The following is a 243,793-nucleotide window of genomic DNA, read 5'->3' on the forward strand; positions in this document are numbered from 1 at the left end:
CTGAAAAATGAGAGAAGAACACAGCATTTTCTCCTGTGAATAGGTTAATAATTATTTTCTACTTCGTTTCTTGGGTTACCTTACTATAAGCCATTCCTAATGAAATCACAGTTCAAACATTGTGCTTTTGGGAAGCGGACTTCTCCCACCCCCAGCTCTTGTTTCTGCCCCAAGAACCGTAGCAAACAAAAAACCTAGTCTGCAATTCAGGAAAGATGGACTAAGAACCTTATCTGGTACAAAAAGGAAAGTTGCATCATTTTTAAATATCCAAGGCTTATCCATCTTTGAGAAAAGATGTTTGCAGTTTTTAAAGCCCTCCAGTGACCATGACTTTGCCCTTTACTCTCATTGGAAAGGTAGTACCTTCCATGATACAGTGCCTCTAAGCACAGCTATACGAACTAAATCTTGAGAATGCTCAATTCCCCAGACCGCGTTTCTATTGTTGTTGGATGAGTCTCATTTCAATATTGGCTAGAAACGACCTTTCGTAGTTCATCCATTCTGAATTGCCCATAGCTTGCAGTATTAGGATGTCAGCCAAATTGAAGAAAATGTAATCTTAGAACGCAGTGTATTACTAATTTTCTCCCCTCTCTTTAGATAGGTTTTCCAAGTAAAGCCTAACGATAGGAAAAATGAGTGGGGCAGAGGAGACAAGGCGAAGGAGATTTTCTGGAATCCCATGCTCTGAGGTTGCCATTGCACTGTGCGGCCATATGGCACCTGCCAGTCGCATTGCCCCTGATGTCCAGCTCAGTGATGGCAGGACAGTCCCTTCAGGTGGAGAACAAATGACAAGATGGTATGCCTGTCTGCCTGTGTAAGGAAACTCTGTGTGAATACAACACTTCATGAAAAATCATGCTTGTTCTTTTCTTTCATGAACAAAACTCCCTTTCCCACCTAAAACCTGCCACAGAGCAAAGACATGATGGAAAATGTCTCCACACCAGGGAGTTTGAGATCCCTGGAAACCTATTTACTTGGCATGTATCTTTCACAACTATTAGGTTTTGTAGTTTGAAGACTCTTTATAACTTTAATTGTAGTTCAGTGTGGAGCTGGCTTAAATTCAGTAGTTAAAGGTCAAAATACAATTACATAAGGAATTGGCAACCTAGATCAATTTGAAAGTGGCTCACATTTTCATCGTATTCTTTCATGGCCCCAGATTTGAGTATTTCTTAGAGAGAAATATTATATATATACATATATAATACATATATTATATATATATGGAGGAAAATGAAATGAATTTCCAACATTCTGTGGTGATATGACAAATAACAGCATGATTTTTTTTTAAGTTCATAGTAGAAACTTGGACAATATCTTATTTTCCTAGTAACTCCTTATCCCTCCATCCCCAGAACTATACTGCTTAGGTGAGGCCTTTTTAGTTTCTCTATATTTCATTTTTGAAATACTGGGAGCACAGAAATGGTCAAAGGCACATAAGCTAAAAAAAAGACAGACTGAAATGTTTGTATCTGACTACAAGTTTACTGATTAGGGAGTAACAAATATTAAATTCTAGAAATACTTTAGGTCAAAGTCTTGGAGTTTTCATATAAAATGCAACCTTTTAGAATCATTTAACTCTATTCAACATCATTATTATTTGTAACACTTGATGCCTGGCCAGTGACAGGTAGTCTGGAAGAGAAGATATCCTACTTTGTCTAACCTTGAGTGAAGCAACATGCTAATGACATTCCTAAATCACTTCATGCATCCCCAAGACTTTTTCAATTCACAACAACCCTGTGACATAGGTGGGTCCAATATTGTTTTTCAGGAAAACTGAAATTCCAAGGAAAAACTTTGCTTGCCTAAGATTATCCAAGAAGTGGTGTATGGGACTTAAATATACAATACCAGACCACCTTACCTGCCTCCTGAGAAACCTGTGTGCCCATCAAGAAGCAACAGTTAGAACTGGACATGGAACTGCAGACTGGTTCCAAATTGGGAAAGGAGTACGTCAAGGCTGTATATTGTCACCCTGCTTATTTGACTTATGTGAAGAGTACATCATGTGAAATGCTGGGCTGGATGAAACACAAGCTGGAATCAAGATTGTCAGAAGAAATATCAAAACCCAAGGTATGCAGATGATACCACTCTCATGGCAAAAAGCAAAGAGGAACTAAAGAGCCTCTTAATGAAGCTGAGAGAGGAGAGTGAAAAAGCTGGCTTAAAACTCAACATTCAGAAGACTTAGATCATGGCATCTGGTCATGTCACTTCATGGCAAATAGATGGGGAAACAATGCAAACTGATAGACTTTATTTTCTTGGGCTCCAAAATCACCGCAGATGGTGACTGCAGCCTTGAAACTAAAATATGCTTGCTGCTTGGACAAAAAGCTGTGACCAACCTAGACAGCATATTAAAAAGCAGAGACATTACTTTGCCAACAAAGGTCTGTATAGTCAAAGCTATGGTTTTTCCAGTAGTCATGTATGGATGTGAGAGTTGGATCATAAAGAAGGCTGAGCACTGAAGAACTGATGCTTTTGAACTGTGGTGTTGGAGAAGACTCTTGAGAGTCCTTTGGACTGCAAGGAGATCCAACCAGTAAATCCTAAAGGAAATTCACCCTGAATATTCATTGGAAGGACTGATGCTGAAGCTAAATCTCCAATACTTGGGCTATGTGATGGGAAGAGCCAACTCTTTGGAAAAAACTTTGATGCTGGGAAAGATTGAAAGCAGGATGAGAAGGGGATGACAGAGGTTGAGATGGTTGGATGGCACCACCAGCTTGATGGACATGAGTTTGAGCAGCTCTGGGAGATGGTGAAAGATAGGGAAGCCTGTCATGCTGCATTTCATGGGGTCGCAAAGATTCGGACATGACTGACCGACTCAACAACAACAACAACAATGTATTTTTCAGTGTGGGACTTCAGTGGTACTGTGTACAGTTGTCGTCAGCCGCAGGGCAAGACACAAACATTTAGATTAAGCTACAGACAATAAACAGTAGGTAAGTTAATGATGGTTGTTGTTGTTCAGGTTAATGGTAGCTATTTATAAGTCATCCTGAGTAGGTTGTTTCATCTGCTGAAGCTGGAGCTGCTCAACTGGTGCTCCAAATTTCAAGCAGGTCAGTTGCTAAAAAGAATCATGAAAATAGATAATTCATGTACTCTGTGTGTGTGTGTGAGTTCTTGTAGACATGAGCATATATTATGTACACACACATATATTCAATAGGCCCACACATACATTTTTGTACCTTATCAATCATCTACTTTTGTCAAACATTATTCTAAGTGCCAAGAGAACAGTGCTAAGCAGTAATAAAAAAAAAAGTACGTATTAAATTTACAATAAGATACATTTTTGGTTTCTGATTGTCAAAATTTTGCTAGTTATATTTAAAAAAATAGTGATGGACACTCATATGCCATTCTTGATAACATAAAGAGGTACCAACTTTGGGGAGAGAATTTTGGTAATATGTATCTAAGGCGTTAAAAATGTGCTGTAGAATCAGCTGTTCAACTCCTAGGAATGTATCCTATAGACATCAGGAGGTGCTCAACTGTATTGTACATTTGAAAGTTGCTAAGAGAGTGGATCTTAAAAGTTCTCATCACAAGGGAAAAATTTGTAACTATATGTGGTGATGGATGTTAACTAAAATTATTATGGTAATCATTTTATAGTATATACATAGGTCATTATACAATAAAGCTAGTACAGTATGGCAATCATATCTCAATGAAATTTTTTTAAATGAAGCTGTGGAACAGATAAGAAATTGCATATTTGGGCCTGAGGGACACTTGAAGCCCACAGATGTGTTTTCTTTAGATTGCATGCTTTGTTTTGGTTTGATTTTGGGGGCCAGTGGGTTGTATTAAATTTTAATTCCTTTAAGATGGCCAGTTTAGACATTGGCTCCATGACTCCTTATTGTCTTAAACAAGTCTGGTTCAAACATTTATTTACTCACCTGGTCCCTGTAGGCTTTTGAAACTGAAAATTTTGGATTAAATTTTTTCTGAGACCAATGTCAATTATGTTTATTTTCCACTGGAACACACTCCGCTGCTCCCTCCCCCTCAAAGTGAGGTGATCAAGATTTAACTTGTAGGAAGTTTGATTAATGTTTATAAGATAGAAAAACTATAAATGTAATAGTTAATAGAATGTAATAATAAAAAAGATAATGAGAGTTATCATATATTTACTCTGATGTGATTATTCTAGATGGTTTACATACATTAATGCATTTAATACTTGTGGCAATCCTACAGTTCTAACAATAGTGGTAAGAACTCTTATTACTCTTATTTTGTGGGTGAGGAAGCTGCCACAAAGATAAGTGATTTTTCCAAAGGTTTAGGTAGAGGGTAGGATCAAAATTTGATTTCAGAGAGTCTGCCTCCCTTTTTAACCAATATACTTAACTCTAGTATATTCATAAAATGGAATTCTATTCAGCCATTAAGTATACTAGGAAAGTGTTCAGGAGAACAGACTTTAAAGTGTTTGAGGTAGTTCTCTTATCATGTGAAATCCTGAGTATTATCTCATTTTTTTCTCATTTAGATTTTCTAATAATGAATATGTATGTAATGTTTCTAAAATAGACATAAAATGTTATTTAAAGAAGAAGAAGAGCCAAGAGAAGGTTTTGTATTAAAAGAAGAATAATAGCAATTCAAACTGGGCTGCATTCTCTGGTGTCCTCTGTGACATGTCACCTTTGAATGTGCACAAGGCCACTGCAAGAGGATCATCCCTTACAAAGCTTTAAGCCTAGTCTAAAACAGCCCAAATGCCCATCTTCTTTTTCTGATGCAAACCATGCATATATTCACACCATGAGCAATAGCACGTGAATGTCCCAAGTAAAACTTAGAGAACAAACTAAAACACTTAATATACCCCTGTAGAGGGAGATGAAATCAAAACTGTAGTATTCACCAGAAGTCCTCATTCTTTTATGATAGGCACTAAAGCAGTGACCCTATAAGTTGGTGTATCTGAGATTCCAGCTGCAACACACTGAGGACAGTACCTGGAAGCTTTGCTTATTTCTGGAATATTGCTGTGTTCAACTCTGAATACGGTAACTGGTATTAATGTCCTTTGTGGCATCCATGACATATGCACATATGGGAATGGTAGACAACTTCAAGGAGACATGGTAGGAGGTTCAGTCTCATATATATGCTCAATCCCTTCAAGACTAGAACCCTCCATGTATGATTTATCAAAGACCATTGCTAGATAGTAACATCAGAAAGTGATACCATGGATCCCAACAGGTAGTGGCTTCTAAGTCTCCACAGTTTGGAGGCACATTTGCCTTCAAAAACAAAATATCCAGAATGAGCAGTTGTTGTTGTTGTTCACTTTGCTAAGTCGACTTTGACTCTTTGTGATCCCATGAACTGCAGCACATCAGGCTTCCCCGTCCTTCACTATCTCCTGGAGACTGCTCAAACTCATGTCCATTGCGTCAGTGATGTCATCCAACCATCTCATTTGCTGTAGTCCCCTTCTCCTGCTGTCCTCAATCTTTCTAGCCTCAGAGTCTTTTCCAATGAGTCATCTCTTCTCATCAAGCAGCCAAACTATTGGAGCTTCAGCTTCAGTATCAGTCCTTCCAATGAATAATCTGGATTGATTTCCTTTAGGACTGACTCAGAGAAGGCATTGGCACCCCACTCCAGTACTCTTGCCTGGAAAATCCCATGGATGGAGGAGCCTGGTGGGCTGCCGTCCATGGGGTTGCTAAGAGTCAGACATGACTGAGCGACTTCACTTTCACTTTTCACTTTCATGCATTGGAGAAGGAAATGGCAACCCACTCCAGTGTTCTTGCCTGGAGAATCCCAGGGACGGGGGAGCCTGGTGGGCTGCCGTCTATGGGGTTGCACAGAGTTGGACATGACGGAAGTGACTTAGCAGCAGCAGCAGCAGCAGCAGGACTGACTGGTTTGATCTCCTTGCAGTCCAAATGAGCAGAGCACCAGTGAAGTGAAAGAGCAGGTTCCATTGCAAGTGAAATGTGCAGATCTGAAAAAAGATGTCTCTGAATGAAGCACAAATGTAAACCACTGGGATAGTGTGAAGAGCTCACAGTGTTGAGACCATTGCTATACAGTAAGTTATATTCAAAGTCCATGTTGTTACACAAAATTCAGGTGTTGTGAAAAATACGTTTAGAGGAGCTAAGTAAGTTCACTTTTAAAATAATGGGTGTGTACTAATTTGTGTCAAATACCAATGAGGTATCCAAAGATAGGCAAAGGCTAATTCTTAATAGCCTTGTAGGGCCACCCAAGATGAAAGGGTCATAGTGGAGAGTTCTGACAAAATGTGGTCCTCTGGAGGACGGAATGGCAAACCATTCAGTATCCTTGCCTTGAGAACCCCATGAACAGTATGAAAAGGCAAATATATATAACACTGAAAGAGGAACTCCCCAGGTCGGTAGGTGCCTAGTATGCTACTGGAGAAGAGTGGAGAAATAACTCCAGAAAGAATGAAGAGACAGAGCCAAAGCAAAAACAATGCCCAGTTGTGGATGTGACTAGGGATAAAAGTAAAGTCTGATTCTGTAAAGAAAAATGGAGCACAGAAGTCTGGAATGTTAGGTCCAAGAAGTTGGTGATGAACAGGGAGGCCTGGAGTGCTGCAGTCCATGGGGTCACAAAGAGTTGGACTCGACTGAGCGACTGAACTGAACTGAACTGAACTGAAACAGGAGATGGCAAGAGTGAACATCAGCATTTTAGGAATGAGTGAACTAAAATGGATCAGAATGGGTGAATTTAATTCAGATGCCATTATATCTACTACTGTGGGCAAGAATCCCTTAAAAGAGTCCAAAATACAGTACTTGGATGCAGTCTCAAAAACAACAGAATGATCTCTGAACATTGCCAAGGAAAATCTTTTAATATCACAGTAATCCAAGTCTATGCCCCAACCACTAATGCCAAAGAAGATGAAATTGAATGGTTCTATGAAGACCTATAAGACCTTCTAGAATTAACACCAAAAAAAGATATCCTTTCTATCATAGGGGACTATAATGCAAAAGTAGGAAGAGATACCAGCAGTAACAGGCAAGTTCAGCCTTGGATTACAAAATGAAGGAGGGCAAAGCCTAGCAGAGTTTTCCAGGAGAACCCACTGGTCATAGTAAACACTCTCTTCCAACAACACAAGAGACGACTCTACACATGAACATCACCATATGGTCAATACTGAAATCAGACTGCTTATACTCTTTGCTGCCTGAGATGGAGAAGCTCTATACAGCCAGCAAAAAAAAAAAAAAAAAAAGACTGGGAGCTGACTGTGGCTCAGATCATGAACTCCTTATTGCAAATTCAGACTTAAATTGAAGAAAGTATGGAAAAACATAGACCATTCAGGTATGACCTAAATCAAATCCCTAACAATTATACGGTGGAAATGACAAATAGATTGAAGGGATTAGATCTGATAGAGTACCTGAAGAATGATGGACAAAAGTTCATGACACTGTACAGAAGGTAGTGATCAAGAAGGTGGTGATCCCCAAGAAAAAGAAATGCAAAAAGTCAAAAAGGATGTCTGAGGAGGCCTTACAAATACCTGAGAAAAGAAGAAAAGCTAAAGGCAAATGAAAAAAGGAAAGATATACCCATCTGAATGCAGAGTTTCAAAGAGTAGCACAGAGAGGTAAGAAAGCCTTCCTCAGTGATCAATGCAAAGAAATAGAGGAAAACAATAGAATGGGAAAACAAGAGAGCTCTTCAAGAAAATTAGAGATGCCTAGAGAACATTCCATACAAACAAGGAAACAAAAAAGGACAGAAATGGCATGAATCTAACAGAAGCAGAAGATATTAAGAAGAGGTGGCAAGAATACACAGAAGAACTATACAAAAAAGATCTTCATGACCCAGATAACCACAATGGTGTGATCACTCACATAGAGCCAGACATCCTGGAATGCAAAGTCAACTGGGCCTTAGAATGATTCACTACGAATAAAGCTAGTGGAGGTGATGGAATTCCAGTTGAGCTATTTCAAATCCTAAAAGATGATGCTGTTAAAAATGCTGCACTCAATATTCCAGTAAATTTGGAAAACTCAGCAGTGGCCACAGGACTGAAAAAGGTCAGTTTTCATTCCATTCTCAAAGAAAGGCAATGCCAAAGAATGTTTAAACTACCGCACAATTGCACTTATCTCATATATTAGCTAGCAAAATAATGCTCAAAGTTCTCCAAACTAGGCTTCAACAGTACATGAACCAAGAACTTCCAGATGTTCAGGTTGGATTTAGAAAAGGCAGATAAACCAGAGATCAAATTCCAACATCCACTGGATCATAGAAAAAGCAAGAGAGTTCCAGAAAAACATCTACTCCTGCTTTATTGACTACTCTAAAGCCTTTGACTGTGTGGATCACAATAAACTGTGGAAAATTCTTCAAGAGATGGTAATACCAGACCACCTTACCTGCCTCCTGAGAAATCTGTATGCAGGTTAAGAACCAACAGTTATAACTGGACATGGTTCCAAATTTGGGAAGGAGTACATCAAGGCTGTATATTGTCACCCTGCTTATTTAACATATGAAGAGTACATCATGCAAAATGCTAGGCTGGATGAAGAACAAGCTGGAATCAAGATTGCTGGGAGAAATATCAATAATCTCAGATACACTGATGATACTTCCCTTACGGCAGAAAGTGAAGAGAACTAAAGAGCCTTTTGGTGAAAGAGGAGAGTGAAAAAAGTTGGGTTAAAACTCAACATTCGAAAAACTAAGATCATGGCTTCTGGTCCCATCACTTCTTGGCAAATAGGGAAACAATGGAAAGAGTGAGAGATTTTATTTTGGGGGGCTCCAGAATCACTGCAGATGGTGACTGCAGCCATGAAATTTAAAGATGCTTGTTCCTTGCAAGAAAAGCTATTACCAACCTAGACAGCATATTAAAAGCAGAGACATTACTTTATTGAGAGAGGTGTGTCTAATCAGTTTAGTTCAGTTCAGTTGCTGAGTCGTGTCTGACTCTTTGATACCCCATGGACTGCAGCAAGCCAGGTCTCCCGGTCCATCACCAGCTCTGGAGTTTTCTCAAACCCATGTCCATCGAGTCAGTGATGTCATCCAACCATCTCATCCTCTATTGTCTGCTTCTCCTGCTTTCAGTCTTTCCCAGCATTAGGGTCTTTTCCAGTGAGTCAGCTCTTTGCATCAGGTGGCCAAAGCATTGGAGTTTCAGCTTCAACATCAGTCCTTCCAATGAACACCCAGGACCGATCTCTTTTAGAATGGACTGGTTGGATCTCCTTGCTGTCCAAGGGACTCTCAAGAGTCTTCTCCAACACCACAGTTCAAAAGCATCAATTCTTTGGTGCTCAGCTTTCTTTATGGTCCAACTTTCACATCCATACATGACTACTGGAAAAACCATAGCCTTGACTAGATGGACCTTTGTTGGCAAAGTAATGTCTCTGCTTTTTAATATGCTGTCTAGGTTGGTCATAACGTTTCTTCCAAGGAGTAAGCATCTTTGCCCTGCTTTATTTTGTACTCCAAGGCCAAACTTAATATGTAAAATAACTTTTAAAAAATCCTTAGGAAATGTCAAGGTAAATAATTTTTTTCTTTCTGTGCTTCATTTGAAATGATTTATACAAAATCTTCTTCTGTAGTAATCTTCATGACGTTTCAGAGACTGAGATACTTGTTTTGGTTTCAAAATAGTCTCACTATCTTTTCCTTTATAACCATGCTTGGTGTCTTCACAAATATCACAAATATCAAGACTTTTACATAGGCTTTCCCTTAATTTATTAAATAGTAAACAGATATTGATGAATAAAATCTTTACCTAACATTTTGAAGTATTAGTAAGATTTCTAAAACTCTATTTCAAACATACTTTGGACATTAGTCGGTTCATTATGCATGTAGTCATTCAAAATAGCACCTGAAACACACTTATAACTAAATTCAAGTCTGCCAAAATCACAGTATAAACTTGGAATATAAATTTAAGCCAGATAATCGAATTTTTGCACCTTCTTTGCAGCAGTTTTTGCTCTGAATCATTTTTTTCACTTTATTTCTTTAGATGTGGACTTTGCGTGTCTTTGTTTTTAGCCCAAATGCCTCTGATATTTAAGAAGAAATCATCTTCAGTAGGAAAAACTGTTCTGTTTCTCCAAAATTTACATTTTAGACAACTAGTTCCTTTGTATAGCTGTTACCACTGCATTCCAGACTACTGATAAGCTTTCATTAATCAGCCGTCTGTTCTTAGTTAAAATATTTCAGAATTTAAAAATAATAAATCAGTTTTGAGTGTACATTCCTCTTGGTGCTTGAAACTTCCCCAAATACTGACAAGGTAGACTTAATGACAGCTTTTTCTACTATAAACTTATTCATCTTACAGTGCATGTAGTTATGATAGTCATAAATGTGGCAAGACAGACACAATAAGAAGATAATGTTGATTAAATAGAGATAAAAAATCCCAATAAACACTTGTTTGCCATAGGACACTTGAAGGGGATTTTTACTTAATTATTTTACTTGGATCTGCTAGTGGACTGAATTGTAATGGAAGCAGGTACCTTAAAGAGCATGGGAAGGTTGTTAGGGATATAAGGGTTAGCTTATATGTTGCAGATGTGAGGTGCATAATGAAGCATTTCATATTATTGCACATTTTTAATTTGCTTTTTTCATAAAAACCTGAATGCTTTTTCTCTGTCCTCTGTGCATTAGAGTTGAGTAAAAAAATCCACTACTTAAAAAAAAATGTATTTTTAATTGGAGAATATTACCTTACAATATTATGATGGTTCCTGCCATACATCAACATGAATCAGCCATACATCAATATATGTATGTCCCCTCCGTCTTAAACCACCTCCCTCCTCATCCCTACTAGTTTGAGAGTGGAGAAATTGAATGACAAACAGAAATCACTTACTAAGTTTTCTTTTCATGTGTAAAAGGCAACACTTAAAAAAGTGTGACTTTTATTACATCTGCTAAGTTAGAGTAGTATTTTTCTACTCGAGGTCATGGTACCATATGTATGTCACTCCCTTTTTTCACATGCAGTAAAATTCCAGATAAGCTGAGGGAAATGAACTTCCTCCTCTCCATAACCAATGTTCATGGAGGGAAGAGGAAAGAAAAGATTGACTTAATCAGTGAGAAAAAGTTCATTTCCAGGGACACTAACATTGAGAGAGCAAGCTCAGGTACTGCTGATGACTCAGTGTTGACAGGAAAGCCAACAAAGGCTTTTCTAAAGTGAATAATTTGGTAATGTCATGTTAGGTGGCAAAGCACTTAATTACCCTTAATAATTTATAATTCTAGTGGTCAGAATATATGTTGCAGATGTGAGATGCATAAAAACACATCTCATATTATTACACATTTTTAGTTTGCTCTTTTCATAAAAACCTGAATGCTTTTTAAAGTCATCTGTGTATTAGAGTGGAGTAAAAAAAAAATCCACTACTTTTTTTTAAATTGGAGGATAATTACTTTACTATATTGTGATAGTTTCTGCCATACATCAACCTGAATCAGCCATAGGTATACATATGTCCCCTCCCCCTTAAACCGCCTTCCCACCTCCCTTCCCATCCCTGCTTTTATAGCACTGTGTCTTCAGTTCCTGCCTTAGTCTGTTCAGGCTGCTACAACAAAAATACCATAAACTGTGTGGCTTAAAAAGAGCCATTTATTTTCCTTAATCCTGGAGGCTGGAAAGTCCAAGATGCCAGCAGATTCCTTGTTTGATGAGAGTCTGCTTCCTGGTTCACAGATGATCGTCTTCTTGCTGTGTCCTCACAAGGGAGCTCTCTGGGGTCTCTGCTATAAAAGCACTAATCCCATTCATAGGAGCTCCAATTTCAGGACCTAATCACCTACCATAGGTTCGTTCTACCTCCAAATGCCACTCTGGAGATTAATTCTCAACATGTGACTTTTGGGGGGTAGGGGACACACAAACATTTATTCTATATCAGCTTTCTATACATCCACTTTTTTTTCTCTTCACCAGAAAATATTTCAAGAAATAAATTGTGATTGTTATTTTTTGAAGTACTTTCTACAGTTGCCCCCTCCCCTGCAGCTTGTGTTTGGAATTGTATCAGCTGCTGTGAAAAATGTAGTAGAATTAAAACATGTGTTTCCTATTGGGGCTGCCCATAGCCTATAAAGAGTCTGTGTGTAAATTTGAAAAAGATGCCCCTTTCCCTGGCAGTCACAGCCCCGAACCAGGGTCCAAGACTGGAGGGTAGAACACTGGCCAGACTTCAGCCCCTGCTCACGCCTCATCTGGCTGTGTGGGACAACCCAACCAGCAAGACACGGGGCCTTGTTCCTAGCTTCCCCTCTGGAGTCTTCACTGAAGCTGGGGAGAGTGGTAGATAGGCAGCAACTAGAACACCCCGTGGTATGTAACTAAATGTGGGATTATGTGGTTTGGACTGAGAGTGGAGACATGGAGAAAATGAAAACAGTGGAGAGGAAGAGTTTCTGCTCTGTGTAAGCATTTTGATTTCATTTCAAAACATGGAAGTTCATTTGGGTCTTGCTCAGCTTGGTGCAAATTTACCCTGACTAGCATTTGCGGAGAAGCAAAGGCCCCTCTCTAAAATGTATGAGCTCCCGAGGTTCATGTACTTTCCAAGGAAGAAAGAAGGGACGTTCCAAATGACTGATATTGGATTTTCCACCACATTTTGGCAGATGGAGGTTCAAGCTGGTTCTAATTAAATCTGAGAAAATCAAGAAATGTGCCAGGCATTATGATAAGTATTGAACACACATTTGAACTTACAGATGATCCGCAAAACACTCTCTTGAGGATACTGCTTTTCATGGCAGCTGCATTTTACAGATGAGAAAACTGAAGCTTAAAAGAGTTTAGTAACTTGTCACCAGCTGGTAAATGGCAGTGCCCTCATTCAAACTGGGCAGCACCCAAAGGTATCACTACGTGGCCACACTGCCTGGCTCTACCAGGGCTGATTCCACAAGCAGACAGGCTCAGCAGGCAACTTTATGAACTAGTAGTTCTGGCAGAAACTGAAGGACTTTTGTTAAAATATTGGTATTGTGACTAGAGGAAAAATAGGAATAGCACATGACCAATATCCATATTCCTTGAGGTCCACATAGACTAAACTGGGTATGGTGTATATGCTCAGTCGTATGTCCAACTCTGCGAGCCCACGGGCTGCAGCCTGCCAGGCTTCTCTGTCCATGGAATTTCCCACGCAAGAATATTGCAGTGAGTTGCCATTTCCTTCTCCCAAACTGGGTGTAGTTATGACATATCATGTAAGGTAAGCCTATATACATATGACATGTGGAGCATGTCTTCTACATATGCTAATATTGACATACATAAAAACAGCTCAGGTGATTTTCAAAGCCCTTAAAGACTTCCTGGATCCTACTTGTTAATTGTCAATATTTAACTTACTATTTTGACTTTATTTATGCCTTTCCCCACATATATTTTCCATTCACATCTCCATTACTGAGCAAGAAGAAGGCATGGGTGTAGGCGTATGGGCAAGAATTAGGTATTAAGCCTGAAGGCTGGGGAACCTGCACAAGAGCCAGTGGGAGGTGATACTGAGCCAGGCTAAAGGATCTTGCTGGCCTGCATGGAGAGCTTGAGGGGGGCTCTGAGGCGTAAACCCCTGAAGTTCTAATACTGTCCAAGGCAGGAGGAGGGGGCTCTCTGTTGACAGATCCAGGTTCACATTCAAATTGGTTCTAATTAAATCTGAGAGAAGGAAAATGAAGGAAGGTGAAATTACCCCCATCCTAAATGTCATAGAAAAGGAGACAACAGAACTTATCTTCCAAGCTGAGACCTTTTAGAGGGTGAAAGGGGATTACTGTAGGTATGAGATATGTTAGTCCCCAGAAAACTGGAAAATAAGGCTTACATATCCCATATCTCTAGTTATTTTTCTTTGTATAGTATTTTAGAGCTTAGCAAGGTACCCATTTCTGTATTTAGGATATACTAAGCATCAACCACCATAGGCTCAATTGAATGATTTATTTTATTCTTCCTGAGATAGCCTTTTTTTTTAAGAGAAAATATTTCCATTTGAAGTTTATCAAGAATGCTATACTTCACTCATATGTACTTTAGTCTCTTTTATGAATTGGGTTACCCAAGACTTGGATCAGGAAGTCAAAGGTGAGAGGAAGAAATAATCAGGGAAGTCAAGTGGGATGTCCCCAGGTGAATTCCTTAAATGCATACTTGCCAGATTGGTCTTCAAAGCCTTAGATAATACATACTGTCAATCTTCCTTCTTATCTGCTCTCTCCACTCCTCTGCTCAACCACCCCTACCTCACATACCTTCATCTGCCTTCAGTTCAGTTGCTCAGTCATGTCCAACTCTTTGCGACCCCATGGACTGCAGCACGCCAGGCCTCCCTGTCCATTACCAACTCCCGGAGCTTGCTCAAACTCATGTCCATCGAGTCAGCAATGCCATCTTCTCCTCCTGCCTTCAATCTTTCCCAGCTGCTGCTGCTAAGTCGCTGTAGTCATGTCTGACTCTGTGTGACCCCATAGATGGCAGCCCACCAGGCTCCGCCATCTCTGGGATTCTCCAGGCAAGAAAACTGAAGTGGGTTGCCATTTCCTTCTCCAATGCATGGAAGTGAAAAGTGAAAGTGAAGTTGCTCAGTCGTGCCCGACTCTTAGCGACCCCGTGGACGGCAGCCCACCAGGCTCCTCCGTCCATGGCATTTTCCAGGCAAGAGTACTGGAGTGGGTTGCCATTGCCTTCTCCGTCTTTCCCAGCATCAGGGTCTTTTTCAGTGAGTCAGCTCTTCACATCAGGTGACCAAAGCATTGGAGCTTCAACTTCAGCATCAGTCTTTCCAATGAACACCCAGGGCTGATCTCCTTTAGAATGGACTGGTTGGATCTCCTTGCAGTCCAAGGGACTCTCAAGAGTCTTCTCCAACACCACACTTCAAAAGCATCAATTCTTTGGTGCTCAGCTTTCTTTATGGTCCAACTCACACATCCATACATGACTACTGGAAAAACCATATCTTTGACTAGACGGACCTTTGTTGGCAAAGTAATGTCTCTGCTTTTTAATCTGCTGTCTAAGTTGGTCATAGTGCTCCTTCTAAGGAGCAAGCGTCTTTTAATTTCATGGCTACAGTCACCACCTGCAGTGATTTTGGAACACCAAAATAGCTTCTCACTGTTTCCCCATCTATTGGCCATTAAGTGATGGAACTGGATGCTGTGGTCTTAGATTTTTGAATGCTGAGTTTTAAGCCAACTTTTTCACTCTCCTCTTTCACTTTCATCAAGAGGCTCTTTAGTTCTTCTCTTTCTGCCATAAAGGTGGTGTCATCTGTGTATCTGAGGTTATTGATATTTCTCCCAAGAATCTTGATTCCAGTTCGTACTTCATCCAGCCTGGCATTTTGCATGATGTACTCTGCATCTAAGTTAAATAAGCTTTAACTTATTTAAAGTTCATGACATTGTACAGGAGGCAGTAATCAAGACCATCCCCAAGAAGAAGAAATGCAAAAAAGGCAAAATGGTTGTCTGAGGAGCACTCACAAATTCCTGTGAAAAGAGAAGCTAAAGGCAAATGAGAAAAGGAAAGATATACCCATCTGAATGCAGAGTTCCAAAGAATAGCAAGGAGAGATAAGAAAGCCTTCCTCAGTGATCAATGCAGAGAAATAGAGGAAAACAATAGAATGGGAAAGACAAGAGATCTCTTCAAAAAAATTAGAGATACCAAGGGAACATTTCATGCAAAGATGGGCTCAATAAAGGACAGACATTTTATGGACCTAACAGAAGCAGTAGATATTAAGAAGAGGTGGCAAGAATACACAGAAGAACTATACAAAAAGATCTTCATGACCAAGATAATCACAATGGTATGATCACTCACCTAGAGCCAGACATCCTGGAATGTGAAGTCAAGTGGGCCTTAGAAAGCGTCACTATGAACAAAGCTAGCCGAAGTGATGGAATTCCAGCTGAGCTATTTCAAATCCTAAAAGATGATGCTGTGAAAGTGCTGCACTCAATATTCCAGTAAATTTGGGAAACTCAGCAGTGGCCACAGGACTGGAAAAGGTCAGTTTTCATTCCAATCACAAAGAAAGGCAATGCCAAAGAATATTCAAACTAATGCACAATTGCACTCACACCCTAGTTCGCAAAGTAATGCTCAAAATTCTCCAAGCTAGGCTTCAACAGTACATGAACCATGAACTTCCAGATGTTCAAGCTGGATTTAGAAAAGGCAGAGGGATAAGAGATCAAGTTGCCAACACCCACTGAACCATAGAAAAAGCAAGACAGTTCCATAAAAACATCTATTTCTGCTTTATTGGCTACGCCAAAGCCTTTGACTGTGTAGATCACAACAAACTGTGGAAAATTCTTCAAGAAATGGGAATACCAAACCACCTGACCTGCCTCCTGAGAAATCTGTATGCAAGTCAATAAGCAACAGTTAGAACTGGACATGGAACAATGGACTAGTTCCAAACGGGAAAGGAATACATCAAGGCTGTTTATTGTCATCTGCCTACTAGTCTCCAAAATGTCCTACTCACTGGTACCTTGGATCTTTGCTCAGACTCAAACTCAAATGCACTTCACCCTAAAACCTTACCTGCTCCACTATCTCCCTAGCAGAACACTCTATTTTCTTTTAGTTTCACTTCCAATAATCAAATTCTGTTAATAGGGTTATTTTAAATCTCCTCAATACCATATATATCCCTATACTATTTATCATACCTTCTCTCTATAGCATAACCATGTAATTCATCATCCAATCCAGTATATTTCTGAAAGTGAAAGGATGTGCTATAGATAAGTAACAGGTGTTAACTAATATGTGACAAGTTTGAGAAAGTGAGATGTGTCATCAACAAACTGGAATTTTTGAGATGTGTGATTATTTTCTCTTGCTATTATGTGAGCTTCAGAAAGGCAAGTGTATTGGTCAAGATATGTTAGGTTGATGCTTCAGTAACTAAATATTCCAAAATTTCAGTAGCTTAATTAGAAAAAAAGAGAAAGATTATGTATCACACTGTCTGTCCAGCATGTGGACATCTGGACAGTTGCTCAGAATTCCACCTGATAATGGCTCTATCATTGTGGAACTGCACCATCTAGAGCAGCCTTCTTGGTTGTCAAGGAAGGGGAAGAAGACAGGGAAAGTAATGAGCTAGCTCTTCTATGCTTTGACCTCCCTTCCGCTGACAGGTCTTTGGCAGTACTGACCATCTTGTCTTGCCCACCCCCACAGAGGCTGATAAACGCAGCAGAGCAGATCAAATGTTTGGTGGACGCTGTTTTCTCTGTTAAAGGGAAGATTCTTGAGGCCTCTATTTTTGTATATTTATATCCCCAAGCATAGTGATGCATACATGGAAAACAGTCAATAATTATTTGTCATCTTAAATGTGTTGAGTTAAGTAGTTTGCCTTGCCCTGCTTTCCACTGTATACTATTTGCCTACTTTAAGAGGAAACTTGACTTTTTGAAAGCCAGGTTTATGTCTGAATAACCTACTCTCTCTATATCAGAAACAAATGCTTTAAAACCGAAAACAAAACTAAGGAAAGGGTGGGAGCTCATTCTCACCATGAGATACTGTCACTCATAAACATATGGAGGTGCCTCTCATTGCCAAAACATCTGTTTGCTGTTGTGTAGACATGGCCTCTCTGATGTGATCTACATTTAAAAGTATGTTATTACATATAGATCTATGACTGAAGATTACACGTGGAATCTTGTGAAATTTACTGATGGCTTTAACACTGGGAGCTGGAGTGTAAAATCCATTCAAGTAACCCTCAAGCTGAATCTTTGAGATTGCACGCAAAGAACTGGAGAAAGTTGCACAATTTGTTCTTTGCACATGGGCAGAAGTATCTCATGTGCGGGGCAGGGCTTCTGGTGCATCACACTGTGAGAGGGCCTCATCTGTGCCCAGGCTGGATGGGATGGTCATGGAACTGTAAAGAATTGGGGAAGACATAATCTTTGATACTGTTTACAGCCCTTTATCCTTTGGTCTTTATTCTTTTTCTTTTCTTTTTCCTTCTGTGACCTTCCTTCTTCCTGTTTCTCCTCTCTATTTTCTCTCTTTTTTTCTTCCCTAGCTCCTCTTCCTCTAGCTGCACATTTAATATAGTTCCCAGAGTTTGATCCCTGGTTCGGGAAGATCCCCTGGAGTTGGAAATGGCAATCAACACCAGTATTGTTGCCTGCAGAATTCCATGGACAGAAGAACCTGGTGGGATACAGTCCATGTGGTCATAAAGAGTCAGACACGACTGAGCATGCAGCAGCACAGAGGAAGTTTATCAGCTTGCATGGTTCTATGTGTCACCTTTCTGCAATAGACCCAGTCTATACGTGCAAATAATAAATGAAGAATTCCTGTTTCCCAGTGCTCAGTGTCTTGGAAATATCAGCCTAAGTTTCAGAAGGGGAAAGTCTCGCTCTGGTCCTAGCATTATCTTCCAGTGTGACCTTGGGGCAGATTATTTAATGTCTCTGAATATTGATTTCCTTTCATGTAAAATGAAAATAAAACTTGTTCTGCTTACTCTTGCAGACCTGTAGCATGAGTAAAATGTGAAAATGGTGAGGATATTCTGTGTTTAATGTACAGAACTATTAAAAACATCACTCTAAATGTTACCGTGGAAAACAGATCCGAAGCTGTAGTCCCAACTACTCTCCTTACCATCAGTTCTGAAGTTTTAGCTACTTGCTGGACACTGACTGCCATGTGATTGTCTTCCAGGCACTTCAAATTCAACATTTTCAGAAGCAAGTGGTGTTTTCCCTTCCCATGGGGCTTCCCTTCCCCTGTCTTCTGGCTCCTGCATTTCCTCTATTAGTTCATGGCCATTTTTCTCAACTGGGAGCCTTGGGGTCATCTCGATTTCTGTGCTGAACCTTCATACTTGCCTCATCCAGTCAGATTATACATCTTGTTGAGTCTTCCTCTAAAATGTCTCTAGAATCTACCCCACCATTCCAGTTAGGCCGCTGCTTATCTTCTGCCCTGTTCAGATCCTGATCATTTTTCTTCTTCTTCCAATATATGGACTTCCATACCAGTTATGGCTCATTATGGGAGAGGGTCAGTAAATGTTCCTGGGCTCTTCCCTTTGGCAGAGCCTGATACAACTTTGGGATATAACTTAGACCAGGTATTTCAGTCCTTTCTAATGTGACCATCTGCCTCAGCATCTTCACTTAGGATATATTTCAGCCAACCAAAGAAACTCCCTTAAGTAAAATACAGAGGCATCTGCAAGGCCCTTGACCTGGGATTTTGGTGCATAGTGAACCTGTTGAGGGAAGAAATGGGCTGTAGTGAACCAACTGTGAACCAACCAACTACAACCAAGGATGATAATTATGGGATAGCAACAAAGGTGCAAAACTATACCGGTATTCCTTGTTTCCAAATCACTAATATCTGTGAATTACAATGGGGGTTTTGGTTACTTAAGTTTAGACAACAGTTTCTGCATCCTATGTTTTAAGCCATGCATGTTTGTGCCCTGAAATGTGTTTTTCACAAGAGAAACCTTATGTTTACTTTGTGAGACAAGCAACAAATGAAGAGAAAACCAGCCTCAGAACTTTTTAGTGTTTATTCTTTCATCTGTATGTCTTGTGAAAGGCATTGTTTTTTACTTATTATATAAAAACTTGTGAATCAATTGAAAACAACGTCAGGTCTCACACATTCCAACAGAAGATTTATTCTCTCTTCTCCACATGTTTCAAATTAGTCCAATTTGTTCATCAGTGAAAAGTAGAGCAGTAGATTGAGTTCCTGGCAGAGGAAAATCCAGGAATATCAAAGGATTGAAAGAATAATACAATATTAGGATTCAGAGTTAGTAAATTTCTTTTCCTAGGCATTTCACTTGAGATTTTCCATAATGATATATAACAGTATTTCTGAAATGCTATTTTCCCCTTTCAGTTTAAGTGAGAGACTATAAAGGCACTAACCTTTCCAGTTTTATCTTACTGCTAATGTTGTGCTAAAGTATTTATCTGAGTTAAATTTGTCATCTTGAGATTGGTCTGTTTTCTGCCAGATCACAAAATTATAAAAATTAATTGTAGCTCTAAAACTTCTCAGATAATTTATTCATTACTTTCCTGGAAAAAGTCTTATCTCTTTACGAACAAGAAAGAGTTGAGAAAATTTATAAATAGAGAATACATTGTTCTGATACTGTATCAGTTGTTGTTCTAAGCCTTTTACATATGAACTCATTTAATAGTCACACTAACCCTATAAAGTAGATTATACCTACTTACCTATGAGGAAACTGAGGTAGTATAAGGAAATGGAAAAGTATCTCACCTTACTTGAACATGAAACTCCAAAGACTCTCACTGTCATTAATGTAAGCTTATTTATGCTTTTGTTTATTTAGGAGCTAATGTGACATAATTGATTCATTCTACAAATATTCCTAAGCACAGACACTTGCCAGACACTAGGTAGAGCTTGAGATCAAAGATAAAGGCATAGACTCTGTCATAGGAGAGGTTGTAGTCTAGCGAGGAGAGAGACAAGCCAAAAGACGAGAGTATGAGTGAGGCCAGAGTAAAAGAGCGTGTAAATGGAGCCCTCAAGCTTCAGGTGTGGGGGAGGGGGTCAGGACCATGACCTCTGACCTAGAGGTCATATATGAGAAGACATCTGTGTAGGGAGCAGAACACAGTAGGGAGATGGGGAAAGGTGTCTCAGTCATGTGGCTGGCATACAGAATGTGAGAAAGAGCTTCAGCTTTGAAGTTCAACTGAACTTGACTTTTTCTACCCACTTATGTGTCAGGAGGGCTTCCCTGGCTCAGATGGTAAAGAATCTGCCTGTAATTTGGGAGACCCGGGTTTAATACCTGGGTTGGAAAGATCCCCTGGAGAAGCAAATGGAAACCCACTCCAGTATTCTTGCCTGGAGAATCCCATGGACAGAGGAGCCTGGTGGGGCCACAGCCCATGACGTTGCAAAGAGTCAGACATGACTGAGTGACCAACACTCTCACCTTCTATGTATCAGGTGACTTCAGACACTTATTCTGACTCTCAGTTTGCTCATCAAGAAAATAGGATGATAGCTCCATGAAAAAGTCATGAGGATTAAATGCAATAACGTGTGTATTTGTGTCCTATGGCTGTTATCAAAAGTAACCACAAGTTTGGTGGCTTAGAACAACAGAAACTTACCTCGTATAGTTTGGGGGGCCAGCAGTCTGACATCACCACCAACTGGGCTGCATTCTGAGTGTCAGCAGAGCGGCCTTCCCTCTGGAGGGTCTGGAGGGAATCCACTCCTTTGCCTCTTCTGGCTCCTGGGGAGGCCAGTTTTCCTTGGCTTGGGGCTACCTCACTCCAGTTTCTACTCCCAGAGCCACATTTTCTCCTCATCTTTATCATGCCCCTTTACTGTCTATGGAGCCCAAAATTCCAAGGCACATTCTCCATGAATTCTCAGCTGGATTTAGAGAGGATTGAACCCCATTTGCCCACAGTAGTAGCCAGCTTGATGACAACTCTTGGACTGGCTTTTCTTCAATTCCAATTTTAACTTTCTCTGCCTCTCTCTTATGGAGGCACTTAGGATTGCATTTCGGCTTCCCTGGTAGCTCAGCTGGTAAAAAATCCACCTGCAATGCAGGAGACCCCTGTTCAATTCCTGGGTCATGAAGATCACCTGGACAAAGGATAGGCTGCCAACTCCAATGTTCTTGGGCTTCTCTGGTGGCTTAGATAATAAAGAATCCACCTGCAATGAGGGAGACATGGGTTCGATCCCTGGTTTGGGAAGATCCCCTGGAGGAGGGCATGGAAACCGACTCCAGTATTCTTGCCTGGAGAATCCCCATGGACAGAGGAGTCTGGCGGGCTACTGTCCATGGGGTCATAAAGGGTCAGACATGACTGAGCGACTAAGCACAGCATAGCACAGGATTGCATTTAGGGCCAACCTGGATTAATCCAGGATAATCTTCCCATTTCAGAATCCTTAATCTAGTTCCATTGGCAGAGACTCCTTTTCCACAGAAGGTAATACAGGTTCCAGGGATTAGGATGTGATATCTTTAGGGAGCTATTATTCACCTTACTCCCAATACATAAAGGATATTGGCAAATCAGAGCTCCTCCATACATGCAAATTCCTACCCTCTTACAATTATGTGTCTCCTAGACTATGGACAGGCCTTAATCTCAATGGTCAGACTTTGCACCTGCTGGCCTTTTTATTTCTAAGCAAGGTTTTGTTAGCTTAGTCTAGACAAACCTGGTCACTATACAAGTAAAACAAAACAAAGATGAATAACTTTGTGTTAACATGGGAAATAATTTTGTTTATTTTATTAATGCAGGTTAAACCCTTAAGATTATTGTGTTGAGGACCCGATGGTACATTTCAGAGAGGGCTTCCCTTTCATGTTGCCTTTTGCCAGGTATGGCCATGGGTTTTGTATAAAAATTTAGTTATATGGTGACCTTTTTCCCTCTGAGCATTACTCATTCTCCTTCGCCCATCAATGTAGGGAAAGAATAATCACTGCAGAGGTCAAGTAGCACTTAGGAGCAATTTAAGAGTCATAGCCCTTGGCTATGAACTTTGGGATATTGCTCAACTTTATAGACTCATCAGCACTTAACGTTCATTTTGACAAAGAGACAAATATTTTCATAACTCACTAATCCTAAGTCAAGAGGGAAAATCTTAAGGATTTAAGATAGAATATTCATTGCCCTGAAAAAGTAAAAATTTGAATCCACTTACAAAATTACTGTTAATGGACTAACAAGCAATTGGTTATCCGGAATGAATAATGACTCACAGGATATATAATGTCAAGGACGTGAGCCATTCTATGTTCCAGTGGTTGGCAGACTTGATATTCTTTTCCTTTGGCTACTGGGCCTAACTTCCCACATTAGCGCCTTAATAGTCGTCTGTTTACTTGGAACGTTGCCATTCATCTGCTTATGTACTTGTCCCACTTTGATGGTCATCCTGCTCCTTTTGTCCTTTCACTCAGATTATATAGATAGATATATATTGGGTACTCTCATGTACTAGAGATGTTGAGTTTGCTTCTTAGCCTGATTTCCCCTGAAAGTAGAAACAGGCATAGACAGGAGGACAAGTGGTTTATTTGGACAGTTGATCTCAGGGAACAGGAATGGGGCATTGAGAATTTAAAGCAGAAACTGAGGGAAAGACAGTTCAAGAGTTGTGATCAAGTTGGTTACTACTGTGGGCACCTGGGGCTCAGTCTTCTTTAAAATCAGCTGAGATGTAGAATGTGCGGTGGGATTTTTGGCTCAGGAGACAGTAAAGGGGAATATTTATCTGTTGGCTGCTCTTCCCTGTTGGTTGAGGAATGCTTACACTTCAAGATGGCTGAGTGGGTCCCTGCAGCAAGGATCCAGAGTGAGCATGCCTGAAGGGCCATGAGGCAGAAAGTGAGTTAGTCCATTTAGCTGAGACGGACGAGGTCCTGCCAGGTTATACTGGTCATAGCTGATGGCCGCACCAGTTCCTGGTCTAAAAGATAGACGTGAGAAGATGAAGCTGGGCACAATACCCAAAACCTCCATGGAAAGCTGAGAGTGCAGAGTATAAACTATAATTTATGATGGATAGGATGTCATAGGCTGAAGGAATGATATGGCCAAAGGGGTGATAGAGATGGTAAGTATATTTGGGAGTTCACTGTAGAAGCCTTCAGGACTTCAGCATGTTCAGAAAAGTTTAACTGGAAAGGATGGGTTTCGATCCCAGTCTTGAAGTAAGGGTCATGTAGTGAACATCAATTGTGTTTGCCACTCTGCTTCCATCTGCCCTTTTCTGGTAATTCAGTAAAAATTTCTCTCAAAAATGACTTCTCTCCCCTCAACCCAGGTGCTTCAGCTTCCCCTTGCTCAGAGGTGGAGCAAGTGACCTGAGCCTATGCAACCTGGAGCAGGGTGCTTCCTGGCCACTGGGATTGGCTTGTGACTTTGGAAATGAGACTTTTGCTGAAATTACTGGGCAAGAGACTTGCTCTCATTTGCTGAATTGAAAGCAGAAATGATGCAAAGTGTAGACTTGTTAAAGTTATCCTGCTCCTTTAAGGTGTAGGCTGCCAGAGGAGGTGGAGTTGAGAAATGGAAACAGAGAACCCAAGACATAGAGATGATGATGTTTGAACGCTGGCATCAAGCACTATTCAAAGCCAGAAGTTCCTCTGAACTTTTCAAGTCTATGAATTTCTCCTTAATATTTAAGCCAGGTTTTCAGTTGCCTCCAACAACAAAAACAGCAACAGATCTTATAACTTAGGTAGTTTTTAGGCAATTTTGTCTTCTCTATAATTTATTCGATTTTTCTTACTTTACTTATAATGATGCCAGTATTTTCTTCCCTGACTTTTTCCACTGGAGAATGAATAAAGCAAGGAGAATGACTGTAACACAAAGAACCAAACCAGGGTAGGGGTAGTAAAGTGTGACTTGGAAGTTTGATGGTTTGAATTTGGTAGATAGGTCTGTGTGTGTGTCATACTTGTACCGTGTCTTGAAGCTTTATTATATAAGACCACGTTGCTCCATACGCATTGCCCTTACAAATCTGTTGTTGGCTTTATATGAAAACTGTATCAGTATCAGTATGAAAACTGGTTACAGTATGAACCAAAAGTTAAAACCAGACTGTCTCTGAAGGACCTACAATTCCAAATAGGACACAAAGAAAGTGAAGATGAATTTGCAAAAAAGAAAATTTAGCCTGGATGCCAGGAAATCTTCTAGACAACGAGATGGTTATTACTTATTTATCATATTTACTGGACTTGCCTATCACTTAATAACTCATAGGCACAATTGTGTACCAAAAATCGAAAAGGTTGAATGTCCACGTCAGACGTTATAGCTCATAGTCTACAGTACACATCAAAGGTAAATTCAAGATTCAAACAAACTTTTGCATTTCCACGGTGGCATCAGGATGGCTGAGTGGGTCCTGGCAGCATTTCAAATAAAGCCAAGCAGAGCCAAAGTCCTCAAGAAGGAAATTGGCAATGACGATGCTGATTTAGGATGCTAAGTGGAAGGCAGCCTGGTCAGGCTCACCTTTGCTGTAATTTCAGATTTTTAACATGAACTGTAAATGCAGCTACTTTTGTATTCAGACATTATTTTTTCATGAGACTTGTCCAAACACTTTATGGGCCATAACCATTCTACATAATCCTGTCCTTTGGCCTCCGTAGCGGAGTTTGCTTCTAATATAAATGATTGAAAACCACATGAACTGCCACTTGTGCTGATCACATTTATAACCTTTGTCTTGCAGAAAACATATATTGCATGGTCAGGTCGTTATTTTTGCCCAGTCATATTTTAAGCAGGACTATACCATGCAAATATCTACAGTTCAGTTCAGTTCTGTTGCTCAGTCATGTCTGACTCTTTGCAACCCCATGAATCGCAGCACGCCAGGCTTCCCTGTCCATCACCAACTCCCAGAGTTCACACAGACTCATGTTCATTGAGTCAGTGATGCCATCCAGTCATCTCATCCTCTGTCGTCCCCTTCTCCTCCTGCCCCTAATCCATCCCAGCATCAGGGTCTTTTCCAATGAGTCAACTCTTCACATGAAGTGGCCAAAGAACTGGAGTTTCAGCTTTAGCATCATTCCTTCCAAAGAAATACCGGGGCTGATCTCCTTCAGAATGGACTGGTTGGATCTCCTTGCAGTCCAAGGGACTCTCAAGAGTCTTCTCCAACACCACAGTTCAAAAGCATCAATTCTTCGGTGCTCAGCTTTCTTCACAGTCCAACTCTCACAACCATACACAACCACAGGAAAAACCATAGCCTTGACTAGATGGACCCTTGTTGACAAAGTAATGTCTCTGCTTTTCAATATGCTATCTAGGTTGGTCATAACTTTCCTTCCAAGGAGTAAGCGTCTTTTAATTTCATGGCTGCAGTCACCATCTGCACTGATTTTGGAGCTCCCCAAAATAAAGTCTGACACTGTTTCCACTGTTTCCCCATCTATCCACCATAAAGTGATGGGACCAGATGCCATGATCTTCCTTTTCTGAATGTTGAGCTTTAAGCCAACTTTTTCACTCTCCTCTTTCACTTTCATCAAGAGGCTTTTTAGTTCCTCTTCACTTTCTGCCATAAGGGTGGTGTCATCTGCATATCTGAGGTTATTGATATTTCTCCCAGCAATCTTGATTCCAGCTTGTGCTTCTTCCAGTCCAGCATTTCTCATGAGGTACTCTGCATAGAAGTTAAATAAGCAGGGTGACAATATACATACTCCTTTTCCTATTTGGAACCAGTCTGTTGTTCGATGTCCTGTTCTAACTGTTGCTTCCTGACCTGCATACAGATTTCTCAAGAGGCAGGTCAGGTGGTCTAGTATTCCCATCTCTTTCAGAATTTTCCATAGTTTCTTGTGATCCACACAGTCAAAGGCTTTGGCATAGTCAACAAAGCAGAAGTAGATGCTTTTCTGGAACTCTCTTGTTGTTTCCATGATCCAGTGGATGTTGGCAATTTGATCTCTGGTTCCTCTGCCTTTTCTAAAACCAGTTGAACATCTGGAAGTTCACGGTTCACGTATTCAGTTAAATTAGAAGATTGGGACTATTATCTTGGATCTACAGTCTTTGGTGTGAAAGTTTAAACTGTCCAAATTAATCTCTACCCATCTTTTCTTTATGCATCATATCTTTGCACATACTTAAAACTCAATTTCTTAAGTAGCTTAATGGTATGAAAGGTGACTCTTCTTTCAGTAGTCAAAATTGATATTGCGTTCAAAACTTGAATAACAGCATTGTTTTTTGTTGAAGTATATTTAAGCTACAATATTATATAAGTTACAGATGTACAATATGGTGATTCACAATTTTAAAGATCATGCTCCATTTATAGTCTTTATAAAATATTGGCTATATTCCCAGTACTGTACAATATATCCTTGTGGTTTTTTAATACCTAATAGGTTGTGCCTCTTAATCTCATACCCTTATATTGCACCTCCCCCTTCCCTCTCCCCACTGGTAGCCACTAGTTTGTTCTCTGTATCTGTGAGTCTGTGTCTTTTCTGTTATATGCACTATTTTGTTGTATTTTTTAGATTTATTTCACATATAGGTGCTATCACACACTATTTGTCTTCTCTATTTATTTCATCTAGCATAATATAGTCTTAAGTCCATGCATGTTGTTTAAATAGTAACATTTCATTCTTTTTTACAGCTAGGTAGCATTCCATTGTATATACATATGTATATATGTATACACACACACACACACACACACACACATATATATATATATATATACACCACATCTTTTTTATCATCTGTTGATGGACACTCAGGTTACTTCCATATCTTGACAGTTGTAAATAATGATGCTTTGAACACCGAGGTGAATGTGTTTTTTCAAATTAGTGTTTTTGTTTGGGTTTGTTTCAGCATACATTGCCAGGAGTGGAATTGCTGGGTCATATGGTAGTTTTCCCCTTCATGGATCACAGCCTTGTCATGGCAAAGGGGTTTGCATAACTCAGTGAAGCGATGAACCATGCTGTGTAGGGCCATCCAAGATGGATGGGTCATAGTGCAGAGTTCTGACAAAATGTGGTCCACTGGGGGAGGGAATGGCAAACCCCTCTAGTATTCTTGCCTTGAGAACCCCATGAACACTATGAAAAGGCAGAAAGATATGACACCAGAAGTTGAGCTCTCCCAGGTCAGAAGGTGTCTACCATGCTACTGGGGAAGAGTGGAGTGCGATTACTAATGGCTCCATAAGGAATGAAGTGGCTGGGCCAAAGTGGAAATGATGCTTAGTTGTGGATATGGCTGGTGGTAAAAGTAAAGTCTGATGCTGTAAAGAACAATATTGCATAGGAACCTGGAAAGTTAGGTCCATGAATCAAGGTAAATTGGAAGTGATCAAGCAGGAGATGGTAAGAGTAAACATTGACATCTTAGGAATCAGTGAACTAAAATGGGTGGGAATGGGAGAATGTAATTCAAATGACCAATATATCCACTACTATGGGCAAGAATCCCTTAGAAGAAATGGTGCAGTCCTCATAGTCAGTGAAAGAGTCCAAAACACAGTATTTGGGTGCAATCTCAAAAACAACAGAATGATCATGGTTCATTTCCAAGGCAAACCATTCAACATCACAACAATCCAAGTCTATGCCCCAATTACTGATGGCCAAAGAAACTAAACGGACCAGTTCTATGAAGACCTACTGTGTTTATGAGCCATAACTTTTCCAACAAAGGTCCGTCTAGTCAAGGCTATGGTTTTTCCAGTGGTCATGTATGGATGTGAGAGTTGGACTGTGAAGAAAGCTGAGCACCGAAGAATTGATGCTTTTGAACTGTGGTGTTGGAGAAGACTCTTGAGAGTCCCTTGGACTGCAAGGAGATCCAACCAGTCCATTCTGAAGGAGATCAGCCCCGGGATTTCTTTGGAAGGAATGATGCTAAAGCTGAAACTCCAGTACTTTGGCCACCTCATGCGAAGAGTTGACTCATTGGAGAAGACTTTGATGCTGGGAGGGACTGGGGGCAGGAGAAAGGGACGACTGAGGATGAGATGGCTGGATGGCATCACTGACTCGATGGACGTGAGTCTGAGTGAACTCTGGGAGTTGGTGATGGACAGGGAAGCCTGGCGTGCTGCGATTCATGAGGTCGCAAAGAGTCGGACACGACTGAGCAACTGCACTGAACTGATGAAGACCTACAAGACCTTCTAGAAATAACACCAAAAAAGATGTCTTTTCATCATAGAGAACTGGAATGCAAAAGTAAAAAGTCAAGAGATACCCGGAATAGCAGGCAAGATTGGCCTTGGAGTACAAAATGAAACAGGGCAAAGGCTAACAGAGGTTTGTCACGGGAGCACACTGGTCATAGCAAACATCCTCTTTCAACAACACAGAGATGACTTTACACATGGACATCACCAAATGGTCAATACCAAAATCAGATTTATTGTATTATTTGCAGCCAAAGATAGAAAATCTCTATACAGTCAACAAAAACAAGACTGGGAGCTGACTGTGGCTCAGATCACGAGTTCCTTAATTGCAAAATTCAGGCTTAAATTGAAGAAAATAGAGAAGCACTAGGCCGTTCAGGTATGACTTAAATCAGATTCCTTATGATTATGAGGTAGAGGCGATGAATAGATTCAGAGGATTAGATCTGCTAGACATAGTGCCTGAAGAACTGCGGACAGAGATTCATAACACTGTACAGGAAGCAGGAACCAAAACCATCCTCAAGAAAAAGAAATGCAAGAAGGCAAAGTGGTTGTCTGAGGAGGCATTACAAATAGCTGAGAAAAAGAGAGAAGCAAAAACCAAGGGAGAAAGGGAAAGATTTACCAACTGAGTGCAGACTTCCAAATAATAGCAAGGAGAGATAAGAAGGCCTTTTTCAATGAACAATGCAAAGAAGTAAAGGAAAATAATAAAATGGGAAACTAGAGATTCCTTCAAGAAAATTGGAGATTTCAAGGGAACATTTCACACAGGAATGGGCATAAGGATAAAGGACAAAAACAGAAAGGACCTAACAGAGGCAGAAGAGATTGAGGAGAGAACTATACAAAAAAGGGCTTAATTACTGGGATAACCGCGATGGTATGATCACTCACCTAGAGCCAGATATCCTGGAGTGTGAAGTCAAGTGGCCATAGGAAGCATGGCTGTTGTTCAGTCGCCCAGTCATATCTGACTCTTTGCAACTCCATGGACTGCAGCATGACAGGCCTCCCTGTCCCTTCCAGTTCCAGTCTAGTCGCTCAGTCGTGTCCAACTCTTTGCAACCTCATGAATCGCAGCACGCCAGGCCTCCTTGTCCATCACCAACTCCCGGAGTTCACTCAGACTCACGTCCATCGAGTCCGTGATACCATCCAGTCATCTCATCCTCTGTCGTCCCCTTCTCCTCCTGCCCCCAATCCCTCCCAGCATCACGGTCTTTTCCAATGAGTCAACTCTTCACATGAGGTGGCCAAAGTATTGGAGTTTCAGCTTTAGCATCAGTCCTTCCAATGAACACCCAGGACTGATCCCCTTTAGAATGGACTAGCTGGATCTCCTTGCAGTCCAAGGGATTCTCAAGAGTCTTCTCCAACACCACAGTTCAAAAGCATCAATTCTTCGGTGCTCAGCCTTCTTCTCAGTCCAACTCTCATATCCATACATGACGACTGGAAAAACCATAGCCTTGACTAGACAGGCCTTTGTTGGAAAAGTAATGTCTCTGCTTTTCAATGTCCTATCTAGGTTGGTCATAACTTTCCTTCCAAGGAGTAAGTGTCTTTCAATTTCATGGCTGCAGTCACCATCTGCAGTGATTTTTGGGCCCCCCAAAATAAAAATCTGACACTGTTTCCACTGTTTCCCCATCTATCCACCATAAAGTGATGGGACCAGATGCCATGATCTTCGTTTTCTGAATGTTGAGCTTTAAGCCAACTTTTTCACTCTCCTTTTTTACTTTCATCAAGAGGCTTTTTAGTTTCTCTTCAATTTCTGCCATAAGGGTGGTGTCATCTGCATATCTGAGGTGATTGATATTTCTCCCAGCAATCTTGATTCCAGCTTGTGCTTCTTCCAGCCTAGCGTTTCTCATGATGTACTCTGCATAGAAGTTAAATAATCAGGGTGACAATATACAGCCTTGACGTACTCCTTTTCCTATTTGGAACCAGTCTGTTGTTCGATGTCCTGTCCTAACTGTTGCTTCCTGACCTGCATATAGGTTTCTCAAGAGGCAGGTCAGGTGGTCTGGTATTCCCATCTCTTTCAGAATTTTCCACAGTTTCTTGTGATCCACACAGTCAAAGGCTTGGCATAGTCAACAAAGCAGAAGTAGGTGTTTTTCTGGAAGTCTCTTGCTTTTTCGAGGATCCAGTGGATGTTGGCAATTTGATCTCTGGTTCCTCTGCCTTTCCTAAAACCAGTTGAACATCAGGAAGTTCATGGTTCACGTATTGCTGAAGCCTGGCTTGGAGAATTTTGAGCATTACTTTACTAGCATGTGAGATGCGTGCAATTGTGTGGTCCCTGTCCCTTACCATCTCCCAAAGTTTGCCCAATTTCATGAGCATGGTATGGGTGATACCATCCAGACATCTCATCCTCTGATGCCCTCTTCTCCTTCTGCCCTCAGTCTATCTTGGCATCAGGGTCTTTTTCATTAAGCTGGCTGTTCCCATCGGGTCACCAAAATACTGAAGCTTCAGTTTCAGCATCAGACTTTCCAATAAGTATTCAGGGTTAATTTCCTTTAAGATTGACTGGTTTGATCTCCTTGTATCCAAGGACTCTCTGGAGTCTTCTCCACACCGCAGTTCGAAGGCATCAATTCTTTGGCACTCTGCCTTCTTTATGGTCCAGCTCTTACAACCATATATGACCACTGGGAAGACCATAGCCTTGAGTATATGGTAAGAAGCATTACTACAAACAAAGCTAGTGGAGATGATGGAATGCCAGCTGAGCTATTTCAAATCCTAGAAGGTGATGCTATTAAATTTTTGCACTTTACATGTCAGCAAATTTTGAAAACTCAGCAGTGGCCACAGGACTGGAAAAGGTCAGTTTTCATTGCAATCCCAAAGAAGGGCAGTGCCAAAGAATGTTCAAACTATTAGATAATTGCACTCATTTTGCATGCTAGTAAGATTATGCTCAAAATCCTTCAAGCTAGACTTCAGCAGTACGTGAGCAGAGAACTTCCAGATGTATGAACTGGGTTTAGAAAAGGAAGAGGAACCAGATAACAAATTGCTGACATTTGGTGGATCATAGAAAATGCAAGGGAATTCCAGAAAAACATCTGCTTCATTGTGTGTGTTTGTGCTCAGTCGGTCACTCATATCTAACTCTTTGAGACCCCATGGACTGTAGCCCACCAGGCTTCTCTGCCCATGGGATTATCGCAGCAAGAATTTTAGAGTGGGTTGCCATTTCTTCCTCCAGGAGATCTTCCTGACCCAGAAATTGAACCCTCATCTCCTGCATCTCCTCCATTGGCAGGTGGATTCTTTACTAACTGAGCCACCTGGGAAGGGCTTCCTTGATGGCTTGGATGGTAAAGAATCTGCCTGCAATGCAGAAGACCTGGGTTTGATCCCTGGGTTGGGAAGAGTCCCTGGAGAAGGGAATGGCTACCCACTCCAGTATTCTGGCCTGCAGAATTCCATGGACAGAGGCCTGGTGGGCTACAGTCTTTGGGGTTGCAAAGAGTCAGACATGACTAAGCGACTTTCACTTTCTGCTTCATTGACTACACTAAAGCCTTTGACTGTGTAGATCACAACAAACTATAGGAAATCCTTTAATAGATGGGAATACCAGACCACCTTACCTGTCTTCTGAGAAACCTGTATCCAGGTCAAGAAGCAACAGTTAGAACCTTACATGGAACAACTCACTGGTTCTAAATTAGGAAAGGAGTATGACAAGGCTGTATATTGTCACACAGTTTATTTAACTTCTACACAGAGTACATCATGCAAAATGCCAGGCTGGATAGATGAATCACAAGCTGGAATCAAAATTGCTGGGAGCAATATCAACAACCTCAGATATGCATATGGTACCGCACTAAGGGCAGAAAGTGAAGAGAAACTAAAGAGCCTCTTTTAAAAAATTAATTTATTTTAATTGGAGGATAATTTCTTTACAGTATTGTGGTGGTTTTTGCCATATATCAACATGAATCACCCATGGGTGTACATATGTCTCCCCATCCTAAACACCCCCCCCCCAGCTTCATTCCCACCCCATCCCTCTTGATGAAATTGAAAGACGAGAGTGAAAAGCTGGCTTAAATTTCAACATTCAAAAAACTAAGATCATGACATCCAGTCCCATTACTTCATGGCAAATAGAAGGGGGAAAAGTGGAAGCAGTGACACATTTTATTTTCTTGGGCTCCAGAGTCATTGTGGACAGGAACTGCAACCATGCTAGACAGCGTATTAGAAATCCAAGGTAACACTTTGCTGACAATGGTCTGTATAGCAAAGTTATGGTTTTTCCAGTAGTCAGTGTGGTTGTGAGAGTTGGGCAGTAAAGAAGGATGAGTGCTGAAAAACTGATGCTTTCAAATTGTGGTGCTGGAGAAGACTCTTGAGAGTCTCTTGGACAGCAGGGAGATCAAACCAGTCAATCCTAAAGGAAATGAACCCTGAATATTCATTGGAAGGACTGATGCTGAAGGACCAATATTTTGGCCACATGATGTGAAAAGCCAACTCATTGGAAAAGACCCTGATACTGGGAAAGATAGAAAGCAGAGGGAAAAGCGGCAACGGGATGAGATGGTTAGTTAGCATCACCGTTTTAATGGACATGAATCTGAACAAACTTTGGGAGATAGTGAACACAGGGAAGCCTTGTGTGCTGCATTTCATGGAGTTGCAAAAAGATGGATATGAATTAGTGACTGAACAATAGCAACAACAATGATAGTTTTCTTTTACTTTTGGGAAATCTCCATACTGTTTTCCACCATGGCTGAACCAGTTTATATTCCCAAGAGTGCAGGAGGGTTCCCTTTTCTCCACATCTTTGCTAACCTTTTTTATTTGTGATCTTTTTTTGATGATAGCCATTCTGACCAGTGGTTTTAGTTTGCATTGTTTTGTATTCTCATTGTGATTTAAATTTGCATTTTCCTGATGATTAGCTACATTCAGCATCTTTTCATGTGCCTGTTGGCCATCTGCATGTCCTCTTTGGAAAAGTGTCTATTCGGGTCTTCTGTTCATTTTTTAATCAAGATTTTTTTGTTGTTGTTATTGTATGAACTGTTTATATATATTATATATTATTTGGATATATATATATTTATATATATTTGGATATTAACCCCAAGTGGTTACTAAAGCTGAAGCTCCAGCACTTTGGCCACCTCATGCAGAGTTGACTCATTGGAAAAGACTCTGATGCTGGGAGGGATTGGGGGCAGGAGAAGGGGACGACCCAGGATGAGATGGCTGGATGGCATCACGGACTCGATGGACGTGAGTCTGAGTGAACTCCGGGAGATGGTGATGGACAGGGAGGCCTGGTGTGCTGCAATTCATGGGGTCGCAAAGAGTCGGACACAACTGAGCGACTGAACTGAACTGAACCCCAAGTGGTGCTAGTGGTAAAGAACCCGCTTGCCAATGCAGGAAAGGTAAGAGACATGGGTTCAGTCCCTGGGTCAGGAAGATCCCCTGGAGGAAGGTGTGGTAACCCATTCCAGTATCCTTGTCTGGAGAATCCCCTGCACAGAGGAGCCTGATGGGCTACAGTCCATAGGGTCGCAAAGAGTCAGACACGACTGAAGTGACTTAGCATGTGGTCATATCATTAGCAAATATTTTGCTCCCATTTTATAGGTTGTCTTTTTGTTTTGTTTATGATTTTGTTTGCTATGCAAATGCTTTTAAGTTCAATTACGTTTCATTTGTTTGCTCATGCTTTTATTTCATTTGCTTTAGGAGACAGATCCAAAAAAACTGCTAGGATCTATGTCAAAGAGTGTTCTGTACATGTTTTCCTCTAGGAGATTTTGGTTTCTGGTCTTACATTTAGGTTAATCTGCTTTGAATTTATTTTTGTATATGGTGTGAGGGAATGTTCTAATTTTATTCTTTTACATGTAGCTGTCTAATTTTCCCAGCACCACTTATTGAAGAGACTGTATTTTTTTTTCTATTGTATATTCTTGCCTCCTTTGTCATAGATTGTTTGACCCCTTAGAGTTTGGGTTTATTTCTAGGTTCTCTAGTCCATTCCATTGATCTATATGTCTCTTGTAACACACAACATTTTGTTTCTGTTTTGTCTTAAAGTTAGATTTAGAAAGCTATTTTAGAGATAATATTGTCAATATTCAAATCTGATAGAATGTCATCTGATGCATCTCTAATTATTCCAATATGAAGCAAGAAATACCTAAAAATGATTTCCAAATCAGAGTAAAATTTCAGTTTTTAAAAAGGAATGCCATGCAATATTTGAGATAAAAGTAGAAGAAGGTCACAAAATCAAATAGCATACTTCCCTCTTAGAGAGCAAAGAATCATTGCCCTGAACTAATGAGGAGGTAACTTGGTTAAACAAAAATATTTGGGTTTATTTTGGCTTGATTTAGGGCCTCAAAAATACCATGTGCATGTTAACATGGGAATCATCTTGAACATGATTTGGGTATTTAAAATCACTCACTGAATGACTTTAATCCCTTCTGATGGGAGACTTCACTACATCTGAGACCAGTTTGATTTTGTTAAACTTCTAAGTCCCACGTTTGGCCACATTAGCCTGCGAGCATGATTAGAGTTAGAAAAGCGACTCTGTGGAAGATGTCACCTTCCTACTGAACCATATCTGCAGCTCCCCATGTGTCTCTGGATCACATCTGTTTACTGACAGTGGGCCAGCCAATGTCCTCATTCACTCACATGCAACATCAATGAGGGTTGCGTGCATGTTCTGACAGTACATGTTGACCCCAAACACAAGTTGTTCTACTGTTAGCCGTGAAGTTCATACAGAAGTCACCTGGATTCCATCTACTCACCTTTGTACATCATCAAAACAACATCCATCCAAGTTCTTACCCCTGAAGCTTTACCTTCATGACAGTAGGAAAAACAAATATTGCAGTACATTTGATTTTCAGATTTCAAGGAGGCCTGTTTTAAGCTGGCTGAAATAAGAAAGCTTATATTTCTAGCAAATTAAGGTACTTTGGCACAGAGTTAAAATTTACTGGTTAGAATTAAAAGTATTTCTTTCCTCAAAATATAGAAAGGTACATTTACTTTTTTCCCCGCCAATCCTTGACATCCACACATAGATTAAAAAAAAAAAAATTTATAAAGAAGAGTTTTTAGAGTTAAAAAAAGCTAGTGTGAGATATTGCCTCACGTAATCTCAGCATGTTTTATAGAGAAAGGATATAGAAGTGTTTGAATAATAATAGATATAGAATCCTATTCTTATCATCAAATGAGTAGTTTGTTTAGTGTGTTTTTCTTTGTGAAAGCCAAAAATAAGATTAGGCCTTTTCCTTATAAGACTGGCACCAATTTTCTCTCCTTTGCTAACTTCTCCTAATTTTAAAAGTTAGCTTTTCAGGAATAATACCGAAGCATGACTAGATAACTAACTTTTTATACTTTATTTGCAGAGCAGCAATGGATACACAGTGGTTAATAGTGTATTACAGTCAGTGACCCAGTTTGAGCCAGATTTGTTCTTTTTTGCTTATCGGGAAGAGAGGTCTGCAAATCACCACAGACTCATGGGCAGCAAATAGAAGTAGGAGTCAAATGAGAGCTGTGACTAGAGGCACAGACACTGGTCACACACCAATCTTTGTAAACACATTTATTTCTGTGGGACATGGAATAGACAGAAGTATCTTTTTTCAACATAATATTTCCAAGTTAGAAATAATATGCTGCATAAGTAGTAAATATATTGAAGAGTAAATTCAGGAATTGAAGTTTGTTAGATGATTGACCAATTTTACTTTTTTGTTTATATATGTTGGTTTCTCAAAAATGTATGACTTTCTTAAGGGTTGGTACCATGTTGACTCACCATTTAGAGTGCAGATTACTAGTTAGGGGTTTACAGTCCATTCATATATTCAATATATTTTTTATTTAGTACCTATTATGTGCCAGGCAAATATGTTAAGTGGTGGATATAGAGCACTGAATGAAGGGAATGAGGAAGAAGAAATGCCTACCCTAGGTGATTAGGTTGTACTCTGATTTATAAATTTAGAAGAAAAAGTCAGGCATTTCTAGCTCAATGTCTTCTTCCATCTGGGGTTGTCTATTGGCAGAGAGCATGTTCTATGGTCTGTCTTTTGTCATGAGATAATAGGGACTTTCACCTACAGGAGGAGGCCTGAAGTTGCCCACCACTGACTAGGTGAGATTCCCAATTTCAGCAACAAAGTATTAACCTGCCCACTTGGTCTTCTGCTTAAGATTAGTTTTCCCCAAACATTCTCATCATTAATAAAGTTAGCACTGTACCTGCATGACTCATAGGTTTCTCTCCCACTCGATGGTAAATCAGTGGATAAGAGGAGGGTAATAATATTGACACCGTAAAACACCAATATAGGGGCTTCCCCAGTGGCACAGTGGTAAACAATCTGCCTGCCAAAGTAGGGGATGCAGGTTCAATCCCTGGTCCAGGAAGATCCCACATGCCAAGAAACAACTAAGCCCATGTACCACAACTACTGAACCTGTGCTCCAGAGCCCAGGAGCTGTGACTACTGAACCCACATGCCCTGGTGCTCCCCAGCAAGAGCAGCCTCTGCAGTGAGAAGCCAGCATGCCGCAACTAGAGAAAAGACCACACACCAGTGAAGACCCAGCACAGCCAAAAACAGAAAAGAAATAAAATTTTAAAAAACCACCAAGATAAGCTGACCTCATTAACCAGCAGGAAGACCTATAGAAAATTACTTAACCTCTGAGTTTCTTTATCTATTAAGTAAGACTAGGAAGTGATTTCTAAATTCCCTGGTTGCTCAAATATTCTGTGACTCTATGCTTGTTTCTAGCAGAAACTTTTTAGAACTTTGATAGATTGAGACTATTTTTTATTATTGAGAGTTTAGAATGTTTCTAGCTTCAAAACTTCAACACCAAATTGCTTTTGGTTATGCGATGCAAGAGTTTAAGACCATGGTCAAATCTAGGAAAATACCTATCAAGTTTCTTTCACATACGAAGTATTACTACTGGTGCATCCTAACAGACACAGGAATTCTGATGTTTTGTTTTATATGATTTTAAAGTATGGTGCATTTATCATTGTATTAATTGTATTACTAAATATGTTCCTAAAGGAAAGAACTTCCCTTCTGATGAAGCATCAGTGAGAACCAAACCTTTTCCTTCCACACTTCCATGTATAATGATTAGATGAATTTTCCACAGACTAGCTTCTAGGTTCTCTTGTATTGTCCAGATACTTCCAACTGCCATTAGAAATATGTGAAATTGACCTTCTTGTGAGTAGTACACAGTGAGTGACTATGAACTTCATAAATTCATGCCACTAAATCCTAACTAAACATATCCCCCTATTGGGCTCACTTCAGCTAGATCTCAGCAATGCCCAGGACCCCTCCTGCTCCATGTAACACAAGGATCCATGTGACAGAAGGTTTAATGGACTGAATCATGTCTCCCCCAAATTCATATGCTGAAGCCCTAAATCCAACACGACTGCATTTGAAAAGAAGGCCTGTAAGGAAGTAGTTAAGGTTAAATAGGTCCTAATGGTAGGGCGCTAATCCGATAGAACTAATGCCCTTATAAGAAGAGTAGAGAGAACAGTGATTCTTGTGTGCGTGCTGAAGAAAGACTTGCTCAGCAAGTTAGGAAGTGAGGACTCAGGAGAAACCAAACCTATCGACACCTTGAGTGTGTGGATTTCCAGCTTCCAGACTGTGAGAGAATAACTTTCTGTTATTTAAGCATTTAGTTAGTAGTATTTTACTGTAGCAGCCCTAGCAAATTAAGTAATACAGTGGGGAAAATAAGGTGACAAGAGTCAGGGGGTCTTATCTGATTTTGATTAAAATGTCTTAATGCTGCAACTTTTACAAAAATATATGAGTCGAGATTTTGCTTTCACTTGGGATGTAAGAGGATGAAGGAGAACATTGATCTCAACCTAGCAACAGGTGAAATCTATATAATTGAAATACTCACAACTTCTCTGGAGCATATCAGAGAGTGAGATTGGAAGACAATCAGATGGACTGAATTCCGAAGAGTGATCAGGTCCTTTTATAAAATACAGACACAAGAACTATTTCACCTTTGATAGAGCACTGGAGGAAGAGTCAGGCACCATAAAAAAGGATAAGAAAATTCTGAATTCATGTTAGAGTCCAGACTAACATGACAGTATACTTAAGCACAGGGGTTCAGTTCAGTTCAGTTCAGTTGCTCAGTAATGTCTGACTCCTTGTGACCCCATGGACTGCAGCGCACCAGGCTTCCCTGTCCACCACCAACTCCTGAATCTTGCTCAAACTCGTGTCCATCGAGTCAGTGGTGCTATCCAACCATCTCATCCTCTGTCATCCCCTTCTCCTCCTGCCTTCAATCTTTCCCAGCATCAGGGTCATCAGTTCTTCACATCAGGTGGCCAAAGTATTGGAGTTTCAGCTTCAGCATCAGTCCTTCCAATGAACAAGCACAGGGGTTAGCAAACTTCAACTCATGAGCTAAATCCAACTTTCTGCCTTTTAAAATATATTGTATCATTGGGAAAAATTTAAGAAACAGTATATCATGACACATGGAAATTATATGACATTCAAATTGCAGTGTCTCTAAAGTTTTGGGGGATACAGTCATCATCATTGCTTATGTTTTGTCTGTATCCGCTTTTGCACTGCAGTGATGGAACTGAATAGTTGCAATAGGCGTATGGCCTGCAGAGCCTAAAGTATTTACTATCTGGCCCTTTACAAAAAAGTTTTTGTCCCCTGGTTTAGAGCCTTGTGACACCTAGACACAGGGAAGTTGCCCTTACCTGGCAGCTGTCATGCCAGGTCTCTACCATGTTCCCATGAGAAAGGTTGAGGGCAGGAGAGGAGAGCTGAATTCCTTGGCAGTTGCTGTTCAGTCACTCAGTCGTGTCCAACTCTTTGTGACCCCATGGACTGCAGCACACCAGACCTCCCTGTCCATCACCAACACCCAGAGGATACTCAGACTCATGTCCATTGAGTCGGTGATGCCATCCACCCATCTCATCCTCTGTCATCCCCTTCTCCTCCTGCCTTCACTCTTTCCCAGCATCAGGGTCTTTTCTAATAAGTCAGTTCTTTGCATCAGGTGGCCAAAGTGTTGGCGCTTCAGCTTCAGCATCAGTCCTTCCAATGAATATTCAGGACTAACTTCCTCTAGGATACTTACAGTCCAAGGGATTCTCAGGAGTCTTCTCCAACACCTTGGCAGTACTCTGACATAAAGCTACTTCTTCTTCCCCAGAACTTTCTCTCATACAAAGCAAGAGCTGCATGCCACCATAGGAGTGCAAGGAAATCCTTCTACACACATCTTTTCCTTTCCTAGGCCAGGAAAAGATCCAACATCTGAGGGGAAGGATAGGAGTAAAACCCACAGGACGGTATGGAGAGGCAGGAAATTCTTCTATATCCCTAGTCTCCCTGCTGAGGAAGAGACAGAAGTGTGTGTACCTTGGAAGGAACTAAATCAAGAGCAAACCCAAACTCAGTTCAAGTACTGAGTAGACTGACTCAACTCTCTACACTAACAGCTTTCAGAAGAAGCAATGTTTCCTTTTCCAGGTAGAAATGCTATTGACCTCAGTTTCTATTGCTTCCCCGCCCCCACCCACCCCCCAAATAACCAACAGAGTACCAAAAAACAAAAACAAAAACAACTATCAGACATATAAGAAGAAGCAAGGAAAAGAAAACCTGACCTATTGTCAACAGAAAATCTCAATAGAACCAGATGAAGAGATGACTTACGTGTTAGAATTATCAAACAAAGGCTATAAAATAAATATAATTCACATGTCAAAGGTCTGGTGGAAAAGATAGACAAAATGCATGAACATATAGTATATTACAATAGACAGATGGAAACTGTTTTTAAAAGTTAAATGGAAATCCTAGGAATAGTTAGAATATTAGAGTTGAATAATTTCTTTGACAGGTTAAGTAGCAGGCCAGACACAGCTGAAAAAAATCAGGGGGAGATAGTCAATAGAAATTATACAAATTGAAATACAAAGAGGAAAAAAAAACAGGGAGGGTAGAACAGTGCCCACCAACAAATGTAACTGTTTTGTAACTGGAGGCTCAGAAGGAGAAAAGAGAGAGAGAATGGGGTAGAAGAAATATTAAATTAAAAGAGTTAATGGGAAGGACTTACATTATCAATAACATGAATATTAATAATGAAAGAGAAGTCACTGGTATAGGCCCCACAGACATTAAAAGGGCAATAAGGGACTATCTTTTACCTTCTCCATTTCTCCTACTTCGTGTACATAAATCTGACACCTTGATGAAAAGTGTAAATCCACTTAACGGCACAAATTCTCATAGCTCTTTCAACAAAAATATATATCTGAATAGAGCTGTAGCTATTAAATAAAGTTGATTCATATTTTTAAAACTCTTTCATTTTGTGGATTTTTTAAAGTTAAGGTTTCACCACATGAAACTGGAGAGGGGGGCATAATTCAGTCCGCATCAGGTATTGGGACGGGCACTCTGTACAGGTGGCCTCTAAAGATCAGAGGGTTGAGGCGGAGCCAACCATGAAGAATGAGGACAAGAGCCTCATGGGTGGGGAGAACTGTGGACACAGGACACCTTCAAGCATTAGAGTTTGGGGTTATCAAGAGAAAAAAGAAATCCAGCTATTTCCAGTCCAGTCAGAAGTGAGACTTTACAATCAAACCTCTCATCTTCAGATTTCTATTCAAAAGTCGCCACGCCAGCAATTGAAACTGGCAGTGGAACAAGGTCAGAAAGCATACAAAGAGAAGAGACTAATTATGGGCAGATGGGAATAGCAGCTTGATTTCCAACTCCAACCAACACTACTCACTAAAACCGGTTCACTTAAAAGCCACCTCGTGAAGGATGACTTCTTGGGGTGTCTCATTAAGACTTCAGTGACTAGAAGCCTGCTCCATTGATGGTGATTTTAAAGCATTGCCCAATTCTAGTGGGAAGGAAGATGCCTCAGAAAGTTCTAAAGGTCTCATTGGCTAATGTTTACAGAGATTCTTAATCTCAGTCTTTCTAAGTCAACTGAAAAATATTTGACATCACATGTCAGCAAAGACTTCTTATGGGCGCTGGTTGAAGTCTGCGGCTGTAGTTTTCCGCTGTTTACCGAGCAGCACTGCCCAGCAGATTATGGTTGAGACGTGCTCCAGGCAGGAACGGGGAATGTGAAACACAGAAATCCTTCCACATCTATTCAACCACACCCCATTTTTATTATCTCCACACAGGGAGGTGAACAGAGAGAACTACCAAAGACAACAATGAGCATGGTTTATGCTTGATTCACTGTTTGCTCCCTCTGACGGCGTAATTAGCAGCAGCAGCATCCCGGCGCTATGAACAAGCATCCATCTTGCCGAGTTCAGGCCGGGGAAACGTTCCTTTGAAGAGAAGCCTTTAAAGACTTGAAGTCTTAGCTTAATTCACTCAGACTCTTCATGTAACTTTGTGGTGTTACTTTTTAGTTATCCTCTAATGAAGAATTGTATTTTTTTTGAAAAAAATTAGCTGTCTTTACCGTGCATAACATTCTGTTGTTAAAAAGAAATATACAGTATGGCACAAGGAACTATATTCAATATTTATAATAACCTATAATGGAAAATAACCTAAAATATGTGTGTTTATATGTATAAAACTATCACTTTGCTGTACACCTGAAACTAACATAATATTGTAAATCAATTATAATAGAAAAATGAGAAATACACAAATATAATGCCAAGGGCTTCCTAGGTGACTCAGTGGTAAAGAATCTGCCTGCCAGCCAGGAGACCCAGGTTCTACCACTGGGTCTGGAAGATTCCCTGCAAAGGAAATGAGAACCCACTCCAGTGTTCTTGCTAGGGAAATCCATGGACAGAGGAGCCTGGTGGGCTACAGTCCGTGGGGTCACAAACGAGTCAGATAGGACTTCAGTTCAGTTCAGTTGCTCAGTCATGTCCGACTCCTTGTGACCCCATGAATCGCAGCACGCCAGGCCTCCCTGTCCATCAACAACTCCTGGAGTTCACTCAGACGCACGTCCATCGAGTCAGTGATGCCATCCAGCCATCATTCTCTGTTGTCCCCTTTTCCTCCTGCCCCCAATCCCTCCCAGCATCAGAGTCTTTTCCAATGAGTCAACTCTTCGCATGAGGTGGCCAAAGTATTGGAGTTTCAGCTTTAGCATCATTCCTTCCAAAGAAATACCAGGGTTGATCTCCTTTAGAATGGACTGTTTGGATCTCCTTGCAGTCCAAGGGACTCTCAAGAGTCTTCTCCAACACCACAGTTCAAAAGCATCAATTCTTTGGTGCTCAGCTTTCTTCACAGTCCGACTCTCACATCCATACATGACCACTGGAAAAACCATAGCCTTGACTAGACGGACCTTGGTTGGCAAAGTAATGTCTCTGCTTTTCAATATGCTATTTAGGTTGCTCATAACTTTTCTTCCAAGGAGTAAGCATCTTTTAATTTCATGGCTGCAATCACCATCTGTAGTGATTTTGGAGCCCAAAAAAATAAAGTCTGACATTGTTTTCACTGTTTCCCCAACTATTTCTCATGAAGTGATGGGACCAGATGGATAGGACTTAGTGACTAAACAACAACAACAAACAACAATAAAATACACACTTTGCCATCAATGGGTAAGTATATTCTTGTTCGATAGATTCTAGAAGTCATACTCCTTTGATATCCAGAAAACTGGTTGATTTAAGTAATGGCCAAGGAAAATTAAAATTTAGCTTTTTTATATTGCATTTTGTACTTACATAAATGATAAATAGAATAATTGCTTATCTAGTTTTCTGTGGTTTAATTTGATCTTAAATGGGCAGAATTGGAAGAAACTTTTAAAAGTACTTCTGAAAATCTGATTGTAACTATTATAATCGAACAGAGTCTTACATTGTCCATCATGAGATATATTAAAATATCTACTTATACATGAACACAAACCTTTGAAATTTGAGTATGTATGCTATAATGTATACATTTATTTAAATCCAGCTTCTTTTTAATGAGCTATGATTTTTCTTTCTATTAAAATCACTTAAGCAGTTATTTAGTAAGATACATTACCTTAAAACTACTACTGTAGATTGATCAACTTTAAATGACAGTTACTTAGTTGACAAATCTAATTGCTGCAAAGATTGTCAACAAAACCTGTATATTCTTGCTTTTCTTGAAGGGCCAATTTTAGGATCTTTTTCTGTTTTTGGTTTGTACTAATAATCTTTTCTTCTTACAAATAATTCCAAGTTTACTTTATTACAGATGGTATTTGTCTATGGCCAAAAACAGTTTCCAAAATGCACCCTAGCTCAATAAACTAGCTTAAAAAGCATCTTTAATAAAAATAAACAGTCAAGAGAGAGATTAACAAGAATCAAAACTCCTCAAAGCATCATAAATGGCCCTTTTCACCTCACTAGTCCTGTTTTTTTTTAAAATCTAGAATACAAACATATAAGAAACAGAAAATTGCGTGACCATATACGTGATTTAATGGGACACAGTCACTTTAACAGCAGCCACATGTACTGTTTTCAAAGCAGGATATTGTACATCTCTCTAAACTGTGCCAGATAAGAATAGTCACTGAATTTAGTAACATTTAGATGGTTTGGGCTGAAACCCTGGACAGTTGGTTGAATAGACAGGAATATTAACTTTTCTGAACTTTTCTGACCTCTGAATTTAGATTTTTAACTTGGCAGGAAGTTATGTTTTTAATAAAACATCTGAATGCCTACTACTTGCCAGGCACGGAGGTATATATCCATAAACAGAAATATACTTGGTCTCAGCCATCATTAATTAAATAATTATAAACATCTGAAAGATAGTTGTATTCCCTATCATCTTTTATCAATTACATTGCCAATCAATGGCCTTTATAAAGAGATTGTTATTAGAATTTAAGAAAATGAAATGCAAGTTCCATCTCAAAAGTAACGTGTTAAAACCGGCAGTGTTAGGTTGTTCTGAACATGTACTGCCACCCAATGGAAATGTGCCCCAATGGCACTGGTCTGTAGGTCTGGAGACCATACATCCTTCTGGAGAAGTAACGGTGATGGTTTAATTGCTCAGTCGTGTCTGGCTCTTGCGACCCTGTAGACTGTAGCCCACCAGGCTCCTCTGTTCGTGGGATTTCCCAGGCAAGAATACCAGAGTGGGTTACCATTTCCTTCTGCAGAAGTAACACTATTATGCAAACCATTCAGTGTGGTAGATGTTTTGCCCAGAATGAACTGATTGTCCTAGGAGAGTGGCATGGGGCATGGAACTTTAACTAAAAATATTTTCCTCTTTATCCCAGTAAAAAAAAAAAAAATCCTTTTCCAAGATTTGATCTGAGGTTACCATAGTGAAATAGTGAACCTGTCTATAAATGTCTTGAGTGATATCAAGTAACAGTAGCCATTTCATAGAAACACTGCCAACATGCTGCAGGTTACATTTCATCATATGTACAAGTTGTATAGGGAAGGAATTAGGCTGGAAATAAATGATGGAATAGACCACAGTTTTTTATGGTTTGCAGGACTCAAAACCTCAGCCTTAATTTTGTTTTAATTTTTGTAGAATCAGCCTGATTCTTATGTATTAAGGGTAATTTGTTAGGGGTCCTGACAAACTCAGGAGGAATGGATTAGAATGTTCCTCAGTATCCCTTCCACCCTCATGATCACATTATTGATGTAATTGTTTAAGCCTCTAACAAAAAGTATTTAAAGGGAGGGAATTTGTAACTACCTCAAGAATTCTTAAAATCATTATTATGTTAGGTATTTTTAAAAAGATAATAAATAGGCATATTCACATTTTTATTGATAAAGAAATTGAGATAGGTAGTATATTGTCCCTTGGCATGTTTTTAAATAAGAAGATATTTTGGTGTAAAAGACTTGGGTTATGAAGGGAATTTATCATTCTGAAGGAACTAAGGTTATTTCTAGTACAGTAAAAATGTTGCTGTGAAGGCGCTTTATGCCCCAGAATGCCACTTCTCCTTTTCCCCTAGGGAGTTAACAAAAGGAAACTGATTGGGACCCCAGTGCATAGGAACTAGAGCTCCCTTTTTAAATTTAGTTGTTAAGAAGGTGTGAGCATCATAATATCCTGCTGGGCATGCTAAAAATTTTTCCAGGGCAGCAGTTGCCTTACTAAATTTATCATTTGACTACCTTAACACCCCAGTCTCCAAAGGGATTAATTACCTAACAATGTATCATGTGACTATTTATGTTATATTATGAAATGTGACAAGAGAGATTAAGTTGGTTTAATGAAGAATGTTATGGTAAATTTCTAGTATAGATTTTCTGACTAGGTGATTAAAGCCAGGCTTCATGGAGGCTTTGCAGAGTTTTTCTGCTTAATGAAGTGTCAGAAGTGATAAACATCATTTAGTCATTCAACAAACATCGATTGCATACTTATTATGTGCTCTGTTGTGGATACCTTGCTGTACATGTGGATATCAAGATAAGTAACAAGACAGAATCTTTGCCTAGTCAAGGAGGACTACTACTGTGGCTTGACCAGAATGTGCTGACTGATGGTCTAAGACAGAATTAGTTCAAAATGTGAATCCCAACTACTGAATGCAGGAGTGTTGGCACATTTACATTAACTGATCATCATGTTAATTAATACATGTTACTATAATTAGAAGCTACTCTGTTCCATTAAAAAATACCTATTAAATTTTTAACAGAAATTGTACCAAAGATAGTATCTTTTAGTCAGAAGAAAGTTTCTGTAATCGAACCAGATTACTTTGATAAAAAGTACTCTACTAAAAAAGTTACAAATGTTGTATGTATGTAAGATACATTGTGATACTCTACTGATAAGTTAAACACATGAGAATACAATTGCTCTGCTGGGACCTCATGAATAGATTTGTCTTAAAGGAAGTTGCTAGAGGGCTACAGGCCTTGTCAGGAGGCAGTGTCTTCTGTCTCACTTGTAATTCATTGGGACTGGGAATCACTAGAGAACTACATGTAAATTGCAACCCTCCTGTTGACTTGCACGAGTCACAAAAGGATCTGTCTTCCTCCCCATTTGTCTTAATCGTGACCAAATTCTCCAAGTACAGAAGCGACTTCCATCTTAATTCTGACAAGCTCCTCAGGGTACCAGTTAGCAAATTCACTCTTTCACTGATAGCTCTCAAATGACCTTAAAGTTGACAGCTTTCTAAAATTGCCCAACTGAGTCCCAGGGAATAACTTATGAACAGAAAGTTACTGGTTTTGATCTGTGTGTTGGCTTACTGTATACATCAGAAGGTGAGTGGACTAGTAAGTATCTTCACAGGCTATTCATGTTTAAATCTTGATTTTCGTGATTAGAGTTACTTTAATTGCCCAACTTTATTCCATTATATTTAACTTTATCATCCATCATTAATAACATCAACTGTTTGTAGAACCCTCTGTTATCCTTCTAGTTTTCTAACTCCTTTTAAGGGAGATATTTTGTTTTCTTTTGACAGAATTTATATCTGTTCTTCTCCCTTCCAGTGGGCTGAGGGAAACAAACTGTTCTGTGGGGGAGTTATGTTTAATGTGAAAAGATTTCTACGACCTCATCTGGACTTTCTAATTTAGACAGTATACAATAAAACTTGATTATTTTGGAAGATAAAAGCAATGTCTTTGGATTGATTTCATCAGTAATAGATTGGTGCTTTATGAATGGGCAAACCCCTCAACTAGTTAATTAAGGAATATAATAAGCAGTTCAGAAGCCATGTTGTACTTCATATAGGCCTTTGGTGACAAAATGAAAACATTTTGAGTATTTGTGATTTCTCCAGAGCCACCCCCATCCTCCCACTTGCAGACATCACCTTGTCCTTTCTTTGAATTCTGAGGCGTTTTCTGTATCTTTAAGACCATGCAGTGTTTCTTGTTTGTCTGTTCCTTCCCATGGTCATTGCCCAATGACACCAGGTCCAGCCAACTTCTATCCACAAGGATCTGAGTTTGCCCACAGCTATGTCTCCTGATTGTCCCTGATTTCTGTTCTCAGTTCTGTGCTCTGTTCTCAGCTGCTGCTTGTCCCTGGAACTAGTCCCGGTCTTAGAAACTAGCCAGAAGAAGCTGACCTACAAGAGGAATAAAAGAGAGATTTTTCTCGGCCCTCTCCAACTCTGTGAACCTGTGGGGCTGTGGTGGTAGCTGGTCGGTGGCTGTCAGTTTCCAGCAATGCCCTTCCATTCTCATTATGGGCATTAGTCCCTCGAACCTTCTCAACAACCCCAGAAAGTAGATAATCCCTTTATAGACAAGGAAACAGATTTCGGGAGGTTCAATCACAGGTCTTCACTGGCATAGCTAGTAACAATCAGAGCCAGGATTTGAACCTGACACTGGGGATCATGCTGTTAATTATTACAGGTCAGATACCATACCATGTAAACAGTGCCTATGCCATTTGGATTTACCAGCTAAAATAAGTGAAATGTAATACAGATGACCTAATCAGTTATGTTTTATTTGATATATTTGGACTTTAGAACCTCTTGAATTCATATATGAATTTATGGTAGCTAATAGTTTTGAGCAGATATGTGCTGGACCCTAGAGCTTTACATATATTTTCTCACTTAAATCTTACAATTACAATGTAGAAAGGCAGGCACTAATATCTTTTTAATAAACATTTTACTGAAGTAACACATATGGAAAAATGTACAGAATCTTAGATGTATAATTCAATAAACTTTTACAAATTGAAAGAACTGTGCAGGTCAAAAAAATGAACATTACTGCCATCCAAGGAGAACTCCTCATTCTCTCTCCCAGTCACTATCCCCTGACCCCGGTTGTAGGCACTATTGTTCTTTGTACGTAAAATAATTGAAAACAGATGCACAGCATGCTTAAATAACTTGCTCCAAATCAGAGATCTGGGAAGAACTGAGGGTTGAAGTAGGTGTTTCTTCTTCATTGTACTTTATCCCTTCTGATAGAATTTTATGGTTCCATTGTAAGTGCTTGCTATGAGTAGGTATTAGGCAAAGAGTTGTTTACTCATAATGTATTGAGTCCTCAAATTATCCCAAAGGGGTAATACTATAGTCCACCTCTTACCACTGAAGAAATCAAGGATAAGAGAATTTCAGTGATGCCTTGATAGAAAGTAGTAGAACTAGGATGTGAGCCTAAACCCGATTTATTCAGAGTTGATGCTTATGGGAAATAATCTGAAAAATAAATAATGCCCCCCAAATAACATTTCTGAAGTGGAGGTTTCAAAAGAGCTCCTTCCATTTTCTTGCAGGTTTTTGTATCTCAGGTTCCACTTGAGGCCTCCACATCACTTTTGTCCTTGAGCACCATCACATGTACCATATAAAACAACACTTATTGGACCGAATTCTGCCTCTTGGTCATAGTTATACAGTTGTAGCATTAGCGTGTTATTTTTACCTGCTAACTAACGGGTTATATTATCTATTTTTTGTATGCTTGCCTGGGAGATCCCATGGACAGAGGAGCCTGGTAGGCTACAGTCCATGGGGTCACAATTGTTGGACACCACTTAGCGACTAAACCACCACCACCACTGTTATCTGTCTGGGGCTTCCCTGGTGGCTCAGATGGTAAAGAACCTGGCTGCAGTGTGGGAGACCGGGGTTTGCTCACTGGGTCATTAATCCTTTGACTCTGAATTGCACATAGATTGACTACCATATGCAGAACATTAAGATGCCTGTCATTTGCCACCTATTCCATGTTCCCGGAGTCCAAAAACCTTTCTACTGTGAGTGGTTTGCAGTCACTTGAGGCTCTCAAATAGATCCGCCAACGCAGTACTCCTGGCTTTTCTGAAAGTGCTACCAGCTCATTCTGTGTTGCTATTAGAGTTGGCTCACATGGCCCTTGACCTGAGGTGTCCCTCTGTGTTCTTGTTGCAACCCTCTCAGCTACATACCCTGGTTCATATAATATTTGCAAATAGGTAATGTTTTTGAAAGTATCAGACCCTATTTGGGAGTGAATAGTACTGTGATTTTCGTTACTTGCTCTTTTTTTTTCTCCCTTCAGATCAGATTTTGGACAGTTTCTCTGTTTCATATTATAATTCCCAGTTGTATCGGCATTCATATTTCCAAGTTGAATCTCATTTCACGACTTTCTGCCATATTTCCAGCCTCTTTTTTTCCATGCTATGTTACATCGTCTATTATAACAATTTCAAACAACTGCCAACTTGACACATTTATCAAGCTAGCAGAGGATACACTGTAACCCCACCCTCTACCAAACAACTAATAAAGATATTAAATTAACCTGATTTCACTCCAGTACTATAGAGGCCTTACTGGACACCTTCCCTTTGTCTGGGGATGGCCATTTATCACTGTTTTTGGATATCATACTCTGGCTTATTTTCAGCCCATGAGACAGGGCTTCCATACAAATAAACCTACCTCAAGGGAGACTTTTGTCTTGTAATATATTAGCTGTGATATTAAAGATCAGTTCTATTAGGTCTACTGAATTCTTTCCTTTACACTAATTTTGGTAATTCATTCAAAAGAGGGATTAAGTGTGCCTGGCATTAGGCACACTGTATTTTGTTTAGAATTCCATTATTCCAGATGTTCAGAATAAGCAGCTGTGGGCATTTCAGAGGAGAAAATTAAAATATTTCCAGGTACCCCATTATGTGGATAAATGCTGGAAACAGTTGATCATACACACACACACATATATGAGTCTCTATGTGTGTATTCACGGATGTGCCTGCATGAGAGATCACATGGTGGTGGGTGAAGCAGAACCACAAAAGGGAGAAAGCACTGAACAGCTCTCTCGTCTACTCCAGGCTCTGACACTGATTGAACCAGGTTAAGACAACTGACCTTATAAAGTCTCAGTTTCTTCATAAGTAAAATGTCTACATCAAAATTATTTCTACTATCCAATGTGGCATGTGAATGTATTTTTTTCTTTTTCCCTTTTAATATTTGATTTTTAAATCAGAACAAGCAACATTCCTTTAAGATACCTGAGCAAACTTGTATATTATATGACTCTTTTTTGAGCACTATGTTAGGGGATTCAGGCTTTCTTGGTACCTAAGCAGAAAATATTTGATTCTGGAACCAAACTTTAGGGAGGAAGTGGAGGATTTGCCAATACTGTTATTTGCAGAACAGGAGGGAGCTATATCACATACCCTGCACTGGAAAATTTACCCTTAAGTTTGTTCCTGAGTGTTTCTAACAATAAAATGGAAACTTCCTTGCCTCTGTAGAGCTTCTGCTTTAGAGATGCACAGAATTTTAGATCTGGGAAGATGTATGAAGGTCAACTATTCAGTCCCTCATTTTAGAAGACCTAACTGCCCTTAACTTTCTTCTACATGCAAAATAGAGAGAGTCACAAGTTCATAGCAAAAGCATGGTCCTGACTTTAAATTACACTTGCAGCAGAAGCCAGGACCTGCCTGCCACAAATGAGTAAACAAGAGGCACAAAGATCAGACACCATCCATGCTTCTAGGGAGTGGGTAAGGAAGGCAAGGCCAACCAACCTGCTTCCAAAGCCAGAGGAGGAGACTTTGTCCCTGGATTTTCATCAGGTTTTAATTCACAATTTGAATGTAAGACAAGTGGTCATGAGCTTCCACCTTGGTTTACCTCTCAGAGCTTAGAGTGAAAGTACAGGTGAGGCAAACAGTGAGGGGACCTGTTGCACCCCCGCTTCCCCAAAGCATAAGAGAGTTGCAAAGTTGTTTATTCACAAAAGCAGTAAAACCAAAGAAAAGCCTGTACTTTAATCAAATGCATGTCATTTGAAAGCCAAGTTTCCTAGAGTAAATTATGTCCATTTCTATTACCAGTGAAATATCTCTATCCTTTAATTAAGTGATCTGCAACACATGAAGTAATGAGATGCTGCATGTTTCAAAAATTATACAAATACTTTGCAATCACTGGATTCTAAAAACAGTTTCATAAACTATCAAATGTGCAAACTGGAAAAAGAGAAATAATCTCTTATTTTCATAAAAAATGTATAATTGCATAGATGGATGAGTAGAAGAATGCCCACCAAAACACAGAATATTTATCTCAAGGTTGTAAGATTTAGGATAATTTCCCCTTTCTCTATAAACTTTTCATGTATGGCTTAAACAGTCTAAGTAAAAAATTATTTTGTACTCTAAAACACCCAAACTTGCTGTATTTACAAAAGTATAGAGCTAGCTTTTGGTTATCTCCAGAACACTTGAGCTTACTGTTTGTGGCATGTACTTCCATGTGTCATGTCGTCCATTCAGTCTCTTCTTAAACCTCCATTATCTGTTCCTCTTCAACCTCATTCTGATGGAATGCTCTTTTGAATCTTACTAATAATGTGTCCTTTTAAAAGGCCTGATGCTGTTTTTCTTAACTTTTTCAGTTTTCTATAGTCCAGACACCAACTGGCTCTATATTCCTTGAATATCTCTTCCCATAATTTTCAATGATGCTGAAATTTTCTCTTCCTCCTTCATCCTATGTGTGCATTCCTTCTCCATGCTACCACTGAAATGAGCTGGGCTCCCCCTGCATCCCTTCTCCTCATTCACTTCTTTTGTACACCCAACCAGTTCCATGATTCTAACCACTCAGGATTCTACCACATAGAAAGTGAGAGCCTCTGGACGCCAGGCATTGTGCCAGGTGGTAAGGATCCAATCCCCAAGAAGACACGTTGTCTTTAAGGAACTTACAAAGAATGGACAATGTTAGGTTATTCAGCTTGCTAAACTGAAAGTTAGAATCACACTGAGAAATGCAAGGAAGGAAACCTATCCTAGCCTGGAAAGTGAGGTAAGACTTCGTTAAAGAAATGATCAGTCATTTCAGAAATAGAGCACAGTGCAGACAAAGGCACAAAGACATGAGAAGGCACAATAGACAGTGGGAGCTATAAGCAGCCTGTGTTGCTGAGCCTGCAAGACAGGGATGCCCACAGAAGGCGGATAACAGAGTGCCTCGTGTGATATGCTACTGCTATGGACTGCCTTGTGTCTCCCCCAAATTCATATATTGAAGCCTTAACCCATAATGTGACTGTATTTGGGGACAGGGTCTCATGGGAGTCTGAGCCAGCAGGGAAGCTCTTTACGGAAGTAATTAAGGTTAAATGAAATCATAAGGGCAGGTCCCTGATCCAATAGGATTAGTGCCCTTATAACAGGGCCACCAAAGGGGATTGCCCTCAGTCTCTTTCCACCATGCGAGGGCACAGTGAGAAGGCAGCCTTCTGTGAGCCAGGGAGCGTGTACTTGCAGAACTGCTGACACCCTGATCTTAGCCTTCTAGCCTCTAGAGCTGTGGTTAAGCCAACTAGTCTGGTATTTTGTTATGGCAGCCTGAGCTGACTAAGGCAGTGAGGGAGTCTGGACTTCATCCTGCAGAGCAGGGATTCTTCACAGGGAAGTACTGCTGCCAGGGGTATTTTGGAATTTTGAGAGGGAGGTTTTGTGCGTGTGTGTGTGTGTGTGTGACTGTCACAGAGATTGCCAGGTGCTATTGGCATTTACTGGGTGAAGGCCAAGGGTTTAGATGTTTTCCGCTTCGTGGAGCATTCTCATGCAGTGAAGAAATATCTGACACCTACCAGACATTTATGTAGGTGAAAAACATGTTTATCCTTTCTGGGTCCAGAACCAATCTTCACTTTACACAAAAATACCGAGTATTTCAATATAATTTAATATACATTGAACTTTTCCAGGAATGTCACTATCTGTAAATAGAGGAAAAAGTATTTTTAAATGTTTTAACATTGTTCAGAATTTCATGAAATCGAGTTGCTACAATTAAAGTGACTCTTGGTGTTCATGTTTTGAACGTGTATGCCAGTATCAGTTGGTACGGATTATTGTCACATGTGGTGTTTCAACATATAGATGTAAACATCTGTCTACTTTATCATGCCTTTTAATATTTTGTGTCTGGGCATTGACTATTGAAATATAAGTACTTTATGTTTTTCCTTTATAATACAATTAGAAAGAATTCTAGTTTTCTGCATCGTTTTGTAGCAAATATGTACAGGAAGGTTCTACTTCTCTGTAGATTTTATTTTAGGATAATGAAAAGGATATTGTTATAAAAATAGGAGGATTAAGAACTGCTGCTATGGAAGACTGGGACCTTGTGGAGAATTTTAAGGCAATTATTATTATTTTTTTTTTTGGATGTATCTTAATCTCTTCAGAGCCCTTAACTTTTTCCTCTTTTCCCAAGGGTTCAGAGGTGGGTAGGACATAAAAGTCCTTCTTCCTACCTCCCTCTCACTGGAGGGTATTGTTGCATGGAAAATCTGTCCAAGCTCCCTCTTTGAAAGTCACTGAATTAAGGCCTTGGGCTTGACTGTAGAGGCATAAAATGAATCTAAGGAGAGGAAACCACCCATTTCAATACTGTGTTAGCCAGCCTCATCAAAACCCTGCTCCCCACTACTGTCAGTCTCAAGAACTGTGGTAACCTGAAGAACCTCTGTCCCTTTCCCTGCTGCTGCTGCTGCTAAGTTGCTTCAGTCGTGTCCGACTCTGTGCGACCCCATAGACGGCAGCTCACCAGGCTCCCTTGTTCCTGGGATTCTCCAGGCAAGAACACTGGAGTGGGTTGCCATTTCCTTCTCCAATGCATGAAAGTGAAAAGTGAAAGTGAAATCGTTCAGTCATGTCTGACTCTTCGTGACCCCGTGGACTGCAGCCCACCACGCTCCTCTGTCCATGGGATTTTCCAGGCAAGAGTACTAGAGTGGGGTGCCATTGCCTTCTCCGTCCCTTTCCCTGAGGTTGTACTTGTTTCAGGATGAATGAAGTTCTGGGCTCATGGGAGCCAGGAGTGTATGTGGCCATGTTGGTTTTGTGTTTGGCAAGGATAACAAAATGATCAAGGTGTCTTTCAGCCACACTAAGTCACACAGCAATAGCTCTGTGAGTTGGTTACCAATACTACCTGAGGGTTACCAGTACTCCCAGCCATACCCAACCCAGCTTCTTTGCCCAAACCTAGCTCTGTGACTGCTGCTCTAGCCTTCCATGGTAAAGCTCTGAAAACCCCATTCCTACAGGCTGGTGAACTTTGCCTTGATGTCACATATGAGACTGGCAGAAGGATCACAGGCCTCTCTTATCTGGACCAAGCAGAAGAAGATGCCTTGATGCTGGGGATTCTGGCCCACCACTCCCTCCCCTCTCATCAGTGCTGTGGCTGGAGCCACCTGTGTTGCAGACTAGCCCTTAGTTCCTTGAAGGAGGGGTTACAATTCCAGTGGATTCCCAGGAGATGGGGGTTTGCTCCAGGTTATGACAATGGATTCATTGGCCTGGGCTGAGCTTTGATTGCTAGACCAGGCTGATTCAGCATTTCAGATATACTTTGCTCGTGGTTGGGTTAGTGACCCAGGAGACCACATCCATTAAGAGAGGTCTGAGGGAAATCCTGAGATGCTAGGACCATTGATTACGTGCTTCCTACACCATACTTCAGGCTTCACCTACCTGGCTAGAGGTCCATGACTTGACCTTCTTGTAAATGAGCTACCCCTTTTCTTCTTTTCAGACTTCAGCTAGCATGAGCTAGGTTCTCCCACAAAGCTCCATGCCACCTCTGTGCCATTGGTTGTGAAGAACCATGCCGCTTATGAGGAAGCATATTCCCCAGTGCTGGTCTCCTTGCCCTTATTTGCATCACAGATAAAACTGTGATTGACTTAGAGTTCATCTTCAAGGCAAGAAGATAGACAAACTCTTTTAGGATTCACAAGTGCACTGACACAGATTTAATAGAATTTTATTGGGCTCCCAACCACTTTGGAGAGAACCATAGTGTTCTGTGTGAAGACCAAGTTTGTGCAGCTCTGCTTCTGGAAATAGATGATGGCCTAAATATGTCTTTTAACTGGTGTCAATTTCCCTAATTCCTGAGCTCCTGGATTGGCTCTTGGGATGCCCTCCAGAGATGTTTCAACCTCATCTAATTTTGGAAAGGTGATAAATAGAAGGTCTTACAGACACGCCTTGTCTAGTGTGAGTATACCCTAACACTATGTGCGGAGGTTGTGGTGCCCTCCCCCACCCCCCAACAGGTTCCCTTTCAGGAAAGAAGGATCTGTTACCTTAGCTGTTGGATGTGCTATCAAAAATACTCTAGGGCTGTTAGTCTCCTTCAGCTTTGCCTTGGCTGAAGAAATCACCATTGCTCGGTGCCATATTTCATTCCTAGCGTGGTCAGCATTCAGTGTGAAGCAATAAAGGCCTTGCCCTTTCTAACCAATGTAGTATGGCTAAGGGAGGATCCTATCTTCAGAGTAACCTAGCAGATCAGCTGAGGCTTCTGTTAAGACTGTATCGCAGATGAGCTTCTCTGTCTGACTCATCTTGCTCCTTTCCACAGGCCTTGATCCCAAGAGCACTACCTAATAACATCCCGTTTGTCATTCTTAGCCCGAGTCGGACATGAGTCGGTCGCTAAGAGTTGGACATGACTGAGTGACTTCCCTTTCACTTTTCACTTTCATGCATTGGAGAAGGAAATGACAACCCACTCCAGTTCTTCCCTGGAGAATCCCAGGGACAGGGGAGCCTGATGGGCTGCCGTCTATGGGGTCACACAGAGTCAGACATGACTGATGCACTGAGGTGCTGGAGAAAGTCCCTGGGACAGCAAGGAGATCAAACCAGTCAATCCTAAAGGAAATCAAACCTGAATATTCATTGGAAGGACTGAGGCTGAAGCAGAAGTTCCAATACTTTGGCCATCTGATGCAATGTACTGATTCATTGGAAAAGACCCTGATGCTGGGAAAGATTGAAGGCAGGAGGAGAAGGGGGTGACAGAGGATGAGATAGTTGGATGGCATCACCAGTTTAGTGAACATGAGTTTGAGCAAGCTCTGAGAGATAGTGAAGGACAGGGAAGCCTGGCGTGCTGCGGTGCATGGGACTGCAAAGAATCAGACATGACTGAACAACTGAGAAACAACAACAACTTGAAAGGTTGTTGACGAGCCACGAAAGACACCGGGGTTCTTGGCCTCCAGAGGAGAAGAATTCAACCCAGGGCCAGTGACGAGGCTTGATCCCTCAAAGCTTTTGTTTAATAAAATTTTATTAAAGTATAAAAGAGATAGAGAAAACTTCTGATATAGACATCAGAAGGGGGCAGAAAGAATGCCCCCTGACAGTTTTTAGCTGGATATTATATAGCTACTCAGTTCAGTTCAGTCACTCAGTTGTGTCCAACTCTTTGCGACCCCATGGACTGCAGCATGCCAGGCCTCCCTGTCCATCACCAACACCCAGAGGATGCTCAAACTCATGTCCATTGAGTTGGTGATGCCATTCAACCATCTCATTCTCTGTTGTCCCCTTCTCCTACTGCCTTCAATCTTTCCCAGCATCAGGGTCTTTTCAAATGAGTCACTTCTTTGCATCAGGTGGCCAAAGTACTGGAGTTTCAGCTTCAGTATTAGTCCTTCCAATGAACACCCAGGACTGATCTCCTTTAGGATGGACTGGTTGGATCTCCTTGCAGTCCAAGGGACTCTCAAGAGTCTTCTCCAACACCACAGTTCGAAAGCATCAATTCTTCAGCCCTCAGCTTTCTTCACAGTCCAACTCTCATATCCATACATGACCACTGGACTAACCATAGCCTTAACTAAATGGATCTTTGTTGGCAAAGTAATCTCTCTGCTATCTAGGTTGGTCATAACTTTCCTTCCAAGGAGTAAGTGTCTTTTAATTTCATGGCTTCAATCACCATCTGCAGTGATTTTGGAGCCCCCCAAAATAAAGTCTGCCACTGTTTCCACTGTTTCCCCATCTATTTGCCATGAAGTGATGGGACCAGATGTCATGATCTTTGTTTTCTGAATGTTGAGTTTTAAGCCAACTTTTTCACTCTTCTCTTTCACTTTCATCAAGAGGCTCCTTAGTTCTTCTTCACTTTCTGTCATAAGGGTGACGTCATCTGCATATCTGAGGTTATTGATATTTCTCCCGCCAATCTTGATTCCAGCTTGTGTTTCATCCAGCCCAGCGTTTCTCATGATGTCCTCTGCATAGAAGTTAAAGAAGCATAGTGACAATTACAGCCTTGATGTACTCCTTTTCTGATTTGGAACCAGTCTGTTCCAAATCCAATTCTAACTGTTCCTTCCTGACCTGCATATAGATTTCTCAAGAGGCAGGTCAGGTGGTCTGGTATTCCCATCTCTTTCAGAATTTTCCAGAGTTTATTGTGGGACATACAGTGAAAGGATTTGGTATAGTCAATAAAGCAGAAATAAACTAGCTGTCTGCTATTTAGAGAAAAGAAATGTTTCAAAACTCAGACTGGCACCAGGCCCCTCAGCCACAACCTGCATTTTGAGATAACATTGGCACAAGGTGAGTTGTCCTGGGCCATAAAATGATTGACACGAATCTTGGAGAAAGGCATGTTTCAAAGCAAATACAATCTCATGAACATATCTTAAGAGAACATTTGCATGAGTAAAACATACTGGTTTGTCAAGTTGGTTCTGAGTCTTAAGCTAACCGCTTGAAGACAGAGTCTAAGGTAAATACATAGTTCATTAGCATAGCTTAAGACACATTTCCATAAGAAAAATGCATTGGTTAGCTCAAGGTTCTGCACTCAATATGCAAATTTGGAAAACTCAGCAGTGGCCATAGGACTGGAAAAAGTCAGTTTTCATTCCAATCCCAAAGAAAGGCAATGCCAAAGAATGCTCAGACTACTGCACAATTGAACTCATCTCCCACACTAGCAAAGTAATGCTCAAAATTCTCCAAGCCAGGCTTCAACAGTACATGAACTGTGAACTTCCACATATTCAAGCTGGATTTAGAAAAGGCAGAGGAACTGGAGATCAAATTGCTAAATCTGTTGGATCATCAAAAAAGCAAGAGAGTTCCAGAAAAACATCTACTTCTGCTTTCTTGACTATGCCAAAACCTTCGACTGTGTGGATCACAACAAACTGTGTAAAATTCTGAAAGAGATGGGAATACCAGACCACCTGACCTGCCTCCTGAGAAATCTGTATGCAGGTCAAGAAGCAACAGTTAGAACTGGACATGGAACAACATACTGGTTCCAAATTGGGAAAGGAGTACGTCAAGGCTGTATATTTTCACCCTATTGTCACCTGCTTATTTAACTTAAATGCAGAGTACATCATGAGAAACGCTGGGCTGGAAGAAGCACAAGCTGGAATCAAGATTGCCAGAAGAAATATCAATAACCTCAGATATGTAGATGACACCACCCTTATGGCAGAAAGTGAAGAAGAACTAAGGAGCTTCTTGATGAAAGTGAAAGAGAAGAGTGAAAAAGTCGGCTTAAAGCTCAACGTTCAGAAAACAAGGATCACGGCCTCCTGTCCCATTACTTCATGGAAAATAGATGGGAAAACAGTGACAGACTTTATTTTAGGGGTCTCCAAAATCACCACAGATGGTGACTGCAGCCATGAAATTAAAAGACGCTTACTCCTTGGAAGAAAAGTTATGACTAATCTTGACAGCTTATTTAAAAGCAGAGACATTATTTTGCCAACAAAGGTTCATCTAGGCAAAGCTGTGGTTTTTCCAGTAGTCATGTATGGATGTAAGAGTCAGACTATAAAGAAAGCTGAGCACCAAAGAATTGATGCTTTTGAACTATGGTGTTGGAGAAGACTCTTGAGAGTCCCTTGGACTGCAAGGAGATCCAACCAGTCCATCCTAAAGGAGATCAACCCTGAATATTCTTTGGAAGGACAGGTGCTTAGCTGAAACTCTAAATATCTTGGCCACCTGATGCAAAGAAGTGACTCATTTGAAAAGACCCTGATGCTGGGAAAGATTGAAGATGTGATGAGAAGAGGACAACACAGGATGAGATGGTTGGATGGCATCACCAACTCAATGGACATGAGTTTGAGTATACTCTGGGTTTTGCTTATGGACAGGGAAGCCTGGTGTGCTGCAACGTGGGGTCGCAAAAAGTTGGACATGACTGAGTGACTGAACTGAACCCAGCTCAAGGTTTGTGAAAAGCTAAATTCAGGTGGAACCAGGTGTGGTCATAGCAACACAGCAATTTAGAAGAAACCTCATTTTAAGTTTGTATAGAGAAGGGGGGAAAAAAATCTAACACTTGTAGTTTGTTTCCTCCTGCAGATTAAGAGAGACAGAAAAAAATGTCTGACACTTGCAGCCCATTTCCTTTGTTTGGAGACCCCTGGCCTTCCTCCCTGTTACCCTTCCAAACCCATATTGGTTCCTGGGCTTCTTGGATAAGAGCAGTCATAGTAGGAAAAGCTCACTGGAGCCTCTGAAACTACCTTGACTTAAGCCAAGAGAGTAAATAAAAAATAATATATCTGGGGGTTATAACAGAAACCAATGCCACCCTTAAAAATATAAATACTATTATATTTAAAGTAGATAGCCAACAGGGACCTACTGTATATCACAGGGAGCTCTGCTTAATAATCTGTAATAACCTAAATGGGGAAAGAATTTGAAAAAGAAACATACATGTGCATAACTGAATCACTTTGCTGTACACCCAGAACTAACACAACAATGTTAATCAACTGCTCTCCAATATGAAATAAAAATTTTTTAGCAGGGTGCAGGAGTAGTGGTCCCCATCATATCTCTGTTTAATTCAGGGGTCTTGCTCCTGCAATAATCAGACCGATCCTGGAGGACAAGAGAAGAGTACAGTGAAAGCTACCAAATAAGTAGCCCCAGTGAAGCTACTGTGCTGGGTGTATTATCTTTGCTGGAGCAGATCAACACAAATCCAGGAACATGATAATTTGCCATTGATCTTGTGAACACATTATTTTTTCATCCTTATCAGAAAAGAAGTTCAGAATCATTTTGTGTTTATTTGGAAAAAACAACAATATACATCTTCAGTCTTGCCTCAGGGCTACATCAACTCTCCTGGTCTTCATCATGATATAATCTAAAGAGACCTGGGCTTACTAGACATACTGTGTGTGGTGACTCAAGGAGGAAAGAGTGGATAAAACCGAGGAGGGTCTTGGAATGCAGGAATGGAAAAACCAGATCCTTATCATCCTTCCCTCCCCCATGTTGTAACTATTAATGGAACAGTATAACCTGTGTCCCCTCCTACACCATAGGGAAAGGTATTTGCCCTACTTTCCCCTCACCCACGATACGTGTCTCATCCAATCAGCAAATGACCCACACGACCCCGATCCCGCTCCTTGTACCCTGGGTATAAAAGTGGACTAAGGACCCCTGTTCAGTGTCAGTCCTCCCTTGAGCTGGGCTGCTGCTCTAACAGTGTCTCCCATTCTAATAAACTGTGTTTCTCTTTCATTCTGTCTCATGTCTGGAAATTCTTTTCCAACCCATGCCCAGATCACAACATTTTTGGCAGCCCATAAGGAGATTTTGGGGTCTCTTCCCCCACCTCCTTGCTTCTCCTTTTTCATAGGGACCCTCTGCGAAAAGGCAAGTGCTGTGGAAACAACTGAAGAACTCCAGCCAGGGTTACCCTCTAGTGTATTCCAAAGGTCCCACTGCTCACTGCACCCCAGTAGCTGCCACCCAAATGGGTGAGGATCTCCCCTTTTGACTTCTTTCCAACTGAGGACCAGGCCAACCAATATTGTTTGGGCATGGGTCGGGCACTCAAAAACGATTAGGTCTCCTGCCACATGAAGACTCCCATGTGAGGATGAGGGGGACATGGAACAGATCACGCCACAAGGGCATCTGCCCCTAGCAAGACAACTTCCGTGCACCGTGTCAGTGGTTGAAGCAAAACAGAGACCGTTGTCCCTTGGCCACTGCTTCCCCAACAGGATTGTAAGGTGGATTCCTCAGTCTTCTTCCCCGTCACTTTCATTTCTTTCCCTTTTGGTCCAGATTGATTTACAGGAGCCTAGGTGTTGCCTAGGAGAAATATCAGTAACCTCAGATATGCAGATGACACCACCCTTATGGCAGAAAGTGAAGAGGAACTAAAAAGCCTCTTGATGAAAGTGAAAGTGGAGAGTGAAAAAGTTGGCTTAAAGCTCAACATTCAGAAAACGAAGATCATGGCGTCTGGTCCCATCACTTCATGGGAAATAGATGGGGAAACAGTGGAAACAGTATCAGACTTTATTTTTCCGGGCTCCAAAATCACTGCAGATGGTGATTGCAGCCATGAAATTAAAAGACACTTACTCCTTGGAAGGAAAGTTATGACCAACCTAGATAGCATATTAAAAGCAGAGACATTACTTTGCCAACAAAGGTCCGTCTAGTCAAGGCTATGGTTTTTCCAGTGGTCATGTATGGATGTGAGAGTTGGACTGCAAAGAAAGCTGAGGGCCGAAGAATTGATGCTATTGAACTGTGGTGTTGGAGAAGACTCTTGACAGTCCCTTGGACTGCAAGGAGATCCAACCAGTCCATCCTAAAGCAGATCAGTCCTGGGTGTTCATTGGAAGAACTGATGCTAAAGCTGAAACTTCAATACTTTGGCTACCTCATTCAAAGAGTTGACTCACTAGAAAAGATCCTGATGCTGGGAGGGATTGGGGGCAGGAAGAGAAGGGGACAACAGAGGATAAGATGGTTGGATGATATCACCAACTCGATGGACATGAGTTTGAGTGAATTCTGGGAGTTGGTGATGGACAGGGAGGCCTGGTGTGCTGCAATTCATGGGATTGCAAAGAGTTGGACACTACTGAGCGACTGAACTGAACTGAACTGATGTGTTGCTTCTGAGCCATCCCAAGAGTGCCTTCCATGTTTCAGAGAATTTTCAAATGGTGAGTCACCTGGTTGCTCTCAGGAATCTCTGTCTTTCTCTGCCCGAGTCACATGGTGCCTTAGCTGCATGGTTCTCAGATGTCACCTCTCACTGTTAGATGCAACTGTTGGGATGTTCGGCCATTTTTGTGCCATTAGTTGCATGGAGACATCACTGAGACAAAAAGGGATGCCTTTTTGCCAGTCTATGATCAGTACCCCCATTCTACAGCATATAGGCTTAGGATGGATTCTGGTACATCGCGGGAGCCTCTCTCAGAAGCATTCCTTGGCTACATTCTCAGAAACTGGAAAATTTTGACCCTGCACAAGGCCTGGCCCCAAAACAAACGGGGGGACCCAAAAAAGCATGGCCTCTGAATGGCACCCTAGCTTTTGCCCCAAAGCAGGGAAAGGACTCAGAATTTCCTATGTTCAGTCCTTCATGGCCCTCAGTCAGAATTTGGATTTCAGGGACTCACACTGCATGTGTCTTTCTGTTGCCTCCCTATCTCCTGTTCCCCTCTGTTTCTCTCTATCAAATTTCCCAGACAACCCCTACTTGACCTTTCATATCCACATGACCTCTAGGAAAGAATTCTGAGGTTCCCTTTGGTCCAGATCTTTCTCCTCTTTTCAAAAGCCTGAAGGATCAAAAACTCTCCTAGCATTCTAAAGAATTCCCTTCTAACTACTGTTTCTCAGGGTGGAAAAGAACCAGGTTTCCCCTACTCCTGCAAATTCCCTTAACCCTTCAGATTCTTCTGATGGGACAAAGACCTCACTTCCCACCAGAGGGACAATCCAAGATTTTCATCAACTGATCTGCCCCTGATGTCAGAGTCAATTTGAACACTATATGGTCTATATTTTAGCTATAAAACTAGGACTACAGAAAGGAAAGGTGACTTTTTGACACAGAATGGCCATGATATATTTTAGACTCCAGAGAAAATTGGTTAAAACAAATTTGTTTCTTGGAAACTGCAAAACCGGTTCTTTATGCAGTTAGAAACAACTAGCAGTGTTCTTGCCTGGAGAATTCCAGGGAAGGGCGAGCCTGGTGGGCTGCCGTCTATGGGGTCGCACAGAGTCAAACATGACTGAAGTGACTTAGTAGTAGTAGTAGCTTATTAAAAAGCCTGCCTAGGGAAAAGCTTGAAGTTAACCCTTTCCATGTCCTTGAAATATACAGCCCACCTTTGCCTGAGACCTCAGCCTTGGGCAAATTAGAACTTAAAAAGGGAGCGGGGGAGGGAGGCTGAATCAAAGAGACATTTTAAATCTCAAGTGGAAAACTATGCAATCTCTGTCTGTCTGCCTGTCTGGATTTGTGTATGTCTCAGTGTCTGTCTTTGGGGTTTTTTTTTTTTTTTATATATATATAATATCCCTGAAGTTGTAAATGAGTTCTAATTTAATTGGCCTAAAGAACAGTAAGTGCTTACAAGTCAGATAATCCTAAATACAAGAGAAATTAATCTAAATGAATTTCAGATTCATTTAGAACTGGGAAATATTCAATATTAAATATCTAGTATTACTGTTTGTTTGCTAATCTAATATAGACATGTCTAAAAGTCATAAACATTAAGCATAATATTTTCATTGTGCATAGGTTTATTATAAGTTAAGTATTGTTATATTGTTATATCTGTTACAACTTTGTCAGCAAGGAAAGTAACTCTAATGAAGAAACTTTTAAAAAAGAAAAATATAAATGAAACGAGCTTTTAGATAAACTGTGAAGAATAATTATACTTTAGAAGTGTCTGTCTAAAACAGTCTCTCTTGATTTTGGTAACCTGAATTTCTCAGTTTAGTTCAGTTGCTTAGTCGTATCTGACTCTTTGCAGCCCCATGGACTGCAGCACGCCAGGCCTCCCTGTCCATCACCAACACCCAGAGTTTACTTAAATTCATGTCCATTGAGTCGGTGATGCCATCCAACCATTTCATCCTCTGTTGTCCCCTTCTCCTACTGCCTTCAATCTTTCCCAGCATCAGGGTCTTTTCAAATGAGTCAGTTCTTTGCATCAGGTGGCCAAAGTACTGGAGTTTCAGCTTCAGTATCTGTCTCTGCTTTTTAATAAGCTGTTAAGATTGGTCATAACTTTTCTTCCAAGGAGTAAGTGTCTTTTAATTTCATGGCTGCAATCACCATCTGCAGTGATTTTGGAGCCCCCTAAAATAAAATCTGTCACTGTTTCCACTGTTTCTCCATCTATTTGCCATGAAGTGACGGGACCAGATGCCATGATCTTAGTTTATTGAATATTGGGTTTTAAGCCAACTTCATTAAGCCATTAGTTTTAAGGCATTATCTTCATTACTTCCACCATTCTTTGGCCTCAGATCAAATAACAGGGAAGGAACACAGCCCCACCCTTCAATAGAAAATTGGATTAAATATTTACTCTGCATGGCCCCACCCATCAGAACAAGAGCCAGTTTCCCCCTCAGTTATTCTGTCCCATCAGGAAGCTTCCATAAGCCTCTTGTCCTTCTCCATCAGAGGGCAGACAGAATGAAAACCACAACCACAGAAAACTAACCAATCTGATCACATGGACCACAGCCTTATCTAACTCAATGAATTAACTATGAGCCATGCCGTGTAGGGCCACCCAAGATGAACAGGTCATGGTGGAGAGTTCTGACAAAATGTGGTCCACTGGAGAAGGGAATGGCAAACCACTTCAGTATTCTTGCCTTGAGAACCCCATGAACAGTATGAAAAGGCAAAAAGATAGGACACTGAAAGATGAAATCCCCATATTGGTAGGTGCCCAATGTGCTACTGGAGATCAATGGAGAACTAACTCCAGAAAGAATGAAGATACAGAGCCAAAGCAAAAACAACACCCAGTTGTGAATGTGACTGGTTATGGAAGTAAAGTCCGATGCTGTAAAGAGCAATATTGCATAGGAACCTGGAATGTTAAGTCCATGAATCAAGGCAAATTGGAAATGATCAAACAGGAGATGGCAAGAGTAAACATCGACATTTTAGGAATCAGCGAACCTGAATTTCTAGGGTTGTGCTAAACTAAGTGACGGAAGTTTATTGAATAGCTAGGTCATTTCCAACTAAGATAAGATTTGGGGACATTCATTACTGAACACTAGCTTCCTCTTACAGAGAAACTAGAGATATTGGACTGTTAATGAATAATGTTTGATGCCATTCTGAGATGTTCTCTAGAAAATTTTTTTTTAGAAATTGTCACTGGTATTTATGTTCACCAATCTATAGAATGCTAATATAAAGTTCAGTTCTTGGTTGCTTTAGGAAAGTAGGATGTGTGTTTTCAGTAAAGAAGGTGTGAGGAATGAAATTACATTTTCTGAAGGGAAAAGGAAGTAGGTATGACTTACAGGTGGCTGTTTCAGGATGGGAGAACAAAGTAATGGGTACAGAAAGTGATAAGAAGGTTTTATGGAAAGTGGACCCCAAGGGAAGAGTTTGGTGCATAAATATGTAGGGGGAATGTGTAATTTTCTCAGTTCCATCTCACCGCAGCAAAAATTTGAAGCAATGGACAAATCAGTGTTATAGCTCAGTTTTATTGGCAAGTAGAGGAAAATAGGCGTGAGAGTGGGCCAACCCTAAAGACACGAAGAAAGAAGCCCCCGGCTCAATTTTGGCATCTCTTTTTATATGTCTTTTCTCCTCCCCCTGAACCTGCCCCATGTAATTGGGCTAGCCAGAAGGGCTGTTTGTTTTACCTGAGGTCCTTACTCTGGTCTTGGGACCTTCCTTTGTTCTATTTTTTCAGGCTTTTCCCTTCTTTGTCTTTTAGCCATCGCCATTTCGGACTCCTTTTTTCTATTCTAACTTTCTAACATTCCCCCCTCAAGAGATGGAAGGCCCAATTCTTTGGGAATAGGGGCTTCAAGGTCTCTCTGGCTACTTCCTGCAGAACTGGGATAGCAAGGGGCATTGAGCCTCCCCCTCTTGCTAGTCTCAAGCCTCAGAGTCCTTACAGTGGTGTCCATCTAAGGGTGAGTGATATTTTCCGTGGTCGGCTGTAATTTTACATATCCTTGTTAAACTGGCAGTGGGTGTTGTAGCCTGTTGACCTGGGCAGAGACAAAATGGGTTAGACAATTGATAATACATGGAGCAATCGTAAGCAGCATCAATATGGTGATAACAAGGATTAGCAAGGGCATTAGTCAACTCCAAATTCCCCATCACCAGGAGAAGGATCCCCCAAAGGGATTGTAGCCACACTGAGAACTCTCCAGCTCGTTCTTTGAGGTCCTGTAGGATCTAGAATGTTTTTCTTGAGGACTGTGAGACTTTTTTAAACTTAGCTGGAAGTATTTACCCAGAAACAACACATCTCATTCAAGATGGCTCAAGTCCCTCCTTGTTCAGGCATCAGGAGATCTATCTCCTATCTCTTTTGGAGTACAACCCCTGACAAGCTGTGTTGGCTCTTTCGAGCTGTCCTGAGAAATCTTATCTTCAGAAACTTAATTTTGGGGGTGTTCATTAGAATGACACTCATTTGTGGTTCTGAATAGGTATCTGAGATCTCCTAGGGTCTCACAGGTGGATTGAGTGTCCTCTTCTGTTTTCTTCCATGATTTGATTCATAAGTAGTGAATCCAGGAGTCATGTCCTGGAAACTTGACTGCTGTTGGGGTAGAAAGTATTACAGGGTAGGGGCCTTTCCATGTCGGCTGCATTTGAGCCTTTGGGGACCAATCTTTCCAGACTTTAATTAGGACTTTTGTCCCTGGAACATATAGTGGTGGCTTTTTAGAATCTTTTGGGTCCTGGTTGACACCAGACAAGATTATATCCTGCTGGAATTGTCCAATGGCCTTGGTATAAAACTGGAAGGACTGGATCAAGAAAGAGGTCATTGACATAAACAAAAGGTCTTCCATATAGCATCTCGTAAGGACTAAGACCAACCTGTTCCTTAGGGGCAATATGGGTATGGAGGAGAGCTATTGGTAAAGCTTCCTTCCATCCCAGGGAGGCCTCCTGAGTAATCTTTTTTATCACTGATTTTAAGAATTGGTTGGCTCTTTCTATTTTTCCTGAAGACTGAGGCCTCCGGGCACAGTGGAGATAATAAGTAATGCCCAATGCTTTAGAGACCCCCTTGGGTGACCTTAGCAGTAAATGATGTCCCATTGTGACTTTGCAAAGACCTGGGCAGACCAAATCTTGTAATAATTTCATGGAGCATTTTTTTTTTTACCACCTCCTCAGCTTTCTCAGTCCAGGTGGGAAAGCCTTCAATCCATCCTGTGAAATGTATCTATCATGACTAAAACGTATTTATACCCTTGAGAAACTGGCATCTGGGTGAAGTCCAGCTGCCAGTCCTCTCCTGCGTAGGTCCCACGTCATTGGATGGGCTGGGCCAGTTGGGGTCTTCGAGCTCCTTGGGGGTTGTTTAATTGGCAAGTGGCACAAGAGGAGACCACTTACCTTATGGTCGTTTGAAGGCCTGTTCCTCTGAAGGACCTTTTTAGTAATCTTTGGAGGGCCTTCTTCTAAATGAGTGGTGGCATGTAAGGAGTTAACCAACTTCTACTGAAGGTCCCCAGGCAAAAAAAGAAGTCCCTCCTTTTGGAACCACCCCTTATGATCTTCTTGAAAGCCCTCACTCTTAGATTTACGAGTCTCACCTTCAGTATATGAAGGAATTTCTGGCAAATTAGTCTGTGGAACTAAGGTGGCAATGCCTATTAGGTCATGCTTCTGTAATGCTGCTCTCTTAGCTGCCTGATGGGCTACTTGGTTCCCTGGTATCACTTCCGTCCTCCCTTTTTGGTGTCCTTTGCAATGGGAGACTGAAACCTCAGTGGGCAGATGGACTGCCTCCAAGAGTCGAAGAATCTGATCACCATATTTGACTGGGGACCCTCTGGTGGTCAAGTGGCCTCTTTCCTTCCAAATAGCAGCATGTGCATGTAGCACCAGAAAGGCATTCTTGGAGTCAGTGTAAATGGCTACTCTTTTTCCTTTTCACAGCTCTAAAGCTCGAGTCAGGGCTATGAGCTCAACTAATTGGTCTGAAGTGGCAAAGGTTTAGCCTCTATGGTCTCAAAATTGGAGACTACTGCATATCCAGCTCTTCTTTTTCCATCCAAAACAAAGCTGTTTCCATCAGTGTAACAGATTTCCTCAGGATTGGTTAGAGGATCTTCTGACAATCCCTCTTGAGGTTTTGTCCAATGGTCCAAAGTTTCTAGGCAAGAGTGAAAGGGAAGAGAGGCCTCAGGAGTACTCAAGAGGGTAGCAGGGTTAAGAACTTCACAAGGGGATATATTCAAGCCTGGATTTTCCATCAGTACTACTTGATACCTGAGGATTCTTTGATCAGACATCCATAAATGGCCTCTCCCATTCAGGAGTTGTTTCACTTGGTGTCTGGTAAAAATAATTTAGCCCCGAAAGAGTTTTAAAGCATCTTCTATTAAGACTGCAATAGCTGCAATATTTTGAAGGCAAGGAAAGATTTCTTCTCAATAAGGGAATAGGATACTCAGGGGCCACCTGAGTATCTGGTGGGAAAATATTTGCCCATCCCAGCAACAAAGAAGTGTTCAGGTGAATCTTTTGTAATTGTTTTTCCTGTATCCCCCAAAACGGTACAAGTTTGGGAGGAGTAGGCTCTGGAGTAGGAGGTCAGGACAGAGTAGGTAGCCCCTGTGTCTACCAAGAATTTCTCGGACCTACCTGCCACATCCAGTTGCACCCTTGGCTCCAGCCCCATGTTGGTTATCTGTGACAGGCGGGCTGGCGGGAGCAGGCTGCTTCAGTCCTGTTGAACCATCATGAGGGAAGGCTTGGCACTTGACCTTGAGGCTCTTGGGTCCCCAGGGCAGAGTGCCACCCAATGTCCAAATTGATGGCATTTGTAGCAAGCCATTTTAGGAGACTTGTCGAGGTTTGGACACTCTGGCCGATTGTCCTGGCTGCCGACAGATTAGGCATTTGCCTCATGCCTGGTCCTTCAAGGACTCGGGGTTTGCCATAGGGCTTTCCTGGAGGGTGGCCAGAATCTAGGCATGCCTTATCTCTTTCTTTTTATCCCTTTCCTGGGCCTTGGCCTCCCTCTCCTGTTCTCTGTTATAGAAGGTATTGGTGGCTGTCTGGACCATCTCATCTAAAGAGGCAGCAGGGTCCTGCTGCTATAGCTGCCTGTCCCTCATAAGAGTCTATGTCCAGATTGGTAAACTTTTGGGGGGCCTCTTTTAGCCTTTTCAGAAGGGCAGTGGTTCTCATTGGACTCCTGAGTTATTGATGAGACCAGGCACAGTCCCACAGCTAATAGGCTTCCTTCTATTTCCACGGATGGACTTCCTTAGGGGTGACTCTTTCTGAAGCTTATCCTACCCAGTTCTGTTGCAACCTGAGAGCCAGGCTCCCCGGGTCAGGGTGCAGATCCCTAGGCAGGCTGAGACATGACAGCCTCCTGGAGATCGAATCCCCGAGCGGATCAAGGCAGGTTGGCCTCCTGAGAATTGGATCCCTGGGCGGGTTGAGGCATGTCGACCTCCTGGTACCCCTGGATTGGTAGATCCCCAAGAAGGTTGAGGCGTGACAACCTTTCAAGGACCTGATCCCTAGGCAGGTCAAGGCAGGTGGACCTCCTAGGACCCGCAGACTGGAGTTGGGTGTCTCCAACGTCTCCGGCATGACCAGTGCTGGGTAAGATTAAGGGGTTGTAATCTTAACTCATTGCCAGTTTGTCCACCGCGGATGGGAATAGATACCATGAATGAAAGTAATCCAAGTCTGTGCCCTGAGACTGGGAACCTGGTGAAATAGCCATAAGTTTTATCCTCATTGCTCTGAGGAAATGTAAGTCACTGAATTTTTTCCCCTAGTCCTTCACAAGAACAGTTTAGGGTGTTTCAAATGGTAAACATTTCATTGTCATAGACCCACTCTAGGTAATAACAAAAGTAATGACAAAGGAGTGGGTTATCTGGTCCTATTAGGGGCATTAAGAATATTTTAATAATAAGTGGGGTGGAGCAGTGTTGCCTACAAGGGGGCAGGGTCCTGATTGTAGGGGTTAGTAAGTGGCTTAAGAACAAATTGATAAGAGGCAACAGACCAGCTGTTCTCTAAAAGCAGGATGGAGATTTGATCCAGGGGTATGTTTGTAACTTTAAGAGAAGGGTAGTAAGGGTTTGGGCCCAAATGGCCTACAGGGCTAACTCCCAAAGTGGCAAACATTGTCCCTGGAAGCCCAGTTGCCCTTGAAGGGAGGCCACCAACAGACGAACTTCTAGCAAGCATTGTGTACTGTCACCCACCCTAGTGTGTCCCCTGAGAGGCGCTACTGTCACACATGTTGTGGGAAACATGGAACATGAAGGCCTGAATCTCTACAGGGATGGATATTATACAGTATTTCCCTCCCAGGGGCCAGCTGTTTTCTAGTCGTCCTGCCAGAAGATTGTAGAGGCAACATTGTGGGCCTGGATGGGGCTCAGGAGAAGAGCATAACACAGGAGCGAAGGGGGCAGGGCAGAACTTACTAAAAGTATGACATAGCCCAAGGTATAACATAAACTAATTAAAATCAAATGGGTCCAAGATGACAAGTCATATTCAACTAAACCTTGATCCTCAATCTGCAAGCTAAATGACACACCCAGAGGTGCCAGGACAGTTCCAAGTCACTGTCAAAAGACCTAGGAGTGAGTGGTTCCCCAATTGTTGGAACGATCCTCCCACTCATTAGCATATGAAATCACCCAGCTCTTGAAAACTAGCCACACCACATTCCATGGCTGCTGCACTCTCCTCTGTGATGGCCCACACCCTGTGGAGTGTGCTTCTGTCGGAATCCGAACAAATCCACCTCTTACCTATCACTGCGTCTCTCACTGGATTTTTGTAATGAGACATCAGAGCCTGAGCTTCATTAGGTCCTGAAGCCAGTCACCATGGGTTTTGGCTGGGCTCAAGTCCCAGGAGAGAGGAGCTAAAGGACAGGAGGAAAAAACAGTGGGGAAAATGTGCCCTTCATAACCTGCTGGAAGATCTGCTAAACACCTGACCTATGCTCACAGTTTTCATTGGCCTGATCCTTGGCACAAAGAAGATTAAGGACTGAAGAACCCCCATCTGCTTGGGCAACAGCTACTAGGGCACCGCAGATAGTGGAGCCTTCAGGATACCATGGTGCACCCGCTGCTGCTGGCCTGCTCGCAGGTGGTTCAAGGAAACAAGAAACAAGAGCTTGTAAAGGAATTAAGATTTCATTAGCCATATGTCCTTCCAGCCATAGGAGCGAGGACTTTCTACCTTAACTGGAGGTCTTCTGGAGTCTGAGACAGCTGCGTGAGCTTTCTGCCAAGTTTGTTTTTGCTGTCCTGGTTTCCAGCACGGTAGGCTTCTTGTCACTTCCACTCCGCTGGGGTTTCCTCGCATTCAGCTTCCACCTCGGGAGCTTTCACGGAGTTGGGCTTATGCTGTGCTTGGTCTCTGCCTTGTGGGGGCAGAGCCAAGGTTGTTTTGGCCAGGTTAAATCCGAGTCACGGCACCATATATGTCAGGGGATGTGTAATTTCCTTGGTTCTGTCTTGCTGCAGCAAAATTTTGAAGGAAAGGACAAATCGGTGTTATAGCTCAGTTTTATTGGCAAGCAAAGGAAAATACATCCTCAAGGCATGAGGGCGGGCTGACCCAAAAGATGCAAAGAGAAGAGAAGCCACCAGCTTAATTTTGGCTCCTCTTTTTATATGTTTTTTTTTTTTTTCTCCTCCCCTTGAGCCTGCCCTATGTAAACTGGGCTAGCTAGGAGGGTTGTTTTTTTACCCGAGATCCTCACTCCAGTCCTGGGATTTTCCTTTGTTCTATGTTCACAGGCTTTTCTCTTCTTTGTCTTTTAGCCACCGCCATTTTGGACTCCTTTTTCCCATTCTAATTTCCTAACAAATACAAGTTTTCTTGAGATGTTGAACTGCCTTTGATAATGGATTTTAAGTTCCTTTACCTCTGAAGTGATCTGATCTGTGTTTACCTTTGAAATCTCCTTTGTTACTTTGGCTAAGTGAATATATAGTTTCACAGTGATCTATATGATTCTATCTGACTGTTATAAACCCTTTGGATATTTATCGACAAAACTTCCTAAATAACTTGACTTCTAGCTGACTTTGGGGTGCTTCAGAGGGCCCCTGTGTTATCCCAAAGAGCTATTACACTACCTGGGTTCATTGAACATGTTAAATTACAAAATCTTCTCAGGTTATACTGTATGGTGGATGTTACTAATATAGATATCCTAAAATTATGTGGAATTCATATGTTTCTGATATGCCCTGATAAAATGTGGTCATTTATAAGTCTAGTTACCATATCAAAATGTTGCATATCACAGCAATGACCATGCTACTTTGTCAATTGCAATTTAATCAGATTTTAAACGTGCCTTATACGGTTTCACTCTGATGCCTTTGCAAGAATACTGCTGCTTCAAGATTTATGGAAAAGACTTTTCTAAGATTAACCAATAAACAAATTTTGCTTGTTTGTTATCTGGTAAACTGGTAACAGACTGTAATTTAGTCTACTCTCTATATTAAGAGAACAAAGTTTTCTTAGAATGCAGCTTTTGATAACTGATTATGAATTTCTTTGCCTTTAAGTGATTTATATTTGTTTTTAAAATCTTTTGTTACTTTGGTAAAGAAGCATTATTTTAGATTATGGTACACGTAGACAAGCTCATTCTGCTTCTACAAAAATAAGCCCTCACATTTAGACTTTAGCTATCCTGGTGTCCTTTAAACCATGGCAACAGTCTACTCCTAAATCGGGGAGTTAAAAATGGGTGAACAGTAGCTGTAAATCAAAGAGGTAGGGCTATGGGAAATCCAAGATGGCCGCTTGGCTTTTCCTGCTCCTTGAAAAACCTCATTTTTATTTGATGGATTAAAGATTTCCTTGGCTACAGGGTTAATGCCCTCATAATGAAAAAAATCATGTTTCACTGAATATCATTTGTTACTTGTTAAACTAAGCTTTTAGTTTTGTTAATTAAGATCTCGTGTTTATTAAGACTCACTTCTGAGATAGTTCCTTGTTGTTATATTGCTAAGAGGTTTAGTTAAGTTATTAAAAAGGATACTCTAAGTTTGTTTATAAAGCTTATCTCAGTAACCAATCTTTGGATAAAGGTCAGATGCTCCATGATGTACAACCAGGAGATTAACACATGGCTACAATCATTTAACTTAGATGACCTGGGGTATACTGGGCTATGAATGTTCTTGACTTCTAATTCTTACTTACGATCTTACTAATAACTTCTAGCTATATTATTTTCTATATTGCCTGTTTCAGAAGATTGTTTCTTACATTACCAAATGTGTGACTGAGCCTGTGATAAAATGCTGATATGCAGTTCCATATGAGATCAATGATTGTAATAATGTAACGAAGATCATGGCATCCAGTCCCATCACTTCATAGGAAATAGATGGAGAAACAGTGGAAACAGTGTAAGACTTTATTTTTGGGGGGCTCCAAAATCACTGCAGATGGTGATTACAGCCATGAAATTAAAAGATGCTTACTCCTTGGAAGAAAAGTTATGACCAACCTAGATAGCATATTCAAAAGCAGAGACATTACTTTGTCAACAAAGGTCCATCTAGTCAAGGCTATGGTTTTTCCAGTAGTCACGTATGGATGTGAGAGTCGGACTGTGAAGAAGGCTGAGCGCCGAAGAACTGATGCTTTTGAACTGTGGTGTTGGAGAAGACTCTTGAGAGTCCCTTGGACTGCAAGGAGATCCAACCAATCCATTCTGAAGGAGATCAGCCCTGGGATTTCTTTGGAAGGAATGATGCTAAAGCTGAAACTCCAGTACTTTGGCCACCTCATGCGAAGAGTTGACTCATTGGAAAAGACTCTGATGCTGGGAGGGATTGGGGGCAGGAGGAGAAGGGGACGACAGAGGATGAGATGGCTGGATGGCATCACAGACTTGATGGACGTGAGTCTGAGTGAACTCCAGGAGTTGGTGATGGACAGGGAGGCCTGGCGTGCTGTGACTCACGGGGTTGCAAAGAGTCGGACACGACTGAGTGACTGAACTGAACTGAACTGAACTCTAGATATGGGAAGAAGCAACAAGAGGGAATATTTTTCTGGACCAAGAGACTAGTAAGAGAGGTATGGTCCAGAGACTTTGCTACTTGCAAGATCTGGTCTAGTAACAGCACACTGAGTGACCTGTCAATGAAATCTTCATTAGACCTGGGAAGGAGCCTCTTCAGCACCATGGGACACAACTGCCATGAAATGCCCACAAAGCATGGTCTAATATGTGGCTCTGCAGGGACCCTGCTGACTGGAATCTGGCACTTACTTGCCAGCTATCTCTACAAAGATTACATCGTGACCACTGCAAGCTGCTGACCTTCAACACCCTTGAAAGGAGTTCACAGTGGAGATCAGAAATAAGACACTCTGTGCTCTGGGAAAAACCCAGAAGAACTGGCCTTCAGAGAGTCAGATGTTTTCAGCTAAAGATTTTTATGAGCCCAAATTCTTGCATCTTCTCATACTTAGAGAAACACTAACGTCATGAATCAATGTCTATTCCTGGTTCTCCTGGCTAGCTCCTCAGAAGCTTTTCTACTTCTATTAATCTTTGGGCCATGTATCTTTAAATTTTAAGTTTGTTTATTCAAGAATACAACAAATCTCCAAGTGATGGTTTGACAACAATATTCCCTGGCCAACACCCAGACAATGCTGAAACAAGCCACCATATCATTCCATGGACTCTCATCTCCTGCTGTAAATGCACCCTGACAGAGACCAGGCAAAGGGAACCCAGAGCCCCATGATGCCCCTGTACAGCCTGAAGAAGCCAGAGTGATCATCACCCCTTTTCCTTTGAGACGGGGTTCCCAAATGCCTAGGAAGGGAGATATGTAGATAGTTAGACATAAGCAAGGTATCAAAAAGGGCCAAAGAACTGGCCCTAAAATTAAAGAGAGGGAAGAATGTGGTGACCCAAGGACAAAAGAGCAGATTAAAACCAAGGAGGGTCTTGGAATGCAGGAATGGAAAAACCAGACCCTTATCATCCTTCCTTTCCCCTTGTTGTAACTATTAATGGAACAGTATAAACTGTGTCCCCCTCCTACCCTACAGGGAGAAGGTATTTGCCCCACTCGAAATGGCAATCCACTCCAGCACTCTTGCCTGGAAAATCCCATGGATGGAGGAGCTTGATAGGCTACAGTCCATGGGGTCGCAAAAAGTCGGACACAACTGAGTGACTTCATTTCACTTCCCTCACCCAGGATACATGCCTCATCCAATCAGCAAATGACCTGCAAGACCCCGATCCCATTCCTTGTACCCTGGGTATAAAAGTGGACTAAGGACCCCTGTTCAGTGTCGGCTCTCCCTTGAGCTGGCCCGCTGGTCTAACAGTGTCTCCCATTCTAATAAACTTTATTTCCCTCTCATTCTGTCTCATGTCTGGAAATTCTTTTCCAACCCACGCTTGGACCACAACACTGTGGAACATCACTTCAAGGGCATCATACTAGTCAGACCATATGAGTACATAGTGGAAATACATTGATGGCTTTGGTAACATACGTGTACTCCAGTGGGGAGGAGTTAAGTTTTGAAGCTTAAAAAGAATTTAGGGGCCCACCACCCTTTTAGGTGGCTAGTGGTCTGGGGTGTGCTGGAACATCTCTTTCAAAGTGAAAGCCATTATTGATTATTGCACCTCCCAGTCAGTAGCAATTCCATGCCTATTAGTATTGCTCCAACTAACATAGTGGGTAACACAAAGACTGCCAGCTTTGAGAGAGGTCCAGAATAGGAAAAGACTCTGCATCCATTCCAGGTTGCAGGGTAAGGAGACTTACTGCTCTAACCATATAATCTGCAAGACACTGTGTCATTGGACATATGCCTGGTGGGATAAGACACCGTTTCGAGTTTATGACAAGCTTCAGTGGGGGATTCATAATGCAGATCTCTTCAGTTCTGAGGCAAAGCCATGCCATCTGCAGTATAAAATTATATGCCTATTAAAAAATAACAAGCTGTGCTGTAGAGCCCTGATACTAGAGCACATGACCATGAGACATCAAATACTCATGTCGCCAGAACTACTCTCCTGAGTATTATCAAGACTACCAAACCTGAAAGTCAAGTGAGGACAATATTAACCTGTCTTAAGATGGAAGTGTGGTGCCTCTAAGATAAAGCCCAAGTGGGACCAGTACAGGAAACGCCAGCTCTGTGAGCAGGTAGCCCAGACTCCCGTGTCTTCTACCACTGTTGTACTTGTGCCTTCCTTGGTTTGCACTTATGGGAGAATTCCTTAGGACCAGGAAGCAAAGGAGAATAAAGGCCCAAACTTGGTTCATGGATAAATCAGGTTAGGAATGTGGTATAAGCCAAAAATTGAAGGTGGCTGCACTATAGCCTCGCTCAGACATGGCTTTGAAGGTCAAATATGAAGGGAAATTTTCATAGTGGACAGAACTTTACGCAGCAGGCCTGGTCATCCACCTTTTGTAGATGGAGAAGCAACCTGAGGTTAGATTATACACAGTATACATGCGCTTACTGGCAGTGCCAAAAGATTTGGTTCAGTCTGTAGGAAACTGGAGATGAGAGAGTTTCAAGCTAGAGACAAGTGGACCTATGGGAATGGACATAAAGGGGGAATATCTTTGTATTTCATATTACTGTCCCCCAGAGAGCATCTCTCACTAAAGAGACACTAAACTATTAGCTAATCAAAAGGACTTGGCAGCAGACATCAGCTAGTCTCTGTCATTGGCCACTCCAGTATTGTCGTAGTTGACGTGTGAATCAAATAGCCATGTTGGTGAGGATGAAGGCTATTCATGGGCCCAATAACATGAGCTCTCAAGGCTGACCTAACCCCTGCTGGAAACAAAAGCTAATGCTGAATCCCCAGTGGCTTGTTAGATGTATGGATCTGGAACCTAGAAAAGAAGGGTGTGTTCGTGGTACACTTTCAGTACTTATGGGATAGGATTAGTATGTTATGGGGAGAGAAGAAAGGGGAGAGAAGATGGTACAACCTAGGGAGTAACAGCGGTTAAAGGGCAGGCAAAGGGAGATAAATTTTAGATACAGGCTGAGAAGGAGAAGTTAGATAGAAATTGAGAGCCAAGAGAGGAGAGCTTTATAAGGAAAAATATATAGATGGATTAGGTAAAATTGGGGTTAGAAAATATCCACCGGTTTTAGCAACAAAGAGGACACTGAAAATTTTGGCTAGAGCAATTTCAAAGCAAACTAGGGCAGAGGGAAGTTGAGATGTGATTGGGAGCTGAAGAAAGGAATTCAGTAGTGTTTGTTGAATTTTAAATCATGATACTAGTATGGGGGAAAGAACAGAAAAGGTGGTACATAAAGAGGAAAGTAGTAAAGGTTTAAAGAATCTGCTATGGAAAAATAAGGAAGGTAACCAACTTTGTGCACATGTAAAGATCACCAAGTAGTGCCAAAGCCAAGCCAAAGTTGAAGTCCACAAATCTACACTGGCATCAATCAATACAGTTTAGATATATTTTCCACTAGGGGTGACTGGCTTCCGGGGCTGGACGTATGGAATGCACGTAATTAAACTGGCCTAAGGATTGATATGAAGGTAAAGGTTTTCACTGTGATTGTAGTTGGAAAAAAAAAAATGGGACCAAAATGTTTAGGGTTCTGGCAAGTAAGATTATAGTGTGACTCACTGGGGCTGTGAGTCTTCTCTGGTGACTTAGATAGTAAAGAATCTGCTGACAATGTAGGAGACCTGGGTTCAATCCCTGGGTTGGAAATATCTCCTGTAGGAAATGGCAACCCACTCTAGTATTCTTGCCTGGGAAATTTCATGAACAGAAGCCTGGCAGGTTACAGTCAATGGGGTCACAGAGTCAGACATGACTGAGTGACTAACTTACTGCGGTGGGAAGGACAGGAAACCATGAGGAGGGGAGGGTCTCAGGAGAAGAGGGAGGGCCCAGTATTTAAGACCAAGAGTTTTGAAAGACAGCGAGTGAAAGAGATGGAGAGGTGAGAGGTTATGGGTCAATACTGATGTACCAGAATTTATACTTTGGCCATTCACTTCCAGCTGGTAATGTCTACCTAAAGCACCAGTATAGAGTGAAGAGCCTTTTATGGATCACCAGCCCCAGTAAATCAGTGATCAAAGTGCAACAAATTCAAAAACTATTGAAGTGAGGAAGGCAGTAGAAGTTAAATAGTTGTTCAGTATAGATGCTGACTGGCTTCCCAGGTGGCTCAGTGAATAAAGAACCTGACTGCAATGCAGGAGATGTGGGTTCAGTCCCTGGGTTGGGAAGATCCCTTGAAGGAGGGCATGGCAACCCACTCCAGTATTCTTGCCTGAAGAATCCCCATGAACTGGTGGGCTACAGTCCATGGGATAGCAAAGAGTTGGACACAACTGAAGTGACTGAACATGACATAGATGCTGACAATACCCAATAATTCAGCTTTGAGCTTTCCAGCAGCTAAGGTACAATGGAGGATCCATCAGGTTATTTAGCTCTTATCTTATTTTTTAAAGTATCATATTGGTCTGAAGATATGCTGAATTCTAGAAAGAATGTATTGGGTGGATAACTTTCACTATGACTTAGATGAAGCTCATGAAATTTGTTCTGGGGGAAGCTCTTGGACTGCAAGGAGACCCAACCAGTCCATCCTAAAGGAGATCAGTCCTGGGTGTTCATTGGAAGGACTCATGTTGAAGCTGAAACTCCAATACTTTGGCCACCTGATGCGAAGAGCTGACTCATTTGAAAAGACCCTGATGCTGGGAAAGATTGAGGGCAGGAGGAGAAGGGGATGACAGAGGATGAGATGATTGGATGGCATCACTGACTCAATGGACATGGGTTTGGGTGGACCCCGGGAGTTGGTGATGGACAGGGAGGCCTGGCATGCTGTGGTTCATGGGGTCATAAAGAGTCATACATGACTGAGCAACTGAACTGAACTGAACTTGAGTTCTGTAACAGGCTTCTAACTATTCAAAGTGTAAAATGGTCATTTTTCTATAAATCCCCAAAAGACAACAGTACAGGTGTGCAGATGAAATGTCAGTCATGTGCTTCAGATGTCACCAAGAGCCTCTGTACTGTTTGAACCCTCCAAATTCCATGATCTGCAGGAATTCAAAGCCTTCCCAGAAGTGTCTGCTAATGCACAGGTGGTTTCTGTTTCCTAAACCTCCCTTAACTCTTCACTTTTTCACTCACCACCTTTGCTCCACACCGTAATGACTAAACCTCCCTTAACTTTTCAGTTTTTCACTCACCACCTTTGTCCTCCACCAAAAGGATCCCCAAATTAAATTCAGTCCTTTCTGCAGATTTTGCTATTTAGATGACCACAGAGAAATTACTCAAATTAATCGTTCTTACTTAGGACTCAAAATTTATAACTTAAGTCTTATAATGGATGGAAAACCAATAGATAGCACATACAGTCTTTATCCATTCAGCTGCTGATGGACACTACTTCTTGACATAATCACAGAAAATTTTTTTGGATCTGTTTCCTGAAGCAAGGGAAATAAAAGCAAAAATAAACAAATGGGACCTAATTAAACTTAAAAACTTTTCTTGCTGTCATATCTTGGCAATTGCAAATAAAGCTATGAACATTAGGATCCATATGTTTTTTCAAATTAGTGGGTTTTTTTTTTTCAGATGTATACCCAAGAGTGGAATTGCTGGGTCATACAGTAGTTCTATTTTTAGTTTTTTTGAGAAAACTCTATACTGTTTCCACTGTGGCTGCACCAATTTACATTCCCACCAACAGTGTAGGAGGGTTCTCTTTTTTTTCCATATCCTTGCTACATTTATTTTTGTGTTCTTTTTTGATTATAACCATACTGACCAGTGTAAGGTGATATCTCATTGTGGTTTTAATTTATATTTTCCTGATGATAAGCGATGTTGAGCATCTTTTCCTATACCTCTTGACCATCTGCATGTCCTCTTTGGAAAAATGTCTATTCAAATCTTCAGCCCATTTTTAAATCAGGTTGCTTGTTTTTTTGATATTGAGTCATATGAGCTATTTATATCTTTTGGATGTTAACCCCAAACATCACTTGCAAGTCATATTATTGGCAAATATTTTCTCCCATTCAGTGGGTTGTCTTTTCATTTTGTAATGGTTTCCTTTACTGTGCATAATTTTTTAAGTTTAATTAAGTCCTAGTTAGACCTAGTTTAATTAGGTTTAATTTGTTTGTTTTTGCTTTTGTTTCTCTTGCTTTAGGAAACAGATCCAAAAATATTTTTCTATGATTATGTCAAAAAGTGTTCTGCCTATGTTTTCCTCTAGGAGTTTTGTGGTTTGTGGTCTTACAAGTTTAACAGTTTTTTTTTATTCACTTGCTAATGCAAATGGGAACTTCCTTCTCCGTAAGAGTTTTGTGCTAATCGATTGAAAACATACACACACACAACACACATATATATCCTTTTGTCACTAAGAGGACAGTTTACCAACCTGTCTCTTTGATGGTCCTCCTGTCTAGCCTAAGGAAACAGGAGAGGGGAAAACTGAGGAGGCTGTGTGTGGGCATGACAAAAAAATTCCTACAGGGGCACAAGGACTTCACTATAGAAGTCATTAAAGCTGTTATCCTTAGAGGAATTGGCAAGCGGCAGATGAGTTGTCACAACTTGATTCTTTCATTTCTGTAACAGGAATGATCTTGGCACAGTTTACATGCAGCAAACTGTGCTTAGAAAATGGTGGTGTTTTCTCCTATGTATCAGAATAGATAACCATATGAAAGATGGTGTGATGAAGAAAAATGTTATACCTGTTACCCAGTGCATGTTACTTTAAACTCTTTCCCTAAATCATATTCCCCCAAACTAACCAGTAGTACTTTTATTACCTTACATAGATGAGTATTATTTGGCAAATTATGAAACAGTTTGTTTTACTTTTTTAAAAGTTAATAACACAGCATCTGATTCTTTTTAATAAAAATTTTCTTCCCTTGAATGCTTTCATTATTTTTGTCTTTAGATTATAACCAGTTGTTCTTTCCACTGAATAACCCAACTTTCCTAGTTTCTGGTTCCATGTAACTGGAGCCCAGTAGGCTTAATTACATTTGAAGACGACTTAAGTAGATGAACTTTGCCTTAGCTTGAAGATGTAAGCTTAACTGTGCCTTTCTATGCATTAGCTGCCTAATCAATCAATCAGTGGGCTACATGTTGTGCTGCAGAAGAATTCGGCTGTGTGTTCACGTGAAAAATAATGGAACTGGGTCCAAAAGAATACCCAGTGGATTCTCAAATCATTAGTTTTTGGATTAGGTCTTTACTTTGGCAACATGTGTACAAATAAACAAGCATGACTGAAATTAATTTATTGCATTCAAGAGACATCTGTAATTCTGCAGTTGCTCTGTGAGAAAGAATTAAACAATTTCATCTTTGACCACTTCCCTTCATATTCCAGCTAAACAAACCTCTCCTTCAGATCCTCTCTTCAGCTGATAGGAAAACAAAGGGCCTCATAAATAAGCCTTTGTGTTTATAAATATTAATACATATCAAAACACAGGATGACATTAAAGTGTCATGAAAAGCCAGTTTAGAGACAAATTATAGACTAATGCTTCTTGCTTCAAGTGGATCTTGGGCATATGTGCCAAAGTTTTGTAGCACATGCTATGTGAGAAAACAGGAAATTAGCTCGTCTCTTTCCAGTTTTGAAATGCAAGGGCTGGGGTACAAATCACCTTTCAATATCTTATGGATCTTGGGGAGTTATATTCAACAGGACTTCATTTCAATTGAATATGACTAAAGGAAGCCAAAATATACTGTCTGTGAAGCTGTCATAGTGTAATGTGTCTTCTTAGGCATACGCTCGACAGAGCTGCAGGGCTAGCAGACGGATGGGTTGGCCTCTAATGACCCAGGAACAGTAACCAAAGGCCAAGGGGATCAGAAATAAATCAGAATAAATGACAATCCTGCTCCAATTGTTGATCAACATAATGTTCAAGGGTATTTACTGTGGACTCAGAAAGAGGAGTCTTGAGATTTCTGCCAAGGTCAGAACATGTTTTCATCCCAAGTGATTAACTGGGAAAATGTTCATGAGTACCAGTAAGTGTTATTGAAAGAGCCATAGGAAGAAAGGAAAAGGCGAGAAGGAAGAGGATAAATACAGGTGGCAGGATAAAAACAAGGGTGTGGGGCCATTTAATGATAATAATAATAGTAATAATAATAATGGAAGGAGACAACCAGAAAAATTAAAAAGCAACCCATGAAATAGGAGAAAATATTTTCAAACCATATATCTGATAAGGGATTAATATTCAGCATATATAAGGCATTCATACAACTCAATAGCAACCCCCCCAACCAACCAAACAAACAAAACCAACCAAAACATCCACATAACCTTATTTAAAACTGGACCAAGTATCTGAATAGATATGTTTCCAAAGAAAACATTCAAATGGCCAACAGATATATGTAAAGATGCTCAACATCAGTAATCATCAGAAAAATACAAATCAAAACCACAGTGAGACATCACCTCATACTTATTAGGATGGCTAACATCAAAAAAATCAAAAGATAACAAGTATCAGTGAGGATGTGGTGATAAAGGAATCTTTACACACTGTTGGTGGGAAAATAAATTGATACAGCCATTATGGAAAACAGTATGGAGGCTTCTCAAAAAATTAAAAATAGATGTACCATATGATCTAACAATCCTACTTCTGGGTATATATTTAGAGGAAGTTAAGTTAGTATTTCCAAGAGTTATCTGTACTTCTATACTGCATTATTTACAATAACGAAGATATGGAAAGAAGCTAAGTGTCCATCTACAGATGAATAGATAGAGAAAATGTGATAAACATATATATATATGTGTGTGTGAGTATCTCAGAGTAAAAAAACCTCCATTTATTTATATTCTGACCTGGGAACAGTAACCAAAGACCAAGGAGATCAGAAATAAATTAGAATAAATGACAAAACCTGCTCTAATAATTGACCAACAATATATATAATTTATATATATGATTTATAATGATACAATTTATTTATTTATATATGACAGATACGTGCACTTTTTTTCTACACAGGAATCTTTTTGACACTTGGTATTGTTTTGAGAGATTTATGGAAGTAAATTGAATGGAATAAGTTATATTTGCATATGTGCTCAGTTGCTTCAGTCTTGTCTGACTCTTTGTGGTTACATTTATTGAATACCTAATATATACTCCCTTTTACAGCAATGTCATAAGGGGTTTTATCTGGATTTTACTAATAAGGGCCCTGGAGGAGGAAATGGCAACCCACTCCAGTATTCTTACCTGGAAAATTCCATGGACAGAGAAGCCTGATGGGCTGCAGTCCACGGGATTGCAAAGAGTCAGACATGAACTGAGTGAGCACACACATGCACATAGATAGGAAGTTAAACCTCTGGAAAGTTAATATATCAAGAGATTTGCTCAAGTCATACATAGAACAGGAGGAGAGGTGGGCTTGAACTTGGGTCTGGCTTCAAGGCCTAACCACCTTACACTACCCACTCCAGAGAACCAACTCCCTTGAACTCACTGCATTGGTATTTAATTTTTCAAGATTTATCTTTTTAAAAGTAAGATTTATTATATGAAAATGTCACCTTCTTAATGTGCTTTTTATTCCATAGGATATTATTTCCTAAATTCATTTAGGACTTGGAGGACAGCAAAATGATGTAGAAGACAGACATAGAGTTAGAAAACAAAGGGTGTGATATCTGTTTAGTGTTGTTTGGATGATCTTATGGTATGTTTTTATGCTTTTATTTTAGTTTAAATTATATTTAACTTACAGAGCTAAAGATATGAAATTAAATTGACTTACAGAGTTAGAAATAATTTATAACTCATCCTGTTCTAGAACGTATTCAGGTGCCATGAATCATAGTTAGCTAGATGTTTCTATACTCCATCTGTCCAAACTAGATTGTCCAACTCTTGGGGCCAGAGACAGTTCCAGCCATCTCTGTTTCTCCAGCAGCACCCAGTAGTTCAATTTCAAAAAATTATTTATTTACTTATGGTTGTGCTGGGTCTTGGTTGCTGTACCTGGGCTTTCTCTAATTGTGGCAAGCAGGGGCAGCTCTTCAGTGCAGTGCCCATGTTTCTCACTGTGGTGATTTCTCTTGTTGGATTTCACCCTAGAGCACAGGCTTTAGGGTGCACAGGCTTCAGGAGTTGCAGCTCGTGGGCTCCAGAGGACAGGCTCAATAGCGGCACATGGGCTTAGTTGCTCAGACGAAGATTCCAGCATGTGGAATCTTCCTGGACCAGGGATTGAACCATTTTCTCTGCATTGGCAAGTGAATTCTTACCCACTGTTCTATCGGGGAAGCTCCCCAGTAGTTCTTGACGTGGTAAGTCACCAACATTTGTTGAACTCATTCCTGCTGACATGACCTGACAGATGGAGTGTACAAAGAAGGACTTCTGTAGGAAAGAATTCTACTGATTGTTTACCAAGTGAAATAGGATATTTTAGCATCAAGGCTGGGCTTCCCTGATGGCTCAGTGATAAAGAATCCACCTGCAGTGCAGCAGACACAAGCTTAGTCCCTGGATTGGGACAATCCCTTGGAGGAGGAAATTGCAACCCACTCCAGTATTCTTGCCTGAAAAATCCCATGGACTGAGGAGCCTGGCAGGCTACAGTCCAAAGGGTTGCAGAGTCAGACGATTGAGCGACTGTGCACGGGCTCAAGAATTGAGGTTAGATGGATGATTCAAGTTCAGAAATCAATACTCTTTATGGGTTAGCAGATGACCTTTTTGAGTCTTTTAATATCAATAACATGTTGAATTTAAAACATATCTATGTTTAAAACCTATCACTTTGTAAATACTTTCAGGGCCAGCAACTGTCATCATTACACTCTTACATTGTAATAGGCGTTATTATTTCTTCCCCGTTTTGGACTTCCCTGATAGCTCAGTTGGTAAAGAGTCTGCCTGCAATACAGGAAACCCTGTTTGATTCCTGGCTTGGGAAGATCCCCTAGAGAAGGGATAGGCTACCCACTCCAGTATTCTTGGGCTTCCCTTGTGGCTTAACTGGTAAAGAATCCACCCGAGGTGCTGGAGACCTGGGTTCGATCCCTGGGTTGGGAAGGTCCCCTGGAGAAAGGAACAGCTACCCACTCCAGTATTCTGGCCCGGAAAATTCCAAAGACTATACAGTCCATGGGGTCACAAAGGGTCAGACATGACTGAGGAAATTTCACTTTCACTTTTATAAGGGGACAAAAGAGGCAAGTGTCCTGAAAGCACATGGGCTGTTTTTTGCCCTAGGTTTTGCTTTTATCTGTCTACAAGTTTGTGAGTGTTAATGACTGCCTTCTGCCTGTTTTACTTTTTATTTGTAGGCAGATTTATTTGTATTTTCAGAAAATAAAAAGGGCACTTTAAAGTCTTTGGTCTTACCTTATTCTTGTATTTTTTTTTTTTTTGCTTTCAATATGAATGCTATATTAAAGTGGAAATTAAAATACAATGTTACATTATATATATTTAAAGTTATATTATCTGTGACAGTACATGGCACATAATAAATAACTCTGGATTAAGATACCGATCATCATAACTATCCTCTAGTTATGCAGAAGCCCTAGTTCTGCAACTCACTGTTAACTTTGGACAAGTTATATCATGCCCCCAAGTTTCAGTTTTGGCATCTGAAAAATAAAGAGAATAGAGCAAACAATATGTAAGAACCACTGAAGTTTTTAGCATCCTCTGATCAACCGCAGAGAATGGGTTAGTATCATTATCTCTGATTTTCTACTAGGAGAGTCAAATTATATGTATTTTATGAGATAGATGAGTTTAAAATCCATTTTTATCTTTTCTGCTTTTCAGAGAAAAGGCCAAATTTAGGGAAAATTATATTAGGATTTTTTTGTAGTATCATAAATATTCTTTCTTCTTCATCCGTTTAGGGTAGGCCTAAGGCCAGAAGCATGGATTCTTTCTGGCATATCATATCACTAGCGAGGTAAAGGCTTTCAGAAATAGCACTACTTTCACTGATATTCAAGCTACCCTGACTATAAAAAAAAAAATTAAGCCTGCTAAAACTGCCCAATAAGGTTAAGAAACACCTGGCATGAACCTGACTTTAGATGAAATCATAAACTAATCCAAACATAAGTTAACTTGGAATGAAATTAAACCCCGTCATAGTGAACTCCTAATGTCTGTGAAAGTGCTTGCTGTTTTTCAGAAGGGTGTTGGGTGGGGAGGCCACCTAGCTACAAATTACACTGTAAGAGTTTGTGGGTCTGTAAATCATTTCTAAAGGATTGTTGGTGATATTCTTCTGTTATACAGAAAAAATTTCCAGCAAGAGAATTACCAGGGTTGATATCTGATATCAAGCAACATGAAAAGGAAAAATGGAAACTTTTTATAAATGCCAATAAAAAAAATCACTATTTCCCCCTTCTTTTGAAAATGGATCATTTAAATGTGATTTCTTTGATTTTTTTTTTTTTTTTTGTCCCTGGGAAGCATTTTTCTGACTCTGGTCTTATGTGATCAACGATGTAATATGCTCCAAAGATGGAAATGAATTGTAGAAGTCAGACAGGAATTTATTTTAAAAGCTTAGACTACCCAGAGGATCAGAAAATATACCTTGGGTTTCTAGGGATTCTGGAAAAAGAACTTGGATTATGCTGCTAGCAGTAGGTAAGTAACATTCTGCACACACAACTACAATATGCTGACATCTTTACTGAGTTATAGAAAAATCTCCCTTAGTGCCTAGAATAACTGTTTGCCCTAGCACACTTATTGTTGCTGTCTACAATTAGCAATAAAATCATTGCTAATCACTGGTAGATGATTCTAATCAAATGTGCAAAATATGTTTTGAATCCATTTGAGTATCATATTGGACTCAATATGTCCTGAGTTGCTCCCTTCCATGCAAAATGTATGGGCTTCCCAGGTGGCTCAGTGGTAAAGAATCTACCTCCCAATGCAGAATACACAAGTTCAATCCCTGGGTCAGGAAAATCCCCTGGAGAAGGAAATACAACCCACTCCAGTGTTCTTGGCTGGGAAATCCCATGGACAGAAGAGCCTGATAGGCCTTAGTCCAAAGAATCCCAAAGAGTTGGACACAATTGAGTGACTGAGTACGCATGTACAAAAAAATACCTAAGCTTGGAATTAATGTTTGAGTATATGGTTACAGATTAATATTTAGATTTTAAAAGAGAAATATATAAATAATTTAAATAAAAACATCTCATGAGTTGCTGAATGAATGGTTGTTTATATCTTATTTTTAAAAGATATGTTGGAAATCAGTACTATTTTCAAAATTATTTTGTGTAATGTGTTCTACTGCTGCTGCTAAGTTGCTTCTAGTTTATAAGTAAAGTTTGTAATACATATTGGCTGCAGCTAAAATAATACAGCATTTAATCACTTCAGACAAACAGTGCATTGAAATGAAGCATTTTGGAAACTACGGAAAAAAAAGAAAGATGTGTTGTAGTCTTATAATTTGCTCCAGTATTGTGTGCTGCTATCAAAAGAGAACAGCAAATATTTGGAGATGCCCTTGCCTTCTCTGGACAGCTTGACTTTTGGAAATTTTTGTTCTCAAAAGTTATGTACAATTTATTGCATGCTAAGGTAAAGGCCTTTGCAGTCTCTCAGAAACAAAGACTACTTTCTAAACTGGCCATAGAGAAATTTGCAACTACTCAAGTCTGAAGGGTGGTTTGAATTAATGTGCCATTGATTAGTAGGCTCCCATACCCTGAATTCTGCAGGCAGCCCATTCTGACCTTGACTCAAAGAGCAGAAGGGTGATTTGCATTTACATTAGAATTTGCATGCCCTTGGATCAGTTGAGTGTGCAAAACATCACACACGATAGAGTTAATAGAGAAAGATGGATGGATAGGTAGGTAGAGAGACTCCTAAAGGGACAGAGGTCACCATAATTATTTTTGTGATGTTGATTAAATTCACCATAAGGAGAAATAATTATTTTAAAGAACACCTTCTCTAGCCAATCTGTAGTTTCTGGTATTTAGTGGAAATAATAGGTGCCTGGGACTTTCCTGTGCCTTCACTAGTATCAGATGTTAGGAGACTTTTGCACCTCAATGAATTTGGCAGCAGTTTTGCATCAGGAATTTTGCTTGTCTCCACAGAAAACTGCCCAGGTGTGGTTGGTACCTGTAATACTGTCATAAAATTGGACTTGAGTTTCAAGTGTTGGTTTGATCTCAGGCATGGCTTCTCCCGTTTGTACTGATCTTATTGTGGCTACAGGAGAATCATGATTGAAGGTTATGTTGCATGCATCTGCTTTGTGTAAATGCTCTGTTTCACTTGGAAAAAGTTCATCTGTTCAAGAGACCACATTTTTTGATGATTGTAGATGGACAAATGATGCTCTGGAACTTTAAGAGAGAATAAGGAAGTGTTTAGTTTTTCAGGGATAATTGAAAAACATCCCTCTCCTTTACATCAGATGTGGTTATCTTAGAGGCCCACTTTGTTTGCTTTCTTCTTACTTAGAGCCAACATACACATCACTCTGATTTCCTGGAGTTTCTTCACTCCTCCTTCTGCCAAATTACATCCCAGTCTGCTTTCAAAACTATGTGGAAAACACATATCCTTCGGGGAGCTTTCTGCACTAACCTCACCGAGCTCCAGTCATTCTCACAATATTCCTTTTGGGCTTTAATTTTATATTTTAAGACTCAGACATTCATTCACTGAATCATCTAACATGTGCACCAACTATTTACTAGGCCTTGTTTAGATGTTGGAGATACATTTGTGAAAAAAATGTCTTTCCTCTGGGTGTTATATTTCAGTAAAGAGGGTGTGATGGTTAATTTTGTTCCCTTGGTTAGGTCATGGCATCAAGATATTTGGCCAATACCAGTCCAGACATTGCGATGAAGGTATTTTTAAGATGAGATGAGATGAACAGACTTTGAGTAAAGTAGATTATCCTCCATAATTTGGGTGGCCCCATCCAATAGCTGAGGCCTTAAGAGAGAGTAAGGGAGGAAGAAGGCATTTTTGTCTCCAGGCTGCCTTTGAATTTGAGTTGGAACATCAATTATTCACTGGATCTCTAGTTGGCCAACCTACCTTGCAGAATTCAAACTTGCCAGCTCCTACAATTCCATGAACCAATTTCCTAAAGTAAATCTTTTCTATTTCTCTGCATATGGGTGTGTGCAAAGTCACTTCAGCCGTTTCTGACTCTTTGCAACCCTATGGACTGTAGCCCACCAGACTCCTCTGTCCATGGGATTTCTCAGGCAAAAATACTGGAGTGGGTTGCCATGCCCTCCTCTAGGGGATCTTCCTAACCCGGGGATTGAACTCTGGTAAGTTATGTTTCCTGCATTGGCAGACAGGTTCTTTACCGCTAGTGCTACCTGGTAAACTATATATACATATATATATTTATATATGGTTGTGTACTTTAGTTGCTGAGTTGTGGACAACTCTTTTGTGACATCATGGACTGTCACCCTCCAGGCTTCTCTTTCCGTGGGATTTCCCAAGCAAGAATACTGGTGAAGGTTGTCATTGCCTTCTCCATGTGTGTGTGTGTATGTGTGTGTGTGTGTGTGTGTGTACATACATAGTGGTAAGTATTACCACCTGTCATGTAGGGGACTGGGGTTTGATTCCCTGATGGGGAGGCAACATCCCCTTTTGGGCTTTCCTAGTGGCTCAGATGGTAAAGAATCTGCCTGCAGTGCAGGAGACCTGGGTTTGATCCTTGGGTTGGGAAGATCTCCTGGAGAAGGGAATGGCTACCCACTCCAGTATTTTTGCCTAGAGAATGCCATGGACAGAAGAGCTTGGCAGGCTATAGTCTGTGGGGTTGCAAAGAGTCAAACATGACTGAATGACTAACACTTTCACTTCACTTTCATATATATATGTGTATGTGTGTGTATGTAAATATATGCATATATAATTTATATAGTGAACTACCGCACAATTGCAGTCATCTCACATGCTAGTAAAGTAATGCTCAAAATTCTCCAGGCCAGGCTTCAGCAGTACGTGAATCATGAACTTCCAGATGTTCAAGCTGGTTTCGGAAGACAGAGGAACCAGAGATCAAATTGCCAACATCCGCTGGATCATCGAAAAAGCAAGAGAGTTCCAGAAAAACATCTATTTCTGCTTTATTGACTATGCCAAAGCCTTTGACTGTGTGGATCACAATAAAGTGTGGAAAGTTCTGAAAGAGATGGCAATACCAGACCACCTGACCTGCCTCTTGAGAAATCTGTATGCAGGTCAGGAAACAACAGTGAGAACTGGACATGGAACAACAGACTCGTTCCAAATAGGAAGAGGAGTACATCAAGGCTGTATATTGTCACCGTGCTTATTTAACTTATATGCAGAGTACATCATGAGAAATGCTGGGCTAGATGAAGCACAAGCTGGAATCAAGATTCCCAGGAGAAATATCAATAACCTCAGATATGCAGATGACACCACCCTTATGGCAGAAAGTGAAGAGGAACTAAAAAGCCTCTTGATGAAATTGAAAGAGGAGAAAGAAAGAAAAGAGTTGGCTTAAAGCTCAACTTTCAGAAAACGAAGATCATGGCATCCGGTCCCATCACTTCATGGGAAATAGATGGGGAAACAGTGGAAACAGTATCAGACTTTATTTTTCTGGGCTCCAAAATCACTGCAGATGATGACTGCAGCCATGAAATTAAAAGATGCTTACTCCTTGGAAGGAAAGTTATGACCAACCTAGACAGCATATTAAAAAGCAGAGACATTACTTTGTCAACAAAGGTCCGTCTAGTCAAGGCTATGGTTTTTCCAGTAGTCATGTATGGATGTGAGAGTTGGACTATAAAGAAAGCTGAGAACCAAAGAATTGATGCTTTTGAACTACGGTGTTGGAGAAGACTCTTGAGAGTCCCTTGGACAGCAAGGAGGTCCAACCAGTCCATCCTAAAGGAGATCAGTCCTGGGTGTTCATTGGAAGGACAGATATTGAAGCTGAAACTCCAATACTTTGGCCACCTGATGCAAAGAGCTGACTCATTTGAAAAGACCCTGATGCTGGGAAAGATTGAGGGCAGGAGGAGAAGGGGATGACAGAGGATGAGATGGTTGGATGGCATCACCGACTCAATGGACATGGGTTTGGGTGGACTCCGGGAGTTGGTAATGGACAGGGAGGCCTGGCGTGCTGTGGTTCATGGGTCACAAAGAGTCGGACACAACTGAGCGACTGAACTGAAAAACTGAACTGAATTTATATAGTATATTAGAAAATAATCAGTGTGAAAGAAAAAGTGGGGAATGTAGAGCAGGATAAGGCATACTGGGAATGTTGGGGATGGGAATAGGCTGTTTTATTAAATAGAGGACACCTCATTGAGAAGGTGAGATTTGAGAGACTATCAGAAGATAGTGGGAAGGTTAGCCAAGGGACTCCTGGAGAAAGAGCATTTCAGGCAGAGCAACCAACTGGAGTAAAGATCCTAGTGCAGGAGTGTATCTGGTGTGTTCACAGAATAGCCAGGAAGCTGGTGTGACTGGAATGGAGAGCCTAAAGTGTTGAGTACCAGGGGATGTGAGCATGTAACAGGAAACCAGATGAAGTAGAGCTTTACAGGCTCATTGTAGGGTGTTGAACCAAAGTGGGATCTGATTCTACTTTATGATTTTTTAAAAAATTATTTCTGGGAATTTCTCTGGTGGCCCAGTGGTTAAGAATCCACCTTCCAATGCAAGGGATGCAGGTTTGATCCCTGTTTGGTAGTTAAGATCCCACACGCTGTGGGGCAACTAAGCCTGTGTGCCACAACTAGAGAAACCAAGCACAGCAACAAAGAGCCTGCACGCTACAATGAACACCTAGTGCAGCAATTCTTTTAAAAAAGGTATTTCTGTCTGATCTACCAAGAAGAGTTCAAGATCTCTTGAGGCCTAGGCTCTGAACTGGCACGCCATCACTTGGGGCATATTATGTTAGTTGAAGCAAGTCATGGAGTTTTCACAGATTGAAGGATTGGGAGCAACCGATCATACATCTTGATAGGAAAAGCAACGAAGTCACGTTAGAAAGGAGTACGATATAGTGAGGGAAATAATTGCTGCCATTTTGTCAAACAAGCTGCAGTAGAGGCTGTTTTGGATGTCCAGGTGAGAGACAGTCGTTGCTTGGACCAAGGGAGTAGAGTGGAGGTGGTGTGAACTGGTCAGAGCCCATATTTACTTTCAGTGTTGGGGCTGAAACATGATTTCCTGATGAACAGGTATAGGGCGAAGAGGAAAGGAGAAGAGTCAAGGGTCAGTCTGAGGTTTTTGGCCTGAATGACTGGAATGATGGAAGTGCTATACACAGAAATAGGGACGATTGTGTGTGGAGATGTTTTCTTGAAAGCAAGAATTTAATTTTAGTCATTTCAAATTTCTGTTAAACTTCAAAGTTGAAATGTGAAATAAGCAGTTTTATATCAAGACTAATGTTTGACAGCTCACACCACCACAACAAGAACAACAACAACAAAACTCAATCAAAAAATGGGCTGAAGACCTAAATAGACTTTTCTCCAAAGAAGACTTACAGATGGCCAAGAAGCACATGAAAAGATGCTCAGCATCGCTAATTGCTAGAGAAATGCAAATCAGAACTGCAATGAGGTACCACCTCATACCAATCAGAATGGCCATCATCAAAAAACCTACAAACAATAAATGCTGGAGAGGCTGTGGAGAAAAGGGAATCCTCCTACACTGTTGGTAGGAATGTAAACTGGTATAGCCGTTATGCAGAACAATATGGAGCTTCCTTAAAAAAACTAAAAATGAACCTACCATCTGACCCTGCAATCCCACTCATGGGATTAGCTCAGTTCAGTTCAGCCGCTCAGTTGTGTCTGACTCTTTGCGACCCCATGAATCGAAGCACGCCAGGCCTCCCTGCCCATCACCAACTCCTGGAGTTCACTCAGATTCATGTCCATCGAGTCAGTGATGCCATCCAGCCATCTTATCCTCTGTCGTCCCCTTCTCCTCCTGCCCCCAATCCCTCCCAGCATCAGAGTCTTTTCCAATGAGTCAACTCTTCTCATGAGGTGGCCAAAGTACTGGAGTTTCAGCTTCAGCATCATTCCTTCCAAAGAAATCCCAGGGCTAATCTCCTTCAGAATGGACTGGTTGGATCTCGTTGCAGTCCAAGGGACTCTCAAGAGTCTTCTCCAACAGCACAGTTCAAAAGCATCAATTCTTCGGATTAGAGAAGACTCTAATTTGAAAAGACACACGCACCCCAACGTTGAGAGCAGCACTATTTACTGTAGGCAAGACACGGAAGCAACCTGTATGTCTGTTAACTGATGAATGGATAAAGAAGATGTGATGTACACACACAAACACACACATATATATATGTATATTGCTCAGATATATAAAAGAATTGAATAATGCTATTTGCAACAAGAGGGATGTACCTAGAGATTATCATACTAATTGAAGTAAGTCAGACAAAGACAAATATCATAGATCACTTATATTTGGAATCTAAAATATGATAGAAATGAACTTATTTACAAAGCAGAAACAGACTCACAGACATAGAAAACAAATGGTTACCAAAGGAGAAAAAGGGGAAGGGATAAATTACAAGTTTTGGATTAGCATATACAAACTACTATAAATGCAAAATATATAAACAAGAAGGTCCTAATGTATAGCATAGGGAACTATATTCAATATTTATAGAAAATTATAATGAAAAAGCATATATACATATGTATAACTGAGTCACTTTGCTGTACATCAGAAACTAACAGAACATTGTAAATTAACTATACTTCAACTTAAAAAAATTTTTTGAAGACTAACATCTGAGAGAGAAGTTTGGGCTGGAGTCCTCAGCAAATAGCTGATATTTACAAACATGGGACTGAATAGTATTTCTTTAGGAACGACTAAAGATGAAAGAATCAAATATTGAGCCTCAGACCTAATACCCTAATACAAATACTAATACTATAGTGTATCAGAAGTTCAGGAAAAAGAATAAGAACCAATAATGGAGGCAGAGAAGGAATAGCCAGTGATACAGAGAAAAAAGAGATCAAAAGAGTGCAGTGTCTTGGATGCCAAGAAAAGGCAGCGATTTGAGGAGTAGGGAAGGACTGCACCAGATGCTGCTGACGGGTCACCTGAGGTCATTGCCAGCCAGCTCACTTGAGGATCCTAAAACAAACAAAAAAAGGCTTTGGGATTCTCTTGTTAATTTTTCTATCAAGAAATGCTTCCACCTTGGCTGTCTAGGGAGTGACAGTGGTAGTAATGGTAGTCAGGTAGTGGGGCTTGCAGCAGTGGCGACAGCAACAGGACCAGCAGCAGGGAGCGGTCGTGGTGGTGGTGTAATGGCAGTAGCCGCAGTGGTGGTGTTAGGGCTGGGAATGGAATGGCAGTAGCAGCACTGACGGCGGCGGGTTTGCTGGAGTAGTGTCGGGGCAGCGCTGCGGTGGTGGGACAGCGCTGCGGCGGTGGGTTTGCTGGAGTAGTGTCGGGGCAGCGCTGCGGTGGTGGGACAGCGCTGCGGCGGTGGGTTTGCTGGAGTAGTGTCGGGGCAGCGCTGCGGTGGTGGGACAGCGCTGCGGCGGTGGGTTTGCTGGAGTAGTGTCGGGGCAGCGCTGCGGTGGTGGGACAGCGCTGCGGCGGTGGGTTTGCTGGAGTAGTGTCGGGGCAGCGCTGCGGTGGTGGGACAGCGCTGCGGCGGTGGGTTTGCTGGAGTAGTGTCGGGGCAGCGCTGTGGCGGTGGGACAGCGCTGCGGTGGTGGGTTTGCTGGAGTAGTGTCGGGGCAGCGCTGCGGCGGTGGGTTTGCTGGAGTAGTGTCGGGGCAGCGCTGCGGTGGTGGGTTTGCTGGAGTAGTGTCGGGGCAGCGCTGTGGCGGTGGGACAGCGCTGCGGTGGTGGGTTTGCTGGAGTAGTGTCGGGGCAGTGCTGCGGCGGTGGGTTTGCTGGAGTAGTGTCGGGGCAGCGCTGCGGCGGTGGGTTTGCTGGAGTAGTGTCGGGGCAGCGCTGCAGTGGTGGGACAGCGCTGGCGGCGGTGGTGGAGTGGTAGTGCCCTGGCAGTCACAGGACCAGAATGTCAGTGGCAGTGGTGGCGGCAGTCGAGTAGTTGAGCAGCCCTGTCTAGCAGCGCAGCATGCTCCAGGCTCTGTTTCTCAGGCTCCGTGGAGATAATCTCCCTGCGTCGTCACAGTAATCCTTTTGTTTATGGATAAGGAAACTGTGTCGCGGGAAAGTGAACTAACTTCCCCACAGTCACAAGGCCATAATGTTACGGGTGGTGGTGGTGTAGTCGCTAAGTTGTGCCCGACTCTTGTGACCCCGTGGATTGTGGCCCACCAGGCTTCTCTGTCCGTGGGATTTCTCCAGGCAAGAATACTGGAGTGGGGCTGGGGGGGTGCCATTTCCTCCTCCAGGGGATCTTCCTGACCCAGAGATGGAACTCGAGTCTCCTGCATTGCAGGTAGGTTCTTTACAGCTGAGCCAGTGGGGAGGCCATGTTATGGGTCCGGAACTCAAACCCGGCCCTTCTGATTCCGTGGCCTTTCTGTTAACCACTCTGCTATACCAACACTCAGGGAGCAGGAACAAGGGCCGTCATAGTGCTGTGGTTCAACAGATTACACTTCAGGCCTCAGATTACATCATCCTTTATTATGAAAGCTAGGCTCCTGATTCTGTAACCATTTTTCTAGCATATCTTGTTCTTATTTATTTACTGAATTATTTCCATTTCAATCTAAAACCAATTTGAAGCAGCTCATACAACTTATACAGCATAAACAAATAAAGAATAAATGATGTAGTGTGGTAGACATCTTGCTTCCATCAGCCATTCTAATACCTGGCATACTTGTGGTGGGAAAATTATAACATTTATTGCTTCAAAATTTGCTCGCCAACCAGATTCAGAAGGTAATATGCAAATTTTGACAAACTCTTCATAATTGTTCATGTTTTTAAAACATGAATGGTAAATTTCCTTTGACATTTAAGTATAAATAGCATGTTGAATTTTTTGCACTGTACATAATCAAAATATTATCTGAATTATAAACACATTATAATTGTGGCTAGCACAGCAAAAGAATACAGTTTATTCTAACTCAAATTTAACCTTAGAGTCATTTTTGTTTATTTCATTTTTCTCTAAAATAATACAAACAGGCTTCCTATTTTTTCTAATAATATAGAATGCTTCAACACAATACAAAAATATACCTTTGGCCACAAATTATTTTAGTTGTGGTGGCCATTTAAATTCATCGTTGAAGTGATAAATTGGAGAAGGTTGTGAGAAGTTCAAGTGGAGATGCAGGCAGGCAGGTAAGCATCTGTAACTTAGGCCCAGTGGTGCCCACTTACAGCACGAAGTGTGGTTGCAAAGCCAGTCAAAGACAGGAGACACAAACGAACACAAATCCACTCCCATCATCAAGCTACTCCAATTGGGAATGAATATACATGTGTGCGTGTGTGTGTGTGTGTGTACACGCACACTTAGTCGCTTCAGTCCTGTCTGACTCTTTGTGACTCTATGGACTGTAGCCAGCCAGGCTCCTCTGTTCATGGAATTCTCCAGGCAAGAGTACTGGAGTGGGTTGCCATTCCATTCTCCAGGAGATCTTCCTGACCCAGGGATCAAACCCACGTCTCTTGTGTCTCCTGCATTGGCAGGTGGATTCTTTACCACTTCACCACCTGGGAAACCCATGTATGTATATATACGTGTACAAAAAGACCTCAAATTAAACATGTTTAAAATAGGACGTGCTCTGAATTTTTCTATTTGCCTTTAGTCTTTCAGCTCTCTATCCATTCTTCATACCACCACCAGAACAATTATATTAAAGTTTGCGTGTTGTTTTTCTTCTGAAAGTCTTCTGAAAATAATTGCCAATAAGATCCATGGACTCCATGCTTGCTTGGGCAGGTTGACTTGCTAAAACAACAGCCATTTATTCTTTGCCACCCAACTACAAAAGCTGGAAAGCACATGCTTCTTGTCTCAGCCTCTCTTTCACTTGCAAGTGGCCACAGACTCAGGTGTAAACAATGAGATATAAGACCACTGGAGATTCTTGGGAAGATTGATTTTCTGATAAAAAGGACATATGTGGTTGTTGCTGTTCTTTCTTCCTGTCTCCTGTGTTGAATATGATCATAATGACTGTAGATTAGGCATCCATTTTGTCACCACATGGAGACAGATACAAGGATAAAAAGTCCCTAAAGATGGCAGAGTAATAGAAAGACTTTGGTCCTTGAGGCCTCTGTTGAACTGGTGACACAACCCTGAGAATGCCTACTTTTGGATGTATTGTTAAGAAAACAATACATTGTCTTTATGTTTTAATCAGGTTTTCTGTTTCTTGCGTATTCCTAATTCAGCTTTGCATTCAAACACCTACATTATCTGATTTGAAGTTGTCCTTCCATACATATCTGTGTTTTCTTGGCTACCTGATCACTATGTTTCAGAAAAATCTTCATTATTTCCACGTCTAGAACCTGCCCTGGCCTTTCCTGCATCAGTGATTTGGCTCCTGCTATTTCTTCTGTGTGGAATTCCTTTTTAATTTTTTTTGTATTCTTCTGCCAACACCGCCCTCCTTTTGTTGTCTCTAGTCTTGCTGTATAGTCTTGGATGTCCAGCTGACATGTCACATCCTTCATGAAGATTTTTCTGCTCTTACTGGAAGCGATAGCTTCCTTCTTGAATTCCCGTGAAACCTGGCTTCATGCAACCAAGATCACACCAAGTCCCAGAATACAATCATTTAAGTTCTAAATTGTAATCCTTGACTAAAATCTGACTCATGTGTCAATATTTCTTCTTGGGGAGGGATTGAACCTAGGTGTTTATCTATTTGTCTAAATGAGTAGATGAAAGAAGAAAGCAAGTGAATTCTAGCTTTCAGAAGTGTCAAGTAGCTTGGGAGCAGCAGAAACTGAGAAGGGATCGAATAGGGAGGATTCCATAAATAGTGTCAAAGCGTATTCACTCACTGTGAAGAGGTTATGAAAACCTCCATCAATTTCAGGACAGCCTAATGAGATTTGTGTTGATCTCAAGGAATGAAGCAATTCTTGTGTCTCAGGGCACATTTTGACTGTTGGGTAGTACTTTTTTACATTGCTTTTGTTCCATGTAATGAGAATTGGGTACATGATTCTATACATTCTAGTAGGAACTCTGGGCCCATAAAATATTCTAATATAAATTATATTCTTTGAGGTTTTATTCACATGTTTTCTTCTTATTATAACCTAATATGCTTCTTAGAAAAACACATTTCATTGTTTTTGAGTCATTTCCCCATCTTGAGTTTATTAAACTTGAATTAAAAAATTATTCTAAAAACAAAGATCTGTTTTCTACACTGGAACTTGAAAAACTTTTGAAACTAAATAAAGTTAAAATTCAAAACTTTAAGCAAATATAAATCTTAAAAATGGTAAGGTCTTGACCAAATCAAATATAGACATTCATTGCTGCAACATAGGAGTCATTTCTGTCCCTTGGTCTTTTCTAGCTGAGGCCATTTGACTAATGTGATGTTGAATACCTAATATTACGTAATGAATTAAGTTACTCATCCTGTGCCTAGTCCCTTCCCACCCACTTGTGGATGAGGATAAACAAATCCATGAGGGGAAATAAATAAACTTACACATATGTACAGATACACATATCTATGGCCTTAGAAAAAGAGAGAAAGAAGGTGGGGGGAAAGCTTTGGGAGAATATATTTCAAATATTTTCCTCTCTCTCTCCCTCATGTTTTATAAATATGTGTTACAGAGGAAGACATGCTTAGCAAATAAGGAAAGCCCACTATCAATCCCTAAAGACTGCTGTCACAACTAAGTCTTGATGACAGCCAGCATTCTGAAGAAATATATTTAAATCGTAGACTTTTCTTTAAAAGTTAGGAAATCCAGAAAAGTCACAGGTCTTGATTACCGATTCTGGCACAAGCTCGGTAACAGTTTTTAGACATAATGTCCTCTCAGTTGTAAACCCACATATGGGTCTTTTGCTGGCCAAGTTCAGAGCCAATTTCTTCATACAAGCCTGGAACTTTATCTGCTCCTTTCAGATCTTTCAACAGTTTACAAGGAGTCAGCCTTCCTTCTTTCCAGAAAGCAACCACCCATTCTTTCAACTTCATGTCACTAACATTACTCATCACAGTGGAGGAAAAGACACGGGTAATCTTTTTTTTTTTTTTTTAATATTGGAAACAGTCCAAAAGTTCCAAATTTCTTTCAAAATTATTTGAAAGTAATGTCCTCATCTGTGACTGTCAGTCTTTTCCGATGTTATTGGAAGTGTCTTTACTTTGTTCATTCACTCATTCACTTGCTCATTCCACAAATTTTTGTCAAGCACCCACTATGTGCCAGGCACTGGTCTTGACTCCGAGGGTACATCAGTGGACAAAATCCTAATGGAGTTTGCATTCTAGTGGAAAGAGATGATTATAAACAAATAAATGAAAAACAATATGCCAGGTAGTGATAAATGATACAAGAAAGATAAGGAGATTTATGGGGGGAAAGAGAATGCTAGGTGGGAGGGCCGCTTTGCATTGCGTGGCCAATGAAGGCTGCTCTGATCACTAAGCAGGAAGTGAAGGTGTGTACTGTGTAGACATCCGGGAAAAGAGCCCTTTAGACAGAGGATACAGGCAGTGCAAATGTCCTCAGTGTGTTGATGTGTTCAGGGAATGTCTTCAGCCTGTGTGACTGAAGCAAAATGGGCAAAGGTGTGTGGGGTTGGGGGAAATAACATTAGATAAGAGACATTAGATAATAGAGAGCTGAGGCCAGATCAAGGCCTTGTTGTCCATTTTAAGGCTTCTGGCATTTACTCCAAGCAAATGGGAAACAATGGAAGATTTTTTCGAAGAGTGATATGAACAGATTTAAGTCTTAAAAACATCACTTTGGCTTACAATGTTGAGAACAGACGGCAGGGATCAAGTTCCTAAGCAGGGAGACCAGTTACTAGGCTATTACAGTAATTTAATGCTAGATGAGTTCTTGTCTTCAGTTCAGTTTAGTTGCTCAGCCATGTCCGCCTCTTTGCGACCCCATGAACTGCAGCACACCAGGCCTCCCTGTCCATCACCAACTACAGGAACTTACCCAAACTCATGTTCATTGAGGCGGTGATGCCATCCAACCATCTCATCCTCTATCGTCCCCTTCTCCTCCTGCCCTCAATCTTTCCCAGCATCAGGGTCTTTTCAAATGAGTCAGCTCTTCGAATGAGGTGGTCAAAGTATTGGAGTTTCAGCTTCAACATCAGTCCTTCCAATGAATACCCAGGACTGATCTCCTTTAGGATGGACTGGTTGGATCTCCTTGTAGTCCAAGGGACTCTCAACGTGTTGACTCTCAAGAGTCTTTGCCAACACCACAGTCAAATGCATCAATTCTTTGGTGCTCAGCTTTCTTCAGAGTCCAACTCTCACGTCCACAGATGACTATTGGAAAAACCTTAGCCTTGACTAGATGGACCTTTGTTGGCAAAGTAATGTCTCTGCTTTTTAATATGCTATCTAGGTTGGTCATAACTTTCCTTCCAAGGAGTAAGTGTCTTTTAATTTCATGGCTGCAATAACCATCTGCAGTGATTTTGGAGCCCCCAAAAATAAAGTCTGCCACTATTTCCACATCTATCCGCCATGAAGTGATGGGACCAGATGCCATGATCTTCGTTTTCTGAAAGTTGAGCTTTAAGCAAACTGTTTCACTCTCCTCTTTCACTTTCATCAAGAGGCTTTTTAGTTCCTCTTCACTTTCTGCCATAAGGGTGGTGTCATCTGCATATCTGAGGTTATTGATATTTCTCCCAGCAATCTTGACTCCAGCCTGTGCTTCCTCCAGCCCAGTGTTTCTCATGATGTACTCTGCATAGAAGTTAAATAAGCAGGGTGACAATATACAGCCTTGACGTACTTCTTTTCCTATTTGGAACCAGTCTGCTGTTCCATGTCCAGTTCTAACAGTTGCTTCCTGACCTGCATATACAAGAGGCAGGTCAGATGGTCTGGTATTCCCATCTCTTTCAGAATTTTCCACAGTTTATTGTGATCCACACAGTCAAAGGCTTTGGCATAGTCAATAAAGCAGAAATAGATGTTTTTCTGGAATTGTCTTGCTTTTTCAATGAACCGGAGGATGTTGGCAATTTGATCTCTGGTTCCTCTCCCTTTTCTAAAACCAGCTTGAACATCTGGAAGTTCACAGTTCATGTATTCCTGAAGCCTGGCTTGGAGAATTTTGAGCATTACTTTACTAGCGTGTGAGATGAGTGCAATTGTGCGGTAGTTTGAACATTCTTGGATATTTCCTTTCTTTGAAAGTGGAATGAAAACTGACCTTTTCCAGTCCTGTGGCCACTGCTGAATTTTCCAAATTCTTGTCTTCAGTTCAGTTCAGTCGCTCAGTTGTGTCTGACTCTTTGCGATCCCATGAATTGCTGCACACCAGGCCTCCTTATCCATCACCAACTCCCAGAGTTCACTCAGACTCACGTCCATCGAGTCAGTGATGCCATCCAGCCATCTCATCCTCTGTTGTCCCCTTCTCCTCCTGCCCCCAATCCCTCCCAGCATCAGAGTCTTTTCCAATGAGTCAACTCTTCTCATGAGGTGGCCAAAGTACTGGAGTTTCAGCTTCAGCATCATTCCTTCCAAAGAAATCCCAGGGCTGATCTCCTTCAGAGTGGACTGGTTGGATCTCCTTGCAGTCCAAGGGACTCTCAAGAATCTTCTCCAACACCACAGTTCAAAAGCATCAGTTCTTCAGTGCTCAGCCTTCTTCACAGTCCAACTCTCACATCTGTACATGACCACTGGAAAAACCATAGCCTTGACTAGACGGACCTTTGCTGGCAAAGTAATGTCTCTGCTTTTGAATATGTTATCTAGGTTGGTCATAACTTTCCTTCCAAGGATAGAAATTTATAAATCCAGCCTTGTCTAGATTGGATGGTTAACCAAGATGCTCATCTCATGGCCAACTTCTAGGCCTAGCATTTTCTCAGAACAGTGTGTCACCTGCTGTTATCTCATTGCTGTACATGAACCAATGACTGTGTCCCTAATTCTCCTACACCCCACTCAGCTTCTGTGACACTATTCTGGGGGAAGAAGACATTTGGCCTTTTGGCTCTCATGGAGTCTTCCCCTGGATTTCAAGCATTTTTGCAGGAACTTTGCATTTGTATTTTTCTCGTCTTTTTTTTTATGGGTAATAAAAAAAAATTTAATTGAGTATGGTTAATTTACAATGTGGCATTAGTTTCAGGTGTACAGCAAAGTGAATCAGTTATGTGTGTGCTCAGTCACTTAGTCTTGTCCGATTTTTTGTGACTCCATGAGGGGTTTCCCAGGCAAGAATACTGGAGTGGGTTGCCATGTCCTGCTCTAGGGGATCTTCCTGACCCAAGGATCGAACCCACGTCACCTGCATCTCCTGCAATGGCAGGTATATTCTTTACCACTGAGCCATCTGGGAAGCCCAATTGGTAAAATATATACATATATCCATTCTTTTTTTGATTGTTTTCTTATACAAGTCATTGCAGAGTATTGAGGAGAGGTTCCTGTGCCATACGGCAGGTTCTCGTTCTCTGTCTGGTTTATTTATAGTCGTGCATGTATGTCAATCCCAGTCTCTCAATTTATCCCTCTCCCCTTTGTCCCTGGTAACCATAAGTTTGTTTCCCACCTCTGTGACTCTATTTCTGTTTTATAAATAAATTCTTTTATAACATCCAAGATGTCTCTGATACCTCTATGTCTGAGGAATTCTCTGCCATCCCTTGGTCCATTTTTAAAAAATCTTCTTGGTCTTATCTACAGCCCATTCAGTTTTGTGTTATCGAAGCAGGTCCTAGCTTTAGTTGGATCTCATTTCTCCTCACCTGTTCTGAGTGGTGCTAGAGACTAACCTGTAGCCAATTTGCAGTGTGTGACATTATCCTAGGGGCACTAGTGCCTCATTCTTAGCATTAGCAGGATTTATTCCCCTTCCTCTACCCCTCAGACCTCCTACAAAATTCCTGTTTCCAGTCTGAGAGATGCCTCTGCTCTAATTCTAGAGCAATAATGATTGACAGGTCCTGAGCCTTCATTCCATTTTCAATCCCGACCACCTTCTCACATTACCTATGGCAGAAGTTGCTGGCAACCCACCAGCCATGTCAGCTCAGAGATATGTTTCATTTGGCCCCTACAGTGCTGTTTAAATTTTTTTGAATAATTGCCAGTACTTAAAAATTATGAGATTTATATAATAACCTGAATTTTTCATTTCTCTTGCAAAATTGTTAGTCTTGGCCAAACCAGGTACACACGCTCACATGGCGATAGCACACTGCTGTTCAGCAGCAGCCACGTGGTGGGATGAGGCATGCGCACTGCGGTGCTTGCTCCCAGCCCCTTTCACTGCCACATCTCCTGCTTGCTGGTTCCTCTAGATATCTGAGTGCAGACCTTCGTCCCTACCCTCATCCCCCCATATCTCACTGGCCTTTAAAATTAGCCCAGAAGTCCCCATTGCCAATGCAAACATTTTAAGGGTGAGAGTTATCTATATAAGAGCAGCAACAATACCTCCCAACACACAGAAAATAAGAGACGTGACTTTCACAGAGGAAAGAGCAACTGATGTCTTATGGCTTCTCAAAATGAGAGTCTAAATAGATTTTGGTTGGTTATCCAGTTTAATGCAACCAAGGTAACCACTGAACATGCACCTTGACCTTCTGCTTACCCTAACCTTCTGCACCCCAAAGCTGTTCTAGCAAAGTCTTCTGAAATAGGATTTATAGAAAGACCAACAGTGCAGTGCAACTTTGGACAGAAATATTGGTGCCACATTTCTCATGGCTACTTCTGACCTAGTGCCAAAGTTTCTCTTGCCTCCTGGTACGTTTTCAGATGTCTGTATGGTGACAGAAGAATTCTCCAATCTCTCGTTAGAGTTTCTAAGCAGTCTCTGTGGGGTAGAAATTTGTAAAGAGTTTGCTTCTTCCAGTCACCGCCTTCCACTATGCCTCATTCATTCTCCATTTCTTGTCACTTAATACCATCTGGGATCGAGCCCATAAATTTCCAGTCATTTGAGTCATTAAAACTCATTTATTTTAAAGCATCAATCTCAATTTTGATTTAATCCCATCCTTCCTTTGTGATCTTTCATGTGTGGTCCATGTATGAATCTTTCAGAGGGCCTTGTAGGACCTGTCCATTCCACCGTTCCCTGGTCAGGAAAGTCAGCTCTCAGGCCAATTCCTCCACCTCCCATTGGCTGGTGCCCCCACCCAAAACTTCTCATTACTGGACCCCTGTTGCCAGGAGGTCACCACCATGGGCTGAGCAAGATGCCTCAAACCTGGCTACTTTCTGTGGCACCCAATTGACCCACAGTCAACTCACTCATCTTTGCCACCAAACAGTGGAAGAGGAGACTGCCCCTCATCTCCCTTCTGCTGTCTGTCTTCAGGTCCCCCACCCAGATGGTCACAGGGACGGATGAGCCAGTTCAATGCCTAGGCAGATATCTCACCAGGGCATCCATCCAAGTGCAACCCCAGGCTGAGCCATTCTCCTGCAGTCTCACTCTCACTTGTCTTGGTGACCTGAATGCCTTCCTATTCTCCCTGGGGAAGGGGGAGAATCATCTTTCATTTACACCCGACAGTTTCCCCGAGAACAAGGAACCCATCGACTCTCACCCTTTCCTCTCCCCAGGCCTCTGCCCTCCAGACTGGAGGATGGGAGACAGTCACTTGTGGGTGGGTCAGTTCTACAGACTCTTTGTAAGCCCCGAGCGAGTTGTCTGGTCCACTGCTGGCTGCTGTTGTCAGAATACAGGCACTTCGTGATTTCACAAGTGCTGTTCTCTGTTGTTGGTGCCAAGCTTGGGAAAATCTGCTCAGTATCTGTGGCACTGTTGTATTTGCGCTAATTGCATCAGCTTGAGCACATCCAGTTGTGAGGGGCAGAAAGTGAAGTGAAGTCGCTCAGTTGTATCCTACTCTTTGCGACCCGTGGACTGTAGCCCACCAAGATCCTCCGTCCATGGGATTCTCCAGGCAAGAGTACTGGAGTGGGTTGCCATTTCCTTCTCCAGGGGATCTTCCCGACCCAGGGATCGAACCCAGGTCTCCCACATTGCAGGCAGACGCTTTAACCTTTGCACCACCAGGGAAGCCCCAAGGGGGCAGAAAACTTGACCCCAAATAGATCTGCCAGCGAGGAGGTATATTGTGTCACTTAACTTCAAAAAGAGATACACTGTGTCACTTAACTTCAGATTGTACTGATTCCTGGCTCAAATGGTGTTCTTGGATCCCCAACTTCCTCGTGTTTTCTCTGGGTGAGAAGTAAGGTGGGGGAGTCTTGGGGCTCTTATGGAAACTCACTCAAGGATTACCTCATCAGACACCAGCAGAGGAGAGTCCACTTTCCCAGCTGCTCAAACAAAAGTCCCGGAATGTGACTTAGGTCATGTGCCCATTCCTGACCCAGTCAGAGTGTTTGGAGGTGGCTGATGCCACTTTCAGAGCCAGGTGAAGACTGGAAATGACTTTCCTCCATCTCTCACTTCCCATGACATCCTTCAAAGGAGGTCATAGAGTTCCCACATCTACCCTTGCTCAAACAACCTGAGGGTGGATACACTTCAGAACCTGAGGCTGAAGTATGAGTCTGGCAATATAATGAAGTTATTGCCAGGTTTCAGTGGGGCGTGAAGACTAATGGTTCAACGTTTAGGACCTTGGAATAGTACAGAACTGGATCCAAGTCCTGGCTCTGTCAGAGCAGAGGAATGTGACCAGGTACACCTAAATTCTCTGAGACGTAGTTTTCCCAGCTATAAAATGGGAATGTTAATACCCAAGTCATTGGGTTGTTAAGAGGATAAAATAAATTGTGCCTATTTCAATTATTATGACTTCCCTGGTGGCTCAGACAGTAAAACGTCTGTCTACAGTGCAGGAGACCCGGGTTTGATCCCTGGGTTGGGAAGATCCCCTGGAGAAGGAAATGGCAATCCACTCCAGCACTATTGCCTGGAAAATCCCATGGACAGAGGAGCCTGGTGGGCTACAATCCATGGGGTCAAAAAGAGTCGGACATGACTGAGCGACAGGGCTAATGCCTGACACAATTAGGTGTTTAATAAACACTGTTTTTATTGCTAAGAACTTCCTTCTTTGTGCATAGACACCAATACTATGGAAAAACATACTAAAGTAAGAAGGTTCTCCTTGCATTTCCTAGAAGAGACTAACTTGACACTGTTTTCCCAGGGAGTAAGCAGATTTTCCTGCCAATTCTCCTGTTATTCTTTGCATGGAGCAAGTGGAAGACTCAGGGTGAAAGATGGAGGATGGAAGAAATCTAAGTGTATGAAATGTTGTAAGCATCAGGGTGTGTGTGTATGTGAACTAGGAAGCTCATGCTAGGAGTAACCACCAGAGATTCATGAATCATTTTCAAAGAGCAACATCAGGTGCTTTGGAGAATCTGCCAAATTTTGAGTAACTTATGAATTTAGCAACAGCCTCAGGCATTGCTGAGGCCTTCTACCCTTAGATTTGTCTATAAAACAGGGAAAATGGAAACATTTTTGTTTTGTCATCTAAAGCAAAGCAATCTTGCCCAAATTTCATATTTTAAGGAAATTGTAAACATATGAATAGAATCAATTCATTTCTAAAATGCATTTTGTATTTATTTTTTTTAATTAAATAATACTGGAATTAAATGTGAGAGAATATTTTTTATATCAAGTAGGAACTGCAGCTTTTTGAAAAGTAAAAATCTCACGTTTTGAGAGACAGTAACAGTTGAGGTGATTTTCCCAAGTAGAATATGTGGATTATGTTGAAATATACATGTTGTGACTGTGTAAATGTAAAATGTTAACAGCAGCCTATTTTGCATTCCAAAACAGCTCCTATTTATTCTGAAAATAAGGTAGCAACTGGTGCCCTCTTGTGGAAATGATTGTCTTAGCTATTTAGTTGGAAAGGAAAATCTACACAGTATTAAAACATACCAATCATAGATATGTTTTTTGCCAGACACTTTTGATGACTTTGATTACAGGATTTTGTTTAAACATGAAGTCCCGGAGGAGATTTTAATATGTAGCACAGTGATGGTTCTCACAGATTTATTTACATTATGGCTTTTTTTCTTAAACAGATTTTGATCTGTTATCTGATTTGGCTCTAACTTAAAAACTAATCAGGCTTCATTTAGGTACATTTATACATTGTACCTAATACAATGTACATTTAGGTACATAATATTTCACACCTGAACCAAACAGGTGTGTTTAAATACAAATAAAAATACTTTTTACAAACTTTAAACTCTGTGCAGCATCTCCCCTCCCCAAACTTCTCTTGATGGCCCTCCTCCAGGGATAGGTTTTGACCCAGCTCCTGAACCAGCTTCAATCAAGTGGAAAGTCGTCCACCAATTTTAACCACCATGACCACCTCCATCTCTTTAGTAGCTGGCTGTCCCTGCTGTATGTCAGAATATAAAGAACAGTCACACTAGTCCAAGACTGAAAGTGATTCTCAGGCTCCAGAATTCTCTGGCATTCAAGGTATTCAAGGAGTGGGTGGCCAACTGCTTGGTAGGCCTACAGCAGAGTGCATTCAAGGTCAGTTATTTGGACTCAGTGATCTTCATCATCCCTTCCAACTCTGAGATTCTAAAGCTCCTCTATGTAATCCAGTCCTGCTGAATGAACTAATCTTCAGCCCCATGATAGCTGTGCAAATTTGAACCCACTCAGTGCAGGGCTGTATGTCCCTCTGGAATTACTCCATCAAGTACACTCTCAGAACCTTCACAGGGCCATTTAAAGTGCATGTTAATGAGGACGCTGGAGCGTAATAGACATACGACGCCCTTTGACCATTATTTTTGAACAGTTATAAATAATCGTGGAATATACAAATTACCTTTAGCAGCAAATTGTTAAGCATAATTACAAGTGGATGCCAATTCACGTCAGAAATGGTAGAAGGCCTAGGGTCACATATGCAAGGGAGACATGAAGCATCCCGGGGGTGGGGGGGAGTAATGTGTGGGTTTGGGTGGCACAAAGGAGCCAGATTCAAACCCTGATTCTGTTATTTGCTAATAAATGACCCCAGGTAAATGTCTGAGCTTCTTTCATCTGTAAGATGAGAAGGATTGTACTTACCTCAGAGGGTTGCAGTAAGAATTCAATGGTATAAGAAAATATGCACAGAGCATGGTATGTACAAGGCTCTAGAAATGCTAGGTATTCTCACTTAAGGGACAGAAACCACACAAAAGTGGAGTCACGGCCAGAAAGGGTCCCTGATGTTTAAGGCTTCACAAGCATTGAGAAAGAAAAGTGTTTCCTGTATATAATCACACACTGTTCATTGATTATCCCTGATAAGCTTACCTTATGAATCAGGAAACTATCTCCATCTTCCCCTAATATTTTATCTTTGATTGTTGATCAGGGTAGATTTTAATCTCTCAGCATTTACATTCACACAGTAAGCACTCTTAACTGATTCAATTATATATCAATAAGAGCAGAGTGCTGGAATTTGTACAACTCCCTTGGCTTTTCATAAGGATATTTCTGAACTTGACAGCAAAAACTTACAGTAAACAACAGCTTCAGGTACCCATAGTGAAGGATCTGTGGAGAATCTTGATAGATCAGACCTGATTATTCCATAATTCAAACTACTGGATTAGTCAGGCCTACAAACTGGGTGGTCACAGTTTATATATACAAAAAAATAATTTACGAAGTCTTAGTAGATTCAGAAGATACATAATTTAAGACAGAATTCTTTTGGAAAATGATATTCATAATTATTAGCTAAAGTGACGCCATCATGTGGCAAAAGCAAAAATAGCATGCACTTAGAGCTAATTCGGAGAGTAGCAATTTTGGACTGATTTTAATGAATTGCTTTTGATAATTGGATTAATTGATTGTTATTAATTAATTTTAATTATTGTTATTTCAAGGATTTTACAAAATGAAACTTTATTACTGTTTCTTAGTGGGATGACTTCAAATGCATGTAATTCAAATGTGCATAAAATGTGAATAAAAGTGCATAAGATATGTAAAATAATTAAATGGACTCCCAAAGCTAAGTGAAATGTGAGGAAGTCTGGATAATTGTTAACTAAGCATTAGATTGCTTTACTCTTTTTTAGAACTATACTAAATAATTTGATTCCCTGAGTAAAACTAAATATATAGACCTGCTAAGAGAACTGACCAGCATTAAAAATATAAAAGCAAGGTTTTGTGGTCAATATGGCAGGCTGAGTGCACGCAAATGTAAAAAAAAAGTGAGAAAGATACAGTACAGGAGGTTTAGATTAGGCTTCAGAAACCTAGAGCTGGAGAAAAAGCACAATGGTATATGGGAATGAGAACACAGAGCAAAATAAGAGTTTTAAATTGAAATACATGCTTAGAAAGACTTTCCTAATGGTTCAGTGGTAAAGAATCTGCACACAGTGCTGGAGACGTAGGAGATGTGGATTTGATCTGTGGGTCAGGAGCAGGAAATGGCAACCCACTACAGTATTCTTGCCTAAGAAATTCCACAGACAGAGGAGCCTGATGGGCTCCATGGGGTTGCAGAGTCTGACGCTATTCAGTGACGGAGCACTGAGCACACACTTGAAAAGCTGAGCCCTGAACTCCTAGCCACCAGCCTTTGCATGCACAGAATTTGGGGCAGCTAGCCTCTCATGCCCCATGAAACAAACTAGACTGTACCTCTCTGGCTTCCTTGCCAAATACTATGGAAAAAGCTTCTTCTTCTGGTTAAGATAGAGTAACATGGGCTGGATTTATCCTTCTAATTGAAACAGCTGAAAAACAGAGAAAAACATAGAAAACATATGAAATCTTAAGACTCTGAGAAGAACTGAAAGGCAGACAGAGGTAAAAAAAAATAAATACGTTAGGGAAAGAGGAACAAAGGTAAAGTAACATAAGAGAAAATAAAAACAAAATGCTGTAGAGAAATATCTTTAAAACATCTAAAGAAAAAAATCTACCAACCTAGAATTAGGTTAGTGTTCTATATGTTAATGAGATCAACTTGATTAACTGTTGTATCCAAATCTTCTATATGCCTGCTAAATTTTTTCTTCCTATATGTCTGTTTCAACATGTGTCAAAATCCTCAACTATGATTGTGAATTTATCTACCTTTGTTTTAGTTCTGTAAATATTTGCTTTATGTATTTTGAAGCAATGTTATATGATATATACTAATTTAGAATTGCACCTTCGTCTTAAATTGACCCTTTTATTATGACATAATATCCTTCAACTCTTATACTTCTTGCCTTATAATATATTTTGTTCTCAAACTAATGATTGTCAGTGGGGAAGAATGGGGGAAGAGATAGTTAGGGAGCTTGGGATCGACATGTATACTCTGCTATATTTACAATGGATAACCTAAAAGGTACTACTGAATAGTACAGGGAACTCTCTGGCCAAGGTTATATGGCAGCTTGGATGGGAGGGAAGTATGGGGGAGAATGGATACACGTATATGTATGGCTGAGACTGCTGTCCATCTAAAACTATCGCAACATTGTTAATTGGCTCTACTCCAATATAACATAAAAGTTTATATATATATATATATATTTCTATGTGAATATAGTCACACCAGGTGTTTTTCAGTTGGTGTTTGCACACTGTATCTCTTTCCATTTTTGTTCTGCTTGTTCTCTTCTTGAGTACTAGTTCCGTGTGCCAGGGTTTGGAAAATACCCTCAAACAGAAACCTGGAACGACAGTGAGGCTCATTCACCACACTTGCTTTCCTTCCTTTAAGGCCAGTTTCAGACAGCTGTTTAATGTGGCTGAATTCTCTTTCACTCCACTGTTTTTTCCTTACTAGATAAGTGATACTGCAAGCGTCAGCAAATATGGCCTGAGGGACAAAGTGGCCCATCTCCAATCTTTATAACTCATTTTTATTGAAACAAAGCTCCACTCATTCACTTCATATTGTCACCGGCTGCTTTCATGGCGCAACAACAGAGTTGAGCAGCTGTGATGGAGATCGGATGTTGGGATGTCTAAATATTTACTGTCTGGCTCTTTACAGAAAATGTTTGTTGACCTCTGAGGTACAGAGAAGGAAAAATTATGTGTAGCCTGAGGGCATGGGGCAGGGTGACAATTGGGGTTAGAAGAGATTTTTCTCAGCTAGGCCTGCCTGCAGCCTCATTGGCTAAGTCAGGCTTTGTTCTCTCTTCTGGCCCTTTATTAAAGGTCTTCAGCCAGGTTTACTTCCTAATGCAGGGCTGTCCTCTTTACATCCAGGGATAAACTTGAGCTTCGGATCATTCTCAACCTCTAGTTGGATCTGGGCTTCTGGAATCTTTGTTCCTTTTAATGAAAGACAGCCCTGCTTGTGCTCTTGCCCTGTATTCGGGTGTCAGTCAGTTCTACTCCCAGATTGCTGACAAGTGGGTGGAAAGTAATTTGGCTCTCTTCTTGAGCACCTTTAAGATGACAAGGACTTTGCCTGGCCAGTCCACCAAGGACTCTGGACTCAGCCTCTTCTTGCATCTGCAGCTGCCTCAGATTTCTTTCTTATTTCTGTAGCCTGTGGGTTTTCCAGTTCTACAGATTGCTGACTCACCAACTCCCCTTGCTTATGTTTTTCAGGGTTTTGTTTATTTCAGCTCTTCCTCTTAATGATTCCAGAAAGCTATTAGGAGAAGCTTTCCTAGCGCCCACACTGTGTTCCTGCACATAGCTTTGCTTTCCATTGGTTAACAATGTCCCTTGTATGGGACATTTTTCTCTCTCTCTTTTAACCAATTTGTTGTGTATATTTTAGATTTCACAGTAGTGAAATTTTGAGGTCTGGCTTTATTCTGCTATCTGAAACTGGGAGATTCCATATTGGTTTTAGAATATGGTCAGTAAAGTACATATAATAAAAAAGCTCTTTTGTATCTAATTTCTTCCCACTTGTAAGATGAAGGATTTGTAATTAGAATTTTAACCACAAGGGGGGAGTGTTTCTTTCAATTTTCATTTCCTTAAAGGGAAAAAAAAAAACTTTTATGCCGGGTTTTATGTTTGTGACCAATGAATAAAATCACACAAGTAGAGTATGATGTTTTTGTAAATAATGCTATTTGAATACAAAGCTGAATCAACAACTTTTTTGTATATTTACAAGGTGCAAGGCTCCCTGCTAGGCTGTTTATTAGTAAATGCTACAATGTGTCTTTACAAGCCAGTTGTACAGAAAAAAGCTTGGAATTCTGGGTGACTTGTTAAAAAGAGTAATTCTAGATGAGTTTATGTTGAACTAATAATTTAAGGAATAACTATGCCAAAATCACTGCAGATGGTGGCTGCAGCCATGAAATTAAAAGACGCTTACTCCTTGGAAGGAAAGTTATGACCAACCTAGTTAGCATATTGAAAAGCAGAGACATTACTTTGCCAACAAAGGTCCGTCTAGTCAAGGCTATGGTTTTTCCAGTGGTCATGTACGGATGTGAGAGTTGGACTGTGAAGAAAGCCGAGCACCGAAGAATTGATGCTTTTGAACTGCGGTGTTGGAGAAGACTCTTGAGAGTCCCTTGGACTGCAAGGAGATCCAACCAGTCCATTCTGAAGGAGATCAACCCTGGGATTTCTTTAGAAGGAATGATGCTAAAGCTGAAACTCCAATACTTCGGCCACCTCATGCGAAGAGTTGACTCATTGGAAAAGACTCTGATGCTGGGAGGGATTGGGGGCAGGAGGAGAAGGGGAACGACAGAGGATGAGATGGCTGGATGGCATCACGGACTCTATGGACGTGAGTCTGAGTGAACTCCGGGAGTTGGTGATGGATAGGGAGGCCTGGCGTGCTGTGATTCATGGGGTCACAAAGAGTTGGACACAACTGAGCGACTGAACTGAACTGATGACATCATCTATTTTTTACTGAGAAATTTACATACCACCAAAAATATCTTGGGGATTCCCTGGTGGCTCAGATGATAAAGAATCTACCTGCAATGCAGGAGACCCCAGGTTCAATCCCTGGGTTGGGAAGATCTCCTGGAGAAGGGAATGTCAATCCACTCCAGGATTCTTGCCAGGAGAATCCCCATGGACAGAGGAGTCTGGCAGTCTATAGTCCCTTAGGTCGCAAAGAGTCAGACATGACTGAGAGAATAACACTTCCACTTCCAAAAATATCTTAAAGATATCAGTTAAATGACTAATGACTACAGATCTCCCACCATACTTGACTTCCTCAGAGATATTTTCACTTTCTACAAATTATGTTACACTTAATAAAAAGGTATATGTGGACTGAGATTTTAAAATCTATTTCCTCCATTTTTTAACATAGTATATAGGCTTCAACTTGCATAAAGCCACTAACGCTAAATAGCATTTCATGGAGAGTTCCTGACAATGGGTTAAAACGTATGACACGATGTTTGGGACTAGATACTGTTTAATAGCTCAAAATGACAGCAGAAAATATTAGGGCAAAATAAGGAATTTATTAGCTTGCATAAATGAAATATCCAAGGATCAGGCTTTGTCAGCTTTCTCTTCAGAACTGTTTGTGCTCCGGCTGCTCAAAATGACTCCAAGCTGACGCAGGGTCAAATCTGAAAATGTGTGTGCGTGTGTGTGTGTCTGTCTGTCTTCCGAATGAAAGTGGAATAAAATCCTAGCTGGCTTCCAGGACCTCCCAGGATCTTTCATGTTCAGATTCCCTTTAATCTCTTCAAAATCATCCCACCAGGCTCTCCCCCTTTTATTTCAGGCACGCTAGCTTCTCTTCTGTTCTTCAAATGTGCAGAGTCCTCTCCTACCCGGAAACCACTTTCCATTGTCCAGAAACTGTTTTCCTGGCACTGCACAGGCTGGCTCCTCTCCTCCTTCAGGTCTCAGCTCAGCTCAGTGTTCATTCCCTTCTGACCCTAAGGAACGGGCACTCTACTCCTCCCCTACAAGCCACTCATCAAACTGTCCTTATTTGTTTTCTTACATATAGCCTATGTTCCTAATGAGAAAGTAAGCTCCATGATGCAAGGCCCTTATTCTTATAGCTCACAGATGTATGCCCAGAGCCTAAATAACAATTAGAGCACAAAATAACAAAGAGCACTCAATAAATTTATTACTGTTAAAGATGAAGCAACACAGAAATTTACAAGAGGAAGCCAAAGTATTTTTTATATTGTCCACAATTCTACTACCCAGATATGGTAACTGTTATCTGGTGAATATTATTCCATCCCTTTTCTTTGAGCATTAAAGATGTATATATCACATATATATATATATATATATATATATATATATATATATCTCAGTTCAGTTTAGTCAATCAGTTGTCCGACTCTTTGCGACCCCATGAATCTCATGCCAGGCCTCCCTGTCCATTACCAACTCCCGGAGTTCACTCAGACTCACATCCATCGAGTCAGTGATGCCATCCAGCCATCTCATCTTCTGTGGTACTATATATCAATTTTCTTTTTAGATTTTATTTTCACTTGTACTTTATTTACAACAAAATAACTGAAGTGAAACTAAAGGAATTAAAAATCATCAGAATATTTACTTATAAGACACGCTGCTGCTACTGCTAAGTCACTTCAGTCGTGTCCGACTCTGTGCAACCCCATAGACAGTCACCCCTAATATATCCTTCTAAACTTAACAAGATTGTGAGAGTTATTAAGTGGCTTGAATCAATGTTTTGTTGACTACATGTTCCAATTTGGGGGCAGTTTCTATTTTTTAACAAAATATTCTGATGTCACTTACATTTAATTCCATAATCCCACAGTTGTTTTTGGTTTATATTTAAATGAGTTAAAATCTCACGTCCAGTTTTTTTTTTTTTTTTTTACCATTAACTTCCTTAACACTGAGTTTTAAAGTTTGATTACTCTCTTGATTGACTGGATTTCTGCCCAAGGAGATTTTTAAAGAAGAGCTGTTGGTATCTGAGCTATTGTGCTTTTTGAGCTCTTGTGAGTTTAGGAGTGTCAATTTGCATTTTATCAACATCAGCTTGACTGTATGTAATGTTTTGGGTCATACTTTGCTCTCAGGCTTTTTTTAGATGTTGCACACCACCATCCTCTGGCATCAGATGTTTCAGACAGTTCTAAGGCCATTGTCATCACTACCTTATTTTTCTACCTGGATGTGAATATAATTCTTTATACTTGACCTTTAGCAACTTTGCCAGAATATACCCTGCTGCTGTTGCTGTTTAGTCGCTCAGTCATGTTTGACTTTTTTGCAGTCCCATGGACTGTAGCCTGCCAGGCTTCTCTGTCCATGGGATTTTCCAGGCAAAAGTACTGGAGTGGGTTGCCATTTCCTTCTCCAGGGAATTTTCCTGGCCCACGGATGGTACCTGGGCTTCCCTTGTAGCTAAGTGGGTAAAGAATCTGCCTGCAATGCAGGAGACCCGGGTTCAATCACTGGGTTGGTAAGATCTTCCGGAGAAGGAAATGGCAACCCACTCCAGTATTCATGCCTGGAGAATCCCATGAACAGAGAAGCCTGGCAGGCTACAGTCCATGGGCTCACAAGAGTTGGACACGACTTAGTGCCTAAACTACCACCAAGGATGGTACCTACGTCTCCTGCGTCTCCTGAGCATTGGCAGACCTATTCTTTATCATTGTGCCACTGGGAACACCCCACCTTAGTGTTAGTCCTTGTCAATTTCTCTGGCCGTGGGCTACTACTTGATAAGTCCAATCTCATTTCCCACTACTTCCGTGCAGGGGCCACACCTACTTTGCCGACATTTTGCCCTTCTCATGATACTCATTATGACCTCATTATGCTGCTTTATATCCCTCTGGCTTGGCAAAGGCTAGTAAAATTTCCTCATCCCTACTCCCACCCTGCCCTTTGCTGCTGATCCTTCCAGCAGATTTAGCTCAAGCATCTCTCTCCTCCAAGAGGACTTCCTAGACCACACTCCTCAGGTGGCCAGCCTCTATCCCCCTCCACTCCCAAGAAATGTAACATGTAACCCTAGTATAATCTATTCGGTGCACTGAGCTTCCATCACTGGTTCATGACCGTTTCACATCCAGGACTGTGAGCTCCAAGGGGAGGGCCGCCTCGTTTATACTCACGTAACTACATAACTACCCAATTTAAAAGAATTCTTGGTGGTAAAAAGTTGGAGATAGTAGAGGAGTTATGTGGGCAAATCACTAAGTAGCTAGTAAACTACCTAGAAAAAGTATAAATGTATACAGGTCAAATGCCTTAAGCCGCTAATAAACAGTAATCACAAATCGGAAGGTGCTGCTGCTAAGTCGCATCAGTCCTGTCTGACTATGTGCAACCCCATAGACGGCAGCCCACTAGGCTTCTCCATCCCTGGGATTCTCCAGGCAAGAACACTGGAGTGGGTTGCCATTTCCTTCTCCAATGCATGAAAGTGAAAAGCGAAAGTGAAGTCACTCAGTCGTGTCCGACTCTTTGCGACCCCATGGACTGTAGCCTACCAGGCTCCTTTGTCCATGGGATTTTCCAGGCAAGAGTACTGGAGTGGGGTGCCATTGCTTCAGCGGAAGGCGGGCTAGGTAAAAACTGTGAAAGAGAAGCCTGCAGGTGAGCGAGCGGAAAAGCAGTTTCCGTAACGGAGGAGGCAGGTGTCCAGGAGAGTCCCCGGGTCAGCTCTCCTGTACCTCGGCCCTTCGTCTGAGGATAAAGGCACGCGTGGTCAGCCTTTTAACCGTTGAATGACAGCCACAGCTCTCGCCCACCAATGCGACCCACCCGCGAGCGAACACCACACTCCAGGGCCCCGCGGCGCAAACAAAGCTAGGAAAGCAGCGGGGCGGAGCCAGCTCTGCGCATGCTCCGTAGGGGCGGAAGGGGCCGGCAGGTTGCGCCGGCAGGTTGCGCCTGCGCGCTGCGCAACTTGGTGCCTCCGCTTCCGCGGCCGGAATACCTGGCGGGATGGTCCCCCGGTGCCAGGTAAGGGTGGGGAGTCCTCCCGAATGTGTCCGCCCTTTCCTCCACAGAAGCGGCCCTGGTCAGTCAGACCCTGGAGACTGCCACCGCGGTGGTGGCCCCTCCCGGTTTCGGAGGCTTTGCTATTGGCCTCCCCAAAGAAAGTCAAGTCGATTTCTGCGAATTCTAGTTATGCGGGTGACGGCCCAGAAGACCAGCTGCTTCCAAAACGCTTCTCAGATTATTCTTTCCTAAGAAGATAAGTTTTCAATTTAAAAAGAAATGCTCTTAAGTAAGAATTCTTAGGTGAAAGTGCTGCATCTGTGCATTGGCCAACGGTTGATTATTTGCAGACCTCTGCTTGTTTCGTGGTTTCCCTAGTGACTCAGCGGTAAAAAAAAAAAAAAAAAAAGAAAGAAAGGAAAAAAAAAATTCCACCTGCAGTGCAGGAGCCTCAGGAGATGGGGGTTCGATCCCTGGGTCGGAAAGATCCCCTGGAGAAGGGCACGGCAACTCACTCCAGTATTCTTGTCTGGAGAAATCCATGGACAGAGGAGCCTGGTGGGCTGCAGCCCATAGGTCACAGAGTCGGATATAATTGAAGTGACTTAGCACTCAAGCACGCTTGTTTCGTAGAGAATGATTTGCTCCGAGTGCCAGGTGGGTTATTTTACTTGGTCGGATCCCTTGGATACCAGGCTGTCTTAGATAGGTTTATCCTGGGGAATACCAGTTTATCCTGTGTTTCAGACCCACCTGCTTTTGTAACTATCAGGGTTTGTATGTTTCGTAACCTAATCCGGGACAGCTGGGTTCAGTGTAATGTAGACTGGAATCGAAGGTCATGGCAACCGTGAAAGACGTGTCTTTCACTTATTTGGTCATTTATTTGTGTAATTCATCGCTTGACTCAGACATTTGTTCACTGCCTAAGTGCTTATAAAAGGTGCTGTAACTTTATGTAAATTAAAGGCCAACTTCATGGTTTCTAAGAAGAAAGTTGTTAGAAGTTTAGTCGTGCCACGTGTACATTTATAAAACTAAAAAGCATCTGAAAGTCTGAATTGTACTTAGAAAGCCTACATTTTTTTCAGAATTGTGGATAATACTGAAATTTTTATGGGCACTTTAACTTATCAAAAGTGTCTTTGATTAAAGTAATGCATTTGAAAAACAAAACCCCGCCTTGAGAGTCAGAAAAGGGCATGACTTGTTACTGTTAAATACGTTTTCTTTCTTTTCAGGTGGAAGTGTTGTATTTTGCAAAAAGCGCTGAAATAGCAGGAATTCGCTCTGAAACCATTTCTGTGCCGCAAGAAATAAAAGCATTGCAGCTGTGGAATGAGATAGAAGCACGCCATCCAGGGTACTTAAAAATTTGTAGAATGTAAATGATAAGCACTTTTTAATATTTAAAAATGCATGAGTAAATGATAGAAGTAAGAAGTTAATGTTGATTTCCATGTTTAATGTCAAAAGTATATTAGCTGTATTTTTTCTGAAAACTTATAGTATTTAAAAATAAACAGTTCCTTAAGAAAGGTTTGATATTTTACTTAAAAAACACAGTGAGCTGAGATACTCCCAAAGAGACATGACTATATTAGCTTTTACAATTTACATAATACTGAAAATTTAGATTTTGCGTTTTTATAGCATTAAATGAAATCGTTACAAATTCTGTTAAAATGTGTGCTTAAAATTTTTATGTCCAACCCCTTCTTTAGAGAACTCAAGATAGAAATTTTTAAGATTGAAAGAAAAATGAAAGATAAGAAACGTTAGCTGCTGCCGAATTTGCATTTTTGCGATATTTATTTTTTTTCTGGTTCTTGAAAATTGTCTAATTTTACTGCTCTTGTTCCTACCTCAGATGAGTCTTCTTTGGAACCAAGTATAAAACTGGCTTACCTGAATGTGTTCCAGGAATATTAAGTGTCACTTAATCCTTGTAGATGTTTAACTCTGAAGCTTTAGTGCTGTGTAGCAGACAGTCCACAATATATGCTCCGAAAGAAAACTATTCCTTCATGATTTCATATCTTTTTAAGTTCTTCAAGTGCCCTGATAATCACTGGAAGTGGTTGGGCCTCTGTCCTACTTTACCTTTAACCCTGTATCAATACCTGGCTGAGAGGCACTTCCTATTTTGGAACCTTACAGGGTATACTTAGCATACTTGTTTCCTTAGATGGAAGGCTCCTGGGGAGGGCATGCACTGATAAATGTTTCTTTTTTTTTTTTTTTTTTAACTTGGTCTGAATGTTGTCTCCAGTTTAGTGTGGTTTTTTTTGTTTGTTTGTTTCTTTATTGCCTACGACACCCAACATCCAGTAAAGAGTTGTTAGCAATTTACTCCATTCAGTGGATACATACTTTCTCTGCAAAATATGAGTAAGTTTAATTAGTCATTTTGTAGAGGATGCTTCATAACATAGTATTTATGTAATTTTAATTGCAGCTGAGGAGATTTAGGATCTAACAGCATTGATAGGTCTAATTATACTTTTTGCCCTTCAGATTGGCTGATGTCAGAAATCAGGTGATATTTGCTGTTCGTCAAGAATATGTCGAGCTTGGAGATCAGCTCCTCCTGCTTCAGTCAGGAGACGAAATTGCCGTTATCCCTCCCATTAGTGGAGGGTAGTACTTTTGCGGCACCTGGGTATGTGAGCGAGTTTTTTTCTTAACCAGTGTTGTGGCGCAGGATCATACAGATAATAACCTGTATATTGTTTACTTTATACTCTTTGTAAGACTGCCTGCACCAGCTCTTTATTGGTGCAGGTGGACTTACAAATGCCTGTCATCTTTGAATGTCATTTTGATATGTTCACTCTTGATTTAACATGGTTCAGTTGAGCTTTTATTTTGTGTTGGACACAGTGCCAGACACTGGTGTTTTAATATTCCTATTTTGCAGAAGGGAAAACCGAAATTCAAAAAAGATAAAAAAACTTGTCATGATCACATAGCTAATAAGTGGGAGAGCCAACATTTGAAGTCAGATTATTGGACTTTCTGGGTACTTTTCCACAAATAATGCTTATTAATACTGGATAATAGCTTTCCTCAGTACAGAGAAACATAGAAAAATTGCATACCTGGAAAGTAAGAATATTTCTCTTCCTAAGGAAAAAAAAAAGCTTGCCACTTTCCAGGTAGAAAAAGACAGTTTTATTGTTATAATTGTATTGCAAATGTCTCTAGGATCCATGTCATCTTTCCACTACATAAAAATGTCGTCCATGTCTGAGTATGATAATGTGTAAGAACCTTGCTTAGTATAATGTGGAGAGGCAAACAGAATGAGGCTTAATTGTCAACTGAGAAATAAATAATGTAGAAATTAATAGTCATCCCTAATTGTAAGTTAGGAATGAAAGAAAACTTTCTTAATTTGATAGTGGTTTTATTTCAAAGTCAAGAGTAAGTATCATCCTAGACGGCAAAACTTTGGTTGCATTAAAGAAAAGAACAAGCCATGGATGCCTGTTTCTTTTGCTCATTTTTTCTCTCCACTCTCCTGGAGGACAGTCCCCCAAAAAGTGAGGAATAAATATTGCAAAGCAAATCACCTGGCAAGATCTTCTATTTAGAAAAAATACAATTCTTTGTTAGATTTGGAATTCATTTAGAAAACAATTGCTTGCCATTTAAGAGTGTGTGTGTGTGTGTGTGTGTGTGTGTGTGTGAGATCATTAGAGCTGTCCTTTGAGAAGACTAGGAAGATCAGAAAACAATTGTCTGCCATTGAAGGTGTGTGTGTGTGTTTGGAATTCATTCAGGTGTGTGTGTGTGTGTGATGATTAGAGCTGTCCTTTGAGAAGACTAGGAAGATCAGAAAACAATTGTCTGCCATTGAAGCTGTGTGTGTGTGTTTGGAATTCATTCAGAAAACAATTGGCTGCCATTGAAGTGTGTGTGTGTGTGTGTGATGATTAGAGCTGTCCTTTGAGAAGACTGGGAAGATCAGAATACAATTGTCTGCCATTGAAGGTGTGTGTATGTGTGTTTGGAATTCATTCAGAAAACAGTTGCCTGCCATTGAAGTATGTGTGTGTGATGATTAGAGTTGTCCTTTGAGAAGACTAGGAAGATCAGAAAACAGTTGCCTGCCACTGAAGAGTGTGTGTGTGTGTGTGTGTGTGTGTGTGTGTGTGTGTGTGTGAGTGAGTGAGAGAGAGTGATGATTAGAGCTGTCCTTTGAGAAGACTAGGAAGATCAGAAACCAATTGTTTGCCATTGAAGGTGTGTGTGTGGAATTCATTCAGGGTGTGTGTGTGTGTGTGTGTGTGTGTGTGTGTGTGATGATTAGAGCTGTCCTTTGAGAAGATTGGGAAGATCAGAAAAAAATCGTCTGCCATTGAAGGGGTGTGTGTGTGTGTGTGTGTGTGATGATTAGAGCTGTCCTTTGAGAAGACTAGGAAGATACTCAGCAGCAGTGTGTATTATTTGAGTGTGTTTGGCAAGATTTCTAACATGCAGTTTTAGAATCTGTTCTTATAGAATCAAGTTATGGGACTCAGTGTGGTCTGAAGTTCATAGATGTTTGGGTTACCTATATCAGATTGCAAGAAAAAGTGGAAAAAACTCAGGTGGCACATGCAGGAGGTTGAAACATCCTGAAATCTGGTACCATCAGAATAATCCAGTAGTTTGTTTTTTTTCTCTTCAGTAGTGTGATCATCAGTATCCTCATAAATAACCATTCCCCAGCCCCCATGCTTTGTCTCAGAACCCTGTTTCTATAAGTTATCGCTGTTTGTAATTCCTATTTATTGCTTTGTTCCTGCTCCAACATAAGTGCCCTGAGTGCGGGAGCTAGGTCTTTTGTCCCCTGGCCTATATCCAATCTAGGACACTTAGTGAGTATGTAATAGATCCTTGATGGATGAAATGAAATATATGCAAAGGACCTGTAGCATCTGATGAATAGGCCTTCAGTTCATTCCCTTGTTTCCTCAGTTATTTAACTGGGTTGTGCCTGATTGTGAAATGAACCCAGTTCCTGTGGAGTCTCCATCATTTCTGCTTGCTCTCCTGTTTGGACAAAGAAAAAGCCAGTACTGAGTGTACTGCTTGGTAACATAGTGGTTTAGAGGTGATGTGCCTGTGGATGAAGGAGGTAAGAGCAGCAGTTCTAGAATGGGGACTATTTCGGCCTATGAGATAGATTACCTTTTAAGTGATGTTAACGGTAAACTTCTTATAACATGCTTGATTCATTAGGGGTATTTGTAAATGACTGAGTTCTGCTAAAATTTTACATTTATTTTTATCATCATATTTCAAATCATGCCTCCTAACATATCTATGAGTCACAAAGAGTTGGACATGACTGAGTGACTGAACTGAACATATCTAATGTAGAAAAAAATATAAATTGAAATACAGCCGATAAATTGGGTGTTTTGACTCTAGTATCTATATTAAGGTTTGCTGTGCATACTAAGTTGCTTCAGTCGTGTCTGACTGTGACCCTATGGACAGCAGCCCACCAGGCTTCTCTGTCCATGGGATTCTCTAGGCAAGAATACTGGAGTGGGTTGCCATTTCCTTCTCCATATTAAGGTTTAGTAATATCTTATTTCTAGAAAAGATATGAATGAAGTTGAAGAGAAATCTAACGATATAATAAAATTCACATCTGAGAAACTTTCAGTAGATGAAGTCTCACAGCTGGTGATTTCTCCACTCTGTGGCGCAATATCCCTATTTGTAGGTGAGTTTTAATTTTCATAGCGTCTGTTGACTGTACAAGGCGGTTGAAGTTAGCAAGTGTTTCTCCTATTCAAGTGTTAATAGAGGATTTTAAGATCCTGAGCAGTAGACCGAGATTACCCATGGTGGTGACTAGAAATTTTTAGTTCTTATTTTGCTTTAATAATCTTTAAATTAATCTATGTTTAAAGACCAAAAAAAGTAGAATAAAAGTCATTATTAATAGAGAATTTTGTGTTTTCCAGATATTGAGGGGAAAAAATGGTGATGATAATAACTTAATGATAATCCTGGGAGCATGATGTTTTCCATTTTAAGTGTCAAATCTTAGTTCTTAGAAAGGGAGTATATACTGGTTTGTATTTTGAATGTTTTCAGTAAACCTGGCTAATCAGTGTCATTTTATTTCCTCATCTTTGTGATAATTATCTTTTGATTTTCTAGTCAAGTCTTCATGTTTAGAAAATTTCAAAGTAATTTTTATACAAACTGGTATGCTATTAAAAAATAATCCTCCCCCCTTCTTTTTATTAGTGTGGCTATTTCAACTATAAGGAGAAGCCTTATTTTGTAATTTTTTTTTTTCAGGGACTACAAGGAATAATTTCGAAGGGAAAAAAGTCATTAGCTTAGAGTATGAAGCATATCTACCAATGGCAGAAAATGAGATAAGAAAAATTTGTAGTGACATTAGACAGAAGTGGCCAGTCAGACACATAGCAGTGTTTCATCGACTTGGGTATGATTTCCTTTATCAGTGTAAAAGTTTAAGGGTAGTTGTTCTCCACCTTTGTACTAATTCTGATTCTGAGATCTTTCACTGGCATCCTGTGTTACCCTGAGAGGGAGGTTCATGTATCATTCTGGCAGACTGTGCCTTTAAGGGCTGCTTGTTATATTGTAACATTTGGAGAGAAGCAGTAGTAGATGCTGTAACAAAGTCCAAATGTGCAAGACGCTTAGGCCCTGTGCCCAGCAGCCTGTGCTGATGGGTGCTAAAGGCCAGGAGACCCTTAAAAGAACTGTTTTGTAGTTGGGACCTTGTTTATATGACAGTCTGAGACTTTTTGATGTAAAAGCCTCTTGAGGTCATGAACTTAGTTTATCTTTTTGTATCTCTAAGGAGAGTGTAATTCCAGGCTTTGTAAAGAACCCAGCAGGGGGACTAAATCTATCATCTACTATATTTTTAAATAATGTTACCAATTCTGTTATATACTCTTTATTGCTATTCAGTATTTTAAATTCTGTGTTATATTCATCATGATTGCTTTGTATTTCTAGACATTACCTGACTTTGTGCCTTGTTTGAATCAGATACTTGTTGAGTCAGTGAGGTCCCTTTCTTCTTGGTCCCCATCAAATAAATCTAGTGGATACATGGTAACAAGTTGGTCACAGCTTTGGCTTCTGCTAAATGCAACTGAGATGAATTACTGTTTTCTAACTAAATGGGATGTTTAGGCAAAATAGAACTGGATATTTAGTTCTGTGTGCTGTGCCAAGTGGCTTCAGCTGTTTCTGACTCTTTGCGACCCCATGGACTGTAGCCCGCCAGGCTCCTCTGTCCATGGAGATTCTCCAGGCAAGAATACTGGAGTGGGTTGCCATTTCCTGTTCCAGGGGATCTTCCCAACCCAGGAACTGAACCCCCCCTCTCCTGTGTCTCCTACTTTGGCAGGCAGTTTCTTTACCACTGAGCCTTTACCATTCTTTACTGCTGAAGCTCAGATATTTAGTTGTAGGAACTAAATGTTTGCTGGATTTCAGTGGAATTTTTTTTCCCCCACGTGTTGATTCTTTAACATGCAGCTTCAGAGGAGATGATGAATTTTTGTCTTCATTTTGTTAAAGCTTGGTTCCAGTGACAGAAGCAAGCGTTATCATTGCTGTGTCCTCAGCCCACAGGGCTGCATCCCTTGAAGCTGTGAGCTATGCCATTGATGCTTTAAAAGCCAGGGTGCCCATATGGAAAAAGGTAAGTTAGAAAAATACCTACCTTTCTCTCTGGACATGATTTTTTCTTAGGAATTTTTAAAGGACAAAGAAAAAGAGTACGTAGAGTATATACTCATGGGCCTTCCCTGACTTTATAGAATTTTGTTTTCTTTTATCTATGAAATAGGGTGTTTATGTAATCTTCTTTCCAAGCATGGAAAATACACGCCTCAGATAATGCATGACTGGGAGAAGACCTCAGCAAGTGGTAACAGTTAGAATTCCTAGTCTGGAATGTTCCAGTGGCTCATATATGCAGTAGTATCCCTTGGAATTGAATTCCCTTGAGTTAGAGGGTCTTTCCTTCGGAGAGCAGGAATCATGTATGGCTATTTAGGCAATGGCTAAAACAGAGATTTCTCAAGGCAAAAGAACCTTCTCCTAGAATGCCTTCATTTAAGGGGAAAATAAAGGATATTGCCTCTGTGGAGAAAATGCAGAGTGGATTAAAAAAACCTAAGTTTGAAAGTCTAGCTTGTTTTCGGTCCATACATCAAACCCATCAATAAAAGCAAACAATTCCCTTCTTAGAGCATCCTGAAGAGATGGAAAGGCCCAGCTCCCTGATTTCTCCCCTGGTATAGTTACCTCCTTAGACACATGTAATTACACTTGAGAGCGTCAAATTGCCCATGGCTTGTGGCTGAAAGCAAAGCTGAGGAATGTACTGCCCAGTAGAGCAGGGCTCAGAGTGAAGGGCCAGAGGGCGAGTCCTTCCTGGGAGCCTCCTGCTTCAGCCAGTGCTGAGATGAGTTAATTGGACCCTGAGCCAGCGCTTATGAAATTTAGTGACCCATATTTTCTGAATAAACACTGAAACCCATTGTTATAAGGGGATACTTAAGAACTAGAAGATAGCGTGTGTGAAAGGAATCTGTCTTAGTGAAGCTCAGGTATCTGGTTGCTTGGCTGTGAGCAAGGCCCCTGGAGCGAGCAAGGTAGAGGAGAGCAGGCCAGAATAAGTTGTGAGCCTGGCTGAAAGAGCTTTCTTTACCTGGGAGGAAAGAGTAGCGAAGTCGATGAGAGAGCAGGAGATGGGATGTTGAGGACGGGCTGGGCTTTCTGTTTGCGTCTCTGTCTGTAGGTGAGAGGGTGTCCATAAAATGGGAAAACCTGAACTTTGTGGCCAGTCCAATAGAAGCTGATGAGAGAGAGAGAAAAGAGAAAGTGATATATTCTTATTCCCCTTCTGTCCCCAAATTGTCTAAATTCCAGTCTGGTTCTGGTTCCGGTTCTGGCCTGTGCTTTGAGATTGTCTGTGACGTAGGCAAGAGGGCGGGTGGGCAGGGCAGGCACTTAGAGAGCAGCTAGCCCCAGCATGTAGCTCAGACCTGTTTAGGAACCTCTGTGGTGGTCTCTTTAGTTTCAGAGCTAATGGAAACATCCCTTCTGCCTTTGGAAAAGCATGTTTGGAAATGTGGAAGTAGTAGATATGTCGAATAGAACAAGATGTTTAAAGACCTTCCATCTTCCCCACATAACTTTGCCCAGGCTATTGCCCATCGTGGTCCCGAGTGGATTTAGCAGTGTATTCCTCTCGATGTTGGCACCTTGCCTTGTTAAGGCTTCTTGTCTGTTGTTTCTCCTACTGGACTGAATGTTTGAGTGTAGGAAGCATGTTTGTTAATTTTTTTTTGGTTCTCAATGCCTTATGCAAATGTCCGTTGGATTGTTAAAAGAAGAGCACATTTAAATAGCTGTGATATTCATATGCCTGATTTATTCCAGTATATTTGCATTTATTAAAATGCTCTCTTTTGAATTCTCATTATGGTTCTGTTTTTTAGGAAATCTATGAAGAATCATCATCATCTTGGAAAAGAAACAAAGAATGCTTTTGGGCAACCAGTGTTTAAACTGCTTAGGTTTTTAGATCCCCTAAAATTTAAACTTGGTAAATTCTTATCTTTGATCATATGTCCATTCTTCTTCTCTAGAAGATTAATGAAGCTGATCTCTTATGTTACACTGGTGGAACAAAAGAGAGGAGAAAATAAAGCAAAATAAATGAGTGTTTAGGACAAGGGCTTATATGGGAACTAGAGACAGAGGAAAGAAAGGCTTTAGGGAGAAAAATGGAAGAATTTGAATGTGAGGAATGATGCCTGTGGTGGACAAACAGTTCTATGACTGAGTTCCAGTTGTAATTTGACTCACACTGAGGGGTCGCACCTCATCAGTGACTCTCAGGCTGCCCCCTCTGTGCCCCCTCCTGCCCCTGGCACCCTGTCCCAACCCCCCTGCCCCTATGCCCAGCGATATTGTTGTCAGGGATGCATTTTGAGAATGTTGGCAGAATTGAAAGTTATAAAAAGTCCTTATCAAATACTCTTGATATATTTTTAGAATTTATATATTTTAAAAATAAGCTAAGTACGGTTTTAAAAGTTTAAAGCGATATTTTCTTGTTTTTAAAACCTCAGTGATGATGCGTGCATGCTCAGTCGCTTCATTTATGTCCAACTCTTTGAGACCCTATCAGCTGTAGCCCACCAGGCTTCTCTGTCCATGGGATTTCCCAGACAAGTATACTTGAGTGGGTTGCCATTTCCTTCTCCAGGGACTCTTCCCTTCCCAGAGATTGAACCCACATCTCCTACATTGGGAGGCGGGTTCTTTACCGCTAAGCCACTGGGGTAGCCTCATGATACCTAAGATATTTCATAATATGAGGATTTCTTCTATTTCAGAATCTAGTATAATCTTATCATAATGCTTATTATATTTTGTTATTAGTATTGTATCAGTATATAAATGAGCTTAAAATTATCAAGACAAACTAGCAAGGGTGGTTTGCATTTTAATGTTAGTTATAAGATTGTACTCACAACCAATTAAGGAAAATTATATGATTATTTAGTAAAGCATTTTCAGATATCTTTTTAGCTTAAGCAGCATTGTTGTTAGTGAAGTCATTAATAAAGTTATGTTTTCTGCAAAATCTTTTACTAAATAATGGTCCAGTTTTTGTTTGGTCAACCCATATACTACCTTGATAGATCTTAGTATATAATTTCTATATATAGTTCTTTTTTTTTAATAAACTGAAGTGTGATTTGCCATATTTGGTTAGTTTTAGGTGTACAGCATAATGATTTGGGGTTATTTTGCAGATTATATTCCACTATAAGTTACTGCAAGATTTTGGCATAATTTCCTATGCTGCACAGTAAATCTTTGTTGCTTATCTGTTTTATGTGTAGTAGTTTGTATCTGTTAAGTCCACTTTCCTCATTTGTCCTTCCCCCTCATCCTCTCCCTTTTGGTATCCATAAGTTTGTTTTCTGGATGTTTTTGTTTATATTTGGATTCATTTGTACTGTTTTTTTTAGATTCCACACATAAGTGACATCATACAGCATTTATCTTTCTCTGACTTTTTTCACTAAGCACAACACTGCATTCGTGTTGTAGCAAAGGATGGTTTTTGTGTGATAACACTCCAGTGTGCGTGTCTCATCTTCTTAAGTCATCTGTTGAGCTGCTTTCGTGTCTTGGCCCTCGTAAGTAGCACTGCTACGAACACTGGGGTGCATGTACCTTTTCAGATTAAGAGTTTTCATGTTTTCCAGATATATACCCAGAAGTGGCATTACTTGATCATATCATGGTTTTATTTTTAGTTTTTTAAGGAACCTCCAAACTTTTCCATAGTGGTTTCACCAGTTCACATTACCACCACCAATGTGTGAGGAATCCTTTTTCTCCACATTCTCTTCAGTATTTATCTGTAGACTGATGATAACCATTTTGACCAGTGTAAGGTGATACCTCATTGTGGTTTCGATTTGTTTTTCTCTAATGATTAGTGGTGTTGAGCATCTTTTCATGGGCCTTTTTCCTATCTGTATGTCTTCTTTGGGAAAATGTCTGTATGGGTCTTTTGTCCGTTTTTTGATTGGGTGGTTTGTTTTTTTTTTTGGATATTGTATGTGTGCTTAGTCACTCAGTCCTGTCTGACTCCCTGTAACCCCATGGACTGTAGCCCACCAGGCTCCTCTGTCCATGGGATTCTCCAGATAAGAATACTGGAGTGGGTTGCTGGTCCGTTCTCCAGGGAATCTTCCCGACCCAGGGATCAAATGCGGGTCTCTTGCATTACAGGCAGATTCTTTACTGTCTGAGACACCAGGGAAGCCCCAGAAGTACAGTAGTACAGTAAAAGAGCTGGTAAACAGGAGCTGGCATCCAGTGGACAGGTAAGAGTTACTGACTGGAGGAAGGAGAGGAAGTGGAAGACGGCAGAGCTGAAGGATCGTCAGCAACGGGAAGACGGAGGGCAAGCTGCAGTTTCACTCACCCCCCGACGCTGGCGGCACAGGTTCTGGTTCCTTGCTGGCTGCAGATAGAATTATCTACCTTCTTGAAGAAATGACCCAGTGATGCCTGAGTAGTAGCTCTCTTTCTCATCGTAGGTGACATGGTAGCACTGGACTGCATGCTGAGCGGCTGCTGCAGCCTTCGTGTGCCATTCTGTGTTCAGGTCTCGTGCCTGGAAAGCTGACAGTGCCTCCTCCAATAAGGAGGAGCCCTTGCCTCTTCCTGCGCCGTGAATTTCCTCAGTCCTTCAGTTACTGCTGCTTCCTCTTTGTCCTCCCTCTGGGCCTCCAGTTCTATCAGGTCTTCATTACCAAGCTCCTCCTGTTGTACAGCAAGGAGTTCAGTGAAGTCGTCTCCTGCAGATACAGCTCTAGCTTCTCACCGAGGGTCACTGAGTCACTGAAGACCTCACTGTTGCACCCTCAAAAGCCCGCAACTTGAAGGTTCCTTTGGAGGGGACTTAGAGTATATGTTCATATGAGGTCTGTGTGGATTTGGGAATTTTTCTACTGAATTTCTTTAGAGGATCTTTATTGATAGTAATTATAAGAAGAACTGACTCATTGGAAAAGACCCTGATGCTGGGAAAGATTGAAGGCAGGAGGAGAAGGGGATGACAGAGGGTGAGATGGTTGGATGGCATCACCGACTCAAAAGGACACAAGTTTGAGCAAGGTCCAGGAGCTGGTGATGGACTGATGGGACAGGGAAGGCCAGCGTGCTGCGTGCAATCCATGGGGTCGCAAAGAGTCAGACATTACTGAGCAACTGAACTGATACAAAGTACATGAAACATTCTCTAAGCATCTTTTTAAAAAAAAATCATATCTTCATTTTAAGTAGGTTTTGTTTAAATCAGGAACTCAGACTATTAAGCTTTTAAGTCTCCAATGCAGACAGGTTAAGGAGTTAATCTGGGGCATGCTAAAATTGGGATGGATCGTCTCGACAGTTTTCAGTGTGTTGCACTGGACTTGAATAGGGTCGTCATTGATCCCCACTTCTCTTAGGAGTGGCAGAGTTAATTGGTGAAATATCAAGGAGCTGGCATCACTCTGACATAGCCTTTCTATGTCTGTGACTTAACCGGCTAAGTAGAAGAGTAACCTAAAAAAACTGGCCTTTAAATAGACTATAATGTTTAAAGTCACTTGGGGACTGTGGCTTTGTATGACAGCTTTGGAAATTCATTTAAGAAGTAGGAAACTGATTTCTTGTGTTTGAAGTGTTTTAACAGGTAGCAAAAGTGAAAGAGTTTTATATTTGAGTGAAAGTAGCAGCCCATGTTCTAGTGAGCTGCTTTGTGATTTTGTGGCTATGCTTGTTCTTTGCATATCCTGCTGAGTCACTATACTTTCAGTATGTTTTGAGAAGTAGTGATTAAGAAGCTAAGAGTTTGAGTCTTGATCTTAGATCTTGAATGAACCTGTTGGACAATTGGAAAGCAATTCCTGGATGCCTCTGGATGTTTCTTTATTCTGCTGCCTCTGTCATCCAAGCCACCACTCCCATTTCTCCTGGACTGTTGCTATGGCCTGGAGACAGTCCCCCTTCCTTCTCCTACTTGGTCACTTCATCATCCTACTTGAACCTTCTGATAGGTAATCACATCCCAGAACCTCTGTCCTCACCGTGACCGACAACCTGCACGACCTGGCTCCCACCTCCCTGCTCTCTCGTTCTAGGCTCCCTGCTTTGCTGTGGTGACTTGTGGCAGGCTCTCTCTCCCCAGAGGTCCTTGCCTGCCCCTTTGCTAGGAAGCCCTTCCTCCAGGTATTCCCTCAGTTGCTTCCTCGCTTTATTTCCTCATTTGCTCCTTGATGAAATGTTACCTCTGCAGAGAGCCTGTTCCAACTACACTCTCTAAAACTGGATTCCTTGTTCTACTTTGTATCTCACAGTGGCACTTAGTGCACTGTCTCAGGTGCTACATCTGTTAGTATGTCTCCATCACTAGACCATCAGTTTCCTGAGACTAGGGACTTGTCTCTATCATCAGTGTCTAACCGTAACATGCATGCAGGTTTTGTTGGTATTAAGCACTGAAGTGAAGTGAAAGTCGCTCAGTCACATCCAGCTCTTTGTGACCCCATGAACTATATACTCCATGGGAATTCTCCAGGCCAGAACACTGGAGTGGGTAGCCTTTCCCTATCTCCAGGGGATCTTCCCAACCCAGGGATCGAACCCAGTTGTCCTGCATTGCAGGTGGATTCTTTACCAACTGAGCCACAAGGGAAGCCCAAGAACACTGGAGTGGGTAGCCTATCCCTTCTCCAGGGGATATTCCCGACCCAGGAATCGAACTGGGATCTCCCGCATTGCAGGTGGATTCTTTACCAACTGAGCTATCAGGGAAGCCCATTAAGCACTGAAGCCCGTATTAAACACACCTGATGTGATGTGTAGTTGTAGTGCTTAGAGATGTGTAAAAGTACCTGGCATGATGAATGAAGTGGATAGGTGCAGCGAGCTTTTCTTCTCCACTCCCTTCCTCACTCCCGTCCTGTAACATCTCTTCAGAGTTCCTGAGCATCTACTAAAGGCCTCTTTACATTAAGTGATTTGTGTGGTGTAGTTAGGCAGCTCACCCAGCAGAGGGCGGTAGAGCCAGGGCTATAGCAAGAGCAACTTGAGTGAGTTAGCTTTTTGCCCTATTTGCATAGAATCAAAAATTTCAGATTTAATTAGTAGCCTTTTTCTTTTAATTAGGTTGGAGAGGTCCTCAGATGAAAATCAGCCCTTCTTTTTGAATAAGAAAATTTTCAGTCTTTAGTTGGTTATCTTTAAAATACTAAAGGGTTATGCTAGGATGAACCCTCAGGTGATGCAGTGGTGAAGAATCCGCCTGCTAGCGCAGGAGACGCGAGAGACGTGGGACTGATCCTTGGGTCGGGACGATCTCCTGGAGGAGGAAATGGCAACCTACGCCAGTATTTTTGCCTGGGAAATGCCATGGACGGAGGAGCCTGGCGGGCTACAGTCCACTGGGGTCGTAAAGAGTCAGATACAACCAAGCGAATAAACATGATAGAATGAGGATTATTTTTATGCTCTCTGTAGGTTTTCAAAAGTGACGAAGAATAAATAAAAGGGGTTATTTTTTAAAATACTGAAATATAAAGATATGTTCTGATTTGGTACAGAATGCTAGCTTTCATACAGGTAGCAGCATTTCCTAACCCACTGTGACAAAACAAAACCAAATGTTCTTTTTCTCCAAAGTTGTATTTTAATGTATGAAGCATATAAGACACACTTACTGGTGGTGGTTCTGCAGTCTGGTTTTGTCAGGTGCTTCACCAGAATTGAGATGGGTCGAATTGAGGGAGGGGTAGGGGGCAGTGCTCACTTGGTGGGAATCAGAGGTATTTGTGCACAGGTTGTGAAAGGCAGCACCTACCCCTCAGCCTTTGCATCAGTGCACCATCTCTGCAGTGACAGCCAGTCTCTGAGCCCGATATGTGTCTTGTTTAACAGTTTCAGCATATTCATTTCAGCTTATTTAATTCTTAAGAGTATGCACATGCTTTTACTATTAAAGAGTTTTTTAAACTCTGCAGATGACTGCTCGTGTAGGCTGCAGTAGTTTGACTCTTTTTTTCTGTTTCAGGCACGTATTTCTTTCTAGAGATAAGCTGTGCTTTAGAGTGGTGCTTCTCAACCTGTAGCATACTGTAAATCATCTGGTGATATTAAACTTCCAGTTGGAATTCAGTTCTGCGTGGCACCTGAGAGCTCCATTTTGTAACAGGCTCCAGGTGATGCAGATGTTGCCTGCCTGTCCACCACACCGTGAGGAGCAAGGCTTTACACCTCGTCTCTAAACTGTTCAGGTGGTGTGTTGCCTACAGAACATCCTTGTGGCCACTGCTGTTGTAAGTGGTGAGATACATCCTCATTCTTCTTATACTGAGTCTTGACTGACTGTTCTCAAGCACAGTGACTGCACAAGATAAATACAGTGAGATCCATAAGTCATAAAGTTCAAATTCCAAAGTGAACAGCTTTATCTTCAAAATGATTTTAATGATATTCAGTAATGTGCTATGTAAAGAGTGGCTTACAATTGAATACTACTCTTCTGTTTGATTCTCATACTTTAATAGGAGAAAAGCTCTTAACTAATTTAAGGTTGATTATTGCTCCAATTTGATTGTTTCTTAGAAATCAAATGAGCTATGTGACACTTCATGTACAAACATGCATACATTCATTTTTAAATGTTTGGTGGAGAGAAAAAAAGACAAAGACCAGTTCATCAAAACAGCAAATATTCTTAAAGATTTATACATTATGTATGAAGGAAACTGTCCAAGACAATTTGTCTTTAAAAAATATACAATTTAGGATAGTTGTGCAATATATACATTTACATTTTGACTTTATCTCCCAAAATAAACCAGGTATGAAACCATTTTTTAATATTTACATAATGGCTACATTTTCATTCTTTAAGGTTCAAACAGTCAACATTTTGTTTCAAACATTGCCCCCATATATACTTTTTACCCCTAGATGTTCAGTCTTTCTGATTAGAATGAGTGTGCATTAATGAGGGCATACTCCTAAAAGTTGTGTATATGATTATTTTCTATGTGCAAACTATATTAAAGATGGACCAGGGAGCAAAGATTGAGGAATCCTGCTTAATGCTTATGATATCTTAATTTATGAGATTGTCATATATTAAGTTATAACTGTATATCAATAGATACACTATAAAATTACACCTTATAATAACTACTTGTGTAATAACCATTAGTATAATCACTTGTGTGATTATGATAAATTGTTTTCCACTTCTTTTTTCACAGTTAATAATGTTCACTATTTTATGAAAACATATCCAGTTAGGAATCTGTCCAGTTTCTCAGTTTGCTGCTGAAGTGAACGATGCACAAATTCAAATTTCAATGCAGTTTCTTTAGACTGTTTTACTTTATTATTTTGTAAAGCTTGTATGGCAGCCATGCATGAAGCAACTCAGTTCTTACCACATTCGATACACATTGTCTATATACCATTTATGAAATGGAAACTTTAAGATGACATCTTTTAAGCCCTATATTCTATTTACTTTTAAAACAAAAGTATGGCTGAATAGGAATACAGAGCTGTTCTTTTTTAAAAAAAAAAAACAATTTTTAAATATCTTGGATGACTATTCAACCTTTGCTTAAAAGTGCTCAAGGAATACTCCTCAGTGGCGCCTCTGCCTTAGACCTGTGGTCTGGTAACAGAAGTTGTATATTTAGGCCATGTGCTCTCGTGCAGTGGTTCTCAGCTGGAGCGACTGTACCTTCCAGGAAACGTCAGCCAGTGTCTGAGACATTTTTTGATTGCCACAAGGGCGAGAGGGTGCCTCTGATGTGGGTAGGCAGAGCTGTAGACCGAGGCCAGGGATGTGGCTAAACATCCTACAATGCACAGGACAGGCCCCCACCAGAAAGAGTTACCTAGCCCCAAGTGTCAGGAGTGCCAGGGCTGAGAGACCCTACCCCAGCAAGATAAATGGTGCAGAGATGAGCGGCTGGCTTTTTAAGTTTGCAGTAATCCTCCAGCTCCTTCATGGAAATGGTGCCATCAAGGCGACTCATCTAAGGCGAGGCTCACCAGAGCTCACCAGCTTGCTGTGGGCATGTGACCTTTGCCTAGTGTTTATCTGAGGAAGCTTAGAGGCAGAGTAAAGGAGGATGACATGCTGTAATTCTTAGTATATTACTTTGAAGAACTAGTATACATAAATATACAGCAGTTACCCAGTTTATAGTCTTTATGAAGACTTAAATAGTCTTTATCAATGTAATGACCAGTTTCCCCTCCATTCTCTTTTTAAACAATCCTTCTTGGAATGAAACAGTGTTTGAGTCCACACAGCTGTTACAAGAATTGGGCTCTAGCACATGTTAACTAGAGAATACTATGTCATTTTTGCTATAAGCCCCTGACATTTTACTGATAATTGTTTCTCTTCCCTTTGTTTCGTCAGATGCAAAATGAATCCCGGAACTGTGCAGACAGCCCAGTGCTACCATCACAGACACACACGGGCACATGCCTGCTTTCCTGATTTCAGTATCACATTCTGGGAGGATTGTCTATTTGTGTTATAAGAAACCCAGACAATGGGTTTTTTAAAGTTGAAAGTGTCACTACTGAGCTCCACTTCAGTCTCCCCCATTTTATAATGAGGATGCTGAAGTTTCAGAGGCTAAGCGACTTGTCTGAAGCTTTACGTATGTATTTTCTGACAGAAACTAGTCCCCACAGCCTTTGCCTCTGTGCTTTCTCTCTCATGCCCTCCTAGAGGATGAACCTAGAAACTAACAAAGAAGGTACCGCAGGAGGAATGCATGGTGTTCCGCATGGTGGCCCGTTTACGTCATAAGGACCTGGACCCTTGTTAAGATACAGGTCATCAGGCTTCATCCCAATTTGATGACTAAATAAGATTATCAGGAATTGGGGCCTGAGACGATCTGGTGAGCAAACTCCCAGGTTAAAGTCATTCTTTTGGAAATTTAAGTTCTCCAGAAACAAGCACAGCAGGTGCTTACTAGGTGGTTTCTAAGGTCTCCTTGTAATTCCCTGCAAATTCCTGAGATTATTTATATTTTACCTTGTTTACCCTGCCGGAAATATCAACAATTAGAAGTTCACTTGGGCTTAATTTTTTCTTACATGTTTAGCAACAACTGACAACAGCTCCCTGAAGTTAAGGGGATTATACAGTAACTCACGCAAGTGTGGGAAGTAGAACGGATGACTTCCTCCTCACACGGGGGGAAGAGCCCCCGCCCTGGTAGTGGAGGTTTGGACAAGAGTCCCAGGAGCGTGGGAAACTCCGGACTCCTGAAGAGGAAGGTGGGCAGCTGCGGGCTTGCAGAATATGGGGGCACCAGGACATGGGAGAGGGTCATTGTGGAAGCAGAAAGGATTCCAAAGCAATTACTCAAATTTCAAAAATTGGCATGGTGCCAGCCAGGTCAGCCAGTTTTCATCCTAAAGGAGAAAGGAAAGGTCTTCCTGCTTCCCAGCGGGGACTCCCAACAGACAAGATTTTACTATAAATGTTATAGATGCTAAACAAAAGTTAGTGCTGTGGCCTCTAAACCCTTTAGGCCCCTAACCCTCCACCACTTAAGAGGAGATTTCCTCTGCAGGAGGCTCCTACCAGTCATCAAGCATGTTTGGATAAGCATGTTTTGATAAGCATATCATCACAAGAAACAGGGCTCTGGGAAACAGCTGCGGGCTGACAACAGCAAGTTTTACCTCGTTTATAAACAAAATTATCACTGAAAATATCCTCTGTGGCAACTTTGGACAAGCAGCAAAAGTTGACCTGTTTTTTTCCCCAACAATATCAAAATCCAAGTTAATGATGTATCTACACTTACCACTTCCACTTGTTTAAAAACAGTCATTTTAAATAATTGGGTTCCCCTGCCCCCAAAGATCGTATTTTTCTCTAAGATTTCTCCTGTTTGGAAATATGTCATGCTTCAGATACGATGTACATGATAATGTAAACTCTGGACCAGCCAGCATAAAGATCACTTTTTCCTCCATATAAAATAAGTCTTTTACCCTTTGTACCCCTGTCCTCCCAATCCCCTCACACTTTCTTTCCAAACTGACCTGCAGTTCTGTTTTAATTACTACATTATTAAGTTACCCTGGGATTAAAAAAAAATGCATTCATGCGAATAGTAACCTCTGGCTGTACTGCTGCCCCTTGCTACTACGGTGGGAGCTGCTGGGTGATTCAGCTGTTGAGTTCTGTGGTCTCATCAGTTTCATCTGGATTTTTGGCCATTTTTTCATATTTTCTTTTGAAGAATCCAAGCTGTAAGATGATGTAAAAACATTACCACTTGTGGCTAATTTGTACAAGACCCAGACCCAAGGCCCTGCCACCAGAGAGGGGGCTGCTCCGGAGAGGTGGCTGTGCAGAATACTGCCCTAGCATCAGCCCTTCAAGGAGGAGATTGATACCCAGAGTTGAATGAATTGCATAAAGTTAAAATTTTCAGGGTCTGCTTATTTGCAGCTGAACAAAACATTCAGGGTCAGCACGAAAGGAAGGTTGGGGGAAAGGGATCAAGACCACTGGAGATAAAATCCTTACTGATCGTTTTTGAAAACATGAGTGAGAATTTGCAAGCAAATTTGCATTTCCTTTTGTCTTACAATAGAAAACGTAGGGTTGCTCTGTGATAAGGAAATTGGAAGACAGAGGTCTTTAGGACCCTCATATTTTAAAATACGAAACAGTTCTTACCTTCCATAAAATTGCAACTAGAGCTAATAGCAAAAGGATTCCAGCGATTACACTTCCTACTATCACTCCAATTGGTACTTCAACTTTCTCATGGGGTTTCATTATCGTAAGGGGAATCTGTAAGTGTACATACAAAACAGTTGTGTTAATTTCAGCACTGGGAAAAAAGTGAGATGGCCTAGTCAAATCCTCTAATCTTAAAAGTGATGGTCCAGAAAGGGGATGTGATTTCCTCACGATCGCAGTCCTCAGTTAAACATTGTGAAGTAGAATTGCTAGAGGAAATGCGCCTGCAAATATAGGCAAGGCACGCAAGTCTCCCCCTTTTCTTCCTTTAATTGCATCAGTACTTAGCAGGTATGTCATCTCTGACGATCTCAGATGCTTTAATCATTTATGAAATGGGAACTTCAGTTTCTGACATCCACTCAAGTGAAAGCATTTGGAACCCAGTCTTGGGGAGGGGAGTCAACAAATTAACCACCCAAATCCCTTGTGATTAAACAACAATTTTGTATTGGGTTCCTAAAATGTTGATTTCACTTACTCTCACTCAAGATTACTTGATAATGAGTTGTTAACAAGTAGAAGTAATATCTCAAGACTCAAGCTGACATTTTCAATGATAAATTGCCCTTGAGGCTACGCATGATTCTTAATGTCCACTTTGTGGCAGTCTTTGTGACTTTGGGCTTCCCTGGTGGCTCAGCGGTAAAGAATCCACCTGCCAATCCCTGGGTTGGGAAGATCTGGAGAAGAAAATGGCAACCCACTTCAGTATTCTTGCCTGGAGAATCCCATGAACAGAGAAGCCTGGTGGGCTCCAGTCCATGAAGCTGCGAAAAGTCAGACATGACTTAGCTACTAAACCACAGCATCAGCATGGCTGCTGTAAGTTCTAACAGTAATGTTCTGTTTTTTTTTGTTTTGTTTTGTTTTGTTTTTTTCAATTGGAGTAAGAATCACAACCATTTCCTCCACAAAGAATATTCTTAAAAGAGTTACATTTTGGAACCAAATGAGAGGAAAAAACCTAACTTACTTGAATTTAACACTGAATTACAATGAGAGATGAGCTGCTTTTCACCAAAGAATTTATGAGTTGGGCTAAATTTTAGTCTGGTTTTTTGGTGACTATAGTTCTAATTTGGATTTTGAAGAGCTAAAATAAAGCTTTGTAAATTTAGGAATAAAATAAACTCATATAGTTCACCGTGTAGTGGCTGTCATATCCCTGCTGCTGCTGCTAAGTCGCTTCAGTCGTGTCCGACTTGGTGCGACCCCATAGACGGCAGCCCAGCAGGCTCCCCCGTCCCTGGGATTCTCCAGGCAAGAACACTGGAGTGGGTTGCCATTTCCTTCGCCAATGCATAAAAGTGAAAGTGAAGTCGCACAGTCGTGTTGGACTCTTAGCGACCCCATGGACTGCAGCCTATCAGGCTCCTCTGTCCACGGGATTTTCCAGGCAAGGGTACTACTTCTGTCTATTTTAGATAACATCCTAATCCAGGCTCCACGGATCTTTAGGGAACCATGAGTACCAGATTTTTGTATCAGATTTTTAAGCAGGCTTAGAATTCAAATCTAAGAATCATTGGTCTACCTATAGGAATAGGTCAGTTTATTCTTTGGATTCCAAAAACTATTTAAAAATTATTTAAAATAGTATTTGAATTAAAAAAATATTTTTATAGACACAAGTAGTAGCTGGCCTCTATTATCAGTATTGAGCAGAGAAGACCATGAAAAGAAATATCTCCCAAAAGGTCCATTGATGTTAATTTAAACTTTTCATTAACACATTTATTCAGTGCAGCTTTCTTAGAGATTTCAGCAGACATCCAGGTATTGTCTGAATACAGCATTCTTCTGAAATGAACTTTTAACATATGTATAGTATTTCCTTCCCCAACCCCGCAGGCTAAATTCATAGCACTCTGATTTTGAATCCCACATTTTCTTTGGCTCCATTTCTGTCTTTCCACACTCCAGCCTCTGAAGATAGGGTGTGGGCCTTCCCTGACAGTCCTAAACCAGAAGCAGAAAAGCATGCTTCATTTTTGTTGGGACAGTAGTGGAACGGCAGTGCTGTGAGCTGTACTCGCAGGCACTGAGAGGCCCGGGGTTCACAAGTCCATAGGCTGCAGCAGTGGACTGAGGCCAGCTGCAAAGCTGGCCTTGGGGGCAGAGTCTTGAACTGGCTTCCAGTTCCTAACAAAAGCATTGGGAGGAAAATGCCCAGGTCTCTGCCAGCAGATTCACTGAGCATGGAAATCCCGCTATATCTAAACAGCATATTCTAAGCAGAGTTCCAGTGCAAAGGAAGGTTGTCCCATGCCAGCTCTTGGAACAGTGAGCCTCTGTCTTCTGTGAGCATATGTTTCTTTGCCAAATCTTTTTTTTTTTTTAAATCAAGAGAAGCATTTACAGTTTTCTAGACGGAAGAGCTAATGAATGGATGTGTCATACAGTGTCAGTTGTAAGGGGTACTACTTAAAAAAAAGCCCTCTAATAAATGCCTTATTTATTAAGCATACTTCAGCACTTAAAAGTACTCTGAAATACTATGTATGATTCAAATGAGCATGACTTAGACTTCATGGCCTAGGATGTAGATTACTTAGTGTAAGCATGAGCAGCAAGGAGAGCCGAGGTGCTGGTTGAGGCTGGAGCGGCGAGAAGGGGGCCACAGCCAGATGGAACCCCTTGCATCCTGCCTTCTGTGGGATCATCATGTCTGATCCAACTTTGCCAATGTGGGGACATGGGGTAGGACAAGTACATAGCTGGGCTTTTTTGAGTAGCAAACACCCTTGTCAAAAGCTCAACATGCCCCCTGCACATACCACTGGCAGAGGGGTGGGCAAACCGCCTGAGCCACTCCTCCAGCCCAACCCCTGGATACAGCCCTCTACCCTCACCCCATATAAGAAAAAACAGCTCCCCTCTCAGTGGGCGAGTAAGCAGGGGAATCTGTTAACTCATTCTTGCTCCCCACCTGCTAAAGCAGGGGCCCCAATAAATCCTTGCCTGAAAAGAGAAAAAAAACTCAACATGATAAACATTAGACTTTTAGAGTTTCACTAAGATAGTTGTATATACAGGTAGGTGAGAAGAATGACTGTTCTATAAACTGTCAGAAATGGAAAGCCTGTGAGACTCCACAACCCACAGGGAGGGATATGAGCACTCACCGTGACGGTGTTTTCTTCGATCACGTATATCTGAGGGTTGTACGTGTTAATTTCTGCAGCTGCTGTCAACTGCACTGTCTGGAAAGTCGACTGGAACATAAAAATAAAGAGTATATTTTTATCCTAGCAGAAGTTAATGCATAAAACAACATGTCCATTATTTATTTCCTTGTGGAAAGTGACTGGAGCAAATGCCAACTCTGAAGACTCAAACATCTTTGTGTGCTTAAATCACTGATATGACAGGACCCCACACGGGAACTTAAGCCGTGTGGGTGGCTGGGCCCTGCAGTGGCAAATTAAACTGAGTCTTGGCGGGTGGGGTCTAGATATCAGCTTGTTAAAATGTCTCTCCAGACGACTCTTGACTTGAAAATGGGTGAAAAACAAAGGTTTAGAACTGAAGTTTTTAATTGGGAAAGATCATAGTTTAGGCTTCTAAAAACTTAAGTTTCTGAAGTGAGAGAAAATTGAAAATTTTATGCTTGCCTAAGTCACAAAATGAAATAGAAAATCAGATTAAAAAAGAGTTTTTCCTCTGGGTACACATGTATAAAATAATACTGTTTGAAGACCACAGATGTCAGTGGCAGACACCTTAAACCTTATGTCAGCACTATATAACAGTGATAACTTCAGATTTCTTAAGTATCTGTACAGAAATATTGGATTTGGGGCAGGCATTTGGAAGGACATACATTTTATGGTGATGTTATTAGTAACCTCCACAAATGAAATAGTTTTGCATGTGCTCCTGAATGCACTTACAGAAAAAGCTATACACTACCACTGTGTTATTTTCTCTGTAATCAAATATTGGGACTGATCTTATTCTGAGATGAAATATAATGCCTGGATTTGAGAACTGCCTTCCCATGCTCTGGCTACTAGGATTGAGTTTTTCTGGTTACCAGGGCACATGATTCAACATACTCCATGAGGTAATTTGCTAAACTATATCTGGGAGCCAGAAGAAGAGAATGCATATCCAAAAAGTGAGCAATTTATTTCTTTTCCACTGGCTCAGTCTCTGATTAGTCTTCTTAATTTTCTCAAGATGGAAGACTGCAGCAGAAGTTAACCCTGATCACTGGTCCCTCAAACATGCATTATTTGGGGAACATTAAGAGTACTGACAATGGTTTAAATTAAAAAAGGAGTAACAGTTTAGTGAATGCTCACTTCATAGTCCCTGTAGAGCACCGGTGAAAGCATTTCCTTACAGCATCGATACATCTGCCCTCCCAAGTCTGGCCATTTGCACAGGCACACAGTCCCCTGCACAGCTGACAAGTAGAGGTGGGCGTACCATGCATACCCAGGAGAGGGAAGTCACACTTGCTTGCATTCAGCCTTTTCCTTACAAAGAGCAGCCAACATGCCATTGATTTGGAGGTCTGAGCAATCACTTTGTGATGAAATTACATTGGAATGTTGACTTACACTGCCCAGAAAAAGGGCAAAAAGTGGTATATTAATGAGCTCTAATACAGGAAATAGGACTCCTATTTCAGACTGGGTCTCCTAGGTGGTCTGAACATCCACTTGGCTGTTGAAATAGTTGAAAACCAGGTGGGAAGAAACATTTGACCTTTCATGAAGGAGGAAGATGTATAAGCCTTGATATACAGCAATTCCCATGAGTGTTTTTCAGCGTAAATAATACACTGCTTCAAAATTTTGCTCCCAGAAATGAAACCGCTGCTTCAGAAAACCTTAGGAAGGTACTTTAAAAAGTCTTACAGTTAAAATGATGTAGCTTTAAACAAACGAGAAAAACCAAATACATTTTACAGAGTTGGAGTGATTGCCTTTTGATTTGCAATGGTTTTCCCTCCCAGCTGGCAAAGATTACTATGAAAACATTTGTTCCTCAAATCCAAGGAGCCAAGATCCAATGGGTAAAACCCAGCACCAATCTGTAGCAGCTGGGATGGTGGCATAACTGCCTGCTTTGCCTCTTACTGTATTTAGAAGCGTCCTGAAGGCTTGAAAGCAACTAACGAAAAAACCAACTAAAAGAAAGCAAACAAGCAGAAAACCCAACTCCTCACTCCTCCACTTCTCTAGCAAATTTGCCCCTGCCTTTCACGGCTCTTCTGTTATTTCTTTATCCAAGAATATTGCTTATATTCTTGTTCCAGGGACAAGTTTGGAGGGAGCTAATTCTCCAATGTTACATAAAACATTCAGCAGGGAATGGGGTCTGTTGGAGAGATCACGAAGTGGTTGGAATATAGGGAATAGGATACAGTTGGTAAGCACCTTGAGGACTGATTTATTCATTTAAAAATCACCTAGAGCTACAAGGCCCCCTGGAGATTTTGCCTTAGAGCCAGTGTTAGTAAAATGAACAACTCGCTGCTTATGTAGTCAGATTTAAAGAGCTTGGTCTATCCTTCCAGTTTCTGAGCCAGATTGAAATTCTGGCTTCCGAAATCTCTACTGGAAGCAGATATCACTACTGCCAAGTCACACGTGCTGATGGAATAACACCCTGACATTGTTCTGGCACTTTCTTTGAACTTTTCATGAGATTGAAATGACTTAAAAAAAAAATTGTAAGCACGTTGGAGATTTCATGAGAGAAGGGGTAAGAACAGGAGAGCAGAGTGTTTATCTGGCTCTAGGAAGACAGATTCTTAGGTCAGATTCACCCTCCAGGTGGTCTGAGATCAATCAGCAGCCACCTGGGGGTGCCAGGAATGACGCTGAGATGTGCATGCTTCGATTTGCGTGTGGCAGAGGAGACCAGAAGGTCAGAGAAGAGCCTGAGGAGGCAGATAGAGAAGGTGGCCCCTCACTCCAGGAATTCTGCTGTGGTAGGTGGGCCTGGGGTCTTAAGAAGCAGAGGCTTTGCAAGCACCTCAGGGGATTCAGAGGCACAGCCAGACTGGGCAGGCTTTGGAAAGGGATGGAAGCATATTACCTTCCAAGGTAAGATTGCTTTGGGCCACTGGGCATAGCTGACATTAGCCAGAATGCTAATTTTGTCAAGAGGTGTGAACTTACAGTGAAGCTTTACATTTCCTTGCTATCCATAAACCCAATAAATAAAGTTGATACTTACTGCTGCAAAAGTCCCATTCCAAATCCTGGTGGACACATTAAGGAAGTATTCTCCCTTCACCTGAAGGTCTCTCAGCCAGCATGTGATGTTACTACATGAAGCGGTTCTACAGTTCTTTCAGGTTGGAGTCAATGATAAAAGAAGTTAGTATGAGCTTTAAAAAAAGAAATGCTAAAATTTTACGAAGACATAAAACCTAGGGAAGGATCTAGGGAAACTGGCAGCCTTGTGAACTATGAGTAATTATTATATAACCCTTCTAGAGATTCTGGCACTTTGCCTCAAAATGTAAGAAGTACATGTCCTTTGCCCCGCCATTTCCCATCTGTGTGGAGGGCCTCAGGAAATAATCATAAATGAGTGTAGAAAAATACAGCAAGCCTATTTATTGCACTACTATTGCTAAGAGGGGAAAAAGGAAATAATTCATGTTTATCAACAGTGTACTAGTTTATTACTGAATATATATACACAAAGGGCTTCCCTGGTGGCTCAGATGGTAAAGAAGCTGCCTGCAATGTGGGAGACCTGGGTTTGATCCCTGGGTCAGGAAGATCCCCTAGAAGAAGAAATGGCAACCCACTCCAGAATTCTTGCCTGGAGAATCCCAGTGGATAGAAGAGCCTGGTGTGCTATAGTCCACGGGGTCACAAAGAATCAGACAACTACTCAGTGACTAACACATTCACTTTTTCGTGTATATACACAAAATTCAGTACCATTTAGTTAGTAACCTCATGATAAAGATGTCTTCCTTGAGTTTTAAAAAAGTCATCATTAAAAGAATCAATGGTTACCAAGGAAGGGTTAGTGGGGAGAGAGGGATGAATAGGTGTAGCTCAAAGGAGTTTCCGGGCCGTGAACTATTCTGTATGCCATAATTGTGATCCATGTCATTATACATTTGTCCAGACTCATAGACTATACATCAAGAGTAAACCTAATGTAAACCAGGGACTTTGGGTAATTATGATGTGTCAATAGGGGGGATCTGATAGTGTGGGAGGCTGTGGGTATGTGGTGGCAAGGGTATATGGGAAATTTCTGTAATTTAAACTCATTTTGCTGTGAACCTAAAACTACTGTAAAAATAAAGCCCGTTAAAAGATCTATGATATATGGGCCAATGAATAAAGGTAGCTTGGTCCATTTATGTAACATTATACATGTGCCTATTTGCAGATTAGTGATTATAAAGAAGAATGTTCAGTAAGTGTTAAGTGGTCAGCTGTTAGATTTCTAAAGAACTTTAGTTTCTTCTTTGCAGTTTTTTGTGTTCCTTTTGCTTTATATTGGAAGTTGCCATTTTTATAAAATCAAGCATATTCACAAAAATATGGAAACTTCTAAGAGGTATGATTGGCATACACTGAGGTGAGTTTCTCCTGGGCATTTTTACATATCTCTGTTCAGATTTAGACCACATTTACACTGTAATTACACTATAGTTACTTAAGAAACTGTTTCATTCTCCCAGCTTCCTGTTTTCCCATCCTTTATGAAATAAAACAATTGCAATGAAAGGAAAACAGGAACAATTCCATGTTGTTCATAGAGGAGAACTGACGTTGACCTTGTACCTGTGCGCTAAGTCACTTCAGTCATGTTTAACTCTGCGATTCTATGGACTGCAGCCCACCGGCTCCTCTGTCCATAGGATTCTCCAGGTAAGAATACTGGAGTGGGCTGTCATTTCCCTCTCCAGAGGATCTTCTCAACCTAGGGATCGAACCCATGTCTCCTGCTTGACAGGCAGATTCTTTACCACTGAGCCCCCTGGGAAGCCCTAGGTTGATCTTATTGTTTGCTAAATGTTTATGTATTTGAATACTTAATAATGTGCCAAGCACCATGCTAGACACTAGACAAGCCTCTTTCCCAAAGAAAGTGGCATATGGCTGCGCAGCAGGATATGATCAAATATGGAAAGCAGAGCAGGGTCGTCAGAGAGTCAAATTTAACAGCTCAATAAAGACATCAGTGATTCTGTGGAGAAGGTGAGAGAGGCTTTACCTCGCATACATGCCCAGCTCTCGCCCAGCTCTTTGCAGTGTTTCCAACATGCCTGACACAAAACTAGTCTGACATGGGATCCTTTTGATTTCATGAAATTATAATAATGGCATAAGCGATAATGCCAATAACCTGGATTTGAGTGTATATTTTCTTGATTCACACAGACCATCAAAGGCAAAACAGGAAAGTTCTCCCACATGTGTGGTGGCAGGGAAAAAGAAGTGCCTCAATTTCCAGGTAAAACAAACAATGAATCACCCAAGGAAATTTCACCCATTAACCTGTCCTTACCAATTCTTTTATGTGCCAGAAATTTTCACTCTTGAAAGATACAGAAGAAGATGTCTGTCCTATTTTTAGTGGGTTTATTTCAGCTTTGCAACTGATGTCACCAGCCTACAAAGAAGGACATCAAATTGGTCTTCAGAAGCAAGATGGTTTATGATGTTTTTGACTTGTTAGGAAATCCTGTTGTCCCATGTTGGGGCAGGGGAGGGCTCCCAGGATTCCCTTCATTGTGCTGACCTGGCCACACTTCTGGACATCACCACTGTAATTCTGATTCAAATCCTTCTGATGTGGCTGGATGGTGTGGCACCAGTTCTTAACAGTCCATATGTGATGAAAGAAATTTGCAATAACAACTGACTATGAGTGATTTCACTCGGGTTCTTTCCTGTGGAACAGTTTAGGCTTTTGCTTCCCTCTGGTCACCTGTGAACACCACAGAAGTACTGCTGCTGTAGCATCAGCTAAGCGCTAATCACAGGGTTTGGCTAGAGTATGTTGGAACTACCTGGATGGCCCTTAAAAGGAAAACACCAGTGCTAGAGCCTTCGCCCTGGAGATTCTAGTATAATTGCCTGGGGTAGGCCTTGGAATCACACAGATTTGAAAAACGACTCAGGTGATTAAATGAGCACCCAGAGTGGACAACCACCGGACAAAAGCCCTGGCCGAGAGCTTGAAACCAAGCTACTGACTGCAGCTGTGTGGCCCAACTACTCTCCCACCATGGGTTCAACCTCTCACTTCCCAGCCAGCTAACTTCTCTATAAACAGAGCTCTGACAAAGTCAGATCTTCACCTGATCAGAACGAGGTGCTAATAACAATTTCTGCTATCTGTAAATCCCTAGACCCAGACATTTCTGATGACGATATCCTGCTTCTAATATGAAATTAACTGCTAGTTAACTGGCACCCAGAGTGCAGAGGGATTATCTTTTCAGTTCCTCGTCTATAAGGTGGCAGGCATGATCACCCCACCTCGGGGTGTTTCCACATGGGAGGTGTGCATTTCTATAGGCAGTCTGGCTGCCCTTACCTGATCTGTGTGCACCCCAGTCAGGTACATCAGCGGGTTCCTGCCTGTGGTGTGTTGAGGGATGTGGATGATCACAGATGCCATGCTTACTGGAACACTTCCTGTTGTTACCTGTGCAGTAAGGACACAGTCTTATTGCTGCTCCATCAGACACACATTGCAAGGAAAGTGATCAATAACCTCAGGGTTGATGACGGGCAACTATTAAGTATAGACTGAGTTCCTATGAAAGTGAGTCACTACTTTATGGACTCTGAGCCCTTGTGTTTTATCTCTCATTAAAATCTCAACATCTATGATTGGGACTGGTACATAATTTGTGACTTAGGAGAGGGTTAGAAACACCTTCCATCTGTGGGTTTGGCCTGTCAGGGCATGAAGTCCCACTCTGCCCCTGATAACAGCAGGGCTTAGGCAAGATTCTTGACCCCTTCATGCTTCAGTTTTCTCATTTGCAAAATAAAGATAGTCAGCAACTCAGTAGTCATGCACAGGTATAGCCTCTGTTCTTACTGGTGGGAAGTCTGTCCTAATTGTTCAGGGCTCATGCCCTATTGGGGTTAGACATTTTAAAGAACACTCATAGGAATAATAATCCTACCAATCTAATAACTGATTTGGGAATTAAATGGGTTAACATATACAAAGTATTTCATACAAAGGCTGATACTTATTATATGTCTTTGAATATTATTTTATTGTTACTACTAATTGACTAAATGTTTCATTAAAGAAGTAACTGCCAAATACCATGCACATTTTGTAAATTCCATAAATTTGGATCACAAATCAAGATTCCTTTAAGGACTTTTAAAGAATATAAATTATCACCAAATTATAGAGTTGTAACCATTTGACAGATTAGTAGTATATGTACAAAAATAAAATGACAGGCTGGTGGATGGATTCTTTCCTTTTTATTTAACAAAGTTTATGTAATGTCATTATAAAATATTCTCTCACAAATTCGTTTCTCTTTATATAACTGGAAACAAACTTTAATAATTACCAACTAATAGAAATTGATTTAAAAATATTTTGTATACTACTTAGCATGACTGTACAAAGTAAATATTTGTATACAAATGGTGAGCTTCTCAAACAGAAGTGGTTTTCAAGCATAAATTGGCATTATATTGCAGAGACTCTATCCACAGTAGTAGCTTTATGTTAATACTCTGTTGATTAATATTCAACATTTGCTTTCAAAATACACCAATTATCCCTTACCCTGGATACAAAACTATGTATCAATACAAAGCCCAGCTGTTTACTTATCGATGGCCCATCTTTGTGGTTCTCAAAGAATTGCACCTGGCCCAGAAGCATCTGCATCCCTTGGGAACTTGTTAGAACTGCACATTGTTAGGTCCACCCCAGACCTTTCGAGTCAGAACTACTGAGATGGAGCCCAGTGACGTGTTTGACAAGACTCAGGTGATCCTAATGTGTGCTCAAATTTGAGAACCACTGGCATATTTCATATTTCACGGAGAAGGCAATGGCACCCCTCTCCAGTACTCTTGCCTGGAAAATCCCATGGACAGAGGAGCCTGGTGGGCTGCTGTCTATGGGGTCGCACAGAGTCGGACACGACTGAGCGACTTCACTTTCACTTTTCATTTTCATGCATTGAAGAAGGAAATGGCAACCCACTCCAGTGTTCTTGCCTGGAGAATCCCAGGGATGAGGGAGCCTGGTGGGCTGCTGTCTATGGGGTCGCACAGAGTCGGGCACGACTGAAGCGACGTAGCAGCAGCAGCAGCAGGCATATTTCAACTTTGTTTTACTTTCTTCTTCTCTTCCTGCCCTCATTCCCGCCCCTGCCCCCTTTCTCCTGACTTCCCATTCTTGTAACAGGTGTACCAACCTTAATGGAGAAGATGAATTTTGGACCAATATCTTCAAAACTGTGCACGACAGAAGAAACATTCCCATCCAAGGAGACTTCATAAAAATTTATGTTGGTAGATCTGTTGGATGATATTTGTAAAGCTGAATATTTTAGTTATGCTATTGCTCTTGAAGTTTAATATTTCTTTTACTTATATATCTTCCAGCTTATATTACAAGCGAAAGAATTCACATTTAGGTACAAAACATTAAAGGAAAACAAATATTTGTTATGGACTTAAAGTTCAGTATACATTTCTAAGGCTAAAACAAGTTCCCCTTCATGATCATTCTACTAAGATTCTTTGTGTTACATCAGTTGTATATATAGATGCATATATCAGTTGTAAGTTTCTAAAATAAGTACAAATGTATTACTTTAGAATTTGGAGTGAAACTCTTTGCAAGATTGCTATTATATTGACTGCTGTGTTAATACAGTGGACACCTGGGTCTTATTGATTGGACTAACAAATTTATAAGGCAGAGGATTTTCCACTTGGTATGATGGCTGAAATATCATACAATAATAAGATATCAGGCATTAGCTCCTGCACTACTGATCACTGGATGCCTGTGAAATAGGGTGTACATTTTATTATTTCTTCAGTATTCTTGCCTGGCAAATCCCATGGACAGAGGAGTCTGGCAGGCTATAGTCCATGGGGTTGCAAACAGTCGGACACAACTTAATGACTAAACAATGACAACAATCCTTAGTTTCAAGCCAACTCTGAAGCTTTGGTCTGAATCGGGGTAGGTCCATCTGTCTCTACCACTGACCACAGAAACCACTTCTAAGATGGCTAAGTCAGGAGTTTTGTTAATAGATTAGACCTAGAGGTAATGGCCTAACTGAATGTCTTTGCTTGGGGCTGCTGAGTAGGGTTTGCAAGTGAAAAAATGACCAGGCCTGAGGGAACCTGCATAGGACCACCCAGACTGAAATGTAACTGAATACCATTCCCTCTCTTCACTCATTTCTGGGAATCTGAAGCTGAATTCCAACCAGGGCAGCTTCCTTAGGGGGTAGAGGGCAGACAGCAGGGGCAGGAGTCTGAGAAGCAATATTTATTGCCATCAGACAGTTTATCCTAATTATAATACATTGATTCTATTTCCTAAAAAAAAAAAAATTGGACTGGATATTTTCAAGATAGAGTCCTTTGGTTTCTTTACTGAAAATCTTGCCTTTTCTCTCTTTTATGCATTAGAATTTTCCCCAAAATTCTCAAAAGGAAAATATGTCAAAGGCACTTAAATAAATGTAGTATTTGTCAAGGTTATGTCTACGAGAGGAAATAATGATTTGTCAGCGTTACATGGAAAATGGGAAAACTGACTGGGATTTAAAACAGAAAGCCTGACTCCAATAAAAATTAATTAAAAAAATAAAATAGAAAGGCTGGCTGTATGTGCCTTTCAGATCTTTGTGTGAGCCCCTATGTATGGCCAGTTTTTAAATTAATTAATATGCTCTGTTTCTGCATTTTAAAGAGATCCAACATTTTTTCATTTGTTCCTTAAGGCTTCCGTCAGTTACTTAAATATTGATCAATATATTTATATTAGCAGTTAGCTATAGTGGGGCAGATCCTGTTTTAGAAATAAATTCTACTGTCATCTATTTCCACCCATCATATTTGCAAAATATAATTGCACACTTATGTAGCATCAAAATGGTTCCTAAGGGATATATTCAATAATTGGGATTGGGTAGGACTTTTTTCTTTTTTTTTTTTTCAAAAAGTAATTAAACTGTGTTTGTGTCTGTGTGTGTGCCTGTGTGTGTGCATGTGCACGTGTGTGAGTGTGTGTGTGGAGGGAGGGCATATATCCTAGTAGACAGATAGACCTTGTATCTGGAAAATATTCTGAAACAGCCGAATTTGTCATTACAAAATGACAAGAGGAGATCGGAGGGATAATTTCTCTTCATCGTGCATTTTTCCGTGATGTTTGGGTTATCTATCCATGCACATTTAACATCTTTCTTTTTAAAAACATATTAAGACAAATTATCTGGATGGTAGGTTTAGGAACCACTTTAGCTTTATTCTTGATAATTCTCCATATTTTTTAACTGCATGATATACTTTAAACATCAGAATGTCTGAGAATCCAATTTACCATCACAAAAAATACATAGCTAAGATTTAGTAAATGTGAAGTCCCATTTATTTCATCTTAAAATAACTGAAAACGTTGGCCATGGTGGGAGAATGGAATGATGAAAAGGCTCTATTAACAAAAAGCATTTAGGATGAGAAAGTAGAATTATAGGTAGGAAGGAAAACATTTAGGTAATGTGGTGCTAGCAATCTCTTCGGCTGCAGCTGTTTTCAGTTACTTATTTTAGCAGCTGAGGGCCCTTTGAAATCTGTAGCTACTGAATAATTTTTCAGGGATGGATGACTTGAGATACAGTTTCTGCTTTTGCCGTTTGCAACTCACTTGATACAGAAGCATTCTTTTCATCTTTGCTCATGTGTCTTGAGCTCTAGACATAATGACATATTTTCCTTTTTGTTTTTGCTCAGGGATCTGTTGGATGATCCACATATTCCATGCTTTTAGGGGTTGGAGTGATGTTAGAGAAAGCTGCAGTCACTGGACACTTCGTAGCCTGGCTCCCTGGGGATAGGTTGCTGTGTGTTTTCCAGGGGTCATTGAGCTGTACTGCAAAGCTGCCGTAGTGTTTCAGCAGCTAGAGAACTCTAGTTCCCAGGCTTGGAGGTGGGCCTCACCTGGGACTTCTGTACCTGCACAGCTGTGCAGCAACGTGTCCGTGCCCATGAACCCGCTTCACTAAGTGGGAATGAAGGTGATAATATCAGCATCTGTGGTGTCTGCAAGTTACTCACCTCGCAAGACACCTGTCTCTCTGAACAATTCAAGATAATAGGTATCAAGTGATAGTGTTTTGGCCGGTGCTCTCAGGTTTACTTGCTTTGGACAGACAAGAAAGTGGAATAACTCATTTCTTTCTGGATGACCTCTTTTGAAAAATGCCTCATTTCATCTTGGTTGGAAGAAACCCCTAATCCACTGTGCCAGGAATTTTCTGTGACTAGATTCAATATCTGTGCCCAGGGCTTCGATGTCCAAGAGTGGGGCTACCCCTTGAGATCTCATGTGGACAGCAGGACAGAGGTGTGGGGAAGCAAGTGGTGGCAGCTCCTTGGGGCCCTGCGAGCTGTGCTCTGACAGCTCGTCCAAGAGCCTGCAGGGGAGCTCCCCTTGGCACGTGGCAGACAATTATCTTTCCGGGATTGCTCTTAATAAATCTAAGGAGTCCCTCAAGGGTCCCCTAGGGACCAGTTTGCCCCTGGACTTCTGTTTTAGTTGACAAGGAGGAAACACTGAAATTCAAATTCTCCAGGAAAGAATGAGCATGTAGAGAACTTCGTTAGTCATGAACCAAAAGTGTTGTGAGCTGCGGTCTTAGGCTCCCCACTGTTTCACCTACCTTGTTATGTGAATTTCAGCATCATACAGCAGAGAGAGTTTTAAGTTGACTGAATTATCTGCCATGTTTTCTTCCTGGCTTTCACTATTGAAAGGAATATTAGGAAATTACTGAAAGAGAAATGTTAGAAAAGCCACTTTTCATCAATTCATGACTTCATCGTGTTTTACCTCAAGGCTCGGAAACTGATAGATGCCTGATTCTGAAGGTTTTGAAGATTGAAGTCGAAGTTAATAGTGAAAGTCACCTATATACAAAATGAAAACTCATCAATCTATGATGCTTTGTACTCAGGGACCAACATAAAAAAAAAAAAACTGTTCCATAAAAGTAAACTCAGTCCCATTTGATTCTGAATTTTATGAAACTTAAGCTTTCTAATGTGTAGAATATCTATGTATTTGTCCACCTTGCCTCACCTTCAGAACAGAACTGAGTTTACTTAACAAATACATACAGCAGGTCTCCCTAAAGACTCAGTCAGTAAGGAATCTGCCTGCAAAGAAGGAGACCCGAACCACTTTTCTGAACCACTTTGACTGGTGTTCAGAAAATCTTTCTATGTTGTGTGTGTCTTTGGAAATGAACTATATAGGGGGAAATCCCACTTTTATTAATAATTTAAAGCATGCAGATATTAAAAAATTTCCTTTATGCAGCCAATTATTTTGTGGTGCCTCTCAAATGATGACACTTAATAAAGAAAGATGGTTCACTGGTGAATTAACACCAATCATGGGAAGGGGTCAGCATGGATTTGGGGATGAAATGGAACTTCTACCTGTTGTTTGCTCTTTAAAGCAGGGTAGCCCACATTGCAGGTAACAGACTTCTGAGATGAAGCAATCTGGCAGGTCACTTCTGTCCCATCAACCTGAATGAGACCAGAGAAACAATGATCAATTCTTTTTCAATGTCTGTATGTGTGTGCGCTCATGCACATATGTGCCAAAAGAAATATAAACCACCTAGATATTTTAGCAGTAAGGTTGTGTTCACACCAAGACTTGAAAATCTTCTATGTATTGTCCGGATGGCTAACATCTATTTTTATTGCTAGACAGGCCACCCAACAAAGCAAAGTCAGATACTGAAATTTCCCCCAGAAATAAATCATATGTCATATTTCAGAAGCACAAAATAAATTTAATCCACTATTTAGAAATGCTATCTTTAATACACACCTTTCTCTCAATATATTTGAAAGTTATAGCTTCAAGAGCAAATAAAATATAGCTTTTGTTTATATTTTAAATAACTTAAAAGAATCATCTTCAGATTTTTTCAAGTTTCTTCTTTTTAAAATAAGAAGCTGTCATTTGGCACAAGAAATTTAAACACTAAAGTCAGAATTGGTATAGAACACTAAATCTATTAAGTTCACAATGACTTGAAACTGGATGAAACCATTTTTAAAATCCTTTCATCAAGTAGTGAATTTGGAAAATCTGAGCTGTTCCCTTCTCTCCTTTTCACTGCTTGGTGGCAGAGGAACCACGGGGGCGTTCATGGTCAAGCGTGTTCCTGGTATAGCGATCAAGTCAACATGAGTAACTGACCTCGCTGGAATGCATTGTCTTGGCAGCAGCAAGACCTGTGGTTACAGAGCTTGGGCTGAGCTGTGGGACTCTAATTTCTGAGAGCAAGTGCAACTCCCAGCATCTGTGCACCTCCATGCAGCCTCATCACACAGATGGCTTGAGGAGAGTTTACAGTAGAGTCTGGCTACAACTGCCAAGGGTCAGGTCAAAGGAAAAATCTGATCTAAGCCATGAAGCTGAACTGGTCTAGATACACAGCCAGGCTATGTTCTCAAGCAGTTTAACTAGTTGGGAGCCACAAGTGTCAAGATTGATCATGTTGAGGGGCAAGGAATTTCTTCAGAAAACACAGAGGACCTGGAGATTTGAGTAGAAGGAAGACAGTAATTGACAACAAAAATTGCAGTTATCACCAGAGTGCCTTCACGTACAGGCATGGACCAGGAAGCAAAAAACAGGTTTTCTGAAAAATCAACAACAATCTCACTGTTGTAGGCACTTTCCTTCTTGTTTTCCAGTTTTACTGAAAATGTTAACCTTTTGTTTTGGTTGCTGACAATGAAGGGCTGTTGTCTGTTAACAGTAAAAAGGAGAAAAAACAGTCATTACAGTTTTGTTCTCTTTTTTTAAGTCAGCATTCAAATACTTTACTCATTTAAAAAACAAATTTTGGATTTACTAGAGACTGAGAAGACTGCTTAATAACAAATTATCTTCATAATAAAATAATACTGGCAATGAATGAATAAATCCTGTTGGGTTTTCTTCTTTGTTGCTTTTAATTACATTGCAGAAAAAGACACCATCCAAATATAAGTGGTTTTATATTTCTTAGTGCTTACTCCTATATGGATGAGAGAAAGTGAAATTTATACTTTCTATATTGAAGTATAGTTGATTTATAATATTAGTTTCATGTGTACAATACAGTGATTGAATCTTTTTATAGATTATATTCCATTGAAAGTTATTACAAAATAATGACTATATTTTGCTGTGCTATACAATATAGTTTTGTTACTTATCTTTTTTACATTTACATAATATTAATAGTTTGTATCACCTAATTACATACCTCTATCTTGCCCCGTCCTCCTTCCCTCTGCCCACTACTAGTTTATTATTTTTCTATTTCTATTTTGTAATATATATTTGTTTTGTTTTAAATTCTCTATATGAGTGAAACAGAATATTTGTCTTTCTCTGACTTAGTTCATGAAGCACAATACCCTCTAGGTCCATCTACATTATTGCAAATGGCAGAATTTTATCCTTTTTATGGCTGAGTAATATTCTATTATATATATAAATGTGTATACATAAATATATATATACATCTTCCTTTATCCGTTCATCTATTGATGGACACAGGTTTCTTCCATGCCTTGACTATTGTAAATAATGCTGCTATAAACACTGGGGTACGTCTATCTTTTCAAATTAGTGTCTTTGTTTTCTTTGGATGCATGTCCAGGAGTAGAATTGCTAGATCATATGATAGTTCTATTTTTAGTTTTTTGAGAAACCTCCATACTGTTTCCCATAGTTGGCTGCACCAGTTTACATTCCCACCAACAGTGTAAAAGGGTTCCATTTTCTCCACGTCCTCACTAACATTTGTTATTTATGTTCTTTTTGATGACAGCCATCTTGCCAGGTATGAAATAGCATGATACCTCATCATGGTTTTGATTTGCATTTCTGATGATTAGCACTGATGAGCATTTTTTTATGTGCCTGTTGGCCACTTGTATGTCTTCTTTGGGAAAATGTCTGTTCAGGTCTTCTGCCTATTTTTAAAATCAGGTTTTTGGTTTTTTGACATTGAGTTGTACAAGTTGTTTATATATTTTGGATATTAACCCCTTAGCGGTCATATCATCTACAAATATTTTCTCCCATTCAGTGGGTTATCTTTTTGTTTTGTTAATGGTTTCCTTTGCTGTGCAAAAGCTCTTAAGTTTAATTAGGTCTCACTTGTTTATTTTTGCTTTTATTTCTTTTGTTTTCAGAAACAGAGACAGAAAAGCTACTGCTACAATTTATGACAAAGAGTGTTCTGCCTCTGTTTTCTTTTAGGAGTTTTGAGGTTTCAGGTCTTATATTTAGGTCTTTAATCCATTTAGCATTTATTTCTGTAGTTCATATGAGAAAATGTTCTAATTTTATCTTTTTACATGTAGCTATCCAGTCTTCCCAGAACCACTTATTTAAGGGACAGTCTTTCCTCCATTGTATATTCTTGCCTTTGTTGTAGGTTAATTGACCATAAGCAGATGGGTTTATTTCAGGGTTCTCTATTCTGTTCCATGGATCTATATGTCTGCTCTTGTGCCCAAACCATGCTCTAACCTGAAGATACTTCAAACTTTGTTCTTTTTTATGAAAATTGCTTTGAAAATGTGGAGTCTTTTGTGGCTCCATATAAATTTTAGAATTATTTGCTCTAGTTCTGTAAAAAAACGTCATGGATATTTTGAGTGGGATTGCATTAAATCTGTAGTTTGGTGTGGACATTTTAACAATATTAATTCTTCTAATCCAAGAGCACAGGATATCTTTCAATTTCTTGGGATTATTTTCAAATTCTGTTATTAATATTTTATAGTTTTCAGAGTATAAGTCTTTCACCTCCTTGGTTAAGTTTATTTCTAGATACTTTGAAATTTAGATTTTAAGGATCTTTAGGAGTTATGATGCTTCTTTTGTAAAAAAAATTTCCATACACAATCATTTGAATAAAGTAATCTAACATGTCTTTTATTTCAACAATTTTCACTGTGCGTTAAAGTAAAACTTACTGAGTGGCTGGCAGCTGCTGAACATTTAGAACTAGATCAGAAATGCAAACTCCATCATCACCACAGTCTTTATGGAAAGGGATCTACAGAAAAACAAAAAAGAGAAAAACAATCCCCCAAATTTGCTATTGAGTTAAAGTAGAGGAACACATAATAGTATTATTCCATTTATATAAAGTTCAAAACCTTGTGAAACTAAACCACATTTTAGAAATATATACCTGTTTAGCAACATCAGAAAGAAAAACATTGATAAATGCAACATTCAGGATGGTGGTGCAATCTGGGGGCATAAGACAAAAGTGGATATGATAGAGTATGGAGTAATACAGAGAATTTCAGAGGTATCGGTACCATTTTATTTTTTTAAAATGGGTTGTGAACACAAGGTATTCCCTTTATTGTTATTTATTTCTTCAATAACATTTACTGAGCGCCTGTGGTGGGCCAAGCACTACTCGCAGTGCTGGAGACAGAGCAGGGAACAAGGAAGACAAAATCCCTGTCTTCACGGAACTTACATGCTGGTGAACTTTCCATAGAAGTAACTGTACTTCAATTAGAAAATTACCAACTTAGGCTATGTCCTAAGTGTCTTAAAAACACTAAGGCAGTGACTGAAACTTTGCCAGCTAGTCAGGAATTCCAAGAAAGGCAAGCCGTACTTACACTAAAGACCTTGACCGTCTCAGAGTAGGCTTCAAGGGCAGGGTTACTGCCAGGGTTTTCCAGACTAATGTTCACACACAGATTCAGAGGGCTGATAGTGTCAGAGGGCTCCTAAATACACACAGAGTTAGTGGATTAGGGCATGGCAGCTTCAAACAAGAAAATGACCACACATATGCTCACAATTAAACACACAGTCCACTCTCAGTCATGCAGAATAGCTCTGCTTTGAACTTTCAAGGCTCTTGCTTCTTCACTGCAGCCATGAAATTACAAGACGCTTACTCCTTGGAAGAAAAGTTATGACCAACCTAGATAGCATATTCAAAAGCAGAGATATTACTTTGCCAATTAAGGTCTGTCTAGTCAAGGCTATGGTTTTTCCAGCGGTCATGTACGGATGTGAGAGTTGGACTGTGAAGAAGGCTGAGCACCGAAGAATTGATGCTTTTGAACTGTGGTGTTGGAGAAGACTCTTGAGAGTTCCTTGGACTGCAAGGAGATCCAACCAGTCCATTCTGAAGGAGATCAGCCCTGGAATTTCTTTGGAAGGAATGATGCTAAAGCTGAAACTCCAATAATTTGGTCACCTCACACGAAGAGTTGACTTATTGGAAAAGACTTTGATGTTGGGAGGGATTGGGGGCAGAAGGAGAAGGGGACGACAGAGGATGAGATGGCTGGATGGCATCACTGACTCGATGGAGGTGAGTCTGAGTGAACTCCGGGAGTTGGTGATGGATAGGGAGGCCCGGCGTGCTGCGATTCATGGGGTTGCAGAGTCGGACACGACTGAGTGACTGAACTGAACTGAACTGAACTGAAGTCTGCTGTTAGCTTCTCCACTTCTAAGAGACTTCAAAACTTGGGCTCAGTAAAAATCTGAAGCACTGATTCAGATAAACTGAACAGTCATTTCATTATTTATATAAGTCATGATCAATATTTAGATGAGATATCCAGTTTTCAGTGCTCAGAAGATCACTCTGTTAGTACCTAGCTCTTGGGTTGTTGGCCATGTTCTTTCCATTCCTACTGCCAAGACTTTTGGCATCTACAGGTGTCCTGACCAAACCTCTGGAAGAGAATATAATGACCTGGAAGGGAAAGTCCCAGGGTTCACTGTCAGGAATCGACAAGGGGACTCCCCTTCCTAGTCTCTAGTCTACAAAACCAGATGAAAGTGTTTCGCATACTCGAAACCAAGCTCCCCAGTTTCCAGCCTAGCTGTCTGTCAGTGCTCTTTTGCATGTCGAAGAGGATGCACATATCACTCAGCAGGCGTTGAAACCAGCACTGTCCAGCTGTAAGTAGGACAGTTCCTCTTTGTCCAGTAAAGATGGTGGAGGATTTGCAATGCTCCAAGAGGCCTGGGCTGCTTCTAGTTTTTGAGGTTTCCTGTCTATTGCACAATGAAAATAATGCCAAAACAGGGCTGCAAACACCATCTAGCATTCTCCTTCAAGAAAGAATGCCTGTACATTGGTAAGCACTAAAAATTAAATTTCCTTTTCTTAGGAGTGATATCTTTATCTCAGCAGGACTTCTGTCTTGAGCCCTTTGGACAGGGGGTAGAGGGGCAGGGTCAGTGAGTTCCTGACTACAGGGAAATGTATCCTCGGCTGCAGGGTTGGCACATAGGATGGACTTGGGTATTGATAGCAAATATGGTGTTACCTGGAACAATACCTCTCAGCTGACCACAATAATATACACCTTGTAAAAACTTCACAAGTACACACGGGAGAGAATAGGAGACGTATTTATATATATGTAGTAGTTGGGTCACTCAGTCATGTCTGGCTCTGTGACTTCATGAACTGTAGCCTGCCAGGCGCCACTGTTCATGGAACTCTCCAGGCAAGAATACTGGAGTGGGTTGCCATTTATTTCTCCAGTTTATATATATACATACGTACACCACATCCTGGCTGTCTTACTTCCCCCACAATGGATTACATGTTTAATTTGACCCACCACGTAGCACAAGGATAAGAGAGAATGGAATCTGGCTTTTATTCCTTTAAAGATGTATAATTGGCACATTATCAACAAAAAAAGTCTAGGCCTTCACAAAGAAGAAACCTTCAACCTGAACAATAAATTACTCAACTGATTTTAGTTCATTCAGCTCTTTGTTCAACTCTTAGCACTTCTTGAGATGTGATTTCTGTATCATCCTTCTATTTGAGAAATGTCTGGGGATGCCCCTTAGACATATTCACTGGATCTGAAGGGAATTTCTGAGGAGGGTGGGGTTCCAGCATATGAATTTTATAAAAGTTTCTTTGGAAATTCTTATGCATCTTAAACTTTGAGAACCACATTCTAGGAAAGTTCTTGAATAACTCTTATAAAAATAGTTTCCTGAATAAATTGTACTTTCAAATACCATAACCTGGCTTCTGGGGGGAAATAATCATATAATTTATAAGATAAGCTTTTTTAAGAAATTTTCTTCTGAGAAGCACTTTTTATACTTGGGAGAATTTCAAAATTCATGTGAACTGTAGTAATTATGGCATAAGATTAGAGCAAAGAATTTCTACCTCATAATCTACCATCCTTCACCTGTATCAATGTAAATCTAATAATGAGGGCAATTAGAGTTATCTTTTTCAATCATTTAAAAATAAATATTCTCCCGATATGAAAATGTCAATATAAAATTTATTGTCAACTAAAAGTTCTTCCTATTAAACATTTAAGAAATCACTATCTTTGATTTGTTGAAGAATCTTATTTTTAGCCCTTTTACTTGCCATCCCAAGTAAAACTTAATGCAACTAACTTACATAATAGCATGTAACCACATAGATGAGAGTAAGGGAAATATACTCCTATTCATAGACCAAAAAAAGCAGTAATTAGAAGAGCAAGGGGTCTTCTCACTCATAAGCCTCCAATTCAGGCTTCCACCATTCCTTAGTCTTTAAAAAGGAAGGCGATGAAAGAGAGGACTCGGAGGCTCACCTGTATGTGGATGATGTACTCAGAACAGCGCTGTGCTTGACTTACTATCATGGTCTTCTGCAAGCACCTTTCATTATTTTCCTTAAATAACCCCCTGGACGTCACTCTGGATGAAAACTGGTCTTCATCAATTGTGATGTTATACACAATGGCTATAATAAATGTCATAAAGAAATGTCATTACAAATACATTTTTAAGGAAAAGGCATTCCTGTTTTATTGTATCTCCCTGGGTTAAGTCTCTGACTACAAGAAAACAAAAACCTGTCTTCCTTTTGATGGACTGTGAACCATGGCCTGTGATATTTGTAACTGCAGCTCTGGTATGATGTACGTTGACTGTGGATACAAAGAAACGTGATTCAAAGAAATGTGATTTGACGCAGTGGAAGGAAAAGTAGACTTGCCACCCGGAAATCTACTGAATGATGTTGGTCAAACTCTTTCCTCAAACAGCAATTTCATTGTCCGTAACATGGTGACGTGCAAAGGAAAGGTATTATTATTGAGTGCCTACAATTGAACACGTTCTCATACGTTATGTAAGTTTCACAATAAACCTGGAACATGGATATTATTATCCTGTTTTTCAGATAATTAATAGAATATTATTTGGTTTTTCAAAATAATTCACCTCAGCTCACACAGCTAGGGCCTGGTCAGAAGTAAAGTTCGAGTAATTTTGAAATCAGACCCCATATTCCTACTATTTCTATGCAGTTTAGAGGATTCACTGTTATTTGAGGATTAAATTAGATACTCTAAGGGGAAATGTGTAGCGCCTTGCATATTCCAAAAGCTTACTTGGGGAAAGTCATGTTATACTGCAATAACAAGTGTTGAATTGGACAGACTTGTTTTGAATCTTAATCTCATCATTGACAAGCTTTAGGCAATTTTCTTAACCTCCTTGAACCTCCATTTCTTCATCTATAAAACAGAGATAATAATACTAACCTAGGGAAACGGAATGAGAAACATATGTGATAAAAACTGATGTCAGTAGCTAATGTCCAACTATCAGAACTTTCAATAAAATCTGTTGGCTACCCACCCAACACTGAGAAGATCTGATACTATTAATAGCATCAACTGCATTGCTTAGGATTATGATTATTCTATCTTATTATTTACAAGAATTCATGATTTGAACTGTGGTGTTGGAGAAGACTCTTGAGAGTCCCTTGGACTGCAAGAAGATACAACCAGTCCATCCTAAAGGAAGTCAGTCCTGATTATTCATTGGAAGGACTGATGCTGAAGCTGAAACTCCAATACTTTGGCCACCTGATGCAAAGAACTGACTCACTGGAAAAGACCCTGATGCTGGGAAAGATTGAAGGTGGGAGGAGAAGGGGACGACAGAGGATGAGATGGTTGGATGGCATCAGCGACTCAATGGACATAAGTTTGAGTAAACTCCGGGAGTTGGTGATGGATAGGGAAGCCTGTTATGCTACAATCCATGGTGTTGCAAAGAGTCAGACATGACTGAGCGACTGAACTGAATTACTTCCAAGAGTTTAAAGATTGACTATACTTCCAAAAGCATTCTACATGTAACCTTTCAAATATCTGCTAGAAGTGATGTATAATTTTTCTGGCTCTGAATACTTCATGAGGTTAACAAAGATAAAATACAAAAGAATCAAGAACTACAAATAAGCAGTGAAAATAACACAAAGGAAAAGTAATGGCAGGGAAGTGATGGTAGCTAGGACAAAGTTAGTACATGTGGTAAAGACAATATTTCATTTTTTCCAAAATGATACATAGTTACATAGGCAATATGATAATCCTTTTGATCTTATTAACTTCAAACTGGAGTGTACACCCAATGCAATAAATAACAGAAGTCATATGCTTTATAAATTGACTTTTCAAAGCCACAGAGGTGGGATTTCTGTCTTACACACTATTACTGCCAGGCTAGTAAGTGACAAATGATCATGACCATATGGACCTAAGGCATCAAGAAGAGGATTCAAAGGGAACGGTGCCCAATGGTGAGAGACCCTAGAGAATAGGTGGGAGGGAATACAATTCTCTGAAAGCAGAAAATGCCTTTCAAGTATGTGGTAACATAAGAGGTGAAGTACAATCAAAAACTAGGAGGAAGATGTTTGAGACAAACCCATGCTTCAGGGCCAGCAGAGGTTATTTCTGCCAACTAATAGATTTTCCAAATTAACTTTTTATATTTAATGTTTTATTCCTCCAGCTTCATTAAGATATCATCGACATATAACATTGTGTAAGTTTAAAGCATACAACATAGTGATTTTATACATTGCAAAATAATTGCCACAATAAGGTGAGTTAACATACCCATCACTTCACAAAGTTACAATTTTTTGTGTGTGGTGAGAACCTTTAAAATCTAGTCTTTTAGTAACTGTATACGCTACAGTATTATTAACAAAAATCATCATGCTGTACATTCCATCTAGCCATTTCATGTTTAGACAGTAATGGTTTCTGACTCAACTCTCACGGCTACTCAGATGGATGTGCTAAAAGGCAGGTGTGTGAAATGTGCTACTCAGAGCTGGGTAGTGTTTGAACACTTGAAAGGAAAAATGTCAGATGAATGTGAAAAATAGAAAATATGGAAGACATGCCAAGACGTGAATCTAACTTTGTGTTCCTAGCCTTCTTATTTCTTCTATAAATCGTGACAACTTGCCTCTATATTTTTACCCTTTAAGTTAATTTGTTCACCACCTAATAAAATAGCTATAGTCAACCCTAACAGAAATCAACCCTGAATATTCATTAAAAGGACTGATGCTGAGGTTGAAACTCCAATACTTTAGCTTCCTGAAGCAAGAGGTGAAGTCGCTCAGTCATGTCCGACTCTTTGCGACCCCATAGATTGTAGCCTACCAGGCTCCTCCATCCATGGGATTTTCCAGGCAAGAGTCCTGGAGTGGGTTGCCATTTCCTTCTCCAGAGGATCTTCCCAACCCAGGGATCGAACCCGGGTCTCCCACATTGTAGGCAGATGCTTTACCATCTGAGCCATCTGAAGCAAAGAGCTGACTTATTAGGGAAGACTTTAATGCTGGGAAAGATTGAAGTCAGGAAGAGAAGAGGACAACAGAGGGCGAGATGGTTGGATGGCATCATCGAGTCAATGGACATGAGTTTGAGTAGGTGAAGGACAGGGAAGCCTGGCGTGCTGCAGTCCATGGGGTCACAAACACTCAGACACGACTGAATGACTGAATAACAAGGAACTACAGGTTTCTGAAAATTAGAGCCAAAATCTGATGGAGAGGATATATATGCATAACGGAGTCACTTTGCTGTACAACAGTAAGTAACACAACATTGTAATTCAACTACACTTCAACTTAAAAAAATCTGATGGAAAGGACGTGGACCCATGAAACAGCAGCAAATGAAAGAAGGTAATATTGGATTAAGTGCTAAAAATCAATGGCTGCATTTTGAAGGAACTGAGATAATTGGAGCAGGAGAGATGGAGTGAGATGCAGTGGTTAGAAAGACTTAAGGGACATGTAGGACCTCAGCCAGGCTGCCAAAGACAACTGGACCAATCCAGAGAAAGACTGCCCACAGTCTTCCTTACTCTCCCCTGCCAATCGGTCATGTTTCAGACTTTCCCTCACTTCACTGGATTATTTGTTGTTATTGTTCAGTCACTAAGTCATGTCCAACTCTTTGCAACCTCATGGACTGCAGCACATCAGGTTTCTCTATCCTTCACTATCTCCCTGAGATTGCTCAAACTAATGTCCATTGAGTTGGCGATGTCATCCAACCATCTCACCTTCTGTCATCCCCTTCTCCTCCTGCCTTCAATCCTTCCCAGCATCAGGGTCTTTTCCAATCAGTCAGCTCTTTGCATCAGGTGGCCACAGTATTGGAGCTTCAGCATCAGTCCTTCCAATGAGTATTCAGGATTGATTTCCTTTAGGATTCACTGGTTTTATCTCCTTGCTGTCCAAGGGACTCTCATAAGTCTTCTTTAGCACCACAGTTCAAAAGCATCAATTCTTTGGTGTTCAGCCTTCATTATGTTCCAACTCTCACATCCATTCATAACTATTGGAAAAACCATAGCTTTGACTATATGGATCTTTGTTGGCAAAGTGACATGTCTGCTTTTTAATATGCTGTCTAGGTTGGTCATAGCTTTTCTTCCAAGGAGCAGGCATCTTTTAATTTCATGACTGTAGTCACCATCTGCAGTGACTTTGGAACCCAAGAAAATAAAATATGCCACTGTTTCCACTTTTTCCCCTTCTATTTGCCATGAAGTGATGGGACAAGATGCCATGATCTTCATTGTTTAATGTTGAGTTTCAAGCCAGCTTTTTCACTCTCCTCTTTCACCTTCATCAAGAGGCTCTTTAGGTTCCTCTTTGTTTTTGGCTATTAAAGTGGTATTATCTGCACATCTGAGGTTGTTGATATTTCTCCTGGCAATCTTGATTCCAGCTTGTGATTCATCCAGCTTGGCCTTTCACATGATGTACTCTACATAGAAGTTAAATACGCAGGGTGACAATATACAGCCTTGACATACTCCTTTCCCAATTTTGAACCAGTGAGTTGTTCCATGTAAGGTTCTAACTGTTGCTTCTTGACCTGCATACAGGTTTTGCAGGAGGCAAGTAAGGTGGTCTGGTATTTCTATCTCTTTAAGAATTTTCCACAGTTTGTTGTGATCCACAGAGTGAAAGGCTTCAGTGTAGTCAATGATACAGAAGTAGATGCTTTTCTGGAATTCCCTTGCTTTCTCTATGATGCAATGGATGTTGGCAATTTGACCTCTAGTTCCTCTGCCTTTTCTAAATCCTGCTAATACATCTGAAAGTTCTCGGTTCATATAATGGATTATTTAGAAAATATAAAACACTGGGCACAAATTATACATTGTTCTATACTTTCTCTCTCATTATTTCATGCTTCTTAAATTTTCAAGAAAAGAAATATTTGATCCTCATACTGAACACACTCTACCTATATTATGGCATAGCCAACTCACAGTGGACTCATCTAATACGGACCCAGGTTCAGTGTAATTTGCATGTGCTCATGGTTTTCCATTAGGAAGGTATGGGTAGGAGAAAGTTAAAGAATAGACTGGAAGAGGCTATAATTATGTCACTGACTTCATGACTTTCTGCAGCAGAATGTGACCTTCTAAGGATGACAGAGGAAGGTCTAAAACACCTTCCGTACCTAATTAACCATTCTCAGGCACCTCAAATATGTGGCAATTCAAGTGTCTGCAGGACCCTTATTTCTTTTGGTTTCCATACCCCAAGCATAGTTTACATCAGAAGTGAAACTCTATAAGCAAACCTATCTCTTGTGCAGATTATTTCAGGTTTACTCACCCACTTGATTGTTTTGATTAGTAGGTCTAAACTTAGCACTGAAGCAGAGTTTAAGTTTTATCTCAGCATTTTTGTTGAGCAAAGTGATTTTTTTTGGTGTGAATGAAGCATCTACAGATACATCAGCAATGCTCTGTGACCTGAAAGACCAATGTTTAAAAAAAATTATTCTCAGGGAGCTACCCAGAAAAACTAGTCTTAGCACCTTGTAGGAATGTGACCACAAAACAGCATTAACCTAGCTTAACAGACAGACAGACAGTGAAGTTGCTCAGTCATGTCCGACTCTGCGACCCCGTGGATTGTAGCCTGCCAGGCTCCTCTGTCCATGGGATTCTCCAGGTAAGAATACTGGAGTGGGTTGCCATTTCCTTCTCCAGGGGATCTTCCCAACCCAGGGATCGAACCCAGGTTTCCCGAATTGCAGGCAGATGCTTTATAACCTAGCTTAACTGGTCCCCTCAAAAAATGGATTTGACTCCTTGTGTCTTGACTTTTTAGATGAATCAAACCCACCTTCAAAGAAAAAAGTCTGGCCATCATGGGCTATCTTAAAAGGGAACGTCACAGTATAGGAAGTATATGGCCTGCCATGCCTGAGGTCTACCAAGGTGGCTACAGGGTGAAGTTCACTGAAAGGTATGACTTCTTACAAAATTGTTCCAAAGCAGCCACATAATTATGTCATCACATCTTGTATTTTTCTAATGTTACTCTAAACTGATTTTATCCAGTAAATATATTTTCTTTTTTTCAAAGCCTTAAATATTACATTTGAGTTTTATTTTTTCCACATGAAGATTTCATTAAAATGATGCACTAAGGCAGTGATCCCCAAATTTTGGCAGCAGGAACTGGTTTCGTGGAAAGCAATTTTTTCACAGACTGCAGAGGGGAGGGAGATGACACCAGTAATGGAGCGGCAGATGAAGCCTCATCTGCTCACCTCCTGCTACGTGGCCTGGTTTCTAACATGGGCTGGTGGTTGGGGACCTCTGCACTAAGGAACTTCTCTGGTGGTCCAGTGGTTAAGGCTTCGTGCTTCCACTTCAAGGGGCACAGGTTCAATCCCTGGTGGAGAAACTAACAACCTGCCTGTCAGGCACTGAAAGAAAAATGATGCACGGAAAACAATGCATTTCATCCTTTAAAAGCACAGGTGAGATACTGTAAATAGTTTCATTGAACTCAGTGTGATTTACTCAATGCCTCATTTCTTTCTGTTCTTCACATACTTGGACATTTAAAACATATTTTTCAACAGACATGAATGGATAACTGAACTATATTTTCTTAGAGACTCCCAATAGAATTCTCAGTTTCTTTCTGGTTCCATTCCTTCACCAGCCCAATATATTTATTTTTTGCCCTTGCTCCTTGGCTCTTGAATCCCTTATTGTTGCCCCCTGCTCTTCAACTCCTCCTGAGGTCAATGAGAGGTCAACTAAACCTAAATAATGGCTTCTTGTTTATGACTAATAATTGTAAAAGATACCTTTTAACCACAAGAGAAGTTGTACTTCACTTGTGTGGCCTTGATAGTCAGTATTTTTAGAGCATTCCCATGAGAATTCTTTTCTACAAGTTGAGGTAATTAAAAAATAATCAGAAATATCCTTAATACCATTTCAAGAGCTTTATCTTTTCAATACACTTTTCCTCCTCATTTTATAGAGAAGAGAAACTTGGTTCTAATGTTAAGCAAGCATTTTTTTCCCCACCAGGAAAAACATATTCCTTCCTCTATGCAAACTATGACATACAAATGTCTGAGAGTGTTATATAATGCTTGTGACATTTTCACAATACTAGCAAAGCAATCTGCTCTCCTTAGCAGGCCGTGTGTTTGTTAACTGGTTTGTGTCTGGCTCTCAATGACTCACCAGAGCTGAACGACCTGTCCAAAGGCCCCCACGGACACATCGGTGATGGAATCCCCATTTAAATCTCCATAGCCATCCAGGGATCTCCCAAAGTACTGGAGGTGGCTAGTAAAGGCTCTGTCGGACCCCAGGATTTTCTAAAAGCAAGTTTGAGATGAAATTATAGCTTGTGACAACTGAAATGGAAAAAAGGTAGCATCTACATTGCCCTGGTATATTCTTTCTATGGCCATTTCTCAGATTGTTTTATTCTCCACAGAACTCCATTGATTTTTCATAGCTCATATGATCTGATTATTATTCTTGCAGCCACATTTTCATCAAAGAAAACGGCATGAATCTCTCACATAAAATAACAAGCCAGCACAAAGCAGTGAGACATCAGTGAACCAGAGAAGGAGCAGATGCAGGTTTGGGTCCTGACTCCTCTCCTAGCTCATTTCATTCAGATTTTTACTCAAAAGCTGCTTCTGAGTGAGGCTTCCTTGGTCACTCACTCAAATATTTGATACCTCCTAGCCCTGAAAATTTATTCCCTAGTTTTTTTTTAAGTTCCTTATCATTTCCTACTTTCTGGAATATTTTTCTTATCTTCTTTCCCTCTGTCTCCTCCACAAGAATGAAAGATCCATACAAAGCACAAAGGTGACCGTCCTGTTCTTTACAGTATTCCCAGAGCCTAGACAGAGCTTGACACACAGTAGAGGTTCACTGAATATCTGATGAATAAGTGAATTAGGTTATAAAGTAAGAGGGATGGATTGGAGGACCCACATGATGCTCTCTAGCTCTAACACAATGATACTCCCATGTAAACATATCACCATAAAACTATGGATTACCTGAGAATACCTCAAGCGAATCATGCCCTCGTGACCATTGTAGATGTACACAGCTCCAGAGTTCTGATTTTCCAAAGGTGAACCAACAATCACGTCATTAAAGCCATCCATATTGATGTCTGAAAGAGCTGCAATTGCTGAACCAAATCGAGCATTTTCAAGACCCTTGGGGCCTTCCAGAAATTGGTGCCAATTCAAAATGCCCTTGCAAAGAGGGAAAAAGGGGACAATTAAAGCCAACCTTATATTAACAAATATATACTACTATATATTTATAGTAGTATAAATATAGATATAAAATAGATAACCAAGGACCTACTGTATGGCACAAGGAATTATATTCAATAGATTTTAGTTACTTAAAAAGGAAAAGAATCCAAAAAAAAATCTATCTATCCATCTACCTACCTACCTATGTACAAATGAATCACTGTGCTATACTGAAAGTAAGGTCATAGGCTATCTGCTCATAAACCAAGGTGAAAAGAAGCAATTCTTTTCTGTAGGCTGCCTGTACAACCTACATAAGCGTGTCCATTTCTTTGTCTTTTTTCGTCTTAATATTAGGATCTTCACTCATCTGTTTCCAAAATTTTTTGATTTAAAAAATTTCTGGTAAAAGTCTACTAATCTCTTCAATAAAATTAAGGTAGAAACAAATAAAACACAATATCTTAATACAGTCCTTTACTTAAAAGCTATTGAACAACAGTGGCATAATTATAATGGTATAGGAAGTGAAAGATGAGATTGTTAATATTCCATTATATAAAACACTGAATATTTCTGCCAAAGAAAAGACATTTTCCTGTAAAAGATACAATTGTGGGCTTTTTCTTTTTTTTTTGCAGATTTTGAAGTCAAGAATGGAAACATTTCATGACCTCATAAGAAAGCAATGCTCTTCAACCATGAAACTGAGTCTGTTTTTATTCTTTCTCCTCTATAATAATCTTATGAAAATTAATTTATTACTGACTGAGTTTGGTAAAATATTGAAAGATCATTTCACCTTTAGCAATTAATAATATTCAGAATATCTGACTAGCAAGAAACATTTAAGAAGTTGGGGATTTGTTACATTTTCAAACTAGTAGATATGCTCTTCCCTTATTAAATACTTAATTACACTTTATATGCTTTAAAATTGTTTTAATTGCTTCTGTTTAAGGGCTGTTATATCAATTTAAATAAAGTAAGACAAAATATCGCAACAGTTAAATATAACATTTACTACATGAATATCAGCTTCTCTCTTTCCATCCTTTCCTTATCTAGCCATCTAATTTTCTATGTCAATCTGTGCCTTTAATTTTGGTTTTCTTTTCAGGTTTCACTAAGTTCACTATAATTATGTGCATGGATTTAGTTCAGTCTATAAGTTGGTAAAACTAGGCTTTTCCATGTTAGAGTATGCTCAGTTCTATGTGTAAGAACTGGAATTTCCAAGATTTGGATATATATCTAAATGTCAAGCAATGGAATTTCCTGACAAACTAATGTAGAAAGTATACAGGAATATATGGCTGTTTCTAAAGTGCCCGGTACAATTTGTCCTTACTGTTGTAAAATGTCAACAAAGTAGCTTTGCTCTGTTATTGTTATCTTTATAGCAAAGAAGAATAATTGAATGAGACAGTTGGGAAACACACAGATGTATATGCATGTGTGTGTATGTATTTCAAAAAACAACATGCATTTATAATGACTTTATTTGTAAAGAAAATATATATTCAAAGACCTCTTGTGGAAGATGGCAGGACACTATACATTAAGTTCTAGGTTATGGTTTTCAATGTGATTTTTGAAACTATAACAATGGTGACATCCTCAAAATGAAATATAAACCATACTTTTATTTCATAATAAAGACTTTATTCTGTAAAAATGCAAATTCACTTTTATCTATCAATACTAAAGCAAATGAAATGAAATCAGTTTAATAATTTTTTTTTTTACCTTTGTGATAGTGAACAGGTAGACTCTTCCTTCCTCTTTCTTTAGGTCATTCATGTACATTGGCGCACCTACCAAGAGCACATCTGTGATGGTGTCCTTATTCACATCGACTGCACACAGCACACTACCGAAATAGGAGCCAATCTGCAGGAATAAAGCATATCCACACTAGGATTCTACTCCTAGTATTACATTAAACCTTATTTACTCATTCAACCAACAAAAATTGAGCATCTGTTGCCTGTAAGGTGCTAGGAACATAAAGATAGATAACATCGCCCCTTCTCTCCCTTTGTGTCACAATCTAACACTTGCTTCTTAGCACTTAGGGTGCACAAAAATCACCAAAAAAGCACCTGTAAAATACAGATTCCCAAGAGCCATTTCCAGAGATTCTGATGCAATATCTATAGGGCAATCAAGAAAACAGTATTTTAAGTAAGCACTCCAGGTATTTCTGATGCTGGTGGGAAAAAGACTACACTTAAGGAACACTTAGAAGCTTTACGAGGTATTGTAGACAAAGGCAGGCAGGGAAGAGGGAGGCTAAACAAATAACAGGGCTTCTGTGATAAAACATAATAGATTTGGGAGAATGGCATTAAAACATGTATAATATCATATATGAAACGAGTTGCCAGTCCAGGTTCAATGCATGATACTGGATGCTTGGGGCTGGTGCACTGGGACAACCCAGAGGGATACGGGGAGGGAGGAGGGAGGGGGGTTCAGGATGGGGAACATGTGTATACCTGTGGCAGATTCATGTTGATATATGGCAAAACCAATACAATACTGTAAAGTAATTAACCTTCAATTAAAATAAATAAATTTATATTAAAAGAACATAATAGAAAGTGAAAGTGTTAGTCACTCAGTTGTGTCCAACCCCACAGACTGTAGCCCATCAGACTTGTCTGTCCATGGGATTCTCCAGGCAAGAATACTGGAGTGGGTTGCCATTCCCTTCTCCAGGGGATTTTCCTGACCCAAGGATTGAACCCAGGTCTCCTGCATTGCAGGAAGATTCTTTACTGTCTGAGCCACCAGGGAAGACCATAAACTTTAAAATACTAAAGAGGAGGAAAATGTGTGACCACAGTGGATTTGTGGTCAAGGAAGTCAAAGACTCAGATCTTCCTCCTCCCGGAAAATCCATAGAGACAGTGAATCAGTTTTAATCCCAGAGAAGGGAAATCCATTGTTTTGTCAGTTTCTCTGATTTAAGGAAGAAATTTTTCTGTTGGTCATTGGAGTACAGTGATGTTCATTTCAAATATTTGCTAAGCTCAGGAGTCAAAACTACTTAGCAAGAAATAGGACTCTATAGGCTGGCTTTTGTTCTTGTGGACCTTGACTGGGAGGCATCACTGGTCCTCACTACCAAATTGCCACATATCAGAAGAAAGTGACAGAGAAAAGTGCTGCTTTACTTTTAGAAATGTCAAACTTTTTGACATTTAGAAATGTCAGAGCCACAGGACACCTGTACAGGCCCAGATGTTGTAGCTCAGTCTAATGCTCTATTGCTCCCTTTGTCTACTTGTTTCTTCTCCAGATCCTTGGTTCCTTGTTGGAACTTGCCTACAAAGAAGTAGTTAGGTGTCTGTCATCACTGAGCTTTAACGACAACTCAACCCCATGAAAGCTATGTAGCCTTAGAAAGGTAGTTAAACTCTCAGCAGCTAGTCAAAAGGGGATGGTAGATCTCAGTATTGTTGTGAATATTTAAGGAATATTCAAGTAAAGACAAATCACAGAGGCAGCTACAGGGTGGGCACTCAATAAATGTTAGTTTCCATTTCTACTAACTCCTCCCTTCCCACAAGCCCCGATTGTCCATGAAATTAATTTCACCTGCTTAAACAATGGAATTTACCTGGTCACCTCTGTGAGACTGTATAACTGTGACATTGCCATTCTCATTAACACTGTATAGCACGATCTGGCCAGTATAATTTGCTCGAGGAGCACCAGCAACAAAGTGGACACTGTTCCCAGTAGAAATTGAAGCCACAGAGTAACCTAGGAGAGAAAGGGTTACAGGGTAGGTACTGTTGAATATCTTGGCCAGATAAGCCTGTGAAGCTAGCAGAGATGATCAGAGGGCCCTTTTGTGAGTGTGACGCATAGCTGCTCGCGCTCCTGAGTATAACACGAAGGTCACATTCTCCTGCTTTTTCTAAGATGAACTGCTTGTGCCATTTGGCCGGAAACTCTGCCCTGTGGAGGTGGAACATGTCCCCATAAAGCTGACCCTAGATTCTGCATTGTCCTCACCAGCTCCTTGTGAACTCAAATATGAACAAATATTTGAGAATGAATAACTAAATGAATTTAAAAGGTGGAAATTTGCACAGTGGGAAGAACATAGGCTTTGGAGTCAGTCTCCAGTTCAAAGTTTGGACTTGCCACTTGTTAAGTTTTTTTATCTTTGAGCAAGTAATTAAGCTCTTTGGAAAGGTAAAATGAGGATAGTAGTACTCCCTTCGAAGGATAGTTGGAAGTATTTAAACATTATGTAGATAGAATAGCCAACTCAGGGACTGTCCCATAGGAGGTGCTCAAAATTGGTGACTATCATTACACGAACAGAAACACTGGAGACTCCAAATTGATGTTAAGACTACCACTTACAGTACTGACTTTTAGGTCCTATTTCTATTTTGGAGAAACACAGTCATGTCCCAGGAATAACAACTGCTGGAACAACCAGAAGAGATTAATGAGTCAAACATGCAGTGTTTCATTAAGTAGTTATGGGCTAAGGCCTGACTGGCAAAGAGCTGAAATATGTGTAATTAGATGACAGCTCAACTGTTTTGCTGAACTGATCTTGAAATCCAACTAGCTTAAAGGAAGCAACTTAAATGTGCTAAGCCAAGTGCTGGTAGGTCTTACCTAAATATGAACTGTGATTTCTGTCTTGCAGAATTTGTTCAAACGCTTGTTTAGAAAAGATCAGATGTCCATGAGGTGTCTTCTGGACCACAGTCCCACTCCAGTCATAAGCTCCTACTGCACCCAGCGTCAGAATATTCTACAATAATTGAAAAGTGAGAAGCCTTAAAACAAATCACCTGTAAGGCATAAGAGTGTCGGGTGGGCAAAACATCAAAACAAATGGTCTAAATTTAAAGAAAAAAAAACTAAGCGAGATGAAGCAAAATATACGTGAATTGCTTAGAAAAGAGAGACAACAGGTCAAAATGGAATCGCCTGTGCCAAGTCTACATCATCAAACCCAGACCATACCTAACCTAACTGCAACTTCAATCTCTCCCAGGAAGGTCGTCTTAAATGGTCACTTTGGAATTCCCTGGTCAGCACTAGTGAGGTAATCATGAGAGACCCCTTCTGTCCCCTATGTGAAGGTGACTGTGCTTGAAACAGTCTGACCATTTCCCCTTCTGCCCATAAAAGCCTTCCGTTTTCTACAGCTCCTTAGAGCACCTTTCTGTTTGCTTAATGAAATGCTGCCCAATTCATGAATCATTGCGGTGGTTTAGTGGCTGAGTCATGTATGTCTCTTATAGCCCCATGGACTGTGGCCTGCCAGGCTCCTTTGTCCATGGGATTCTCCAGGCAAGAATACTGGAGTGGGTTGCCATTTCCTTCTCCAGGGGATCTTCCCCACCCAGGGATCAAACCTAGGTCTCCAACATTGCAAGCAGATTCTTTACCAATTGAGTTACAAGAGAATCCCATGAATCATTGAATAAAGCCAATCAGATTCACTCAGCTGAATTTTGGTTTTTTAACAGATTGTATGTTGATATATCTCCAAATTGTTTTGATACATTTTGTGCTGGAAAAGAAGCCTTCCCATGGGCTGTATTACTTTGGGCTTTGTTTAGTACAACACATTTTAAAGATAAATCTGTACCACAGTACAGGAGGGGCACATAGCCATCTTCCAATTTCCATGCAAAGGTGCACATCTGCAAATGCTGAACAGTTGTAAGCCTTTAGAAAGGAGTCAGAGGGGAGCCTCTGGCCTAACGTGTTCCTAGGAAGAGCTCGGGCTATGAGACATGCTCAAGAAACAGGAAGTGCTGCTGCCAGAGGAAGAGAGGTGGGCACTGTTCCCCTAGACCCATGTGGTAGCCCTCTTCTGACCTATCTTCAACTTCCTTCCTCTTTCTTCTTTTAAACATTTTACTTTATTTATTTTTTGGCTGTGCTGGGTCTTCACTGCAGTGTGTGGTCCTCGCTAATTGTGGTACACAAGCTTAGCTGCCCTGTGGCATGTGTGGTCTTAGTTCCTCAACCAGGGATTGAACCCACATCCCTTGCATCGGAGGGTGAATTCTTAACCACTGGACCACCAGTGAAGTCCCTTTCCTCTTTTTTCTTAACTCCTTCTCAAACCTTCCTCTCTCTCCTATCCCATCTATTTGAGAACGGCACAGCTACAGAAAGCAACTGAAGATATGATATTTCATCTACGGGAAGAAAAACAGCCATTGGTCAGCACCAGTGGGGAGGCCCAAAGAGGACAGGCTACTCAGGATTGGCTCAAAACCCAATCTGCATATTCAAAGCTATAAGCCATCGCAGGAAGCAGATGGTCAGGATGGGACTTATTTTTTAATTTTTTTAAAAATTAATTAATCAACCAATTAACCAATTAGTTAATTATTTTGGCTGTGTTAGGTCTAGCTGTGGCTAGATCTTTCGCTGCTGCACACAGACTCCCTAGCTGTGGTGCTCGGGCTCTCTAGCTGTGATGGGTGAGCTTAGTTGCTCCAGGGCAAGTGAGATCTTAGTTCCCTGATCAGGGACTAAACTCATGTCCTCTGGACCACCAGGGAAGTCCTTATTTACAAGCTTTTGATCTTAGAAAATATCAGAGATACAATCTTGGAGTTTTGCTCTTATTGTTTAAAATTTATTTTCTTGAAGTATAGTTGATTTACAACAGCATATTAATTTCTGCTGTTCAGCAAAGTGATCTCATTATATAGACATTATTTTCCATATTCTTCTCCATTATCATTTTCAAGGTATGATTTTGGGATGAAAAATACAAAGCCATTAAAAAAATAGGGAAATAATGTGTCCCATTCTGAAGATAAGAGACCATGAAACTATGTGAATGATTGTCATAAATCCTGGACTCTGAAATCTGGGTGCAGGAAGGAGCTTCAGGGTCTATACAAAATTTCAGGAAATTGTATGAAAAATTGTTTGTGTGGGTTCACTGACATTTTTTCTGAAGGAAAGACCTATAACTTGTAGGAGCATCTCTTAATAATTGATGATCCAGAGAATGTTAGTACCTTTTATTCTACAAAAAAACCCTGATCCTCGGCCTTTATTCAGCCAGTCAAATCCTGTTTCCTGAGCATTTCCCAGGGTCACCTGTCTCTTTGCCTCTTTTGCTACCGTTGCACTCATATCCTGAGTAGGATCAGAATCAGAGACCTGTGAGATGGATGTCTCTGAGCAAGAATGGACTTCCCTGAGCTAAGATGTCCCATCGCACTCTTTCCCTAACTCCTTACTTTTTCAACTGTTTTTCTGTCTCTGCTGTTAAAAAAAGAGATATTCAAATAACTCAGAATTCAACCATGACAGTGAGGATACGAGTTTGTGTTTTAAACAAACTTTTCCAGCAGTTGATTGATATAAAGAAAATTCCTGCAGTAATAATACCTTGAGTTAATATACTGCCTGTCCCCTGGAGCACTCAAAGGCTTTCTTGTATATTATCATTTTTTTCCATTTAAAAAATCCCTGTAAAATAGGGGAGGGAAGGCATTATTAACCTCTGTTTTTTAGAATGATAAACCAGCAGCACAAAGAAACTAAACGACCGTGACTAGGAGTGAGAACTGCTGATCACTAGATGGCTGTTTTTCCTATTTCAGGACAAGGCTACTGGGTCCAGAAGTGTCAAGGCAAATGACAATATGACTGGAAGTTATCTGATATACACACATTTTGAGGAGAGTATTCCGCGCTGAATCCCACTTGTGACATTTCCATTTGGAAGTTGTCTCCTCCTTGAACTGTACCTGGGAAATAGCAGTTTCAAAAATTATATCACTGTTACCGATTTTAAATCAAATCTTCAAACACATGTGCCTACACACACGCACACACACACACACACGCACATGGTTCTGATGTCCACTCAAAAATACAGAGCTGGGAGGGAGGAACCTCTAGGGAAGTGTTCTAACAGATGCAGAAATCCACAATGCTTCCCAGGTAGTCTGAAGTTGGCATTAATCTTGATTGTGCATTAATGTATGTATTGGTATACTATGAAATTCCTGATATCAAGAAACACTCAACATAGGGGATGAGGTAAGATGAAAACTGACATTATCTTTTCTTTTTAAAAATGATTGTTACTTGCTAAAGACCTAACTGAATTTTTAGCTTTTAAATATTGGTACTAATAAATGCACATATATCTCAGCTATAGTTGGAGGAGCCAGGCAATTGATCTGTGGTGAAGACTGTGTTGAGAGATATTTGGATTTGGCTTCAGGAACCAGGATTCAAGATTGAGTAGGAATTTTGCCAATTTGGAAGTCTGGTCCAAGTTCTACATATGTGCTTACCTCTGACGCTAGCACCATAAGACTCATTTAGAACTCTTTTTCCATATAGAGCAGCCAAAGTGGTTACATTTCACTAATCTTCACAAAAAGAAAAGTTTGTGCACTGTCACATTAATGTAGGGAAGAATAAAAATGTTTGGATAGATGCTTCCAATGGATAACCAGGAGAAAAAGATTTGACTATAGGGATTAATACTTAATCTATCAGGAGATAAAGATTTGACTATAAGGATTAATACTTAATCTATGCAATCCCTTTGATCAGAGCAAGTGCTCAATAAAATATTCACTTCATTGCTGAGAGTTATTTGGGTTAACCATCCGGAACTAGGATTTGGGTCACGTGGGACTTTTTACCAACTGGGAATTGTTTTCCAGTCCTCCTTACAATGAGGTCTTAAACATATGATATTTCTACAGTGACTAGACCTCCCAAGCCACAGAAGTAAATTATTATATAGCTGGTAAATGTTTCCTCAAAATCTGAACTATTAAAAATCTTCACTGTATTTTTGTAACCTAGAAGTATACATATTTACTGTAAACAAATTTTAAGAATTTCAATGTAAATTATGGAAGCAGTATAAAAGGGTAAAACTATTTATGATTATAATAGACGGTACTACATTGCTGCTCCCAAAGGTTATACAATTTATAATCTTATCAATAGTGTATGAGCTTCCGTACTTCCCCATAATCTCCTCAAGATTAAACATTACTAATCTTTGTTGTCTTTTAGGCACAAAGAAACATTGATTTAATTTAAATTTTAAAATAATTACTAAAATTGGGAATATTTTCTTTTGTTTACTGACCATCTTCTATAAGCTATGTAGTCATCATTCTTTATTTTTCTTATTGATGCTACTTATGAGTTCTCTTTGTATAAGGTATATGTGACGTGAAAGTTGCTCAGTTGTGTTTGACTCTTTGTGACCTCATGGACTATACAGTCCATGGAATTCTCCAGGCCCAAATACTGGAGTAGCTTTTCCCTTCTCCAAGGGATTGAACCCAGGTCTCTCATATTGCAGGCAGACCCTTTACCAGCTGAGCCACAAGGGAAGCCAATTAATTAAAAGAGTGTTTGGTAATAAAGAATTTTTAAAGGTTTTTAAGAACATGTTACTTTATTTTTTATTTTTAAAATTTTTATTGGCGTATAGTTGATTAGAATGTCATGTTAGTTTCTGCTGTACAGCAAAGTGATTTAATCATACATATATGTACTCTTGTAGATTCTTTTCCCATATAGGCCATTACAGAGTATTGAGTAGAGTTCCCTGTGCTCTACAGTAGGTCTTTATTGTCTATTTTATAGACAGTAGTGTGTATATGTTAGTCCCAATCCCCAATTTATCCCTTCTGTTCCCCTTATATGCTGGGAAGTTTGTATCCTTGAAAAAAGGTTTTGAAAGAAAATTCTGAGGAGGAGGAGCTCTTTTACCTTCAATGCTGAAAATCTGTTCCCCTATTGTCCCAGCCTTTTCTAGTAGATCTGCTTCATCAGAGACATTGAAAAAGTGTCTTTCTGTTGGAATACTGGCAATAGCTTTAATTTCTTTTATTAAATTTTTAGTATCCAGGGCGTTTCTGTTTAAGTACCCAAGAACCTTGAAAACAGAGGAAGAGAGGAGAGGGCCATCAGTGCTGTACTTTTTAGTATCTTCTAGACTTTTTTTTTTTTTTAACACAATAGGCCTTTTGGAGAAGTAAAATAAGCAACACTTCCATAACCTTTTGGTTATCATAACCGAAAATCAGCAAGATGCTCAGATAGAGTAAAAATATTCTTTAATATGAAGCTATGAACAGGCAATAAGAAAGGATAGTCTTAAAGGAATATTTCCCTATGAACTGAAAAACCAGTAAAAAGAAAAGCCACTTACTGCTATGCCAAACCTCAGTATATTGTCTTTGTTACATTGATCAATCACAGCTTTCAACTTTGAACCATCATGGGATTCACCATCCGTTACAACCACCATAACTTTGGTAGCACCTGGTCGTCCACCAGCAGCCATTGAGTAAGCGGTATCTCTGTGGCAGATAAAATAAAAACTTGATGGATAAAGTTAACACATGGACCTCTGGTTAGAAAAGTAACTATGAAACTGACTTCTTTGAATATAACCTATTGCGACTTAGAATTGCTCTATTAGTTTTGGTGACATTTTAACTATATTATATTTGTAGTTTGTAGAGACACACGCTGCTGCTGCTACTGCTGCTAAGCTGCATCAGTCGTGTCCGACTCTGTGCAACCCCATAGACAGCAGCCTGAAAGGCTCCGCCATCCCTGGGATTCTCCAGGCAAGAACATTGGAGTGGGTTGCCATTTCCTTAGAATGTAAATCTCACTTGGCATTAAATATAGCTCCCATGGTTTTCATAGTGTGTGGGTATATGTATTCACATCAGGAATCCTTAGAATTATCCTTGGCTAAGAAAATTAAACTCATCAACAGAGCAAAGATAATTCATTTTGTCATAAATTTTACTCATTGGATCTGGGTTTTTCTAATAACAAATGGCTTTTTTTTTTTAAGTAATAAATAAAGGACTGGAGTGGGTTGCCATTTCCTTCTCCAGAGGATCTTCCTGACCCAGGGATCGACCCCAGGTCTCCTACATTGTAGGCAGACGCTTTACCCTCTGAGCCACCAGAAGTCTCTAAATAAAGGACTTATGACCCAGCAATCCCACTGCTGGGCATACACACCAAGGAAACCAGAATTGAAAGAGACATGTGCACCCCAATGTTCATCGCAGCACTGTTTATAATAGCCAGGACATGGAAACAACCTAGATGTCCATCAGCAGATGAATGGATAAGAAAGCTGTGGTACATATATACAATGGAGTATTATTCAGCCATTAAAAAGAATACATTTGAATCAGTTCTAATGAGGTGGATGAAACTGGAGCCAATTATACAGAGTGAAGTAAGCCAAAAAGAAAAACACCAATACAGTATACTAATGCATATATATGGAATTTAGAAAGATGGTAATGATAACCCTGTATGTGAGACAGCGAAAGAGACACAGATGTATAGAACAGTCTTTTGGACTCTGTGGGAGAGGGAGACGGTGGGCTGATTTGGGAGAATGGCATTGAAACATGTATAATACCATATAAGAAATGAATCTCCAGTCTAGGTTCGATGCAGGATACAGGATGCTTGGGGCTGGTGCACTGGGATGACCCAGAAAGATGGTATGGGGAGGGAGGGGGGAGGGGGGTTCAGGATTGGGAACACGTGTACACCTGTGGCGGATTCATGTTGATGTATGGCAAAACCAATACAATATTGTAAAGTAAAAAAAATAAATAAAATAAAATCTGAAAAAAGTAAAAGTAATAAATATACATGGTAAAAGAAATCTAAAGCATTTGGAAAGCTATAAAACAAAAAGTTTACATCAAGCCACTATTTCAAAGGTAATCACTATTATCAGTTTGTTTCCTTCTAGAAAATGTTGCATATAGAGAAATATATGCAACATTTACTCCTTAAACTTTTATGTGGGGATATATTTTATACAGTGGTTTTTCATTTTGATGGAGATCTTTCCATACCAGCACATATAGAACTCTCCTTTTTGTGTTTAATTTGGTTTCTAAATTTTCATTTTAAAAATACTCATTTTATATAATTTTAGAGGTAAATTTCCATTTACAATTATAAAATATTGACTATATTCTCCTTGTATTATTACATCCTTGAGCCTGTCTTATGCCCAATAATTTGTGCCTCCCATGCCCCTACCTTTATATTGTACCCCTACCACCCCACTAGTAATCACTAGTTTAGAACTTTCCTTTTTTAATGGCTACATAATATTTCATTGTTTTGAGAAACCATAGTTTATTTAACCAACTCCCCATTATTATGCATTTAGGCCATTTTTGGTTTTACAAATAATGCTATAATGAACGTCCTTGAGTATATATCTTGGCATACTTTTTCAAATGCATCAGTAGTAAAAATTATGGCATTGAAATTATTTGGACAAAGGATTTACACCTTTCAAATTTTGATAAACATAGTACTAAATTGTTCTTCAAACTTCTTCCAATTTATACTCCCATCAGTATACAAGAATGCACTTTTCTCCATCTCCTTTCCTTAACAATGAGGACCATTAATACTTTTTAATCTGGGATACTCTTATAAGTGAAAAATAATATATTATTGTTGTTTTATTATGTACTTTTTAACTATGAAGAATGATGAGTATTTTTATGTTTATTAGCCATTTATATTTCTTTCTTCATGAACTCTTGATTTTTCTTTACATTTGCTCATTTTTGTTTTTCATCATTTTCCTGAGCAGTAAAATTTCTGCTAATAAAGAAAATTATCCTTTGTCATATATGTTGTAAATAATTTTTTCAGTTCATTAATCATTTTTAAAATTTTAGTGACATTGATACTGTGTGGAAATTTTATATTTTTGTATAATCAAGTCTGTTACTTTTTGTATCTGTGTTATTTATACTTGACATGTCATTTTAAAAGGGCCTTATCTCTAAGACTTTTATTTTTCATCAGCCAAGTTTTCTCATAGTCCTTCAGTTGTTTCATTTTCTTAGAAACTGAAATTTGTTTGGATTCAACGAGGAGGGATTCAGCTTTTGGTTAGCCAGGTGTCCAACAACTTTTTCCCTGTCTATTGAATTCTCTTGTTGCACATTCTTTCTGGTGTCATCATATAGGTTTACCACCGCCACTTACATGATGACAATTTAAAATCTATATTTTCTTCCATTCATCCCTCCCATCTTCAAGTTTTTGTATTCAATGCATTGAATATTTTCACCTGAAAGTGTACAGAGTTCTTTAATTCAACATGTTTAAAACTGAGAATATCATTTTGTTTCCTAAAGATTTTCTGTGTTCTATATAGCAGAATACAGAAATATTGAAAAATAGTTCCTATTTCTCAACCAGAGAAATTTGAATTCTTATACTCACATCAAATAATTTTTAAAGTGAATTATATTCTTTATGACATACAGTAGAGCTCATGTCTGATTATAAATTTGCTGAGAGTAGAAACTATGGCTCATTTAGTCTTGATGACCTGTGTGTGTGTGTTAAGTTGCTTTGGCCAAGTCCGACTCTTTGCAACCCTATGGAATGTAGCCTGTCCATGGGGCTCCTCTATCCATGGGATTCTCTAGGCAAGAATACTGAAGTGGGTTGCCATTCCCTTCTCCAGAGGATCTTTCCGACCCAAAGATTGAACCCAGGTCTCTTATATCTCCTGCATGGGCAGGTGGGTTCTTTACCACTAGCGTCACCTGGGAAGCCCATGATTATCTGCATGGCTTGGAACAGTAAATTGTAACTTTAGGCACCAAATCAAATAAGATCAACAGAAAATGGAAACATTCACTGAAGGAGTATCAGAATTCTACTTGATGTTGTAAAGAAACAGATCAAGAGAGAGAAAGAAGAAGAAAGAGAAAAAGAATTTGATGTAATTAAATTCTGGAATGAATGAGTAAAAAGGTGGTTCTCCTCACAATGGAAAGACTCCTGTTAGCTTGGAAAATAATGGTGAGAGAGGGATGACAGGGAGAAAAACAAAGTTGTGAAAAGATCATAAAAGCCATATGAGTCCCATTTTCTCAGAAAGTGCCTATTCTCCCTAAGAAGGAAGCTTGCCAGGCCCCTAGGCTCTTTCCAGGGAAAATGCCACACCCACATTCCCTTCTAAAAATAAAGGCTCTTTACTGTTTCTAACTCCTAGGAGGCCATTTTTCTACGTCATCGTAGTCCTCCCCTCAGCCTGCTTTACTGAACCAGGAAGGGTGCTTCGCATAATAGCTACTGGCCAGCAGCCGATGAGATGGCTTGGCTCCAAAGCAAACCAAACCAATCATATCTTCTCTTGTAGGAAATCTACTCTTGAGACAGATAGGGAGAGTCAGCAGTTGACAGAAGCAGCAACTAGAACATAGAATATACTGAAAAAAGAAAGGATGGATATTATAGGAAATTCAGAAATAGAAAAGACAGGATGTGGTGACCGGCCAGATTATGTGACCTAAAGAGGAGCAGAAAGAATAAAATAAACCATTAAGTTTACAGTCTGAATAACGAGGAGGAAAGATGGACAATGAATCAAAATGGCAGAGTCACGAGGAAGGGAAGGGAAAAGCACAGGGCCAGTTTAGGATGGACTCAGTTTGACAAGTGAGCCAACACTCCAAATAAAGATACTCGCCATCAGCTGGACACTAGTGTGAATTCTAAGAGACAGGTCAGGGCTGATGACATAGCCGTGGGGTAAGCCAGGCAGGGCTGATGGCTCATGTAACCAAGAGAGTGAATACAACACCTAAGAAAAAAAGAGCTATGAAAGAAGGACTCTGTTTAGTGAAGAAAAACTAGGAAAAGAAGCCAATGAAGAGGCAAACTCGTTGACAAAAGTTGGCAGGTTTTCTAGAAGTGTGTGGTGTCAAGGCATCTGGGGTAGAAATAACATTGCATGCTCATTATTGTCAAATGATAAGGGAAGCTAAAGAGGATGAAGCTTGAGGCAAAACCACATTTACCTGGTGGCAGAGCCATTTGTTTCAAGGATATGAAGAAAGGAACATAGATACTTCTTTTAAGGAATTATGGCAGTGGAAGGAAGGCACAACCAGAGGGAAAAGGGCAAAAAGTAGGTTTAAAGGAAGATGAACTTACTGTTCTCATTTATATTTTTTAAACAACATGAGAATGTTTAGCACTTTTTTGGTAAAGGTATCTGAACAAATCAGAGTGAAGATGAAGGTCAGCAGTGCTAAGAAAATACAGACACTGAGCTAAGAATTAGGAGAGTGTTATATATTTATGAAATTGCCCCAGATAGTAGTAAGCAGAATGAGTCCTTCAATTCAGACTCCTATGTCATTAACACTTAAGATTCTACAGCCCTTCTTAACTTGGCTGAAGTATCCCACTAGCTCAAGTTGTTTGTGGTCTTAATAAATAGTAACAAATAATTGCAGATTGCTCCATGTCCAACTTAACCCAAGGTTTTTTAATTTCATTTTATTTACTTCATATAAAATATTTAAAAATCTTATGAAAGTCACAGAAATCAAAGATTTAAAAATTTTATTCCCTTCTGCCTTCTCAAAGTGTTCAAGTAAAAGAATGTTCAGACTTGTCTACTCTACTAGTTCTGATTTAAGTATAGGTACCACATATTTGGGTTTCCCATGTGGTGCAGTAGTAAAGAATCCACCTGCCAATGCAAGAGACATGGGTTCAATCCCTGGGTTGGGAAGAAACACTGGAGGAGGAAATGGCAACCCACTCCAGTACTCTTGCCGGGAGAATCCCACGGACAGAGGAGCCTTGCAGGCTACAGTCCACAGGGCTGCAAAGAGCTGGACAGGACTGAGCAACTGAGCATGCACGCACGATATATTTTTCTTTGTTTTTTCTTACTTATGAGCACTTCTATTTTATCAACATACTGACCTATTAGCATCATAACTTACCTTGCATACTGAATTGCTTTGAAGGTATTTGTAAGGTCTCCACCATATTGGTATGTCTGCGATGTTGCTTTAATCATTTCATTTTTGGATTTAAAAGTATTCAGATTAAACACAACTCTTGGATTATTGGCATATTGAATTAACCCCATCTTAAAGAGAAAAGAAGTTTATTACAGGCTTGTCTTTGTTATAAATCATTCCTATGTAACCAATATAATCAGAAGTGCATTTATACATGGGCTGATAGCTTAAGGGAATCATTTCCAAATTTTTTCTTAAGAATAGTTATTTTTCTTCCAATAGGATAACTTCCCTGTCAGAGGCCATCAGTATACAGCAGTGGGACTTATTGACAAGCATGATAATGTACCATTTATGTGCCATATGGTTCTCAAGAATAATAGCTGCAGCTTTTAAAGCACTGCCATATGGATGAATAGTAGAATAAAGTTCATAACAGGAAGACTTAAATAGATTTTCTAGTTACAAAAGGATATATACATGTTAACCATTACAAGCAATCATGAATGGAACATAATATATCAAGTGAGGATAATTATCTAATAAACAAGGAAGTATAGTTGAATACTAGGAAAAGTGACTGCTAATCAATGCAGTCAGTATAAATGTTTTCACTGTGCCGGATTTCTTCTCATCACAGACGTTAGAAAGGAAGCTGCTATATGTGTGCTTGGGACAGGACACTTCTGGTCTTCAGGGGAAATGCCACTGGAGAGGCTTATTTGGGAGAGCCGAGAGGGGTAGGACAACTTCGGAACAAGACGTTTGAGCATATACCCTAATCCTTTAGATCAAGGAGGTCAAACACTTTAGTTAATGTCCTTGTACTCAGCACTGAGATCACTCCCTATGCCTAGGATTTGGGGTTTCCAGAATGGGAAGTGGTTATAAGAAAATCAGTGGTAAAAGAATAGCTGAACTAGAGGCCAGTGTGTAAGGAAGGTGGGTAGGGCAAGGCCTGGATTTCTGAGATCAATCAGCTGCTTTTGCCAGCAAGGCCTGGGAAAACGACAAAAAAACAAAACAAAACAAAACAAAAACACATGATACTGTTGAACTCCTCTCTTCAAGTTAAGATGTAAGACTTGAGAGAGAGGAAAGGACCAAGAATAACTCTAAGAATCTCAAAATCTAAGCTGAGAGGAAGAGAGTGGTGACCCCCTGACGCAGCCCACAACTTCTGTGTGTGAGGGAGGGAGGTGGAAGGGAAGATGCGGTAGATTAGGGCTTACAGAAAGGTCACATTTAGGTTGGAAGGAGATGCTGAGTAAAACCACCTTTAGAGACGAAGGAGAGGCACTGGGGTTGCAAGACAGAAGAGGAAGGTCAGAAATTCCACATGGAAACTATTGAACACAGTAAGTCACGTTACAGGGGTAATTCATTTAGAGACAGAAAATAAACAGATACAGATGAAAACTTCTCTTATGAGGGGCTTTAACAGTGATGTTCTCTAGAAACCAGTACAAAACTTAGTCTTATTTAACAGAATTTTCAGTGAAACCCCACAGTGAAACCTTCAAAGTTTTGACGGATATTAATATCCTCTTGGTATTGGAAAGCAATGTTAATGGGGAAAACATGCAATGGTATTTTACAATACTGTATAGAGATGCAGAAAGACAGATTTCAATATAGAGAACGGCAAAGCATTTAGGGAAAAGTGTTCCAATATCCGTCGGGCCCTGGAGCATCAGATGCAACACAGGGACTGAAAACTCTGTGAACTGCTTCCTGTTGATATCGGTTCAATGCTTTCCTACAGCCAGGATGACCCAGAAAATGGCAGCGGCAACAAGAAAGAAAGAAAAAACCCAAAACTTTAAAAATGCTATTCAGTGTTATAAAAGCAGGACCTTTCTGCACCTTAATTTTGGTTGCCTACCACAGGAAGGAAGAAAACCAAAGACTCTTTAAAACATAAAGTTACACAAAACTACAGAGTCCATGGAATTCTCTAGGCCAGAATACTGGAGTGGGTAGCCTTTCCTTTCTCCAGGGGAGCTTCCCAACCCGGGGACTGAACCCAGATCTCCCACATTGCAGGCAGACTCTTTACCAGCTGAACCACAAGGGAAGCTCAAGAATATTGGAGTGGGTAGCCTTTCCCTTCTCCAGAGGAACTTCCCATCCCAGGAATTGAATGGGGGTCTCCTGTGTTGCAGGCAGATTCTTTGCCAACTGAGCTATGGCAGATATATGCTATGAACTTATTTATAAAAATCCTAGAATTCAAAAATAATTTTTTCACCAGTAAAAAGAGAAAGTTATCATTATTAGTCCAAGTGTTTGTAAAAAAAATACATAATGGATTTTAAAATGTATTGATTAGTGCATGAATTAATGTAAGATAAACTTAGCAATGAAACATAATTAAGATGCTATATCACATATCCAATGCCTGTGTCAGAAATAGGAACCCATGCTTAAAAGACCAGCATTAGGCAAAGTTACAATAGAATAACTCAACGTAGCACAAATTTCAATTAACTTTCAAGATTACCATTAAATGCCTTTAATATGGGGATTGGACAAATGCAAAGATGAAGACTTCATCTCTAGTAATATTTTCTCAGAAAGAAAGCTGTGGGTTAGGGTCTATATAAAGAATGTCCATACCTGTGTCTTTGTGGGGCCTATATCTAGGCCTTGTACAAATTTTTCCAAAAAGTTCTTTACTGCATCCCAGGGGTAAATACTGTTTGATTCATCACATACAACCACAACATCTATGAAGGAAGGGCAGGCTACATAGGAAATGACAAAAGAAACATATTTCCATAGGTAAGACAAAAGTCACATCCACATGAAAATGAGACAGAGTAAAAGAGAATGGCACTTGCTGATACAATTTTTCCTGTCTTTTAAAGTAAGGCATTGCTTGGCACATTCATAACTTACTCTGAACTGCAGGCGCAAAGCTGGTCCGCAACTGAAAATCGGAACTGACATCAGAGCAAACCCCGGTTGTGTAATACTGACTTCCGCACTGCTGTGCCCACAGGGGACCACAGGTCTTAAAAAAATGAGAACAATAACAAAACACAGAGAAAATGTTAACCTTCCACCTTGCCATTTGTGAAGCTTAGGAATCATTTCCCTTCTAAGACACTAGGAATCACCAACTCTTGAAACTAACAAGTCAACAATGCCTTTGAGAGAAAGTGCACTGGAGCCCACAGAGGGGAAGGAGAGGGTGGCAGATGTGCTGTGCCCAGTGGCAGGCGTCTCAGGGACAGGGACACTGGGACTGTCAGTGTAGGGAGGAGCCCATCAGCTGCTGCTGCTGCTAAGTTGCTTCAGTTGTGTCCGACTCTGTGCGACCCCATAGATGGCAGCCCACCAGGCTCCCCCGTCCCTGGGATTCTCTAGGCAAGAACACTGGAGTGGGTTGCTGTTTCCTTCTCCAGTGTATGAAAGTGAAAAGTGAAAGTGAAGTTGCTCAGTCATGTCCGACTCTTCGAGACCCCATGGACCGCAGCCTATCAGCCTTCTCCATCCATGGGATTTTCCAGGCAAGAGTACTGGAGTGGGGTGCCATTGCCTTCTCCGAGCCCATCAGGTGACCCACCAAATCAGAGAAAAGGGGTACCATCCTTTCAGAGAACAACCAGGAGAAAAAAAGGGGCCAAGATCATTTTTTGTCTCTCAGTTACCTGGGTCTCACCTGACTCATCTATAAAATGAGGATGATCAGACCTCCTAACTTAAGGCTGTTGTGAAGACAAAATGAGTCTATGTCTATGAAACACTTAGAACAGTACTGGGTAAAAGCAAGTGAAATGTCATTGTTAGCCAGCCTCATTAGCATTATTATTCCTTGAACATATGTCTCCTCCTGTCCCTTCCATTTTCACTATTCAGGACAAATCATAAACCCTGTGTCCCCATAGGCAGGGCAGGCAGCTTGGCAGAGAGCTTGGGCCAGGTGTAGATACCACTGTGAGTGAAGAGCCCACACCTGCTGTGCACGGCAGACCACTGTGGCTCCTGCCCACCGGCTGCTGTGAAACAGGCCCTGTGTGGCTGAACCTCTCAAATTCTCAAGGAGAATCAAAGCAAAAACTTTGTATGAAAATTTATAATTAAAAAAAAAAAAACCCTTGAAACACTCTACATGCTAAACAAATACAAAGGAACTAGTAGGCTCATGAACTGGCGGTTTCTAACTCTGCAGTTATCAAAGCATTTCTTTGAGGACTTCAGAGCTGCCTCTATCCACTCCCTAGAACCTTCAGTCATCCAAGCTAGCGCTTGTCTTCTTGTGCACACCATACTCCAGTTATTAATATCACCATTAACCCAGTCCCAAAGCTCTCCCTTTCAATAGCCCTTGAACAGCAAGAACTCCTGATTAAATCACGTGGGGAATATCAAGTGTCTGTGTGTTAGTTGCTCAGTCATGTCTGACTCTTTGGACTATAACCCATCAGGCTCCTCTGTCCATGGAATTCTCCAGGCAAGAACATGGGAGTGGGTTGCCATGCCCTTCTCCAGGGGATCTTCCCAACCAAGTGATCAAACCCTGGTCTCCTGCATTGCAGGCAGGAAATATTAGGTTAAATACAAATCATTAGATGTGGAAGGAGAAAAAATAGGGAAGACAAGTCTAGTCATGATCTTAAAAAAATCTACAAAGTTTAACCTTATGTAAAGCTGTGGAACAACTATTAAAACAACTGAAAAGTGTGGACTTGCAAAAAGTGATTGGAAGAATGAAAGGGAACTTATTTGACCCAGTTTAATTGTTGGTAGCTCAAAGGAGAAGCAGCTGTGGTCATATTTCATGCTCAATGAGCAAGGCATAGTTTTCCCCTTGTAAAACTGGTTCATTTTGCCAATTAGGGGAGAATCACAATTGATGCCTTGGGTATGTTTACCAAATGAGATACCAATTACTGATTTCCTACATCCGCACCCCCAAATTGGTTTAGCTTAATCACCCTGAAAAACTAACTCATGAAGTATTCAAAAATATTTTCTGGTTGTAAAAGCAATGGAAAACAACATTAAGGAGTTGAAATTAGAATATGCCAATTGTTAATGCCAGAACAGCATTCCAGCTTTAAGCCCAGAACTTAAGAAGGTTCAAAAAATGTGATGATTGTCAGTCTTTTCCACAGTATTCTTAAGAGTATCTTAAGATTTTGACCTTCTAGGTATGGAAAGGAAACCTTAGCTTTTTTCCTTTCCATTTCTTTTTTTCCTCTTTACCTCTTTCCTTCTACTTGCTACATTGACTATTAAATTAACCTCAAATTCTCTTCAACATTTTATATATATAAGGTTTATAAAAGGTTTTACACGTATGTAAAAATTGATAAAGTTACAGATTAAAAATCTGAAGTTACAGATTAAAAACTTTGAAGCATATTCTGTAATCCCTATACCTCAATATATTTTCTTTTTAAATTTATTCAACTTTAAAAAAGGAAACAAGAAAGATAAAACAACCCTATGATAAAGACTTCAGAAGATTATAAACCAGGAAGATTCATTGAAATACTCATGTACGCATTGATCCAACATATATTGTAAGCAACACCTAATTCACTAGGTGGTACCAAAATCTAATCTCTCTCAGTAAAAACAGAATCATATTTTTCAATATTGATCACATTTTTAGAGAAATCTGTATACACAGGCTTTTAAGTTAGCATGTCAATGCAACATGTCATAATTAAGCTTTCTAAGATGATTTTAACAGAGATATACAACTAGGTTACACCTACATGGGCTGGTAGAAATGTCAAATGAGGTTGGGTGTTTGTTTGCTTTTAAACTCTTTTTGTCTTTCTTTTATCTTTGGGTGTGTGATGATTTTCTTTTTCTTTTTTTTTTTTTTAACATAGTCGTGTCTTTTAACAATTTTTTATATTATTTTTTTCTGTTAGTTCCAAGGTCAGAAATTCTCTCAGAAAACTTCCATTTTCTTCTAGTTTTTTAGATGAACTCTTTAGTTCACTTGGAAGTATATTTGGATATGCAAGATATTCACCAATTAATTGTCCCCAGACCACTTGTTAAATACAGCATTCTCTTCTACTCTGATTTGTGGTGGTCTTTACACAGTATTCTAGAAACTAAATGAGAGTAAATGCTAACATGAAATGAGTCCAGATCATTGCTTTAAATAATATCAGAGTAGTCAATGATTATCAGAAATTATTAAAAACAAAAGGACTTTGTAGCTTTGAAACCTACTTTCTGAACTAGCTGTATCTATCCAGAATGTTTCTACAGGAAGGGGAAATGAGAGCTAGAATTCTGTTGTTATCAACAAATACAAAACACATTTTTCAAGGGCAAAGAATCGTTGTTCCTTCTGCCTCCTTTCCCCAAAACATTCTGTGGCAACATTTTTGCTAAATATCCTAAGATGCTTACATATCAACACATTGTTCTTTCACGTTGGCTCTCCTCTAGCATAACTTATCCAAAATTCAAGTTCGAACGTTTAAACCTCAAGATTTGGTTTGCTAGGAGGGATGGTCAGAAGACACTGACTTCATACTTGAGAGGAATGAGAATTTGAAAAGTAAACACTCACAAGAAATCCTCCTGTTCCCAAGTTCCTTGTCACTGTCAAGCCAAGGCTCATGTTGGTTTTCATCTCAGTAACATTGGAAATGCTCGTGGAAGCTTTCAAAGGGGAAAAGATTTTTAAAACTGGTTAAATTATCATTTAAAGACTTTTTTTTTCAATGTACACTCAGGTTTATATGTAGCACTGAGTTTAGTGCTCATAATGTGTAATCAAGTGTATGGAAACGAGATGTTTCCTTGATCTGGCTGCCTACTTATATGAGTGAGGCTACAGAATATGGTCCTCGGGGGTGGGGTTTGCAAAGGTCATGACGACTCCATCTAATGCTTTATTCTGGATCAGAAAAAAACATTCTTAAAGTGTTATCAAAGAATGCCACATGGTCGAACCTGGCCCAAAGCGACAGTAAGTGAACTTTAGAAGGCCATCATGACACTAACATGTAGAATAATAGATAAATCTCTCCACCCTTCTCTCTCCCATTCAGCTCAGGCAATCATTTGCTGTATCCATTCTTGACCTACTGAACACTGAAATTTTTTTCAATAATATCATGTTTTTCATTATCCTCTAATCTCTGCCAAGGTACATATGTGTGTATATATAAACATACATGTACACAAACCTGTATACCTCACATATTAGTTTTTCATTATCCTCTAATCTCTGCCAGGGTATGTGTGCACATATATATACACACATATATATACACACGTATACATATATATAAAATTGCACTATTTCTGTAAATGTATATATACATCATTTATCCTAAACTGTGTTCCTCAGTCATTTAGTTATGTCTGATTCTTTGTGACCCCATGGATAGTAGCCTGCCAGGCTACTCTGACGGTGAAATTCCAGGCAAAAATACTGGAGTGGGTTGCCATTTCTCATTCCAGGGAATCTTCCCCACTCAGGGATCAAACATTCTTTACCAGTGTACCACCTGGGAAGCCCTAATCCTAATTATCTGCTCATTTATATACATATGCATAAAATTTCTAAAGATAAATAAATATATATATATATTTAGGGATGAGAGCTCAAAAGTTTTATTATACAGTCTATCCCCTATTTCCCAGGATGCCCATTTTAAAACGTCACCCTTCTTCTCAAGCCTCTAAATTCAACCCAGATTCCATCACTCTCTAGTGCAAACAAGATAATCACACTCAAAGGGTAATCTCAACTTCATTCATCTTTACCTAACAGTCCTTTTAGAATTCTGACTTGTCTTTTTCCTCTGTGTTTCAGAGAAGGGAGCATTCTTCATAAGACTCATTTTCCCAGGTACCAGAGACATTAATTTCATCCAGTTAACTTCATTCTTGATTGGTCGTCACTCCCTTTTATTGCCTCCTTCCTCTCTCCTTATAAATATGATCAGTCAGTTCAGTTGCTCAGTCGTGTCCAATTCTTTGTGACCCCATGGACTGCAGCCCCCCAGGCTTTCCTATCCATCACTAACTCCTGAAGCTTGCTCGAACTCATGTCCATAGTGTCGGTGATGCCATCCAACCATCTCATCCTCTGCTGTCCCCTTCTCCTCCTGCCTTCAATCTTTCTCAGCATCAGGGTCTTTTCCAGTGAGTCAGTTCTTCACATCAGGTGGCCAAATATTGCAGTTTCAGCTTAAGCATCAATCCTTCCAATGAATATTCAGGACTAATTTCCTTTAGGATTGACTGTTTTTATCTCCTTGCAGTCCAAGGGACTCTCAAGAGTCTTTTCCAACACCACAGTTCAAAAGCATCAATTCTGTGGCGCTCAGCTTTCTTTATAGTGCAGCTCTCACATCCGTACATGACCACTGGAAAAACCATAGCTCTGACTAGATGGCCCTTTGCTGGCAAAGGAATGTCTCTGTTTTTTAATATGCTAAGTTGGCCATAGCTTTTCTTCCAAGGAGCAAGCATCTTTTAATTTCATGGCTGCAGTTGTCATCTGCAGTGATTTTGGCACTCAAAAAATAAAGTCTGTCACTGTTTCCATTGTTTCCCCATCTATTTGCCATGAAGAGATGGAACTGGATGCCATGATCTTAGTTTTCTGAATGTTGAGTTTTAAGCCAACTTTTTCACTCCCTTTCATTTTCAGTCAAGAGGCTCTTTAGTTCCTCTTCACTTTTTGCCATAAGGGTGGTGTCATCTGCCTATCTGAGGTTATTGATATTTCTCCCAGCAATCTTGATTCCAGCTTGTGCTTCATCCAGCCTGGCATTTTGCATAATATACTCTGCATATAAGTTCAATAAGCAGGGTGACAATATACAGCCTTGATATACTCCTTTCCCGATTTGGAGCCAGTCTGTTGTTCCATGTCCAATTCTAACTGTTGCTTCTTGACCTGCATACAGATTTCTCAGGAGGTAGGGAAGGTGGTCTGGTATTCTTGTCTCTTGAAGAATTTTCCACAGTTTGTTGTGATCCACACAAAGGCTTTGATGTGGTGAGTAAAGCAGAAGTAGATGTTTCTACTTACAGGATCATCTCCTTTTTATTAGAAAAATTGTTTCTTAAACCTGCTTGCTATCTTATCAAACTATTTTGCCAATTCTCCTTCACTACTTAACTTCTGGAAATAGAGGTCTGCTTTTGTGGATAATTAAAACCCAGCAATTCCAACAATTATAAATAATTCCAAATAGTGATTTTTTTTTTAGTAGAACAAGATCATTTTCACGTGATCAGAAACACAGAGTGTTCCTCAGCACCCCCCAAATTATCCCTAGTGCTGATGTTTCTATACTGAATGGTTTATTTTGGGGAGGGAGAGAAGAATGAATAGTCTCAGATTTCTGTTAGCAATCATCAAAATCATCCTAAATGTTGGTGGAAACTGGTCCACAGACTGGGCCAGATGGTCCAGGAGGCAGCATGCTTCCCACACATCTTACTTAATTAGGTCATCAAACTGTGTTGGAAATTTGGATACAGTTGGACCCCATGTGACTACAGAGATAAAGGCAACAAAAGCTGCATATATTTCTTAAAGGCAAAACTCTGACTGGTTTTGTTGTCTTTTTTCAACTGAGTATATAACAAGATTTTGATATGTATTCAAAAAAAAAACCACATTGCTAATTATAACTTACTTTGCAAATTCAATTTTTCACATGTAGTGGTGGATAGATCAACAGGACATTTATATACATCTCCCATTCGGTTCTTAGGAAAGCCACTCCATGGTGAACCAACCAGTAACCTAGAAATAGGGATTTTATTTTCCATTAGACATTAAATGTTAGCTATAGTTTCTTAAAGGTAAAGCTGACCACAAAACAGTAAAAAATCCACATTAAATTTCAGTTTAATAAGTAGACAGTTTCTATTTGCTCAGCTATAACTTGTTCTTTTTCTTTTCTTCTTAGCTGATGAAGAAATTGATGAACATCTGCAGTGCCACTGTCTTGCCACAATACCTGGGAGGTCTCTCTAAAGCATTTCTGTCCAATGGAAATATAATGCAAGTCACAAATGTGAGGCACATATGTAATCTTAAGTTTTCTAGTGGCTGCATCAAGAAAACCAAGAAAAAAGCAACAGATGAAATTAACTTATTTAAATAATATATTTTATTTAACTCAGTATATCCATACTAACTTGCTATCAATATTAAAATTACTGAGCTATTTAACATTCTTTTTCCATACTAAGTGCTTGAAATTCAATGTGTATTTTATATTTTAAGCACAATCAAGTAACATATCAAGTGCTCAGTAGCCACAGGTGGCTGCTGCTGCTGCTAAGTCGCTTCAGTCGCGTCCAATTCTGTGCGACCCCATAGACGGCAGCCCACCAGGCTTCCCCATCCCTGGGATTCTCCAGGCAAGAACACTGGAGTGGGTTGCCATTTCCTTCTCCAATGCATGAAAGTGAAAAGTAAAGGTGAAGTCGCTCAGTCGTGTCCGACCCTCAGCGACCCCATGGACTGCAGCCTTCCAGGCTCCTCCATCCATGGGTTTTCCAGGCAAGAGTACTGGAGTGGGTTGCCATTGCGTGGCTACCATATTGCTCAGTATAGCTCTAAAGAATGAAATAATATTAAAACCTAAAGCAAGAACTAACATTTGTTGAGTGTCTTCCATGCCCTGAGCACTTTCATATGTTATTTAGGGAGCATAAGTTATCTAAGTGGCTTTATGTTTTACTGTCTATATAAGGGAATGCTCAGCAAAAATACAGAGTGAGTATACTGTGGGTCTCTCCTTATGTGCATTGTGTTTATAGCTGGAATACAGAAGCAGAGGTCAGAGATATGTGCTAACATTTTCCTTTTGGATAGTTTCACTTCCTACAGAGCTTTCCAAAAAGATACTAAGCATTTCCTTGTAGAATAACGGGACATTTCTGGCCAAGAATGGACAGAAAGAGTCCATTTAACAGTCTGATCTTTAGAAACTCCTGTAGGTTAACTACTCAGCAGCAACCAGTAACTAAGGAAGCATATTTGACTCAATGTTTTTTCCTTGTCAAAGTTGGGAAAGATTAGATTATTGATTTATGAAACTGAAATTCTTTCATGATACTTCTGTCTAAATATTTTGTCATTACTGATTAAACAAAATGTGCTCAATTAAGTGCTATAGTGAACTAAGAGAAGTCTAAGGCACGTTTATGTCTACTAAATGTAGTAAAACTGTTTTAAAAAATAACAAATAAAAAATAATAATCATAATGAATGGAAAGATATCAATAAATTGCTCTTCTTGAAAAAAATTTAAACGGTCAAAGGAAGCTAACATGGACATGGAAGGATGAAGCTGGTAGCTGGCATTCTTATCAGAGGGAGCAGCATAAACAATCATGGAAAGAGCGAAATACAAATTATTTTGAAAGAGTTAATGATTCAGTAATAATCGTCTCCCCTTATCTTATACAAATATTCTCAAGCAAGTATTTTGTAGAGGATTCTAGAAGACTTTAAACCAGTTAACTTTGATTACAGTTAGAGTTGCAAGTTTTTGTCTTCTCATGAGTAGATAACTTTACCTAATTTATCTGTTAAAATATTGTCTATAGAAACCATCTACAAGACAAAAAGACCGCCTAATGAATAGGAGAAAATATTTGCAAATGCTAAGACCGATAAGGGATTAATGTACAAAATATAGAAACAGCTCCTACAACTCAACATCAAAGGGGAAAAAAAAAAACTAAAAAAAGGGCAGAAAACCTGAATATACATTTTACAAAGAAGACATACAGATGGCCAACAGGCACACAAAAAGATCCTTAAGATCATTAATTACCACAGAAATGCAAATTAAAACCACAATGAAATATCACTTCATACCTGTCAGAATAGCTATCATCAAAAAGACCACAAATAAGGAATGTTAGTGAGGATACAGAAAAAAAGGGAACTCTACGACACTGTTGGTGGTAATGTAAATTGGTGCAGTCACTGTGAAAAACTGCGGAGGTTGCACAAAAATGAAAAACTGAACTATCTTATGACCCAGCGATTCTACTCCTGGGTGTATACCTGGAAAAAAAAAATGAAAATGCTCATTTGAAAAGATATGTGCACATCAATGTTCATAGCAACATTATTTACAATTGTCAAGATATAAAAGCAACCTAAGTGCCCATCAATAGATGATTGGATAAAGAAATGTGGCATATACATATACGCACATACATACATACACACATATGTAGGTAAAGAGTCTGCCTGCAGTGCAAGAGAGTTGGTTTGATCCCTGGGTCCAGAAGATCTCCAGAGAAGGGAATGGCAACCTACTCCAGTATTCTTCCCTGGAGAATTCAGTGGACAGAGGAGCCTGGAGGGCTGCAGACAGTCGCAAAGAGTTGGACATGACTGAGCAACTTTGACTTTCACATACACCTACAGTGGAATACTACTTAATCATAAAAAGGATGCCATTTTTATTATCAAACTTTATTTTAAAAATTTAGCATGCAGTCTATTTGATTGAATGAATTTTTAACTATAGAATATAGTTGGTCTGCTATAGGATAATGCAGCTCACATCACAAGTTCAACTTAAACCTTGAATTTGGAGTAAAGCACATAAGACTCTTGCTAAATGTCCTCAATCACCACTTTGTTGCCCTTTGGGGAAAGAAAATCCAGAGGTAGTGGTTGGAGATAGATGCTGCTGCTGCTGCTGCTAAGTCACTTCAGTCGTGTCCGACTCTGTGCGACCCCATGGACTGCAGCCCACCAGGCTTCCCCATCCCTGGGATTCTCCAGGCAAGAACACTGGAGTGGGTTGCCATTTCCTCCTCCAATGCATGAAAGTAAAAAGTGAAAGTGAAGTCGCTCAGTCATGTCTGACTCTTAGCGACCCCATGGACTGCAGCCCACCAGGCTCCCCCATCCATGGGATTTTCCAGGCAAGAGTACTGGAGTGGGGTGCCATTGCCTTCTCCAGGGAATAGATGCTACTTAAGTAGAATTCCACACGAGCTATTTTAAAATGTAAACTGTTTTCAATCTGAATTTTTGATTAATTTTCAGCTAATAATTTCTAATGGTAACATTATAACAAGGTTTTATAAACATGCATCTGTAATTTTTATTTTAGTCACAAATACAGTTTTTTTGCCGAAAAAAGAGAAAAAATGACATTTTGCCATTTGAAACAACATAAATGGACTTGAAGGTATTATGCCAAGGGAAATATGTCAAACAGAGAAAGACAAATACTGTGAGATATCACTTATATGTGGACTCTAAAAAAATAAAACAAACTAGTGACTATGACACAAAAGAAACAGACTCATGGATATAGAGAAGAAACTAGTGGCAACCAGTGGGGAGGGGGAGGAGGAGGCACTGTTATGTATAAAACAAACAAGCTGTAAGGATACATAGCACCATACAGGAAATAAAGTCAATACTTTATAATAACTCTAAATGGAATATAACCTTTAAAAACTGTGAACCACTATGTTGTACACCTGAAACTTTTACATTTGTTAATGTAATGTTGTACCTCAACTATACCTCAATTAAAAAGTAACACATCAAAATATTGCCTATAAAGAGGAATGCAATAGCACCAGACATATAGGTTAAGATTTCTGAAAAAGATAGAAATGGATATGTTGGCTATAAGTCCCAATATTTGGCTTAGTGAAGGAAGAGAATCAAGGAGCAGGATTTGTAGTGCATGTTTGAGCAGATCTGATGTTCTTCAAGTTCATGACAACTCAGAGAAAATTAGGAAACTTATGAGAATTCTGTATTGTAAAAACTATCTTCCAGCAGCTTGATTTTCTCCATTTGTACAAGTCTGTGGTCTTCATTCCATAGTGGGACTATACAGAATTACCTCTAATCTTTGTGTGCAGGATACATTTTAAAATTTAAGAAAGAGACTGAAAAATGAAAAAGGATATATATACATATAAAATGGAATCAACTTGCTGTACATTTGAAACTAACAACATTATAAATCAACTATGATAAAAAAATTTTTTTAATTAAAAAAAGAAAGAAAGAGATAATTTGGCCTTTGCTTTATTTTCCAGGCCTGTTTTCTTCTACTTCCCTGAAATTCTGTATTTTAGTCATTAGACTCTGATCTGGTGGAGCAGCTGGGTTCTTCTTGCTTCTAAACTTTAACATGTGCTGTTCCCTGACTGGAAAAATTTTGCTCATTACTTAGTTCTCCCATTAGACAACCACTTCCTCCAAGAAGTCACCTGGTTCTTCTACATTTGAGCAAGGTAGATTGCCTAAGTAATTTCTTAGCCTCTGAGCTTTTCATCACATTACCCTGTAAGGGCCTGCTCCCTGACTAAATACCACTCACCCCCACCCCTGCCCCCCATGGAGGAAAAGTCCATGGGGACTAGGAATCCTGCCTATAGCACTGAGTGACTAGGTGTCAAAGGAATGAATGAAAAAAACGAGTGAAGAAACAAATGGGTGATTGAGTCAACATTATTTTTTAAAATTTCTATTAGAGTTTAGTTGATTTGCAATGTTGTGTCGATTCTACATTATTACCTGGCGCTTCCCTTGTGGCTCAGCTGGCAAAGAATCCACCTGCAATGTGGGAGACCTGGGTTTGATCCCTGGGTTGGGAAGATCCCCTGGAGAAGGGAAAGGCTACCCACTCCAGTATTCTTGGACTCTATAGTCCATGGGGTCACTAACAGTCAGACACAACTGAGCGAATTTCACACACACACACACACGAGAATTCTCTTGTTAAGGAAAAGTTGAATAGAAAATTTTTATTTCTTTTTGTCTGAATTAAAGATAAAACAAGCAAAATAAGAGGTGAAAAAACTCCACCGAGTTGAGAAGAAAGCATTATATGGGTACTCTTCGGTCAATTGCTCCTGATTCAGTCTCCACGTAGCTACCACGTGTCAGACGCACATCTTTAGTTTTTAAACAAAGGCTGACTGTGGAGTCTGTAGGGAACAACATAGCACCTTATAGCAAGAATCTATAACAAAAAGTGTGGCTTTGCCCCTTTAAACTGTGGGAATTTATATTAATGACAGCAAATCTTACAACAACTGATGCTGTATAGGAGGCTTTCTGAACATTATTAAGTTCCTTTGCCAAATGGGTCTGAGATTATTTTATCTCCATTTTATAGATGGAATCGCCGAGAGAGACGAGCAACTTACTAATATTCACATGGGTCGTGAAAGCCAAGCATAACTGATTCTGACATCCAAGCTCTTAACCCTTAGGCTATTTATTCTCTTTCCTAAATAGTGGCAAGAAGGCCTGGCAAAGGGCCCAGGTTGGGAAAACTGTCTGAACAGATGAGTCGGCTTCCAGAATCATAAAGGAGTAAAAACTGGAAACTGAGGGTCAGACACACACCTACTGAGACGTGGGTTGTAGGCCCTGGATGTGCTGTGTACAGTCAGGTAAGAACAGCATGTGTTCAGACAGTACCAAGCATGATCATTCAGGCAGCTTCTGTTGTACACCTTTCCTATCTATCCTTAGCTTATTCCAGAGAAACACACCGAGAAACATAAGTTGAGTGCTTCTCAGCTAAAATTTAATCATTTTGTTCTTCTGGGCCTCCAGCCGTAGAGCTGCATCACTAGCTACGCGTTTTCTCAGTGAGAAAGCTCGAAAGGCCACCTGCTGTTTCCTAGTAAGTCTTCCCTGGACACTGTCTCGGCCTCCCTTCCACCTCACCCCAGAATTCAGGGTTGGATAACCTCATGGTGCTGGGGGGTTATGACATCTCTACCACCACCGTGAGAATTAGGGTCCCTGCCCCTGCTCCCATTCATCAGACAAGAAGAAATGAAGCCTCTGTGCAGCTATATGCCATTTAATGAGAAATTCATGACAGGGCTTGAGAGTCTCACACAGAATGCATAGAAATCTCTGGCGGCACCACCCCATATTAAACTCTTACCACAAAACAGTAGAGGACAGTGGCAACCAGACCATCATGTCTGTTGAAGAACAGCAATGGTGTTCTCACTGTGTATGACTCATTCTTTAACTACTGAGAACCACATTAGTAAGTAGGTAGTCATAGGTCATACTAGCGATTACAGGGAAGGTTTGAAAATCCACTGCCCACCTCCTTTTTTGGCAGTGTTTCCAGCAGATTCTCCTCCTGTCTTGCATCCAGTGAAATCCTCGTTCCTGACAACTCTCCCTCAAAAGGAGAGGTTATGACATCACCCGTGGCTACGCCGAGGGAACTGTGACATTCTCAAATTAATCAGACAGGAAGATGAGGGAGGCAGGTATATTTATCTACAAAAGTTTATGTAATCAGCTAGAGCAGGAAGAAACATGCAGGGAGAGAACGTTATAAAGGTGGGGGACAAGACACCTCAGCGGGTAAACTAAGTGTGGCGAAGCCTCTCTGAAGTAACAGATTTAATTTAACCACAACCAGGCAAAGAGCTGCATGAACAGTTGTGTGTGCTGATTCTCAAAACAGAACAAAATCCCAAGATATAAACTTCTCTTTTCCTACAGTGAAACTGGGAATTCTTCCAAGACTACTTAAAATAACACTTACTGTTCAATTATCTTGTGGGAAAATAGTGATTATATAGAGTTCCAAAACATAGCCAATTTGCCCACCTCCAGTGGAATTCAAAATACTTTGTTTAGTTAGTAAATAGTATTTATGGTGGTGTAGGTAGTTTTAAACCCACAATCCAGGGGCTGTTATAAATATCTTCCTTTGGTCTGTGAGTCTCTAAACTCTCCAAGCATTTCTTTGATACTAGAGATTTTCCCAGAGATTACCAACAGAGGTGCACTTAAAATACTAGGGCAAAGCATGTTTTATTTGATTAAATACATGTTTCTTGAGGTCCTAGGAGACTGACATGTTGTACAACTCTAAGGAGTTCCATTCCCACATGAATGGTGTACCTGGGCCTTGTGCAGTGTACAACCTGTGAAGCTGTACATGGTAGCCAGGCAAACTATGTGCCAGACTCAATTCTAGGCACTGGGGATACATTAGTGACTATAAATTAGTCAAAAATTTACGGCCCCAGACTTCTCTGGTGGTACAGTGGATAAGAGTCTGCCTGCCAATGCAGGGGACTTGGGTTCTATCCCTGGTCTGGGAAGATTCCACATGCATGGAGCAGATATACCCACGCTGCACAACTCCTGAGCCTGCATTCTAGAGCTGGAATGCCTGTAGCCCTTGTGCTACAGCTGCTGAAGCCCATGCACCTAAAGCCTGTGCTTCACGACAAGAGAAGTCATCAAAATGAGAAGCTGCAACAAATAGGGGCCCCATTTGCCTCTGCTAGAAAGCCCATGCCCAGTACAACTAAAAATAAATAAACATATTAATAAATACATAAAATTAAAAAAATTATGGCCTCACAGAAGTTACCTTCTAGGGGGGAAAAACAGACAATAAACGTAATGAGCAAGTAAGACATATGGTAATGGTGATCAGTACTTTGTGGGACAAGTGAGGAGGGCAGAGTCAAGAGCGTGGGGTGGAGGGTGTTGCAATCTTTATTAGGAGGGCCAGGAAAGTGTCACTGAGGAGGTGACGTTTACGTAAAGAGTTGAAGGAGGGAAAGGAGTAACATCTTAAGACTCTGGTGGAAGAGAAGTCCTGACTATGAGAACAACAGGTGCAAAGCCCTGTGGCTGGTACAGAATGCACGAGGGGGAAATGGTGGGAGATGAGGTCATGTTAGTAATGGGCCTGGATCACAGATAGCCTTGTATGAAATTGTAAGGACTTGTTTTTTCCTCTGAGTGGAAATATGAGAAAGCCACTGGAGGGTTTTGAGCACGGTATTGAGACGATCTGACACTTTTTAGGAGGATTTTGAAGGTTCCTCCGTTGAGAATGATTGCATGGGAGTGGAGGTGGAGCAGGTGAAGCACTTAGAAGGCACGTGGCACGATGCAGGCAAGAGCTGATGCCAGGCTCCTGTGGGGCTGGCAGAGGGAAGGTGGTGACAAGGTGGTAACAATATATTGTAAATTTATTTTGAAGGTAGGACCAGCAGTATTTCTTGAGAAGTTAGTTTTTGAATGAAAACAAAGCAAAGGGTAACCCCAAGGTTGTCGGCAAGAATTAAAAGTAACCAAGTGGCCATTGTCAGATAAGGAGGATATGGTCAGTAGAGCAAGACTCCAGCAAAGGAAGCTCAGAAGTTCAGAGGGAGGTATTTTCAGTTGGAAATGTCTATCAGCCACCCACAGAGTTGTTTTGTCTGGCAGTAGAAGCCTACTAAATGTAACACCCACATTAAGATGAGGCATTTCAAAGCCTATAGCTTATAAATAAATATGAATATTATTCCTTATACTGTTTAGTTCCAGGCCACTGACAACACAAGGAATCCAGTGAGTTCCATATGGCTACTTGCTTGGAACATAAAAGGAGTTTGTCATGGGAAGAATTCACCTGTAACGATTTCCCATCTCTAGGAAGGAAGAAGACAGGTAAGAGTTCATTTTTAGCTCTTGGTTGGGAAGCACTGCTACTATAATTTATGAGCTAAACTCTAGCATATGTTTCAAGGCAATTTCAGCCTCCTGGCCTCATTGTGCTGCCCCAGACTTCTCTGGCTGCCAGGCTGCTTCCTCAAACAGTGGGATGGCTACATCCTCAAGATCTTTCAGTCCCCCGACGCAGAGTCCACTGACCCCATTATTGCTAGAACATCTTAAGCCTATAATAGTTTTATCTCACAAAACCCTGGAAATCAGCTCTTGAACTGGAAGCAAATGAATCAATAAAAACTGATTCTGTTACACTGACGCATCCAACATGAAGTTTTCCTGAAGTTAAAATAAAAAGCCAAAACAATCAATTTAATGCCTTGTGACGATATAAATTCCACATGCTTGTGCCCCGGTGGGGAGGAAAGGAATGCTTTTAAGGTCACACATTTTTATGTCTCAAAATCCATGAGACAGTACCTTTTAAATAGATGCTTCAGCAGATAGCTATCAATGGAAAGAACTGGAAAAGCAACAATATTTGTAAACTATAGTTTATAAGGCACATAAGGAAATATTCCTGTTTCCATATAAAGAAATCCAACTCTAAGAGTTTGATTGGCAACAGAGCCTAGATGTGCACCTACGTCCTTTCACTCCAAACCTCCAGTTCTTTCTGTCATACTAAGCTGGCTTAGAACCCTTCCAGGAGAGCTATCACTGTGGTTCCATCATCTGGGTCCTAACCAAATTAACAAATAGGTCCCACCTATGCCACTTCGCATTTACCAGATCCTTCTTAAGACAGAGTCAATGGATGGAAAGTTTCAGACAAGTATCCACCAGAAAGGGGGGGGGGGGTGCGTGAGAATGTGTGTGGGAGTGTGTGTGTGAGTGGGTGTGGGAGTGTGTGTGTGAGTGTGTGTGTGTCCCAGCATCATCATGAATGAACTTGTTCTGAAAACAGACCTTCAGGCATTAACACAGAGGGAAGCTTAAAACGATAAAACTAGGTGGTGAGTGAGGCTAAATGTGAAAAACTGATTCTTTTGAAAAAACCCTGATGCTGGGAAAGATTGAAGGCGGGAGGAGGAGGGGCCAACAGAAGATGAGAGGGCTGGATGGCATCACCGACTCAATGGACATGAGTTTGGGAAAACTCCGGGAGTAGGTGATGAACAGGGAGGCCTGGTGTGCTGCAGACATGACTGAGCAACTGAACTGAACTGACTGAGGCGGCGAGGCATGGAGGATTTTCACAGATCATTGAAGGTCTCCAGAGTCTCTGGCTCAGAAGATCTATTCCATAGGCAAGTCACAAAAGGTGGGCATGTATGTGTGACCCTGTTTGTGGATACACCTACAAATTTGTGTCCAGAGCTGGGGAAGGAAGAAGTTAGTTGGAGCAGGGAATATTTAAAGTGCCCTTTCTAATATAATGCAAATCATTGAAAAAAATGTAGCCATAAAGATGATTTTAACTTAGTGGAAAAAAATTAGCAACTATGGTGTGACAAAGATAGGTAAATCAACACTGGAGTGGTCTACGGGGCTCTAAAAGGAACTTGGTTGCCTATCTACCCTGGCCCTACTGCCAGCCATGGGAAAGTCATTGTTGACAGGAGACACACCACTTTGTAGACCTAGTAATAGTGTTAGTTTAAGTATATGACAATAGCATAATAATTAGCCATAAAAATATTAATGGTAAGTTTTCTAAACTTAAAAATACAAGAATATATTACAGTCAGACTTCTAAGCCTTTGTAGAGTCAAAAATATGACTAAGTTAGAAGTTGGTGAAAATAACTGAAATGTAATAGAACAAAAAGAAATATATATGTCATGGATTTAAAATAAAGCCAAACCTTATGAATAAACAAAGTAAGCATGTTAAATGGCACTGCCAGAAAAACCTAATAGCAAGAGAATTTTATCTTTATGAAGAGATATAAAGGATGATATTGGATTTTATCTTTATGAAGAGATATAAAGGATGATATTGGCTGATATCTAAAGGCTGTATAATGAAAGACAAAGATGATTATTTTGGAAAAGGGATCAGAACAGCATTCTTGGCCAGGAAGAAGAAGAAATGGACAAAAATTAATCTAATATTGCATGGGAGCTAATCCGTGACAGAAGAGAAATGGCTGAGGAGGAAGTGGTGGGTGGACAGAGGTGGGGAGGAACGAGTCATTAAAAATCCTGATTTTGCTTCTAGATGTGTTTACACAGAGCTCAATGGCACCCCACTCCAGTACTCTTGCCTGGAAAATCCCATGGACAGAGGAGCCTGGTAGGCTGCACTTTTGGGGTCACTAAGAGTCAGACACAGCTGAGCGACTTCACTTTCACTTTTCACTTTCATGCATTGGAGAAGGAAATGGCAAACCACTCCAGTGTTCTTGCCTGGAGAATCTCAGGGACAGGGGAGCCTGCTGGGCTGCCATCTATGGGGTCGCACAGTTGGACACGACTGACGCGGCTTAGCAGCAGCAATGAGAGTATCTCATATATGCACAGTAGTTTAGTTTTTGAAGTGCTTTACTTTTATTCTCTCACAAGGCACTAAAAACTTCTGGTTTGGTCAGGATGCCTTTTTCTTTGTGATCCAGAGAGGCTCTGTTACTCTTCCAAAGTCACCCAGCTGATGGTGGGGAAGCTGAGGATAAAAACCCTTTTGTTCTAGCTCTTGGCTCATCTGACAAATCTCTGTCTATCAGAGAATGAAAAGACAGATGGGAACTGTCATCCCCGGTAACACTTTTTATAACAATTTTTAATTCAAAATGCTGAATGAAGTTCATCTTACTTTATAAACTTCACATGAAAATTATATTTAAATATTATTTATAAATGCCAATTACATTCTCCCATGTTCTTCCCTGGACACTTGAAAAAACATGCCCACTTGGAACACCTTATTTCTGTACTAATCTGTGTGTGTGCATGCTAAGTCACATCAGTCGTGTCCAACTCTTTGAGACTTTATGGACTGTAGCCCACCAGACCCCTCGGTCTGTGGGATTCTCCAGGCAAAAGTACTGGAGTGGGTTGCTATGCCCTCTTCCAGGGGATCTTCCTGACTCAGGGATTGAACACGTGTCTCTTGTGGCTCCTGCACTGCAGGTGGATTCTTTACCTCTGAGCCACCGGGGAAGCTGCTTGTAGTAATCTACCCTATGCATATTACTTCTTAGCTCTGTAAACTTAGACGACTAACAAAGCTTTCTAAGTCTCACCCCTTTATCACTTATAAAATGGGTAATAATTTGACAAAACCCTTAGAGTCATCATGAGTATTATGTGTTGGCTAAGAATTTACTAGTACTGATATTGCCAATATACTATATGACATAATCATTGCTGTTTGTGCAGAATTGAATGTTACTTCTCTATTGTTTATCTAAAATTCCCTTATAAGAGGTATCTCATACACCCTGTTATATTTATAATACACATAATGCTTTGCTATAATTTTTCTTACTTAAAAAGTAGAATCTATAATATGTATAGATGGAAGGGTTTTTATTTTTGGCTATGAAATATGTTCAGGGCTTCCCTGATGGCTCAGTGGCAAAGAATCTACCTGCAATGCAGGAGACACAGGAGATGCAAAAGTATAATAAATAAAACCCAGCAAAGGACTCGAGAGCATTTTGTTAAAATCTTATACATCCCTGTGCAAAATATGCCTATACATTCTTAGGAACATGGGGCACATGGAACAGATAAAGTTTGTACCTTGAAATAGCAGAGTGTGACTTAAGAAAACTCTTCCCTGGGTTGGGAAGATCCCCTGAAGGAGGAAATGGCAACCCACACTAGTACTCTTGCCAAAAAATTCCACGGAGAGAGGAGCCTGGCGGGCTCCAAAGGGTCACAGAGTTGGATATGACTGAGCAACTGAGTGAGCATGACACAATTCATTATATTTCTCCTTTTAAAGAGCAAGTGTGCACTGGTCCTCACTACAACAAGAAAATACATTTCAACAACTGGAAATACCCTCAATCCCAGACAGTCCTCGTCACACAAGAGATTGCAGTGTTCTAAGATTTTTGAGTCATACAATGAGTTCAGATGATTCTTGAGACAGGCCCTCAGATTAGACAAACAGAAACAGTACGTATCACCACAAGCTTCCAGGAAATGACTTTAAATGTATCACAGTCCTTTGTACAACTGTGATAAGGATTGCACCACCCACATCTGAACATCCTGTATATAAAATGACGGCTCCAAAGTAGGGTGACCCTTTGCCTACACTGGAGGGAGAACAGACCACAGCTTTACTTACAGGAAGAAGAGTGCTGTGGAGCTCTACTTGGGAGGTAATCATGCTTTTAAAATCATCCAGCTCATAAGAGACCATGAAAAAGTTTCAGGAACTTTCAAAGCATATCACTACTGTTTTTAAAGTAAAAGTCCACAGTGTAATAAAAGTATAATAAATAAAACCAGCAAAGGATTCATGATCACTTTGTTAAAATCTTATAGATCCCTGTGCGAAATATGCCAATACATTCTTAGAAACATGGGGCATATGGAACAGATAAAATCTGTACTTTGAAAATAGCAGAGTGTGACTTAAGAAAACTCAGGCTAGAGCTTTAAGTGAGTTTTCAGAGGGCAGGAAAGAGCTGAGAGATGAAGTTTGGGTTCAACAAGACAGACTGTAAAGAAAGTCAAAGTGAGCTGAGGAGAAAACTACCAGCACAGCAGCTTTATTTTTGTACTCCGTTTTTACAGTAAGGGAGTTAAAAAAATAGAGAGAGATGTGTGTGAGTATTACATATATAAAGTCTAAGGGAAAAAGACTCATAGTTATTAAAGGAATTCATAGTAATATCACTTTCTGTGCCCAAAGTTAACTTGATTAATATCAGAAGGAAAGTTAATGTTAAAACAGTCTTTCCCACATCTGCTACTCCCATAATGTCTGTGTGATTGTCATAAATTAGGAGTGGGGAGGGGCACAGTGCCAACTGTCAAAACAAATAGGCCATTCTGGATTCCAGGTTTCATAGTATTTTCCTTGATCCTGAGAGTCATGAAAGCTGCTGGTCCTAACCTCGGCCACCCCAGCACTGCAGCGTGAAAACCCACTCACACCTGGATCCTGCCCCAGCCCTGCCCTCTGGGCAAGGAACCCAGGTGGTGTCAACTAGTGAGAGCAGTCAGGAAGGAGCCCTGTCCCTCTAGCATCTCAGGTCTCAGGAAGGGAAAATGAGCTCTCGACAGTAAGTTAATACAGCAAGTGGCACTAGAGGAACGCAAATGCTGTTGACTATGGGGGTTGGCCTTTATGCCCCTGCATTATTCATGGCTGCCTGATCTGCACATCCATCCTCCTCACAGACTCTATTCCACACGCCTTAAAGTCAAGGTCCATGCTTTATACTTTCTGCCCCTCATATAGCATCCAGCCTGTGGTGCATTAGATCACATCCATGACTTGGATGTTAGGGGGCCAGATCAGGGAGGGACCTAGGCTAGCATGTCAGGCCAGCTTATGTTCTCTTTTCTTCCTGCTTCACACCCCCACAGGGTGTAGCCCCCAGGTAAGACCTCCCCTTCTCTGCTTCCTGGGGATGGAGTACGCACATACCAGCTGGTGGTTATACTAGGCTTGAGGAAAGAAGTCCTTGATAAGCCTTACCATACATCTAACAGAAAGCTCTGTGTTGACGTATCTTTCCGTAATGTCCTGAGAAGGTCAAGGCAGGATTTAGAAATGTCTGGTGTCCTTGGTCTTGAAACAACCCTGTCAGCACCAGATTCTCACCACAAATTAATACATTTGTCTTTTTAAACATTTTTATTTTATATTGGAATACAGTTGGTTAGCAATGTTATGTTAGTTTCAGGTGTCCAGCAAAGCGATTCATTTATACATATGCATACATCTATTCTTTTTCAAATTCTTTTCCCATTCAGGTTATGACCTAGTATTGAGCAGAGCTCCCTGGAATGTGTTTGTCTTCTAGCAATGCTTTCTGCACTTAAAGGGAATCCTGGAGAGAGAAAGGAGACAGGGCCCACTTGGCCAGGACTCTGCCTGCTAGATCTCTGTCACCTGTGTCTCTTTGGGTAACTTCCAACCCACAAAGTGGCCAGTGGCTGAGCTGCCAGCAATCCTTGACATCTCTAATAGCATCTATTGCTGATGGTGGCTCTTTCTCTGCCCCAGAAAAACTGTTACTTAAAAAGAATCACCTCAAGTTTAATGCCAGGTTGTCCTCAGCAAGGCCAAGCTTACGAAGTGGACCATCAGAACTTGTCTGAAGGTCTTGTTCAGCTTCTATGTCAGTCAGTCTACAAGACATCACTTTGTAGACTACCTCGAGTGAACCAGGTAGAACTAGGACTTTCATTCAGTAATCAAGAAAATAATTACTGACCCTCTACTCCACAGCAGCTGCCACTCTGGGTTCTGAGCACACACCAGTGCCCAAAGCAAGGTGCCTACACTCAGAGACAGAGCAGAAGATGGGTCATGGGTGTACAAACACATAAAGATAATTTCAGACAGTAACAATGGCTATTCAGAAAATAAAAGGCTAGAGACGACTGAAGCGGTTGTGAAGTGCTAATTCAGACAGGTTGGTTCCGAAAGGTCTCTTTGAAAAGGAGGCATTTGAGTTGAAACTGAGAGATAAGAGCCAAGATCTTCCGAAGACAGTCCCTTCTAGGAGAAAAGCAGTGCACCAAAGCTCTGAAGCAGGAACGAGTTAATACTCTTCTGCTTGTTCACCTCCAATCTTAAGACCCAGCTCAGGATTCACCTCCTCTACGATGCCTTCACAGACATACTACGCTCTTGAGTATCATTTCATTTTGTTTCCCTATCATACAGATAGGCACGCACCTAAATGTCAATCATTGGGATCCTGAATGTTTGTTGGAATTCCACTTTTTTAGAGCACCAGACATAAGTTCATGAAGGAAAAGGGGTATAAATTATAGCCCTTATTTGATAAGCTAATAACTGCCTATTTAATCATCAGAAAAATCTCTAAATGAGCCAGGATCTGCCGGGAGTTTTCTGCTGCAACAGGGAGCATGAATGTTTGCAGGGACCCTTGGTTACCTGGAGTAGGGAATGCTGACTTTAAATGAAGCCAGTAGACAAAGCTTTGCTGAAAGAGAAAATGTAGGGAACAATTCTGCCATCTAGAAATGGTCCAGAGGTAGCATTAGCTAGTAGAACACTTATAAAACCTAATGGATACCAGTTTACAGAGTAAGGAAGGAAGACAAATCTGTCCATCTACCTACCTGTCTTATCTGTTTATCTATCATCAAATGGTCAAAATCTTGTATTATGAATTCACAAAGGAATATTTAGAGAAAACTTTCTATCGAGGTTTTTTTTTTTAAAGTACTTTTAAGTCATTCCATTAATTATCAATCCGATATTTACCAAGTCTGAAAGAAAAATTCTTCATTTAAGGATATTTGAGGGCTACCAATTAATAACATTTTCATGCATCAATCTGAACAAGCAATTGTAGTCAGATATTAAATTTATTTAATGACTTTACTGAAAAGATAAAGAATGTTCTTACCAGTTGCCTTTTGGATTTATAAACTGCTGCACTGCATAGCCAAACTGTTCACTTGAAGGACCAGAAAATATCTTTGCTTTTGGGAGACCAACGTTGTATGCCACACAACAGTTTAAAATGCCTATTAGAGAAAAATGAAAACAGTCCATATTTACATTTTGTGAATATATGGTTGTAATATAATTCTCAAAGGCCACTTAAAAAAAAACTGGTTGAAATAATAATTATTCTCCATCAATGTTTACCAAGAGTTTTAAGTATTAATTTGAGGCCCTGGAAGCAAGCTAAATACGTTATGTGCACGATTCACTATTTCATTTGGCCTCATGGCAACTCTAGAATATGATTGCTATTATTATACTTGCTTTGCAGAAATTTCTGAAGTTGTTGGAAATACAGGTAGAAAGTCAAAAGGGAAGGCCAGGATAAGGCTGTCTGATTGAAGAGCTTGAACTCTTAAACCACATATTACCTTTACAGATTCTTAAGTAACTCTGGTTCTATTTGTCCTTCCTAATGAAAGAAGACTCTAAGCCACCCGAAGGCAGGGTCAGAGGGTTATCTTCTATTTCTCCTGAAAATCTTGACATGAACTCTATATGAAATGTCTGCTGGAAAAACATTGCTGACTACATCAAAGGAGGTTAAAAAAACCACACAGCTGCTTGAAAATTGTTTCATTTCTTTCAGAAGGGATCACTTTTGAGGATGAAAATGTAGGGAAAGGGGTCATGTGTTTTATTCCAGCAGGAACTACAGAAGTGGTTTTGCTTTTTGATGTTTCTTTCTGAATACTTGAGAAACAATATTCACTTTCAAAAACAACAAAGGCCCTGATAGGATAGATCTTTTTGAAAAACCTTGTTTTTGATGGAAAGAAAAGAGGGAAAAGAGGGGGCAATGAAGACCAGCCTCTCTGACACTGATGGCATTGACACTGGCTGTACTGCATTCTGGAGAAAGAAGGTAGTGTGGACACCAATGTTCTTCATAGAGATGGGATGGGGTTTCCCAGGTGGCACTAGTGGTAAAGAACTCACCTGCCAGTACAGGAAACATAAGAGACGTGGGTTTGATTCCTGGGTTGGGAAGATCCCCTGGAGAAGGAAATGGCAACCCACTCCAGTATTCTTGCCTGGAGAAGCCCCATGGACAGAGGAGCCTGGTGGGCTACAGTCCATGGGGCTGCAAAGAGTCAGACATGACTGAATCGACTTAGTGCATAGAGATGGGAACAGGCTTCAAGCTGTTTGAGATCAGTAGTTATCTTTGTAGACACTGAAGGCAATGTGAGTCCTTCAAAACTGACATCAACTATGTCAACTGTCAACTGAAAACTATGTGTCTTCACAAAGGAATACTCTACTTTCTGGGCAACACTGAAAGTGCGTTATTGTTTCCGGCATTGACAGGATGGAGGAAAAGGGCTGGCTCTCCTATTATGCCCCTGTACTTCGGGAGCAGATTCAGAAATGTGCTCCAAAGGAATAACGAGGTCAGTAATGAAGCTTTGGGGAATGAAAGTAGTTGATGTCCCTCTTCACATGCCAAAATCATTCCACCATAGGTGTGTTCACTCAAGAGTACACAGCTCACTATTGGCTATTTTTTTTAGAAATAATGTGCTGTCAGGAAGAGAAGGACAAATAATTTTCAAACACTCTAAAGCAAACACTACACAGCTTTACATTTGCAAATTTTCTCTTTAATATCATTTTTTCAAATACACCATCCACTATCCTTTTCAGGAAATTAAATGCAAGTGAAAATAACACAGTATTGGAAGCAGAGAACCAGAACTGACATTCAGAATACTGGTGTTTCCAATCAAGAGCTTAACTTTGCCCCATAGTACAGAACTCAGTAAATCTTATTTAAATATGTTACAAATTATCTAACAAATCAGTAAAAGTTTGGGGAGGTAATGCAAACTGTCCCCCTTTAAAATATATAATGCTTGAAAAGCCGCATATGGATATATATATATATATATATATATATATATGAAATGACCTCATTTTCTCCCCATTAATTAGACATTGGCAGATCATGTCATGACATGAAATCATGATAGGCTACATTTTATCACCTAGCAGTTAAATTTTACTACATATATATATGTGTGTGTGTGTGTGTGTGTGTGCATATACATTTATATATATACTATGTGTATACATATATACATGAACATGTATCAGTTCAGTTCACTTTAGTCACTCAGTCGTGTCTGACTCTTTGCAACCCCATGGACTACAGCGCCCCAGGCCTCCCTGTCCATCACCAACTCCCAGAGTCTACCCAAACTCATGTCTATTGAGTCTGTGATGACATCCAATCATCTCATCCTCTGTCATCCCCTTCTCCTCCTGCCCTCAATCTTTCCCAGCATCAGCGTCTTTTCAAATGAGTCAGCTCTTCGCATCAGGTGGCCAAAGTATTGGAGCTCCGGCTTCAACACCAATCCTTCTATACCCAGGACTGATTTCCTTTAGGATGGACTGGTTGGATCTCCTTGCAGTCCAAGGGACTCCCAAGAGTCTTCTCCAACACCACAGTTCAAAAGCATCAATTCTTTGGCCCTCAGCTTTCTTTATAGTTCAACTCTCACATCCATACATGACTACTGGAAAAACCATAGCCTTGACTAGATGGACCTTTGTTGACAAAGTAATGCCTCTGCTTTTTAATATGCTATCTAGGTTGGTCATAACTTTCCTTCCAAGGAGTAAGGGTCTTTTACTTTCATGGCTGTAATCACCATCTGCAGTGATTTTGGAGCCCCCAAAAATAAAGTCTGCCACTGTTTACACTGTTTCCCCAACTATTTGCCATGGCACCAGATGCCATGATCTTCATTTTCTGAATGTTGAGCTTTAAGCCAACTTTTCACTCTCCTTTTTCACTTTCATCAAGAGGTTCCTTAGTTCTTCTTCACTTTGTACCATAAGGGTAGTGTCATCTGCATATCTGAGGTTATTGATATTTCTCCCAGAAATCTTGATTCCAGCTTGTGCTTCATCCAGCCCATTCTTTCTAATGATGTACTCTGCACATAAGTTAAATAAGCAGAGTGACGATATACAGCCTTGACCTACTCCTTTTCCTATTTGGAACCAGTCTGTTGTTCCATGTCCAGTTCTAACAGCTACTTCCTGACCTGCATATAGGTTTCTCAAGAGGCAGGTCAGGTGGTCTGGTATTCCCATCTCTTTCAGAATTTTCCACAGTTGATTGTGATCTACACAGTCAAAGGCTTTGGCATAGTCAATAAAGCAGAAGTAGATGTTTTTCTGGAACTCTCTTGCTTTTTCCATGATTCAGCGGATGTTGGCAATTTGATCTCTGGTTCCTCTGCCTTTTCTAAAACCAGCTTGAACATCTGGAAGTTCACAGTTCACGTATTGCTGAAGCCTGGCTTGGAGAATTTTGAGCATTACTTTAGTAGCGTGTGAGATGAGTGCAATTGTGCGGTAGTTTGAGCATTCTTTGGCATTGCCTTTCTTTGGGATTGGAATGAAAACTGAGTTTTTCCAGTCCTGTGGCCACTGCTGAGTTTTCCAAATTTGCTGGCATATTGAGTGCAGCACTTTCCCAGCATCATCTTTCAGGATTTGAAATAGCTCAACTGGAATTCCATCACCTCCACTAGCTTTGTTTGTAGTGATGTTTCCCAAGGCCCACTTGACTTCACATTCCAGGATGTCTGGCTCTAGGTGAGTGATCACACCATCATGATTATCTTACACACATATATAAAATATTAGTTAAAATGTAAATCATATCATATTTCTGCTTAAAATACCCCCAATGTCTGTGAATAAAATCTAATTTCCTTACCACAGTTTCAAAAGTCCTTCATGATCTGGCCCCTATGTATCTGGTGACTTTCACTTTTCACCACCCTCTCCAATCACTGTATTCCAGCCACAATGGCTCTCCTTCTGTCCCTTGAACACATCCAGTTCACTCTGCTTATGGCCTTTGGAGCATCCAGACCCACTGCCTAGAGCAGTCTTCTCAACTCAGTATTTATGTCCTGCCATCGATCCATCATTCAGATCTTTGCTCAGATAGGTCTCTGCTATCCTTGTAGAGACTGCCCCTGACTCATCTACCAGTTTTCGTCCTCCTCGATCATCATGCTACTATCACTGCGCTTACCATCCGAAACGATCTCTGCTTGCCTAGTAAAACCTAAGCGACTTAAGAGTCCAGACCTTATTTCTTTTATTCACTGTTATTTTCTCAGCACCTAGGATAATATTTATTGTATGAAGTAAATTTTTAATAATATATGTTATTTGATGATGATATGGATATATCTCTTATTAAGAGAAGATAATTCATAATCACATCATTCTAATGCAAGTACAGGTAATTTGGATATACTATTTCCTTCTAATATTTTTTCCAATATATAAACCAAAATGTATACTCCCATGTGTAGCCTACTATTTCTTAATGCTTATGTTGGTCTGCCTACATCAGAATCATCTTGATTCATTTGATCCCCACAACAACACTGTGAAACAGCAAAACTAGGGAGGTTATTAGAGGTTAGACACCTTTCTTGCTCACTGTCACTCAGTTGGTGGCTGAGATCTGAGTCTTGGTCTGGCTTATCATGTCAAGCTTATAGTCCAGAATTTCTATTCATAAATAGTCTGCTCATTTTTCTCACAAAACATGATCTTCTCCATCACAATGCCTTCATCCCACTGATCCTAAATCTCTTCTTACCTGATACATCAATCCCTCCTTGAAGAGCCTGCCCCTTTTGATTAAGTCTCTCTGTTCTCTATACTTATTTTTTCACATATATATTTACAACTCACTATGTCACCATTTCACACTTAGCCTATGATGGCTAATTAGCTTTTACAAATTTAATGTAAGTATTCTAATTCAATGTCTATTTCCTCTTTACAATCCCACTGCTTACAGTAATGTGTTCCTATGTCTGTCATAACTTAACTGAATCATATGGAAAACGACAACCTACTTGGTTCATCCTGTTTCCTTACATCCTAAACATGCCCATATGCTAAGAAATGAATCATTCAAAAATATTTCTCCAATTCCTTTGTGCTAGGCATTTTCCTAAGTCTTGGGGACAGAAGCTTTTTAACTTATGTGCAGAGTATATCATGCAAAATGTTGGGCTGGATGAAGCACAAGCTGCAATCAAGATTGCCAGGAGAAATATCAATAACCTCAGACACACAGGTAACACCACCTTTACAGCAGAAAGTGAAGAAGAACTAAAGAGCCTGTTGATGAAAGTGAAAGAGAAGAGTGAAAAAGTTGGCTTAAAACTCAACATTCACAAAACTAAGATCATGACATCCAGTCCCATCACTTCATGGCAAATAGATGGAGAAACAAGGGAAACAGTGAGACTTTATTTTCTTGGGCTTCAAAATCACTGCAGATAGTGACTGTAGCCATGAAATTAAAAGACACTTGCTCCTTGGAAGAAAAGTTATGACCAACCTAGACAGCATATTAAAAACAGAGACATTACTTTGCCAACAAAGGTCCGTCTAGTCAAGGCTATGGTTTTTCCAGTGGTCATGTATGGATGTGAGAGTTGGACTGTAATGAAACCTGAGTGCTGAAGAATTGATGCTTTTGAACTGTGGTATTGGAGAAGACTCTTGAGAGTCCCTTGGACTGTGAGGAGATCCAACCAGTCCATCCTAAAGGAAATCAGTCCTGAGTGTTCATTAGAAGGACTGACGTTGAAGCTGAAGCTCCACTACTTTGGCCACCTGATGTGAAGAATTGACTAATTTGAAAAGACCCTGATCCTGGGAAAGATTGAAGGTGGGAGGAGGAGAAAACAGAGGATGAGACGGTTGGATGGCATCACTGACTCAATGGACATGAGTCTGAGTAAACTCTAGGAGTTGGTGATGGACAGGGAGGCCTGGGGTGCTGTAGTCCATGGGGTCGCAAAGAGTTGGACACGACTGAGCGACGGAACTGACCTAGCGACAGAAGCAATGAACCAAACAGATAAGACCTCTGCTGTCATTGAGCTTCCATTCTTGTAACTGGAATAAGAAATAAAAAATTATATTATCATGGGATAAGTACTAAGTTTCAGAAAGCTACAAAGAACCATGACCCAAGAGTTAAGAAGAGGATAAATCTAAATTTGAAGGCTTCATTCATAGAAGAGGTGGCAATCTATACGGACCTTAGAGGATGAGCTGGAATTCACTACACAAAGAGGAAGACCAAGGTCTTTCGAGGCCTAAGGAGCATCCTGCTGAATACTATGGGGACATGAAAGAGAAGAGAATGGGGACAGGGAAAAAGTGGCCCAGCAAGTCACAGATTATTGATTTATACTTTCCAGGTCTGTATTAGATGCAGTGCGTTTCTAGGTCATGTCATTACCCAGAGTGTAACTCTTCCCTCCGGTCCTCATGTGTATGCTTGTGAATGCAGGAAGTACTTATCCAAGGTGACCTTGCTATGTATTTGTTGACAGTAACCAAGCCCAAGTATTCGGTGAATCTCACCCATCCTTACTGTAAAAATAACCAATGCGTGGTCCTGGACGGTTAACTAATTTCCTCTCTGTTCACAATTAAAGGGGGCCTTTCATTCTTGATTATAACCTGGCTTGTTGTCATTTTAATATCCACAGGCAAACCAGATTGTTAAGCACACATTGATTAATGCAAACTTCTATTTTCTTCCACTCATTTAAAAATTTTATAGCACCTCCTGTCTAGAGAGTTCCTGCTCATCTCTGAAATAGATTTCTGGGAAACTTTAATAATTTAAGAATTCGTTTCAGCAAATATGGAGTTCATTCTCCCACTTTATTCTGAAAACTGATTTTAAGTTATAAGGTTACAGATGAGATATAGTTAACCCAGTTTTGTTCTCAAAATGTAGTGAGGCTCAGAAAGAAAAAAATCTTTTGAAAAAAAGGGCAGAAATAAAAGTATTAAACAAAACATGTCATTCTATATTTGGCAGCAAAACTTTGGGGGGCAGTGTCAACATCTATATCATTGTCAGAGCTTAATGACAAATATTTGCAGTAGAAGGAGGAGAGTAATTTGTGTAGCTATTGCAAAATTTAAGAATATATGTTGACGGGCAGGTGGGGCTGGCTTTTCATGGAAGATATTCATTTGCAAAAAGATCCAGAGAGATAAAGGGAAAAATTCACGTTAACAGATATAAGACCAAAAGCAAGAGGTAGAATTGGACAGAGAGGAGTATTTTATTTTATTTTATTTTTATTTTATTTATTTTTTTAGTTTTTTATTTTTTAAATTTTAAAATCTTTAATTCTTACATGCGTTCCCAAACATGAACCCCCCTCCCACCTCCCTCCCCATAACATCTCTCTGGGTCATCCCCATGTCTGATGCAGGATACAGCATGCTTGGGGCTGGTGCATGGGGATGACCCCTCGAGAGGAGTATTTTAAATTAGGACTTTCTTAAGGCATTCTGGCCCATTCCACAGATGCATGCTGGTATTTGAGGGGAGGAAATACCTCTGCTAAATAGTTAACAAAAATATAAGAACTCTTTCAGATATAAAATAAGTCAAAGGATGTAAGGTACAGCTTGGTTACTATAGTTAATAATACTGTATTGTGTATTTGAAAATGTATAAGGGAATAGACCTTAAAAGTTATTATCATGAGAAGAAAAATATATAATTACGTGTGGTAAGAGAGCTTCCCTGGTGGACCAGCAGTAAAGAATCCACCTGCAATTCAGGAGATGTGGGTTCAATCCGTGGGTTCAATCCGTGGGTTGGGAAGATCCCCTGGAGGAGGCAATGGCAATCCACTCCAGTACTCTTGCCTGGGAAATCCCATGGACAGAGGAGCCTAGCAGGCTACAGTCCATGAGATTGCAAAGAGTCGGACATAACTTAGTGATTAAACAACAACAACAATAGATGTTAACTAGACTTACTGTGGCAACCATTTGGCAAATATACATGTATCAAATCACTGTGTTGAAAACAACTTAGTCAAAAAATGGGAAGATCGAAACAGACATTTCTCTAAAGAAGATATATCTTCCAAAGAAGATAATCAAAAAAACATATGAAAAGATGCTAAACATCCACTAATTATTAGAGAAATGCAAATCAAAATTACAATGAGGTATCATATCAATCAGAAAAGGCAACCTACTCCAGTACTCTTGCCTGGAAAATCCCAGGGATGGAGGAGCCTGGTAGGCCACAGTCCATGGGGTCGCTGACTCGGACATGACTGAGCGACTTCACTTTCACTTTTCACTTTCATGCACTGGAGAAGAAAATGGCAACTCACTCCAGTGTTCTCGCCTGGAGAATCCCAGGGATGGGGGAGCCTGGTGGGCTGCCATCTATGGGGTCGCACAGAGTCGGACACGACTGAAGCGACTTAGTGGCAGCATCATATCAATCAGAATGTCCATCATCAAAAAATCCACAAACAACTATCTGGAGAGGATGCGGAGGAAAGGAAACCCTCCAAGACTGTTGTTGGGAATGTAAATTGGTACAACCACTATAGAGAACACTATGGAGGGAAGTTCCTTAGAAAACTAAAATTAGAACTACCATAACTATCATATGACACAATGATCCCATTTCTGGGCATATATCCCTGAGAAAATCATAATTCAAAATGATACATACACCCCAATGTTCACTGCAGTACTATTTACAATTTTCAAGACATGAAAACAATCTAAACATCCACTGACAGATGAATGAATGAAGAAAATGTGATACTTACATACAATGGAATATTTACTCAGCCATAAAAAGAATAAAATAACTGTCATTTGTAGCAATATGGATGGACCCAGAGATTATCATACAAGTGAAGTAAGTCTGACAGAGAAAGGCAAATATCATATGATGTTACTTATATATGGAATTTAATAAAAATGATACAAATAAACTTATTTACAAAACAGAAACAACTCAAAGATCTCAAAATCAAACTTACAGTTACCAAAGAAAATGTGGCGGCGGGGAGTGATAAATTGGGAGATTTGGATTAATTTATACACACTGTGCTTTGCTATGCTGTGCTAAGTTGCTTCAGTTGTGTCTGACTTTTTGCAACCCTAAGGACTATAGCCCACCAGGCTTCTCTGAACATGGGATTTCCAGGCAAGAGGACTGGAGTGGGTTGCTGTGCCCTACCTCCAGGGGATCTTCCCCACCCAGGGATCAAACCTGCATCTCCTGCAGTGGCAGGCAGGTTCTTTACCACTAGTGCTACCTGGGAAGCACCAACATATAAATACGACTATATTATAAGGACTCACTGTACGGCACAGGGAACTCTACTCAATGTTCTGTAATAACCTATATGAAAAAGAACCTGAAAAAATATATATATTTGCATAACTGATTTACTTTGCTGTAACAAAGAAACATAACACTGTAAGTCAAGTATACTCCAATCAAAATTTTTTTTAAAAATCACTGCACTATACACTTGAAGCTAATATTATATGTCAATTATATCTCAATAAAAAATAAAATCCACATTACTCGTACACATGAACTCCAAGGCCTGCATCTCTGTTAAAGTGCCAGTACAGGCTGTCACTGCTCTGAGGGCATGGAGCACACCTCTACCCTATGCCTGGTGGACTGGTCCTCAGAAGCTGCAGAGGTATTGGTGGGAGCAGGGGCACAGGGCAGTGAGCTGAGCATTGCAAGGACAGCAGAAAGGTGCAGCTGTCACCAAGATATAGAGAACCTCTCTTAGGGGACAGCAAAGGTTCCCCGCAGAACTGGGCTGAAGAGTCCAGGAGAAACTCTTTCATCTAGATCAGGGATGGGTGAAACTCCAGGTACGGTCTATCTTAGGGTAGATTTCTCCCAATCTGGGCGTCTATTAACCTCAAGAATAAGTTCTCTGCATCTGAAAAAGGATGGTGTAAAAATATGTGATAGAACTTTCCATTTAAAAGGAGAGATTTGAAGGAATAAAGGAGTCAATGGTACCAAGAAAGTTTAACATAGCAGGTCAAATTCTATTAGGTTAAAAGGTCTGAAAATAACCCTCTATTAGTCAAGGCTGCATCCTCTGGGCCTGCAATAGCTCTACTAGCCTCTGCTTTTCTTTCCCCTTCAGTCTGAGAGTAGCATTTCTGCTGAGACAACATTTCTATAAACCTAGTAGGTCTCTTGTATATGTCATGGGGATCTGTGCCATTAGACAAGAGGGCTCTCCACAGACCTTTCCTGGATAACTCTTTCTCACTTCCTGGCCTCTGTGAGATGGTTGAGAGGATCCAGGAATCACACGCCGAATCCATTCAGCAAAACATTTTCCTACCACACCCTTGGCCTTCTCTTCAGAGCATTCTCTCCTAACAATCAGTCTCCTAATGTTTGCTTTTTAAAACAACTATGGATATAGGCTGAGAATTTCTTATTAAGTACTGCTCTTTTTGAAAATTAATTAATTCATTAATTTTTGGCTGCTCTGGGTCTTCATTGCTGTGAGGCCTTTCTCTAGTTGCAGTGAGCAGGGGCTACTCTCTCGTGGTGTGCAGCCTTCTCGTGGCGGTGGCTTCTCTTGTCGTGGAGCATGGGATCTAGAGTGCACAGGCTTCCGAGGCTGAGGCACACAGTCTCAGTAATTGTGGCTCAGGCTTAGTCGCCCTGCTGCATGTGGAATATTCCTGAACAGGGATCGAACCCATGTCTCCAGCATCGGCTGGTGGATTCTTAACCACTGGACCACCACGGAAATCCAGTGCTGTTCTTTTTCGTTTAATACTTTCCTCAATTTATCTTTTCTCTTGCACTTCACTACATTCAACAAGGGAAAAAGGCAGGCTGCCCCTTCAACATTTTGCTCGGAAATCTCCTCAGCTAAATGTCTAAGTTCATTGCTTAAAAACTTCCCACACAACAGGAGGACACAATCAGACCAAACTTTCTGCCACTATAAAACCGGGGTCACCTTTCCTCCAGTCTCCAGCAACACGCTCCTCATTTCTTTGTGAGCCCTCACTGCAAGTGGCTTTGATGTTCATGTTCCTACCAACATCCTCCTGAGGCAACCTTCAAAGCCTCAGGTTCAAAGCCTCTCAGTCTATATAAGGTAATATTCACAGATTTGAGAGACTGGGACGTAGAAATATCTTTGGGGGGACTACCATTCAACTCAATACAGTGGGTCTGCCAGCAATGCAAAGTCCAGACAGAGGTCTGCCTGGGTTGTGTTTGTAGTGAGAAGCCTTGAGGGCGAGGTAATCTCACTCTCCAGGACAAAAAGAAAGGGTGTGCTGACTTCTTGCTGTAAAACAGCAGGTCACCAAATTTACTTTTCCTCTCTCATAGTGCAGCCTACTGAGCGTGCAGGCTTCCGTTTGGACCCCCTCCCGTGGCCCTTGTGAGCCTTCATGGGGAAGCACAAGGGGAACTGGTGTAAACATGCTCGCACTGCCTGCATGCTGTGAGTAATAAAGTCCTTGCTCTCTAACTCAGGAATCTCATGTCATCTGTCGGCGTCCATGAAACGGCAATGGGCTAATGTATTTGCTTGTACATAGGATAAAACCAAAGAGCAGGCCTGTCAGAGTAGAGAAGAAACACTCCCCGGTCTGTATACTGAGGACTGAATGACAATGAAAATGGATGTCTCCTGGGGGTTCAGACAAATCTTAGGGGAGCAATGTATTTTCCTACAAGGGTGGAATAGGGATTCAAAAGAAGTATCTTTCAATTTTAAGAAGCAAAGGGGCTTCAGCTGATGTCTGGGCCATGATTTCATAATTTGTTCTGCTTTGCAATTTTATGGCCACTTTTTTTTCAGTGGTGTGTGCACGTAATTAATTTATGTGATAATTACTCTGCTGCTGCTGCTAAGTCGCTTCAGTCGTGTCCAGCTCTGTGCGACCCCATAGACGGCAGCCCACCAGGCTCCCCCGTCCCTGGGATTCTCCAGGCAAGAACACTGGAGTGGGTTGCCATTTCCTTCTCCAATGCATCAAAGTGAAAAGTGAAAGTGAAGTCGCTCAGTCGTGTCCGACTCTTCGCGAACCCGTGGACTGCAGCCCACCAGGCTCGTCCTTCCATGGGATTTTCCAGGCAAGAGTACTGGAGTGGGTTGCCATTGCCTTCTCTGAATTACTCTGCATTCATATTAAAAAAAATATGTGTATCACCTCCCTGCAGAAATGAATGTATCACTATGCAGTTAAGTTTTAGGGGGTGTTATGGATGAGTTGTATCTTCCTCAGATTCCCACATTGAAACCCTAATTCCTAATGTAACTATATATGAAGATAGGACCTTTAAGGAGGCATTAACAATTGGGTTGGGCTTCCTGGGTGGCTCAGTGGTAAAGAATCTGCCTGCAATACAGGAGCCACAGGAGATGCAGGTTCAATTTCTGGGTCGGGAAGATCCCCTGGAGTAGGAAACGGCAACCCATTCCAGTGTTCTTGGAAAATTCCATGGACAGATGAGCCTGGTGGGCTACAGTCCACAAGGTCACAAGGAGACACAACTGAAGCGACTTAGCGGAGTTTGCTATGGTAGGCACTGCGCCATCCATCCCAGCCAATAATTGGGTTAAAAGAGATCATAAAGAACCTAGTTTTATAGGACGGGTGTTCATCTAAGAAGAGGAAGAGACACTAGATCTCTCATTCTCCATGTACATACAGAGGAAAGGTCACATTGAGGACGCAGCCAGAAGTCTACAAGCCAGGAAGAGTGGCATCATCAGAAACCAACCCTAAGGGTCCCTTGATCTTGGAATATTAATACGATCTCCAGAACCATGAGAAAATAAATTCCTGTTGTTAAAGCCACCCATTCAGGTGTATCTTGTTTTGGCAGCAACTACAGCAGACTAAGACGGGGGGAATAGGATTATATTGATATCAGACATTTTCAGTTTTCTATGCTATGTTTCAAAGACAAGCCTGTCATATACAGATGCACATATACAAAACAGATATATACTAATTCAAGTTTATATCTTTTAAAGTTCATATATTGTACAAAAAAATACAAGTCATTTTTTTGTGACAAAGCAAACATATCAAGTATCAGAGTATTGTGGCACATTGTTAGGTGATTTTGATGTCCTTTTACAATTGTTGACCTTGCAGGCAATCAACATCTTCAAAAGTCTATAGCAATTGCTTCTTAAGTCCGTTTATTATGACTTAGTGCTTCCTAACAACTCAATAAATTCTTTTTTTTTTCACAATGATGTTGGAGGATGAGCTGCTATTTGGCAGACTCACTGGCTCCCAGTGGCCGAGAGGATGGGGTGAAGTACTGGGGTACCAGCTCATCAATTCACTTTCTATTTTAACATTAAACTCCTTTTATATGAAAGGAGAAACTCCTGTATCTTCCTTTCCCTCCTCAGAACAGCATTTGTGTCCATTTAGCAAGTCAGGGCCTGTGGAATAGCTTGCTCATTAACACGATAGGCCTGACACATCTCGAGGCCATGTATGGAGACAGCAGACACAACTGAAGTTAGTTTTTCTTTAGTTACATCTCTGTTCACAGGCCATTTCTCTATAGACTTTTGGTTTTCCCCTATCATTTTAGCCTGCACACTCTTCTTCTAACTCACCATTTGCATCTCTTATTGTGATGTACTATCTTGAAATGTTATACTGTTCTCCTGTGTACGCTTTGTCTCAACAGTTATGCAATCGTTGTCTCCCCATCCTGTCTGACCTCACCTCCTACCCTACCTTTTTAGCTCACTCACCTGGCTCTTCCTTAAACTCACCCTGACTTTTGTCCTTTTGTTTTGTCCCTTCTGTGTGGAACCCTGTTCCCAGAGAGCTTCCTGTTTCTGCATCAAACGCCAGTCTATCAGAGCTGCCTTTCCTCATCAGCTGTGATGGTCAGCAGGTCCCCAGTGGGCCCCATTTCCTGCTATCCGCACTTCGGTGTGATCCTCTTCCCTTGAGGGCAGGATCTGCGACTTCAAACCAACTGAGATGAAGATTTGAAATGTAGAATCAAATATCATAGAGTATTACTTTTGTATTTATATGACATAGAATTATAACTTCTATCTTGCTAGCAGATGTTATCATTTGTTGACAAAACAGAGAGGCCCAGAGGGCAAGGAATAGAAGGCAGCCTTCAGCTGAGAACCAATGGGGAATTGAGGCACTCGGTTAACAGCCCCAGACAAGATTAATTCTGCCAACAATTAAAAATGAGCAGAAGTGGATCCTTCCTCAGTTAAGCATTCAGATGAGACCCCTGCCCCTTAAGCCAGCACCTTTGACTGCAGTCTTATGAGAGATTCTGAAGCAGAGGATCCCAGTGAAGCCATGCCCAAATTCCTGACTCACCCAAATGATAAGGCAATAAATGTATATTAAATTGCCCTAGGTATGGTAATTTGTTATATAGCAAAAGACATAATATAATCCCAAGTTAAAAATAACTTTCCATTTCCCACTACCTACGCAGCATTTTCAGATCCCCTTACTGTGCTATTTTTTTCTTAATAGAGCTTTATCTCATATGTTATATACAAATATTTATCTTTTTCATTTGTTTGCCAACCTTATTAGAATCTATATTTGAAGAGTTAAGTTTTATAGGGGTTGACACTTCAACAATTTGAGGCAGAATGTCTCCATAGGAAAAAATTTAAAAATTGTAGAACACATTCAGATATAAAATTAAATACCTATTTATAATAAGAAAAGTAATCCTAGCAAGCTAGTTTTAAAAACTGAAAAATATTTTAAAAAACCATACATTTTACTGATTGCCTGACATATTCCTGTAATATCTTTTGCCTTGGCTCTGCATCTTTTGAGCACCTCTTCACTTGATAACTGTGTGAAATTGTATTCTTTAAAAAGTATTTCATTTTTTTGGCATGGTAAATTGAAGGTTTAAAATTATTATTATTTACAGTTTAAAAAGTTTCTTTCATTTCCATAATACCTTATTTGTATGTCAGGTAAATATTCAGGATTGTTATCCAGTATCTTGTGTGTGTGTGCGTGTATGCACGCACTAGTTACTCCGTCGTCCGACTCTGTGACCCCAACGACTGTAGCCCATCAGGCTCCTCGGTCCATGGGATTCTCCAGGCAAGAATACTGGAATGAGTTGTCATTTCCTCCTCCTGGGGATCTTTCCAACCCAGGGATCAAACCCGGGTCACCTGCATTGCCGGCAGATTCTTTACCATCTGAGCCCGCAGGGAAGCCCCCCGGTATGATACAGAAGCTATAATATTTCAAGGCACTTCAAATTTTCTTTTACAGGGATTAATCCAGAAACTTTTTGAACTGATGACATTTATCAACCAGTTTGTTGTTGATGTCTTTGTTGAAATATGTTAGGGTATGAAGGAGAAAATGATCTGAACTTTCACACATGTACTAAAAATATCAGACGTGAATACATGGAAACAGGCCTGAAGTGAGGGTCCTGATGCTTAAGCTTCACTTGTTTTATCTGCCTTTGTCCCTAAAAGTAGGTGCTTTACCTGTTCTGTTCAGTGTTATATTTGCCAGTACTTGGAGTATCTACATGATTGTAGATCAATAAAAATCAGTTGAATTAACAGAATGACTGCTGATTGTTTCACCTTTCCAACTAACAATAAGTTATGCATCAGTTTAGTTCAGTTCAGTCACTCAGTCATGTATGACTCTTTGTGAACCGTGGACTGCAGCACACCAGACCTCTCTGTCCATGACCAACTCCCAGAGTTTACCCAAACTCATATCCATTGAGTCGGTGATGCCATCCAACCATCTCATCCTCTGTCATCCCCTTCTCCTCCTGCCCCCAATCCCTCCCAGCAACAGGGTCTTTTCCAGTGAGTCAGCTCTTCACATCAGGTGGCCAAAGTATTGGAGTTTCGGATTCAATATCAGTCCTTCCAATGAATATTCAGGACTGATTTCCTTTAGGATGGACTGGTTGGATCTCCTTGCAGTCCAAGGGACTCTAAAGAGTCTTCTCCAATACCATAGTTCAAAAGCATCAATTCTTTGGTGCTCAGCTTTCTTCACAGTCCAGTTCTCACATCCATACATGACTACTGGAAAAACCATAGCCTTGGCTAGACAGACCTTTGTTGGCAAAGTAATGTCTCTGCTTTTTAATATGTTGTCTAGGTTGGTCATAACTCTTCTCCCAAGGAGTAAGAATTTTTTAATTTCATGGCTGTAGTCACCATCTGCAGTGATTTTGGAGCCCCCCAAAATAAAGTCTGTTACTGCTTCTACTGTTTCCCCATCTATTTGCCATGAAATGATGGGTCCAGATGCCATGATCTTTATTTTCTGAATGCTGAGCTTTAAGCCAACTTTTTCCTCTCTCCTCTTTGACTTTCATCAAGAGGCTCTTTAGTTCTTCACTTTCTGCCATAAGGGTGGTATCATCTGCATATCTGAGGTTATTGATATTTCTCCCAGCAATCTTGATTCCAGCTGTGCTTCATGCAGCCCAGCGTTTCTCATGATGTACTCCGCATATACGTTAAATAAGCACGATGACAATATACAGCCTTGACATACTCCTTTTCCTATTTGGAACCAGTTAGAACTGGACATGGAACACAGACTGGTTCCAAATAGGAAGAAGTTATGCATACAATGGGAGATAAGTAAAGACCTGGTTCATTAACAAATATAAGTTCTAGACTAATTCAAAGAAAGATGCTTGAAATCACGTTATTGAAAAGATACGTTTTGAGATACAGTCCTTCTGAGAAGAAGGATTAAAAGATAGATTAACACATGTGTATACAGATATGGGCATACATTTGTTGTTGTGTAGTCTCTAAGTCATGCCTGACCCTTAGCAATCCCATGGACTGTAGCCCACCAGGGTTCTCCATCTGTGGGATTTCCCAGGCAAGAATACTGGAGTGGATTGTATATAAAAATATACACACATGTTTCATTTTCTATTTAGAATTTTAGAGAACATTTAACTTTACTTTTTACCTGGCTTTAGGAGAATCCTAAAAAGAAGACTGACTCTATTTTGGAGTGACGAAGTGGCAGAACTATGCCAATGTTGTAAGTATAAGAATTTTTTTTTTAACTGAAAACTCCACATATTGGACAAGACCAACAGGACTTTGTAGAGTCTAAAAAGCTTGGCCTCTGATATTGGAATAGCTCTGTGACCTTGGACAAGCTATTCATCTTCTATAAGCCACTGCTGCTTCTTTGAAATAGACCCAATCTATAAGCCTACTTTATTGTGATCAGAGAGAATAGAATAAAATTCTCAACCCAGTGTCCAGCACACGATGTGCACTTAGTAAAGATAGCTTGCTTTTGTGATTATTTTTACTATTAATATCATTCATTATATGTTACTGACAATCGCATCTTTTTTGAGAAATTTTAAAAAGGCATGTCAGTTTGTGATCCCACTTTCACCTCTGACATGAAAAGCATATCCTGAATAAGTTTCCATTTAAGTTTCTGAGAACTGCTGTGTAATGGGTAGGAGGGCAGCGTGCCTGCAATTTGCTGACACACACTCACCATGAGGGCCAAGAAAACATTATCAGCCCCTGGACCCTCCAGGAAGCCACGGATGCAGGAAATGGGTTACTCAGACCCTGACTTTGAAACTAAGAAAACAGACTTCAAATTCTCAAGTGTAGTTAATCATTACCTAGAATATGTATGACAACAGAAAATGGGCATAGGTCGCATTAGATCCTTGAACATGTACAAAATTACAGGAAATCATTCTCAATAGTATTGTCTTCATGCTGAAAGGACAATACTGTGGAAAGAAGTTAGAAAATCCTTCCCCCTTCCTCTCAAAAAAATAATAAAGTGGCTAAACTTAGAAATTATAGGCCCTTTGAAAAGTACCACACATTTATTCCATAGAGAGATTTAAGCTCTACAGTGTTTGGCTTATAGCTATAGTGCTTAAAAGAAAAAAAAAAGCAGTGCAAAGCCAAAAGCATAAAATGACCCTTAAAACTGCTTCTGAAATACAGCAGTGTAACATTCTCCTGCTTTCATTAAGAAAGAAAAATGCAGTTTTTTCTTAAAAGTCTTTGTTTTGAGTGTTAAATTTTATTTTCAGTAAGGATCTAGATTCTCTTCCACAAGTGACATTAGAAATGGAAAGCAGAGGGCCTGGGGGGCTACTTTGAATCCTCTATTTCCGCCAGTGTCTGACACTCTACCGCCCAATGATAGGCACTGCATTGAGGACCCTTCAAATAATGAATGGTGATGAAAAGCATGAATACCTAGGATATAAATTCTAAAATGTAACATTATATCTGCTTTTACAGTGTGCAAAATACTTTTCTGTTCACAATTCCATTTGATCCTCCCAGTGACCCAGCAAGGTTGGGAATAGTTTGCCTATGACTTATCCAAAGTCATCCAGAAAAATGGCAATAAAATTGAAATCTGCTCCTCAGAGGTGGAGCTCCTCCCATGATGCCATGAACATGTTTGTTTAATATATTAAGGGTTCTCAGCTGGGAGCAGTTTTGTCCCTCGGGGGCCCTTTGGTAATGTCTGGGCATATTTTTGGTTGTCATACCATCGTGGGGAAAGGGAGTGTCTACTGGCAGTTAGTGGGTAGAGACCAGGGATGTCACTCAGCATCCTAAAGTACACAGGACAGCCCCTCCTGCCACCCCTACTGCTCCATGCCCCCAAACAGTTACCTAGTCTCACATGCCAATAATGCTGAAGTGATGGATCTAAACAATCAATGGTCTTATAAACACCATTAAGCTGATTAAGTCATTGCGGTGGTTTTAAAACATGTCTGGGACTGACTTGAGGCTCTTCCCATCAAGATGCTGAGTAAATCTCCCCTACAATCTAGGTGTCGTTTGGTAATTTCTTTGATGAATAGACGCAGTTGCCTGATTTCTGAGTCTAGGTTAGAAAAGATCATGCAGTTTCTGCCACTTTTGAGAGGGACACTTGCCTTGGGACCCCTGAGTTGCCCAATAAGAAATCAGGCCACCCAGAGAGTGCCGTGCTGGAGAAACCACGTGCTTGATGGAACCACGTGAAGAGAGAGCTGCCTACCCTCTGACAGTAACCACATGAGGGACCTCAAGCCAGAAAGGCCCAGCCAAGCTCTTCTCAAAGTCCTATGCAAGAAACCATCAGAGGTAACAAATGATGGTCATCATTTTAAGCCACTAAGTTTTAGGGTGATTGGTTACACGGCAACAGCTAACCAGAACAATCTTCAGAGACTCAAAGTCAAGTGCTTTGGCAAACAGAATGTCTTTTATTTCTCTCTAAAGTATTCTGACATACAGAAGCATGGAAATCTGAACTACATGACTACAACTCCTCAAGCGAAAACGGATTAGAATCCATTTTGGAAGTAGGGGACAAGGAGAAGTTTCTCAAAGAAATTTTCAGAAGAAATTGTGAAGGCTATCTTGAAATGATAGACTCCAGGTTGGAGTCCTGGATTTCAGTCATTTTCAAAAGCTAGTTATTGTAAAGATGAGATATTTATTGGCAATACCAGATGATCTCGTGAGGCTTCTTCTAGGACTAACTAGAATATCCCACTCTAATATATTTTTCAAAAGATAGACAGTTTAAAACTGTAACTTAAAATGTACTCTGATGAATATAAAGAATGAGAATTAAAGTAAATATGAAGCACCAGTTTACATTCACCAAACTATAAGAAGTTTAAAAAAACCTACAAAAAATAAATGAAAGTCTAATATTGGGAAAAGTGGTGAAAAATCACACACTACGGATGACCACAGTGTTCAGTATGCAAGAAGAGCTAAAAAATAAAGATAAGTTTTGATCCAGTAATGTTGCTTTTGGAAATTGTCCAAAAGGAAAAAGAAAGAAAAAACTTCTCATACAATGATATTTATAGCCACATTACTTGCAATAGAGGGAAAAAACCCACAGGAAGCAACCTAAATATCCAACAATGGGACAATAGTTAACCATGACATGGCCGGATGTATTAATGTAAAGTTCTAAATATAAGGACCACATGGCAAAGCACATACAAAAGATAAGTGAAAAGAGTAAACAAGTCATTTTCATATAAACAGTGATAATATTTATGAAAATTTACTTTCACACGAATATCAAAAGAAAGAAATATATTTTTTCTGTTAACATGAGTATCAGTATGTCGTTTTCTATAAGTATATTGAAATAGTCTGCTTTATAAAGAGAAGCTATAAACTTAAAGTATTAATCAAGTTTAGCACTTTGATGGACATATTTACCTCATATTATTGAAATTCTATCTTGAGAGAGTCAAGTTGAAGATAAATTATAGTGCTGCTTTATGAAAACAGAAAAGGGGATCAGGAAAGGGCTTTTTAGGGGGAAAAAAGATGTCTGCACTGTCTTAATACTTTATCTTGTTATTTGTAAACAGCACTATCTTAGTTTGACATTTCAAGACAAAGGAGAAACATTCCAAAAGCAAACAAACTTTGTCAAAGTGAAAAAAAAATCAACTAAAGGAATATTTTAGCATGTTTGGATAAACCTGTAAATAAAAGGATCTCTGCATATACAAACTGGAAAGTGCTAGAAAGCTTTCAGCTTGGCATTCATTCAGAAAGTGTACGTTTAATCCATACTACATTAGCTGTGATACATGCTTCATTCATTCAACAAAACAAGACACGGCTCCTATCTTCTCAGATTTTGTGATCTACAGGATGTAAATCCAAGTAAACAGATCACTGAGATAGAATGTGACAACTGCTATGAAAGGTCCATGTGAGAAGGACAACTAAATTGGATTAAAGGATTTATAGAATATGAGTTAGGGGCTAAATTGCATCTTAGAAAGAGAGAACACAGATAAAGGTAAGAAACTATGGAACTGTACTATTAAAAAGGGCCAAGGTCACATCTTGGGGCTTCCCTGGTGGTTCAGATGGTTAAGAACCCAGCTGCAATGCAGGAGAGCCAGGTTCAATGCCTGGGTCAGGAAGATGCCCTGGAGAAGGGAATGGCTACCCACTCCAGTATGCTTGCCTGGAGAAATCCATGGAGAGGAGCCTGGCAACCTACAGTCCATGGGGTCACAGTGGGACACAACTGAGTGACTAACACTTTCACTTTCAAGTTCTCATCTCACTTGAATCATAGCCAAAAATAAATAAATAAGATGATACTGATCTTAGGGGCAAAAATTAAATACTGCAATAAGAAAAGGGACTTCACAATTACTACATGCTAAATTGTCTGAATGTCTGTGTCCTGTCAAACTTCCTAAATTGAAATTCTAATCCTCAAAGATGATGGTACCAGGAGATGGGTGCCTTCTGGAGGCACTCAGGCTTTGCCTTCATGAAGGGGATTAGCACCTCATAAGAGAGGCTCCAGAGAGGCCCCTAGCCCCTTTCACCACACAAGGACATGGCAAAAGCCACCAGCTATGACCCAGGAAAAGAGCACTCACCACAATGTGACCTTGCTGCCACCCTGATCTTAAACTCCTCAGCCTCCAGAACTGTGAGAAACACATTTGTATTGTCTATAAGCTACCCAGTCTGTGGCATTTTGTTATAGCAACCTGAAGAACTAAGACACTATGACATTTACATAAATTATCTAACCATCTTTCAATTTGACGCTAAGACTTTTTAAAATCTGGGCTATTACAATTTATATAAAGGAAAATAAAGAGCATATAAAAGTACCTCAATTTTCAAAGCTATGTCCCCCCTTCCCTGCAAAACAATGTTAATAAGTACACAGAAAACTAAATCAATTACTCTGAAATATCTATGTTATGTACTAACATTCAGAAAAATGTTACAAAAAGGTTTTATAATTCAGTGTCCATATTTTAACAAGTGTCCAAGAGGCTGTTTAGTTACAGGACCTGAAGGAAGCTGGTAAACAATTTGGGATAGAGTTATCTGACTGAATTGACCAGAAGCCAGCTTGCATTTAGTCTGCATTTCTATGTGGTATCCATGGAAATGAGATCAGGCCTGCACAAAGACCAACAAAGGCCACCTTTGAATGAATCAGGAGAATGACAACTGCCAACGTTCAAGGCATCCATGAACACAATGGCTTTGCACACGCTCTTCAGAACACAATGGAATAGTCTCTTACACTGACAATACAGTGTCCATGACTCTCTTTTGTTTCATTGCTCTGTTTAAATATTAACCTCATTTTTATACAGAAAGCCTTTCAATGATCAGGAGTTATGTACAGCTTCTGTAGTACAAACTGTCTCTAGTCTCTTTAAATTAATAACAAGAGGAATTGCAGTTACTCTTTCAAACACAGAATAATACTGCAGGAATCTTCTAGGAACTGTTTGGTCAATAGAACAGACCATTCTCTCAAAGGAAGAAAAACCTATTTGAAAATTATGAACAGTCCCAATATTCAATGATCCTGAAAACATTACAAAAATATGCAGTTCAAGTTTATACTGGTTAGTAAGTGTAATTTACATGTACAAGAGTAGGCAGGCATAGACTAGATAAAATATTTGACTACAAATACCTTGAACTAATAAAGAAAATTAGGAGTAGGCTTTCTTTTCTAATTTATATTAATGGAAATATTTAAAATGCCTTGAAAAAAACCACTTGAGTTATACACAGAATAAAAGGCTTTAATATTTTAAGAACAGAACCTTTTGAAGATGACACTAATTCTCTGTGCTATATGGGACTCAGATTTCTCAAAAGATATTTTTGAGGATCTTTATTATGCTAGATAGAAATAAAGCATTAAAAGCTTAACTGGAGACACATAAATCTATAGCTACAAAAGAATTTGTTTTTTTTTTTTTTTTTTAGAAAATCTGACTGAAGCACTGAACTTAATTCTACTAATAGAATTGGAATATTTTTATATATTATGCACCCTAAAAACAGCTCTAAGCTTGTTAATTACAACTGTTTTAATGCAGTAATATGTTCTGAAGCAAACAAAAGTGTATATACATCAGCTCCCTCTAACCCAAGCAGCCACTTTGGGATGTGGGAGGTGCCGATTCCTGTAGCTCTGCAGTCTTCTCTCTGCAGGCCTTGGTTAGCTTCACCTTTCTCTCATCAATTAACATCCTCTCCATTTCACAGCCCAGAATCTGCTCTGCCTTCCTTCACGTGATCATCTGTGGTTTCTAATCTGTCCAGGGGGGCTACAGGGCATCCAGTTTCCCCCTCCTTCTCCTTTATCCCTGACAGCATCCTTTTCACGGACATCAGTTCCCCCCTTCTCCTCTCACGTCATGGGCTCTTGCCAAAAATGGATGCTTCAATGTGAATTTCAAAACTACAAGGGTATCGTGCAGTACCGTAAGTGACAGAAGCAAATAAAAAAAAAGAAAGAAAGAAAAAACCCCTCATAATAACGATGTCTACACAAGTTTTTCCAATGTTTGTTTTTGAGCAGACATTCCCACTTCAGTCCTCTAGCTCCTTTCTCCTCTCTTCCTGTCAAACTTCCGGACACTCTCCCCACTCTCCATCTCTGGTTGACTGCTCAGCCCGCAACACTCTGGTTGTGCTTTTGTCCGTCAGTGAAGACTGCCCTCGCCAAGGCGTCAGACCTGCCTGACTCAGGGGAAGGAGCTGATCCTGCGGACCAAGCTCTCGAAACACTTCTGTGGCGCCCCAGTCCCCACAGTCCTTTCTTCCCTCCTCAGCTGTGCCTTCTCTCTCCCTTGCTGTCTCCACTTCCTCATCTGACCCTCTAAGGTGGCTCCTCAGCTTGTAGCCAGTCACCTGCTAGTCTGTCTCCATCTGACTCATCAACATTACGTCGTCAGTCCCTCTCCAGATGCCCAGACTCCTCGCTCTCTGTCCCCATTTTACTCTCGCTCCTGTTCCTAACACCGCTGCACACAACCAGCTAATAACTGCACGTGTACACCTGGCCGTCTCAAACTCAACCTGTCAACCTGCACTGCTCTCTCTTTCCTCTGATCCCGCCTTCCTTCAGCCTTCCCTGTTCCAGTGAATGCCCCCCCCCCACATTGAATTATTTACATCAGAAGCCCAGGGGTCAGTGTTACAGCCTCTCACTCTTGTCAGTCAATCACCACATCCCGTCGATTCATCCTTATTCCTTTCACATCTGTCCCCAGCTATCTTTCCCTACTGCTGCTATCTGGGTTTGGACCACTGCCATCTCTAACGGTGAAATGAGACCATTCACTCCGCTGTCCCCTCCTGCTGCCAGGGTGATCTGCCAAGGAGCCAACCTGAGTGTATCACTGCCCTGCTCAAGGCCCTTCAGAGCCCTCCAACGGTCCTCAGAATAAACTCCAGGCTCCTTGCCAGGACTTATAAAGGCCTTTCATGGTAGAGTGCCTGCTCACCTCCCAGCTCTCACTTTCTGAGAATACTTTGAGCAATGTGCTCCTGGCATAATGGCCTTCTCCTTTCCTATTCAAGCATCTGAGACATCTGGCTCAGGAACTAGGAGACGGAGCCTACTCCTGATCACAATAAATTTTCGCTTACAGTCATTTAAAAAGAACTGGACTCCAAAGCACTTCACAGCAGAGCTGAACGGTAACGATTATTCCCTAGGATGGCCTTTCCAGAGTTTGATACTCAAACATGTCTCAGTGATATTTCTCCATCCTCTGAATTCAACATCTAGTTGTATACTACTCATTCAGCAATTAATTACATGAGACCGTAAGACACCTATTATGTTATCAAAACTTATGTTACATGTTTATGTCATAGGCATAAACAACACAATAGAAACAACACAAGTTTCAAATTACATGGAAATTTTTAAAAACACCAAGAGGTATGAACACTTGAAATTTCAGTAACTCAGGAGCTCAAAGTCAGTACCAAGGACCTGCTTTCTTTCTCTCTTTCCACTAGGCCAGTGTGTTGGCTTCATCCCCAGGCTAGCTGACATCATGGTTGCAAGATGGCTGTGGCTATTACAAGATTCCCATCTAGACCTGACAATATGCTTATTAAAGAGTATCTCTCTTAGGAATAAAAAATTCTTTCCCAAAGTCCCTGAGCAGATCTGTACCACTCATTCAGCAATTAATGTATCTGTACTTATTCAGCAATTAATTACATGAAACCACATGACATCCATTATGTTATAAAAACTTAGTTATATCTTTGTTATAGGCATAGACAACAAAAACAAAGCAAGTTTTAAATTACACAGAAAGCTTTCTCCACATCTCATTGGCTAAAATTCCATTATATGTCCATGTCCAAGTCGGATAGTAGCAAGAGATCTGGGGCCACCATCACTGGTTCAGTTCAATTACCCTTCAATTACCTCCTAGTTGTGCAGAGGAGAGATTAACGCAGTAACTGGGCTTCTGTCAGAAAGGAGGATGGCAGGGTATGAAATTGGTTAGGCAGCCTCCTCCCAGGGACTCAGACAAGTTCTTTCCCTCACGTGCAGATGTGTTCCAAGCAGCTTACAACCTCTCTGGACCACGTTTCAAGTTCCCTATGGTTCTACATTGGACCCAACATACTGCCTTACATAAAGCAAGTGTTACATAAAGATATGATCAAAAACTAGTTTTATGGAATTCACCGTAACCAGAGCAGCAAAGCACCTACATCTCATCAGAAGGGGGATCATAGGGATCACTTTCATACACAAGACCTATTGTTGTCTCAGGATTTGTGGTTTTAAGATTCTTCTCTTTAGAGTCATTATTCTGTGTGCTCCTCCTGGTAAATCATTAGTTACCATAACAAAAGCATACACACACTCCGCATCTTGGAGTTACTGATTAGAGTAACTGCTTTCCATGGTTCTTTCCCTCTTATGCTGTGTTTAGTCTTTCCATAATGTCCGAAGCTAAGCAAGGCTGATTATGACTTTTGATGGTAGCATTTATATGTCAGGATGATACTTTTGGTCCCAAATATTTTCCCTATTCTTCCTGAATTTTTTAACATTTTCTTCTGAATAAGTGCTGCTTTATTGATAATGTATAAGAGCAAACATTTTTGGCATGTAAGGGCCCTACGTATCACTTCAGTTCACTCACTCAGTCGTGTCCAACTCTTTGCGACCCCATGAATTGCAGCACTCCAGGCCTCCCTGTCCATCACCATCTCCCAGATTTCACTCAGACGCACGTCCATCTAGTCGGTGATGCCATCTAGCCATCTCACCATCTCATCCTCTGTCGTCCCCTTCTCCTCCTGCCCCAAATCTCTCCCAGCATCAGAGTCTTTTCCAATGAGTCAACTCTTCGCATGAGGTGGCCAAAGTATTGGAGTTTCAGCTTCAGCATCAGTCCTTCCAATGAACACTCTGGACTGATCTCCTTTAGGATGGACTGGTTGGATCTCCTTGCAGTCCAAGGGACTCTCAAGAGTCTTCTCCAACACCACAGTTCAAAAGCATCAATTCTTTGGCGCTCAGCTTTCTTCACAGTTCAACTCTCACATCCATACATGGCTACTGGAAAAACCATAGCCTTGACTAGACGGACCTTTGGTGGCAAAGTAATGTCTCTGCTTTTAAATATGCTATCTAGGTTGGTCATGACTTTCCTTCCAAGGAGTAAGCCTCTTTTAATTTCACATATCACTTAAATTCAAATAAATATGGGTGTCTAGCTGAGTTGGTTTGAGTAGTAGACGTGATTTTTGAAATAGCAGATATGTTATTTCAAATTTAGGCAAAGATAGAGTGCTGAAATATCTTTTTATCATATCTTGAACATTTTGCCCAAATGAGAGTTATTATGGGGAAGTAGAGTAGGTTTACATATGTTTTCAGAAAGAGACAGACAGACATGGTATTTAAACCAGTACATTCTTGGTGATGACTATGAAGTTGGAAAGGAAAATGAATCAAAGCGAACCTGTTACTTCTAGCAATCAACATTCGGGAACAACTCTGTGACTGTCCCCTTGAAAGTAGCTGCTGGCTAATGTCATCTAAGAGGAAGCGAATCAGCCATAGAAGAGGATGCTGTTGGTCTTGTTGTACTTGATGAAGAATAGGAAAGGGTGATCACAATGGAAACGCAAATGGTGCTGATAATACACTAGAAATTCTTTATTTTTGACACACAGACTGAATGGTCTTTATTTTGCTGAATGTCTAAAATTCTACCATTAGATGCTCATCTCTTTACGTTAACAGGCTTCTTCCTTTTTTATATGTCCAGGGCTATCAGCACACTAAGACAGAAGCAGTCAGCACTTACTTTAGAGGGAATTCACTTCACCTGATGCATTCTTTCAGTGTTGAAATACACCTGACTTGGTGGTCACCACAGAGCAAGGTGGTACAGGCAATTTGGAATTTTAATTTGTTAGGAAAGAGAAGGTGCAGTATTTAAGCAATTACTTCCAAACCTGGCTGTATATCAGAAATGTATGAGTAATTGTTTTTAAATACCAAATGGCATGGTGTGCGTGCATGCATAATCATGTACGACTCTCTGCAACCCTTTGGACTGTAGCCTGGCAGGCTCCTCTTTTCATGGGATTTTCAGGCAAGAATACTGGGAGTGGGTTACCATTTCCTCCCTCAGGGGATCCTCTTGACCCAAGGATTGGATCCGCATCTCCTGTGTCTCCTGTGTTGCAGCAGGATTCTTTACATGCTGAACCATCAGGGAAGTCCTTAAAAACTGAATCCTAAGCCTCATTCCACGAATGTGAATCAAAACAGTGGCTCCAGAACCAGTATTTAGGAGAGTAAAGCTTAGTGTACACTGGGCAGATGTAGATGGAGAGTCGTGGAGGAAGGGAGTTGCCACATGGGATGGTGGCCTAAGGTGGTTGAGGGGCTGACGCTGAGTGGAGAGAGGTCATTGAGGACAGGTCCTGGAAGTAAGAGATTACTTAAAATTTCCCTTTTTATTATAAAAACTTCCCTACTTTATCATTTTACTCGGGGTTGTCTCTTTTAACTTAGGACAAAGGTGAGTTGCAAAGGGATGAGAGAAAAAGGGAAAAAGCATCAAGGCAGTGAAGGCAAAATAACATAATCTGGAAAATATTCTAATACCAAATATGGTATGATCAAGTGCAGTCAGAATACAGAATGGTGTGCATAGGTGTGTACGAGTGGTTCAGGGATGTATGTACTGTGGATGTGCCTATGTGCAGTGTGTGCTTGTGTGTGTGTGCAGGGTGGGTGTAGTAGAGAAGAAGCTGAAGAGGAAGGCTGCCGTCAGATGGTGAAAGACTTTATTTATGACATGCCACAAAATTGGGACTTTGCGTTACATGATCTGGGCAGCCACTCAATGTTTGACACAAGGGGGTGACTGGATACAGATAAATGTTTAGAAAGATAACCCTGGTGACAAAGCAACACCCAGTTAAACCAGCTTAAAAACAGGAGGGGTCCAGAGACAAAAAAGTGAGGGTCTGAACTGGGTGGGAGCAGAAGGCACATGAGTTGGGGACAACAGATAGAACTTGGAGATGGGCTGTGAGGTTGCCAACAAGGGAAGAGATCCCCGATTTTCATGTTTGCAGGATAATGCTGCCATTAAACACTAATAGATGACATAGGAGGAGAGGTATCCACTTTGGTTGGGGACACGAAGTCACCTAAGTGGAGATATTTACTGAACCAGAACTCAGCAGAGGAGTCTGGCTGGAGATGCTGACTTGAATGGGGAGCAGGCCCAAAGAGAACCAGTAGAAGGAAGAGGATCCAGCATGGAACTCTGTGAACACCAGCAAGGACTGGGTCAAAGAGCCAAGCCTGTGAAGGAGACTAAGGAAGGACAGCCAGGAAAATAGGAGACAAACAGGGGGAACAGAAGCCAGGGATGGACGGTGTTTCAGGAGGAAAGAGCGGCCAAATCACATACTAATGGAGGGCCTGCTTACTAAGAGGGAAATTAGAATATTTACAGCCCGAGGGGAAATTAGGGATTTGAAAATATTCATTAGACAGTGGTGACTTGGGCAGGGTACCAGAGATAGCAGAAGATGAGGCCTAGAATCCAGGGGCAAGGATTATCCTTGGCCAAGCAACACACTAGAGAGTGTAAGTGACGTCATGCATTTAAAAATCACATTCCCTTTCCTCTATGGACCTTGGTTTATGGATTATCCAGGCCTCTTATGGTCTTTCTTTTCCAGTCTCAACCTGCTGGTTACCACTTCAATGATTGCAAGCACTTAAATCAAGGAAGATCAATGAAAGGTGATAAATATGAGACCAAACTAAGAGCACTGCTTTTTCTTAAATACCTGTGAGAATGTTTATAGACAGCCAATCTGAATCTAAGTGTTAAAATGAGATTTGATGGTTTTAAGTTTCTATAGTGGTTGGCTTATATGCTGGAGTGTATGCTAGATGTATAAATACACACACACATATGAGACTTTTACATTTTAATTTTTGGTATTTATATTGAACAATTATACATGGATATAACCTATTAACAACTGCAAATATGTATGTATAATAATGATGGGTGCTCAAAAATTTTATACAGATAGGGTCATGCCATAAAAAACTGTAGCTGTCACAAACTGAGAGCTTTCAATTATTCACCTTAATATTGGATATGCATGGTATCAGAGAAACGATGCTGTTTTCCTGGGAACTTGGGTTCAGATCACAAATGAGAAAGCTTTATTACGATCATCCTGAATTAAGAGAAAACTTGTTCCTTGAGTACAGAAATACCTGGAGCAGGAGGAAGGAGGAACTACACAAACTGTTTGGACAGATGTCATTTTATATCACCTCTGCTGGCTTGCAGCAAGGTGTCGAGTTGTCCTTGTTAACCAACTCTGGGGGGAAAAAAACTCTGAACCTGACTTTATGCCTTGCAGTACCACATTCCTTTAAAGTTATTTCTCACTGCTTTGTTATGAACAAGCCTCAACACTTCGAAAATAAGAAAATGTTATATTTCCATAGCTTATGTTAATAAAGGGCACTTAAAGAGAGCTGAAAAGCTTGGACTGAAGGGTCCATTAGCTCTTAGGAAAGTGGTGGTCTCCAGGGACTGAATCTCAAGGTGAAAGTAACTTTATCTGAAACCTCTAGATTAGGGTTGATGGCCCATAAGAACATGTTTGGGGTCCCAGGAGAGAATATCTGAGGTAGTAGACCCAGGATTAGAGAAGAAAACTAACTGATGCCTATTCTCTGCTGGGGTGAGGACAATTTCTCTTTCTCTGCTATTTTTCTGTATTTCTGCTATTTCTCTAACCTGGAGCAAAGGCTACAAGGCTCTTCTGCATTAGATTTCTCTCAGGATCAAGGACAGCAACTGGCGCCTCAAAGGAGGGCAGTTTAGCAAAGATTATCCTCTAGGTATAAACATTTGAAAATGAGACCACTTTTTTTTTCTTTTGCTAGCTATTCAAATTACAAAATACAAATGTGACTCCCCCACTCCACCCCAAAAGTAAACTAAAGTTCTTGAAATAAGCACACACGAGGCTCTGGATAAAGTTTGGACAACGCGCTCTTGAGGGACTGTGGTCGCGCCGCAGCTGGGCACCCCCAGATTCATTTCTCCACTTAGTGAAAAAGGGGTCAGGGGAGGGGCGGACCTGCCTGTCACCGCCTTGCCCTAGGAGCTACAGCTGCGCGTAATTCTTTTGTTGTAGCGCCAGAGATCGAGAAAGTGGAAAAAACTTTTTCCGGACCTAAGTTTGCATTCGTTGAACAGACGACGTTACAACAATAAGAGGAAGGCAGAAGGGCAGAATTCCCCTCTGCCAAGCATCTAAGAGGCGCTTGGTTTTCCTACGTCCCCCAAGGGAAGACACAGCAGTGCTGCGTTCTGGAGAAATGAGGACATTAGTCACACGCTCCGGGTTGAAAAATAAGCTTAATGGGCTCCCAGGCTCCTGCAAAGCCACCAGGCATCGCGCTGAGGGTCAGGCTACCTCCCAGGACCGAGCTGTCGGGATGCACAGAACCCCGGAGTCCGGGTCTGGCGGGGCACCTGTCTGAGCCGGACTGCAGGCGCCCAGCTAATCCCCACTCCCCCACGCTTCTGTGCGCTTGCGTGTGTGCCTGAGAGCGAAGCGCGCTTCCAGTTAACTTCGAGGTGCTTTACAGACAGGGTGAGACACGCCTTATGGGGACACCAGGCGGGGGCGAGCCGGAGCTGGGATGAGGAGTCCCTCTCCGTCCCGCGGGGAAGGCTGGAAGCCTGGGTCCACGTGGAATCAGAGCCGAGACGAAAGTCGCCTGCGTCTCGCTGGCGCAGAACTCCTGGCTCGTGCCCCCACCCGGGGACCCACGCAGGTTCCTCCTGCAACCGATGAGGAGCAAAGACGTCGCTTACCTTGACTGACCATTAACACCAGCTGCAGCGGCGTGCCGCCTGTCCGTCCTGGCCGCATCCTGAGCCCGTCGCCCTGGCGCTGGAGCTGCTGTGGGTTTGCGCGGGGATCCAAGGACACTGAGACTCTCCAGAAGCCGTCCCGAGGGCTTCTCTCCCGCTCCCGGGCGTGAGCCGGGAAAAGTTGCCGGGCAGCTCCAGGGGCGCCAAGGCCCGCCCCTTAGCCTCGGCACACAGCAGACCTGCCCCGGCCGACCCCGCCCACCCCCTCCGCCCAGCGAGCCACACCTGGCTGCTCCACACCCCCGGAAGCCTCACCTACACCCCCACACACCATCCCAGCCCCGAGATCCAGGAAGCCGCGGGGATGTGGACCGCGTGCCTGGGGGCCCTTCCTGCTGCACAGCAGAAGGCGAAAGTCAGGCAGTCATCTACCCCGCCCCCCGACAGTCTGACGTAAGCCCGGGGGAGACCCCGGGTCCCGGAGAGACCCTGGCCCTCGTGCAGGCCTTCCGGCTCCTGGCAGGGGTAGGAGGGCTGGGAGGAAGCCATGAGTCTCAGTCACCGTTCTCCGGGGCTGCGCGGTGCCTGCCTTCCTGCCTTTCCCAAGTGGGTGGAGAAACGGACAAAAATAAGCGCAGAATGACCAGGTTAGAAACTAACCCGACAGGAAAGAAGATCTGCCCACAGGTTATGATTATCCCGAAGTGATATTTAAGCAAGAGCTGCTGCAAGAGCTGGGGGGGTGTGTGGGGGGCGGGGGGCGGGGGGAGGGGGTGTTGTGTGTGTTAAAATTCTCATTCCTTCCTCTCCAAGATAATAAGCAGCTGATTTCATTGTTAACTTGAAGGGATTTACTTAAAGACACAAAGACCAGTGAGAGCCCCAGTATGAACTCGTGATGCTTCCTGTTTGCATTACATTGTGAGTATTTTCTTCCATTATTTCAGGCCCAGGTCTGGAAAGAGAACATTCCATAACTACTGAGCTT

At 40.6% G+C, this 243,793-nt stretch overlaps 2 protein-coding genes and 1 long non-coding RNA gene across 9 annotated transcripts; 2 read left to right on the forward strand and 1 right to left on the reverse strand.

Moving 5' to 3' along the window:
* Nucleotides 1-71,585: 71,585 nt before the first annotated feature.
* On the forward strand, nucleotides 71,586-128,757 carry MOCS2 (molybdenum cofactor synthesis 2). 7 transcript variants are annotated; one of them, XM_069556573.1, is made up of 7 exons: nucleotides 71,604-72,201; nucleotides 119,327-119,448; nucleotides 120,603-120,747; nucleotides 123,680-123,807; nucleotides 124,395-124,545; nucleotides 125,661-125,784; nucleotides 127,592-128,757. In XM_069556573.1, the coding sequence occupies exons 3-7, from the start codon at nucleotides 120,650-120,652 to the stop codon at nucleotides 127,658-127,660; spliced, it is 570 nt and encodes a 189-aa protein (XP_069412674.1). In that variant the 5' UTR covers nucleotides 71,604-72,201; nucleotides 119,327-119,448; nucleotides 120,603-120,649; the 3' UTR covers nucleotides 127,661-128,757. The 7 variants fall into 7 exon arrangements, 6 of the variants coding, with proteins under 6 accessions (XP_069412676.1, XP_069412674.1, XP_069412673.1 ...); XM_069556572.1 differs by lacking the exon at nucleotides 71,604-72,201 and adding an exon at nucleotides 117,748-118,106; XM_069556574.1 differs by lacking the exon at nucleotides 71,604-72,201 and adding an exon at nucleotides 118,105-118,742.
* Nucleotides 128,758-129,903: 1,146 nt separating this feature from the next.
* Nucleotides 129,904-137,705, forward strand: LOC138422024 (uncharacterized). Its single transcript, XR_011249714.1, has 2 exons — nucleotides 129,904-134,002; nucleotides 136,117-137,705. It is a non-coding gene; the product is annotated as an uncharacterized lncRNA (long non-coding RNA).
* Nucleotides 134,399-243,541, reverse strand: ITGA2 (integrin subunit alpha 2). Its single transcript, XM_069556563.1, has 30 exons — nucleotides 242,806-243,541; nucleotides 211,555-211,675; nucleotides 195,169-195,278; nucleotides 192,075-192,166; nucleotides 188,426-188,540; nucleotides 188,144-188,271; nucleotides 185,504-185,652; nucleotides 179,884-180,034; nucleotides 179,442-179,607; nucleotides 177,363-177,439; nucleotides 174,321-174,459; nucleotides 173,299-173,444; nucleotides 171,420-171,563; nucleotides 169,461-169,664; nucleotides 168,619-168,755; nucleotides 166,736-166,875; nucleotides 161,364-161,515; nucleotides 158,391-158,501; nucleotides 157,722-157,804; nucleotides 155,352-155,493; nucleotides 154,161-154,253; nucleotides 153,550-153,626; nucleotides 153,380-153,463; nucleotides 149,888-149,990; nucleotides 148,018-148,128; nucleotides 146,983-147,087; nucleotides 144,676-144,789; nucleotides 141,606-141,695; nucleotides 138,412-138,528; nucleotides 134,399-137,976 (listed from the first exon to the last, which is right to left on the reverse strand). The coding sequence occupies exons 1-30, from the start codon at nucleotides 242,861-242,863 to the stop codon at nucleotides 137,896-137,898; spliced, it is 3,540 nt and encodes a 1,179-aa protein (XP_069412664.1). The 5' UTR covers nucleotides 242,864-243,541; the 3' UTR covers nucleotides 134,399-137,895.
* Nucleotides 243,542-243,793: the final 252 nt, after the last annotated feature.

The sequence above is a fragment of the Ovis canadensis genome, chromosome 16, assembly GCF_042477335.2.
Source record: "Ovis canadensis isolate MfBH-ARS-UI-01 breed Bighorn chromosome 16, ARS-UI_OviCan_v2, whole genome shotgun sequence".
Taxonomy (NCBI): domain Eukaryota; kingdom Metazoa; phylum Chordata; class Mammalia; order Artiodactyla; family Bovidae; genus Ovis; species Ovis canadensis.

What these genes read in the sequence shown, in the direction of transcription:
- MOCS2 (XM_069556569.1), top strand. Translation starts at nt 118,722, where the DNA reads ATGATTTGCTCCGAGTGCCAG. An exon ending in ATAGAAGCACGCCATCCAGG is followed by an intron (nt 119,449 to 123,679) that starts GTACTTAAAAAT and finishes TCTTATTTCTAG; the next exon opens with AAAAGATATGAATGAAGTTG. An exon ending in GGGTGCCCATATGGAAAAAG is followed by an intron (nt 125,785 to 127,591) that starts GTAAGTTAGAAA and finishes TCTGTTTTTTAG; the next exon opens with GAAATCTATGAAGAATCATC.
- ITGA2 (XM_069556563.1), bottom strand. Translation starts at nt 242,863, where the DNA reads ATGCGGCCAGGACGGACAGGCGGCACGCCGCTGCAGCTGGTGTTAATG. An exon ending in TACTGAGGTTTGGCATAGCA is followed by an intron (nt 179,608 to 179,883) that starts GTAAGTGGCTTT and finishes TCTGTTTTCAAG; the next exon opens with GTTCTTGGGTACTTAAACAG. An exon ending in CGGAATACTCTCCTCAAAAT is followed by an intron (nt 174,460 to 177,362) that starts GTGTGTATATCA and finishes CAATTATTGTAG; the next exon opens with AATATTCTGACGCTGGGTGC.